The 288,358-nt window shown below is 35.6% G+C and overlaps 7 protein-coding genes across 9 annotated transcripts in view; 4 read left to right on the top strand and 3 right to left on the bottom strand.

The window, feature by feature from the left end:
* Window positions 1–46,823: 46,823 nt before the first annotated feature.
* LOC149075523 (uncharacterized) lies at window positions 46,824–72,263 on the bottom strand. 2 transcript variants are annotated; one of them, XM_089242895.1, is made up of 11 exons: window positions 72,072–72,245; window positions 68,426–68,532; window positions 67,037–67,098; window positions 63,811–63,872; window positions 63,565–63,701; window positions 59,167–59,343; window positions 54,975–55,077; window positions 54,462–54,662; window positions 51,736–51,829; window positions 51,563–51,634; window positions 50,677–50,816 (listed from the first exon to the last, which is right to left on the bottom strand). In XM_089242895.1, exons 1-11 carry the CDS (start codon window positions 72,129–72,131, stop codon window positions 50,776–50,778), a joined length of 1,116 nt encoding a protein of 371 aa, XP_089099021.1. In that variant the 5' UTR covers window positions 72,132–72,245; the 3' UTR covers window positions 50,677–50,775. The 2 variants fall into 2 exon arrangements, with proteins under 2 accessions (XP_089099022.1, XP_089099021.1); XM_089242896.1 differs by lacking the exon at window positions 51,563–51,634 and having other exon boundaries at window positions 46,824–50,816; window positions 72,072–72,263.
* A 6,535-nt stretch (window positions 72,264–78,798) lies between these two features.
* On the bottom strand, window positions 78,799–122,232 carry LOC149075522 (protein CIP2A-like). 2 transcript variants are annotated; one of them, XR_016194008.1, is made up of 23 exons: window positions 121,952–122,109; window positions 111,276–111,402; window positions 109,333–109,492; window positions 109,048–109,160; window positions 107,921–108,015; window positions 106,832–106,928; window positions 106,075–106,197; window positions 105,007–105,149; window positions 102,603–102,681; window positions 100,914–101,120; window positions 99,109–99,262; window positions 97,924–98,041; window positions 95,341–95,440; window positions 94,994–95,106; window positions 88,487–88,748; window positions 87,518–87,580; window positions 85,965–86,075; window positions 85,688–85,759; window positions 84,988–85,103; window positions 83,687–83,769; window positions 81,949–81,965; window positions 81,682–81,821; window positions 79,836–80,024 (listed from the first exon to the last, which is right to left on the bottom strand). XR_016194008.1 is itself a non-coding variant. In XM_089242893.1 (22 exons), exons 2-22 carry the CDS (start codon window positions 111,375–111,377, stop codon window positions 79,857–79,859), a joined length of 2,619 nt encoding a protein of 872 aa, XP_089099019.1. In that variant the 5' UTR covers window positions 111,378–111,402; window positions 121,952–122,232; the 3' UTR covers window positions 78,799–79,856. The 2 variants fall into 2 exon arrangements, 1 of the variants encoding a protein (XP_089099019.1); XM_089242893.1 differs by lacking the exon at window positions 81,949–81,965 and having other exon boundaries at window positions 78,799–80,024; window positions 121,952–122,232.
* An 11,695-nt stretch (window positions 122,233–133,927) lies between these two features.
* On the top strand, window positions 133,928–194,871 carry Zir (dedicator of cytokinesis). Its single transcript, XM_089242892.1, has 44 exons — window positions 133,928–134,055; window positions 136,201–136,303; window positions 141,753–141,931; window positions 145,231–145,302; window positions 145,555–145,762; window positions 147,045–147,260; window positions 149,703–149,788; window positions 150,169–150,235; window positions 151,592–151,741; window positions 151,945–152,007; window positions 152,569–152,737; window positions 153,928–154,121; window positions 155,788–155,881; window positions 156,216–156,496; window positions 157,055–157,125; window positions 157,221–157,362; window positions 157,675–157,776; window positions 158,045–158,131; window positions 161,862–162,143; window positions 162,262–162,441; window positions 162,857–163,225; window positions 163,539–163,685; window positions 165,289–165,614; window positions 165,792–165,973; window positions 172,080–172,204; window positions 177,447–177,623; window positions 178,851–178,974; window positions 180,526–180,625; window positions 180,861–180,957; window positions 181,846–181,980; window positions 182,404–182,556; window positions 185,910–186,068; window positions 186,592–186,768; window positions 187,017–187,133; window positions 187,950–188,093; window positions 188,275–188,406; window positions 188,712–188,846; window positions 189,603–189,692; window positions 190,414–190,504; window positions 190,841–190,986; window positions 193,211–193,354; window positions 193,642–193,751; window positions 194,155–194,304; window positions 194,418–194,871. The coding sequence occupies exons 1-44, from the start codon at window positions 134,033–134,035 to the stop codon at window positions 194,479–194,481; spliced, it is 6,363 nt and encodes a 2,120-aa protein (XP_089099018.1). The 5' UTR covers window positions 133,928–134,032; the 3' UTR covers window positions 194,482–194,871.
* A 4,921-nt stretch (window positions 194,872–199,792) lies between these two features.
* On the top strand, window positions 199,793–231,691 carry su(r) (dihydropyrimidine dehydrogenase su(r)). Its single transcript, XM_089242891.1, has 22 exons — window positions 199,793–200,277; window positions 201,432–201,542; window positions 201,752–201,834; window positions 208,494–208,581; window positions 210,244–210,405; window positions 210,549–210,745; window positions 210,840–210,921; window positions 211,065–211,149; window positions 214,793–214,900; window positions 219,005–219,174; window positions 221,014–221,224; window positions 221,324–221,511; window positions 222,827–223,042; window positions 223,122–223,286; window positions 224,540–224,608; window positions 224,894–224,977; window positions 227,264–227,384; window positions 227,900–228,162; window positions 228,261–228,440; window positions 229,331–229,471; window positions 230,538–230,621; window positions 231,308–231,691. The coding sequence occupies exons 1-22, from the start codon at window positions 200,242–200,244 to the stop codon at window positions 231,554–231,556; spliced, it is 3,093 nt and encodes a 1,030-aa protein (XP_089099017.1). The 5' UTR covers window positions 199,793–200,241; the 3' UTR covers window positions 231,557–231,691.
* A 6,928-nt stretch (window positions 231,692–238,619) lies between these two features.
* Window positions 238,620–261,533, bottom strand: LOC149075519 (PMS1 protein homolog 1-like). The gene is made up of 14 exons (XM_089242890.1): window positions 261,320–261,533; window positions 258,722–259,007; window positions 257,945–258,079; window positions 256,871–257,016; window positions 255,948–256,067; window positions 255,098–255,241; window positions 252,213–253,043; window positions 251,327–251,471; window positions 248,395–248,518; window positions 248,105–248,269; window positions 246,201–246,398; window positions 242,918–243,036; window positions 239,412–239,569; window positions 238,620–239,083 (listed from the first exon to the last, which is right to left on the bottom strand). Exons 1-14 carry the CDS (start codon window positions 261,458–261,460, stop codon window positions 238,910–238,912), a joined length of 2,886 nt encoding a protein of 961 aa, XP_089099016.1. The 5' UTR covers window positions 261,461–261,533; the 3' UTR covers window positions 238,620–238,909.
* An 18,901-nt stretch (window positions 261,534–280,434) lies between these two features.
* LOC149075518 (ammonium transporter Rh type C-like) lies at window positions 280,435–282,322 on the top strand. Its single transcript, XM_089245439.1, has 3 exons — window positions 280,435–280,670; window positions 280,769–280,955; window positions 282,319–282,322. The coding sequence occupies exons 1-3, from the start codon at window positions 280,490–280,492 to the stop codon at window positions 282,320–282,322; spliced, it is 372 nt and encodes a 123-aa protein (XP_089101565.1). The 5' UTR covers window positions 280,435–280,489.
* A 109-nt stretch (window positions 282,323–282,431) lies between these two features.
* LOC149075517 (ammonium transporter Rh type C-like) overlaps window positions 282,432–288,358 on the top strand; it is an 8,790-nt gene continuing 2,863 nt past the window's right edge. Inside the window, exons 1-5 of the mRNA XM_089245413.1 lie at window positions 282,432–282,575; window positions 282,817–282,961; window positions 286,019–286,182; window positions 286,345–286,482; window positions 287,460–287,593. Of these exons, the coding sequence (XP_089101539.1) occupies window positions 282,513–282,575; window positions 282,817–282,961; window positions 286,019–286,182; window positions 286,345–286,482; window positions 287,460–287,593 (644 nt within the window). The 5' untranslated portion in view covers window positions 282,432–282,512. The remainder of the gene's footprint in view (window positions 282,576–282,816; window positions 282,962–286,018; window positions 286,183–286,344; window positions 286,483–287,459; window positions 287,594–288,358) is intronic.

Here is a 288,358-nt window from a genome sequence, read left to right as displayed (position 1 = left end):
AATCTGGAATTATGCCGCGATGATCTGTAAAGATTCCGTTGGCCACAAAAGTTCAACAGTCTTGCCCCCCCCCCAAGTGATTTGGAAATGTACCTTGTGGATCACTTCAAATAGTCTATAAATAAGCCGCGTGCTATTCAATAGATCTGTGAATACACATCGCGGTGATTTATAAATATTCCGCGCCGATTTATAAATATTCCGCGCCTCACTTAAGTAAAGTGGAACTGCCCCCGCGATTCACTTAAGTGATCTGAAAATGCACCGCGGGCCGCTTGAATGATCTGGAAATATGTCACTCAAGTGATGTGGAACTTTACCGCGGGTCACTTAGATGATATGGTACTCCGATGAGACCACATTTGGCCCCGCGAGCTATGGGTTGAGCATGTATGGTGTAAGTCATTACTTTCGGATATCTCTAGCGCGGGGCACCTCGCACTTTTCTGTCGTGAAATCTTATCCTCCCGAAACATTTGCTATCAAAGTTGAACGGATCATGATTTGTGAATTCGGCCATTCTTAATGGCATAAATATTATATCCACAAAGCATATAATAAACGCAAGAGATGGTTTGGCTATACTGTATATCTCGCATTATATCTAGCGTTCACAATAGGAGGAATACTTCTTCGATCATTTCGTAGATGGTTCCTGTTAGAGACCATTACAAGCGTAAACCCAACTATTCCATTGTTCAAAACAGATAGAACCAGATAAAAACAGCACAAAGGAAGCAATGGCGTAGCAGCCACCTTTGTTCGAAACTCTGCCATTTCCACAGAATACAAATGGCTTAATCGACGTAAAAACTTACGATCCCAAGAGTCATTATAATTTCGCTCCTCTAAGCGGAAAGCAGCGGAGAGTATGACCACAATGTCTCCGGTACTAACAATTTCTCTAGGCTCGGGCCGTACACTGTGCACCCACGCCTCATTTCATATTCCATTACCTTAGAGTGATTCTTTATGGATGAATACAATTATACGAGAGGGTCCAGCATTTCTCATAATACTGATTCAAAATTCCCTGCAGAGAAAGCTGGTGACGAGCTGGATCGACTACGTGAATGGTAGGTGTCGGATATTGTACACGCACGTGTCCAACCCAAATTTGTTGAAGGTGGTGAAACGCTGTCATCAGCGCAAAACAAACATCTTTATGGTGGCCGTTTTTGTATCAGGTCCCTGAACTTCCTATACTAGTGATTCTTAACATTTTTTTTCCATCCCCCCATGCCCCACAAGAGTAGGGCCTGACAGGGCTCCAGCACGAGTTTTGTCATTTTTTTGTTTTTTCATACACTAGAAATTCATTGTAGAGGGTGCCGCCAAATGTCTCAGACCCAGAGTCCCTTCTACAGGTTATGGGGGCCATGCCGATCCCGCACCTCCAGCGCGATTCGATTTACCTCCCCGCAAATCCTTCGAGTAATGTGTTGTTTATTTGTTGAAAATTTAGTTGTTGTTTTTTTCTTTGTGATTATCTTAATTTTCCTCTAATTAAGTTGATTGTTATAAAAATGTAAAACTTGGAAGATAATTGCAAAATCAATTTATGGAAGGGAAAAATGGTCACGGGTAATTAACGCAAGAAAATTGAAATTACTGTACATGTCGATTTTTAATGACCAATTTGTTGCTTTTCGTAATAATACATTGAAATTGAGATTCTTCTCCTTGAGGGGAGGGTGTGGGGGTTACCAAGTATGATCATTAACATTAAAGTTATTTCAGGGTTTTGTTTCCATCCGCAAACCTATCGATACAGTTGCATGTTCAGCTTTTTCTACCACAAATCTTGATTTATTCAAAATATCATTCACTAAGTTCGCATATATTACATGAGTGTAATGGGAATAGAGACCGTGTGTTAGAGGTATTTTTTCAATCCATCATTATGTGCGTAAAATAGGAATAAGCAAAGCGAAAAATGAAAGAATTGCACTGGAAAAAATACAAAATAGACAATTTCAAAGAAAAACTTGCAAAATACGAGTATAATATCTGTATTTTGTGTACAATAAAACCCCTCTTAATGGTCACCCCCGTTTTACGACCAAATAAAAATATCCCGGCAAAAATAAATTTAAATATTTTATTTCAAACCCCTGCTTTACGGTCACGGACGCCATTTACGTCATTCGTTCCGTTAGACTAAAACCCCTGTACGGACACTAATCATTGAAATTTTGGTTCAAATTGTGCTCGCTAGATGGCAGCAGAAGCTCTAACATTTCATCCACTTTTTCGCTACTTTTCAATGAAATTTTGCTAACGTTTGGCAACTCTGATGCCAGTTTTCTGGTTGTGCTCGTATAATTATCATGATTTCAAGCTGTTTAATATGACCAGCTCTGGTTATCGTAGCTCTCTATCGCTAAGATAAGAGATTTTCCGAAGAGAGAAAAAAATTGAAGTAATCGAATACAGCGAGAGAAAGACCCTAAAATGTGAGTTCGTGCTCTTGAAATTCAATGGGATATCGGGAGGACACAAATATGACCCATTTTGAAGAAAAGAATGGCTAAAAACGGAAAGCAAGCTGGGAAAAATAAATTTCCGAAGACAGAAGGACTTGCCGTAGACACAATTGTGTACACGATTGGTTTGTATCAGCAAAAAAAGCGAGAATTTACCTGTTTCCGACCCGATTCTACAAGAAGTTCGAGAAGCTACGGAAGGACTCTGACTCATCAACTTCAAATGGTTGGTTGGATCGTATTCGTATGCGTCGCGAAATTGTATTCAAGAGAATTGTGCAGTGAATATGCTGATGTCAGTGATGAAGTGTACGAAGAATAAAAACAAAATTCAAAAAAATTATCGAGGGATATTCAGCCAATGATATATACCGGGAGTGGCCAACAGCTAGACCCACAGGCCGCATGCGGCCAATGTTTGAAAAGGTTGGAATTCTCAGCAAAACATGGTTAACATCGATTAATCAGTTTTTCCAAAAGATGTTAATTCAATATATGAACTTTAAATACTTCTTTTGTAGTTTCAGTTGTGTATCTGTGCAACAATTATGTACTTTCATGACTTTAAAGGATCTTATATTGCCATAATTTCGTTCATTTGCTAACAAAGTAATCGTTTTAGTTATTGTTAATACTGTATTTTTCAGCTTCATCAGGAACCCCCCCCCCCCTCTTGATGCGGTCACCCCCTCTTTTACGGCAGAATTTTTTTTGTCCCGCGAGTGTCCCTAAAAGAAGGGTTTTACTGTATTAGGTTGACGATAGTTAAATTCAGGTCAATAAAGTAAGTACGTAACTTTTCAAAATTGTTATCGAATTTCTGGACAATACACATTTGCCTCAAAGAAAAACTACTGTTTCATTCTGATTCGTTTATTATTCAGTGTTCAATAATGTCGCCTCTCAGAAATAATATAAAACTCCCAGTGATTCGCGATAATGTGTTCCAAGTACATGGAATTTGCACGTTTCAGTGAATAGGATCGAGGAACGACATGGAAGCGAGTGACGATAGTATCACTTACGGATAATGCGATTGAGCTTAAAATTAGCTGTTTAACGGTGAGTCTTCAATCGGTGTATTGTTGCGAATAGCGATATTATTTCAAGGTAGTCAATTTGTTGAAATTACCTGGAGGCAACATTTGCAAATTAGAGTTACGTTGCATAGTCACCGGTAGATTCACCGAAGTAGGTCAACGGCATGCAGACGTTGCCAGATAGCTGAATAAAACTATCGTTCCGTAGTGAACGGAATATGCAGTTCATATAGTTCAATACCCAGTTCAATACCACGGGTTTGGCTTCTTGAAAGAACGGCGAAGGTAGAAAGACATCTTTAATTCTTCCAGATGATAGATATATGTGTTACTTCCAAAGCCCAGAATTGGCCAAAGTCTGAAATACAGAAATGATTCGGACTTTCGCCAGCCATTTCGTGAAGTGGCCGTAGATCCCTGGCCACAGCTCGATGTGCTGATGTAAAACGACCCGGTATAGGAACCAAATCATTTTTTTTTAATCGCCTACGTGTGATACGTGTCTACATATGGCAGTTATATTGGATTATCTCCATGTGACCAGAGAAGAAATTGAGTTCAACTACAGTAAATATTTACTAGAAAATAACTTGAAACATGAATATTTAACTTGAAAGAAGAGATAAACACACACACATGTTGTCATAGTATTCATTAATTCAAAAATTAATGTTTAATGTCGACAGCAGAGGACGCTAGTGAAAATCTTTTTTTTTTTCTGGCAGCTGAATCAACGCATTTTTGTGATTGCTATTTCAATTTCTTAACCAAATCGCACATAATCTTTACATGTGATTACTGGTTACTTAAATAACATGTTTGAGAAGTTTCGAAATCCCCTCCGCCTATTCTATCACCTACAATGAAGAAAATCAGATCGGGGGCAATCGACTTGTTGCGGGAAACACATTTAAAATTCAAACTCTTCTATTTAAAGGACAATCGACCGAGTAACTTAATACTAAGGGTTAAGATTTAAAAAGAATTATAATTTGTGATCAGCACGTATTCCCAAGAGATCGCTACGATCTGTCCAGGGAATTTGTTAATGTTAGTAGACATCCATGCCCGACTCGGGATTCGAACCCAGATCTGGGCAGTCAGAAGCTAACGCCCTAACCACTGGACTGCCAGGCGGCGATAAACAAATCTTTTGAAGTTCTCAATGCTAAAACCATTCAAGTTCCGCAGAATATGGCTTCTAAAATTCACGAATAAACTTATAAAAAAAAATACCGAAATAGGAATTTAAGGCAGGAAAAATTCCAAAAAAGGCATTCTTACAAAAAAAAAAGTTTTAAAGCAGTCAAAAAAAGCATTTATGGCATTTTGCATAAACTTCCAGGCTCTACTTATCATATTATGGGGTTTTCAATTTTTAAGCAATATACAATTTTGAAATCGGAGTCACCTTGTAAAAATATTAACTTATATTGATTATTGTGATATTAATTATTGTCCAAGTAAAATTTGTTAAAATTACATTGCATGATACATGGTAATTAGTTTAGCTGAGTAACGGCATTTTTTTTAGTTGACATATTTTTTAAATAAAAATGAATTTCTTATTTAGAAGTTTTTATTTTGGAGAATCTTTCGCGAACTCCCACCCCCCCCCCCCGATTCATTGACGTGGCTCACAGTTTGGGAACCACTGCCTTGGAGCGTATGCTGAAACGCGCAGTCCTTCTCTTTGCAAACTTCGAGGCGCAAATGCGAGCCGATCTCCCCATTGAAAAGTCTCGCCACAGAGAGCAACAGACCTACAACAACGATAAATTATTCAATCATCACACTTCAATCATAGTTAGAAAAAACTGGTGGCAGGTGGCAGCACTACACATAACAAGCGTTGCACAGAAACGAGCTTCACGTTAGATTCACATAACGGACACGCACATTCCAATATGTACCAATTCGTTAGAGGTTCCGCGGAGGAATATGGGCGAGATACATGTATGGTTTAGTAGTAGTCCTTCGCTTCGTACGTCGCCATCCGGGGGGCTTTTGTCGTTAAGAGCTAAACGCTGGTGGCATTCTTTTCGAGTTACGTTTATTTTTTTCAATTGTTGCTAAGGTTGGAGGAAACCAGTGAAATGTGTACACATGCCCACATTTACATTTTTAAAAATTATAATTAAAGATTAGAAAGGTTGGCGAAGCTTGTAGTAATACGGAATTTTTAGAAAACTTGCAAATACAAGGCCCCAACACGCGAATTGTCCAACTAGATGGCTGAGAAAAAGATGTCCATAACAAATATCGGTGTCACATATTTCTAAAATACAGCAACCCAAAAATGCAATTACAGTCGAATCCCGTTATAACGAACGCCAAGAGACCAGAAGAATCTCTTCGTTATAACGAAATTTCGTTATAAAGGAATTCCAGGCTTTTGCATTGTTCCTATGTAAACTCATCTGGGGGATTAAAAAGTGTTCGTTAAAACGAGATTTTCGGTATAACGGTATTCGTTAAAACGGGATTCGACTGTACAAAAACTAGAAACAATATATATATGCACGATAAAATTCTAAGTATGGGTAACTTCTCGATTTACCCCAACATGTTTATCGTATTTCTTTTTAAACGTGTCAATTGTGTTTGAATTTACTACCCCCGGGGGTAAGCTATTCTATTTATTAACAACCCTATTAGGGAAAAATTCCTTGCGACACCACAACTTAGAATGGTCCCTTGCCAATCGATACTGGTGTCCCCCTTGTTGAAGCAGTCGATTGGCCATGTAATAATTAAAAAAATGCCATTCTGTGCAAACCCCACATTCATGTTGGGTTGTGTAATTTAATGGCTCATTCTATCCATCCTGTTGAAAATTTTAAACACTTCAATCATATTTCCTGGACCTCCTGCGTTTATCCAATGTGAACACTTATTTATTTATGACATGAATGTCGCTCTCCACTTGTTAATACAAGATATACAGAAGACTGGATGTTGTGAAGATATTTATTACTTGAGATGTTAATTTTTTAAGGAAGGGAAAAACTCATCTCTGCCTCTACCGGGAGTCGAACCCGGGTCCCTCGATTGCCGGACGAGTGCTCTGACCACTAAGCTACAGAGGAGATAGAGATTTTCCTTCGCTAGAGCGTATATATGCCGAACGGAACCGTGCAATGGACGGTGAAACCGATCAGCTAATAGCTCATGGACGACGAGCCACCAGAGGGCTCTATATATATGACATGAATGTCGCTCTCCACTTGTTAATACAAGATATACAGAAGATTGGATGTTGTGAAGATATTTATTACTTGAGATGTTAATTTTTTAAGGAAGGGAAAAACTCATCTCTGCCTCTACCGGGAGTCGAACCCGGGTCCCTCGATTGCCGGACGAGTGCTCTGACCACTAAGCTACAGAGGAGATAGAGATTTTCCTTCGCTAGAGCGTATATATGCCGAACGGAACCGTGCAGTGGACGGTGAAACCGATCAGCTAATAGCTCATGGACGACGAGCCACCAGAGGGCTCTATATATATGACATGAATGTCGCTCTCCACTTGTTAATACAAGATATACAGAAGATTGGATGTTGTGAAGATATTTATTACTTGAGATGTTAATTTTTTAAGGAAGGAAAAAACTCATCTCTGCCTCTACCGGGAGTCGAACCCGGGTCCCTCGATTGCCGGACGAGTGCTCTGACCACTAAGCTACAGAGGAGATAGAGATTTTCCTTCGCTAGAGCGTATATATGCCGAACGGAACCGTGCAATGGACGGTGAAACCGATCAGCTAATAGCTCATGGACGACGAGCCACCAGAGGGCTCTATATATATGACATGAATGTCGCTCTCCACTTGTTAATACAAGATATACAGAAGATTGGATGTTGTGAAGATATTTATTACTTGAGATGTTAATTTTTTAAGGAAGGAAAAAACTCATCTCTGCCTCTACCGGGAGTCGAACCCGGGTCCCTCGATTGCCGGACGAGTGCTCTGACCACTAAGCTACAGAGGAGATAGAGATTTTCCTTCGCTAGAGCGTATATATGCCGAACGGAACCGTGCAATGGACGGTGAAACCGATCAGCTAATAGCTCATGGACGACGAGCCACCAGAGGGCTCTATATATATGACATGAATGTCGCTCTCCACTTGTTAATACAAGATATACAGAAGATTGGATGTTGTGAAGATATTTATTAATTGAGATGTTAATTTTTTAAGGAAGGAAAAAACTCATCTCTGCCTCTACCGGGAGTCGAACCCGGGTCCCTCGATTGCCGGACGAGTGCTCTGACCACTAAGCTACAGAGGAGATAGCGATTTTCCTTCGCTAGAGCGTATATATGCCGAACGGAACCGTGCAATGGACGGTGAAACCGATCAGCTAATAGCTCATGGACGACGAGCCACCAGAGGGCTCTATATATATGACATGAATGTCGCTCTCCACTTGTTAATACAAGATATACAGAAGATTGGATGTTGTGAAGATATTTATTACTTGAGATGTTAATTTTTTAAGGAAGGAAAAAACTCATCTCTGCCTCTACCGGGAGTCGAACCCGGGTCCCGGGGGTTCCATCATCAACATCCAGTCTTCTGTATATCTTGAACTTATTTATTTATTTATACAATATTGTTGGCCCTTGGGCCTATACAAGAGGATGCGATTGAGAATGACAAAGATATTGTTTAATATTAGACAAAAAACTAGTGATAGTGGGAGATTCAACAATAGAGCTTGGGAGTTTGTTCCATTCACCAATGGTATGAGGAAAGAAGCTGTATTTAAAGCAGTCAGTGGAAGCAAAAATAGGTTTCGTTTTAAGGGAATGGTCGAGTCTTCTAGAGATGTAGGATGGTTTGGCTAAGATACCAGAAGTATCTATGTTGAACTGACCATGGAAAATTTTATAAAACAATGTTAATCGAAAATAAACATATTCAAAAAAGAAGTCTCTCTTCATAACTCAAGCCCTGTGTGCCAATAAGTAAACATGCCTAGCTCTTCCCTGCACCCCCTTCAACCAAGTCTATGTCCTCTGTAGGTATGGTTCTCCCACTGAGCTATAAGTAAAGTTTACTTATAGCTCAGTGGGTTCTCCAAAACCTCACAGCATACTCCAGTCCAGGACGAACTAAGCCTCGGAAAAGCGGAAGATGGACTTTAGGAGAACGCGAAGAGACCTTTTTGAAAATGAAACTGAGCATTCCATTCGATTTTTTTGACCACCGCTGAACAGTGTTCAGAAAACCTAAGCTGCTCGTCAATGAGAATTCCTAAATCGGTGACCCTAGTTGCATCCGCGCGGGATAGTAACACTATTCAACTCGTAAGAGAAACGTGGGTTATTCGAAACAAAATGAGCGAGCGGCCATGCACTTGTCAACACTAAACGTCATGCTCCATTCATTTCCCATAACACAGCTAAACAACAAAATGGTTGAGCAAAAGTGTTGCTCAAAATGTGCAATCGATATGTATTCTTGACTTTTTTTTAATGTTCCTTGAAATATCAATTTACACCACATTCAATTCGTTAACTTTATACAGAAGAATCTCTGCCACAAGGGTGATCTTTAGGAGAGTGTGGGCCAATTAATAAGGGATCTGGAACTGTACCGCATGTTACTTAAGTGATTCGTGAATGTTCCGCGAGTGACTTAAATGTACTGTAAATGTGCTGCCGATTGCTTACGTAGTCTATAACTGTGTTGTGGTGATCTATAAATATGTCACGGGTCACTTAAGTGTTCTGGAACTGTACTGCAGGTAACTAAAGTGATCTGTAAACTTGCTTACCACGGGTCACTCGAGTTATCTGGCAAAGTGCCGTGTGCCACTAAGGTGATGTAGAACTGCACCGCGAGTCAGTTAAGTGTCCAGAAAATGTGTCGGGTACAACTTGAATGATCTGTAAACTTAAGATGTTGTGAAAGTGTGTCGTAGGTCCCTTTAGTGATCAAGAAATGTGCCGATTAGTCATTTTTCAAAATTATATTTGAGGTCACGTGCCACATCAGATGACTCCGAGGGCCGAATTCGATCCGCGGGTTTCGGGTTGAGCATGTATGCTCTAACATATAATGTTCATTAGAGATACCTAATCTAATAGCTCAGAGATACCTAAATCTCACGAATCAGGATGGATGGCGTCGGAAGTATTCCATGATATATATCACACACAACGGCGTGCCTGCGTACATTTTCACTCTCTTCGCGGCAAAACTATCGCTGGTCCAAGTGAGGATATAAACGGCCCATCAATTTGTCTCAATCAAAAAGCCGAGTCAGTATGCTAATGCAAGAGGAGGTGGAAAAGCCAGTGGCGTATGCAAGCCTCTCACGCCTTCTCCCGATAACCAACAACGATCAATACTCCGACTCCCGCTAATTGAAAGCCAAAACAATAATGATAGAGAGATGCCGCAACGGCTCCAAACACATACAGAAAAAAAAATTAGCCATAAAATAATGATAATAATAATAATAAAAAAATTATTTTCAAGGGGGTAGGATGAAAGGTGTATAACATTGGAGAGAAAAACAACAAAATTGGAGGTCAACATGGTCGCCATAGAAACGTGACAATTTATTGAACTCTCTCTCTCTCTCTCTCTCTCTCTCTTCATCCGGGCAAGTAAGAGCCAAATCTCGTTAAACAAAAGACCCCGCGGATCCGCTCACAAAACGCGTGATTGGCAAGAAAAAATTTTTAACACAGACAGTAGCGTACCAATAGAGGAAAGACAGTGGCGTAGGAAAGTGATGGGAAAAATTCTCTCCACGCAGTCTTTCCCCCCTCCCCACTTCACGTATTTGGTAAAGAATCGATATTAAGGAACGGTGTGTGTGTTGGTACGTTGGTACGAACCTCTCGTTTATACGACGTTCAAGAGGACGAGTCAAAACGTCGTATAAGTGTGTAAGTCGAATAACTGAGACTTAAAGAAAGACCTCCTTCGCCCCATACACGAACGTACAAAATGTTATAAAATTCAATGCGTTCAATTGGATTTCCAATTCTGGTGTTATTAAGAAAAAGAAAAATTCAATCATACTTGAAAGATAAAACACTAAATTGCATTTCAAATTACTTAAAGCAGGGGTCTTCAATGCACGTCCCACGGGCCACATTTGACCCTCGCAGCAATTTCTCGTGGCCCGCCGCGTGATCATTTTCAGAAAATGATTAAAAACATTGAAAACGATTTGAGTTATTTAATATGGGAAAATTTCGGAATTAATGAAAGAAGTAATTCTAGAATCTAAGAAATAATTTCGGAATTGAAGCAAGAAATAATCCTAGCATTAAAGAAATAATTTCGGAATTGATGAAAAAGAAATAATTATAGAAAAAGTCAAAGAAATTATTCTATAACGAATAATAATTTCGGAATTGAAACTAGAGAAATAATTCTAGAATAAATTAAAGAAGTTATTCTTGAATGAATTAAAGAAATTATTCTTGAATGAATTAAAGAAATTATTCTTGAATGAATTAAAGAAATTATTCTTGAATGAATTAAGGAAATTATTCTTGAATGAATTAAAGAAATTATTCTGGAACGAATAATAATTTCGGAATTGAAGGAAAAGAAATAATTTCGGAATTGATGAAAAATAAATAATTTCGGAATTGAAGAAAAAGAAATAATTATATAACAAGTTAAAGAAATTATTCTATAACGAATAATAATTTCGGAATTGAAACTAGAGAAATAATTCTAGAATAAAAAAAACAAATATTTCCGGAAAAAATTGATGAAAATTCAGAATAATAATTGATAATTAATAATTAAGCGATCATGAAAGAAGTAATTTCGTTATTTATGATAGAAACTATTTCCACTATCAATAAAAGAATAACTGTATGTTTATTGGAACAAATGATTTCAAAATATATTGAGAAGGAAAATAATTTCAGAATTACCACAATAAATAATTACAGAATCATTTAAATTGATTTCAGATTAAAATTAACCTCAGAATTAATTAATTTAATTAGTAATTAATCAAAAACTTTTCCAGAATTAGTGGAAAAATTTATTTCAGAATAAATGAAAGTCTTCAGTTATTTCCATCCCTGTTTAACTCGGGGGCCCCATTGGCACCTTCTATTAGATATTAGAATGTTATTAAATTTTAAATTACAAGAGTTGGTGGACCGCGGGCTTCGTGGGAAGTTTGAATTCAACCCGCCGTTTGAAAGGTTGAAGAACCTCCGACTTGAAGAAATAAAATTTAGCAGAATATTACCTTTGGGACACGACATTGGGTAGAAAAATTGAAACAAGATCTTCTCAACTTGGGAAAATTTCCCATCTTTGACTCTCATTTTTTGGCAGTAGATGATTTCCAACCAGCAACTTGGTCTCTGATTTTGTTCCTCTGCTTTATGATAATTTTTGAAGTTGAGACAGGGATATTCAACTGTTTTACACAATCAACTTTTCATCATTAATTTAAATTCTGGTCGAATTCTTCCAAAAAATTTGTTTGTTTTTAGAGAAAGCGCTCTTCGTTTTCTCGATATTATGAGTGGAGGATTCGGCACAGTCAGCAAGCAAATCACCACAACGAAGAAAAATTCTAGAGGAAATTGATCGAAAGAACTTACTGTGTATATGTCTCTTGTGTATTCCCTCCAAATGCTTACAATATATAAACTTTCTTACCCCTTGAGGATAAAGCTGGGGTTAAAAAAAAATTCTGAAAGGACATATGGCCGTGGAAACAATTGAAACCCGTTTCTTTGAGGTTCGCAGCGTCTGGGTATTCCCAGAAACAAGCAATAAACAAATCGCTTTGGTGTCCACTATCAAGGCCCATCAGCCAGCGTCTATTTTCGTATACGTCAGCAACCACCCTAAAATTCATGGCTTTTGTGGTGGCAATATGCAAGAAAAGCTGTTGCAGAAACGCGCTTTCACCGCATACAAAAAATTGGGCGCGTGGATATAAATGGCGTTTTTTTTCTAACGTCGAATAAATGAATTATTTTAACATCAAAATGTATAGAAACCAATCGCAACCCAAGCCAAAAAGTCGTGTAAACGTGAAAGTCGCACAACTGAGCGACGTATAAACGAGGTTTCGCTGTATATATATATATATACTACCTCTGCTGATGCAGTGCGAATGAACTGCCGCAGCTCCTTATGAAAGCACCAGCCACGTGAAAGGAGGAAAGAGTAAAGAAAAAAAAAAGACAGTGGAATGCAATTATGTGATCCCCTTGTTATGGGCTCCGAGAAAAAGATGGAAAAGTGATGGAACTCGAAAGAACTTCATCAGTCCTAATATTATATAGTATACGTCTCCTAGACACACACGAATGAACCATCGAAGACACGTGGGGAAACATACGTGGGGGAAAAAAATGAATGGAAAGCTCATAAAAGAGGAAAAAGAGGAAAAAATACTTTTTTTTTAAATTCGATTTCATGGATGAAACCGTTCAGAAACAAATTGGACTAAATGGACAAACATAGAAATGACTAGTGTAAAGGCTCTTTCTCCCCTTAATTGGATTAATTCAAAATTTTTCCCCCTTTCCCGTTTATACAGTATATGGATAACAGAGAAAAATTAAGAATGAGGAATTGTGATTTTTCAATGCGTATAATATATTTGTCTTGTGATTTCTAAATGAGTGTGAATTCTTTTTTTTTTCATTGTTTCTTGATATTTATTTTTTTTTAACCCTTTAAGGGGTTTCATACCTTTCAACGCAGTGGGAAAAACTATACTTTAGTAGTAATATCATGAAAAATATTACTTAACCATTGATTTATCTGAAATTTTTTACAAATATTTTTGATTGCATATGCTATCATATGCCGGTATAAAATTTCCCATATCTCTAATACTTAACTGTATGGAAATTTAAAAAAAAAAATGCATCAAAAACAGCTTTCGCGCATGACAGAATAGCATGACATCAATGTAATTGAATAAAAATTTATTCAAAATAAAGGAAACTGTTCAGTTCATATGAAAGGAAGCAAAAGACTGCTGATTTCATTGACTCAATGTTATTTAAAATTTAAATTTAATTTTTTTGTAATTTTAATATTTAAAAAACTTAAAATGATTAAATGATATTAAAATGTTATGGTTATGAATTCATTCTTCCAAATTGTGTACGTCAGTAAGTGTTTATTTATTTTTCTGGAGAGCAGGAAATCCTTCAAAATGGTTATATGATTGTATGACAGTCTGTGTCTCTGAAATGTCTAAAAATTGTAGAAAACATGATCAAGATTTCTAAGTATTTCTCGGATTTTCCCCAATTCTCTAGAGTCTAGACTGGATACAAGTCTAGACTCTACACTTGTATCTAGTCGAGCGCATTTATACCCAACTAAGTCCTCATCGCGCGCTGTCTCCGTAGGATCTGCAGTAAGCATTTTCCTGAAGCCAATCAGGTAAGGACCCTCTTAATTAGAAGGATTGAAAAATTAAGAGATAAGGAGACCCAATCAGTAAAAATTCGTAATAAATATAGAAATATAGAATCAACTCCTTAATAAATTTCGTAGCTTGTCTCATAAATCTGTTGCTAGAAAGACTTTCTTAAAACATTTTTAAAGATATTGTTTTGTTAAACCATCAGTCCATTTCAGGACAACTTGTAAGACAAGAGAGTTTGGTGGGGGGGGGGGCGATTGGGAGGGTATTGGGCAAAATTCCAAAACAACCAGATTTAGGGTTAATAAACTCCTACAATGTAAGCCTGCCGTCAAACATTATATTCGAAATCTCTTCTAGGATGTAGGAAATAGCCTTTGAGGAGCAACAAGTACGTAGTCAGTTCTTGGCACAGATTCCAAATGAAAAATAAGATGAAATCACCGATCTATAAAGTCTGCAGTCGGTCGAAAAATAAAGCAAATAAATCCAGAGCATTATTCATCCCATTCCACTGGATAACCAGGAAAGTGTTCATGAACTGCTAGGAATACAATATAAACGCTGCCCAACAGCAGTAACAAAACACATACAGACACAAAAATTCCGCATAACATACATAAGGTAACAGAGACACGCAGATATCGAGACAATGTTATCCTTCCTCGGAAATTCGGTCATTTTATGGTCAATTTGAATACGCTTTTCCGTACCATCCTTCACGACCTTCATATAGAGCCATCAAGTGCTTTCGCCTAGTGTAAGGCTATTTTTGTAAAACGAAGAGTTTTTTTTTAATCAGTGAAAAATAACACTATAAAAAAATTACTTAAAATTTGAAGGAGCATTTTCACTCCTCAAACGACATTCTGAGGAGTAAAATTGAATTTTTATGCGTGAATCACGCGTCCAAAATGCGTATTGGTGAACACTGCTTTCGCCATTTCCGAAACCCCAATATAATAAGGCCATACACATAGATCATTTTTGTCGTACCACGGTTATTTTCTGTACATGAGGACTAATTAGACCGGGACCTACAATTTATTGCCGATTCTGAACGGCAGACTTTTTTTTTTATACTCAACCAAGAAGTTGGTGTGCTGACCCCTTGATGTGGGACTCCCTGCGATAGTAATCTTTTTTCTGTGGTGATGTCGTCGCTTCTGTTATACCCCTGCGTAACGAAAGATTTTCTGACAAGGACGAACCAGATATCGAACTCGTGACACCTCTAAACATAATTTGGTACTTCAGGCGAGTATCTTATCGACTTGGGCAACCGCACCCACCAAATACATACAAAACGAAAGCATACGGAAATTAGAAACTCTCTAGAGTATAGTTTCCCAATCTTTTTTGTCCCATCGCCCCCTTCTTCAGAAATTTTTTTTTTCTCCTATCGCCCCCCAACGCAATCTAACCCATAGGATCCTATGTTAAACCCGTAGCTTCTACCGCCCCACTGGGGGGGGGGGGTGTTAACGCCCACGTTGGGAATCACTACTCTAGAGTCTAAAGGTTCTTAATCGGGGGGGGAGCATTTTTCGGGGTGTGAGATGGAAAAGAAATTACATGTTGACTGAGAGATTATCCAGGAAAATTGAAATGAGGATAAAAAATTGAATTTTTCAATTCTTAAAAAAATATACACTGAAGAGCCAAAAAAACTGGTTCACCTGCCTAATATCGTTTAGGGCCCCCGCGAGCCCGCAGAAGTGCCGCAACACGACGTGGCATGGACTCGACTAATGTCTGAAGTAGTGCTGGAGGTAATTGACACCATGAATCCTGCAGGGCTGTCCATAAATCCGTAGGAGTAAGAGGGGGGTGGAGATCTCTTCTGAACAGCACGTTGCAAGGCATCCCAGATATGTTCAATAATGTTCATGTCTGGGGATTTCAGCGGAAGTGTCTAAAGTCAGAAGAGTGTTCCTGGAGCCACTTTGTAGCAATTCTGGACGTGTGGGGTGTCGCATTGTCCTGCTGAAATTGTCCAAGTCCGTCGGAATGCACAATGGACATGAATTGGTGCAGGTGATCAGACAGGATGCTTACGTACCTGTCACCTGTCAGAGTCGTATCTAGACGTATCAGTGCTCCCATATCACGCCAACTGCACACGCCCCATACCATCACAGAGCCTCCACCAGCTTGAACAGTCCCCTGTTGACATGTAGGGTCCATGCATTCATGAGGTTGTCTCCATACCCGTACACGTCCATCAGCTCGAAGCAATTGGAACCGAGACTCGTCAGACCAGGCAACGTGTTTCCAGTCCTCAACAGCCCAATGTCGGTGTTGTCGGGCCCAGGCGAGGCGTAAAGCTTTGTGTCGTGCAGTCATCAAGGGTACACGAGTGGGCCTTCGGCTCCGAAAGCCCATATCGATGATGTTTGGTTGAATGGTTCGCACGCTGACACTTGTTGATGGCCCAGCATTGAAATCTGCAGCAATTTGCGGAAGGGTTGCACGTCTGTCACGTTTAATGATTCTCGTCAGTCGTCCCGTTCTTGCATGATCTTTTTCCGGCCGCAGCGATGTCGTAGATTTAATTTTTTACCGGATTCCCGATATTCACGATACACTCGTGAAATGGTCGTACGTGAAAATCCAAATTTCATCGCTACCTCGGAGATGCTATGTCCCATCTCTCGTGCGTCGACTATAACACCACGTTCAAACTCACTTAAATCTCGATAACCTGCCATTGTAGCAGCAGTAACCGATCTAACAACTATGCCAGACACTTCTTGTGTTATATAGGCGTTGCCGACCGCAGCGCCGTACTCTGATTGGTTCCATATCTCTTTATTTGCATACGCATGCCTGTACCAGTTTTTTTTTGGCTCTTCAGTTTAAATGCTAACAATATTTCGACACCTCATCTCTTGGCTTTCGCTAGCAGAAATATGTCACGCGAAATTTGCGTAGTAAAAGTTTCTTTCTTTGGAGCAGCGGCCGTATAGGTGACATTCTTTATTCGCGGATTTTATTCACGAACTTTTTTCCAGTTTTCTGACAAGTACTTTTCGGCGCATGTTCTAGTATCGGAACAATATATAAATTGTTTGTATCAAATAAACGTTTTAAAAAAAAAAACCCTCCTGAAAGTTTTTCTGGTGCTTCTGGAAATTTTTCTAGAAGACTGTTGTTTAAATGTTCCTCTCTGAAAGTAAAGAGCTTGGAAGAAAAATTCGAAACATTGAAAATATTTCGCTTCATTGCTGCGGTTCCTTGTTACTATTTCACCTATGAATCTACAATCAGATATATCGAGGAAAATAATTTGGAATTCGATCAGCCGTTGCTGTACCTGCTACTCTGCAGCCCTGGATCCAAACGTCCCTGATCCACAGTCAGAGGATAGGTCCATCAATGACACATTCTTCTCATATATAGAAAAATTGGTAGAGGAAGCTTTGTCACTACACACTCCAACAAGGTTACTGTAATGAAAAAGAAACAGCTATAGCAAGCATTAATGTGTTCATAATGTTCTTTCAGAAAAGTATCGCGAGAGAATCACTGGACGTCGCTTTCCACTTCGGTGGCCCATATAAAAGCAGACTTAAACGAGATGCCTAAAAAACAAAATCTATAGTTTGTGTTATTCGCGGATTTTCCGTGTTCGCGGTGAACCCCGGAACGTAGCCCCATGAATACCGAGGGACGAATGTACTCAGTTTTCCATTTTGGGTGAGAAAAAATACCATTATTTACGTAAACTATATTTCTCGGTTTGTTTACATTGTGGTACCTCGTGTTATCAGCATGTGGTGCTTAGATTTTGATACTGTCATGAACCTGACTCAGGGAAAACCTCAAAACATTTAGTCAAGTATCAAAGAAACATTAAGTCATAGTTTTTGCGACTGGAATCAATAAGTAAAGAACTGTTCAATGAGAATCATTTTTTTTCCAAATCTCGAAAAATAGTTACTTTTTTTTTTAGTTTCGTTTTCGAATAATTTTCCAAAAAATAAAGAAATAAATCTAAAATTAAATACTAGTCATAGAGCCGAAAAGGGCATTAAATAAGTACAAGAATTCGTAGAAATTAATTAGTGGATAATTAATGCAATTAATTACTAACATAAGTGCATATTTTCACAAAGCATTCGATAAAATAGACCGCTCTCTTCTAATCACAAAGCTATTGAACTTGGGTGTGCCAGAAAAGATGTGCCGAATACTGCAGTCATATCTGGGCTCTAGTTGGTGCATCAGGTTCGTGTTGAAGATTGCCTCTCTGGGAAAAAATGCGTGTCTAGCGGTGTAGTTCAGGGCTCTGTGTTGGGTCCACGGTTGTTTGTACTATTCACGTATGACATTGCTTTTTACACTCATCCAATTCCACTAGTACAATTTGCTGATGATGTTAAACTGTTCTTTCCCACGTGTGAACACACAGAGCTTAATTCTGCCTGCCAACGTCTCCACAACTGGACTGTAGTCAATCGTCTTCCAATTTCCGTTAACAAAAGTGGTGTCATGCACATAGGGGGATACAGAATGAATCCAAGCTACTCGATGGGTGGCGAAGAGCTCCAGAAGTTCACTTCCTACACTGACTTGGGGATCACCATTTGCAATACCGGAAATTTCGACTTAACATTATTCAAATATAGTGTGTAAAGCGAGACGCGCTTCTTATGTCCTACGGAAGGCGTATGGAAAATGTGATACCACTACACTCATGCACGCATTTACCGTTTTTATACGTCCAATCCTGGAGTATTGTTCGCAAATATGGTCTCCGTACAAAGTGAAAGATATAAAATTCATCGAAAAGGTCCAAAAAGTCATTTACCAAACAGTTTTGCAGTCTGCGTCATCGCCCATACGAGGAAAGGCTCAGATGTCTCGGCGTCCACTCTTTAGAATGGCGTCGCCTTGAAGCCGACTTAAAGCTGTGCTTCAAACTTGTACACAACTTAGTATATACGGGTCAGTCAACTCCATTTTTTGAAATCAATCCCAAACCATCACTGAGAAGACATTCATTACAAATAAAAATTCCAACTGCCAGGAACAATGCTAAATTTTATAACTTCCGATGCCGAGTTGGAAGAGTATGGAACAAATTACCACCAGATCTCGTGTGTTCATCTACATATCACAGATTCTGTCACTCTCTCAACGCTTCTGATCTTTCGACATTTTTAATGTGCTATGCATTTTAGTTCATGTCGGGTTTTATTGGTGCATATATGCTTATTTTATTTATATAACTTTTCTTTTTCATCAGTTCTATTGATTATTTCAATTTGGAATTACATGTGATGATTTTTCATTTTTTTGTTTTTTTTTAAATATATATATATATATATATATATACATGTATTTTTTTCGGATTTATATATTGAATTTTATTGTGTAAACATGTTTATTTTATTGTTGTTTTGTGTTCGGGGATTTTTTTTTTATTATTAGCGTCATCTTTTATGCATTTTTCTCTTTGCATATATTCGTGTGTATGAATGTGTACTGATGTTCCCTGCCGTCTCTTTCCAATTTTATTGATTGTTTGAATTGTACACCTGTGGAGTTAGAGCCTACTGGCCTTGCACAGGTTTTGTATATAATAAATAAATAAATAAATCCAAGACGGGGTTGGTGCGGGAAGGTAAGTCACATTGCTTTTACTACGGGAAGGAAAAAGGGTTAAGAACCACCGCTCTCTAGAACTACACCTATGAAATATTATGGGCTTCAGTGAGGGGAGGAAAGATTAATTTTGCAACATACGACACTTTTTACAAACTGTCAGTTCATTTCAGGACAACTTGTAAGACGAGAGAGTTTAGGGGAAGAGATGTATTGTTGGGCAAAACCCAAAAAAATAGATTTATAATTAATTAACTCCTGAAATATAAGCCTGCCGTTAAGGCCTTATTCGAATTCTCTTCTGAAATGTATGAAATTGCCTTTGAGAAGCAACAAGTACGTAGTTCTTGGCACAGATTCCGGATGGAAAACAAAATGAAATCACCGATCTGTAGTATGTAGTCAGTCGGAAATAAAGCAAATAAATCCAGAACATTAGTCATCTCATTCAACTGGATAACCAGTGTGTATTACGTTCTTAAACTGCCAGGAACTACGATATAAACGCTGCCCAACAGCCGTTACGAAACACACGCATACAAAAATTCCACAAAATATACATATGGTAACCATTCCAGAGACAGACACCGAGACAATATTATCCTTCCTCGGAAATTTGGTCATTTTATGGTCAATTTGAATCCGCTTTTCCGCCCCATCCTTCACAAAACCTTCATAGCTGGCCATCAAGTGCTTTCGCCATTTCCTAAGCCCTAACATAATAAGGCCAAACACATACAAAACGAAAGCATACGAAAATTGGAAACTCTAGAAGTATACCTATGAAATATTATGGGCTTCAGTGAAGGGGAGGGAAGATTAATTTTGCAAGATATGACGCGTTAAGGGTGAGTATACAAAATACATTTCATTTTAGCAGACCTGCTCTTACTAGACACGGGACCCTGTGAGAAAATTATTTCGGGGCCCTTTATAGTACGAATACTTTTTTTTATATATTTCTAATATCAGGGGTCTTCAACCTTTCAGACACGGCCGGGCCAAATCGAAACTTCCTGCGAAGCCCGCGGGCCACCAACTCCTGATTTAGCGACATCTTGAAAGAAGAGGCTAATCGGGGGCCCCGAGTTAAACAGCGACAAAAATAATTGGAGACTTTTATTTATTCTGAAATTATTTCTTTCATTAATTATCAATTTTGATTAGTTCTGAAAATATATTTAGTACTAATTCTGAAAACGTTTTTGATTAATTACAAATGAAATTTATTAATCCTGAGATTGATTTTAATCTGAAATCACTTTAAATGATTCTGTAATTATTTCGGTAATTCTGGAAAATTATTTTCCTTCTTAATAGATCTTGAAATCATTTCTTTCAATAATTTTGAAATTATTTTTTATTGATTGTGAAATAATTTCAAACAGAAAATACGAAATTATTTTTTTCTCATTGATTTATGTTGTTTTTTTCTCTAATTCTGGAATTATTTGTGTCAAAGGTTCCAAAATTATTTCTTCAGTAGTTCTGAATTTTCAATTTCGGAATTATTTCTTCCATTAATTCGTTCCGGATTATTTCTTTCATTTATTCTATAATTATTTCTGTGTTTTATTCTAGAACCATTTCTGTCTCATTTATTCTAGAATTATTTCTTTCACTTATTATAGAATTATTTTTCATTAATTTTGAAATAATTTCTTTCATTAATTTTGAAATAATTTCTTTCATTAATTTCGAAATTATTTCTTTCATTAATTCTAGAATTATTTCTTTCATTAATTCTAGAATTATTTCTTTCATTAATTCTAGAATTATTTCTTTCATTAATTCTAGAATTATTTCTTTCATTAATTCTAGAATTATTTCTTTCATTAATTCTAGAATTATTTCTTTCATTAATTCTAGAATTATTTCTTTCGTTTTTTCTAGAAATATTTTTCATTGGTTTTGAAATTATGTCTTCCACTTTTTCTAGAATTATGTCTTCCACTTTTTCTAGAATTATGTCTTCCACTTTTTCTAGAATTATCTCTTCCACTTTTTCTAGAATTATCTCTTCCACTTTTTCTAGAATTATCTCTTCCATCTTTTCTAGAATTATTTTACATCAATTTTGAAGTTATTTCTGTCATTTATTCTAAATTATTTTTCATTAATTTTCAAATCCTTTCTTTCACTTTATTCTAGAATTATTTTTCATTAAATTTTGAAATTATTTCTTTCATCTATTCAAAAATTAATCGTTTTTCATTGTAGTCAACCATTTTCTAAAAAATGATCGGTGGGCCACGACAAAAATCTCCGATGGCTCAATGTGGCCAGCGGGTCACCATGCATTGAGAAGACCCCTACCTTATACAGTCGAACCCCACAACGGGAACACACCCGTTAGTGGACGACACTTTTCTGAGTCCCGTGGAGCTTCAAATTACAGTTTTCCACTCCTTTTTTGAAAGGGCTTCAAAAAAATTGGGAAAAAGTAAAATCAGGCCCCAGGAAATGTTTTTTTGTTTTCAAGAAAATTTTTTCCAAAGAACCTTTTTTGTGTTTTACTTTGATGCATTGGGGTCCGAACGAACACGATCCAGAGACCTCATGATACTTTGATATGGTTGCAATTTCCGAGAGTATTAAATTATATAGGTGGGCAATTTTTTCTCTCTCTCTTTCTCTCTCTATAGACAAGTAGGGGACCCCCGGAAACACCACTTTGTTCGGGGCCTATGATGCTTTGAAGAAGTACTTTTTATTTGTGAAGCTCGACCATTATCTGACGCTCCTGTTTATGGACAACATTTTCAGTCTTATTGGTATACCTTACCGAGACGTCTTAAGTAGGCCTGCATCAATTTTTGTGAACAAGCCATTGTTAGAGAGTACCCACCATTTTGTTCTGTTTTTCAAAAAAAAATATTATTTTTCATTCCTTGTTATTTTTATTCCGTGAATGCGGGAGACCCGGTGCAGCCGAACCTGTCGCACATCCCTAACGGCGACTCTGCGTTTTAGGATAGAGAGAGGTCTAAAAATCGGTTTTGTTGGTAGTCCCTGGAGAAATAAGAAGAGTATATATGTGTGCTATCTCTAGTGGTGCTAAAAGGTGAGATAGAGAGCAGTGAGCAGTGAGAATCCGTCCGAAAAGAATCTCTTGCTGCAAGAAAGCCGCGAGTAAACTGACGGGGCGTAAAGAGAACACGATATCTCCTGTCAGCAGGAGCCAAGGAGCGAGCTTTTCCCCCCCAAAACACCATTCTCTTCTTCATCCTACACGCCAAAAGAAACAGTTTGGATCTTTCCAAGCTTCAATCCATGATGTGATGGAAGGGAAAAAAAAAATATCTGGAAATAAAAAAAACAAAGAAAATTGCCACAACACACACACCCTCTTACACTTTTCCGACCTGCTCCGTGTTTCTATGTATCTTCTTTTATCGATTGAAACTGGACTAAAAGCGATAAAAGCCCCTGTTTCCTTGTTTGAAGAAATTCTTCGGGTTACGCCACTGCTGCTGCAGGTCCGACTATTTGTAACTACACGTTCCGTTGGAGAAATTCATCACAGATACATATATGTATTTGTGTTTGGTTGTATCGAATAACCAATCAAAGTTAAGCCTAACGTGAAACTTTTTCCGTGAAAAAATTCGAGAAGCTTTGGTGAGATGTTCCGAATTTTGTGCCTGAGGAAAATGGCCGAATCGGAACTCATTTCTATGAGTATGACAGATATTTCCTGTAGTTACTATCAGGAAAAAACTGATGCATATGTACACACACACACACACACACACACACATATATATATACACACATAAAATCTCATTAAAAACCACATTGAGTAGAAACATAAAGAAATGCATTAAATAAAAATATCAAAAGAATACATCAAAGTTCATTTGTGCCGTTGGATACCTAGGATTCCTTCACACATTCGCCCTCCGCGAGAACAAAACTTTTCAGCCTTTGCGCAGATACAGTGAAATTAAAAATTTAATAGTATTGTTTAGGAGATAGTTTTAAGAGACCATTCAAATCAAAATGACTTGATTTCACAGATATTTCCGTCTATATGAGCGATAAATTGGGCGATCGAAAAAAACATGGTGCTAGGTTTCGAAGTCGTTCAGATTACACAGATAGCAGAAATTGTGAAGAGATATTGCAAAAATTTTGCCGTGAAGAAAAAAACTGAATTATGTTTCATTCAAAGTTGAAAAAGGACTCTTTTCACTGTGATATCGATATTTGATGTCATGTAATCCTCGACAAATGTGTGCAATTTGAGAAACTTATAATGAGGGAGGAATTTGGAGGTTTTCGTCTGCATATGTTATCAGAGTCTGTAGTAAAAACTTAGCTAATGGTGGGATCCTGAGCAAACCACATAAACCCATAGCCAGATTTTTCAAATAACAGTTTAACGTTTGAAGTCCAGTTAAATTTTGATTCAGTAATCGAGTTGCTGTATTAGTGTAAATGTGATTTCTTACTGATTTTTATACTTTTTTTTCTCTTCTTTCTTCCCCCCCCCCCTTCTCAAATCGATTCATATCCAATGCCACCTAATTGTAACAGGCTCACGGCCTCACAACAAAAGTCTGTCTGTCTGCCTGTCTGAAAAAAAACTGATGACTATTCTGTTATCAGCTACCTACGTATGTCATAGACACCTACCAGACACCTACGTATGTCATAGTTTTAGTCTGAAGCATGTTATCCGAACAAAATATTTTTCAAGAGTAATCTTGCTCCTCTCTCCAAACTTTTGAGGGGTAGCTTTGCAAAAAGAGGGATATATTTTTCCATGAAAAACAGAGAAATAACTGCAGTAGAACTTCGATTAACGACTGGTTCGTTTAATGAAAAATTCTCACAACGAGCAAAAATTTTAAAAACACTTGAAAAAAACTCGGTTCGATTAACGAGCGGTGATTCGTATCACGAGCAAAAATTTGGCACTTCGCTTATTTATTGTCACGTTATTACAACTGAGCTGATGTTTTTTAGCTTTTGTCCACACACGTACTGTGGAATATTGTGGGTAATATTCTCCCCTACAGTCTCTGGTCAACGTGCCTCACTCGGAAAATCAACACCCGCACGAGCGTGACTGCTTGCTACCAGGTGTTGACCGTAGACGAACTGATGAACCCCCCAGTGCCTGCAACAGCAAGAACTTATGCACGGGATCTCGTCTGAGGAAGAGAAATGAGGTTAGAAACATGTGTAAAATGTGGGAATCTGTACAAAATTCTGCAGAAAAGAACCAATCAAATACACCTGTAGTAGCGTGTGAGCAATGAATCGATCCAATAAAAATGTAATTTCTCCATTTCCGAGAAAACCTAAAACGGAGTTAAAAAGCAAGTGTCATTGGATAGGCTCCTTCTAAAAGTTACACAAAAGAATATGTTTACGGAAAAAGTGAGTCCCTAAGTCAAGCATCTTCAACCTGTTGCTTCCGAGCACCACGATGCTCCCTGAAGTACCCGGAGTGCTGGATGCTCGTGTCTGATTTCGTCATCGCGAGCACTTGATCAACGTTCCAATTGAACACCTTGGAGGAATTGCATTCAACGATTGAAATCATCGTCATTTCATGCATTCGTACGTTAAACTTGCCGTAAGGGTGCTCTTCTTTTGATGATGGGTGCAGGCAGTGCTCGTGACTGGAAAGGGTTGAAGATCTCTGCCTTAAGTCCTTTCCTCTGTCGTCGTTTAGAGCAAGTTAGTTTGTAAACATTATCGCATTGCATGTGTGTTTATGACGTTATTATATCCATATATATAAAATTGATTTTCTGCATATGTGTGTGTATATATGCTACGGTAAAAGCCCGAAGAGTGTATATCTGTAAGTCGAGTTGGTAAAAGCCCGAAAAACGCTTGTAAACGTATACATTTCGGACTTTTACCAAGCAACTTCGGTAAATGCTGACATTTACCAACTTTCATGAAAATTAGTAAAAATGCGAATTTTATAATTTAAGTGGTAAACCTAGGTTTTACCACTCTTCGGGCTTTTACCATAACGTGCGTGCGTGCGTGCGTTCTCTATACAAATCCACAATTTCAGACCGATCGCCACCAAATTTTGCATATATACCAAACGGAGACTGACTTGAACGATAGGCTACTTTAAAATTTCGTCAGAGCAGGGCAAATGCCCGAAATGAGCAAAAAAACTATCGGGAAACAATGGTTTTTGGACCGCAACAATTATTTTCGAAATGTTTACTTTGGTTACCGTGGAGTTCCCTAACAATGCGTTTCAGACATTCATATGCCTTTACAATGGTTTGTCACTTCTTTAATGCTGCCAGTATTATACATAACAGTTTATTCCTTTATAATGGTGATAGTTTTCAATCCTCCCAGTAGTTCAAGAAAGCCCGGGAAGCGCCGGGTATTTTTGCTAGAAAATGAAATAAGCACTAAATAATAGCACTAAACAAATACATATGGCAAGCTGACCAATTATAAGTATTTCCAATGACTCAGATATGTTTCTTTTATGTTAACGCGAGCCATATTTGACTACAACAGATGCAATAAAAACTACAATAACATGTACTATAACATGTACAATAAAAAAAACTTTTCTTTTTGGGTTATTACAGCTTAATTTACTGTACCAGTAGTGTGATTGAAAATGCAGTGTGTAACAAAATAAGAATTTTAAATTTTTATACTGTCCCTCTGTGCTCTAACTTCTAATTAAGAAGTTGTTGTCCTGTCTCTCTTGATGTCAACAAAAAAAATTCCACGTTTCTAAAAACAATATTCACAGAGATATTCGAATTCGAATAATGAAGAAAATCTGGGAAAGAACAGTGTTCAATATGCGTAAAAACCGTTTTTCCCGTATTTATGATTATTATTATTATTATTATTATAAATGAATTCTTTGAATAAAATTCAACATAAATCATAAACTCCATTCCGACGTCAAGTTCGAATTCTTCTTAGAAAGTTTCCTTCAAACTAAAATTGAATATTGATATCGGATACATTGATATACACATTAAAACTTAACGGAAAATAATGACTTCGATAGTAATACATCATGGAACGATTTCATTTCGAATTTCATTTAAATTTCGTTTGTCCAGAGACTTGAATGGAAATCATTTTGGGAGGAATTTATTCCAGAAAATGCTAAAGAGTTACTTGAAAGAGAGAGAAGTTTGTGCTGCTATGGATGGAATTCTAAAAAAGGGGAGGAATTAATGAGATGTCTTTTACATTCATACTATATGTCCGTTTCCTAAAAGCATTTCAATACAATTTGAAACAGCTGTACGTGATTGTCTTCGATGATTCTGTATAATTCGTGTCACGGGAAGCTCACTTTTAATTTCAAAAGTGATTCAAATGAAGTTCCCCGGCGAAAGCCGAGACTTACAAAAGATTCGGGATCTGAAAAGTCTCAAACTCCAAATATCACCTAATTTTATTCATCGATCTTTATGCGTAACGAGCCAAAAGAGACGGGCTGTTTCGGAAATGAGTCCCTAACTTTGAAATGACATAACCTGGAAACAGTGATTGATGGGAAGTATGGAACAAATGGTACTTTTTTATGAGCAGGCCTGGAATTTACTCATCGAGATATCCCTTTTATAATGTTTTCCCGCTTACAACATTTCTCTTAAAATAAAAGTATGTTATTCGATAACTAAAATTTGTTGATTAGTAATCAAAGATTCATTATAAATATTTAAAAAACGTTGTTCATATGGAATCAAAGGGAAGTGAAAGAAGAACTATAAATAAACCACATGAAATTAAATCTATCCACTGATCAAGATTTCTATTGATCAGCTGTTGACACATAAAGAAAAATAGTTGAGAATATTCTCTTCTAAATGGCTTTTCTTTCGAGTAAATATAATTTGCACCTAAAACTTGCCCCGTGAATACAAAATAACTTTCCCTCGAAGTTGGGTATTTAAGTCATTGAAATGTTCCGTAATATCAATTAAGAATGTGTCACCCGTGTCTTATCATTAAGAAATGAAACATCTTAATATGTCATTTTTAGAAACAGTTTTGCCTCGTTTAAATGTAAAAAATGTTTGTACAAATGTACAAACATGTACAAATGTACAAACATGTACAAATGTACAAACATGTACAAAAATGTTTTTTAGAACTTCAAAACAAGACAGACAATATATTTCTATGAGGTTGCGGTTGCCTTTCGCGAATTTGCTCTTAGAATCTCTAAAAAAAATTGTTGGAAATGGAGTGCTTGAGGGTCTCTGGTTCGGATGAAGTTCAAAGTGTTTGTCACAGGCTTGAGAAAGCTGCTTCTTATTTCAAACTCTTTGTAGGGAAGAGCCTGCTGGTAAATGATGTAGTGGGAAAATATTGCAGCTTTAAAATGTCTCAACAGATTTCCTAAAAATGTTCTTTAAGTGTTGAAGCAAAATTTACATTTCTGACAGCCATATGTTTTTATTGCAAGCCCAAAGAAACAGTCATTTGTGCGACGTCATGAGTACCGAAAATTTTGTTGAGAGCTGTTGAAAAACATTGTACATTTAAGGATATTCCTTTCAACTGAGCGCGCAACTTATCACCTATTGTTGTTATTCTTTTGACCAAAATGCACCTCGATGTAAAAAATATCATCAAATGCTTGCGCATATTTAAAACGGGCATTTTCTGTGGCTTTTATTTCATATCATCCGTTCCTTAACCAAGGAACCGTCGCTGATAAGGCTTGGAATGTTAATCGAATATGCAGCAGCTCTCACTGCCGTTTTTTGAGATGAAAGATGGTTGAAAACCACTTTTTGATATAACAAGGATATTTTTCCTTTAAATTAAAAAAATAATAATAACAAAAGAACAAACGAGAGAGATATTCAAAATATTTTTTGGATCTTGTTGGGACGTCGCGTGCCGCCACTAGTTCCTTTGGGGGACCGCATGCGGTTCGCGGGCCGTGAATTTGCACCCCTGACGTAAGCCTTCATGATGACAATATTTACAACTAGCTATAATACCCGGCGCTGTGCTCGGGTTTTCTTTAATTGCTGGAAGGATTGGAAAAGTGGCAAATCATTATAAAAGTATATAAACTATTATACATATATACTCACAGGATTAAAGAAGTGGAAAACTATTGTAAATTGCATGTCTGAAACGCATTGGTAAGGAGCCACAGTAATCAAAGTAAGCATTCCGAAAGTGATTATTAAGACCGAGAAACCATTGTTGCCCGACAGTTTTTCGCCCATTTCGAGCATTTGCCCAGCTCTGACAAACTTTTAAAGTAGCCTATCGTTCAAGTCGGGTCCCATTTGGTATATATGCAAAATTTGACGACGATGGATCTAAAATTGTAGATTTGTATAGAGTACATACACTCACACATACACAGAAAAAAAATCAATTTTATATATATGTATAGATAAACCGAGAACTGTATTAGCATATACGGTCTCTATATACTGTATAAGCGGATTCCAAATATTTCGAAGACGGGCCCGCTCATTTTTAAGACCACTTGAGCCCGGATTTTATATATTTTACGGGTAGTAGGCATCCTAAGCATAACATTTACTTTATTTATTTATTTATATATATATACTTATTGTTATGTTACATGTCAGACTTGTAACGGGTCCATATGGTGTGATATCCCACAGTTCCAGCATGGCGCTGTATATAATCCCATTTTTGCTACCGAAAAAATGGAGGAATCTTTGAAAGAAAAACACTTATCTGCCCCAGAAGATGCTGTCAACCCGAATACTGCTCTAGTTACGGATTTGGGAAAAGAACAATGGACTCTGCTCTTTAATCCTTTTTGTTTTCACCCACGAAAATCTTTACCAAACAGTTCAAAGAAGGAATACTTCTAGAAGTAGAAAAGTCTGAATTACCAGCTAGTGTTTTAGTATATAGGGTGTGCACAATATCAGTGCCGTCTTAACGCACGACTCGGGGGCCTCAAGAGAATTGGGGCTTCACAGGAATGAGAACTAATTTAAATTTTCGAGAATTTTCCGGGTAGGGCTTCAGAAAAAACCAAATGGCCCTGGGGCCCATGATGCTCTTAAGATGGCCCTGGTGAACATGACCTGTTCTGCCAAACAAAAGAGGGTGTGATAGACGAGCCCAAGTGGAATATGAAACACCCTACCAACCCTGTCCTATCTTGAACCGTTTTCGAGTTACAGTGAATAATCGATTATAGAAAAATAAATAAAATATGTCAAGTCTGAACAAAAAAATTATGACGTTTCTGCAAGGCTTACACGCAAAATAAGCACATATTTAGAAAGAGCAGAAAAATGTTTTTATGAAAACACCATTTTCATCAGAATATCTAGATTTAATATAGCAAGCGCTGAAAGATTGGCGAAGTTTAAAATCGAATTGTCGCAAAATTTTTAATCGTCAATTCATCAAATATCCTTCTAGCTGCAACGAGTCAAATTCACCGAAAACTTGTCCATTGATATAAATTTCGGAAAAGCTTGCAATAACCCATAGCGGGTACTAATTCAGGAGAAATTTAGCCTTTTGTTTGCGATACATCACGGAAATCAGCGTTGCCAAATTAGACATTTTTAGTAGATTTTGGCAACAATTCGATTGTCAAACAATTTCCGCTTGGCCAATCTCTTCGCGTTTTTAGCTCGCCGTTTAATACAGATATCATGATAGAGGGGAATGTCACCTAATAGGATTTTTTCTGCAAAATCGAATTGTCACGAAAATCCGTAGCCACAAATTCCAAATTTTCGTCGAATATCTACTTCGACGAACGCCGATCTCAGTGATGTATTGCGAACAAAATAAGCCTTAAATACAGATACACCCAGTATGTAAACAGGGGGATCCCATAATTCCCCTTTTCGCATGGTCCTAGCAACATACTTCCAATCAGAAAAAGTGTCCAAATTGCCTGTATAACTCAGATACCTCATTCCTGTTGCAACGTGTTGGTATAGTTATTAAAATATAAAAATTAACTTTCCATACGGGCACCCTGTCCTCAAAAACCCAATTAGAAAGTTGTTGCTCAGTCTCTCTCATGAGGCCACCAAAAAATTCCACGCTTCCAAGTGCGATACTCGCTGAGATTTATTTGAATTTAAAAATCTGAGAAAATTTATGGGGGGAGGGATAAATAGGGGTTAAACGCGTTTTAGGCACATTCATGCTGTTTTTCACCCATTATAAATTCACCCCTAGAAGTATGAATGACTTATCTGAGGTTTACACGCTATTTAAATACTTTTTCTGATGGGAAGTACGCCTCTAGGGTCAACGGTTCACTAGCAAAATGTGGCAAGGGGAATTATGGAATCTTCCTATAGAACAGCGTTTCTCAACCTTACTGAGCCCAAGGACTAGCAAAATGTTTGAAACAATTCGACCGACCACTTTTGTCCTGCATTACGGGACATTCTCTATTTTCATTAGTTCCGCATTGTTATATTCATTTGACCCGTTTTTTCAACGATGCTTTCTTAAATTTGTAATATTTACTTAAAATTGTGAGTAAACGGTGTTTTCATAACGTATTATGAGAATTTTATAGCTGTAAACACAAATATTCATTCAAATAATACATATTTGTCAGGTTTTACGTTTTTTTCCTCAATTTTTCAGTGATTTCAACAGCAATAGGGGATTTTGTCGAGTTATAGTAATTATGATTTTGATGGCTATTGGCGATATACCCTATATAAGATCCCACACACAGTTTCCCCTTATTTTTCATCAGTGAAATGTGGTCATATATTCATTTCAATGGGGTTTTTTTTTCCGTCGAATAAGTTTTTGTTTACTGCGATTTGTAACCAGTCCTTTATTTCCCCCACCCTTCACCCGTTTTTGCAGTAATTAGCCAACTTAACCGTAAAATGCATCTTTTGGCTACAATTAGTGGTATCCTTTATTTAAGATCACAATTTTCCGTATTTTCCTTGTTGATGTGAGATGATCCTAAGGTATAATTTTCATTTGTGAACCCATATGGATATTATTGATATCAATTACAACAAATGAATAATTTTAGATTCAGTTAGAATCGAATTATCAAGCCTGCCTGCGGACCAACTATACCATCGTCGTGGACCATAGGTTGAGAAACGCTTCTATAAAGAATCTACGTTGAATCAATCCGCATTCTCTGATCATGATATTATCGACATTTTCACCGGAAAAGTCCGAACTAAATTTGTGGGAAGTCCCGGAAGTGGTTTAATACTGAGAAGCGCACATTCCGTGGAGGTTTTTACGACAGGCTCCGAATCCAAGTCGTAAAAGTGAACGAATTTATGAAGATGCAAAAGTTAGGAGACAGGCTTTGATATATTTTTCAAGGCGAACTGCCAAAGCAAAAGTTCCTTATCCCTCCACCACCTCTTGAAGAAGTCTTATATTATATATATATATATATATATATTTGTGTGTATTCGGCGAATGCTAAAATTTTGAGGTTTTTCGTCCACATTTTTCTTTCAAGATGATTTCCAATCATTTCATCTCGGATCTTCCCCCCCCCCCTCCCCTTCTTCAAAAGGTATTAGTATGATTTTTTCCCTTCTCTTTTATAAAGGGATTGGATCATGAATCTAGAGACAAGCCATCTTCACGTACTTCAAAGATGTCGCGATTTCACTCTTTTTGTCGTTTCTTTCAAGGATTTATGTATTCATTTTATTTCATGAATTTATATTGCTATTGAAACAGTGAATGGAAAAAAAAAAAGAAGAAGAAGCCTTTTAACGGAAATGAAATAACAGTGATACAAGATCAAACAGAAAAGCGTAGAATAGTAAGGAGGACGTCTTCGAAATCCGTTTTGGATGTTGCCACTTTTCTGGAAATGTACTACTACTACTGAACTGAACAAACTGAACACGACCAGGCTCTGTCGCATTAGCGATGTAAGCTCAGTACCCCGGTGGGTGTGGTCGTGCTGGAAAAAAAACTCCGGTTGGTAAATCCAAGGAACAGTAGAAAAGAAATACTAGAATGAGAAGCATGAAATGAAATGAAAAAAACAGAAAAGATAACAATTAAACTATGTGCATACGTAAAACATCACAGAGCCCAGTCGGGGTCAGTGTTATTCTTCTACGATTTTTAGAAATCTTAATCGACTTCCTTTACATCATAATGCTCATTTCCGTATTATTATTGTCTTAAACCGTAATAAAGATTTTTTTGCAATTTAAAAGATAACGTATCCCAGCGTAAGGCCTCATATGATTAACCTTATTCCTACTCTCAGAAAAGAAATTTTGCTTAAACTCTTTTATTGTTTAGCTTTGAAATAACCGAAATAAAAAACGGTTTGCAGGGTTAGCATCGCTAGGTCACGATAATTGGTTTAAGACAGGGGAAAAAATAACTCAAAAACAGCCGATAGGTGGCGCTGACGTACACAAGTCAAAGGAAAGATACGCAAATAACGAACAGAATGCCTCCAAATCGTTTATTACAGCAGTACGTGTTCCATATGACCACCACCACCACAGGGGATAACACATTGCAGGCGAGTCACAAATCCAGCAACGGAAGAGTGAAGCAGGTCCACACACACGGTTTACAACGGTGAACTGTTTGTGAATTTGTGCGCAAGTTCTTATTACCGTCTCATTTGCATATTTACACCGAAGTCGCTCGCAACAGCGCCACCTATCGGCTGTTTTGAGTTATTTTTTCCCCTGTCTTAAACCAATTCCCGTGACCTAGCGATACTAACCCTGCAAACCGTTTTTTATTCTGGTAATTTTTCCGGTTTTTATTCATTTTTAAAGTTTCTACGGACTTTTTGCCCGCCCTGTATAATTCAATACCGCTGGAAATACAGAATTTACCCACACACCGGGCATTTAAAAAAGCATTATTTAAATTTACTTTCAATAGGTGATGTTTACTCTTATTTTGACCTTTAAGAGGAGCAATAATATTTCATCCAATTGCCACTTTGATTATGTATAAATTTTTCATTTAATTCAAAAAATAGGCTCTTGTTTGTGTTAGCTATGTATGTGTAAGTTTCACTTTTTTTCTTCCACACACACATATGTTTTTTTTTTAATTTTACATTTCTAGTTGTACATACATTAATAACAATGCGTTACATTACAACATAAAACATACATTAATAACAATACATTACATTACAACGTACATTAGTAACAATACATTACATTACATTACATTACAACATACATTACATTACAACATGCAACATATATTAATAACACTACATTACAACATACATTAATAACACTACATTACATTACAACATGCAACATATATTAATAACACTACATTACAACATACATTAATAACATTACATTACAACATACATTAACAACATTACATTAATAACATTACATTAGTAACAATACATTACATTACAACATGCAACATATATTAATAACACTACATTACAACATACATTAATAACAATACATTACATTACAACATACATTAATAACATTACATTACAACATACATTAATAACATTACATTACAACATACATTAATAACATTACATTACAACATACATTAACAACATTACATTAATAACATTACATTAATAACAATACATTACATTACAACATACATTAACAACATTACATTAATAACATTACATTAATAACAATACATTAATAACAATACATTACATTACAACATACATTACATTACAACATACATTAATAACAATACATTACATTACAACATGCAACATATATTAATAACACTACATTACAACATACATTAATAACAATACATTACATTACAACATACATTAATAACACTACATTACAACATACATTAATAACAATACATTACATTACAACATACATTAATAACATTACATTACAACATACATTAACAACATTACATTAATAACATTACATTACAACATACATTAACAACATTACATTAATAACATTACATTAATAACAATACATTACATTACAACATACATTAACAACATTACATTAATAACATTACATTAATAACAATACATTAGTAACAATACATTACATTACAACATACATTAATAACAATACATTACATTACAACGTACAACGTACATTAATTAACAATAAGTTATATATACATTATTCCTTAAGTTCCATGAAAAGTTTTAATCATCCGTATAGGCATCATTGCCTTTGGATGGTAAATATGTTTTACAACATGAATGCTGTTAGTCCTCCCCATACTCCAATATACAGAACCTTAAACTTATTACCTTTTAGATATAATGTTATATACCGAATTCTTCTCATTCTATACCGGGATAAAATCACTATGAATAGTAAATAATAATATACCATTGCGACGACCAACTGAAATTTTTACTATTCCGCACTGACGAAAAGAAATTTTCCGGAATCATTTTTACTACTAGGCTGTTAAACTTTACAATGCCTACATTCCCTTTAAAGAAATTCAAAATTTACCTACCTATACAAAATTCAAAAAACCTATTTCCAAACGTAATCTTATCAGTAGACGATATTGACATATATTTTCATATCCAATAGCGAAATTCTTATTACTTTTTATGCCTGCATGTGCCATAATTCTATCTAACTCAGCATCAGATATGAAATTTATTTGAATGTATTATATGAGAATTGTATTGTAATGTATTATATGAGAATTGTATTGTAATGTATTATATGAGAATTGTATTGGAATGTATTATATGAGAATTGTATTGGAATGTATTATATGAGAATTGTATTGTAATGTATTATATGAGAATTGTATTGGAATGTATTATATGAGAATTGTATTGGAATGTATTATATGAGAATTGTTTATAAATACAATGAATGTGTTTGTAATTGTATATGAATACAATGAATGTGTTTGTAATTGTATATGAATACAATGAATGTGTTTGTAATTGTATAATGCAATGAATGTGTTTGTAATTGTATAGAATACAATTAATGTGTTTGTAATTGTATAGAATACAATGAATGTGTTTGTAATTACATAATACAATGAATGTGTTTGTAATTACATAATACAATGAATGTGTTTGTAATTACATAATACAATGAATGTGTTTGTAATTACATAATACAATGAATGTGTTTGTAATTACATAATACAATGAATGTGTTTGTAATTGTATAGAATACGAATGTGTGTATATTTATGATTATTATTTATACTGTTTGATGGATGGGTGTATTTTTCTTAACACATTTAGCACCTACACTTTCCTTTTACTTATAGTTTGATCATAAAAAATTGTCTACGGTCGACTGTACAGGTCCAGGCCTCTTGTCGACTAATAATATATTATACATTGCAATTTGTGACGTATCTTGAACTAGAATAATATTAAATAAAAAAAGATTGAAAAAAAATTAATTTTTTAAACTTTGTGTACGTGTATGAAAATGAACAAATTTGATTTGATTTGATTTGAAATACTACTACTTATACTACTTAAGCGAACATGGACCTCGTTAACATTCCTCTCGGAAATTTCTAGCAAATTGATTCGCCGTACTACGTCTGAAAAAAATTCAACGGACTAATAATCCACAGCATGAGTTTAGTGACCATGCCATAAGTGACCACATGTCTCACAAAATAAGGGCCGTTTTCGTTTATTTTTGGCCGTTTTTACCTGCTTTATACAATTGTGCGGTTTTTAAGCTTTAAGTTTTTATTCATTACTAAAATTGTGGATGGAGATAATTTGAATAACGTTAAATAACTTTACTTAATAACTTTAAATTTGGCTAAATTTTTTTTTAAATGATAATTATGTTTATAACTTTCAGTACCCATCACACATATTGGGCTATGGTTCAACATCTTTACCCTGAACTATATTCCGATACATTGCACTTTCCAGTAGCCCTTCATTTCGCACCCATTTGGAATTATTTTGCAATTTTAGCAATAATTGATGATTTTTGTCAAGTTATGGCAACGTTTTGCGTGACGATTGGCGATGCACTTTTTTTTCCTCTTTTTTTTTTTAAGATCCCTATTTTCAGTGTTTCAGTAGTAGCAATGAAACATGGCCACCTTGCTATGATGAACTTTTTCCAATGAAATGCATTTTTGTTCACTGCGCTACAATAAGTATTTAGGATCGTAATTTCCAGTATTTTTCCCACAATTTTTTCTTAATTTATCAGACTGTCTCCGGACCACTTGTGCCCTCGTCGCGGACCAGAGGTGGTCCACGGCAATGGGTTGAGAAACGCTGCTTTAATGAAAAAATGCCTATAATTTTTGTTTTGCCGACTATATTATATATGTTTCGGTAAATGTGATAAATCCGATAGTTATACATAATAACCGATTGTTATGTATATCCGTTGATCATTTCAGCAACTTTGATAAATTTTTCTTAATTAATCACTTTTGCCGGTGATTTTGCATAGTAAGCAAGCGTCGTTGGTAAATTTAGTAAGTACCTACTAAAAAAAATGTCTTTTACCGTCGAATATGCATTGTACGCAAGCGTCGCAACGTTGGTACACGTGATAAATCGTACTACGTATGTGCTATACTATACATGATTGTTCATGCATATATGGTATCATTATAACGGGGTAAGATCGTAAAATTTGTTATCATTATATCGGGATCCGACTGTATTCATCACACATACTAGAGAGACTCATTTCGAATTTTTTTTCATGTTTATCAAATTCACCAATTACATTAGGGTATTATGCATAATCACTGATATAAAGGCGATAAATTTCAAGTATTTATCAAATTTACCAACGACACTTGGGTATTATGCATATTCGCCAGTAAAAGTGATAAAGTTATCAAACCTACTAAGACGATTGATAATTATGTATAATAACCGGTTATTTTGTATAATAATCGATTTACACATTTTCATCGTAACATTATACACTATATATCATAGTATGTTACTGTAAATGTGGTAAAGAAGCATCACTTTTCCGCTAATCCTCAAAACTTCAATTGAGTTTAAACTAAAAACTTCTTGATGTTATAAAATGAATGGGAATTCCTTTCTTTGTGCCAAATTCCTCGTCACTTGAGTTTCAGTTCACGTTTGTTTGGTGTTGGCCGCTTCGTTTAACATTTATTGTTGTAGTTCCGTTTTACCTTCAAACAAACATTTTCGTTCCTTTTTTTTCTTTTCGGTTCAGTTGGAAATAACAGGAGCGCTGTTTATCTCTATTTACTCGAATTACAAGCAATTTATTTTCCCATATGATAAATGGAAGCCCCTTTTTTCTCTTCGTTTGGCAACGTTTTCATCTCCGCATGGGGACACCGCAGTAACATTATTTGAACCGATAGACTTTTCCCGTTACAGCATAAACAAACCCTCAACCCATGGCTTGCCGGGGTGGCCAAATGTTGCCCTCGGTGTCATTTGATATGGCCCGCGACCTTAAACCAAATCTTGTAAAAAATAAACTATAAGCGGTGCATTTTCAGATCACTTAGGTGACTCGCGGTGCAGTTCACTTCCACATCATTTGAGTGGCCTGTGACATTAAAGACTACTTGAGTGATCAGCAGCACTCAAGTATTGTGCACAGTGAATGTGCCCAGATCACTTAAGTGATCCGCAGCCTACATTCCCAGATCACTTTACTAACTCACACAATAGTTCTTGGTCGCTTAAGTGATCTGCGGTGCTAGATCACCTGTGTTCTGCGGCATATTTTTATATTACTTTAGTAACCCGCATAATAGTTCCTGGCTCATTTTCAGATACTAAAGCGATCCACGGTATATTTAGAGTGACAGTTATAGGGTTTGGTTTCACATTAGGTTCTCAACACGGACACGCACAGTCCAACATGTACCAATTCGTTGGAAGTTCCGCAGAGGAATGTGAACGAGGTACATGTGTGGTTTAGCAGCAGTAGTAGTAGTGGTGGTGACAGTTACAGGGCACTTAATTGACCAGTGCCGCATTTTCAGATCACTAGATTAAGTGGCCCGCGGCACATTTTCAAATCAATGAAATGGCCTGCACTCTCCTAAGGGTTAAACCCGCTTGCATTACAGCTTCTAACTTTGATATATGGTCGTTGAAGGGGAAAATACTAGAATTTTAAGATGGGAAAAACATTAGAGTTGGCTGCGTCATCGAAATGGCTAAAAGTTTTGACAAGAAACGTATTTTGAAATTTTTTACGGCACATGACTGTCAAGCTTTGTATTCAAACTAGTAGACATATTCACATCACTGGAGTATGGGTGGATTTGTAACAAGATACACACATTCTTGGATCCTAGCACCGCCGTACTCAGACATGTGCAGCTGGCACCAGAATTTTAGAAACAAATAATTCTTGGTTCAGGTCTGGTCTAACTTGTACACTGAAGTGTCAGAAAAACTAGTACACTCATCTAATATCGTGTAAGTCCCCCCCCCCCCACCCACGAACACTCAGAACCGCTGGAACACGACGTGGCATGGACTCCACTAATGTGTGAAGGTATCCTGAAGGCAATTCACACCATGATTCTCTCAGGGCAGTCCACAATTCCATAATGGTGCCAAGTTATTTTGTACAGCACGTTGCAAGGTATTCCCTCAATAATATTCGCGTATGGGGATTTAGGTGGCCTACCGAGGATGCTGAAGTCAGAAGAGTGATACTGGAGCTACTCGGTAGCAACTCCCGACGTGTGTGGTGTCGCATTGTCCTGTTGGAATTGTCCAAGCCCATCAAGTGATCACGTGTAAAGGATCGGAAAGGATGTTTAGGTACTTTTACACACTAGAGTCACCATTCGGAGTCGTTTGTAGCTCTATCACGGGTCCCCATATCATGTCAACACACGTTCCATACCATGACAGAGCCTCTACCAGATTGAACTGCCTCGTGCTGGCATGTGGGGGGCATGGTTTTACGGCATTTTCTCCATTGCCATACACATCCATCAGCCCGATACAATTTCACCTGTACTGTACAGTTGTTTTCCTCTGCACAGAATTTCGATATCTGTGCGAAATGACAGCCTAACATTCTACCTTATACGGAATATAGAAATTTTCTCTTTGCTCAGCAAAAAACTCTGTGTAGAGGGAGGCCCATTCTCAGACTCTAAACGTTCATGCTTCGCAAAATTCCATGTTTCTGAATTCAATATTCGCTGAGAGATTTGAATTCAAAAACGGTACAAAAGTTAGTTGATAGAACAGCAAAAGCTAACGGAAAACGCTCCTTTCTCTCCCCCCTCATTTGTGCTATTTCCCCCCCCCCTAGTTTTCTCCGATTTTTGAATTCGAATATCTAAGCGAGTATTGCTCTTAGAAACTGGATTTTTTTTTGTTGGCATCAGGAGAGACAGGGCAACAACTTTCTAATTGAAAGTTAGAGGACAAAGGGACCGCATAAAAATTTAAAATTTTTTTTTTGTTACACACTGCATTTTCAATCTCACAACTGGTACAGAGTAATTTCTGAACGCCTTTTGAGCATTTTTTAAATCGGAATCATACCTCTACGACGGACTATTGATGGGGTAAAGGCCGCATTAGCACTTACAGGACACGCTGTATACACCTATTTTCAATATTTTCTAGAGAAGGCACATTTTTACTGATAAAATTTTATTTTCACCCGTTTATCGGTTATGGACAAAAGTATCAAAGAGAGACACAATTTCTTTCATGGTGAATAAATTTACAAAGTATGGACGTTTAGAGTCTAAGAATGACTGAAAATGGTTCTATCTGAACACAGTTTTTTGCTGAGCAGAGAAAAATTCCCTATGTATAAGATAGCATGCTATGTCGTCATTCCGCACAGATACCGATATTCTGTGCGCAGATAAACAACAGATCAGAGCAGGTGAAATAAATGTGCATTTTTCTCTGGGGAAGGAAAAAAAAAGTTAAATGACACATTTTTCATGTAGAAATAAAAAATTTTCTTTCCCCGCGAGTATCTCGATGCTCACCGGGCCACCCCAACCTAGAGTTATGCTACAAGGAATGAGATATCTGGTGGGCCTCCTCCATGATGAATTTATAACGGAGAATAAAAATATAGTACATATTTTAAGATAAATTTTGATATAAGTGCAGGAAATATAAAATCTTATACACTATACGGTATACAACCATGCACTTTCAGTGGCATTGACGAGGTATCTCGTCTCCTTAAAAGCTATGTTTTAGCATTGAGAAAAGTCCACAGCCCGGATATTCTGTAGGTGGGGGGGGGGGGGGTTAATTCTTACAAGAATTGTTTCAACTAATTTCAATGATAAATTATTAAACAAATTGATTACACTTGCAACATCTTGAAAAATAGATTATACATCATTTTATTCCGGAGAATTATTATTTTTTAACTAGGAATGTGTTAGTCGCGAGCCGGACAGTAGAGAGTATGTGAAAATCTTTTTTTAAATCACCAATATTTGGTATAAAGTTATCTTGCACCGTCATAAAACAGCTTGAAATTTTCGAAATTTTACTCCGCTCCTTCTTGTTCTTCCGCTAAAATTTAAGAGTGTCATGATTTTGTCTTGCACTGTATAAGGGTGATGTGTGACAAATTTTCGTGACCTGACGAAACCCTGAACTTTGCTATTATACCGGGTACCCGCCAAAGAAGTATCTTAATGCCTATGATTTAGCTTTAAATCAGTAGCATTTGAAAATGGCACTTCTTTTCCGGAAAAAAAATGTTGCACATTTCTTTCCACGAGACGAAAATTGCTTTCCGATAATTTTTTTGACAAAAAAAAATTAATCACAAACAAAAAAGCACGAATATTTATAGACGAATGGAATATAAAACTGCAAATACATACAGTACTTTATTCCGGTCTTATGTGCTCATTTATATAAAGATACCGTCTTGTTCGTCGTTTCCAAAATATCGACGAGACGATGGCATGTCATTTACTTAAAGAATTTTCCCCCTTCCAAACTAATTTAGTCGAAGTTCGAAGGAAACAACTCTCCCATCAACCTGCCCCTAAAGCGACAGTAAATTCCATATATCAGATCCCAGAAAACTGCATAATGATGCACATCCTTGTCTCCTGGAGGGAAAGAAATTTATAGATTTTTCCACGAAAATAGAGCATTTTCCTATGAAAATACACACGGAGAATGATTGATATAAATGGTTCCTTTTTTACCCGTTTTATATAAAAGATGGGGATTTCGCCATCTATTCATTCCAATCGATATACAAATAGTTGGTTTCGTTGTTCGAAACATCTTTGTGCAGCATTATCTAAGAATTTTGAGGAATCACAGTCATTATACGATCAGATCGGCGAAACAAATCCTCCGTAACAATAAAAGAAAATGGTGTATAGCATTCGGCGAAAAAGACAAGAAAATAAAATGCCGAGAAGAGCTTTTCACACGTCGTGATACAGAATCCGTTCCACCATTCACCTAGCTCATCCCTTCGGTTTGACAAGCCGGGGTTATATCTCCGTAAATGGGACATCATTTCGCTATTTTCCGTGTGTATTATTTTCTCGTGAACGTGTCTTTCTTTCAAAGCTGAATTATACCAGATAGAGACGAAATAAATGGGGTTTTTTTTCCACGGTTTTTTTTTTTTTTTTGTCCGCCGTTTAATACGTTCGAGACATGTCTGTTATGAAATGAACGCGTGTCTTGGCGTAAAGACATTAACCATAAAGACTAGGGTCAAATGCACAACTTGATGTCAAATATACAATGGTCGAATGATTAAGTGCGGAAAGATTGATCATGGAGTCCCTAGCAGTGAGAAAAGAAGTTACGTATTCGATGTATTTAATCTGATATTACTGATTGATCAATGTGTTATATTTTTCTTTCCCTGTAGGAAAAAATCCTTCAACATTATACACGTTAAAAGGCAATGTGATTGCACTAACGTGGTGGAAAAAAGTTTAAGGACAACCGAAAAAAGCGCCATGTAAAAAACCTGAGAATGTAAATATATGAACATTTTAAAGCGATGATTGCAAGTAGAAATGAACATTTTCCAGCGAAAATAAATTTGATCAGAGCTGCACTGCTCTAGAAAAAAATTGTGTAAATTATAGGAAAGGTCAAAACCTGGAAAAAGTATAAGCACGTAATTATGTTCAAAAAATTTTGTTATAATCAAGACAAACTCCCTTTTTCTTTATAATTCGGGATGTCATTGATAGAGATAAGCCATAAATAACTAGTTGTGTTAGTCTTGTCTTCCAAGCTTGTTTGAACTGCAATTAGAGATTTGTGTAACCATTTCTATACCCTTCATGAGTCAAAATGCAACAAAAATGCTCTACAGGATTAAGAAAAGGACTTCTCAATGATCACTCGAGAATTGAGAGAGGTTCCGCCTAGATTGACATCAAACCAACACCTTTTAGACTTTGAAGCATGTACAGGAGCATTGTCCTGTTCGAACAAAAACTGTCTAAAGGTTGTGAGAGGTGCCTCAGAAAATATAAATTCTTCTGAAACTGTCTCGATATGCGTATAATTTCCACATGTCATTGCATACGTCAGTAATATTTAAAAACATCGAATCCATCTAAATTGCCTCGCATCAAAGAAAGCATCCTACTTGTCACTGAAAAATACATGCTGTTTGACTAATTCACGTCGCTTTTTCTCTGTGCTGTTTTATTTACTTCGGTTCTGCAGACCACACATTTGAATTTTTTTTACTACATTAGGCACAGCTCGACGTGTGCACGGCAAGTTGTATTTCTTCTGAATTACGCAGAAATTTTTTCTCACATAAATTCTGTGAATAATTGTCTTTTTTGACGAATGGTAAGAAAAAGAAGTCAGGCCCATTTACGAAACTTTAACCAACAGTCTTCAATCTTTTATTCCTTCTCGAAATTTAATGATTAAGCATCGCAGTTTCTCTGAGAGCAAGTATTTCGCCATTGTCCACGTCCAATAAATACCGTATTTTAACGTTTATATGAAACCCTTTTCACCAAAAATTGGGTCCCAAAAATAAGGAGGTGGGGAAGAGAGGTTTCTTATACACGGAATGAACGTATTATAGATACATGTCTTTCACCTTTTTCCAAATTATAAGCCGAATAAATCAGGGTTTATACACGTTATCTTTATACAAGTTAAAATATTGTATGTTGTCTTTGGCCATCTTCTCTTTCAGAAAAAAATTCGGTGCTTTTATTTATACAATTATTTTCTGGAGCAGTGCAGTATTGAACATTTGATGAATTATTTTCACTGGAAAATGTTTAGTTTCACTTGCAATTATCACTAAACTTTCAAACATTTACATCCACAAAATTTCGAGACATGACAATTTTTCGGTTGTCCTTAAACTTTTTTTCACCACTTATTCTGCCATAATATCTTAGAATAAAACATTCTATGAAGATCCCTTCATTAATATTAAAATCATAAGAAATATAATTCTTTTTTGCGTTTTTTAAGGAAAAAGTGTCGATTATTTTTCTACTCACATCTATCTACAAATACAATATCTACGAATCTCAAAAAAATATTTTGCAAATTAATCTATTAATCTTGAAAATATTTATTTTATACATTACAATCTCCGGAAAAAGTCTATAGATAAGACGTAGTGGTGTATATAATCTGTACTAAGAAATTCAGATGTTTTAACGTATAATCCACGGATTGTATGCAGGAAAATAAGATATTTACAACTGCAATGTGGGTAAAAAAAATGCACATGACTGGCAATATGATCGAATTCACACACACACACAATGACTGCTTGTATTGTGAATAAATACTCAGAATAAAAAGCATTCATGAAATCCAGCAGCAATCGAATGCGCAAAGAAAAATTTAACCCTCTCAGCGGCAATATTGCGAGATATCTCACCAAACTTGATGCTTTATATTTTGTCAATTATGCGATATATCGCGTCCTTAAAACCCTCTTGTTTGGGCAATGTGATGAACCTAGAAATCTTTGTAAAGACAACTTTTTTTCGTGAACCTGTCAGATCAACTTCCGGTGGCAGAGTCACTTTTGTTCAAATTTTGATAATACAAAGATAGAGAGACTGTTTTTTCCCTTCCAGGTAATATAGGAATATGCATAAAGTACAGATAATAGAAAAAGAGTATTTATCTTTGTTTTATTGTTCCCGGAGTGGGGAAGCGCTATCCCCTACTACTACTACTAATACTGAATTACACATGAACCTTGTCCATTCCTCTGGGGAACTTCTAACAAATTGGTACATGTTGGAATGGGCATGTACGTGTTCTGAATCAACGTGAAATTTGTTTCTGCATAATGCTTGTTATAATGCTGCCATCTATTTCTTGAACTATGAGTGAAGTGTAGTGAAGACTTGTACCATTGTGGGTCGGTTGCTCTGTGGCGATCGGCTCGCATTTGTGGCTTGAAGTTGGGAACCACAGAAAGCACTATCACTGCACAAAATCAGAAAAAAACAATTTATTCTTTTTGAAGATGTGGCAGTTATAAAATGCAGAGATCAGTGAAATTTAAAAAACCCCAGAAAGAGTTAATCACATGCCAATTTGTCATTTTCAAAACAGATGACGAGATGGTAGCACCTGCTTATCAAATAACCACCAAGATTAACCAGCACGACTGACTTACTACTGAGGGGGGAATAAAATGGTAATAAATTGCTAGCAATGGTGACAGACCAAGAGATTATGCTCAGGCTTTGAGAATTACCATGTTCTCATGCATATAATTCATGGCTCATTTTTATAACATCTAAAAAAATTGAGACTTCATGGTGCAGATTAATTATATACAGTAAAACCTCGTTAAGTCGTCACCCTGATAAGTCGTCACTCCGGTTAAGTCGTCATTTTTCTACAGTCCCTTCCAGCTCTCATAGAACACAATGTTATTAAACCCTCTTTTACTCGTCCCTAATTTCGGTTAAGTCGTCAATATGAAAAAGTTTGAGAAAGAGGAACAGACTATTTTTACGGCTCCCATTAAAAAAGGAGCTTGTTAACAGCATTGCCATATGTTTAAAAGTCACCATAAAATCCTATATACCCAAACGAAACAGTTTAAGTAACGAAAGTTACGCTGGGGAAGTTCATTTGCCTACTAAGGTTTTTGGAACGTTGGGGACTGCTCAAGCTAGATCTCATTTCTGCATGGGCTCCATTGGAGAAACTGGACAAACCGCGAGACTGGGCAGGGCATCTCCGGCAAAACGAAAATTTATTGATATGTCAAAGATTACATATAGTGCAAGGAAATCAAAAATTACGTACATCGAAGAATCAAATTAAAGTCAAAGTGCAATGCGGGCACGGGTAATAAATAATCATGGAAAGCATGGACTCTACTAATTTAGGGCTTCAAATTTAAACAAAATATCTTTGTTGAAAAAATTGTTGAGGTCTTCTGTTTACTTTTCCCTGCCCAGGGTCCCTGCACCAAGTCAAAAGTGTTTAAGATTAATCATTTGATCATTTTCTGCACAGGAGGGCTAATTAGACCGGGACCTACAATTTATTGCCGATTCCGAACGGCAGGCTTGTTTTTTTTTTTTTATACTCGTCGAGGGGTTGGTGCGCTAATCCCTCGATGGGGGACTCCCTGCGGTAGCAATTTTTTTTATATATATATTTTACATATATATTTGTATAAATACAGAATGTTTGTGAACTAAGAACATAGAGGCCTACGGTGATATATTTGTGGCTATGATTTTGTAATTTTGGTAAAACTAGCATTAATATTACAATCATGCATCGATTATCTGAAACAATTAGGGACTAGGGGTGTTCGGATAACTGATTTTTTAGATAACCGATCATTTACTGGAAAAAAGAAGTACTAATATCATAGGCGCAATGTGAAACAAAGAAACAGTGATATTAAACACAAAACCGTATATATTTTGCACCACTTTGGGGAATATATATTTTGCACCACTTTGGGGAACATATCATTTACATCACTTGGGAGAAAGCATTTGCGGCTGCTAGTGGAGCTTCCACATAGAGTGCAAATTTGAATTTCCTGACTGAGATGCTTTCGATTAAAAAATATTTCAGTTGATCATATTTGGATAATCAATGCTCTACTGTACTTCATCCTTAGAACTAGAACATTTTTTTTGTGTATATTAAATTTTTTATAACATAATTTCGCCTGAACATTCTATGACATTAATTAACATGCATTCAGAATCACCAAGAAAAAAAAAATTCTGCTTATTGAACATTGAATAGCTGGGGGGAGAGAAGTACAACAAACAAAAAACGTTGCAGCCAAAAACTTTGCTTAAACAAAGAAATATTGACTTTGAAACAAGAAACAAACAATCGCAAAATCACATGTTAGATGTGAGATATTATTTTAAAAAATGATTTATTGAAAACAATAAGATTACAAATTTCAGTTCCAGACCATAAAAGTAGAAATATTAATGTTCCAAAAAAAACTTCAGGCAGCACATTTACAATAAAATCATTTTCAACACAAATTGTTCGCCTATCCTAACAAAAACAGTAGTTCAAATATGAAAGAGTTGCAGAATCTTATTTAATATAAAAGTTTGTTTTTTTTTTTTTTTATCTGGTTTTCAATGCAGATTTTATTCTTTGGATTCCCTAAAGATTTTCTTATTTGAAAGTACACATGGTACTATTAAAAAAATACATAAATTTCACCTGGAATCTCAGAAATGATTGATGAAAAGTTTAGTTGATAAAGTGAAATGGATTTTTATCAATAAAATTTTACTGCAACTGACATTCTTGTAATTATTGCATCAACCTCTAGTTAAATAGGCCTTAGTTTCAGCGATATGAACAGCATATACCCACAATCATTTTGGGTCGACTTGAGATGCACTTCTAACATTCAAAATACTGTATAGTTCCATCAGTCTCAAATGTAGTTTTTGGCTTTTTATGATTTTGGCCTTTTCTTGGATGAAATTGGTTAAATATCATGTTTGAGACAGTGATGTACATGCTGATCAATTTAATACTGTGACGCTGAAACCATCACAATGATTGCTGTGATAATTTGCATATTTTTTTCTTAACTGATTAGCACGTAAACTGTAACAGAATGCTTGCGTGTGTTGTGTGGCCACACCCATGTATTCATCAAGTCTGGGTACTAATTTGGCTCATTTGGAGGAGACTTTCAAACATTTAGTTAAAAACGAGACAAGTGCGGATGAAGAATGTCAATAAAATTTTATTTAAAGCTCTACGTAACATTAGTAGAAAAAGGATTTAACAACAACTTGAATGAAAAAAGGGGAAAACCACAAAAAATATAAACTGTACAGCATGCGTTTTTATATCGCTGTGCACATGGCCACACAACACACGCAAGTATTCGGTTTGCATGCTAATGGTTTAAGAAAAAAATATGCAATGTATCACCAAAAATACTGCAATAGTTTCAGTGCCACAGTACTGGTATGTAAAAACAAGTTTCAGTCACTGACTAGAACAGTGGCAAAAATTAGTTTCAGTAAATGGTGATACCGATTTTGAGAGGGAGTTGAGCACATCAAATTTATGAAGTGATAGCATTTTATGCAGGTGAATAAATTTTGCATGTCACTTGTCAAATATGTTCGTGTATCTATGTGAAAGTGAAAAATTAAATTATTTAAAAAAAAGGTGAAATTATTATCAACTTATTGAAAACTATGGGGATTCGTGCGAAAAAAATACGTGAAAACAAAAAGGAAACGCTACATGTACTAGAATGAATCAAAAGTTTTGCAATATTTTCAATCATGAGTTATATTTACAAGTCTATGATATTCCAAGTTTGCTTGGCAATGTTCATTTGCTTATCAGATGACCTGCCTCAAAACTCATAATTTTAGTTTTTGGCCTACTGACCTTGGCTGATCATTCAGGTTCTTGTAACCCAGAATAAATGTCTAGGACTATTTTACTACTTAATCATCTGATCAACAGCTAGTACAAAACACCTTCTTTGAGATGCTTTTTAGCTGAATAGTGACCCAATTATAGGTCCTGAATCAAAAATTCTCAAATTAGATGCGGCATGGGCTTTCTTTGCCTTTCTGATCGGGGTTACAAATATCTCAACATGGGTTATTTTACTAGTTGATTAATGGGTAATATTATGAAAAGTTAAGGTTAATTTACAGGTGGTGCATTACATAAGTTAAATGACACATACATAGCAGGCAGAACTCATTTTTTTATATTTCAAAGCTTTTAACTTACCCTCAGAAACAGAAAACAAAAATGAAAAATTATAATCAAAAACAATGATATTTTGGCTTACAAAGATTTTTTCTTCTAAATTTCGCATCTTAGCTAATGAATGTGGATAACAAACATTTTTGTTGATATGGATGCACACACTAACATAACAGTCACATTGTGAGCTGAATTTTCACACCAATTCATCATTAAAATCAATTATAACATATCCATGTTATGGCCCAGCAGAGAACCATATTTAGTTTCAATATATTATATTTATTGAATATTTGCCTTTTTTTTCCTCTCTTTGAGATCGATCTTGATGATCATGTTTCAGCTATCACAGCCGATTCCCACGCTGTTGCCAGATTTGAGATAAGATTGTTTAACTTTTGTTGTGTTATGCAAATTCTGGTATTATTTGATTGGATCCGGTGACCCTGCAGGTTGGGGAAGTTTCCCTTAAATGCTGGTTGCATGTTATCCTCACACGCTCACTTCTTTGTTTTTGCAGTATGAAATGGCTCACAATAAAGGCACCTTGTGCGTCTCCGCACTTATTATGATGATATCCTGAAGGATGAAATGCCAATCTTGTTGACACCTTTCAATTGCTGTCTCACCGGTTCTGTAGAGGTGATTGTGTTCAGTGCTGTATTTCATTGCCATTTTGCCAATCTCTTGGGGAAAGATCATCATGCCTATGATGAGATGTCACAGTCACTTGGGTCCATGCTTGCAGTAATCGGATTCCCGCAATGTGGTCCTGCGTGAATTCTAGGTGTCGAGAATGGTGACGACTTCGTGTGCTTCAACGCGGACGTTACTGACTTTCTAGTCACGTGGATATTTTTCCCGCATGGATAATTGCATTGGTGAGACAGATTTCAATAATGACTGTGATATGACTTTAAATTTTATTAACGTAAGCATTTAAAATTTCCGCATCGTGATTATCATTTCCAGAGATTATTTATCGATTGTTGCTGTAATTAATGTAAAATTAATGTAATAAATGTTCATATAGAAAAATTCTGTCATTCCTTTATTTTCGCCTGCCAAAACTTATCTGCGAAAACAAAAACAATACCAAGTATGCAAATATTGTTGCATACTGTCACTGGATCCCGATTAGTTAATGTCTGTCTCACAAGCTCTTCCCAGATGTACCTCAACTTTTCTCTCAAATTTATCAAACCATTTCATGTAAAATGAAAAATTGAGCTAAGAAAAAAAAAAGGGAGGAAGCCTAGAATTAGATTCCTGCAATGCAGGACTGTGAGTGACAAACTGAGTTATTTTTGATAGCCAAGATATAAATGCATATCTTTTTATTATTTCATAAGCTGTCAAAAATGACCAAATACATTTGAGGAAAACAGCCTCAATGGACATAGGAGCTTATCTTTTCCATATGCATGTATTGAGACAAAATAATGAACTGACCAAATCACATAGGGGTGTCACCTACAAACACGACTGGGTTATGCACATATTGTGAAATTAAAAGCTCTTCAGTTTCTCAATATCCTGTAAATTCTCATTCATCCAATTATTAAGCTGTTTATTTCGGCCTTTGGCCAGTTTTTGTCTTTTTTTATAGTGCTTCTTGGTGTTTTATAAAGTTAATCTTCAAATTTTAGGCAGAACCTGGAACAAAAACAAATGAGACAACTTTCCACAGAAATCTATAGGAAATCACGCTACAGTTGGCATATTTGTTTTTGGAACAAGTTATTTTTAATAGCCAAGATATCACTGCATATTTTTTTTATTATTTCATAAGCTGTCAAAAATGACCAAATACATTTGAGGAAAACAGCCTCAAGATTTCGAGATAGATTTTTTTCCCCATATTATCATTATCACATTTTTTTGAATAAGTGAAAAATATCGAAAATTCTAAAATTAGAAAATTATTTTTAAATTCTTCATTTGCTCAATGAAATTTAGACTGCAACAAACGAAACCTACTGGTTTTTGATAAAATCATCAAGTTGCAAGAACAATAAAAGGTAATGGAGATAGGTTGGCGGGGACATGTCCTTTTGAAAACATAAATACACACCCAGTTATATACTGGTATGAATTTTGTAACACACCTTCAAGACTTCATAATTTGGCAATATTCATCCAGAACAGAACCTTGAAAGAAAAATCATTATTCAGGACAAAAAAATAAACTATATATCTTAAATTTCACCAAATTTTCCCATATCTTCCATTTTAAAAAAAATGTTCACTGATAAATTTACGTATTTAGTCATATAGGAAGAGGTTTTTAAAAAAATTCAGTGCTTCAAAAACCCAGTTCGTCATATATACGAGAGTGAAGGATTCATTTTGCTTTTTAGTATTTTGCTTTTTTCTTTAAAGATGAAGTGAGGAAACTCTATATAACTACTACTGAACCACACATGCATCTCATCTGTATTCCTCTGTCGAATTTCTAACGAATTGGAACATGTCAGAATGTGCTGTATGTGTTGTGAACCCAATGTGAAGTTTGTTTCTGAAAAACTAAGGAATGCCTATTATGTATTGCTTAATGAAGTGCTACTATTACCACTTTTTTTTTCCTTCTACTACTACCACTACTTAACTGTACATACACATCGTATGCATTCCTCAGTGGAATTTTTAATGAATCCGTACATCCCAGGATACATATTCAAGTGCTGCCACATGTTTTCCAAATTCGAAAGAAGACAATTCAGCAGGTTATATTTTTGTAGTGCATAAATATTTTAAATGTTGAAGGCCTGAATTGCTCTCTGTGGAGAGCACATTTTTAAATGAGAGATCAGCTCATATTTGCGCCTTGAAGTTGGGAAACCACAGAAAACAAACCTCAGTCTTCCGCCCCCCTATGCTGCGAGTGGGATTCCTACCTTGGTCTTTGCAATGCAAGCCCATGATGATACCCAGACCACCGCATGGTGGCGAATGCTGTATACTTGTACCTAATCAAAATTCACGAAACAGTAAATCAGATTATTTATCAGAAATTATCTCACACACACAGTTATTTGATCTCTAGAAAATAAACCTGATTTTTACTCACTTGGCTGACAAAGAGACAAATCTTCAAAACTACTTGATTCATTTTTGCTCAATGATTCAAAAGAAGATTTTATCAAAGAAAGGTTACCAAGAAGCTGCAATGAAGAAAGAAAAAAAATTTTAAACCCTGAAAATCAATTAATACACAGCAATTGAGATATTTTCGTACATAACCAAGATGATAGTATTTTGAAACAATTTTTACCCCTAATTTGTCCCGGATAATAGAAGCATAGTAAACTGCATAGGGATGACAACTTTATAATAGCACATCTTTCCTGTATTAGCAATAGGGCAGTACCACCTACTCATTCTTATCAGGAATCCAATTAGTATCTATACGATTATGATACTATAAGGATAAAAGAGAAATTTGGTACTATTATCAGCATTCCCCTCAAAACAAGCATTTTTTTCCCCTCCAAATATACAGAGAAAGATATGAATAGGAGAGACCCACTCCTTTGGCAGGATACTACTACTACTTAACCATACATGCACCTCATACACATTCCTCTAATTTCTAATGAATCGATACATGCTGGAATGTGTGTTTCGAGTGTATGTGTAGCACTAACATATTTATGTTGTCAAGTTGTGTTTGTTTCGTGTTCATACTGCCATCTGTCTTCTATTTTCTGAAGTAAGATGGAAATGCTTAAATTTTTCATGTTATGTCAGTACAGTGTTGTAGGTCTGCCTGCTCTCTGTGGAGAGACCTTTTCAAATGGAAGACAGGCTTGAATTCGCGCCTCGAAGCTGGAAAACCGAAGAAAACTATCTTCAGCCGACTACCACTGTGCCATCGACAGGGTTCGAACCTGAATCCTCAGGACGAGAGTCCAGCATGATGCCCACACAGCTGCAACATCGGATAATAGCATTTAATACGTGAGATGGTGCCGGTTTTGCAAAAAATTTATTTCTTTGACTTGAAAATGTATTACAATGTTTAAAATGTTTTTCCTTGAAAAAAAATTTGTCTGTCTTTTACAATTGATTGGACTCAATTTGAAATCTACTGATTACCAAGTGGAATATAATATACAGTGAAACCTTGCTACAACAATATTTGATATAATGATAAATCCCTCTACAACAATATCTTTTCAAGTCTTGTTTGGAAATACTTTTACTCTAGTGTTAAACTACTGCCTCGTAATATAACGATAATCCCTCAAAAGAAATATTTTTTCTTGGTCCGCAAAGTATCATTGGATCAAGATTTCACTATACACTACTTGATGGTATAATCATATTATTCTAAAATTATATTATGCATAAAAAAATAAAGCAAAATACTAATAATAATCATCCCAAGTTCCTGAAACTATGCAACATCAATGGAGGAAAACAATATGTTTTTTATAATGTGAATTCAGCAGTTCCTTACGAAATAAAGTAAGGCTTAAAAAACTTCGATAAATTAGTTATCATGCTGAAATATCCTTATGAATAATATACAAGCTGACATATACATTTAAGTATAAAAATAACTCCTTTCATACTCCCTCTGCTACAAGTGGGAAAATATATCTAGCCAATAGTCCTGCTAACACCTTCCATTTTTAACATTGAAGAATGTGGGAGGGGAATCTCCTGCATGTGCATTAAAAATTAATTTGCATTGCCAGTCACTGAACAAAAAATTTAGTAAATGGGTAGTGTAGTAGGTGTATATCCCAAGCTTAATGTTGATTTGTCAGTGGTTGATCGGAAAAATCAGCTTTCCCTAAGTGGAAAGGGATTTCTTTTATTTCTCCCCTTTCATGTCATGTGATGTTAAGGAGTGAGCTTCAGAATAATTTCTTGGTAGCATTTTTCAGAATGTTCTTAAAGTCACTCTTACAAGCCTATGCTTATAATTCGGATGGGATGAGAATAAGCATGAGTAGATAGTACTGCCACTGATTTCATACTTTAATTTCAAATAATACTGTGTTAAATAAAATGATCAAACTCCATAACAGTCATAAATACATGCAGCTGAAAGAAAAATATTTCTTTCCATTTATACACAATGCCTCAAATGTTTTCTGTTCAAATAGGGTTTGTGAAAATGGGCAGTTTACTACAAACTTGCGCACCTTATCAAAGTTACTGCTGAGTTTATGGACAACTTGGGTGATGAAAATATAGCAGAAGATGCCCCAGTGGAACTAGAAAAATTAACAGTGAAAAATGCTGAAAAATTGCTGTAAAAATGCTGCACCATTTTTTGGAGCAAACTGAGAAGATAGGGCCCGAAACATTTGCAGCTCTTGCTAGTATAGATGGCATTATGAAAGCTCAAGGAGCAAAAAATATGCATCAATTTATGCTTACGGATTATTTTAAATAAAGTATGTAAATAAAATTGAATTTAACAAAAAAAATTCAAAATATTCTAGTGTATTTTGCATATAGCACCAATAATATCATCAGTACGTATTAAAATATAGTATAATTTTTCTTAGTTTTTGTCAATAGACTTTTTTGCTATTTTTTGGCATGTTTTTCTTTTCTTACTAAAAAACTCTATGTGTCGAAAACTATCTCAAAACCTTTTTGGTCCCATCAGTTTCAAGATTTGACCGTATTCCATTTCCACAAGAAACAGTACGTAATAAGAAAAGGGAAGTTTCTACTTTTCCATCTTTTTGTAATGGACACTTGAACCAGTTTATATTTTCAAAAAAATCTTCAGAGCAAAAAGGATTTGGAAAAAATTATAATAAAATGGCTTACTTCTTGCACATGTTTTTGCCTCGAGTGAAGTTCTGTAAAATGCTGTCCTAAACTGCCAAAGTTTTGGGGAGAGCTTCTCAGCACAGGCTTCAGACTTGTCTCTAAAAATACCATGAACTCTTTCATTGACTCTGAGAAATTCTCAAAAAATGACAGGCTCAGCTCATTTGTAAACTTCCCCTCGTCCGATATATGAAATTCCTATTTCAATGTGATATTTAAAAAAGAGGATGATTGAGAGATTATTTGAATAGTCACACAAAGAAAATGTGTTAAATACAATGATTAGTATACAAAAATATTAGTACTTCTAGTGTTGAATAAAAATATTTTTGATTGTATAAAGAATAAATTGACATTTTTGTTCAAAAGAAAAAGCATCTTTTTGTTATGCAGCGGCAGGAATACACTATATTCACTTAAGTGACAGGCATATATCACAGATTTCAAAACATTACTGAAAATATTTATGTAATAATAATATTTCATAATTATAGCAATATGAAACATCACCTCGCTTGTATAATTATCATACAGCTCACAGAACCGCTTGGAAATATCAACTGTCGTTTTCTGTTCATCCTCTGATGCAGATTGTATTTTCTGAAAGCTATAACTGAAATGAAATAACAGAAAAGGTATAAAAATATTTTATTTTGATAGCAGTTCATCATTTTTTCTGATGAAGAAATTATCATTTACAATTTAGTTTTTTTTTATTACATGCAGTCAGATATGATAAACAGAAATAACCTGTTAATAAATCACAATCAAACAATCTACAAATAGAAAATTCTAGTAGGCCTAAACATATAAATTGTAATTTCTCTAGCATGATGTCTCATGCCATGCAGATGTTACTAAAATGCCCTTTAAAATATAAATTAAACAGAGAATTATATAGATTTTTATTCAACAAAAGTCTTTCCCAAAGCATATTCATGAAACTTTGGGTGAGAATGAAATTTAAGGTGAAGGACTGATTCATCATAGATATTAAGCAGGGTTGGGTTTTTGACATGACAAGTATCAAAAACTGGTTTAAACAGTCAAAAACTGCAGAAAACCATCAAAAACCTACATGAATGTTTTTGGATAATGTTTTGAACACAATAGGTACATAACATGATGAAGAACTTATCTTTTTGCATATTACAATGCTTTATTTTTAAACACTAATTTATTACAATAATTAAAACAGAATACCAATTATAATTTGCTATTTTGAATTTTTCGAGACACAAAGAATCTAGAACAAATAATACATAATTTTATGGTTCATTATTATCTAAACTATTGATTATCTTTGTTCAATTTACTAAGTCAAAGAGAGCTGTCTATTCAAAATATGTGTGATAAGGGATCAGAGTCAGGTTTCTGACCTCAGAAACACAGTATTGAAACAGTGAGAAACTTATTGTCAATGTTATCAAATAGTTTGTTTTTTTTAACCTGATAGATATATATTAAATTTTAAAAAAAAAACACTTTCAAGGTAAAGTGTATTATATTTTGAATTATAATTACTGTGCATAAAAAATATATTTCAATATTTTAAATTTTCAGATCTGCCCAAAATTTTATTCCATATAAAAATTCTCACGCAGCATCTATCAATACACTAATTAAACTAATTTCTCACCTTAAAAATGTCTTAACTTAGGTTGTATAAATTCAGAGTTAAGAGTATTTTTAATCAAAGCAAAGCTGGCAGAACTTGATATACCCAAATCATTGTTTTGCACATTTAAATACAGCTTCAATTGAAAAAACATTGCATTATATAAATGCCAGTAAATATACCATATCATAGTAAAATTTAGTTATTCTTACTTTTGCACTATGAATATGTTGCAGGAGTTTCTTAAGCCCAATATACAAGCCAGCACTTCAAATTAAAAGACTTTTTAGTACTACAATGTAGTATTTTGATTGCTAGATATATATTTTAATGTTACGCACAATATGGATATTCTTTTATGTATCTCAGTGATTATCTAGATAATTTAATAATAACAGAAATCAACATTACATATATGGAATTTTTAAACACTTATTTGTTATGAAAACAGTACAGCATGTGATTTATATCAATACATATATATAAGCAGTTGAAGAAATTTTAGAAGGCCGAAAATAATATGGAATATCAAATAGATAGTTTTTCCTTCAGCTTTTATGCTATGCTCTATTCAAATTGTATATTTAAAAAAATAATAATATACAGTAAAACCTCGTTAAGTCGTCATCTTGATAAGTCGTCACTCCGGTTAAGTCATCATTTTTCTTCAGACCCTTCCAGCTCTCATAGACCACAATGTTATTAAACCCTCATTTACTCGTTGCTAATTTTGGTTAAGTCGTCACTATGAAAACGTTTGAGAAAGAGGAACAGACTATTTTTATAGCTCCCATTAAAAAAGCTTGTTAATAACATTGCCATATGCTTAAAAGTCACCATGAAATCCTATATACCCAAATGGAACAGTTTAACTAACGAAACTTACGCTGGGGAAGTTCATTTGCTGACTAAGGTTTTTGGAACGTTGGGGACTGTTCAGGCTAGATCTCATTTCTACCTGGGTTCTATTGGAGAAACTGGACAAACCACGAAACACCCAAGCTCTGTCGCAAGAAGCACCGTAAGCCCTTCGCCCCCCCCCCCAGCGGGGGGGGGACAGGGCATCTCCGGCAAAACCAAAATTTATTGATATGTCAAAGATTACATAAAGGAAATCAAAAATTACGTAAATCAAAGAATCAAATTAATCAAGTTAAAGTCAAAGTACAACGGCCACGGATAATAAATAATCATAGAAAGTGCATGGACTCTACTAATTTAGGGCTTGCAATTTAAACAAAATATCTTTGTTGAAAAAAATCAGTCATTCTTTCCCAAGATGAGGTCTTCTGTTTACTTTTCCCTGCCCAGGGCTCCCCCACCAAGTCAAAAGTGTTCGAGATTACTTTGTAGTTGCATCATGAACTACTGATGAAGAATTCAAACACTAAAATTAAATTTCATGTATATGTAAAATTAATGTGCAATACAGAGTTCTGTTATGAAGAAAAGCTACTTATTCAAACAGTTGCTCTGTTAGTCTAAATTAAAAATTACTAGTATAAATCAAAGTCTACAGTACATTTCACCACAATAATTTAAGTAATAAAAGATAAAAAAGATAAAAAATTGCTATTATTTTTTCTTTCGCAATCTATAAATTTTATTAATATTGTTATTTTGATTCATACTTTAATAAATGTCATATTACTTTAAATTTATACGATTTTCATAACATTGCACATTAAAACTGACGGAACTCCGCTTAAGTCGTCATAATTTTTCGATAACTTGAGGTGACGACTTATCGAGGTTTTACTGTATATGTTGTACAAAATAATGCGGTAGACAGAAAATTATTCTAGAATCATATTAAGTATTTATTCTTTGTATAACATAGTCATTTTAAACATTACATGCAATTAACATGTGTATTTCCAATGAGAATTTTTGTATTGAAAGGCAATATTTGAGATTTTTGACATGAACATTTAAACAATGGTTTAAACCATCAAAAACTGCCATGTGACAAAAACCTGCCAACCCTGATATAAAGCAGTTGACATTGCTTGTATTATGATACACACACATTTATTTACACGTATAAAAGATGGGAGTTTCTGTATGAAAATCCCAATGAGATATATAACAAAAGAGGTCAGAATATTAGGTCACACTTAGCAGGTGTGAAGAATGCAACCATACCAGGCTTCAAAATATTATGAGGGGTGTACAATGGGACTAAATCTTCTACATTCAAAAGAGGAATAGGCAGCGAAATTCTAAATACTCCCTTACCACGAAGAGCAAAATAGTCCTCCAGTACAGTGCATAAAAAATTGTTTCTTTATCTATGTTTGTTGATATAGGCACAGAAAAAAAATTCATAGAAAGAATGCAAATACAAATTAAAATAAATTACTTATCTATTTCAATTTACTTTTAGCTGCTCAACAAAGTCTTCCTCTAAAAACTCTATTAGTTTATAGATTATGACATGCAAAAAAGCATGCTTCTTATACCTAACCCAATTTTTTTTTTTAATTTTTATTCTTGACTACGGTAGGTAACTTAAAGTACAGACTTTGCGCACTACATATCCATCTTTAAGTGATTCTTTGAGTTCTTTGGATCGGGATGACAAGCAATGAATCAGCTGCTCCCTAGGATCCCCAAAGCAGAGCATACCTAAAACTGTAACCTGCCACAGAATAATGTCAGGAAGAATTTTAAGAAAATAACTTTTTGGTGTAAAAAATACATTATGGCAATTTTTACTGCAGAACATTTTCAGTCAGAACATGCCGGGCTTTTCAAAACCCAGTGAAACATTCTGCTTTGGGGACCAGAATCCATTTTGAGTCAATACATCAAAGAGGATCGTACCCCACCTCCTGAATCTTTCAGACCCATTTGTGGGCCAATAAGACTTGTCTATACATTTTGTTTTTCAAAGTTATAACAATGGTATTTCTAACTCTGTGTTCTTATACAAAACATAGAACAACTACTTTATAAAGCAAAATGTTTTTTGTCTTTTCCGCTTCACATGAGAATTTGTTGATTTATTTAGATGACTTTAATTAAAAAACAAATCTTACATATGAATATCATAGGCTGAATGATTGAGAAATGTAAAATTACCCGTCCTTGTCTGGGATTTCACTCGAAAGAATGCTGTCAATGTCTCTAGTAACATCTGGAGCGAAAAGAGTGACATGATCCATAAAAAGATCATTCACATTGGTTTTATAAGAGCAGTTCCTAATAAGATCTGTTGACCTCATGTATTCTTCTTCAATGGTTACTACTTGTGAATTGCTAGAAGTAATAACACATTGAATAAAGTTTTCAACTGACAAAAAAAAATTATTAATCAAATTTTGACAAAACAAAAAATATTATGATTGATGAAATGCAAGAAGTTCTATTAATTTTGTTGGCACTTCATATAAAATCCATTAATTTCCTTTAAAGCTTTGTAATTCCGAGATTTTCATACTTTTCAACTCATTTTCTTGGACATACACCTTCTATAAGCAAACAAACAAGCACATATTGCACAAGTTGGCTATTAAGATTCCCCACTGAATCTAGCACTTGACCTATCAATTTCAATCACCTAAGGTAGAAGCATCAATATCACCAGTAAACCCAGATTTAAATCCCAAACATAGCTTTTTTTGGAAGAGAAGTTTTTGGGGTAAAAAGCTGTCATTGCAAATTAGTTTTTTTTCCAATGTTTCCTCAACACCAGCAGTTGGCATCATCTGGAATTGTCTAATAAATTTACAACAGCCAAAAACTTATCTTCTAACTGACAACAGCAATGAAAATGTTATAAATTTGTGGCTTCCTTTCTTTCAAATTGTACAAAGCACTAATCAATTGCCACATAGGAAATTCACTACCATTTTAAATCCAAAGAGCTGGCTGTAACAGAATATTAATTATTGTGGAACCTCACTGCATAAAAGAAAATTTTGTTCATGTGTGTGTTCAGGTGCTGTCATTTAATTTCTAAAGATGAAACTGGCAATGAATGGATATTATTGAGTAATTTTTGTAGGACCTGTGACTTGGGGTGTGAGATTTTTTTATAGACAAATAAAATATACTGTCATCAGGGTCCTAACTAAGATTTTTGCCGCCCAGGGCAAACATTATTTTGCCGTCCCCCACAACTTTAAAATTTGATAATTTTGTAACCTGCTCTTTGTTCCCACCTAAAACTGCCGCCCAAGGCAGTTGCCCCCCCCCCCCAGTTCCTGCTCTGCTGTAATTTCCTGCATATTAGACTGCAGATGCCAATTTTGTTACTGTCAAAACAATATCATCGTATAGTCTTCAGCAGAGTATACTTCTCATGTGAAAATATCACTCACATGAATAATGAAATTTTAAGGAATGGAATAGACTGTCATGTTTTTGTACGAAAAATGCTAATTTTTCTACTCGTATTTATATGCGTGTTCTAACCAGAGATGAATATTCGACCACTATTCGGTATTCAGCTGTTTGGCTGAATAATGCTCAGGTATTCGGCTGAATATCTGTGTAAATCCAAGCACAACAAACTAATTTTAAAAAATGATATTAATTGGAATTTTTTGCATAAATTTAAAAAAATTTGCTATTTATATTTTATTGTGTGGTGTATATCTCTTTCTGTAAGAAAGGCTATGTCAGGGTGAATTTCTAGGATAAAGAAAACATGAAATTGAGAATAGAATGCAATAAAATGAAAGTGAGCATGAATTACACAAGTTCATTAACTGAAGGATGTACCTAGACAAGAAACATATTAAGCTACTGAAAGAGGAAAAATAAGAAAATAAGTCGTAAATCTTATGAAGCATTATTATTTTCGAGTAAATAATAGTTGCTATTTTTTTTTTATTTGATGTAAAATTGCGACAAGTGTTGAAAAAATTGATTCCTTAAGTAATATTTAAATACAATACTGTGGAACTTGGTTAATTCAAACTTAATTAATTCAAATTTTAGATAATTTGAACTTTTACAAACTCTCCTTGAGTTTTCTGTTAAAATTTCTTGTTTAATTTGACGTTAGAGGGGAAAAAATTATGATTTTTGCATCAGCAAATTTATTTTGGAAAAATTCTAAAAGTCACAGATTTTGTTTTATTTGACCAAGTTGTTAAACAACAAATTTTCAAATTAAAAGTTTTGAATATTCTTTTTTTTCTCTATTCTTTCTATGATAGCTTAGTGCCTATTTTGATATTGTTCAGTTGGAATGCATCGAGAATGTGTACCACTTGATACTAATTATGTTGTTCAACTTATGGATCAAAGTGTACCATTCAAAATCTGAATTTTTTTAGTCAAAGTAAAAATTGGAATACGCTACTGAAAGTGTATTTCACTGATAGCATACGAATGACAAGCAAAATTTGGAATACAGTTTCGTAACCGATGATCGTGAATTGCTTCCGTAAATAAAGCTTTAAGCATGGTCAAGAAATTCTGCAGTGATATTGATTCCAGAACAGTAGCTAAGACCAATTATTATAATTACAAATAATTAAAATTTGGGAAACAGTTTCATAACTGGTGATAAAAATTTTAATAATTGATAACTATTATCCCCCCTCCCTTGTGAATGTTGATGATTATAAGTTGCAATTTGTAGCCTTTTTACAGGTCCAGGATAGATTAACTGGATAATTTGAATTTTGGATAACTCGAACTTCTTTAATGACTTTGGACTTTGAATTAACAAAGTTCGACTATATATCATCACTAAATTTGATTTTCAGTATCATGACAATAAAAATCTTTCAATTACTACAGTTTTTAATATTTATTTAAATAATAAATTGCATAATTGAAATGCAATATCATTTAAAATTACCAATAATTTCATTTTTAATTAAAAACACTAATTTTATTTATAATTTTGATTAATTTTAAGAAAATCAATATTCTGTCGTGAAATATTCAGTATTCGGCCAAATCATACTTCATCCCATCCCTAGTTCCAACCTCTCAGAAAAAAATCTACAGATAATATGGTTGTATTATGATTAATTTCAACAGGAATGCCATTTTAACGTTTGCGGAGCGACCGTTTCGAAACGCTCTAGCACATTTGCATTTCATGTTAGATCATGCAGTCTTTGATGACAATTTTTTGTATTGGTGTGTACTATCATCTCTTAAAGTTTTCCTCATCTTTTTGAATCATCCTGTATGCAGAAAAATAAATATAAAAGTATTTGACAATTCTTTTCAGTTTGTAATTTTCTTCCCATATATTTCCCTGTTTAATAACATTATTTATAACTGTAATTCACTCTATTTACCTCCATCACAAGAATAAAACCTTTCCCATGAAACTTAAGTTAGTTTTAGTTGGCTTTCAGTTGGCTTTCTGAGAAACTTAAGTTAACCTTCTAAGACAGGTTTCACTGTACTTAAATTGGTTGAAAAGTGGAATCAAATGGGAAATTCTACAGTCTGGTGAAAATGTAAAAGAAATGCATATAATGTATAAGGAAAAGATGGGTAAAAGTATACATGCAATTTCTAGCAGCTGGCAGTAAGCCAAGTAAAATTTAATAATACCAAGTTCACATATGTTTTGAAGTATCTCAAGAAACTGCCATTATTGATAACATCCTTTATGTCTCCAATTTATTAGGTCAAATATGAGTTTATCACTTACACTTCAGTCTGCAATTTTTATGTCAGTGGAACATTGATGAAAGCTTTTACGTTTTCAGTTATTATGAAGAACATTCTCAGCTGAACAATATGATGATGTTCAATTTAAATGCATCACCAGGTGTTACTATCTATGAGCAATTTAGAAAATCAGTACACAAGCGGCTAAGGGGTATGCACAGTGATGTGAGTCTTCTCTGTTAATATAAGGTGAAGAAAGAAGTTTGTAGAGACTATAAAAGGAAGAAAAAGGGACGATGACATTAAAATACCTTGAAATCACAGCAGGAAATAATTCCAAAAACTCTAATGAATTTTCTCAACAAGTTTAATCATGAAATGAGAGGTCTATTTACCCAGCCTGTGAACAATCCTTATTAAAATCAATCCATCATCCTTATTAACAATCCAATTGAGATTGAGGGGAGGGCTCAGTGAAATATGTAAGGAGTGGTGGAATGAAAAATTATCTAGTTATGAAGTTACAAGGAGATTCATTTGCAGTTAAATCTTTGGGTGCGTACTCTTACACCCGAGGTGGGAAAGAGTACGAAAATATATCCGAAACATTTCTTTAGAAAATTTACTGCTTATTTGTTTACAGAGTTACCTCTTTCCATATCTCATACTTTTATTCTTGATTTGATAAACTGTATTTCATACACTTTTTGGAACCTAATCCCTTCAAGTTACATTTTTATAATCAAAAACCTACTGAAACATTTCTCCCATATCATTGAAATCCTTTACAAGATTTAAACTTGAAATGTCAAAAATAAACATTTCTATTTCTTGACTCTGTTTTTAATAGCAAATTATACTTTTCTTTTTCTTCAAAGAAATGGTATAAACCTTGATTCCGATATTTCAGCTCCAAATCCTTCCGAGTCTATTTCAGCACTTGTATCATGCGAGATCTGTGATTTGGCCCACAATATGTTTATGAATTCCTTCCAGAATTTCAATTGTTCAGATTTTGGTGCCCTTCCCTGCAGAAAAATGTGATTCAAATTTGTAGAAATTCTCAAAAGAAATTAATTTATATGCATAGTTACATATACAGCATATCAACAATCAGGAAATAAAGATTTTACTTACAGAAATCAAACTATTGTCTTTCTTCTTGCAAAGACCTAATGCTGAGATGACAGGTAAAAATTCTAAATTCAAAATGATAAAAGATGAATTAGACCTCATTCAACAAATACAGTGTGTCTCAAAAGTATTAAAGCACAAAAGAAATGTGGCAAATATGAAGATAAATTAATGTCAAATAGACTTTTAATATTTTTGCTAATTAGGTACCTTGATACCATGTCTACAATTCACATGAAAAGTCACAAGTAAAAATTAAATCATGATTTTTGATACAAAATAAAACATTAGACATTTGAATCTGTTTCAAAAGTTTAAGCACAACACAAAAAATCCTAGTAGAATACACGTAATCTTGTAATTAAGCATGAATAATGTTTTTTGTCCATGACTCACTGAAAAAATGTGTTTTCATTGATAAAAATGGTTTTTGAAAGATTTTCTGACTTTAGGGAATGCCAAAATCCTCAGTAGCAATACTGAATTCTAGAAGATTGTATTGTAATTCTTTATCGGGTTCACATTTGTGCTCTATTGTGGGTAGTCCAAAATTAATAAAATTTATTTTGAGAGCTAATGTTTTGTGCATGATAAAACTCCTACTTGGATCCGTAAGAAGCTTGTCAAATGGTAGCAAATGTTGCTTGAGTGTTTCTCGATTCTTCTTCACGTCTTTTTTTCCCTGAACAATTGGCAGAATACTCAGACCATCAAAACCAAATCTTCTCCAACTCATTAACAATTTGCCTCCCTGTCATTGGCCAAAAACAGTCCTTGGGACATCAGTAAAGTCATGCCAGTAAATGTTCCAGTTATCATGGCCATCTAAGTTTCCCTTTTTGCCTTGATGAATATTACTTTCAGCTATTTGTGTTCATATAAAACATGTTTTCTGGTCAAACTCAATTCTCATCTCAACCTTGTTTTTCACATGGTGTGCATACCATTTCTTTTTCAGTTTAATGTAGTTGCAGTCTCTTAGGCATTTATGTACCATACCTTTTGACATATTTAGCCACAGGTTATTTTTCACATTTCTAATTTTGTTTGAGTGGACACCACTTTCTGAACCAGTCTGTCTGTATGAATACACATAGCATGTGGCATTCCAGATTGCGGTTTTTAATTAAAAATGCTCTCTTTGGCAAGAACTTGATATGTACCAATTAATTTGATGAGTTAAGAATATTAGAAATTTGTCTAACAGTCTTACTTTTCAATTCATATTTGAAGATTTTAGAAATCATTCCCTCTGGAACTGTGATGACTTCAGCATTTTGATATTCACTAGCAAAAAAGTTTCCCCTCTGTTTTAGGCCTATTTCACTCTGAGAACATGTAATTTCAGCCAACACAACACATCGTCTTTAAAATTTGCATCAAGGGTTTAAACTTTCGAGATAGTGAGTTCCCACAAAAAATACAAATATACATCATTTTCATTGACCAACTGTATATATTCAATAATATACATCCATTTTCTTCTTTTTGATTTGGATTTCAATTCAATTTTATACCTAGGAAAAATATTTTTAATTCATATTTTTGATTTTATCGGCATTTTCATATTGTGCTTAAACTTTTGAGACAAACTTTACATTCTGTGGGAAGAAATCTTTGAAATTAGAAAAATCATAAATCAATCAAAGCAATAATCAAGAACTGATCAACCAAAAAATTTTGGGAACTTATTGTTTTGTAGTGGCCACATTCTCTTGGTGACAGAAAATTGAAACCAAAGCCTGGGTTTATCTCAGCCTTCATTCTCGTGGCATCAAAAAAAAGAAGAAGAAGAAGAAAAATAACCCCAAAAGCAGCTAGCAAATAAATAAGAGCCATTGAGTGTGCAAGAAGCTAAGAAGTGTGATGAAATCGGGGTCACATAGTTAGAGTTGAATATTTCTGAAACTGAAGGATATAAAAGTTAATACGAAATATCATCTTAACCCACAAACACTCACGCTAACATAAGTAACACTAGCACTTGTGTCTGGCCTCAGAAGCCTGTTTAATGTTTCTTAACTGTATGAAGAGGCCCAAAGCAGAATGTTGTGTTTTGCATTGTTCAGCAACGAGGTTTGAGCTGACTGAAAAGGTTCTGTGGTAAAAATTCCCGCAATAGTGTTTCCTACAAAGATGAGCGCTTTTCCAGAAATTCTTACAGAGATTTTTCTGCAACACACATAGCAGTTTTTGGCATATTGTACTTTGGGTATTCAGAGAGAATCACTGATTATTTTGAAGGGTTAGTGAATGAAGCGTTATAAAAAACATTGATGAAACAGTATAATCCCTTTTTGATAATGTGTTGGCAATTCTTTTCTTTGGCGAAAAAACATCTGGAAGCATGATGAGAAGTAGCCAAGAGTGAAACAGAGTCATGATGAAAACAATAATGAACAAAACAAAATTGTTAGATAGAACAAAGGAATCGAAATTAAAAATATAACATCCTAGGTCAGATGCAGGATCGAGATTGAAATGAAGTAGCATTTTATAATATGAACAGCTTATAAATAAAAACTGAACCTCTTTTTTTTTAAATAATACAAAGGTCTCTCCAGATATAGAGTAGTATAAATTCTCTGGAATATAAATAAAAACTTGCAATCTCTTTTAAATAATAAAACGATCAGGGCAAAAATGTCTCTCAGGGTTCAATAAAAGCATGATTGCTGGATTAAAATTATAAAGGCTAGTGCAAAATATTAGTAAAAATGGAAGTATGAAATGTGTGTACGACCTGAGAAAAAAATATTCAGAAAAAAATTGAAACGGAAACTAAATGTAACATATTGAGAAAATGGTATATATTGCACAGCGAAACAAACAAAAAAAAAGTTCTAACAGATTCAATAGATTCTGTACACTTCAACACAGAAGCCTATAATTACTAGCGACCTCTAAGGGTGACTCCACCTTCAAAGAATGACAATACAGGCTAACATTAAAACAACAGTAAAAAAGAAGTGGCAAACCTAGAAGCCAAAAGAAATAATAGTAGCCGACAGAAAACTGTCAATGGAAGAAAATGGCCAACCAGGGAAAAACAGCAGGCTACAAAGGAAATTGCCAAGAAAGGGTATTTCCATAGCTGTTCCACAGTAATCAATGCTTCCATTTTTACAAAAGTAAAACAGTGTTACAAACTGTCGCCAAATCATAAGTGACACTGATATCGCGCAAATATGCTGAAATATAAACAATCTAATTAATTTTAAGGAAATACCTTTCACATTTTCATCAGCAGGATGTAATTGTTGAACATCTTTCGGGATGGTGAATTTCAACCTAAATTCAAAAGAAAATAGAAAGGGTCAAACAAAATAAATACACATCATTTACTCTTCTTTATTTCACACCAGTCATTTTCGCACACAAGGTTTTACATTTACACATACCAGGACTTGCATTTCATTGCCAATTCTGAAGGACAAATTCTACAACTTTTTTCTTTCGTGTCTTGCAGAAAGGTTGATATATATGGTAACCAGTGCTATCTTAACGCATGGGACCGACCGGACACAGCCCAGGGGCCTCACACAAATGAAATATAAGCCTAGTTGAAATTTTCTAGGAGTATGCATGCAAATTTGCCTGGAAGGGAAAAAGTGAGTCAGAAAAATCACTTGACTCATCCTGCTCTTGAAACGATCCGATGCTAACCCATCAGTTGGGAGAGGGGCTTTCCGTCATAGAGATGTGACTTACAGTTGTCCTCTCCTCATTTTTGTTGTACCTTAGCGTACAACAGAAAAAATTCTGGCAAGAACTTATCGAACTTGCGAGCCCCCCCCCCCCCCAAAAAAATATCCAAGCATAATGCTTTGCATTTTTCTGCAATAAGACTTCGGTTGACCAGAAATGTTCTGCAGTAAATATTTTCATCCGTTGTAACAGTGGTGATCGACCGAGTTTGGTTTCTGTGGCTCACAACTTTGAGGTGCAAATGCGAGCCGATCTCCCTGTTAAAAAGTTTCGCCGCAGAGATTAACAGGCCCAAAACAGTACAGTTATTCAATCATTACACTTCTCTAATAGTTAGGGAAATTTATTGCAGATGGCAGCACTGGGCCGATCTCCCCATTAAAAAGTCTCACCACAGAGCAACAGGACTGCAACGCTTCAGTTGATCAAAGATTGCACTTCACTTAGAAAAATTGATGGCAGCACTACATATAACACATAACAAGCACATTCTGGCATGTATCAATTCATTAGAAATTCCATAGAGGAATGCGTATGAGGAGCATGTGTGGTTTTAGAAGTGGAATAAATTCAATAACCAGCTCTGTGTTTTCTTTAATCTCTTCTCACCATCGCAAAGCAGTTAAGTAGTAGTAGTAGTAATAAAAATTCTCGTAATAGTGTTTTCCATACTTTTCTTAAAATGTTTCCAGATTGTTCATCACAGATTTCGGCGTATTCTTCCTTTCGCTTGCGACACCTATGAACATCTTTTTGTAGTGCAGGCAGGTACTTTATTGGCCTGGGCTACACCTCCCCCAAAGAATAAATACCTACTGCAGCTTTAAGTGCAGAATGTAAGAAAGATTATAAGCTGGTTCATAATAAAAAGACACAGTTATAGATATTATAAAGTTTAGTAAATCAATACCTTGAAAACACCCATTCGAACAGCTGAAAACGATGAGTACCGGGAGACAGCAACAGCTCTGTAAGCCACCAATCCTCTGTGTTCCCGAGAAGACTGCAATCTAATTGCTGGGTAAAAAAAAATTAATATTTAAAACATATCACAATTATCGAACAGCTTTTAGGTTACAGAATTTTCTGGATTTTTATTTATGAGTTTGAGAATATGAAGAATATTCTACAATTGGGGGTAAACAACAAGACCGACCATTGTTGCAGACAGTTTTTGCCCATTTCGGGCATTTGCCCAGGGTCTGACAAACTTTTAAAGTAGCCTATCATTCAAGTCATGTCCCATTTGGTATACATGCAAAATTTGGCCACGATAGATCTAAAATTGTAGATTTGTATAGAGAACACAGACAGAAAATCAATTTTATATAGATTATGAACCAACTATAAAATTACAAATTTTAGAATTCCAACTCCCCATGGAAGAAACTAACTAGCCAATTACATAAAATAAACTAATTAGCCAAATTTTCCCACACAAAATGCATAATCACTCTTCTTATCATCAGATTTCTTTAATTCAAAGTATAGATGAGTGGATGTGAAGATCTCAATTTCGAAAAATAAATTCACAGGCCACTGCAGGAGTTGAACCCATAGTCCCCTTGTATTCCGGGTGAATGCACTAGACCTACTATGCAACAGAAGCATTGATATTTACTTTTTTTGAAGCATATAGGCCTAGGTACGCGAAACAGGACTGTGCAACGGACAGCCTTCCAACTCAGCTGACAGCTCATGATAATAGTAGCCCTCTTTCTTTCTAGCCAAGTACAGCTCCCCTCTATCGCCATGGGCAGTTTACTGCCAAGTGAGTTGTGCCAGAAGTGTGACTGTGTGTACCTGACAATACTTAGTGTGTATCTAGTGTTGCAGGGTTTAAGCTACGGTGATACTTTCAATGTACTTTTGCATTTTTTGCAAAAATACATACAGGAGGTACGGAACGAGTAGAGACATCCAACCATCAACCATTATATTAGCATTGTAGCATTTTGCTAAAGCTTTTCCCCCATTTTCGCTTTTTTGGAAGGAATTTTTTATCTAGCTTAAACCCTGTAGTGTTGTGCATAAAGTTTTCAGTGCCGCCATCTATATTTCAGAAGTGAAGTGTAATGATTGAATATTTGTACTGTTGTAGGCCTGTTGCTCTCTGTGGCGAGACTTTTTAACAGGGAGATCCTTGAAATTGAGAACCGCAGGAAACCAACTACAGCTGATTATCACTGTGGTGCTGATGGGGTTCAAGCCTGGGTCCTCATGATTTGAGTATATCACTATGACCACTCGACCACCACATCAGTTAACAATAGACCCTAGATGGGGACAGAAGCACCGACATGAAGAAATTATTGAAGGGAGTAAAAGTTGTCAGTTGTCCCATATAAACAGGACTTATGCACCTTTATGCAGGAAGGGGAGTGGTATGTTACATTGTGCATTCATTAATTATTATTGGGGAAGAGCTCAGCTTCCCCCCATAAAATTTGTTGGGGGTTGGAGTTCAAACAGCCTCAGCCTCCAAGGTTCCCGCACCTACGTGAATGGGAGATGTAGAGAAAGAGAGATGTCATTCTCTGCAAACCACACAAATTTTAGGATTGGATTTCAGTTTTCATGGCGCAACGATTTATTTGGACAAGCTGCGGCAAAACAAATGACTAATTAAAAATAAAATGAAAAGAATAGTTTGTACGAACTAAAACGGATGTATAGCATAAAAACAATAATGTAGAATATAGAAAACTATGACTTGTCATGAAAACCAATGGATTAAATGAATTTAAAAATGTTAGGTGGATTGAAATTATCGGAAAAAAGGAATCATGAATCTAGTGATGATTGTAACCAAAAGCTGTAGTAAAATGATGTTGTGATATGAACACATAAAATAACGAGCAACAGTCACTCTAGAGCAGAGGTTCTCAGCCGGTTTTCCTAGGAGCAGGTTTTCTGTGCCGTGCGCAACATGATCTGCCTAGCACGACACACAGTCCACTCACCAATAAGAAAAACAGTACAACTGTTTCCTACACAGCACTATGCCGCTCATGGCGACACTTTACATCGGGCATTATTGGTGGACTGTTTCTGGAGGAGTCAAATGCGCCGTATGCCATGTTGTTCTTGTGTTTTCTTTCACTTCCCTTCAAACCAGAGCATGCAGACGACAGAGTAGCTGATGCCAGGGCCATAATATACTATATAGTTGCTTTGAGCTGATGCAGCATGCGAGGAGAACCCAAACACGTAGCGTGATTATGTAACACATTTCTGCCGACACGAAATGATCCAATTCGATTCACGCGGCGCAAAACACCTATTCCTAGCAGCAGGTTCTCTGTGCCGCGTGCAACGTGAATCACCCAGTGGGACAAGCCGTCCACTCACCAATCAGAAAAGCGATATGGCTGTTCTCCTACAGAGGGCAATACGGCTCACGACAGCACTTTACATCGGGCGTGATTGGCCGACTGCTTCTGGAGTCAAATGCGTTGTGCGCCGCGCGTTTCGCCCATGTCTTCTTCACTCTTGTGTGTTTTGTTTCCATTTAAACCGGAGCATGCAGACGACAGAGTAGCTGATGCCAAAGCCATATACTTTATATAGCCGCCCTGATCTGATGCGTAACGCTAGGAAAACACAAACGCATAGCGTGATTACGTAACACGTTTCTGGGAATGTAGTGTTGGAACAGCTTCGATATAGGGGACACGCCAAGTTGGCAACTTTTTTCCGGCGATAAGTTGCCATCGTTGGCGCGCTCTGGTTTGTTGTTCTGCTGGGTTGTCATTGTTCCAGAATGTTCGTAGAATTCTGCCAGTCGATGGAGCTGACTGTTGTTTTTCCGTGTTCTTAGCGTCCAGCGCGTCTTTCAAACGGGTTTTACTGCCATTTTCAAACTGGTTTTCTCTTTTTCTCATTCTATTCTCTCTCTTTTTTTCTTCCAAATGACGTCACCTTATAGCCGCTGCGTTTTGAAAAACCGTTAGTTCTTCATATTTTCTCTTCCTTCCGTATATATGATGTAGTGTGTGTGTCGGATTAATTGGAATTATTTTGGATATCTTTTCTCCTCAGGTTGTACCTTTAATATTTTGCAATATTTATTCTTTTCTACATGCAGGCATCGTTATTATTTTATTTAAAAGAACCCGGATTCCCGAAAAAAGAGTCCGGGTTTTAATTTCTAATACATAGAATATATTTATTTATAAAACATGCAGGACCGTTGTTTATTTATAAGAACCCGGATTCCCGGAAAGAGTCCGGGTTTTCATTTATAATTATTTTTTTATTGTAATTATGCTTATTGGTTTTAGCATTTTTATACTCGCTCAATTCAGCTCTTATTTATGTTTCCGTTTCTCTTGTGTTTCATGATATTTTTCATATTGTTTTCTATGCTGGCGATTTTTTTTTTTCGGCGCTCGTAATGTGTCTAACGGCCTTGGCGACTTCTGATGGGATCGTCAGACATATTTGGCGCCGAAAAAAGAAGTCGCCGAAAATCGCCAACCTGTCCCCTATACCTAAGCTGTTCCCCCTCCCAGTTTTTGATTCAGTTGAAGAGACACGAAAAAGCGAAATATTACCTGCAGCCTCCAACATAGGTTTCTAAACATGAGATCCGTCACTCCCGAAGACTCCGACATTTAATTAAATATTTGCATACACAAACAACATAGAAGGGGGAAAAGCGAAATAGAATCCTAAAATTAAAATCTCCGCGATAATCGCGGAGAGAAAGTAAACAAAAACAAACGAATTCCCGCGTTTCTAAGGATAAAGATAAGGATGCCTTTGTAACGGCTAGCACCACAACACCGGTGCCTCTTCTTATCGTAGTTAATTTCTTTTGCTATGCCACTGCATTAGCTGTGCTTTCGTGTCATTCACGATTTTTTCCTTGTCAGATGGTCTTCTTATGTTTAGACCGAGTCTAAAAGCAACACAGTCATCTACATCTGGAGGCTCGTATAGGTACATTTGGCAGCGTGACAATTCAGGACAGTGTAATAGGATGTGTTCTATGGTTTCCTCGTTCATCCTGCAGAGAGGGCATGTAGCGACCATGTTCACAGTGGACGTAGCAAGACGGTGGTTTGTCTCCAGTGAGCGAGTTCGAGCTTTGAAGAAGAGTGTTGATGGAAGAGATCCATCATACGCGCTCTCCCAGGAATAGGCTAATTTCCTGCAATAGTAGTTCAATGATGATTTCTTTAGTACTTCTTGCCTCCACAATTCGTGGGCCTTCTTGCGAATCGATGTTTTAATTGCTCGACCTGATCGCTGGATGTTTTGTAGCACTAGCGTGTTAAGATACTTTTTACCGAGGAAGTTGGTCCTACGCCACCAGGATGTACTTTGGAGGCAATAGAAAGAGTAGATGAAGAGTTTTTTCACGATCATCCAGTGACCAAAGTCGGGCGACGTATGATAGTTTTGATCTTGCTTCCCTTACTTCAAAGGTGGAGATACCAACTTCACCTTGAATTGCGCACGTTGCTGCGAGTGAGGTCGCTCCGAGGGCGAATCTACAAATCGAGGTCTGAGCAGCTTCCAGAGCCCTTCTGGTTCTTCGGTCCAAGACCAGAACTGCATCTGCACAAGAAATCATCAAAGCAAATGAAGTTTCTTCTTCATAACGATTACTTTCACTACACATGTTTTGGACCACACGCCTACATGTGAAAACAAATATTTTTTTTTTTTTTTTATTATATATATATATATATAAATATATATAAATCAAATTTATTGTTATCATATAACAGTACAAAAAGAAAAAATTTACCAAGGAGTCAATCAAAAAATGACCCATTCTGGTAAATGCTAGTAAAGATTAGTATGGAAAACAGAATAGTCAACTAAAAAAAAAATCAAAATTATTCAAATTAAAATAAAAGTTAATGGCAACAGGGGAGTGCAATTTAAAAAACAGTTCTACATGCTGCAACTAAAAATATAATTTTTTTTAGATGTTGGAATGAAAGCAAAAACGACTAGATGCAGCATGTAGTTAAATTAAACTGTTACGTTATTTAAGGATTATATGAGCAAGTGAAAAAAAACATTAAAACAAATTTTCTATACCATCTAGTGAGAATATGTATTGCTTGACACACTTTTTAAAGGATGATAAATTAGTATTGTGAGTGATTTCTGGTGGTAATGTATTGTAGAATTTTGGGATAAGGTAAGTAAAATGTTTCTTCAACAGTGTTTTATGAGGCAGCGGAAGTGAATACATATTATTTAATCGATTTGAAGATCGAGATGTATTTAAAGGCAAGCAGAATTGACCTTTGAATAGGAGGAGAATAGATTCATAGAAATATAATTGACGTAATGTAAGTATTCCAAGATGTTGATGAAGTTGTATTGATGGTGTAGTAAAGTTATTTGTGATGATTCTAATTATTCTCTTATGGAGGCTGATTATAGGGTAAAGGATTAAAAAGTAGTTAGAACCCCAGACAGTTAGACCATATAGTAGGAGTGAGTGAAACAAGGAATAATAAAGGGTTAATAAAAACGACTGATTCAAGTCGTTTTTCAAACTTCGCTTCATTTTTCTATCGGCATTTCGGTTCAAGGTTTTCATATAGAAAGAGAGAGAGAGACATTTTTTATAAACCTGAAAATAAATCTAAAAATGTTTTTGGAGTTTTAGCACACAAACTCGATGGTCCGACAGTACTGCTGCTGCCATCTTGTGATTGGTTTAAAAATCTAACATGATGAGACCAAAACTCGTGTATTTACAAATACGCCAATAGATGACAGCACGTGGTTCATCTGTAAGAAATGTATGGAATAAGCGCGCCAAATTCAAATTTGAAATTTTAATGCTAACGTGTTAACCTATAACGAGTGGCCCTCGGAGCTTCTTCCCGTGGCCCACCGATCATTTTCAGAAAATGTTTGATAGCATTGAAAAAACGGTTAATTCAGTAATTCTGGAATTATTGAAAGAAATATCGTCATTTCGGAACTGATAAATCCACAAAATAAATTAAAGAAATAATTCTAGAATAAATTAAAGAAATAATTTTAGAATAATTAAATGCAATGATTATAAATTATAATCATTAATATAATCATAATTTATAATTATTATATATATATAGAATAATTGAAAGCAATAATTATAGAATAAATTAGAAAATTAATTCTAGAATAAGTGAAAGCAATTTATAATTATTCTTTATATAGAATAATTGAAAGAAATAATTCTAGAATGATTGAATGAAAGAAAGAATTAATGAAAAAAAAACAATCCAAGAATTGATGAAAAAAAATTCAGAATTACTAAAAGAAATAATTTTTGAAAAAACCAATTTCAGACTTTAGTGAAAAAGAAAGTTATAAATCAGTAAGAGAAATAATTTCTTAATTTTTGATAGAAATTATTTTACAATCGATAAAAGAATAATTGCATAATTATTGAAAGAAATTATGTCAAGTCATAGTGAGAAGGGAAATAAAATTTTTTAGAATCATCGAAATAAATAATTATAAAGAATCATTTAAAGTGCTTTTATATTGAAAATTAATCTCAGAAATAATTTAATCAGTAATTAATCAAAAACTTTTTCATTATTAATATTATTTCAGAACTAATCAAAATTGATTAATAAAATAAATAATTTCAGAATAAATAAAAGTCTTCAATTATTTTTGTCCCTGTTTAACTCAAAGCCTCATTGGCCATTTCAGTCAAGCTGTCACATGAGTTAGTAGCCTGTGGGCTTCCTGGGAAGTTTTGATTTGGTTCACTGCGTCAAAAAACTTGAAGATCCCTGCTTTAACATATAGTCTGCGGGCAGAGATATTCTTAAGGGTATGTGACGGGCGGTTGCCCCTGAATACCCACCAATTCTGGAATTGTCTTTCACTTATTCTGGATTTTCAATTCTTAACTTTAATCAATGCTCTCTCTAGAAGTATTTCTTCTATTTATTTTCTGAATTCTCATCAATTCTAGGATTATTGCTTTCATTTATTCTGAATTTTTGTAGGTGCTGGAATTGCCTGTGTCAATTATTTTTCTTATTTTCAATTCATGGACTCTGAATTTTCATAATTCTCAGGCTTTTTCATTAGGTCCTAGTTTTAACAGGTTTTGGGATTATTTCTTTCATCAATTTTAAAATTTTCTTCAGTTCAAAATTTTCATTAACTACTTTGTCAGTTTCTCATTGATTCTAGACTTCTTTTTTGAATATAGGGTGGCAACTATAGATCAACCCAATGATTACACACCTGATACATTGTGAAAAACTAAGGGTTTTCCGTTTTAGGATCAGGTGAATATTTAATGAGTTATAACATTTTGAATTTTTTGCGACGGGTCATTCTTGTAACGGTCAGTTACAAGTCACACAACCAACAGAAATAAAATTCTTTCTCATCAGAGTGTTGCAGACTTTTTGAAAATGAACTAAAATATTCAGTGCCGTTAGATGTCAAGATCAGTTATTTTCTTTCACGACTGATGCTTTTCCTCTCCGTGTAGAGCCGTGGCTCCCAAGCAGAGGTGCGCGCACCTCTAGGGTGAGGGAGAGCATGTTTGGGGGTGCGAGATAGGAGAAAAAAATTACATGTTGACTGATTATTCAGGAAAATTAAAATGATAAAAATTGAATTTTTCAATTCCTAAAAAATATGAATCGTACCAATATTTTGATGCCTTATTCTGAGAAATGTATCATATGAATTTCGCATTGTAAAAGTTTTTTTCGACTATCGATCGTATTTGTTTTCCATTTCGGTTGAGAAAAAATACCATAATTTATGTAAACTATTTCACAGTTTGTTTACATTGGTACCTCGTGTTATTAGGCATGTTGTGATTAGATTTGATACTGTCGTGAGCACACAACTCAGGAAAAACGTCAAAAAATTCAGTCAAGTGTCAAAGAAACATGAATTTATAGTTGTGGCTGGAATCAATAAGTGAAGAACTACTCAATGAATCTTTTTTAAAAATCTTAAAAAAATGTTAAAAAATGGTTGTTTTTTTTTAATTTTGTTTTCGAATTAATTTTCAAAAAAACTGAAGCTAAAATTAAATATTAGCCATAGCCATAGAATATTAAACAATAAGTAAAAGAATTCATAGAAAATAGTTATTGGATAATTAATGTAATGAATTACAGAAAAAAAACCTCAAAATAAATTTGTCCTTCACTGTCAAGTCAAAGTTTTTGGGGGAAGGTGCATACAGTGCATAGTGTTCACTGAACGATTGTTTTTTAATTATGGTATTTTAATCAGATATTACGGTTGATCAATAAAACAGAGCAATATTTTTTGAGTCATTTTTAAATTTCATCAAAACTGTTATGATTGAAAAGCTTCAAGATTGCAAAAATGGTAGCTTGACGAAAATAACTAATGACAAACAGTAAAATAATAACAATTCAATCAGAAACTTATTTTAATCAAACTAATTATTTTAGGAATTGGTACATTCAAAATAATCAGTGGTCTTGGATTTTTTTTCTATAGATTATTCATCGAAAATCACGTTTTCATACCAAATTCCACATGTTGCAATGAACATTTTTCATTTCCTTTTGGCTGCAATTGATTTTATCACACTGAGAAATGTTAATCAATTTAAACTTTACCTTTTTACAAGATTTTGATGACTTTTATTTCAGCCTACATGATTCGTGCAAAACTTGGTAATTTTTTCAGATGAAGTTTAATTCACCTGCATATTTATAAGACGACAATTGCCCAGCGCTCCTCTTAGCAGAGATGGACTTCAGGCTCTCGCCGTTCCAATTTTGTCACCTGCACGAGATGTTATCATGTCTCGTTTCGTTCTTCCCCCCGTAAAATCATGCCCTCTCCCATTTTAGCTCTCAATTTTTTAAATGAAAACCCATCTCTTTACTGTTCATCAGTGTGAACAAAACAATTTTCACTATTATTTCATACACACTCATAACTTAAATGAGAAGGTGTAAAAATTTTAAACTATATTTGAAATGAACATCGTGACAATGATAACTACATCGTGTCAATTTGTGACAGTGATTGACTTCATTCAACAAGCAACAAGCTTATTGTATTAATCAAGTTAATTGTGTTGCGGAATTATGATCAAAAGCCGTAGCGCAACCATGGCTCTCATGTCTAGGGCAGGGTCCATAGACTGGAATCTTTGGTGGGGCCCCCAAGGTAGACCTTTCACAGGCTTTTCACTTTATAGTGAATTTATTGCATGAAAAAAAGATTGCCCTGTGCTCCAAGGCTAGAGCCCTATCAGATTCCTCCATGTGGGGAGGCATGGATGCAGGGCTCTTAAGAGCACCATGGGCCCTTAGGCCAAGTGATTTTTCTGAGGTCTTACCAGGCAAATTTGCATGTATGCTTCTCAAAAAATTTAAGTATATCTAATTTTTCCCCCAGGCCATGCCTGGGTGGGCCCATGCATTATAATGACACTGCATAGATGCAACATGTAAATCTTCGGAAACTTCGAAGTTGGAACACGAAAACAAATCCCATCGCAAAGTTGTTAGGATACTTAATCTTTTAAATGAGACAAATCAAATGAACACAGATGTTAATCAAAGCAAAAACATTTTTAGTGTATGCTCTGAAAACATATAGGCTTCTTTTCCTTTTTTTTCAATGCATTTTCTGTTAGGTGAATCTCATTTTGCATGAAACAGTTCAAAAACTCTCTGAAAAATAATTGTGAAGGCATATCTGAAAAAAAATTGTAAGGTGGATACAAATGAATCTGGCTTGAATGACAGTAATTATATTAGATGATTGGTTGCTAAACTTCAGCTTATGACACAACTGTTTTATATTAACATGTGCATCTACATCAATAAAAATGTTTGTTTGCTGAATCCATGTCTGTTAGCCAAGATAGAAAAATCACACAAAAAATCTTTGTTGGCCAAAAAATTTGGAAGCAGAGACGTTTGTTAGCACAGGTATCACTCCATAGTAATACCTAATATACTAATTAGAGAGTATAGCAACCCCCTTTAAGCATTCTTGTATCCACACTAGCTTCATCTGACTATCCCTGCTTTCTTTTTAAGTATGTGTAATGTTTTGAGGCCTTTTATTTTCTCAACTATGTTATCAATACTATATTGGCATTTCATTTAAAACTCTGGTGTATGTCACTGGTATGGTATCAGAAATATATGTGTACACATTTCAGAATATTTATTTGTTCATAAATGCTCCTCCTTGCCGAATCGATGTACACACAATTTTTTGAATATGCAAAACATTGCATTTTTGTAAAGCTAAAAATAGAAAAAGTAAAGGAATGCAAGGTAAGGTAAAAATAAGTGTGCATTTATTCATGTTCCATACATTTCCCCGATTTTGACACACTGGTTTTAGTAAGAATCAAAATCAAATGAGATTTGGCCTTTTCCAACTAGTCATTTATAAATATTCAGAACAAATTGATTGAACTCTTTTGACCCATTCAAGTCTATAGGTTATTTTAATAAACAAAAGAAAATCATAACTGATCAAGCAGTTTAAGATGAAAAATAGTAATAATTTTCAGGTACAAAGAGAGAAAAAATTTAATATTACTTAAAATTGATTTAGTATAGTTTCAAAAAAAGTGCTGGGTAGTGAATTTCTATAATTATTCTGAAAATTAATCTGCTGCTTTCAGACAGGAATATCATTTCCATGATTCCATCTCTGCTCTTATTTCATATAATTACTTTCCTTCTTTTTCAGAAATGCAATATTCCTGTTATTGGGCAATTATATTAATTAATGTCAATACAGCTTGACAACACAATGACTCTTGTGAGCTGTTTAGACATGATGTGAAATCGAGGACCCTGCTGGGTGTTTTATCTGTAAATGTGATAGCCATTTTCAGTGGATAGTAATAGTCGTTATCAATTATCTATATGAGAACTTCAGATATAATTATAATTTAAATTTGTGCTTGCTGTAATCCACTGGAAATTAGATAAAGTAGCTACAGATGAAGGATCTGGTTCTGTTCTTAATTTCGAACTGTGGTTCAACACCCTAGAAGAAGCATAAATTGTCGGAATGACTAAAACCTTAAAACTTTGACTGTTACTTTATGCTTGGTTAAAAGAAAATTTTAAGCTACTTTTTTCCATCATGCACACAATATCTGATAAAATGTGGAATGAAGCTCATTTTGAACTTGAATCAACAACACAATGATAAATGTCATAAAAAAAAATACATTAATAAACATAGTTTGAAATCGCAACTGCATTGCATATTTGTGAGGTGAATGATGTGCATGCAAGTTTATGTTGAATATCATACCAGTAATTCTACTGAAGATGAAGTGTGACTAAGAATGATGATGACAGCAAATGATTTATTTATTTGTTGAGGAGAGAGGAAACATTAGCTTTTCCACTGCTTATTTGATGGATCATTCCTGTGATCATTTTATGTTTTTCCAATTCTTCTGATAAGTTCTTGATTCGAGAGTCTCTCTCCTTCAGATTAGCTTCATGTTGTTGGCACACCATCTCCAGCAGTTCCATCTACAATATAAAACATAAAATGAATATATCATTAATTGATACTTTATTAATATTATAATAAAAGTGATAAATTAAAAAAAACATTCACCCTCTAACTGATATTGTGTAAAATGCGAATGAGTAATATAATATGGATATTTAAAAAATAGCAGACATATTTCCTTATTTCTCAAAGTGGATAATATTTATAATATATATATATAATATATATATTATAATATATTATAATATATATATATTAATATATATATAACCCCTGGGGGAAGCATACTAGGGGTTATTAATAATTATGGATGCAATAAAGGATCTCATGGAATTGCTCGAGAATGATAGCCAAGAGAAAAAAAATTGAACAGGGGAGTGATAACCAAAAAAGTTTGAGAAACTATGCCTTATTTCAATCTGCAACTCCTATGATGTCCCTTCAGTTTAGTCTCGCCATACTTCTCTTAGTAACAATGATGCACATTTTTCAGAAAGAGCATGATGCTTAGTAGGCAGCAGGCTGCCTGAAATGATCACTCAGTTCTTCAGCTGAACCGAATGATTGTCACAATTTTTACTGTAGGTCTGTATGCACTCCAAGACCATCCATCCCTTTGGCAAAGAGTGCAAACCATCCGAAGATGGTATCTCGGAGTGGTCAGCAGTGGTGTCTGTAGGTCTGTTCTATATACACAACTTGAACCCTATAATTTGAGGAATTCGATTTACCAATTTTCTTCAAAAAAATCCAAAATTTTTTTGTTTGAAGTCTCCATATTTTTATGTTGACCTTGATTTAGTGATCTTTTCTGGTTTAACAAATACAAATGTTGGTCCCATCCAATTTTTCAAATCATGGTTTGTTTGACTATGGGCCTTTAATCCTTTAGGCAGGTTTTAAAATGATCAGCATTATAACTACCACAGTGGAAGTTACTAAACCTTCTAGAAATTGCTACTTGTTTTCAAGAATAATATATTTAATCCCCCCAATCTAGTGCAGTAATAAATTTCCCCTCCCCCTTAAATTGAGAATAATAATAAAAAAATAAGGAAACAAATAATCAACATCTCTTTTCTATCACTCATTCCGTACACACATTTCTACACAACTCCAAAAAGACGGGGGAAAACCGTGTCTGTCTAGTTATCTTTAACTTTGAACAAAAGCTGACTCCAGCCACAGGCAGCTGATTGACAGAGAAAGGGGGGACATGTTATCAGGCAAAGCTTTTTTTACAGAGCTAGCTGGGCCCAGGATTGACAAAATAAGAGGGTTTTAAGAAGGCACAATATTTTTTTTGGATTACACAAATGAGAGGGCTTAAGACGTGGTATTTTAGGATTGCCAAAAGGAGAGGGTTTTAAGACGACAAGATGTTTTGGGATTGCAGAAATGAGAGTGTTTTGAGAAGACAAGATATTTTGGGATTGCAGAAATGAGAGTGTTTTAGAAGACAAGATATTTTGGGATTGCCAGTGTAAGGGTTAATGAGTTGACAAATATTAACATATTAATAGATTCATAATTCATGTATAGAAGGATAATTCTTTTAATTTTTCTGGGCATTGGAAAGTTGCAGGTTTGATTTTTCTTCTAATCTCTGCATTGATATTGGTAATCTCAATCAGTTATGCATAAACAAAGCCTTATAAATTTTAATTTAATCACCTCTTGCTGTTGCTTTTCTAACATTTTTTCAGACTCTTCTATTTGTTTCTTCAACTCTGACTTAGAGTCTTCAAGAGCTTGATAGCTTTCAGCACTTCTTTTCAGTTGGTCATCCATAAGATGTATCCTTTTTGACAGATCTAAATTAAAATAAAGAAGAAAAAAAAGATCACGCATTATATTATCATAGCATTAAAATAAATATTTATACTTAATTCATAGTACTTTTTATTTGATTGAAAATCAAATAATTATATACAGTCATACCTGCTTATAACCAGAAGCTTGTTTCCAGCAAAAAAAAAGAAAAGAAATTCCAGAAATTAAATGTAATAACACTTACATCAAGTTTTTATAACATGTTATGGGTATATTAGATGCATAAAAAACTTTTCTCGAATTTCTCTAGAAACTTTAAATTTTTTGTTTTATCTTTGAAAGATGAAACTTTGCTTCTGAGCATTTTTCCAGAAAAAATAAAGAACACAACACAAGAGAAAAGAAAAATTATGGTGATAATCCTCATATACTCAAACACATGGGGTTTATATTTGAAATGAAGCAATGGAGGAATCATCATTAAAAAAAACTGATTGGTCAGTTTCTCTTTTCTTCATTGCCCATTATCATTATTTTCCTCTAGACGAAGCATTACAGTTCCTGCACATTGACAACAAACCTTATAGGGTGATAGGCCTTTTGTGGAATTACTTGATTGACATTTATCCCTAGTAAAGTGTACTATCTCCATATTGTGACAGAGTCAAAAGAAACTCAGTTTTGTGGTTTTACTTACATTTACTTTGGGGTCATGTATTATGCAAGCAGATTTTTAGCCATTTTTGACCCCCTCCCCACCTTGTCAGCAAAATTTCTTCAGCAGCTTAGAATATTTCATATCTACAGAAAGGGTGGTTGATGACGTAAGCAACCTTCAAATCCCCCCCCCCCGTCATCAAAAGTCAGCAAATCCGAAACCCCCCCCCCCCGATGCTGACGTAATACTTGAATGACCTCTTTTCATGATCTCTTCTCCTCTTATATATTTTGTATTTATTTTTTAAGTTTACCTTTCATATACCATGTTAAATCCAAGCTGCAGTGAAAATCTGTTTGCTAAAGGCAACAGAATCTCCATAAAATTAGCATTATACCAAACAAAATATATTTATTTCCTCGTTAAATCCAGACTATCACTAGAAAGCAGGTTCGTCATAAGTGGGTCTAACTGTACTTCATAAATTATGACAAATAATTCTAATTCAAACCTTAAAACCCACAAATTCTATACCTAAACCTGACCGAATTCCAATTCAGTGAAACTTCATTAGTGGTTGTTACCAGTTGCTGTTTTAAATTATTTTATTAAGAATTGGATGAACGCAGGTATCAAGGAGATATGATCGAAGTGTTCAAAATTTTCAATGGGATGGACAGGATGGACCATGAACTTTTAGTACACCACCAATCGACTGCGTTTACAAGGGGACACCAGTATTGATTGGCGAGGGACAATGCAAGGTTATGGTGTCGCAGGGAATTTTTCTCTAATAGGGTTGTTAATAAATGGAATAGCTTACCCCCGGAGGTAGTAAATTGTAACACAATTGACACGTTTAAAAAGAAATACGATAAACATGCTGGGGTAAATCGAGAAGCTATCCATTCTTAGAATAAGACAACCATAAGTATTCTTTATGGGCGTTGTATAATATTTTATCATGTGTATATATTGTTTATAATTTGTGTTAATTGCATTTTTAATTGGGTTGCTGTATTTTTGAAATATATGACATCCATATTTTAATGGGCATCTTTTTATCAGCCACCTCGTTGGGCATTTTGCCTGTTGTGGCGTTGTTTTTGTATTTGTATTTGTATAAAACTTTGAAACATGTTTGACTCAAAATTGAACAAAGAATGAATAAAAATATATACATTGAAGTATATATATATCAAAATAAAAAAAGATTAAAAACTTTGAGAAAAAAAATAAATTTCCAACCTTTTATTTCTGTTTCTTTTTCTTTTAACACTTTATCAAAATTTTTTTGTTCTTTTTCATGTTCAGCTGTGATCTGATTTATTCTAAGATGAAAAATATATATAAGATGAGCTCAAATAAACTATATCATAATAAGAAAGAAGATGCAGATAAATATACAATTTAAATCAAAACCCTATAAAAGAGAGGGGTCGAACCCCATAAAAGCTCCCCTTGTTATAGCACCAATCCCGCTTAGCACCACAAAGACTCAATGAAAAAATCCTGCATATAGGAATTATAATGCAGAAAACCCACTTTAGTGCCAACTCGTTGTAATACTAATTATTGTTTCGTTTTTATATACAAAGTCAATGTGTCATTTTCCAAGAATTTTTACATTTGTTCTCCCATCTTTTCATTTTTTCTTCCAAAAAGCTTTGTTTTTTTATCCTTTTCATTCCACTGGTATTATCGGTCAGCATAACAACAGTTTAGAGCAAATGACTGACGGAATAAAGATTGGTGTGGTCAGGGAAGGGGAGTCTTAGAAAGCACACTGAATATATGAATGTGTGTAACCAATGTATTCAAAGAAACCTTGATTCGGAGAAGTGTACAATGAGGACACTGCACCAGTTTGTTCAAAGCTGCCAAAAAAAATTTCTCAACAGTGCATGTTTTTACTTGCTGGTCATTACATTTCGAGTATTATTATCACCCTGAATTTGCTCCTTTCAAATCATATCAAAAGGAGTTCAATATCAGAAAAACTGGAGATTTGTGATTATTAAACCAATAATGCAATGCCATTATTTACCTTTGCTTATTTTGTTTCACTTAATTCATGCAGAATTAGAATAATTTCAAAAGTACTTAAGTCATTGTATAGTGTTTACAATTTTACTAATTTTTTCAACTTAAAATTGAATGCATATAAAATAGGTTATTTTATTCATGGAGTAACACCAATGAGACATCAAAATAAACTGGTTCATAATAAACATGTGAATTTATCTAATGGAGCTTATCTAAAATGCTATTCCCTTCATGATCCAATATGATGCAAAAATTCTTTGGGACGGGTAGTGGCATTACAACGGGGTTACACTGTATGTATGTATATGATTGTAATTAATCTCATACTAGGCTACTTTGAAGACAATCTCCTTCTGAAAACAAGCTACTTTGAGCTTCTTATCATCTGTATATAGGTTGTTTTATATACTTTCTGTGAGCTCAGTAAAAGCCTTTTATGCATACAAAAAGAAAGAGGATTAAAAAAATGGATATAATTTTGCAAAAGCAAAGCTATGACATGCCTTTCATTTAGATCAGAGATTATTTTCATCTTTTCATCAGTTTGACGTTTTGAAACTGCTAAATCTTGTTGCACAGATTTTAGTTCCTTTTGTAGCAAAGCACATTTATCGAGAGCCTGCAAATAAACAGATTCCAGATATTTTACTTGACTTTGATCAAAAATAATAAAAAATTTAAGAAAATCACAGAAATTAAAATGTTGAAACTATAAATTCAAAATAAATAAACATAATACCATATAATCCTGATAAAAATTATTGAATTATGTTTGGCATTGAGTATTTTACATTATCATATGTACATGTTGCATATTTTACATTATCTCTTTATAAAGGAACTAGCTGTTATTCACGGCTTTGATCGCATGGATTTGGTAATCTGAAAATTGCTCTGTGATGATTGCCCCCCCCCCCCATATAACATTTGACTCTTTGAATTTTAAAAAAAATCCCTAATTGGTGAATCTTTACATTAAAAATACAACTGATAAAACTGCATATTTATAGCTTAAGCAGTTTGGGCTCAGCGATGTTGAATCAGTCAGTCAATCAGGACGTTATTTTAATATACTATATAAATAAATCTTCGATACTAATAACATACAAATCATATTGGACACCAAATACCAAAATAAAAAAATAATGTTATTGCCTGAATGATGATTTAAATTAATTGTTACAGGAAGGAATTAATTGTTACCTGGGTGCATTTTTCATTAGCTGTCTCACTCTGTCTTTCGGATTCTTTGAGCAGCTGACGAAGCTTTAAAGTCTGGCAATAGGTTGATAAAATTAGTGATTTTATCAACTTATTTAATTTCTTTATGAGATTCAAATTAAGAACAAAAAAATGAAATCATAAAAAGGTTGTTTTTCACATTTATGTAGTGACAATACCAGCAACATTAACAGCAGAGAGAATCTGAATGATACTGTTTTTAGCCAACAATGAATGCCATTGAACCAAGAAAAATTACCTCAACTTCCTTTTGGGCTTGACAACATTTGTACTGGATCAATACCCTGTCTGCTTGATACAATGCTGCAGACTTTGAGTGTACTAAATTTTCCAATTCTTTTTCTTTCATCTAAAAACAAGAATGGTCACATGCAAGAAAGGTTATCGTTATATCAAGGGTGTATGCAAGATCAACATATAGAGGGAGCACACATATGGGGGGAGGGGGGGGGTTGTGGAAGAAGGGGTGCATAAGAAATTTTTTCCAGAGAAATTTTGAGTTACTAACCTTCAAAAATCTTTCTAAATTAACAAAAAATTACTAAGCTAACAAATAAAGGTATTTTCTTTCTATATTTAAATTTTTTGGAAAATATTTAGAAATATTTTTTATTTTTTTTATCGTATGCAGAGGATTCTTTTGCATATGCCTCTGCTTTGTATGATCAAAGAGTAAAGATCAAGCTCAGTACACATACATCAGTGTGATTTAAGCTGTAAAACATTTATGCTCCATTTCATAAGTAATTCAAGTTATAATAACATTGAACAATAAATTAAAGATTAATTAATTGATAAAGATATAAAATTAATATTCATAAAGTTTCTGCATCCAAAAAAAATTGTCAATTACTCTAATTTGGTATTCTAAACACAAATTTTTCCATAAAAAAGCTAAATTGGCTACAGTTTTTTAGGAAATTGCACACATTTAATACACATATAATAGCACAATGCATTAAAACACAACATATAAGTAGACAAAATAAAATAAATATACAGAGAAAAACAAAAATATATAGAAAATTCACTAATTTCTAAAGGCACAACATTAATATACGTAAAAATGCAACAAAAACGCATAGAAATGCAACAAAATTATGTACAGCATAATAGTTATTCATCAGCTTCTGGCATAAACTTTGTTTTGCATTACACTTACAATAAAGAGCATCTCTTACAATTGTCCATCAGTAGTCAGCCAGCATCGAGGTTGGTCAGTTTCCCTGATAACATTGTTCTATGGTCCTTATTACTTTTTTTATATATAATAATGCCCATACAGCACTTTTTAACTATTAACAGGATAATATCTAAAAAAATAAGAGCCAATAAAACTTTTTCATGGGGGATATTCATGTTTAGCAGGTCAAAATCATTCACAATTGTAATTTTTTTGTTGAACACTGTTTAAATTGCTTTCCAGTGCTGAATTGATAATGAATAATTTTTAAATTTTTAATAATTTTTAAATTTTTAATAATTTTTAAATTTTTATTAATTTTTAAATTATCAATTTTTAATATGGGTTTAACATGATAGGCCTATTCAAATTCAAATTAGGTTAAATCTACCGCAGTATTACATTGCAGCTTCCCTTATAGCTTGTTTTAAGTTACCAAAAAAAGGGAAGAGAGAGCCATTTGATCAACTATTGAATGAGGAAAAAAAGCCGGGTGAATGCAAATATAGGATTTCAAACCATTGTGAGCAAAACTAAATAGAGACAAAACTGAAAAAGACTAAAAAATCAGATTTCAATTTGAATATATAAATTTCATTAATACTTACGGTGAGAGTGGCAATTTCGTGCTCATACAATTCTATAATCTCAGATGATTTGAGTTCCTGCAACTATGAATATACACAATTATATCAAAAACGAATAACAAGTAATTTTATGATAATTTCATAATACATTCAATTTATACATGAAACAAAAAGCAATGCACCAGTAAAAAAATGACTAATACATTGTTCACGGTCACAAGTTAACTTGTGTTTTTATACACATACATAGCCAGTGTGATGAGTGAGCTTTTTCTTAAAAAACCAGTCTACAATATATTAATATGAACTAAAATTTACAGAAGCAATAATTTGAACATTTGACACATGTATTACCAACTAAGGTGAGGAAAACAAACAAGCATTTTTTTAAATTGGCATAGCTGCCAACTCTGGAGAATAAGAATTTGGGAGGTTTTCGCGGGGATGCAAATTTCGTACAAAATAAATGTAATAAAGGAATCTTTTAAAACATTTTAGGGATATTTTCCCATTGTAAAAACCGTGCAAGCCATCGCTAATGATGGCCAACCAGTAGGTGTAAGTCCTTGGGTTAAATTACCTCTCAAAAATCAAATCCCACAAATCCAAAAAATCTCTGTCGGGCCCGAAACGGGCCATGTGGATAAAGCAGATACACGCGATCATGTCAATTTCGAAAGGTCAAATTGACACTTGCTGATTGGCGAATTTTTTGTTTTCTCCCAAAAAATTATATATTTTTATGATTTGAGGAAATGGTGACAATTTACACAAAGCTTATGAAGCAGTTTTTTCTGTTGGTTTTTTTTTTTTTTTGGTGAATTCTTGGAGAATAATTTTTTCCCTAAGTGTAGTTATGTTTTACAATCATGGATGAAATTCGAGAGATAAAAGAATTTTTTGGGAGTCAGGGAGATAGAGTAGATATTCGGGAGACTTGGCAGTTCTGAATTGGGCTCATATTAGAGAGTTCTGAAATAAATAACAAACCTTCAAGCCATTTTTAATTTTTTTCAGAAGAAAATCAACATTTGCATCCACATCTCTAAGTTGAGAACGAGATCTGCTACTTGAATTAACTGGATGCCAGTTATGCAACTCTTTATCAGGTGAGGAGCAAGACTGATACGACTGAGATCTTAATCTAGGAACACAGGATAAAATGGTTGGGGAACTTTCAGTATCAGTTGAACTGTTCCCAGATGAAACCGACTGACGTTTGCAGTTTGCCATGGAAATACTCTCTGAAAGCCTGTGAAAATAAAATATGTTATTTCAAATTTAGTTTGCTTTCATAAAAACTTGTTTTCATCAATTAAAAAAATTGTTGAAATTTTCATGAACAGTAGCTGCTACTATTTCCTTAATCAAAGAGAGCACACAAAGTTTTCATGAAAAATGTTGTATAATGATTTGCACTGTTATAATGAAATGTGATAAATTACATAGTATTCAAATTTATTATCATTATATAAGAACAAAAAAGTTGTTCTTTTGAACAAAAAAGTTAGGTAACAAAAAATGGCCCATTAATGAGTAAAAATATTACAGTAGTATGGAAAACAAAATATTGAACAGATAAAACTGAATATAAAGTACTGGATATATATATATAAAAAAAAATTCATGGCAACAGAGAACAATTTAAAAACAGTCCTACATGCCAGGCCTGTCATTTAGGACTGTTTTTAAATTGCCCCCCGACTTTTGAAAATACACTAAAAATGGTATATATATACATACATTGAGTACATGTGCTTTGCTCCTTTCCCCCCCCCCCCCCGGAAAAAGTTGAAATGACGGCCCTGCTACATGCTGCATTTAAAAAAAAATATATATTTTGGATATTAGAATGAAAAGGATGAAAAGCAAAAACAACTAGATGCAGCACGTAAATAAATTTAACTGTTGTGTTACCTAAGAATTACATGAGCAACAGAAAAACATTAAAACAAATTTTCTATACCATCAAGTGAGAATGTGCATTGCTTGACACATTTTTTAAAGAATGATGAATTAGTATTGTGAGTGATTTCTGGTGGTAATGTATTGTAGAATTTTTGGATAAGTAAAATGCTTCTCCAAAAGTGTTTTATGAGCCAACAGAAGTGAATACATATTAATTTGGTCTATTTGAAGACCGAGATGCATTTAAAGGTAATGAAAATTGACCTTTAAATAGGAGGAGAATGGATTTATAGCACTTATAATTGACGTAATGTAAGTATTCCAAGATGTTGATGAAGTTGTATTGATGGCGTAGTAAAATAATTTGTGATGATTCTAATCGTTGCCGTATGCAAAAGAGGGGGGGGGTGGGGTTCTAAACCCGCCAAGCCGAGAGTATGGTGGTGTTTTGCAGGAAAAAACGTAAAACCCCCTTTTCAGAAGAAAAAAAAATTAAAAACCCCAGAAAAAATTTTGCTTACACCTGAGATTCTTATTATTCTCTTATGGAGGCTGATTATAGAGAATCAGATAGTCAGAACCCCAAACAGTTGGACCATATATTAGGAGTGAGTGAAACAAGGAGTAAAGAGTTAGTAAAAAAGACTGATTCAAGCAAGATTTGAGATAGTAAAATTTATAAATCGCTAGCTGTAGTCTCTTTTGCAAATACTTGACATGAGACTCTTCCATTTAAGATTGTGATCAATGTCTATGCCAAGGTATTTGATTGTACTAACTTGTCCAACGCATGAACAATTACAATCAGAACTAATAGCACAATTGTGATCATCAGGGCTCCCACTCAAAAAAATTAGAAAAAGTAAAAAGCAGGACTAAAAAGTAGGATGGGGAAGGGTACCTACCCCCCCCCCCCACCCCCCAGACAACATGATCCTAGCATAACAAAAAAAAAATCCTAAAAAAAGTTTTTTCATTTAAAAAAATCATTAATTTTTTTTTTCATAGCACTATTTCAGTTATCCTATAAGATTGACTCAAGTCAATGTAAAATGACAGAAATGACTTGGTTAGAAAAACAATTTTTCACCAAAACAGTGCACTAGCAACCACACATAATTCTTTTCTGTTCTCCTCATAAAATAAATAACTTTCTTTTTTTTCATTTTTTTTTTTTTTTGGAGTCTTTCACAGTCCAATCTGTCAATTCTCTTTGACAATGCACAGCAAATTATGAAGGCATGTAAGATTTTTAAGAATGAAAAATCTTGGCTTTCAAAAGCACAGTGCAAAATGTGTAAATTACAAGCTCCGATGTTTCTTTACATCAGAGTTCAAGGTGAACCGTATGGTTTTACTGCATTGCCATCCCCCTTTTTTTTAAAGGGATTTGGTTACTTTTTACTGTTCAATATCAGTGTAATCGTTTTTAAAAAATGAAGCACTATCATTTCTAGCTCTTTGCCAAGTATTGTATACATTGTTAATGCCTCTGCATGCCCTAAAAATACAGAAGACAATGGAATGCTATCGGGTAGCATCAGAATCACCAACCCTGGAATAGGCCTATGTATCCAACTGCTTTGTAATGCAAACTGTTGTTTCAACTATACACAAAATGTGCACCATAATTTTGAATGATAACTGCTAGCTACTGTCCAAGACCATTTAAAGCAGAACACAGAAGTTTTTAATGCCTACTCTACTTGTTGAACCCTCAAACTAAGCAAATGAAAAATTAATAAACCAAATGGTCCACATATGCCCCCAAATGTTTACCGATAGGTGGCTTTGTTCGGATGGGATCCATCTAAATAAGAGGGGGGTCTGGGAGGTTTACGATAGGCCCAGGTCAGGTTTTTTACTCCCAGACCACATAGTCGGGAATGAGGGTTAGTTAATGATAATCACAACAGTACTGACGGGGAATTACCCACCTCTGACTTAGATGGCTTCTCGATTAACACTAAATCACCTGGCAAATTAAAATGTGTGCTAATAAATGCCAGGAGCTTGGGTAATAAGAAAGATTTTTCAGAAACTATGATAGTTGTGGAGGGCCTGGATCTTATAGCCATTACAGAATCTTGGGCAAACGATGGAGATGAATCTTTCTTACACATCTCAGGATACGATACTTTTTTGAGAAATAGATCTGATAGGAAAGGCAGTGGAGTGTTGATACACGTGAAATCCTGTTTGAAGGCTAGAGAGTGTAACGTGCAGAGAAGTGATATTGGATCTATATGGGTTGAACTTGAGAACAAAAGATGTCGTAAACGTATTGTTGGCGTTTGTTACAATCCACCGAATAGGGATCCAAACTACATCGCCAAATTTCATGATGAAATTTCCTACACGTGTAAGCGTAAGAGGGTTCTCATACTGGGGGATTTCAATTACCCAGGCATTGATTGGGAGAACCTTTCATCTAGAGATCAGTATGAAAGAGACTTTCTTAAGTTGGTGCTCGAAAATTTTTTGTATCAGCATGTATCAGAAACCACTAGGGGTACTGCTATTTCGGATTTAGTTCTGAGGATCTTGTTGAACATGTTTCGGTGGGGGAAGAGTTTTCTTCCGGTGATCATCATATCGTCGGATTTCACTGTGGCTTTTCCTCGAGTGGGGTTGATAACAAGAGACTGGTTCCTTGTTTTCGGAACTAAATTTGATGTTTTGAGAGGAAGTTTAGCGGAAGTTTTCAAAGACCGGTTGAAATCGGTGGGGGTGGTGGGTCAATGAGAAGAATTTGGTGCGGGGCTGTCCTCTGTTTTGCATGACATCATGCCCTTTGTTCAAAAGGGGCGTGTTTATGAGGTGACCTGTCGTTGTTTATTGATAAAAGAGTGTTGAGGAATGCGATGGGGGATGGTGGAGGGGAAGTTGAATCTAGGTTGGCAGATAACATTGGCTCTGACCCAAAATCATTTTTTCGATACGCCAATAATGGATGTACGGGGACAGTTGGCCCCCTCTCGGTGGGAGACTCTGGGTTGGAGGACGGTGTGGGCATGTGTGGTGCTTTCAATGACTTTTTCGCGTCGGTTTTTAATGGAGATAATGATATTCGATATACGGGTGTTGCATGGGGAAATAAGACCCTCAGCAATGTTCAAGTGGAGGACGTGGAGGTCCTAGATCTTCTAAGAAATGTATATGCAAGCAAAGCACCGGGACCGGATGATGTCTGTCCCAGGGTCCTCAGGGAATGTGCTAATGAATTGTTTGGGCCAGTAGCACAGATATACAGGAGTAGTGTTGCTGAGGGTGTCGTCCCAAGGGATTGGAGACTTGCTAATGTTATTCCGATATTTAAGAAGGGTAGTGGAGAAGCTGTGTCCAATTATCATCCGGTGAGTTTGACGAGTTCCCTCTCGAAAATTTTGGAAATTATCATCAAAAGGCAGTTTGTGAAGTGGATAGACGAGAATAATGTATTGTCGGATAATAGGCATGGGTTCAGGAGGGGGAGGTCATGTGTTACTGACCTCCTTTGCTTCTATGATCACGTAACCAGGGCTTTGGGTGAGAGCGGAAATGTGTATGTTGTTTACCTTGATTTCCAGAGGACATTTGATCAGGTCCAACATGGTGAACTCTTGAAGCGTTTACATGAGATTGGAATTGGGGGCAACTTGCTGAATTGGATCGAATCGTGGTTAAGAGATGGGTAGCAGCGAGTTGTGGTGGACGGGGAGTTCTCTGGTTGGACAGATGCCACGGGTGGAGTTCCTCGGGGAGGTGTCCTTGGTCCCATGCTTTTTTAACTTTTTGTTGATAAACTCGATCAGGATATCTATGGGATTACTAGCAAATTCGCAGATGATGTGAAGCTAATGGGGGCAATCGGGAATCAAAACAATAGGGAGTTGCTCCCGACCAACTTAAACAGGATTTTAGCATGGGCAAATGAATGGAGCATGACGTTTGGTGTTGATAGGTGTGTGGTCGCTCATTTTGGTTCAAACGGCCCACGGTTCTCTTATGAGTTGAATGGTGTCACTGTCCCAGATGCAACTAGGGTCACCAATTTGGGAATTCTCATTGATGAGCAGCTTAGGTTGTCTGGGCATTGTTCAGTGGTGGTCAAAAAATCGAATAGAATGCTTGGTCTCGTTTTCAAAAAGGTCTCTTCGTATTCTCCTGGAGTCATTCTTCCGCTTTTTTGAGGCTTAGTTCGTCCTGGACTGGAGTATGCTGTAAGGTTTTGGAGACCATACCTACAGAGGGACATATACTTGGTTGAAAGGGGTGCAGAGAGGAGCTGCGCATGACCTTATTGGCACACGGGGCTTGAGTTATGAAGAGAGACTTAATTTTTTTGAATGTTTACATTGGATGAACGCAGGTGTCGAGAAGATATGATCGAAGTGTTCAAAATTTTCAGTGGGATGGATAGGATGGACCATGAACTTTTAGTACACTGCCAATCGACTGCTTTTACAAGGGGACACCAGTATCGATTGGTGAGGAACAATGCACGGCTATGGTGTCGCAGGGAATTTTTCTCAAATAGGGTTGGTAATAAATGGAATAGCTTACCCCCAGAGGTAGTAAATTTTGACACAATTGACACATTTAAAAAGAAATACAATAAACACGGGGTAAATCGAGGAACTATCCATACTTAGAATAAGACAACCATAAGTATTCTTTATGGGCATTGTAAAATATTTTATCATGTGTGTATATATTGATTATAATTTTTGTTAATTGCATTTTTAATTGGGTTGCTATATTTTTGAAATATATGACATCCATATTTTTATGGGCATCTTTTTCTCAGCCGCCTTGTTGGGCATTTTGCCTGTTGTGACATTGTATTTGTATTTGTAAATAACCTTAAAAAAATGATACAATTGCTGCTTTGGCAGAATCATTAATTGTAATCTACAACATTTGTAATATTTGACAATATATCAATGATTCCCTGATCAATTGAAACCAGTTACATGAATTTTGTAGATGGGATTAGATAAAAAAAAAAAAGTAGGAAAAGTAGAAGCCCTGGATCATGGAAAATTAAATTAGGGTTAAAATGAATGTTAGTTTGGGAAGAGAAACTTAGTTTATAAATTTATAATATGTATTTTATAAATTATGAAAATGTATCCATCAAAAGTACTTCATCAAATAGTCATTTAAAACACATGAGCTTATACAACAGTGTTTCCCCACCATTTTGATGTTGCAGACCCTCTGCTGTGAAGGTCAATGCATCGTGAACCACCTGTAGTGAAGGTCAATTTCAAAAACTCCTCTCCCATAGAATCCACAATGAATAGATTGTGGGTTCTATGGGGGATTTTTATAATTTGCATATCATAAAAAACTGAATTTTTTTTACAATTTCACAGCTCTAAATGCAAAATTCATGCAATGGTAGTAGGTGAGAGAGAAAATAATTCTGCAGACCATTTAAAACTACTCCTGAACACCCCCATCCCCGGGGAAGGGGTCACCAAGAGCCCATGCAGACCACAGGTTGAAAAACGCTAAAGTATAATCTTGTATATTGAACAGATATTTTCTGCTTAAAAACCAGATATAAAATTTTCTGAAATTTATTTAGTACTATAAACTAACATCAGTAAAGGAAAATCTGCTTTGACAGATGATATCATGTATAAACCTCTATTTACTCTCTTCTCAGAAGTTGAACTCAAAGAAGACGCAACAAAAGAAACAAGTTTTGAATCCTGCAAAAGAGAGAAGAAAACAACATTATATTTCTCAATATATAATTCTGAGAAATATGTTAATCAGGTGGATTAAAAACAAATGCTACTGCTATTTAACTGCACATGCACCTTGATTTAATCCAAGGAATTAAACAAAACATACACACAAGCACACACACACAGCAATACCGACATGCAGGATCTCAAGACTACATATTTATATTTGAAAAATATATGTGCAAATAATATTACTTGAAGAAACTCGTCCAAAAATTTTTTTGCAGAAGAATCAGTTGTACTAATAATGGCTATGAGTGAAATAGATGCTAGAAGCAGATCAACTCCAGAGTCACTATAAAATAAAATAAATAATAATAGGTAATTAACATTATTAATGACTCAAACAACATCTTTGTGCAAGAATTTTACAATTTTCAGATGAAACCAATTTTAACCCATTTGTTTCAGAAACCGAGTAATCTGAAAATTTATGGGTGTCCCTTATGACAAAAAGGAAATAATCCAATTTTTAAGAACCATATATACTTGTGTATAAGCCACATTTCTTTTTTTTTTTTTTTGTTGAAAAAAAATTGTTCCTTTTAATTTTAGGGGTCAGTTTTTGAGGAGAAAATACTGACATCCTCACTTTACCAAATCATATAGCTACATGGCTTCCACCTGGCTAGCTTGCAGATTTGGGATGTCATTGACTAATTCAAATGGGTGACTAATTAGTCAATGAATAATCAGTAGAGTGATTTTCATAGCTACGTTCAAACCCAACCCTGTATAACCGATGATGTTAAATGTAAAGAGAAAAATAAAAAACGTCATTGGCTTTGATGCCCCGGTAGATTAATGCCGATTTTACAGCCTTTAGATATGAGCATCAACAACCTTTTAGAGATTATCAGATAATCATTAATTTAATTCCTTAAATTTTAAGGAATTTATAGACTGAATGGATGAGTTCTGAAAATTAAGAAACAACAAAAAACGGCACCTTAAAGAAACCTCACATATGCCTAAATGTACCAGAGGGTTCACGAGGCGTAGAATTCTGTTTCGACTGAAATCATTGCTAAATTATTTAAAAAGTGCTGTATCAATGAAGTGACGGACGGAACAGAAGACAACATCTTCTTTGAAACTGATGACGGCGATGACAGTACAGTTGAAGATGGAAAAAAAATCACACTATATGATAACAGCTTTTCTATATATAGCTCAGAGAATCAGAAGAAATGGATTGGGAAGTTTGAATCATTTTGCATTGTAACTTTTATTGCATGAAAATGTAAGAATGTCCCTCACTAAATTTATTGCAATTTTGGTGATCCTGAAGTGAGGGGGATCAGCTTATACACAAGTATATATGGTATGTAAAGAATCATTTACTTCACAATACATGGTGATATGAACCAAGTAGTAAATGGAGTAAAAAAAGTGAAGCTATAACATTCGCTGATATACAATTTTTTTATGAATGTTGAGTGAGAATAAATTTCAAAATAAAATGAAATAAAAATTACAATTTAATAAAATAAAATTAATAAAGATTATTTAGTGAAAAGTAAGTACTTTCATACTATTTTGTAATATTTTGCACTGATGAACTTTGTCTGTAAAATTTTTTGTCAGTTTCAATAAAAAATGTCAGTTAAATTTCACATAAACTGTATTACACTGGTAAACACATCTTTCTGGGAGCACACAAAATTATCAAGAAAATATGAAATTTCTATACACATGAAGTGAGACTAGTTATTCATACACTACTCAGAAAAAAAAAAGAACATTTGAATGCATTGTAAGCTAAATATGAAATTTTTATCAGAAAAAGTGTATATGCAGATGAGTGAATGATTACAAAACCAAAAAAATGTTTTATTTCATGATTTACAAAGGAAAGTAGAAAAACTATCAACAACCTTTAAAACCATCCTTGTACACCAATGCAAGATTGAATGCATAGTGGAAGGTAATGATAGAGTGCTTCTACGCACTGTTGGGGTATATCTCAATATATTTCTCATGATAATGCTCTAAATCTGTTAAAATTGCTTGTAGATCATCACTCAAACATTTTCAGTGGGTGAAAGTTCTGGTGAACATGCTAGACATGGTACCATGTGTACGTTGTGAGCCTGTATAATTGAAAAAAACCCTTTCTGATCGTATGGACTTGTATTATTCTTTTGGAACAATATGTCTTTTTTTGCTAGGTGAATGATAAAGCCAATGGTTGTAATATATTGCTAGGATGTCAACGTTCCTTTGATAACTAGTTCTTACAGAAATATATGGCAATTTATGACACACATACCATTAATGTGTTGCCCATGTGCCAATTATGTGAACAGCATGGCACATTTCTTACTTCCAAAAGGTATCGTACCCGCTGTCTCTAAAGACATCTCTCAGTTTGCTCTAGCCCTACATCACTACACATGATAAAGTCTGTGGATTGATGTCAGAGCCAAATGCAGTACTGAGCAATGCCACGTGAACTGCAAAAGTCTACTGCATAGAGTCTGAGTTGTGATGGTTGATGTATGCTCTCCAGTTGAGATACTGTGGCAAATCTTCCTCAGAGTGTCATTTTTCAGAGAGGGTGATCAGGTTGTTCATCAGTTGGCCATGACTGCCTGAACCTTCTTGATATGATCTTGTTCTCACTAACATAACACTGTTACAATCTGCAAGCTATACTCTCAGTCAGCTGAGAAGCTCCAGACATGGAAGCTCCAGATATTTCCAGACATGTCCTCACATTTCAAAATGACAAGCAAAAACTAATACTTTAAATAAATAGTCAAATGAAGGTATTACCTCACTATATCCCCATCAAGAATGTTCCATTCAATTTCATGACTGACAATGTTTTTTAACTTATGCAGATCTAAATCTTCTGACAGAGCCGTCTTCAGAGTCTCGTGTTGACATAAATCTATAAAGGGAAAAAAACTAGTGACCTGTACGGATAATATGTATGCTCACAACTGCTCATCTAATAAATTCAAACTAATACCCATTTTCCCAACCTTGTCTTACCAAAAAATTGCTTCAACTTACTTAAAATAACTTCTACCAACTGTCAATGAACTATTACAAATCAGGTATTTATTTCAACAGTTTAAATACAAAATAATTGTAAAATACAGTAGATTCTTAACGTTTTACATTTATGTTTTGTTCATTTCGAAAATGTGTGTATTTGTACTGTACAGCAGTGTTCCCCAACTTTTTAGATGCAGTGATCCCCTTAAGTGAAAGTCAAGGCACCACAGACTCCCTTGTAGCAAAGGTCAATATCAACCCTAACTCCCCATGAAATCTAAAATGTGGTTTTTTTTATAATTTGCATATCATAAAAAATTGAAGTAAATAACAATTTCACCACACGAAATGTCTTCATGCAATAATAGTAAATGAAAATGATCCCACAGACACTGGGGTGGGGGAAGAGAAATCCGTTGAAAAACACTGCTGTGCAGTGTACATGATTTTATGTTTCCGGCAATTAAGTTAGACATAAAGTTTATCTTGAAATATGTGCAATATTTATATACTTGGATTTTCTTTTTCTGTAGTAAATTTTTAAAACAGTACAGTTCAGAAGTGCACAACAAACATTTATTAAGTACTCGTCCGCACTTTGAGGTCAGAAAATATGGATAAGAGTGGGTTTGGGTATAAGACGTTTGTATAAGAAGCGTGTCGGGTAAAAAAGGACGATTGTGGCGCAAGTAGGAAAATAGGAAGACATTTCTAAAAAGTAGGAAAAATAGGAGCGCTGGAGGTCTGCGCATATACAGCTTTTCTGTTATACACCCGCCCTTCTGTCACATTAGGCTGGATAGTCTGCATTAATATAAAATTACCTTTCTCTCTAACAATAGTATACTAAACTAAAAGAAATCAAATTTCTTATCAAAAAATGATGTCAAAGAGAGTAGGAAAAAAAACAAATTTTTAAAACATTAAAAATGCTGTAGATAGGAATTTTATACTTACTGAAAAGTAAATCGAAAAGCTCAACTTGTGTAGTATGCAATACATTGGCAACATGCGATCTCATTTCATGAGGAACTGAAATGTTGTTGATAAGCTTCTTTAAAAAAAGTTTCATTTCTTCTTCTCCATTCTTAAACTCTTCATCACTAAAAGACTGAATTCCAGATAATGTAAGGTTTATAAATCAATACACAGAAAATGAAAACTTTTTTCGTATAGACACAACTATCACATCACAGATTTTGAATAATCAAAGAAAGCAAACATTTAAGAATGCTTACATTAATATTTTGAATATTATTTAATTCTCAACACTGTTTTAGTCTAATATCGTTTTCTCACTAAGAATTCAATGTATTTTATATTTCATTTTAAAAAATGCTTGTTTGAGGGCTTTTATCCTCTTATTCTTGATTTATGTGGATGCATTTATTATTAAACAGCCAGATACTTTACAAAGGAACTAGCTTTCAGACTTGGACCATGCCATACATAATAAATAGAGATGGGATGAATAATTCAGCTGTTATTTGGTATTCAACCCATTTGCAAAATATTCAGTTTGGCCGTATAATGATAGATATTCAGTCAAATATCTGTGTAAATCTAAGAACCTAATTAAAAAAATTCTATTAATTAGAACTTTTTGTATAAATTTTAAAAATTTACTAATCATATTTTATTGTGTAGTGGATATTTCTTTCTGTGAAATGTCAGTCACAGTGAATTTCAAGGATAAGGAAAACATGAAACTGAAAATAGAATCCTACTGCAATAAGGTGCAGGAGAGCCTTAATTATACAAGTTTACTCATTTAAGCATGTACATAGATAAGATATGCATTGAGCTACTGAAAGATGCAAAAGGGGCAAAGAACATCTGAAGAGGAAAAATAAGAAAATAAGTCGTAAATGTTATGATGCATCACTAGTTGAGAGTAAAAAATGGTTGACATTTTCTTATAATTAGATGTAAAGTATTAACTAATGTTAAAAAAACTATTCTGCAAGCAATATTAAAATACAATATATCACCGTTAAATTTTATTGTCAGTATCATGGCAATAAAAATCTTTCAATTACCAGTTTTTTTTAATATGTATTTAACCCTTCAAGCCAGTTCAGGAATTTAAATGCCAAGGCCTTATTTGTGGCATTTAGATTTTTAAAAAATTTAACTTTGTGCAGCTCTGCTGAAAATAATTTGTATCTTTTTCAATTTTAATTCTAAAATTGGAAAAAAAAAACTTATGTAATAGTAAAATACCTACTCTCTCTATGCAATAAATATTTTACTGTGATTATTTTTAAGAAAATAATCAGGTGGTAAAAAATCAACAAGATCCACGCGGAGGGGGGGAATAATAAATTTCATAATTAAAATTCAATATAATCTGAAATTACCAATAAGTTTATTTTCAATTAAAAACTCCAATTTTATTTTGCAATTGTGATATATATTTTTAGAAAATTGATATTTGCAGCCACTGAATATTCAGGGTATTTGGCTAAAACATTAGCCGATTAGTTATTCTGCCAAATCACTATTCGTCTCATCTCTAATAACAAATACTGCAATATTATTTGAAAATTATTTGCATCATAATTTCGGGAACATAAAAAGTAAGAACCCTTGCAGACAAATAATAAGAACAAAGGTTGAGACTAAGTAAATCCGAAATATAGAGTGAGGTCAAAATACTACTAATGCATAAAAATATAAATGAAAATTGTGAACATTGTTTTCATTATTCGTGAGTTTGATCATTATTTATAAATATGAAAGTATATAAAAAAAAAACTTACATCAATCAGTTTACCAATAATTCTTATGACATGGAGAGGTCCACCAGCTGGTGATTCAAATGCCTGTGTGCAATGATCCCATAGGAGAGGGTGGAAATGCCAGCATTCCTCTGCATTTTCACTGTTTGACTCCTTGATATAAAGCACTGACTGAATTCTTTCTTTACATTCAGGAATATTTGTGAACACCCAAAGGAATTTTAAGTACTGAAAGAGGAGATTAATAACTTTGAAAGATCAAACTAGTCTAAGAATTTTTTTAAAATTTGGATCCAGGTAAAATTTGAACTTCTCTAATTTCATGTAATATACAAATGACGCTTCCCTTGTAATGGCCAGCGACCGTCCCATAACAATGACAGTACAGTAAGTCCCAAATGTTTTCATATAAGGTTATCCAATGTTTCTTTTTCAATATAACATTCAATTTATTATAATGAGCGGCAGTTGTTTTATGTAAATCATCTCGATTTTTACATCATATAAAAATTATCAAAGCATTATGACTGAATTCAATGTATGTGTCCTAGTTTTGGTCTTCTCTGTTAAAACAAAATCGTTGGTAAACATAATTCCAAGCAGAAAAAATTACTCTGCTCTCTACAAACAACCATTTAAGGATCAGATCGCTCATTCATACATTCTGTTTATCCTTGAGAATATAATTAAGATGGCATATAGCATTACTTGATATTGATTCTTCAAGTTGGAGTAGGTTACTTTGGTACATTGGTTATAAGTTACAGAAGCTACAGCACTAAGTTGCATTCTGCTGAGGACTCAGATTGAAATAATCAAATCTTGTCAGAATTCTGGACACAGCTTGTTTGATTAGAATTTTAATGCAAATTTAAAGTTACAATCAAAAGGTTAGAATCAAGGTGTCAAGATTTGATCTATTCAACATACATTTTCAATTGCGTGCAAATTGATGCTAAAATAAACATAATTCAAATATAGGCTACAGTGAAATATATATATAATATTTCACCTTACAATTAGTTATATATTATATAGTAAAACCTCCTCTAACAGCCACCTCTGAACAGTGATAATTTCAGAATAGTGACCACATTTTTCATTGGAACTGAATGCGTCCCATTTACTTAACATTACAGGCAATCTCCGAACAACAATTTCCAAATAACGGTCATTTTGGACATAGAAAAAAATGCACAAATGGCCCATCGCTCCCCCGGGGGGAGTGATATTGCCCAATTCTGGAAATACTGGTCTAGTTGATCGTTGGGTGGGAATAAAGAACTATTTGGGGGTTGCAGATACACCATCTTGGCCCATATGAGTCTTTCTCACCAAGTCATTCTGTCATATTCTGTCTAAGCAGTGCAAGCTTAAATTTTTAGGATGCTAAAATAGCATGTAGACCGATTAATATGGCCGCAACTAGATGCTTGATCAGTCGGGGCAAGCATACATTTTGATGGCCCTTGTAACTATCATAATCAATTACAGAACAGATTATCATTTTGCATGTTATATAGATTGTAAATTTTAGGTTTTTTTCAGAAATAAAACAGACATTACCAATAGCCCCCACTTCCAAATAGCGGTCACATTTTCACGGTCCCATTAGTGGCCATTGTTGGAAGGTTTTTACTGTGTATTAATGTTTCATTTACGATTAGTTATTTAATTTTTGAAAAAAAACGTTTTTAATAGCATACTTACTCTGGCAGCTTGGGCAGGAGATGTTTCCGAGTTATATGTTTCTACAATTTTTTTAAACACCAGATCTAGCTTGTCATACCTGCATGAGTAGAAATACAATGAAATATGAAAAAAAAAACCATTATGATGATGCCTTTACAAAAGAAATTCCCTATATATTACATGCAAGGTACCATCACACTAATACTCAAAATACATTTGCTTTTCCCCAATTGTCATCCTGAAACCCACACGACTGCATCATGGCTGCTGCAAGATCGAGCTAGGACAACACAAGATATTTAAACTTTTAATGTAGCACACGAGGAAAACAAAACATTTTGACTATTTATGCAGTCTGCAGGTATTCAATAAAAAATTCAATGTAATTGTGATTTTTTCATAAACTCAACATGGAAAGAAAAGCTTTCAGTCAAAAGAGATGCTCTTCTACATCATCACACACGTTTTAAATCATGTTTTCTATAGCTTCAGACTGGTAATCTGAGTTCTTGCAAGTTAGGAGACCAATTTTTTTCTCATTAGTAGGAACTTGGTACTAAACAAACATCAAAGTGTAGAAACCTGTCACCTTCTCTTTTATTTTTTACTCTTTTCCATCAAGAATACCATTCATGTTTATGATATTGGTAGACACCCTTCTCTTGACCTGCAATTTATTTCAGGCAGCATTGTTCAAATAGACAATTTAATTTTCGTTTCAAAAGGAGGGATTGATATAGAAATGGTTTTGTTGCTAAAATAATTTGTAAAAAAATTATTAAAATAATATTTGCTTCATACATTTACATGAATGTTTGTTGTTATATATAAATGATAGAACATAATTAGTGTCGAAATATTCTTCAATAATATTTCCCAAAAATATTAGTTCTAAACTTTTAAAGAAAAAAGTATGTGTTTCAACATAATGCTAATGTATTTGCAACAAATTAAAACAATGTAATTTATACAAAAATTGCCACGTTTTCAAGACAAATAAAATTCAATTGGTGGAATGATAGACACGTTTCGGCTCTTCAATGGAGAGCCGTAATCAGGACCTTGTGGTCATAATTCACATGAATGAGTCGTGGAGGGGTGATGTTTACGTCTGGTCATCCGAAGAGTTCGCCTTTGTATTTGCTGTGTCCGAGTGGTTTTTGGATCTTGTATAAATTAAAACCAGGCAAAGTTTCTAATTTTTGTGATAAAACAATGTAAATATGTATATTTATCCTTATCTATACTTGGGTTTATTTTAAAATATTAATAAACTTCAAGTGTATGATACTTCTCAAAACACTACAGAAGATGCAGTACTATTTGGCATTGTTTGCATCTTTAATGTAAATTACATTCAAACTGCTACTAGAAGCATGTAAATAAATGTACCAAGCAATAGACTCGCTATATGCCTTACATATACTTCTCACATAAAAAGTTGCAACAGTGAATGTCTTCTGGCGAGTGAAGCCATCATTGTTCATTGTCAGAGTTTGCTCAAGAAAATTCATGATGAGTTGGGCTCGTCATTTCAGTTCAGGGGGTTAATAACGTGTTTCCAGTTTAGACACGTGTGAAACAAAAACTGTTATATGAAATTTGTACAAACTATTTATTTGTTTTGATTTGATCAGACAAAACATATTAAAAATTATTAAAAACAAAATTTTAGCAACTCTGGGGATGTATTTTTGATCCCACTGATTTTCTTTTTAGCATAAACACTACTAATGAGTCACTCACCATGCATCTTAAAACCAAGTGCAAAGAGAAGTGATAAAAACAAACTTCATAGGCCACTTCACTTTTAATGTTTATAATCTATTTTCTTTTTAGCTATGGTGTTTGAGGTCACCACTATGTTTTTTCTCATTACTTGGCTCATTACCTCGATTCAAGCAAGAGTTTTGAAAATAGGAAAACCTTGGTGTTTTTTACTTACTTAAAAATAAAAAAAAAAGTGCATCCACATCATCAACAATCACGCTTATTTTCTAATTAGACTAAAAAATTTGAATGTTCTAATTCAAAGATTTGATAGTCATTTATTTTCTTATTTTATTTTATTAATATTCAGCTTTTATTTCATTTTTAATATAAGACATCATTATATCGGCCCAATCATGCCAAAAGTATGAATGTGAAAATTTGTGTAATCCCCCTCTTGTTTTGTCAGCTGGTTGAGAATACCTCATTTTGCCTGAAATGCAAATGTGTATCTCTGTTGAAACGCATTACAAAACATTTTAGAAAAATAATTTCCATAGAGTAAACATTAAAACATAATTTTTCATATTCTTTTTTACAAAGGACATTACACATTCATGCTCCTAGCATGAGGGGGACGATATGTGATCTTTCGCCAAAATTGGTTGAATATGTATACATAATTTATATAAAATATAGAAAAATCTATTACTTGATGAAAAACTGAAGACACTGGGGAATTTGGGCAAGATCAAGAAACAGATTTAAAGCAGCAATGGATGAGCTCTCATTTGATGAAGTTAAGAGAATGGCAATAAGCTCCAGTCCTTTTTTTGCCCGTTTGTGGGTGAAGACCTAAAAATGAAAAAAAAATGGCATACATTGTTTCATTTCAACTAACCATAATTCAAAGGTAAAAAATTCTCACATGAAATCATATATCTACCAGAAACATAAATCTCTCTTATGCATAAAATAATATCAATTTTATTTATAAAAATAAAGTTTTATTTAAATTTTGATTAATCTCAATCATCAGTTCAATCAAATTCAATCATCCATTAAGTTATAACACTAGGTAGTTTACGGTATTACATTAAATAATTACACCTCTTGTGTTTATAACACCAACCTACAACTACTTACATGTACATATACTCCTTGTAAACATTCCTGAGGGATTCTTAATGCATTGGTGCAAGCTGTGTGTGTGTTTGGTTCTAATATATTTATGTTGTCTGAATAATGTGTGTTCTGTGTTCTAGTGGCATTGATATCAGTCTTCAATATTAGAAGTGAAAGTGACAGATGCCTGAATTTTTATGTTATGTAAGTATTGCATTGAAGTTGAAAGTCTGCCTACTTTTTAAATTGGAGACTGGCTCTCATTCCACTTCCCCCTTGAGGTCAGATAAACACAAGTGTGCTAATAATATGAAACAAATCACTGGTATTTTAAGCTTTCAAAACAACATTGGGGAACAAAACACCACTACGCCTGCTGGGAACAAAAATATTACATAAAACACAATGAAAAAAAGTAAGATGAAAATTCAATGTACATTTCCACTTTTGATGAGAATTGGTTGGTGAATTTATTTTCCTACTATCCTTATATTCTGCTATAAACAAATTACTTTAAAGCATGCCCCAAAAAATTATTGCATTATGTCTGATGCAAACCAATCGGATAAAAATAACATATTTTTCTAAAAACATTGGCACTGCATAAAACGGATAAGTGAAACAAAAAAAATTATTTGTAGCAGAACAAACTTACCTTTTCACCAAAACGTGAATTCATCATTAAATTGGCAAGAAGTGATAAAGAATATATAACTGCTATTTCTTTCGGGCAACATAATTTTGATGCAAACACTTTTACTATTTGTTTTATGTTTGGCTGAAATAAAATTTAAAGAGAGAGAAAAATAATCTCACATTATTTTTCATAAAATTGTTCAATAGATTTTGAATTTCCTTTTAAAAAAGGAATTTTACAATTTATAAGTTATTTATAACAGACAAATTTCAAACAAGTAAAAGAAAAATTCAATTTGTTCAGTACACCACTTAAGATAGAAAATAAAGGATTGCAAACAGCAAAAACTTTGATTATTTGAGGATGTGTGAACCACACGTATCTCACATATAACATGGAAGGTGTTGGTTGGTTATCAGAAAGACTGCCAATTGGTTGTAGTACAACCAGCTAAACAAGCATAGAAGTGGTCCAGGAAATTTGAAAGTTATTTTAGCTCTTTCTATCTGATGTTTCATCTCTATATGAGTAAGGCCAGGATTACACTGTAAAAGTTTGATAAAACATCTTTTACAAAACAACCAATAAGTCCATTGATTATATTCACTTGAATGTAATTGATAAGTTTATTGGTTGCATTTTTCACGTTTTATCAAAGATAACTTTTATAGTGTAATGCCGGCCTAAGGTCTATGATTTTATAGCAATGTTTTTTGTGTGAAATATTATTAATAGAATATCAATGAATACTGTTAATTTTATACAATGCCCTTACCAAAGAGCAGATGTGTGCTTGCACTTCAGGATTACGTCTGCATAAATTAGACAAAATATGCAAAGCAGGAATGAATACTTCTGATGACTTATTGTCCCTGTGAATGAATTTTCTGTTATTAGTTAAGAAAACATAATTAAAAGCTTTAAAATCACTTTATATTTTATACAAAGTACAGTAGAGGCTCACTAATTGGGCACATATTAGGCCATGGTACAGGGTTACGTCAGATTATTGAGATCTGATGAAAGACAGTTGGAAAAAAAAACATTTAAATAATTAAACTTCTGTGCACAGACACACACTGGGTCCCTAACTTTTGCATGGCAAGTATATCATTTGCCCGGGGGCCCATGATTTTGTAGGCCCTCAAAATTTAAACAACATATATCCATCGACTAATGAAAAACCTTTGACTATATAGTCGCACAGGATCTATAATTTATACTTTTCCCAAGCCAGACCTTAGACATGCAATATTATATTTTCTTCCTATTCCCCACAGGAAAGAAGCCAGCCTAAAAATGCCAGACTGGCGCAAAGCTGGATTGAAGAGTCTACTGTACTTTGCTATCATTCACATTATCTATAAATAGTTCACAAAACAGATTACCCATTTCCTTTAATGCAGGAATTCTTAACCTATGGGTCATGACGCAAACTTTGGTCGCCTGGGCTTCCGAGATGGGTTGTTTAGATCAACTAACAGCTGGGGGCTCTTGAGTTATGGATCCTGATGTAAACTTGATTCAATTCACTGGGGCTTCCGAGTTGGATCGTACAAATACATTTACAGCCAGCCACTTTCGAGCAATGGGTTCTGATCCAAAAACAAATCCACATGCACCCAGGGACTCTTGAGCTATATGACCCGATTCAAACTTGATTCGCAGGGGCTTCGAGATTGGTCGCACAAATACATTTAAAGCTACGGATTCTTGAGCTATTGGTCGCGACCCAAACTTGATTCACAGCGGCTTCTGAGAGGGGTTGTGCAAATCTACTTACAGCCAGGGATTATTAAGTCATGGGTCACATCCTAGACTTACTGAATACAATCAAAATCAAAAATAAAATTGACAAACTTACACTTCATCAAGAAGAGAATTGATCAGATATTCCAGATGATGTTCTATACACGAAATTCTAATGTCTTGAGTAACTAATTCTAACAACTGTAAACACTATAAATAAAAAACTTTTGTAATATATGACAAAATTGTGTGTTAAAATACAAAAAATGATTTTAAAAAATAAAAATAAAATTAAGAGTGTTTTGCTCAAAAAGTATCTTACAGTAACAGTATATGCTTAGTGTGTACGTATATAAATATGTATGATTCAAATCCCCCAAAGCAGAATGCGCCAAAAACTATGATACACATGCGGAACAATCAGAGCTGCTGCAGAAAAGTATCAGGAAAAATTTTGATAAAAAGGAAAAAGAAATCATTCCTCCATTGTAGAAAAACCACAATGGGGGAATTTTTACTGCAGAACATTTTGTGTTAGCTGAGGGCTCTTTGCAGCGCAATGCAAAACATTCTGCTTTAAGTATTCAAATGATTAATTCATACTCAAATAGCGATTAGGACATCAAACACTGTATTTCATTTAATCAGACACATTAACTACAGTGGGTCTTACTTATAATGTCCCACGTAGAAGTTTTGCCTGTTTAGTATGACCTATTTTTGTGGTCTGACCTCTTGCTAGTATCAAGATTTCCTTTTTAAAGCATTTCCCTACTTACATTTTTTCGCTGTGGTTTTTGAAAAACATTATAAACGGGATCCACTGTTTCAACATTTAATATATGGGCTGCATAATGGAAACAATTTCTCCCAAATAACATGCAGAAACTCAGTGGGGTTAATTCTAAAAGAAAACAGTGCACTTACATCTGATACAGAACAAAATGAGAGCATGTATCCAAGATTCAGAATCAAAAGCAAGTTACAGAAACAAAACCGAAGAAGCAGAGTCAGGTGGGGTAAAATAAAAGAGGCAATTAAAAAAGCTCATAAAAAAAGAGAATTTTATATTTGCAAAGTTTTACAGCATGTACACCAAATTTCACATCAATACATTCATCAGTCTTCTTGGCTCTTCAAACTAGTCAAAATATTTTTTGTTTACCATATATACATATAAAATAATACACATATAAATCTACTTGAGAGGTAAAGAACCAATCAAAAGAAATTGCACAATACCTGAAGAATAAAGGGATCATTCATCAACAGGTCATGTTGTTGCAAAAACAAGGCAAGAGCTGCATGCAAATGAAAAGTTGACTGCAAAGCTTTCAAAATAATTTCATTTTTTGCTGAAATGTTAAAGAAATGCAAAATTTTTCTATTTTATTAATTCACTTATGGGTCTATGCATACATATTCATATATTTTAGTGCTAACTGAGAAACATGTTTGCAAAAAAAAAGAATTGAACTGTTTAACAAAAACATTAAAAGGAGAAAAAAAAGATACATTTTTCATTACCTAGATTTTGGAGAACTGGTAAAACTTTTTCAATCAGTGCTTCTTTATGACTATGATGAACAATGATGTCAATGAAACAAGTAAGGCATTCAGCTGCAATCAAATCATTCGGCTCAAACACTTCATGACTTGCAGTTGATGATGCCATGGCTGCAACAATCTAAAAAAATGTAATGTCATATTATACATATTTTTTTCTTTATCAACAACATATAAAGCAAGAAAATATGAAATATGAATAGTACAGGAAATGATGGCGGTGAAAACCTTATCAACTAAATACAGGAAATGTCTATTTCATTTACATCAATTTAAACATGGGTTAGGCCAGGGGTCGGCAACCTTTTGAGTCGGAAGAGTCAAAAATTACAATTTACAAGATTTCAAAGTTTTTAAAGAGCCACAAAATTTTTAGAGAAACATTTTAAAGAGCCACATACGAGAAGTTGGGCATAATGAAATATAATTTATCAAAAAATATGTATAATATGTATTTTAAAAATATAATACTTATTATGTTACCTACCTTTACTTCGGTTTTTTTATTATTATATATATATATATATATATATATATATATATATATATATGTACATACATAACTTTGAGAAGATAATTCGCTTCTAACTCTTTTACTTGAAACAACAAACTATACGTCACAGCCAAAGCACTGGTGAAGACGCCAAATTGTCTTGCGTCGAAAGCGAATTAAAACCTTCATAGAAACATCTGACGACGGCGTCATTCGATGGACTGACGACAGTGACGACGCGTGTCACAGGGGAGGCGTGCGGTGAAAAGCGAGTACAAGTGTCTGAGAGATAGAATCGGTGCCTAATCCTCGTTAATCGATTCAGAACGATTTTTAAATGGTTTTTTTTTTTGATAAAATAAATAATATTTGCTTATGGAACTAAAGAGCCGCATGTGGCTCGCGAGCCGCAGGTTGCCGACCACTGGGTTAGGCCAATTATAATTTCTAGAGAGAAATCAACCATGTACCAGCTCTTTTTCATACCATTTTCCATTTTTTTAAATTGAAAGATCCTCAATTTTGAAATCTTAAATGTTCAATAAAATGTATAGGGTGTCCTGTAAGTCCTAATAATGGCCCTTGTCTCATCATCGACAGATGTGGTTACAGTTTAAAGAATGCTCAAACTGTGTTCAAAAATCAATCTACACAAGTTTTGAGAGTGAACATACAGTCTTTGACATACATGTCACAAAAAAAGAAAAGTCTAAATTCTTGTATGATCCCTCATTATCTAACTTCTAATTAAAGTAATTTAAAAAGTTATTGCTGTCTCTCTTGAGGCCAAAAAAAAGGGAAAAAATTCCACTCTAAGTGCTAGTGTTTCTAAGTGCTATATTCACTGAAATATTTGAATTCAAAACTTGGGGAACAGTTGGGAAAGAATGGCATAAAAATGAATGGACAAGTTCATTATGCTGTTCTTTCCCTATTTCTTGAATTTCCAAATTCAAATATCGCAGTTAATATTATATGCACTCAGAAAACACGAAACTGTTTTTGTTGGGCTCAGAAGAGACAGAGCAACAAATTTCTGATTCGAAAATTAACAGACGGGACTATATAAAATTAGGATTTTTTATTTTATGACACAGTATTTTCACTCTCAAAACTGATACAGGGCGATTTCTGAACACATTTTGTGAATTTTTTTAAATCATAACAATACCTCTATGACAAATGATTGATAAGATAAAGGCCAAATTAGGACTTACAAGACATCCTGTATAAACATTAAAGCTCTAAAATAAGGTCTGTGTGAGAGTTTGGTTTGCTTTTCTTTTTCGATATCTCTCCCAAAGGAGTGTTACACAATTGCTGAAATAATGATGAACATAAAACTGAACCAAAATCTTGTTAACTAGTTACCTTAAATTAATGGTGTAAGGAAACTGCAATAGAACCTTACCTCTAAGTGTCTTTGCAAGTTCAGAAAGTTTGGCTCAATTTCACAAGAGAAATATTGTTTTGCAGAAGCCACAAAGGCTTTTAAAATACAAGTTGCTTCCATATTGTAGATTATACAAAACCCAAAGCTAAAAGAAGTAGAAAAAAATTATGATCAGAATATCCCATTTTTATCACAAATTTGTTTGATACCACACTTCAATAGTTCGCACAATGTGGGTCTTTACTCCTGGAAGTGGGGGGGGGGGTCGTTGCTACCTTTTGTTGAGGGGAGGGGGAGACATTGTTGGGAGCTGGAAATGTTGGAGTGTTCCCATTCAGTGCTTTAAAGTGTGTGACCTCCAACATAGAATGTTTTGCATTGTTCTGCAACAAAACTCAGGCTGAGTGGAAATGTCCATAATGGTGTTTTTTTGCACTTTTTCTTAAAATTCTTCCAGATTGTTATGGAGTGGCACTGATTGTTCTGCAACATATGTCACAGATTTCGTCATATTCTGCTTTGGGGTTCCAGACTATCCTGAGGAACTTCAGATGAAGGATAACTGGAACAAGTGAGCCACAAATGGCAAAAGTTTTAGACCCACCCACGGCCGGAACTAGAGAGGGCGGGGGGTTACTACCCAGGCGGCAGTTTTAGAACAGTGGGAGGCGGTGATAACAAATAACATGTTATAAAATAATCTATCTATTTTTAAAGTTGTGGGGGCAACAAAATTATGTTTGCCCCGGGCGGTATTTATGCAGAGCCCTACCTCGGATTTTTATGGGGGGGGGGGGGGGGTGGCAAAATAGTGTTTGCCCCCCCCCCCCTTCTCACCACTGAAAAACAGCGGTAGTCACTCCCTTTGCTTCCCTCTAGTTCTGACCCTGGAGTTATGCTATTAGGGGTCCGTCCAGCCCAAATTTAGGTCCATTTTCCGGACCCTTCACAAAATAAAAATTAACGAAAACCATAAATAAGGCATTTCATTTCTTTTCTGATAAACTATTTTGACTCTTTTGCTTTCCACAAAATTACTTACTTTTCACAAAACTAATGACCATTTTCACAAAAATGAGGGAAATTTTCACAAAAATAAGACCATACAAAAAATGTCTGGACAGACCCGTGGCTATGGTTAAAAATATTCAAATATACTGTCAAATACTACAATGGAACCCTATAAATAACAATTGTATGGGGGACATAATTTACCCCAGCGTTATAACCTAATTGATGTATAAAAGGGGAGCATATTCATAAAGTCATACGAGTTCAATAAAACAATGAAGAATAATCTTATGACCGCATTATGTTCAATTCTGCATTGGCCTTTTCCATGATGCAGGATTTCAGTGTGTAAGAATAATAACAAGTGCAATGTTAATCTCAATGTTCAAATGAGCAATAAAATTGTAATTGAACTTTTATATATTGAGATTTCTCTTCAAGGAATAACACACACATTCACATCCATGTAAAAACAAATTCATGTTGACTACAATTTCTTAGTCAGGATCTCTAAGTTTGTGACTGTAAAAAACAATTAAATGTAGAGAGATTCTCTCAATCCTTTAGGCAATTCGGCTATTGTTTTATTGCCAGACTTGATTTGGTACTAGGGTAAATGAGAAAATGATAGGAACACCCAAAAACGTTTGAAAGGCATTTAAAGAAGTAAACAAACGTTTTGAGTAGGCTACTGAAAAATAAATATTTTCCACCAAATATCTAAGAATGATAGGCATATACATGTTGTACTAGCAAACAAAATTAAAAAAAACTTTTTTCAATAACATGAAATGAACAAAATGACAAGAATTATTTGGTGAAAAATGGGGTTTTTTTTTCAACTAAACCAGACAAATGAATGTGTCTAAGATTTGTGTATTTAATTACGACAAAATATTTCATTTTGCAAATAAATAAAAGATCAAATTCGCCAAATTGCGAGCATCCATTTGGCCTCTTGGTGATTGAATCGGCTATTTGACGCAGTTGTTTTGGAATTCACATATTATGGCTACACAATTTGGCTTAGGTTCTCTCTCATTTGGCTACAACTTTTTCCATCTAATTAGCCAAATTCCTACAACTGATAAAAAGTCAGGGAGAACTCTGATCTAAGCTGTTTAGATAAGTATGATGATCATAACATGACCAATTTTTCCTAATAAAAAGAAAATAATTATACACAGAGCAGTTCATACTTCATTACTTCAAAGCAGAATAAGCTGAAAGCTCTCGCAGACACTGCAGAATAATCAGTGCTGCTGCAAAACAATCTGGAATAATTTTACAAAAAAGTGAAAAACTCTCTGCTCGAATGGTTACCACAGAACATTTTTGGTCAGCCAAGGGCACGTTGCAGAACAATGAAAAACATTCTGCTTTGGGGCTAAATTATGGCAAATACAAGCATTGTGATCAAATAATTGTGTAGTCTACAGCAGCGTTTCTCTTTTTTTAACCCATGCCTTCCCCCCCTTTAGACAATATTCTTGTGGCCTTGTCTTATCCAGGACTCGAACCTTCTCTAAGAAGCAAGAACCTTTGTATTAACTGAATTGAATTTATTCAAAGCTATATTTATAATGAACAAAAATTTTGGAACAGGTACAGTATAATCCACCACGATCTTGGCAACTTCTTTTCCGAACGATACGTCGCCAAGGCCGACATAATGACGCTGGGTTGTTGATCATTCTTCCAGAATGTTCATTGTGTGAGCATTATTTTTCCTTCCAAACGATGTCACCCCCATAGATGTTGTATGCTATGCTTTTTTTTTGTTTTCTGCAGCGTTTTGAATGATTTGAAAATTGTTAAAATGATATCAACTTTTTCCACTTTGTTCTGCATGAGCGGTATATACAGCTTGGTTTCCATATTGGAGTATGTGGATTGGATTATTTATTTCATATCATTATCTGAGGTCATTTCCAGGTTGTACCTTTAATTTTTATTATTAGAGACTTTTATGTCCTAATCAGCTTAAGGCCCTCCTCACACGAGGAAACTAAAATCGAGATCGAGTTGCTTCAACTTGAGAGTTGAGTTGACTAGAACGAGTCGAGTTGCCAGTTCTTCCTCACACGGCGCTACTAAAAAAATATTCAAAGCCCGGGAAACTGAGTAAAAACAGCACAGTCTATAGTTTTCCTTCTTATCTTCCGGTACTATCTTGTTAGCCGGGTTAGGAAAAATCAAAACAAATAAATAAGAAAAATAATTTCTATTATATGTGAAATTGCTACAGAATTTCAGCTCACAGGTAAATACAAAATTTCATTATTTAAATTGATATCATTTTGAAATGACAATAAAATGGTAAAAATTAGATAATTTTTTAGTATAATTTCACGTTTCATTCGGAAAAAAAATTTGCAATAAAATGTCTGTTTTTCCTCTATAAATGTGCCTTTCAGTACCTATATATGTTGGATTTAATATATTTTTATTGTTCATTAGTTAAAATATTGTCACGCAGAATTTTAAGTAGTTTCTTGAGATGAAAAGATGAAATCTGGTTCCCAGAGGGAAAAAATAAACTATAGGCAAAACTAGAGACAAACAACACATGAATTGTTGTTTATGTTTCAGGGAATGATTTTCCCCGAATACTCCCACACACAGATGTGCGTGTACGTGACCTAGATTACAGACATTCCAAGCAAGGGGGAAAATCAGGGACCATACCTATGGAACACGTGCTTGTTTAGGTACATTTAAAAGTAGACAGTATTTTGACATTTTCTGCAGGTTCTTATCCAGGGCCGTCTTAAGAGCGACATGGGGGCTCCCAGCCATGTATTTTTTTTCTGAGATCCTACTTGGCAAATTCATTTGGTTATTCCTGAAATTTTTTACCAGATATAATTTTTGTGACGATCCATCTTCTTTTGAAATCGCCCCAGCGGGGGAGTGCCCGGGTGGGCCCATGTGTTTACCACAGACCCGTCATCTAGGGGGATCAGGGGGCTATTGCCCCCCCCCCCCCAGGCTTTCAAAAATACACTATAAATAGTATATATACGTACATACAGTGAGTATATGTTCTTTGCCCCCCCCCCCCCGAAAAAAGTTGAAATGACAGTCCTGGTTTACCATTTCATTCAGTGGCGTCAGAGCCAGGGGTGCTATTGATTAAGAAATTAAACTTTCCGATATAAAACTAAAGACGAGCACACACACCCAGTTTCGAAACAATTCCGACGCCCCTGATTTCATTATAATTTCAAAATAATATCAATTTAAATAAAGAAATCGTGTATTTACCTGTGAACTGAAATTCTGAAGAAATTTCATTATATCCTTTCAACAGATAATTTATTATATATATACTCTGGATTGTTTTTCAATACGAGTCCAAACTCGCATGACGAAAATATGAAGGAATGCTAAAGTCAGTTTCTCTAGTTTCTTCAACGAAAGTTGGCGGCGACTAGCATGTCAGTCGCCAAGTGACTGAGTCGCGTTCGATATTTTGTCGCCAAGACGCTAATTTCCTCGTGTGAGGGCGTCTAGAGCGATATATCTGGTGTGGCAAGACTCAAAATAGGACAGATATTCAAGTATCATTATTAACTCGACTGCAAGACTAGCCATTAACAAGATATATTTTATTCTTGTCTTTTTTTATTATTGATTATTTTTCATGGAATGTTCATATATGTTTTTGTGTTCTTGTTGGATTGTGACTGTGTTTGTAATTGCTCTGTAACGAATATCTAATAAAACTACGCGACAATATCCTTTCAACAGATAATTTATTATATATATACTCTGGATTGTTTTTCAATGCGAGTCCAAACTCGCATGACGAAAATATGAAGGAATGCTAAAGGCAGTTTCTCTAGTTTCTTCAACGAAAGTTGGCGGCGACTAGCATGTCAGTCGCCAAGTGACTGAGTCGCGTTCAATATTTTGTCGCCAAGACGCTAATTTCCTCGTGTGAGGGCGTCTAGAGCGATATACGTACTGGTCTTCGGGAGACGGTTTCTCTTATCAGTTGCCGAACTTTAGTTTCCCCGTGTGAGGAGGGCGTAATACTTAAAAGCGATCCCGGGTTTCATTTACTTATATTTTTAAAGAGAATATTTATTATTTATGCAACAGGAAGGACCGTTCTGACCATTGTTTATTTAAAAGAGTTTTTTTTATTTAGTTTAAAATGTTTCATTTTTAATCTCGATACCTTATGTTGTTTTGATGTTTAGTCCAGAAAGTGATATTTATTATTATGCTCATTGGTTTCCATTATTGTTTTCTTTGCTGGAGATTTTTTTTTACGTCCATAGCATCAGTTATAGCCTTAGTAACATTTTGTCGGTCATGAGCTATATCCCCTAGGGCAGAGGTCTTCAACATTTTTCTTGACACGAGCACTGCCCATCAACAAAAGAAGAGGAAACAGCTGCTCCATGGTCTGCCACTTAGTGACTTTTGGTGTTTATTTCGGCACCAAACATGTCTGATGGCTTGACCAAAAGTCGCCAAGGCTGCCAGACACTACAATATTAGAAACCACCAAGCATACAAAATATAATATTAGAAACCACCAAGCATACAAAATATAATATTAGAAACCACCAAGCACACAAAATATAATATTAGAAACCACCAAGCATAACAAAAATATCACTTTCTATACTAAACATCAGTATAAAAAAATAAAACCCGGACACTTTTTTTTAATAATAAATGTATCAGGGCATAAAGAATTATGGACATGAAACTTTCTTGGGGTTCCGTCAATAACCACTGTGGTTGAATAAACAAATATTCCATGTACAAAAAAATGAAACCTGGATTCTTTTTTAATAATAAACGAATCAGCGCATAAGGAATTACGAGCATGAAAGTTTCTCTAGATTCTTTTTAAATAATAAACCAATAAGACAGAACGTATGACAATGGATAAATAAGTAATAAATATAACGAGAAATAATAAAACGGAATGAATATTAAAATAATAAAACTGTATGAGATACAACCTGACCAGTAGATAATAATCTGGTATGCAAGAGAGTCTGGGTTTGAGTCCCTGCGGAGACGAGGTTGCTTTTTCTCTCCAGCATGGTACAACCCCTCGGGGTAAAAAGCTTATATCCCTCATGGGACAGAGCCTGGGCCACAACAGGTCTTACAGTAGATAATAATCAAGCTCCCGAGTGGTGTGGAGGTAAGATGCTTGGCCACCACCATGAAGGTTGCTTTCACGATCCCGGGTTTGAATCCAAGGGAGGATATAGATAAGATATTTTCTCTAACGAACTTCAGGCGACCACCAATAGGCAGCGCCTTCATTTCCACCCTATCTCATTAATGGCAGTAAATTACAATATAGCAATATGGCCAGAGTTGGTGTTTGGTGAAAGTAGTAGATAATAATTCAAGTGACGCGAGCGACAGGAAAAGGGAGGAATAATATTCCAAGAGATGCACTGGAAATAGAACAACAGCCTTTTCGAATTTTTGAAAAAACGCTGGCAAAGAAAAAGGAAAAAAATCTGTTTGGCAAAGCTAGTGCCACCTGGTATCACCAGAGATGCCATTGGTGCACTATAGCATGTCAAATACCCAGAATTTTGGAAAAGGACGAATAAAAATTTGCTTCACACATACTGCGGGACACTTTCTTTTCTAGTAGAGAGAAAACAACCAATTTTTTTTTCTTTTCGCAGTCCATCACGATCATGTGACCTTGAAAAAGTGGTTTTACTACTTCATACATTATGCTGCAGCGGTTCTCAACCTTTTTTGACTCACGGAGCCCTTTTCAGTGCATAACTTTTACATCGGAGCCCAGTTTGACTCGAGGAGCCCTTTTATATATAATTTTTATGAAGGAACCCTGTAGACCTCCTTTTTTGATTTATCTATCAAATTTACTTCTTTATTTTCCTTAAGTCATCGCAGAGCCCCTGGGAAGCAGTTGAGAATCATTGCTGTTCAGTATTGCATTGATATACACGCGGGCTGTTGAAGATATTTAGTTGCTTCCCTTAATAAGGGGCCATGTACAGAATTTTCGAATTTCAGAGTTTTTATTCCCTAGTGGATTTTCTCCCCTCTAGTTACATACCGGAAATTATGGTACTTTCGCATCTATCTGCCGGCATTCAAAGACAGCGTCTATATGGCAGAACTTTGCCTTGTTTTTACAAGATTGGGAATGTAAATTTTTAAAAAAATCATAAAGGATTTAAAACGCCTGTAAAGTGTAAAATATTTTCAGAGACCGTTCATAAAAAAAACGAATCTGTAAAACTCTACCTTGAATATTCAGTTTTGTCAACTGCTATGTAGTAGTCACCGTTTCGCATCATGAAAATCACTGGTGTATAAGCAGAATTGGCTTTTGGATGGGGCAGAAGGATTTCTTTCACAGAAATTGTGTCACCAACACTCAAAAAGAATTTTAAATTAACATAGTATATGACTGTAGTCTCTCCAATATTTTAATTTTCAACAAAAATATTTTTAATGTTTTTCTTGCAGTGGGGGCCAAAATTTTGATTTTTGAGAAAATCCAGGTTTGGAACCAGCTATTACGCAGTGGTAATCAACTAAAAATATGATTTTCTAAGGTTTTCCAATTCTGAGTTGGCTATTCCTTTGAAAAAAGCTCTGGTTGCCCCAAAAATCACACAGACCTACAACACAAATATATATACATTAGATTTCAAATCCATGAAAAACAAATTTGGAGGATAGGTTCAGGGCGGCAACTAGGGTGAGGAGGGGAGCAGGCAGGTCTATTTCCCCCTTCCGGGCTATAGACCAGAGGGGGTGCAGAATTCACCATTTATAACTGCTTCTTCTACATCACACTGAGTGCCAAAATGTGTACTTGTTCCATTTGAGAAAGTACCTAGTTGCAGCCCTGAATAGATGGTCCCATCTACTGAACACAAAACACGCTGAATGCTGGGCACACACAAACATGCTAGAGTTTCACCAACACAAACCTGACATAGCTTCCATCAGAGGCGCCAACGTGAAAAAAACATTGGAGGGGCTGAAAGTTACTGCTCGTCCCGTATATACAGGACTCAAGTGCATAGGCAGGAGGAGGAAGGTGCGTTGCATTGTTTTTTTCAGAAATTATTTGGGGGCCTCAGCCCTTTTACAAAATTTATCGGGAGGATCAAATGGACTCAGCCCCTAGGTTCTGGCACCAAAGACTCTCATATTCGGGAGTGAAAATATGTGACAGTTAAATGGTGATAGATCAGAGTGGTGGACCATCAGGGAGGGAAAATAAAGTCATTCTACCAGGAAATCGCTTCGCAAAGATTCATATGAATAGAAAGTCTGAGTGATAGAGAATATAAGTGTTTGAGGGAGAGTGTACTGAGACAGAGAGAATCTCATTTGCTTTAAATTTAAATCAGAAGATATTATTCAAAGAACTAAGATTTTTTTAAAGAAATGGGAAATCAATCACACATAGGAAATTAATAAATCAATCTATTAGTAATATTATATAAATGTGTGCCTCCAACTGTTAATTAAAGTGGATTCTGCTTATAACGTTTTTCAAAAACTGTCATAAAAAGCATTGTAAGCAGGAAAACACTTTAAACAGGAAATCTTAATGAGAATTATTTTAAGTTGGAATGACGACAATGTCATACCAAGTGGAAAAACGTTCTAAATGGGAACGTTATAAGCGGAATCGACTGTATATTTGTTTTAGATTTATTACATGTGCTGAATTCCACATGTTCAATTCTCTCAGGGCTTTTCCTACTAGTAGACAATGAAAGTAAATAAACCTTCGGATAGAACATGTTTTTAGCAATAAATTAAATTTCTTGATTCACAGAGATACCTCATTCTCCTACCCAGAACATGGCCCGCTGCTCTGTCTCAATGAAAATATATAAGCAGGTGATGACCTGGGCCATGCTGGAAAAAATTCATAGAGATACCAGTGAATTATGAGGGAAGGTGTGGACCATACTTTTTTTCCAAGATTATTTTTTCGAGAGGGTCCCATTTTCATTAAAAAGGGACCTGGACAGATTTTTTTATTACCCTTGGTCCTGGGACCCAGGGTAATTAGGGTACAGTGGCATCTCTGTATCACTCAGCGAAAACTGGAAAGATGTTGAAAAATACAGTAACCCAGAGCTCTATCATAATGATCTTGACTTAGCGCAGGGAAAAAGTCGCTGAAGTTGTAACAGACCATACTGCAGCTATTCCAAGAAGAGCACCCTTACGGCACGTTTAACATATCAATGCATGAAATTAATATGATTTCAATCCATCAATACAATTTGTACAAGCGGTTTATGTGGGGGCGTTGATCAAGTGATCGCGAGCACGAATCGAACACTAGTATAGAGCACTCTGGGTACTTCCAAAAGCACTGTGGTGCTTGTGAGCAGCGGGTTGAGGATGCCTGCACTAGGGGGACAGAGCAGTGGTCACGGTTGGTCTGGAGGTCATGTTTGGCTCAAAAAAGTCATTAAAATTGCTGGCGGATTACACTATAACTGTTCCAAAATTTCTTAAATATGATCAATTTCTCAAACCCTGAACCAGGTACGGATAGTGAAGATGGGTGATCATTCCTCTCGAGAGTCAAATTAAATAGGAAAAATAGGTGTGTGAAATATGTGATCTAATAAACCCATAATCAACTCTCCAGGCATGTCACCTCGGGTCCATGCCTACACTGGGGGGGGGGGGGGGGGGGCAGAGTTCAGCGAGTTTCTTTCCTGCAGGGGTTTTATGCATTCTCTTCTCACCATCAAGGATGTCCCTGGGCAAGGGATGTTCTAAACCAGGATTCTGAACCTATGGGCAGTGCCGTCTTAATGCATGGGCCTCACAAAAATAAGAACCAGACAGAAGCAGAACCAAAATTTTTAAGGTGAATTTTGGCCCTCAACGTGGGCCATAAGTCACCATCAGGGCTGGGCCCCCCCCCTGAGAACTCCAGATAAAGAAAAAGACAAGAGAGTAATGTATATGTAGAAAAGTGAACGCGTGTATAAATCGGGAAAGTTTTTTTTGTCACAATAGGGCACTGCCTCACGTGATTAGTATTATTATTTTGCTGTGAGGAAAGTCTTGTCGGGCAATGTCTTGATGTTGCTGTTAATGTGATCTCACATTGGTTGAAGTTTGAAAAATACATGTTTATACACTAAAAAATAATGTTAGTGGCAAGACAGGAAAAAAAAAGATAGGATTAGTACAATTATTTTCCAAAGTCGAGAAAAAATATAGTGAGAAGTTTTTTGAGAGGAGTCGTATAATCCATTCACAGCCAGGGACTGTTGAGCTATTGGTCCTGATTCATAATTGAATCGTAGGGGCTTCCGAGATAGGTCGCTCAAATACTCTTAGTCAGGGATTCTTGAGCTATCGGTCACGACCCAAAGTTGATTCGCAGGGGCTCCCAAGACCAGGGCTGTCTTAAGAGCATCATGGGGGGGCCCGGGCCGAGTGATATTTCTGAGGCCCTACCTGGGAAATTCTTGAAAATTTCACTCGTCTCATTTTTTTTTAGGCCCCTTTTCTCTTGAGGTGCCCGGGTGGGCCCAGTGCACTATCCAAGATGGGTCCTACAACATGGGTCCTACCCTGGGCTTAAACCACGGATTATTGAGCCAAGGGTCACAACTTGGATTTCGATTTACAGGGGCTTCTTAGATTAGTACAAACCCACTTACCGTCCTGTTAGAAATTTAGTCGTTTCATCTTACTAGTTTTTACTAGTTTCGAGAAAAAAAAATACTCCCACGCGTAGCAAAACTATCTTGTTGACGTTCAAATCTTTACAGGACTGTTATTGTTGACAGTGGACGGTTTTGATATGAATATTCAGGAACAATAATTGAAGCCTATGCGCGCGCGAAGGGAATAGTCATAGTAGCCGAAAGCCCTGTATAACTGTAATTGTAATTGCACCCAAAGCGCTTGCAGAGAAGCTCCCTCTTCAAGCGCTTTGATTGCACCCATGTTTCGGTCAAAGCCGCCTCGACACAGACTTTTCTAATCACTCTCAAACAAAGCTGTTGGTTGGTGGGAGAAAAAAATGGCGGCTTATTCGTCACGCGTTTGAGGTCGGCTTTTTCTTCCTGTTTGCTAAATTTTCAGGGGTTTTTTTTTCTCTGTTTCGCTTAATTCTTCGCTTTTGTCGTTTTTTTTTTCAGTGTTCAAACGTATATATAATATTTATTTTGCTCTTTTTGGTCAACTAGTTAGTATCTGGGGTGTTTCTTCAGTGACGTAGGTGTAGATACTTCTAATACTGCATTGTTCTCTCCCAATGAATACCATCAATCATTGAATTCTCTATCCTCTAATATGTTTTCTCCCATGGAGACATTGAATGACTTACCTTCTACATCGGCGGAAAATAATCTCTGTGTTTCGGACATCGGCCCCAAGGACATTATTCAAAATCTATCTGGATCAAACTTACAGTTCACCGTCAAGATTGTTGGAGATACGACCATCCCAAAATCAAAGCCCAAGGAATTACGTATGTGCCTTGAACAAAAATTCCTGAATGCAAAACTCATCGATGAAATCCGATTCGCAAGAAATGGTGACCTACTTCTCACTTCAGCATCACCTGAAGTTGTATTGGAGGCCCTATCGCTGTCCTCTAATGGAAATATTCGGGTCAGAGCGACTCTACTTACTGATACATTATCTTCAAAACTGCTTCTGAGAGATATTCCATGTTCCGAAAAGCTGAGTGATGTGGCTTTAGAGCTGATGGACAATGGTTTGGTTCCATTGTGCATTAGACGTTTTGTGAAAAATAAAATACCCACAAATACTTTGTTAATTACCATCTTGGGCAGTTCCATTCCTGCTGATCTCAAATTATGGTTCCAAATCTTCCATCCTCAAGAGTTTATAGAAAAACCAAGCCAATGCACTCGTTGCTTCAAATTTACCCATCGTACTAAATTTTGTCCAGTTACGAACACTATCTGTAGGACCTGTGGTGATCATCATGATACAGAATCATGTTCAAATGCTCCTAAATGTATAAACTGCGCTCAAGGTCATGATCCCATGGACAAGAAGTGCCCAACATTTATTAAAGAGGCAGAAATAATCAAGTACAAAACAATCAAGCGGATTCCAATTCATCAAGCTCGCAAATTCTTCCAAGATAAATCGCCAACTTTTGCTGACAGAGCAAGTATAAATTGTGTGCCATCAACTATCACAGACTTAAAAATCGATATCCAAAATTTGGTCCGTAAAGAAATCGAATCAATGCATGAAAAAATAATTGAAGATGTGAAAATCTCCATGCATGCACTGATCACTGAAGCTATTCAGTCAATTGTTCCAGATCTGATATCTCAAGTCATCAAGGAAGCTGTACCACTATTGTCATCTGCACTTAACAGCGAGCTGATCGCATCCGCATTCACCAGTGAACTGCCTCATAAGAAAAATAAATTTCAAGTTCCTCCTTCAAAGGATACTCCTGCGCAGCAGCCATTGCTAGAGTCCTCTACAGTCACACCAAAGCGAATCTGTTCAAACCATCATAATCAATGATAAGTTTTTTGGTTTTCTTTTTCCCCTCTCTTATTTCAGTACAAGTCAGTACTGTTTTTGTGTTCAACTGCTAGATTTGCAGATATGTTCATTTTCAATTTTACTTCATTGAATAAGCTATTCATGGTTTTCAAAATTTTGTTCTTTCTACTTTAGTCAAGATTATTAAATTTTCTGTATGTTTACATCATTGAAGGTGCTTCAATGGAACTTGCGCAGCATCAATAACAAGAGATTACACCTTCTTCGTTTTCAAAAATATTATGATGTACTTTGTCTCCAGGAGACATTCCTTACATGTAATGACCGTTTCCACTTACCAAACTTTATAACATACAGATGTGACCGAGACAACAGCTCAGGCAGAGGTGGTGTTCTCACTTCTGTTCGCTCTACATACCCTTCACACGTTATTCATAAATTCTGTCTTCAAGGCGTTGAAGTAATCATTATCAAGATTCATTTCCATAACAAGTACATTCATATAGCAAACACCTATTTGGCTGACACTTCCGAAATCCCTACAGTCATGAATACCATTCTTTCTAAAATCTCATCTCCATTCATCATTGTTGGTGATTTTAATTCGTCCCATTCTTCTTGGAACAGTCCTCGGACAGACACAGCTGGCAGAAATCTTTTTTTGTGGCTTCATCAAAACCCAGTTTGTCTGATCCAACCCAAGTGTGCTACTCATTTTTCAAGCAATTCGTCTAACACAATAGATTTATGTTTTTGTTCTTCAAACTTAATGGGTAAAATTAACTGGTACAGCAGTGACTCCCTTTACGACAGTGATCATCTGCCTATATGTCTCGACATCAATCTTCGGGTAAATAAATTTTCTCACAAAATAGCCATCACAAACTGGGATTTCTTCAAGGAAAAGTTGACATCATTTGACAATACTTGCTCTTTTTCTGATCATGTAGAAAAATCCTGCATATCAACTACAAAAAAGGTACAATCACATCCTCACCAGTATAATGAGTATTTTGATTCATCCTTAAGATCATTGCTCATCTGCAAGAAAAGGTCATTCAGACAATATCTGAGATGCCCTTGTCCTCCGTGTTGGATCATCTTTAAGAAAAATAATGCAAAATTCAAGAAGGAGCTCAACCTCCGAAAAAGGGAATTTATGTCAGAAAATATTTTTATTCATGCCACTTATCCTAAGATTTTTACAATTCTTAGAAAACTCAAACTCATCCAGTCTAAACTCCAAGTGGATCGTCATCTTGTGTTCCAGGTCAACAATTTAGAAGTGGTGGACCCTATGGATCAGCTAAATCTTCTCCAGTCATCTCTTATAAATAATTACACTCACAAGGTCTTTGACTGTTTCAGTGGCCCCCATCAAGACTTCTCTAGTTTGATGAATGTTCCGATTACCATTGGAGAGCTCAAATCTGCAATTCGTCGTACTCCAAACACATCGCCAGGTCCTGATGGTATCAGCGCTAAATCATACTCTTTAATTCCTGACTATCAAATTCATCTCTTGTGTGCTGAATACAACAAAATTTGGCTCTCTGGAACTATTCCAGTGGATTGGAAGTATGGAAAAGTAATTTTTTTACTCAAACCTAATAAAAACCCAAGTTGTCCTAAGTCTTATCGTCCACTGACAATAACAAACGTAAAACGGAAGATTTTGGAACGAATAATTCTGTACAGACTCAACTGGATCTCATTAAAATACAATCTCTTCCCAGCGAACATTTATGCCTTTAAACCACGTTCTGGATCTCAAAACCTTCTTAATGACTTAAAATGCTTTATTTCTAATACTTTCAGGCTCAAAGAATTTGGCGTCATTGTTTCTCTTGATATTAAAGGCGCCTATGACTCTGTCATCTATTCTGCTCTTTTATACAAGCTCAAATCTTTTGGGTTTCATGGTACTTTCGTTAAATGGATGGAGAATTTTTTGATGGACAGAAGATGCATCATTAGTTGGAGAAACCATTAGTCAGATTGGATTGACTTAAAAAGGGGATTGCCTCAAGGATGTGTTACTTCTCCATGGCTATTTAATATTTATATTTCTGACATTCTTTCTCACCTTCCCAACTCTATTCATCCCTTCATTTATGCTGATGACATTTTTCTTTGGATCAGTAAATCAGACTTGAATGTTGTTACAGATGAATTGAATTCTGCCTTAAACCTTGTTTCAAACTGGATGGATCAGTGGGGATTTGTTCTGTCTACTGAGAAATGCAGTTACAGCATTTTTACAAAAAAAAATATTCCTTTTCTCCCAAATATCCAAATCAACGGTACTCAGATAAATTACGAGGAAAATATCAAGATTCTTGGAGTTATTTGGGATCAAAAGCTGAGTTGGAGCCCCCAGATCAATCACATTTCCAAAAAAGCCATTAACATTTGTAATATCATGAAGTTGATTGCAGGCAGGCTTCGTGGAGCTAAAGGGCATAAACTTTTGGCTATCTGTTCTAACATTACTTCAAGCTTCATGAATTACAGTTCATTCTTGTGGCATAATAGCTCCAAGAAAAATATTCAAAAGTGTTCTGCTATCTATCACCAATCTCTTCGCATTGCTACTGGTCTTCCAATCTCAACACCGATTCCTCTGTTACTCAGCATCTGTGGAAAACCTCCATTTTCACTGTTTTTGTTAAAAAAATGCTACTAATCATATTATCAAAGCAAGAGCTTCCCATTACAGCTCTGTGTTCAAACATATCTGTTCTAATTTCAGTTTTGACCGTCAAGGCTCACAAACTAAAATTTTGGATCCTTCTATTATTCAATTCATCAAGGACAACAATTTACTTATTCCTCTTCAACCTCTGTTTTTTGCGAATTCACAACCAGTTCTCATCCATTTCAAACATCATCAAATGATCTCCTCACAAAGCAACTATTTTATGAGCATGAACAAAAATTCTGGTCTTGTTCTACTATTATAGCTACAGATGCCTCAAAAGGAGCTCATACCTCTATTGGAATTTTCTGTGCAAAAACTCGTAATTCATTTCAAGCAGCGCTCCATGATTGCTCATCTGTCTTCACTGGAGAATGTGTTGCAATAATGATCGCAGCACTAAAATTCATTGTCAGTAATGAAAACTACATAATTTTATCCGACAGCAAATCAGCTATTCAAGCAATCGCCAACATCAACCCAAAATCACATTCCGTGGTTTTAGCAACTTTTTATGCCTTATATTTAGCATCATTGCGGGCGACAAGAATCTCATTAGTTTGGTGTCCAGGCCACAAGGGTGTCTTCTACAATGAGCTTGCAGATCATCTAGCACGTACAGCAGTTGATTCCGAAAATCCAGTTTTCCCTACATATGCTTACTTCGAGGATGTGATTAATCTTTCACACAAAAATTGGCAATCATCAACTCATCAATATTTTTGTAATCAACCCCTTTATCCAGTTGCAGATCGTTTCTTCGATGCTGTTAAAAAATTTTCGCCCTATTTTACTAGCCGCAAGTTTGAATCACTCTTTTATCGTCTCATGACCAACAGAGCACCTACCAATGGTTACCTTCACAGAATTCATCAAATAAGTTCACCTAACTGTATCTGTGGCAACAATTGTGAATCTAACAATCATTTCTTATTTACGTGTCCCAAATGGTAAATTTTTAGGGAATGCTTTCTGCAGAATGTAGGCCTTGGTAATAATCAGATATCTGACTGGCACACACTCATTGAAGTGACTCCGAGCACTTTGATCAAGGAATTTGAAATTTTCATGGGAAAATGTAACCGTTTTTAACATTGGCTGCTTTCATTTTTCTAGGAGCTGAGATTTTTGTGGTTTTTTTTTTTTTTTTTCTCTTTGCATCATCTACCAGTTTGTTTTGTTGTTTTTTTTTGCTAAGACTGTTTCTTCATTGTACTTTGTTCCCCACAGTTCTGTTGTTCCTTTTCATCTTCGCAAATGTTTTTATACAAGATTGCACTCTGACGTTTTGAACTAAAGCTGTCCTAGAGCCCTAAGCAGGCATAGAGGACGTTAATCTATCTGTATCTGTAACAAAGCTGCATTAAGACCACTTACAAGCGGCTTTGCTCTCAAAGCGTATCAATAATAGCGTCTTTAATACGCTTTGATCACTCTAATATAGATGTTCCAAAAGCTAGAACAGTGGCAGGCTAGAGGACGTTTATCTATCTGTATCTATAGAACGGTGACAAAATGGCGGTCGTTGTAAATGCGATCACATCCATCTTTGGGTACAATTTGCGCCGTGCAGCCAGGATTACCAAAGAGGAGATGCTGAAAGAATCGATAATAGCCGTCAACGATAAGCATGGATCTACGAGGGAAAGATTTTTCAAAAGATGCATGATAAGTATGGCGTAGATGTTGTTGACCCGGAGTTGGTCAAGGTGCTGTACAACCTAGTGAAGATCGGGACAGTGCAGAAAAAGTCTGTTTGTAGGTATTGCATCATAACCGGCGCAAAAAAGAAGAAGAAGGGGCCTACGACCCGCAGCGAAACCGAAGTCCGTTTGAAGAAAGCGATAGTGCGTGAGACGAAGAAACTCAAGGACCAAACGAAGAAATTCAATAGGAACGTCACAAAGATGAATGCCCTTTTGAAAAGGCGATAGCAGGTGCCTTCAAACTTTGTCTATTTCAAGACCGAATGTAAAATACTTTTTTTCTGTTTATAAACCTGTTGAATATGTATTTTGTGATATATTTTTGTCGGGGCAACCCCACCGGTCGTGTTCGGGTGGGTTCCCACGATAAATTTTAATATAAATGAAAGGCCACGTGTGTATTCATATTTATACCGAATCTGTGGCAGTTTCCGATTTTTTTTTTTTTACTTTTTAATGAAATTTTATTTCCACTCGTGGATCCGGTATGAATCTCAATACACGTGGTTTGCGATATTAGAAATTTATCAGAGGGAATTCCCCGCCGGGAATATTATGGGTGGGGTATCTCTATTACGTGCGGCTCACTTTAAGAGTATGGTTGGGTCAGTTCTTTATAGTCGCTGGTGAATCGATTATGACGAGCCCGTCGTTGTAGCTTTGCCAGCCAGCCCGGGTGATGGACCACTTTTCAATAGGTCATGTTCTTGGTTGGGAGGTTTTCGGGTGTTTGTTTCCTCTGTCTTGGCAGTGATTCCCAACGTGGGCGTTAACGCCCCCCAGGGGGAGGTAAGAGCTATGGGTATAACATAGGATCCTATGGGTTAGATTGGGAGAAAAAAATTCTGAAGAAGGGGGCGATGGGACAAAAAGAGGTTGGGAAACTATAGGGGGAGGTACGGGTATAACATAGGATCCTATGGGTTAGATTGGGAGGAAAAAATTCTGAAGAAGGGGGCGATGGGACAAAAAGAGGTTGAGAAACTGCTATAGACCATAGTTTCCCAACCTCTTTTTGTCCCATCGCCCCTTTCAGAATTTTTTTCCCCCAACGCAATCTAACCCATAGGAGCCTATGTTATACCCGTACTTTCTACCGCCCCCCAGGAGGCGTTAAATCCCACGTTGGGAATCACTGGTCTAGAGCCTGCAAAGTAGTTTCCTGTCTCGGAGTTGGACGTTTAAGGTGTCTTTTGTGGAATCTTGGCCTCTTTTTGCACCTCGTTCAGAAGTCTGACTTGGGGAGGGGGAGGGCTGCTCTAGGATGGTGGGTAGGGCCATGCCTCACCCAGAATTTGTTCTGCAATGTCAAAGAAAGCAAAGGTATAAGCAAAGCATTCGGCTTCTCATTCGTCCGCTCCCTGGAGTACTATTTCAAAAGTGGGACGTATGGTCAATACATTATGCACGGTAAGCAATGATGTTCGGCTTTCAAAACATAATCAGGTTTATCCATCGAGAAGAAATATAATTACTGTATATAAAAACTTTTATTTCCCCCTCTAACCTTGGCATGGCTGTTGCCATCACGCCATTTTCGAAATTTGCGGTGGTATATTATGGTCTGTGGCGTGGTCTGGGGTGTTGGCGTTACGCCCCTCTCGTTCTGCGTTTGAGCCTTACAATTTACTTAATTTTTTTTTCTCTTAATTTTTATTTTATTTTTTTACTAGTGTTTCCCCCTTTAAGTACAGTTTTCTCTATTTGATGAATTTTCAGTAGTATTTTTATTTAATTTCCTGAAGTGAAGGTCAAGGCTCTTGGTTAGGGCCTTGCCCGTTTCCGGGGTCTAGCTTGACTCCTTCAAATGTGCAGCTATGGCTGTTCAAATAGATACACAGCCAGCGGGCAGTGCAGACAAAGTCTCGTCTACAATTCATAATTGGAATGCGCCGTTAACTGATGAAGACATCATGGACGGTTTTGGTGAGTCCCCTCGCATTTTGCTAACTTTCAAGTTTTCGGCCCAAGTTGTCGCCTGACGTCAATAAAAACGTTTTTTGGAAGTCATAAAATGTTTCAAACATGACGTGATAAAATGGTCATTATGTCCATTTTGGAAACGTCAAAAATGACGTCAAAAAAATGACCATTTGCAAATAGTTAGACTTTCAGAAGATAGATGGCGCTATTTGAAGAGACGGGGGAAAAAAAAGTATCACTTTCTGGCGCAGGTCGGAGTCGAACCTAGTTTCTCTCCGGATTGTCCCTATGTACGTCACGCCATGCCTTAACCGATCGCGCTATCGTAGCAGTAACCACCTGGTGTTATTTAATGAAGACTTCAAAAGTATTGATTAGTTATATTACAATTACCGTTTAATCTCTTGCTGAGTTTAGCCGATGGCAGTTATTTTTTCGTTTTATTTTATTTTTTTATCCATGAAAAATATATTAATATAATTATAAATATAATTATTTGCGTTATTTATAATTATCGAAAAAAAAAGTTTTTAAAAAATTCATTTTTTTAGATCAATGAATTCGTTGCATCTTTTTGAATTTTTGACAGATTTCACAGATCTTCTGATCGTCCGTAAAAAACATTATATGGATGCAATTATAATTTATATAATGTACGTTGATAAATTTATATGAACAATTACTCATTGAAAAATTTTGCATTTCCATTCAAAACAAAATCGCAATTAAAAGTACTTCATTTATCTTGTGAAAACCAGTAACGAATAGGCCTACGGTAATTTTGAAACACCCTCTGAAGGTTCATTAACAAACATTTTGGATAATTTTGATATTTTCTTCCGGAACAGAATTTTTCAGTTGGAAAGAAATTCGTGATTTTTATGACGCAAAATCGTTTACGCCATAAAAAATCACGTCATTTCATGACCTTCATGGCTAATAAGGTCATGAAATGACCTGATATTTCATTAAGGTCATCAAGAATCACGTTATTTCTTGACCTTTATTGTTCGTGGTCATTAAATGACTTTGAAATGACGTGATTTTTTTTTGACTGACGTCATTCAGAGAAAATGACCAAATTTTCACGTCATATTTGACGTCAGGCGACTACTTGGGGGGGTACAGAAATTATTCCCAGATCCAGGCCTTTGAGCCTGAAAAAGGATATTTGCTCTAAGATCTCGGATCCTAAACGCATCTCAGAGATTCGATTTACGCGCTCTAGTGAACTGTTAATTTCTACGGAAAATATTCACACTGCGAAAGATATAGTAAAAATAGAAAATATTTTGAATATTCCCGTTAAATCGGTCCTTTTGAAGGATTCTATTACCTCCAAATTTCTACTAAATATTCCGTGTGATATTGCAGTAGTGGAAATTGCGGAAGAACTGCAATCGGAGGGGTTACAGGTCATCGGTATTCGAAGATTTATAAAAGAAATGAATTCCCTTACAAACTGTTCTGGTTACGATTCTTGGTAGGAACATTCCACCGGAAATAAAGTTATGGTTCTTGATATTCCGGCCACGTAAATTTATTGAGTGTCCTAATCAATGCCATCGCTGCTGGAGCTTCTTTCACCTCTCAAAGTTTTGTAAAGTGTCATCTCAGGTCTGCAAACGATGCGGCCAAAATCATAACCACGAAACCTGCCAAAACCCTATCTCCTGCATTAACTGTAAGGCTTCCACTCATCTTGCCTCCGACCGTCAGTGCCCTGCTTATATCTTGGAGTCAAAAGCATACCAATATAAAGCCGAACATCATGTTCCAATAAACGTCGCTCGTGCAAGATGTAAAATGAATCCCTCTTCATATGCTGCTCGGACCAGCATTTCCATGTCATCTGACTTTAGTGCTCTCAAGGCTGAGATCAGTTCCCTGGTCCAAGCGGAAGTGTCTGCCATTAAAGAAATTGTGCTTAAAGATCTGAAAATAAGTCTTCAGGAATCGCTGAATGACTATCAGAGCGTTAATTCCCGAAATAGTCAATTCGGTTAACCTAGCTGTACATAAGGTGAATATAATACCGCCACTTAATTCGAATGTGAATATGGACACTTCTGGTCGTTCGACTGCTATCTTCAATCAACCTTTGCCCCCTGAGCACAATGATGATAGTGACTTTTCTCAAGATCCTGAGTCGAACATTTTCTATAGTTCTCCTGCGGAAAGGGTTAAGCTAAGAGGCTGAAAAATGACTGCCTCAAATGTAGGAACCTAGTTTTCACGTTATTTCGTTTTTGTCTTCCCCCCCCCCGTTTTTTCCCCCTCTCGATTAAATTTGTTTCTCGCTTGATCTTTTTTCCTTTCTCACTGTTATAGAGTTTGATAATGGGTTTTTCTTATTTTTCTTTACCTCATCTGACAGTAGTTCAGATGTTCTCTCATTTTTGTGATCAAATCGAGTTTGGTTGGATTTTTTCCCCCTCCCTCTCCTACTGTGTTTTTCTCGCTCTCTAGATATTTCCTTTTTTCTTTCTCAGGAAGAAAGAAAAAAATATATATATAAGTGATTTATTTATTTAATTTTTTTTTTTTTTTTTTACGGTGAGAAAATTTGTTGCTTTTTCCCTCTCTTCAATCAAATATGTTAATCCTTTCCAAAAAAAAAAATTATGAATAATATGAATTTTAGAGTTCTTCAATGGAATGTCCGAGGCATCAAGTCCAAATCGGCCTTTATCAGAAATTCTTGTTTAAACTATGATATGTTATGTTTACAGGAGACTTTTCTGGAACCGGAGAACTATTTTTTTCTTGCTGGTTTTCAAATTTTTAGAAATGATCGACTTCTCCCAGGTGGTGGTTTAGTGACCGCGGTGAATTCATCTCTTTCTTCATCCTTGATATCGAAAATTCCTGATCCTTTTTTTGAAATTATGATTGTTCAAGCTTTTCTGAACAATTTTTCTATGTATGTTGTTAATTTTTATCGTCCTCCAGGCATAGGCGTTAACTTAATAAAAATGTTGGGGGGGGGGGGGGCTCAGGCTCAAATAATGCAAACTCATTTGCAATAGAGCTCCCTTGAATGATTACCTCCATCGTATTAGGAAAATGGCTAACCCTCTCTGTCTACGATGCAAGATTTTTGAAACTTCCTCTCACTTTTTGTTTTCTTGTATTAGGTTCTCCCAGGCTCGTTTCTCAACTTTCAGTTCTCTTTCTCCATCAGTTAGTTGTTGGTCTGAATTCTGTTCAGGCAGGCCTGAAAGCATTATCCGTAGCTTTGAGAGATTTGTTACCCTCAGTCAACGTTTCTCGTGATTTTTTTTTTTTGTTCTCTTCCCTCCTCTTTTTTTTCTCTCGTTTGGTTTTTTGTGTCTTTTTCTGCCTTGGTTGTTTGGTTTCATTTTTGTTTACCACACACTCATCCAGGGACTCCATGTCATCATATAATTTTAAAGCGGCTTAGCATCGTCCTCTAAGCCTGAAGACTTCTTCTCCGTCTCATATAACATCTCCATCTGCGTTTGTTTTGTCTGGTGAGTGTTTTTTTTTTCTTTTCTTTTCACCATACCCTTCTGAAGAAGAGGGAAGAATGGAAATTGTTGGAATTCCTATGTGTTCTGTGTTTGATGGTAACTCTTTCGTTAGCATATTTTTTATGACATGTTCTATGCACTGAGCTATAAGTAAACTTAAGTAAGCTTTAATTATAGCTCAGTGGTTCTATGCTCTTGTGGAATATTTTTCTCTAACAGGAGATGGCCCGAAGGCATAAAGCCCTGTATAATTGAAGAAGAAGAAGTGGTGGTATATGAAAGCAGCGCCACCTTCGATAAAAAATAAACTTTAGCTTGGAGTTGGATGTAGTCCAGGTCGCCCGGACATCCGAAGCCGATTGAAAAAAAAAAATGATGGAAGCAAGGTTTTTCATTTTTTAGAGACGCCGTAGATTAGACATGTTTCCTCAAAAGTTCTCACGGCATGTATTAAATTCTCTCAGCCATTGTGGAATTTTTAATTTTCCAATTGTTTAAATTTATATGTATTATAAATAATATGTAAACAATCTAGCAGCCATTGACTTTAAAAATTTTGTGAAATTAATAGTTTGTATTTAAATGGTTGTCAAGTGTTATAATTCTGATTACGTAATTGATATTTCATAATTTCATTTGTAAGTGTTATTTTGTACTGAAAATATGTGAGGTAAGTCGTGTTTGTGTGAGGTTTATTGCATGTCAACATTCTAGTTCATTATCGGATGTAAACAATATCAATCCTATAGTGGGTTATAAATGATTTTTAAAAATCAAAATTGCTTTTGTTGACTTTTATCATTCATAGCAATAATGTGCATACAAATTAATAATGTATAGCAGCACATGCATTGTAAGAAAATAATTAGAAAAATGAGTTTTCACAGATGTGTTATATATGTATAGTCTGGAGTAAAGGGTACTATGTCCATTTTTTTCGAAATTGAAATGATGGTCTTCATTTTCTGTACTTTCGTTACACGACACAGATTCTTTCAAACCGTGCACAACTCAGGTTTATCACCATCTATGGGTGATTTACCACCTAGTGAGTTGTGCCGGAAGTGTAACTGTGTGTGTACCTAACAGTATGAGTGTGTATGTAGTGTTGTGTGCATATTTTTCTGTTTACTAAACCGAACATGCGTCTCGTCCATATTCCTCTACGGAACTTCCAACGAATCGGTACATGTTAGAATATGTGTGTATGTATAGTGAAACTTCCATGAAGTTTGTTGCTGGATTTTTCAGTGCTGCCATGAATATTTCAGAAGTGGAGTGAGTGTTTTTTGAAAATGGACTGGGTCGCCGTTTCAGTTAGTAAGTGAAGTGAGTGATGTGTTATAATTGAATTACATTTTGTACTGTTTGTAGGTCTATTGCTCTCTGTGGTGAGAATTTTTAAGGGAGAGATTAGCTCATATTTGTGCCTTGAAGTTGGGAATCACAGAAAACCAACTTCAGCCAACCACCACTGTGGTAACAGTGGGGTTCTAACCCAAGACCTCACAACGTGAGTCCATCACTATGACCACTTGACCACCACAGCTCCGTACGGGGGGACACTGTCTTATTTCGATGAACATCAAAGATATTCACTTTAAAACAAGCGAGTTTCAGAGAAAGACTCTATGAAAAAATTTTAAATGGCTCTCCTGTGAAATTTCCCTTTTGTGGCATGGTGCCCTTTACCTCCAGATACATGAACTTAGATATATTGTTAATAAAAAACCTTAAAGATGTATTCTATGCGTGGACATGTTCCATAGTAAATTACAGAATTTTTTCCTGGGAGGGGAGCATATGATCGCAACATAAATCTACTGAATAACGTATACAATAAAATAAGTTCCCAGATAACATATTCTTCTAAGCCAGATAAAATAGAATGCCATGACATTAACACTGAGACAAAACTATATGTACAGGATTTGAAAATATGCATTGTTAAATAATAATTGGTTAATAAAACAAAATATAAATTAAGCCAGACATATAAAAATGCATTGCATCCCAATAACAAGTGAAACACATTTTCAAACAAGTTACCCATATACAGCGCCAAAAATATTGAACTATTAATGGATTATATATCCCGAGGATATATCTTCACATCAACTAGCTGTTAAGAACCTTCGTATTACCATTGTGCTTTCAAGCCATAAAAATCCTAGCCCTAATAATCACTAACTAAAATACTGTAACCAACGTTGTTGCATCGAAACAATTTCAAATTAATATCTCATCTAGACGTGACAGAAGGATCTTTTAAAATCCCTACAGGTTACGAAGTGTATGTTTAGTTTTCTTTATTTTCGTTTTTAGTGTAGTCTATATTGTATTGTTTTGTATATAGTCGTTCACTCTGTTTTTGTACTATGTTCCTATTGTGTGTGCATGTCTTTGAAATAAAAATTAAAAAAAAATGTGAAGATTTTTGGGAGATTTAATAAAATAACAGACACTATAACTTTGTATGAAACGAGTCTTGTAACGAAAATCTCTGTTTATACTGATAGCCTACTTTTCATAATCGTGCTTCAAAGATTAGATTCTTCTACTCATTATGAATGCTTATAAATTTACAGCATTCTGAATACAGATTCAAGATGTGAAACTCCTTTGTCCTCAACCAGTCAAAAAATTGAAGATCATTTGCAGTGGACAGATTATGGATCACCTCTGAATGTGGTATTATAACATATGACAAATTTCCTTTTTTATGATAATATTCAGGACTGTCATTTTAATTTTTCCTGCTGAAGGGGAGGCAAAGAACATGTACTCAGTGTATGTATATATATATATATTTTGAGCACAAATATTTTAAATCAGATTAAAGGATTTTTAGAACAAAAAACATATAAATATATGTATGTGTATATTAGAGATGTAAAATTCTCGAGAATAATCTTTCGGAGATTATTCTCATCAAGGAAAATATTTGAGAATATTCTCTGGTAGGACTACTATTATAAATAACTTGAGAATATTCTTATAAGTTCTTGATGAGAACATTCTCCTGTTATTTATAGACAGTTACATATAATATCCTTGAGAATATTCTCTGGAAGAACTGCTTTCATAAATTACTGGGGGAATATTCTTATAGAAAATAGGAATTATTCTGAAGTTAATAATAGTCTTTCCAGAGAGAGAATATTCTCGAATATTCTTCTCAATGAGGATATTCTTCAGTTATCAAAATCTTTCTAGAGAGTATTATCAAGAATATATGTTATATTAATCTCGATAAATAACTTGAGAATAATTATTTTTGATAAGAATATTCTCTAGTAATTAGTAGTCCTTTCAAAGAATATTCTCTGTCCCCGTCTCTCTTCTCGTCAAAAAGATGGGAATATTGAAGTATGTAGAGCACAATATTAAAGTTTGAAAGCAAGAAAATTAAACCAACAGGGCTTAATTGCACAACTTTTAAAGAAATGTGAGTACTACAGAATTTAAGTGTATGTGCAATGAAGAAAACAACAGTTCTGATTGTTTCTTCATTCTATTTCTTAGAATGAAGGTGATTATATAAGAATAGCTTCCTTTATCAATCAACTTTTTGATTTAATTTCTTTTGTTGTGAAGATTTGTGGGAGATTTAACAAAATAACAGACACTATAACTTTGTATGAATGAGTCTTATGAAGTCTCATTCAGTCTCGTGTCAGTCTCTCCTGAATGAACTTATTTCTGAAAATTTATCTAATTTTAAAATAATTTTTTAAAGTTTTAATCTAAAGGTTTCTAAAATCTTTATAACCAAACCTCTCATCATGACCTGAAGAATATTCTGAAAATATTCTAGAACTAAAAGTTGTCATTGGGGGTGATTATACCAAAAATTGTTTTGTTGTAAATGTTTCAGGCAATGAAAATTGATTTATATTTCACAATATAAACAAAATTAGTAAAAAAATTAAAATTATTTAAAGGAAAAATGAATATTCTCGATTATTCTCCAATTTTTACATCCCGGAGAATATTCTCGTTCTCCGAGAATATTCTCACCTAACATCTCTAGTGTAAATATGCAATTTCTAGTGTGTTTTTTAAATCCCGGACAGAGACAAGCAACCCCTGACTCCCTCAAGTGACGGGCCTGATAATATTGTATTTATAACAATATGAATGAGTGACAATATGATTAGTCACAAAACATTTCTTATTCCAATAATCTAAATACCATTAGATCAGTGAAGACACTCTATTCCAACCTGCTTGGCAAAACATGGATCCATACTAAATAAGATTGTACTGTGAGATACTTGAATAAAATATTTGCATGTCTTTTTCCGAAAATTTGGGTGTGTTATGTAGCCCCACCATTGACTTCACTGATTAAATTCTATTTACAGTAAAACTTCCTTTAACGGCCACTTCCAAATTACTGTAATCTCTGAACAACAACCATATTTTTGGAACCAACTGGAACAATGACCACCAGGGTCAGATCAAAACGTTTGAAGGCCATAAGCACTTGAATGGTTTTGGTGCCCCCCGTCTCTAAAAGTATATATAACTCTATTGAATCTATGAAGGAAAAAAAAACATTAAATGAAACTTTATACTTCAGAAGTAATTAATCTGAGGCAGAATTATGATTTGAATTTTTTAAGCACAGACACAGGAAAAAAAAAGGGGGGGGGGGAAGGGGAGACTTTTTAAACTTACAAATCATTGATAATATCTCTTTGATCATTTTTGGGAAATCTTTGGAAGATTTTGGAATTTTTCTTTCGCATTTCCCAAATAAGACAAACCTTAAATTTTTAGATGTTTTTCAAAATATTTTAAAAACTTTTAAAGATATTATCTCTCATCAAGTGCTTGTTAAGATGTCACAAAGTGGCTTCAAATGCTGCCACTGAATTTTGGAACGGCTGATATTGCATAATTTTTGGTGAACCATAATCATTGGATACCTGTTCTTTCAGATGCATTTTTGAGTTGCAATCGGTTAGTATTTCTTTTACTTCTATGGTAGATCAAACTAAAGTGTCTTCATACCTATATTCTAGGATTCTAGATCGAGCTGCAAAAAGGTGGTTCTAGGCTGCGCAGCAAAATGCAGAAGCAAAAAAAAAAAGTTTTTGTGTAAAATTTCAATCCACACGCACTCCCAAGAGATCCATAAAATCTGTCCAGGAAATTTTTAGTGGACATCAAAGAACTGGGATTCGAACCCAGGCTGCACAATCAGAGGCTAGCTCCCTAACCACTGAACTACCAGGAGACAATTTTTGACGCATTTCATTTGTCTGGGAACACACCAGGAAGTTTTCTGGGTTATTTTACTGGTGTGACTTACATACCAGAAAAGTGCCAAAACTGTCTCTCACGGATAATAATAATTAACTATAAGATAAAACCATGCAGTCGATCTGCTAATGACTCAAAGATTTGAGCATTTTTAAGTCCATGTCCTTATTGTGCAGAACTTGGCTTACTCATAAATTTGTCATTTTTGTATTGATTTAGTATTTATCATATGGGAATGATAATGATTTGTTTTTTTAATGCATGAGTCTCATCTGGATACAAGTAGATAGATCTGTTTACAATTTGCACACAAGAGTTAGTATGCAAATCGGTAGGCAGGAATTTTTAGCTGGTAGAGGTAGAGAGGGCCCCCTCCCCAGAAAAATCACTTTGTCAAAGTGCCTCATGATGCTGTTAAAATGAGTCAAGCTAACTTTATAGAAATGACACGAAATCTCATTCCAAAACTCAGTATTAACATGATCTGCACAGTTTGCAATATTATAAATTTTTCTGTATTTGTGCCATTCTTCTGATGAATATCTTCAACTATACAATCAATTGAAAATTTTATGATTTTCTGCCATATGATTGATGCTGGAAAACATTGTACATAAAAAAAATCATTTTGGCTACTTTTTGTTGTGCCCCCTTTTCTCGTGATGCCCTAAGCATGTGCTTATTTTGCTTAATGCAGGGCTCCCACTTGTCCTACTTTTCCTACTTTTTTGGTAAAATGTCCTACTTTTGTCCTACTTTCTCGGTTTTGTCCTACTTTTCCTACTTTTTTACCAAATCCTATCAACAAAATTTGTGTAATTGAGTTTAATTGAGCAGGAAATCATTGATATATTGTCAAATATTACAAATGTTGGAGAATGCAATTAATGATTTTGCCAAAGCAGCAATTGTATCATTTTTAGGGTTATTTAGGAGGGGGGGGGAATGTATGTGGACCGTTTGGTTGGTTAATTTTTTCATTTGCTGAGTTTGAGGGTTCAACAAGTATGTTAGTCATTAAAAACTTCTGTCTGGATGGAAAAATAATTTTGTATTTATTACTTCATGGTCTTGGACAGTAACTAACATTCATCATTCACAATTATGGTGCAAATAGGTGAAACAACAGTTTGCATTTCAAAGCAGTTGGATACATAGGCCTATTCTCTAATTTTTTGAGTGGGAAATGTTAATGGTTAATCAAACTCAGATGGCCACTTTTGACATGGAGTTGGAAAAAAAATATGCATATTGCTATGAGAAAAATAATTTTGAAGCAGATTTTCCAAAGGAGTTCCCCCCCCCTCAAACTCTATGGGGAGGGGGTAATTATGTATGCTTTCCTGGATACAAATGCTAGATAGGTATATTGAAGGCAGTGAAGAGGGGAAAAAGGGACCCACTTAAGTGATCTATAGTTGTGCCTTGAGCCACTTAAGTGATCTGAAAATGTGCCATGATCCACATAAGGGATTTACAAATGTGCTGTGAACCATTTAATTAGAGTGGAAATGTGCTGCGGGTCATTTAAATAATCTGGGACAGGGCCTCGGGTCACTGAAGTTATCTGAGAATGTTCCACTTTAGTCCATTCTTAAAAAAATAGGTTCGAGATCGCAGGCCGCATCAGATGACTCTGAGGGCTCTATTTGGCCCCTCATGTAATAGGTTGAGCATGTATTCTAGTTGGTCGTGGGTGGGCATAATTTGCTGCCATTTGCTGATTCATTGTCTTGGTTCATAACAGTTTTTCTCGCCAAGTCATTTCTGTTGTGTTCCACACCATCACTGCAAGCCTAAATTTTAGGATGCCACAATAGTGCTATAGATTGATTAACAGAGCCACAATTAGATGCTTGGTGTGCTGGGCAAGCCCACATTATTGTGCCCCTTTGTAATGTAGAACGCAAATTTAAAGGGTTAAATTTGCCCTCAGATCCAATGCCCAGAGCCCCAAACCCACCTGATCCCCCTCTAATTGTGGCTCTATTTATACTGTAATATATTATAATAATTGATTAATTATAGTATATTCCAATATAATTATTGTAATCAATTACAGAACAGATTATTATTTTACATGTTGCATAGATTGCAAATTGTAGTTGGTTTCAGAAATAAAACAGCCATTCTCTCTCAATAGCGACCATATTTTCACGGTCTAGTTAGTGGCAGATGTTAGGAGATTTTACTGTCCTACTTTTCTTCATCCCCTTGAAAATTGCTGTGCAGAGATTTCCCTGTATCATGTTTGTGGGTAAAACGTATAATACACAACAAAATATTTGTATTATAATAATAAAAAGTTGATACTCAACCTAGGTTTAAGCATAGAAATTTGTTTTCTTGAATTTAACCCTCTATGGTTCAACACCCATAAAAACACATTCAAAATGTTTAATATGTTCGTTTTTTTTGTAAAAAGTGATGTAAACGGCAATTTAATTGATTAGAGTGAATTTTTTAATTAGCTAAAAAATGGTTAATTAAGGGTAAAGTATAGGCCTACAGCTTTCCTTTATTTTAGTGTTATTTGTAAATGAATAAAATCTTGCTCCGCATAGTTGGATAGTTGTTTCCTTAGACTTTATTTCTGATTCTGTCAATTTGGTGCAATTTTATGTCTTAACATTACACAGGTTAGAATTCACCTCCTCCTAGTCAAAAATGTGTTGTAATTATATAGCCCTATTCTATGTATTCAATGACACTAGAGGATGTACTTTCAAAAATACCAAAAAGTTCCGAAAATTTTTTTTTATGATGTTTTTTTTACCATGTATATTCAAATATAAACTGGATCATAGAAGGTCAAATCTACTTTTAATTTTGATGAATTGTTACTGATAACATGTGTTTTTCATTGCAGGACTTTGTCAGTGAAGTCGTTGATCCATTTGATTTTGAAGATTATCTTGATCGTTACAGAGAGCAAATAGAAAGGGATCCTTTATATCATTTATTAGATTTTCCTGAAGATGATATAGAAATTTCTGTATCTCCTCGCAAGTACAGAACATTACAACATGTAGTTCCTGAAAATGATATGTTAGTATTATTTAGCATTGTGTATTCTTAGTTATTTTTATTTCAATGGATGTGTTATATGTTAATTCTGAAGATTTTCATTTAAAAAATTTATGCCCTGAATTTTTCTCAAATTATAAAAGTAATATTTATTCATAAGCATATTTAAATTTTTAATATGGAACAGTTGGTTTTCAAACTAGACCCAGGGCAATCTAGGGTTATTGGGTGGAACAACGATGTGTCTCATAAAGGAAATTATCACTAATTCAGTGATATGATAGTTTATTAAAAATTTGAAGAATTCAAATTATTGTTTTTCACTTAACCTATTGAATCGCACTGCAACTGTTAAATATGTCTATCTTCTGACTTTATGTGTCATGGGAAAAATTTCAATACACAAAACAAAGTGCACATAAACCAAAAATGTTTGTCAATCACTGCATTAAAGTCCTGATAGCATAGCTGCCAAGTCTCCCGAATTTTTCGGGAATCTCCCGAATTTTAGCTTCATCGCTCGACCTCCCGAAAAGTTCTTAAATCTCCCGAATTTTTACGAAAATCACAAAAATCCCTAATTGTCCCTAAAAATTTCCTACTTCATTAAAAAAATCCCCGCTTATGAAAACAATTCCTAAGGAATTTCTTGTGGGGCATGAAGCCTCTTTTTTTTTTTCCCCTTTCGAAGTGAAGTTACACGTCGTAAATGGGGAAATTCCCTTTTTAAGGAAGTTTTACAAACCCTCTGATGGTAACAAGAAAGTTGTTTGTCTTATCGTGCAGGGAAATGGCTTAGCAACCAATAGTCCTGGATAATAATTGAAGATTCTAGTGACGCGCATATGGTCAAAATTTCTTTTGTTGAAGTTACGTTCGTGCGATATAACAAAGCATGAATAATGATAAGCAAAAACATATTTAATCAATTTTAAAGATACCTATTCCGATGAATTTCCTTTCATCAAACGTTCCAGAAGAGGGCTGACTTTTCCTTTTTGTACAAGCTGTGTTACGGACATAAACATCGGTCATGGAAAGACTGCCATCATCACTCGTGAAATGAAAAGAAAACATCAAGCAAGTGTCACAAAAAGTCAGTGTTCTTCAAAAATTGACTGTGTTTTCCTTCATCTTCCGATGATTTTGGGGTCATTCGCGCCGAATGTTTGTTCGCAGTGTTTCTGATTGAACACAATATTTATTTTTACATCATTGAAGTTTTGGCCTCCAATTTCACTTGTTTTTTGCGTAGGAAATTTATTCCCAAGGGTTTAACTTCCATGTGTGTAAAATCCCTATTTTAATTTGACTTCAGCAGGGATTTTATTCCCTATGCTTTAACTTTTATGTTTGAAAAATCCCTATTTTATTTGGAAAAATCCCTATTGTATTTATTAGGGAGTGGTTTTAGCATAAAATAAGGGTTTGCGCGAAAATCTCCCGAATTTTCATTTTCAAAAGTTGGCAGCTATGTGATAGTAATCTAAGTGGAATAGGACAGAGACAAATCTATATTGCTGGAAACTAAAAAATGAACTTATACTTATTAGATAAAATAACAGTTCAAAGTAATTTTGTTTGGATCTTTATACTTAATACATGCTCTCCCCCCCCCCCAATCCTTGACGCACGAGGATTTTTAGCAGGCGTATATTGATTTTCAAGTAAATTTATAGTGTTGAATATTAAAAGAAAATATGGAAAGTGGACTATTGGTTCCATAGGCTAAATGTGAGTGAGATGATCTCCCTGTTAAAAGTCTTGCTACAGAGAGCAACAGGTCTACAACACTACAGATATTCAATCATTACACTTCACTCATAGTTTGAAAAATATATGACAGCACTAAAAATTCATATATAAAATTATTCACACATTCAGACTGTTAGTAAGTACACTAACTTACTAACAGTCTGAATGTGTGAATAATTTTTATATATGAATTTTTAGTGCTGTCGTATATTTTAGATTGTCAGTATATATATAGACTGTTAGTAAGTACACACTTCCGGCACAATTCATGCTGTAGCAAATTGCCTATGGCGATAGACCAGAGTTGTGCTAGATTTGAAAGAATGGTTCCATAGGCTAGAGCTCAGTCAGCATCTCCCTTCTGGGAGCTATAATAGTATGAGTTTTGTTTCTAATTCAGTATAGACCAGTGGTTCTCAACCCTTTTTCTTTCCTGCACCCCCAGAGCAATGAGACTTACCTTTCTGCACCCCTTTTGATAATATGTTTTTATCGTTAGAAAATTCAGGGTTTTCTTTCTGTAATTGATTACATTAATTATCCAATAATTATTTTCTATGAATTATTTTACTTATTGTTTAATGTCTTTTCGGCTATGGTTAATATTTAATTTTGTCTTAATTTTTTTGAAAATTATTTAAAAATGAAACAAAAAAATTACTATATATATATATATTTTAAATAACGGGATCAGCACATATTCCCAAGGATCGTTACGATCTGTCCAGGGAAAATGGATAGACCTATTTTTTTAACATTTGGAGAAAAAAAAATTGAATAGTTCTTCGCTTATTGATTCCAGCCACAACAACTATAAATTAATGTGTCTTTGACACTTGACTGAATTTTTTTACTTTTTTCCTGAGTCTCGTGTTTTCACAGCAGTATCCGATCTAAGTACAACATGCTAATAATTTTTTCTGAACCAAAATGGGAAACAAATTCGGTAATCAAAAAAGAAACTTTTACAACGCAAAATTTCTACGACACATTTCTGTGTACAGAAGTCAGAAGATCAGGTGTCAAAATATTGGCATGATTCATATTTTTTTAGGAGTTGGAAAATTCAATTTTTATCATAAATTTAATTTTCCTGAATAATCAGTCAACATGTGTAATTTTTTTTCCCATCTCGCACCCCCAAAAATGCTCTCCCGCTCCCCCGGTTGGGAACCACTGGTATAGACTATGAGCATGGTATCAACATGGGAAAGGTTGACAAGGTTCCATCTTGGTGGCCCAGGGATCAGTTTTATTTATTTATTTTTTTTTTTTAATTTTACACTAAATTGATAAAGTAGACCTGCCAGAATTCCTGACCCAAGTATGAATGTGGCAGTGTGACAGGCTATCAAGTTTGCTTCATTCTGAAAATTATTATTTCCATTCATGAAAAATGAAACAAGTTGCTTGTTCTTTGAAAGAAATATCTTGATAAGAAAATTAAAAAAATTTCAGTACCTTGAATTTTTTTGGAACCTTGAACTCTACTGTACATATGGTTTTTTCCCTCATGTAAAGAGAAATGCATAATAATGATAATGCACATCTTTTGTGATTTATAGAATAGACTTGAACCAACATGTAAAAGACTGCCTGAGATGTTATACCTCTGACTGGATAGTAATAAACAGGAGGTATTCAAAGAAATTTTGTAATTTGTTAATATTTTTTGAGTATTCAAAATGTCATGTTCATTTATATGCATGTGAATTATTTATTCAATAGTGTGCTCTCAGATGGTTGCTGTGTAATCTTGTGTGTATCAAGATTCATTTTACGTTAATTTAAGGCTCTTCCTTTATCCATAAACATCATAGTAGTGATCCACTTTAGTTGGGTTTTGTGGGCTGTCCAGTTATCATACTTATGATAAATGCCATTTTCAGGTATCAACAGTTCAGCTCTGCTTGCTCATTGAACAATTGGGTTTTTGATGCTCATTCCCTCAATAATCTTGATGTGAAACAAGAGTTTGAAGTGGATGTCGCTTATCCAAATGATCCTGCTAAAGATGCAAGTTGTCAAAAAAATCTTGATAAACCTATTGGGAGTATCCTACCAGCTCCAGTTGCTGATGAGAACATTGTCTCAAGTGTAAGATTACAATTTTAGTGTCTTTAATTTAAAAGATAACTTTAATTTGTCTGATGCTAATAGTATCTTTGTTCATGAATAATAGTTCTTTGAAGTTTAAAATGAAATTAATAACCCCTATTTGATGCAGAATTTCTTTTTTATATACCTTCATTCCTTTGAATTTTTCATGTAAATGAAAATTTTCCAGTGTAACTATATTCTTAGTCATGTCAAATTTTCCATGATTATAACACATAACCAAGTTGTTTATAACTATATTTTCTTTTTTTTATCAGCATCTCAGGTATACATTTTCAATTTGTGTTGAAGTTTTTTTCTGAAAAAAAAACCCGTTGAATGATAGCTACTTAGACAATGCTGAACAAATATCTTTCCAAAAAACTTTTCTTTGTTGAATAATGATGCCATTTTAGAAACAGAATTTTCGGTGAAATGATTATTATTTAATCTCAATATCGATGAAATTATTTTCTTTCTTTTCCATAAAATTTGTCCCTGCTCACTGTAAGGAGCGGTTCCAAGTGATTGAGTGAGTTCTATAAGAGCATATGTAGGTCTCGTAACATAATTAAAAAACAAAGACCATTATAATGTGTAAACAAAGAACAATTTTTTACTTGACCTTTGTATAAAGATATTGATACAGCCACTTTTTAATAGATTTGAGAAATGCTAGCACAGAATATTCCTTGAAGGGGAATTTTTTTCTCTCAATAAACTTTTCCTAAGTTTGAGTTGAAGTGAGGTTGATTTCATTTATAATGATAAACCCTGTACAGCAGTATTTCTATCTTGTCAATTGAGTATCATTATGTACAGATCTTGTTTGGCAATAAGTAAAAGCATAGTATCTTCATTCACACATATTGATCCTCATAATTCGTTATTGATTTATTGCAAAACTATGGAAAAAAGACAATCTTTTGTCTAAACCATAGTCTCCCAAACTTTTTGTTTCATCGCCCCCTTCATCAGAAATATTTTCCTCACATCGCCAACCCCCCCCCCCCCCAACTCAAGTAAACTCATAGGATCCTATGCTAAATCAGTAGGTTCTATCGCCCCCTTGGACCATTCCATCGCCTACCAGGGGGCGATATTGCCCACTTTGGGAAAAACTGGTCTAAACTATGGACAAAAATATTGTTCAAGTGATATTATAATTATACTATCATTGAGAGAACTTGAAATTTACTCTAAAAAACTGCTTTGAATAAAAATGAGCATCTGCATTTCTTTATGTCGTTAATAGGGAATAATATGGTATTTCTATGTATAGGAATCCTCTCCACATCACCAAGCTGTTCAAGTTGGCGGCCCACCTAGAGGCAGTTGGGATAGTAGCGTGTTTGACCTTCGTAATTCAGAAGCAGATCCACTGATACCATATCTTCTGGATCATGTTCCATCTGAGGAAACAGATGTATTGAACAGTTCAAAGCGACAAGAAATGCGTCAGGATGTAATATTTTCTCTTTATCCTCTGCAGATGGAAGTGAGTTCGATAGATTGTTATTACTGTATTTCTCTGACACCAGTGATGTATATATTGCAGTGTGAAAAAAAATCAAAATATATTTATGAACATTAAGTGCATCGCATCACTTTTATATATCATCACATTTATAAGACAACCATAAATACATTATGGGCATTGTATATTTTGTCATGTATATATATATATATATACACAGTAAAACCTCGATAAGTCGTCACCTCAAGTTATCGAAAAATTATGACGACTTAAGCGGAGTTCCATCAGTTTTAATGTGCAATGTTATGAAAATCATATAAATTTAAAGTAATATGACATTTATTAAAGTATGAATCAAAATAACAATATATTAATAAAATTTATAGATTGTGAAAGAAAAAAATAATAGCAATTTTTTATCTTTTTTATCTCTTATTACTTAAATTATTGTGGTGAAATATACTGTACACTTTGATTTATACTAGTAATTTTTAATTTAGAATAATAGCACAACTGTTTAATAGGTAGCTTTTCTTTATAACAGAACTCTGTTGCTCATTAATTTTACATATACATCAAATTTAATTTTAGTATTTGAATTCTTCATCAGTAGTTCATGATGCATCTACAAAGCAATCTCGAACACTTTTGACTTGGTGGAGGGGCCCTGGGCAGGGAAACAGAAGACCTCAACTTGGGGAAGAATGTCTAATTTTTTTCAACAAAGATATTTTGTTTAAATTTCAAGCCCTAAATTAGTAGAGTCCATGCTTTCTATGATTATTTATTATCCGTGCCCGCGTTGCACTTTGACTTGATTAATTTAATTCTTCGATTCACATTTTTGATTTCCTTGCACTATATGTAATCTTTGACATATCAATAAATTTTGGTTTTGCCAGAGATGCCCTGGGGGGCCGAAGTGCTTACGATGCATCTTGCGAGAGAGCCTGGGTGTCTCGCGGTTTCTCCAGTAGAGCCCATGCAGAAATGAGATTTAGCTGGAACAGTCCCCAACGTTTCAAAAACCTTATTCGGCAAATGAAATTCCCCAGCGTAACTTTCATTATTTAAACTGTTTCGTTTGTGTATATACGATTTTATGGTGACTTTTAAGCGTAAGGCAATGCTGTTAACAAGCTCTTTTTCTAATGGGAGCCATAAAAATAGTTTGTTCCTCTTTCTCAAACTTTTTCATAGTGACGACTTAACTGAAATTAGCGACGAGTAAACGAGGGTTTAATAACATTGTGGTCTATGAGAGCTGGAAGGGTCTGAAGAAAAATGACGACTTAACCGGGGTGACGACTTAACGAGATTTTACTGTATATTGTTTATAATTTTTTGATTGCATTTTTAATTGGGGTGCTGTATTTTAGTAATATAATTATAACATTCATACTTGTTATGGGCATCTTTTTCTCAGCCACCTTGTTGAGCATTTTGCCTGTTGTGGCCTTGCATTTGTATTTATTCCCCACAATTTTTTCAGGCTAAAAGTTAAGTTTGGTGTAATTTCTGCATAGTTGAGTTCTAAAAATATTTGTTAAATAATTCTTGCTAAATGTTCAAAACTAATTCTGAATTTAAATGCAATTTAATTGGTCAATATTTGAATGTTATATTGTAATACAAAAGTTTCCAATAGCTGGCTTATGCGAAGATGAATTTACAAAAGAAAGAAAATTCAGCTGCACTTGCAAGTAATAGAACCCACGTTCTCTCACTTACCAGATGAGTGCACTAGACAACTACAATATAAGGGCAACTAACCTGTCTTTCCTACGATTTCTTTGTACCATATATCTTTCCATTATATGATAATGTTAACAGTAAATTTCTTGAATGTTGTGTTTTTTGTAGCAAAAATTAATTTTTATTAATAGAAACACACTAAGCTTCAAACATTTTTAAACGTAAATGCTGCAATGGATAATCCAAGAAATATGGTTGGCATGTGCTTAATTTTTTTTTTTTTTCATTATATCTGAAGGAAAAATGTAATTAAATTATTGACTGTACAAAAAGTGCATTAGTGGTTTAACAAATCAGAACAAGTATATTGATGATTTGCGTATGTAGAGGCAACTGGTCAGGTGAAATTAAAATCTTATTTCTTATTATATTAAATCTTATTTCTTATTATATTAAATCTTATTTCTTATTATATTAAATCTTATTTCTTATTATATTAAATCTTATTTCTTATTATATTAAATCTTATTTCTTATTATATTAAATCTTATTTCTTATTATATTAAATCTTATTTCTTATTATATTAAATCTTATTTCTTATTATATTAAATCTTATTTCTTATTATATTAAATCTTATTTCTTATTATATTAAATCTTATTTCTTATTATATTAAATCTTATTTCTTATTATATTAAATCTTATTTCTCTGTTCATTATAATTAAATTGTCTTGTAAATTTCCATAAATAAAATTTCCATTACATAGGATGATATGGTGGAACAAAGATCTCTTCCAATAATGCCTCATGAACAATTAGCCCATAGAATTATCGTGAAATGCCTTGCCTTAAAGTATGTTAAAAACCATTTTATATTTTTTATGACAGTAGTTTTTTGCATTTTATATGTATTTTCCTATTCAAAGTCGTTATTTCTAACATCCTTAATCATAATCTGAAATTTCTTTGTAATTGTCTTAAATTTTTTCTTCTTCTCTATAACAGTTATCGTGATCAATTAAAAAAATAATCATCTATGTGATTTTTTGAGAGACTTTTTTTTTTGTGTAAAAAAATTATTACTATAGTATGAAATTTATACTATAGTATTTGACTTTTTTTTTAAATGTAAAATAAATCAATTACTATTGTATGAAATTTATAAAAAAAAATTCTATGTAGTGTAATGTAGTTTAAAATTTTTTAATGTTACAAATGTGTGTGTAAAAATAGGCTTGAATTGGAAGTTGAACCAATATTTGGGAGCATGGCTTTGTATGATGCTAAGGAGAAAAAAAAAGTGAGTAATGTATAATTTTGTTCATTTTTATTATATCCTCTACACATTAATATTTTATCCATCAAAATCGTGATTATCTGTTAGATTTTAATTTCCATTGTACAGTTTAGATACTTGCTCAGATGTTCGAGCATGGGTGAAAAGATTGAGCGTTGGTAATATGTGTTGTAAAATGAGGGAAAAATAATTCTCAAATCATTAAATCTGGTGTTTTGTATTAACTAGTATAATTTCCTAATACCTTCTGATAACTTCTGAAATGGGTCATAAAACACCAAAAGGCTATTCAACTAGGCGTGTTTCAGATATGGACTATATTCAATAATATTTTATGTATACAAAAGTCTTTTTTTTGAACAAAAATTATAAATTTAAAAATAAAAAGTCTGATGCAAGGCCGATTTATTGCATGGTATGGTCTTTATGTAAACAGTTGTTGTAGTTATACTATTTAAAGTTTGAATTATTACTTTAATTTCAGAAATATAAACTTAGAACTCACACACTTAATTACACTACACTTCTTATTTTACAGGCTGCGAGCAAGGCACAGAGCTCTTGCAGGTTATATTTGTCCTGTTTGGATATACTATTGTAGTTTGCTTTGCAGAAGTACATATCCAGCGGTGCTGAGATTTTCTTCCCCCTGAAAAGGAGGTGTGAGGTATTGGGACAAATATATATTTGGGAACATTTGCTCAAAATCAGCTATTCTACAATGGGTTTTCATGAGAAATAGCAATGGAAGCAGTGGTTATTATTTTTATCGATGTTCTAGTGCACAGAGGTTTCCCTGAGCATGAGTACTATTTCAAGGATTCTGTGGTGGCGCACTAACCTCTTTGTGACACATATGTGGGAAAAAATATTATAGGACATTACCATTTGTGATGTTCTACAATATGATCTATGTTCCACAGTTTATGACCTACAACTATAAACTAAAGGTCTATTTAACCATCGTGTAGAGAAAATTATAACTCTGGCTAAAATGATAGATGATCAAGTTTTCCAGTGGGACAAAAGGGTCGAGGAAATGCTGTTCTAAAAGGTACATAAAATAATAGAGGCTAGATTAGTCACTCAGACTGGTCTTTTGAGCAATTTCTTAGCTATGTTTTCAAACTATTATGTAAACTTTGATTATTAATGAAAATGATTAAGAGAAATGATTTTCACTATTTTATTTATGGTAATTATTATTTACATTTGCATTATGCATCCATTATTCTGCACATTGCTGTATTTGATCTATAATTATGAAAGTTTTGATACTTAATAACTTAAAAAAATCGTTTTAATTTTTAAAATATGAAGGTATAGTTGCTTTTGCTCCATTGCTTATTTGAATTTTAGGTGTCAGAGAACTTCTATTTCGATATGAATGCAGAGCCTTTAAAGAGGATGTTGTCAACTCATTTATGTTATCAAGATGTTACGACTCTGAGTCGATCATGCATATTCAATGTCACATATCCCACTTCTGATTTGTTCCTTGTTATCAAGGTATGATTTTTTTAAAATTTATAAATTTTCATTTTCTCCCCTAATTCCATGCTTTTCACCTAAAAATGCGTGCGAAAATATAAATGTGTTTTACATCTACAAAATTTAAAAAAAAATGGAGATTTATAATTTACAACAGCTTATGAAAATGAATATGTTCTGCACATAATCGTGAATTACATATGTGAATATTCTTTTCTTAGCTGGAAAAAGTGCTGCAAGGTGACATTAATGAATGTGTGGAACCCTACATGAAAGAGGACAAAGTAACTTTTTATTGCATAATTATTATTATTAACAACATTTTTTTTATTGCAAGTCTTCATGCTATTCATGATTGTACTAATTGAAATATAAAATTTATTAGTTTGAAAATAAGCATTAAACTTCACTATAAACAATGGTAATTCTCTCATATCTGGTCTTTATCATTTTTACCCACTCTAATGAATACATTATTGTAAATAATCTTGATTAAAATGATGTGCATTCAAATTAACCTGAATATAGTTGATAAGTATTATTTCTTTTTTGTAAATAATTCAGATAATGAGAAATTAAATGCTTTGCAGTTTAAATTGCACTGTACAGTAATACATTTTTTTCTAATGGTTTTATTTATCAGATGTGTAAAGTGATATGATTCCCCCCTTCATTGTTATTGTCTGCTTATTATCAAATTTTCCTGATCTGAATATGATCACAGAAAGCTGGACCTATTGTATAAGCCTCATTCATATAAAGAATTAACATTTCAGTTACATTTTTGAGATGTACACATTATATATATATAATCAACTATAGATTTTTTCTTTGTTTCACAACAGAATAAAGAAAAGGTCAAAAGCAATGCAGTATTGAATTGCGAGAGATTGGGGAAGTATCGCATGCCATTTGCCTGGACAGCAATCTACCTGATGAATATAGTTAATGGCATGACTAATTCAGATAAAGATTCTGGCAGTGATCGTGAGGCAGCTGGATCTGGCAGCCTAGGTTAGTATGGCTTTTTTGATTTTTAGCTTTACTGTGAGTTTGACTAAAAAAACATATATTTTGTGTTAAAACCATCCGAATTCAAAGCCATATTCAAATTTCTGTTCATCTACGCTGGGAAAAGTACTGCATATTATCCAATTCTACAGCAATTTAAATATGAATAAATATTTTCTACAGTAGAGTCTCAATAATCTGAGGTGTATGGGATCAGGGCAGCTCAGATTATCAAAAAGCAATAAAAAATGATTTAAATGTTGGTTTTACTTTAAAAAAAGGACAAAGTATACTAGCATACTTGTTGCATTTTTAATTCTTAAAAAGATATAGATGCGATATGGTTTGTTTCAAGAAATGAATGTGAAAAAAGTGCAAAGACGAGAGAGTGATTGAGAGGTGTCATTGATGGGATTTATAGTGAAAGATGCTAAGAGACACTGACAGCTCTCAACTGCTTTTCCAATGATTTTAAGTAAGCAATTAGGAGGCAATGCCACTGTCCACCATTAGGAAGAGAACGGTCAAACTTGCTTCTCTTTCTCAACTACCCCTTGAAAGTTAAAATGGTCAACGTCCATTCAAGGGAGTCTAATATTTTATTACACCAGGTACCCATTAAAGGGCTGGGGCTGTCTAGTTCCTTTTAAACAGAAATTTCTGTGCAATATCTACTTATATGTACTATGTAGTATTGCTGGGAAAAAATAAAGAAGTTGGGTTCTCTTGGTTAAAAAAAAAAGAGAAACGAGGGTCTTAAAAAGGGAATTCAAAAATTTTCAGTGCCTTCTCGGATTATCCAGAAATGTGTAACTTTCGGGGCTTGGATTTTCAAGACTATTTATGTTTTAAAGTTTTTATGTCTACAAACCATCCATATGCATATTGATTACCATTAGGAAATTGTGTCATATTTGAGTTATACAAGACCTTAAAAGTGCATTGTAGCGCTACTCAAAAGTGTCATCTGTTAATAAAAGATCAGAAGTATCAATATTTTTTATACTTTAGGAATTTAATTGATTTTGATTCCGTAGCAATTTTTCCTTTTCCCCCCGATATTCTATTTTATTTGTAATATTAAATTTTTTTTCCCAGTAACATGCTTATTTCAATGGTTTGGATTCCTGCCTTGTTTTAAAGATTATTCGTTAATACATGTAAATAGACATACATATTTTTTTCCAATACAGATAGGAAATTCAGCGCTTACAGTTTGGATAGCTTCCGTAGAAAACAGTGTGAAACAGGAACCCTAAAACGTCAAGGATCACTGGAAAGAAAACTTAGTTGCGATAAAAGGGGAAGCATTGCTCAGGATGACATATGTTCCAGCCTCGATAGCTTCAGACCAGTTACTTTGACGGTCAATAGTTTTTTCAAGCAGGTATGAGGTGATATTTAATTCTTTGAAAATATTCGAGCATAACTCTTGTTTTTTTGGGGTTTTTTTTGTATCATATAATGTTGTAAATCTTAGATGCAATGAACTAATTTATTAAGTTTCTCAAAGTAGGTATCAAAAACTCAAATAATGACATGGAATTTTTTTTTCATAATTAATATCAAAAAGATGTTCGATTTAAAAAATCTAACCACAAAAAATATTTGCTCATAAATGCATGTTGCCAATGATAGATTTTCTGATGGAGATAATCAATTTTTTATTTAATTCCTTATGAAGGCTGTAAGATAGTACTAAGGTTCATCTTTAGCATGTTTAATGCATAGATCAGTTCAATTTGTATTAAAGGCTTACAAATTTTCAGATTCTAGCACAAAAAGGAACGAGTGAAAATTACATTTCTTTGGTCATAAATGTGTAAAAATCCCTTTTATTTTCCACTAGCTGTAATACCCGGCACTGCCCAGATTTTCTTTAATTACTGGGAAGATTGAAAAGTGATAAACCATTATAAAGGAATGAACTATTATGTATAATACTCGCATCATTAAAGAAGTGACAAACCATTCATTGTAAAGGCATATGCATGTATGAAACACATTGCTAGGGAACCATAATAACCATTCTGAAAGTGATTGATGAGACCCAGGAACCATTGTTGCTGACAGTTTTTTTGCCCATTTTGAGCATTTTCCCATCTCTGATAAACTTTTAAAGTAGCCTATTGTTCAATGTGGGCCTTTATTTGGTATATATATATATATACACACAAAATTTGGCGAAGAATAGACCTAAAATTGTAGATTTGTATAGAGAACACACACACAGAAAATCAATTTTATATATATACAGATTTTAAGCAGTTAAATTAAGAGAAGAAAATTATGATACAAATACAAAGGCCACGACAGACAAAATGCCCAACAAGATGGCTGAAAAAAAAGATGCCTATAAAAATATGGATGTCGAATATATATCTAAACTGTATCAAAAATACAGCAACCCACCAACAGCAACAAAAACCAATAATTATGATAAAATATAAATATACATACTGCCCATAAAAAATGATTATGTTGTATGGATATCTTAATTTATCCCAATGTAAAGATGTGATCCCAATATGATGCTGAAAGAGGAGACAAAAACTTTCATCTTCTGTGTCTTATGTAAGCGGCCGTTCAAGTATTATGTCATCATCGATGGGGGGGGGGGGGGTTCCGATTTGCTGACTTTTGATGACAAGGGAGGAGAGGGGGTTCAGAGGGGCAGAGCTGATGACGAAATTTTGCTGACCAGGGGGTTAAAAATGGCCGAAAATTTGCTTACGTAATACTTGAACGGCCCCTAATATAATATGTTCATCTTATGTTATATATGAACATCTTAATAAATCAATATCTTTCAAGATCATGTATGAAATAAAAAACAAATAAAAATGTTTAACAATAATGGTATATTATTTCTTTACCACTAATAGGTATTAAATATTAATCTTTGTGACAATGTTAAGCAAATGAAGTTTCACTACTATTTATGTAAAAAAAAAGCACTTGCCTCAATATCCATACAATTAGTGTTTTTAATTAACTTGTACATTTATTGCATGATTGTATGTACTTACTCTGTATTGCTTTATTTTAAATAGGAAAGTGATAGACTTCGAGATGAAGACCTGTACAAATTTCTGACTGACTTGAAACGACCATCTTCTTTATTGAAGCGTTTGAAGTGTATTCCAGGTATGAATCTTTTTTGTGATGTTTGCAATACTGTGTCTTTGTTAAGAATCCTATTTAAGAAAATAAGGGAAAAAGTTTGAGTATGACCTATTTTTCCTCAAATTGCTGTATATTTTGCTTTAATATTTTAAATAGGAAGTCATTTTCCAAATAAATGCAATTCATTTAAAAATATTTAATAATTTTTTTGGTATTTGAAAGTTCAGTGGATATACATCATGAATTTTTCTTCCCATCCTTGTATTTTTTTTGACAGATTTTCTTAGTTCCATGATATTTTCAATTATAAATTGTCAGTTTCAAATAATTGGTAATAATTATTTTTATATTGCAGGTATTCTAAAGTTAGACATAGCTCCATGTCCAGAGGAGCCAAAATATTGCCTTACTCCTGAATTAGCACGTCTCTATCCTTATCCAGATGAGAAGGGCCGGCCCACTAAAGAAATACTGGAATTTCCTATCCGTGAAGTTTTTATGCCATATTATTCATACAGGAACTTGCTTTATGTTTATCCTAGAGATGTCAATTTTACAAATAGACCAGGTTCTGCTAGGAATATTGCTTGTAAAATCCAGTTTATGGCCAACGAAGAGGAACTTAGTGCCCTTCCAGTGAGTGATTATTTATTTCTATATTACTTAACTTCGTAGTGAGAAAATTTGAGTTCTCAGTTTATCTTTATTCTATTAACTCAAACTTTTGAATCATAATGATTTGTTGCTGTTTGAAATATTTTACCTGTCAGTTATATTATCACAGGGTTCCCAGTGACCTAGAAAGAAAGCCAGGGAAAATGTAAAATATTTGACAGGGAATATGTGAAATATTTGACAGGGAATATGTGAAATATTTGACAGGAAAATATGAAAATATTTGATAACCATCAGGAAAAATTTCTACGAAGAGAAAAAAAGTGAAGCTTCAAAAAATAGATTCAAATTTTAAATTATGTTTCATTCTTCCAGAGTTTTGGTCTGGGAAATTTTTGAGTTTAGATCAGGGAAAACGATCAAGCAGATTTTGCTGGGAACCTTGCATCAGTGAAGCCTGTGCATATAAAAATGAAATTTATGATTGATTAATTTATGTTATCAGTGTTATTTCATTAAGTTTCTGAACAACAAGAAACTAGTCTTATATAAAATTCTCAAATTTTTTGTAATTTTAAGGTTATTTTTGGAAAGTCCAGCTGTCCTGAATTTATCACAGAAGCTTTCACAGCTGTAACTTATCACAATAGGTGAATAAAATTTTTAGCTTTGTTCTTGTATATTTTCAGTGAAACAATTCTATTTTCTCTATATAATATTTTTCATGATTTTTAAATTTTCTAAGGTCACCAGACTTCCATGATGAAATAAAAATTAAGCTTCCTGCAGCATACACAGAGCAGTATCACCTTCTTTTCACATTTTATCACATAGGATGTCAGAAAAAATTGGAACAGTCTCCTACAGAAACTCCAGTAGGATATACAGTAAGTATTTTTCTACAATTTATGTATATATATATGCTGATAATTTTAGTGCATAATAGTTTAACATGTATAATTTACTTTGGTACGTTCTTTCATAACTATATAATGCTTCAAATGTTGCTCATACAAAAGAGAAAAAATCAGTTCCCTTCTGTACATCAATTATTTTCACTAAGTTTTTTTGTCTATTCAAGTGCAAAAATTATTACGTTTCATATCTCATATATTATTTCTGAAGTTATCAAATTTATTAAAAAGTTTAAGTTTGTTTAATATTTATTATAGTTATTTGTGCACTTATAATTTTTCCAGTGGTTTCCCCTTTTCAAAGAAGGAAAACTGCAAACTGGTGATTTCAGTCTTCCAGTCATGATGGACCCGCCTCCACCAAGTTATTCTTTCTTAACACCTTTTGTAAGTATTCACTTTAGTGCTATAATTTTCTTTTTACTTTGTCAACAATATTTCAGTTAAATTTTTATCAAATAAATAACCAGTTTTCTGACTTAAGACATTTGTAGTGGAAAAATAATTCTAGTGCGAATGACTTAATTAAAATAATTGACTTTTACTCTTTAAAAGTCACGAAATTCCAAAATCTATTTCCAATTTAATTTAAATCAGACTTTGATTTATTTTACATTTCTTAAAAAAATACTATAATTTTTTTATATTTTCTCAGATACAAATTCCTAATACAAAGTGGATCGATAACCATAAAGGGATCTTCGACGTGACAATTAATGCTGCATCATCAATATTTCCTAAAGTGAGTATTTTTTCCTCCAGTTGAAAAATACGTCTAAATTTGTAAATATATTTATTATCAAGTAAAACCATAGGGGAATCTATTCATGATTTCCTGATAAAAACATCGTTAAAAAGTCTAGAATACTATAACTGTAAAGGTTAATGATATTTTTATTGTTTGATACAAAAAAATAGCTGAAAAATCAATAGTTAGATATTGTTGCATTTTCTATAGCAATATTTTTGTGAGTAGTTTTGGAATGATACCTTTTGTATTTTTAGCTATACAGATGATTAAACAAGAGTAGAATGTAGCATGTTTGTTTAATTTAACCACATTTCTCACGGTTATTTTCTATACTTACAAAGTTTATATATATATATAACTTTTTTTTAAATTACTTTTATCTTTTTCAATAAATGTGAGATTTCAATCGTAAATGATAATTATTATTTACATACAGTAACAGACATTATTACTATACATCTTCCGTCCACCGCCTCGTCAATTCTTCTCCTCGTCCACCTTCTGCGCACGCGCACCACACACAGTCACCAACTCGATTCAGGCATGTGGCGCCATCTTTCCCACAATCGGCCATTCTGCAAATCTTCCATCCCGGAAAATCTGTTTTTCCGAAACATCCACTTCATCATGCACTCAGCACAGCTGACGATCCTCGATGGTACGTCATAATCACCGATCTCATCGTATGCGTCTTTCATCTTCACTTCACCCATCTGTCGAGATTTCGACACTCTGACTGCGTCTTCAAGTCCTTGAACTGATATCCCTTGATCACGATCAAAACAGTAGCACATTTATCTGCGGTCTTCCGTCTTGAGTTGAACGTCTTCCTGTTTTCATCTGTCACTTCATTAATCTGTTTCTTAGATGCCCTCTGATGTTCCTTTCTTCCCGCATCTTGAGGTACCAAAGCTTCACTCAAGAGTGTTTCAACTCTCATTTGCATCTCATCCATGCACCTTGATACAGTTTCGTCAATGGCTTGATGTAACGAATCTTTCAATGCTTTCATCTCTTCCTCTTTCTCCCTTTGTAGGAAATTCTTCTGCTCCGTCAGCAAAGCCTCTTTCTCTCGTTCGAACTCAGCTTTCAGTTCCATCTCTTTTTCATTCAGTCTCAACATCAGCCGCATTTGGTGTCTTTCCGTCATCTCAGATAGTTCTTGTTTCAGTTGTTTAATGACACTCTTGTCATCCAGCTCAATCTGCTTACTTCTCTTTTCCAACTTTTCCTTAACGTCCTTGTTTATGATATGTCCCATATCGACTTCGTTTTCACTCACTGCAGCTGTCAACAGAACACAATTTGTTGATGCTGATGATTCTGCTTCTGTCTTATCACCGTCTGTTAAGTGAGCATTTTTTTCCTCATTCGCTGCCGTTGGTTGGTCGCCTTGTAAACACACGATTTGAGCATACTTTACTGAAGTTTCGGCGTCATCATGTAAACCACGAACTTCGATGCCTCTCTCAGTGAAGGAGATGTTTACTTTACATATGACATCGGCACCCATAACCATCTGATTGCAGAGGTTCTTTACGACATACACTTTCGTGGAAACAGTGTGTCTATCGATGAATATGTCAGCGTAAAAAAACCCTAAGGGAGAGACATTTTCCCCGGATATACCCATCAATGTCACACCATCGAAACACATACTGTGTGATCCTAATTCACAGTAAAAAGTTTGATTGATCATGGTTGCGTCACTTCCCGTATCAAATAATGCATCCACTTCTTTCTCCATGATCTTCACGATTTTTCGACAATTACTTCTTTTACTATCTGAGGCACTGACTGTTTTATTCACATCTTTTTGCGAGCAATCAATAGACTTGTGGCCGAACCCATTACACCGGAAGCATTTAACGACACGCGACTTATTTCTACAGTCTTTTGAGAGAGGATTTGTTTCTCCACAGTTGTAACATCTGATACTAGCTTCCTGAACCACATCTGGTCTTGACTTCGGGTAGTAAGAAGGTCTTGACTTGTTTTCGCCCTCATGTTGACACTCGGTCGAAGGTGTTGGATAGCGATAGCCTTGAGTATTGCTAGTTTCATACACCACCAACTTCGCCTTGAACTCTCTCACAGACGTCACACCGTATAGCAAGATTTTGTGGTTGTCCTCTGGAATGCCATCCAGGACATACTCGATAATTGCAGTGTCCTCGATATTGCCTCTGTTAGCAATTTCTTTCATATGCAAGAAATATTCACGAGCTGTTTTGTTTTTCAGTTTCCTCTCGCTCAACATCTTGTGTATTTGAGCACCGCTCAATTTTGAACCAAACTCACCTAGGAGCGCATCTTTCAAGGTCGTCCATGAGCTGATACCTCGCTCACCTTGGATGAATAACTTTGCGAGACCTTTGAGTCGTTTCTTTGCGAACACAAACAAATGCAACTCCGGCCACCTGAAAATCTGAGCCATGTTTTCCAGCTCCTCGACGAATTTCTCTACTGGATAGGTGCTTGTGCCATCAAATGCTTGTATCGAGTCCTCGACATCTTTCAGATTCATGGCAAAGTTCATCCCTCATTGGGAATCAGTAGAACCAGATCTTGGAACTATCGATTCATTGTCGTCATTTACCGGAAGTACTGTCTTTGACATCGGTTGTAACGCTGAGGTCTGTTCGCGAGTCCGAGTCGTCATACATCGTTGGCCGTCTAGCTTTTCTTCGGAATTGGATATGGAAACACTATTATGGTCGTCTTCTTCATCGTCGGATTCTTCGTCGTCTGTTTCGGACGCTTGAAGTTTCTGATTCAAGCCATTCAAGTCCATCAGAGTTGATAAAATGTTTTTTGGCAGTTGATCCCGTCTTACATCACAGTGTAGGCACAGGAAATTTGTAACCAGCAACTGCTCTGTATCACTCCATTGCTCAACAATTAGAGATAGTCGTTTTTTGTATTCATTGGAGCCATGCTCACACCGAAGACCATTGAAATTCCTGTCTCTTTCTGTTTCCCCTATCGCCCTCAGACCCGAATATGAGTTTGTGTAACTTCTTAACAATCTTCACGGACGCGTTCTTTATGTTAGCGTTAATTTGAGGGATTTCACCCAGACAAATCGACATTCTGTTCCTTGGGAACTGATCAAAACGCACTCACCGTGAACTCAAAATCGTCGTCGTTGATTAGCGTGCTTTCGTCGTCGAAATGCTGTTGCCATCGTAGATCAGCGAGATTCATTGTCGAAAGGAATCTGCCGTTGCCTTCGTCGTCGAAAGGAATCTGCCGTCGTAAATCAGTGAGATACGTCGAACAGAAACAGTCTTCGTTGAAAGGAGTTGAAATCGTTGTCGTCTTGAAATAGCGTCATCACTAGAAAGAAACCGTCGTCATCTTGAAATGGCGTTGTCACAGGAAAGAAACTGTCTTGAAAATCTCGGGAATCATTGTCATAGGAAATGTCGTCGTCGTCTTGAAAATCAATCCATCCATCCCAGTCGAGCCCCCATATTTGTGAGATTTTAATCATAAACGATAATTATTATTTACATACAGTAACAGACATTATTACTATATGTCTTCCGTCCACCGCATCGTCAATCCTTTTCCTCATCCACCCTCTGTGCACGCGCACCACACACATTCACCAATTCGATTCAGGCATGTGGCGCCATCTTTCTCACATAAATGTATTATATGAGTACTATGTTATTGTTATGTGCAAAAAAGTTTTTAATTGTATGCTTTGATGTAGGATATAGCTCTGGATCGTTTCTTGAATCTTTGCAAGAACATTGACGAGGGGTCTCTCCCAAGTAGAGTTGGCGAGAATAATCTTGAACAAGAATTGAAGAAAAGTATGGTGGAAATAACCAAAGCTGATGATAGTTCCCTTGAACCAGTTGTAAACTTTTTGCCTCTTGTTTTAGACAAGCTTATATTCCTCCTTGTTCATCCACCATTGGTTGCTGGGCAAGCAATCAACATTGGACAATCTGCTTTTGAATCCATTGCAATGCTTGTGCATAGAGTTACGGTAAGGATATCTGCATTCCTGCAATATTTTTGTAGACCTGCATAGTTTTGGCTAATCTGTAAATATTTTTATTTTCTTATGAGATGCCGATGTTGTTTTTATTTTTTACAATTTTCAGACTGGCTTAGAAGAAGAAAATGATCGGCATAATCGAAATAAGCTTCTGGTGACGTACCTTAGCTATCAATGTAAACCACCTCAGTATAATACTATGCATCATGGACCAGATGCCAGAGGCTTACCTCCGCCACCTGTGAATTTTGCAACCATTGGGCGCCCAATGTCAATGCCAATTCAGGTAAATTTTGAATTCAAAGTTTTTTAATGTAGAAAAAAACATTTCATGCACAACATAATACTTAAGTCAAACTCTATTAAACATTATATATTTTAAACATAAGAAACATGTGTGAGGCCATTGATATTAAAATTCTTAAGATCTGAACTCCTTCATTGGATTACTTCCATGTGTGTATATATATATATATATTGGGAGAAGAGAAAGAGTCATTCTTTTTGCTTTTAAGCTATGTTTAAAAGCCTCAGCTTATTGCAAAATAATTCTTTCTTATTCATTGGGAAATTATTGTTAATTTGAACGAATTTGATGCTTAATTGACTTAATGTTTTTTTCTTAGATAAATGCTATAGTAAGTTATCACTCACCAATTAAAACTATTAGTGTATGAGAATGCTCCTCTTTTTCCCCCCAGAAATCATGTTTTGGCAGGAGCAATAGTAATCCTGACATGGTGTCCTATGTAGATACTGATACAGAAGTGAGTAATATTCTAAATAAAGGATTAGATAGAACAGCAAGTATGAGAACAGCTGGTGGCATACAAGAAAACATTCTGTTCACTCTGACAACGTCACATTCCAGAAAAATTCTCCACGAAGAACTGGTTCTTCAGTGGGTGGTTTCAAGTGGAATCGCAAGGGAACTTGCACTACAAAATGCATGGTTCTTCTTTGAACTCATTATCAGGAGCATGGTTCTTCATCTGGCTTCAACAAATAGAATGAATGTTCCACGTAAACTTCGGTTTTGTGCACAGTTTTTTGATGACATTACTACCTTAGTAAGTTCTGCATATTTTTTCAAAACTGATGTGCTTATTAAAATTTTCTTTGCCAAATTTTATATGCTTGAAATTAAAAAAAAAATAATTGCTCTTTCTTGAAAACCTTTTTTTAGTTCAAGAATTCAATTTAAATTAAGTAAGTTTTGTAACTTTTGCATTATCATTCAAAGTTTTTTTTCAGATATTTTATGATACATATCACACTATTTTTAAAAGTTCTAGATTTTGTTCATGTAAATTTATCCTTGTGTAATTAATCAATTTATTAAAAATCTTGTTTTTTCCTTTATTATGCTTCTCTCTTTTATAGGTGACTATAGTTACTTCTGAAATCATTAGTCGATACAACAAAGAAGCAGAATTCAAATTTACACAGAATCTCAATTCTTCACTGGCATTTTTCTTGAGTGATCTTCTTTCTGTTGTTGATCGGGGTTATGTTTTCCGGTTGATAAAAGTATGTTGTTTCATTAATTTGTTTATTGACCAAAATATATTAGATCTCATTATTCGTTGTCATTGCGGGTATCGAATTATTATTTTTCTAATGATTTAAACTTGCTTGCAAGCAAATCACTGTATTGAGTAGAGCTGTTAAAAAAATGAGTCTATTGAGACCATGTGATTATTCATATTTTCAACAATTATAAAGTGAAACACACGCTTTTATTTGTTACATTTTAAAAATTAAATTATAGATTTTTCTCAGTTTTTTTTAATAAAACCAAATTTACTGTAATTTTCATTGAAATATTTTGGTATATTCCAGAAATTAAATAAAAATTCAACAATAACCTCTTGATTTATGAATGATTTTTAAAGCTGAAAGGTATTAGGATATTCTTAGGTCTGAGTATTCACTCAATATGAACTCCAGTGTTTACCATCATTAGATGTTTTCTTAAAATTTTGCAAAATGGTTTACCAGGGAGCTGCTGTGGAGTCGTGTAGGCATTGTGCTGGACTCTCTCATCATGAGTATCCAGATTTGAATCCTGTTGATGCACACTGCTGGTCGGCTAAAGTTGGTTTTCTGTGGTTCTCCAACATTGAGGCATGAATGTGAGCTGGTCTCCCATTTAATAAAGTCTCTACAAGGAACAGACAGACCCACAAGTTGATATTGACATAAGAAAATTCAAGCATTTACCAACATTACTTAAAAATTAAGAAGACAGATGGCAGCACTAGCAGGAACACGAAACAATCATAAATATGTTAGGGTCACACATACACTCAGAACACACACACATAGTGGCATGTACCAATTTGTTAGAAATTCCGTAGAGGAATGTGTATGCTGTGCAGGTACAATTAATTAATAGTATTTTCCTTGGAATCTTGGCCCATATTCATGCCTCTAGTCCAAAAAATCATTCATAAATGATTGAGCGTTGTGAAAACCTGAATAGATAAACTTATGATTGCCTGATAATTATATAGTATTGTAAGAGGAACCTGAAACACTAACCTCATGTAATCAAGTTTGTTTAATCTACACAAGTTACTGTTAATTCAAAACTTTATAAATTTGACTAATACATTGTTTATTGGAGGTTTTTTTTTCAATTTTTTGTACACTTTTGTCAGGGTCTCTAATAAAATGGCTATAACTAGTTCCTGGAATGAATAAAATGTGTCATACAAAAAAAAAAATTAATGAGATAAACATATCCCATTGACTACAATCAGAAATTTCTATGTGATGTAAGCATTTTATGTAGTGTAGTACTTTGGAGTGCTATATTAATAAATGAAGGTTTAAGGTAACTTTTTGATGGTGTTTATGATATCTAAAACCACCGGATCTCTTCTGTACTCAAAACATTACAAATGTTTACATTACATTCTGTTAACTTTACCATGAAATTTCAGAGTTAACCAAGATTATTTTTGATAGATTGTTTTTTTCCCCTCATTATATCTATTTAATACTTTGTAACTTTTCTTTTTATCAAACACGAATCTTCATTTTCATAAGTTTTTATTTCTCTTATCTTCATTTCTTTATTTTTAGTGAAACTATTATATAGTGATTAATTTCAAAATTCTACTTCCAGGCATATTGCAAGCAGATGTCAGCAAAAATTTCATCCTTGCCTGATGGAGCTCTGCTTATTTCTCTTAAACTTGAGTTTCTAAGAATAGTAAGCAGTCATGAACATTTTGTCATATTGAACTTTCCATTCCGAACATCTATATCATCCCCTTCGCCTGCCATCTCGCCATCCCCAAGTGTTACATCATCATCTTCACAATGTTCTTTATTATCTGGTGGTCCTGTGGTTGACAAAGGGACTTTCACTGAATTGAGTGCAGATTTCAAACAACAGCATTTCTTGGTTGGTTTGGTTTTGTCAGATGTTGCTGCTGTATTGAAGCTGAAGTAAGAGTAATTGCTTCTGGTATTTACATAATACTGATAAATACTGATTTTCTAATTGTTGTAAGAAAATAAGATGTACACTCTATATCAGTGTTTTTCTTTCTATTTATTGATTATTAAAATAAATCAGCGTTTTAAGATAACTTTTCAATTTATTTTGTTCAATTTTATTTTCAGTAACACAACTCTGCATATGAAAGCTGTGAAAATGATTCAGAATTTGTTAGCATCTCATGATTGGGATGGTAGATTTTCTGAACCTGAGCATAAGTCTAGAGTGGCTTGTTTATATTTGCCATTGATTGGAATAGTACTGGATGCATTACCATTGCTGAATGTCAGATGCTCAGATGGTTCAAGTGAGTTTAACTTCTCAATTTCTTGATGTATCACAAATAAAACTAGCAGAACGGTGTTCAAGCATTGATTGTCCACCTAAATTTACGTGTAAATTGCATAAAATACACAAATGAGAAATGATATCATGACAGAATGCCAATATATGATGTGTCTTACATGAAATACCTTTTACTTTCATTTTTAGCAGTCCTTCATTTCGATTTAAAAAAATTTCCATGTAATATAGCTTACTAGCTATAATGCTTAGTGCTGCCTGGGTTTTCTTTAATTACTGGGAGGATTGAAAAAGTGACAAACATTATAAAGGAATAAACTTATACATAATACTGGCAGGATTAAAGAAGTGACAAACCATGGTGAAGGCGTGTACATGTCTGAAACGCAATGTTAGAAAACCATGGTAACTGGAGTAAACATTCGAAAAGTGATTGTTGAGGCCAAGGAATCATTGTTGCGTGACATTTTTTTTTTTGCCCAGAAAAAAACAAACATTTAAATAGCTCATCGTTCAAGTTTTAGTATGTATGCAAAATTTGGTGATGATAGATCTAAAATTGTAGATTTGTATAGAGAATATACATGTACACAGAGAATCAATTTTACATACTCAGAAACATTTAAAACTGTCAATTTTAGGGATTTTAAATATTGGGTGACTTGTTTTTAAGCACCTACTATCACTGCTATTTTGTATATTGAGATTATATTACTTGATAATTTTGGTTCAGATGATAAATGATTGATAAAGAACACATATATGCATATAATTCCTTCAGTCCAACATATTTAGAAGCAGCAAAAACATTCTCGTCTTGGCTGCAGTAGGGATTGGACGTGCTCTGCTCACTGACCAATAGCAGTAGTTTTATATTCAGCCATTGCTGAGGGATTACAAAGAAGGATTATCTGTCACGTCGGTCCACCATTTTGTGTTTTTCTTCATTCTCTTTGATTTTGTCACTGGATTTTTAGGGCTGCACATTGTTGGATTTGCAAGATACATAGTTTTTTTTTAATTATTGCTCTCAAGTTTTTAAATTTGTGTTGTGTATTTTCAATCGACTTAAATTTTGTTTTTCTTGCACTCATTTAATTTTCATTGTACTTTTGCCAGGTTTTTGTTTTTCCCGCTTTGAAATAAATTTGTGGGTATTTTGGACGTTAGTGTTAGCGAACAGTGTATACTTTTTCCAGGGTGCTCTCAATATTTTTTTTTCATTTGGGCCCTATTGTTTTAGTGTTAGTGAATAGATATAGTTAGCTAATACTAATAAGTATATATTGTACTTTGTAGCTTAATACTTTTTTTTAGGTGTGTTGTATTCTTTATATACATTTATATTTTCTCCGTGATTTAGTGTTAAGCATTTTATTTTTTCGTACAATCTTTCACATATATTTCACATTGCAATGTATTTTACGTTATTTTAATTTCCTGTTAAGGTTCCTCATTTTCCTATTTTTAAGTATTTTTATGTAGTTTTAGCAATAGTGTTAGTATGGCTGTACCTCGACTAGTGTTGAATAGAGCTTGCGACGGGATGTTTTCCTGATCTAGGGGGATAGTAGCTGTTCGTTTCAAGTGTAGGGGAGGGGGTTTGGATAGGTCAAGGTTGGAACTCCAGGTCGAAGCGTTACAGGAAAGGGTTAGGGTGCTAGAGGGCCTGGTTATAATGAAGCCACTTGTCATCGAGCCATCTGTTGATGAAGAAACAATCTCCATGTATGACAGTTTAAGAAGGTGAATGGGTGGTTGTGGATGAGGTATAGAAGAATAGTGATAGAGGTAGGTTAATCATTGATGATTCTATGGTTGAGGAACAGAGTAGGGATGTGTAGGGATTTTTTGGTTTCGCGCGCGAGCTCTGTTGTCTTGGGGGGAAGATTAGCAACGTTCAAGACATTTTTCATTGCCGAAAGTTGCCTTTACGGGTAATCGTGTGGGTGGGAACAAATCAGGTAGGAGCGAATATTAATGAGTCTTTGTCAGAGTACCAGGACTTACTATTATCCGCTCAAGAGGAAGGTTCAGATGTGGTAGTGATTCCAGTACTGCTTAGGGGTATAGGAGTAGGATCCACCAATTCAGTTTAAGCCTAAAGGACATTTGCTCCTCACTTGGATCACGTTCTTGGAGCTTCTCACATTTACAGACAGGTGTCTTCATTGGGATGGGGTTCATCTGAATAGGAGTGGGATCTGGGAGGTTTACGATAGGCCCAGGTCAGGTTTTTTACTCCCAGACCTCATAGACGGGAATGTGGGTTTGTTATTAATAATAACAGTATGGATGTGGAATTACCCACCTCTGACTTGGATGGCTTCTTGATTGACACTAAATCACAGGGCATATTAAAATGTGTGCTAATAAATGCCAGGAGCTTGGGTAATAAAGATTTTTTTGGAAATTATGATAGCTGGGGAGGACCTGGATCTTATATGCATTGCAGAATCTTGGGCAAACGATGGAGATAAATCTTTCTTACACATCACCACACAGGATACTATACTTTTTTAAGAAATAGATTGGATAGGAAAGGGGATGGAGTCTTGATATACGTGAAATCATGTTTGAAGGCTAGAGAGTGTAACGTGCGGAGAAGTTATATCAAAACTATATGGGTTGAGCTTGAAAATAAAAGGCCTCAAACTTATTGTAGGGATTTGTTACAGTCCACCGAATAGGCATCCAAACTTCATGATGAAATTTCCTACATGTGTAAGCGTAAGAGGGTTGTAATGCTAGGGTATTTTTCAATTACCTGGGAATCGTTTGGGAGAACCTTTCAGTTAAAGTGCAATATGAAAGAGACTTTTTTAAGTTGGTGCTCAATCATTTTTTGTATCAGCATGTATCAGAAGCCACTAGGGGTACTGCTATTTTGGATTTAGTTCTCACTAGTTCTGAGGATCTTGTTGAACATGTTTTGGTGGGAGGGGGATGAGTTTTCTTCCAGTCATCATCGTGTTAGTGTTTTCTGTAACATTTCTTCAAGCAAAGTTGATAACAAGACTTATTCCTTGTTTTCGGAGAACTAACTTTGATGTTTTGAGAGAACGTTTAACGGAAGTTGTCAAAGATCAGTTGTAATCAGTCGGGGTCGTTCAGGTCAGTGGGAAGAATTTAGTATGAAGCTGTCCTCTGTTCTGCACGATGTCATACCCTTTGTTCGAAAAAAGTGAGTTTCTACATCACGCCCCTTATGGTTCATGGATAGCATCCGTAACCTTTATCTTGAAAAGAAAAGAGCATTCAGAGCATATAAAAGTGGATGAAGTGACCTATCATTGTTTACTGATAAAAAAGCGATAAGGGATACAGACCTGCCAACTCTCCGGATTTTTCATCATTCCTCCTGCTCTCCGGATTTGTTACAATTTCTCCAGATTTTGGCAGAAAATTTGATTTTACACGAGCTTTCACGTTGTCGTGATGTTAATGACTGCCGTGGTCGTTAGGGAAAACGCCCAGAGAACAGCCGTAAAAAAAGTTGTGGTGATCGCATTTAAGCAACTGGCAAAGACGTGACTTTGTTTACGTAGCTTTTATCGGCAATCATTTATCGGGGGTATGATCTTGGTTGCCGAAATTCCTGTATAATTGTTATTATATTCCATTAACAGCCGTGTGGTAAACACAAGTTTTTCGTTAGAAGTTTTGTATTTTGAAGTTTTTAATTATTTCCTCTGATTAAATATGTCTTCAGAAAGAAAATATAAAACTTTAAGCTATATAAAGATTTTAAAAGTTTATGTACCCAAGATTATCAAGCACTGATAACATCCACGAAAAGAAACTTATGTTTCATGAACATTATGTAGATGTGATTTCTCTATTCTGCATTGAAAGACTGACATGCAATCATATTCTACTCACGGGCAAAGCACAACCTGCCTTGGGGGAAATTGAACTTTTTCCTTACTTGATTAAATTTATTTTTCTTCAAAAAAATTTTGTTTTGAATTTTTATTTTTTGATCGAGTCTATGAGTGCTGGGGGAGAATCTACGGATTTCTGGACTCCAAAAGTTGGCACGTCTGGGGATAGTAAGAAAGAAGTTGAATCTAGGTTGGCAGATAACATTGACCCTGACCCAAAATCACTTTTTAGATATGTCAATAATGGATGTAAGGGGACAGTTGATCCCTCTCAATAAGAGGATTTAGGGTAGAGAGCAATGTAGACATGTGTAGTGCTTTCAATGACTTTTTCACATCGGTTTTTCATAGAGATAATGATATTCAATGTACGGGTGTTGCATGGGGGTAATAAAATCCTTAACGATATTCAAGTGGAAGATGTGGAGGTCCTAAATTTTCTAAAAAATATATGTGCAAGCAAAGCACCAGGATAGATGATATCTATCCCAGGGTCTTCAGGAAATGCGCTAATGAATTGTTGGGGCCAGTCGCACAGATATACATGAGTAGTGTTGCTGAGGGTATTGTCCCAAGGGATTGGAAACTTACTAATGTTCTAATATTTAAGAAGGGTAGTAGAGAAGCTGTGTCTCGAATTATCGTCCAGTGAGTTTGGCGAGCTCCCCCTCAAAAATTTTGGAAATTATTATCAAAAGGTGAAGTGGATAGACGAGAATAATGTATTGTCGGGTAATCAACATGGGTTCAGGAAGGGGAAGTCATGTGTGACTAACCTCCTTTGCTTCTATGATCATGTAACTAAGGCTTTAGGTAAGGGCAAAATGTAGATGTTGTTTACCTTGATTTCTAGAAGGCATTCAATCAATTCCAACATGGTAAATTCTTGAAGCATTTGTACACAAGTTTGGAATTGGGGGCAACTTGCTGAATTGGATAGAATCATGGTTAAGAGATAGGTCACCACGAGTTATGGTGAACGGGGAATTCGCTGGTTAAACAGTTGTCACAAGTGGAGTTGCTCAATGAAGTGTCCTTGTCCCCATACTTTTTCACTTTTTATCGATGAACTCGATCAGCGTATCAATGGAATTGCTAGCAAATTCACAGATGACGTGAAGCTAATAGGAATTATCAGGAATTAAAGCGATAGGGAGTTTCTGTAGACCAACTTAAACATGATTAGAGCATGGGCAAATGAATGGAGCATGATGTTTAGCATTGTCAAGTGCATGGTTGCTCATTTTGGCTCGAACAACCCACGGTTCTCTTACGAGTTGAATGGTGTCACTATCCCGGATGCAGCTAGGGTCACAGATTTGGGAATTCTCATTGATGAGCGGCTTAAGTTTTCTGAACATTGTTCAACGAACAGAATGCTTGGTCTCATTTTCAAAAGGTCTCTTCGCGTTCTCCTAAAGTCATTCTTCCGCTTTTCTGAGGCTTAGTTCGTCCTGGACTGAAGTATGCTGTAAGGTTTTGGAGGCCATACCTACAGAGGGACATAGAATTGGTTGAAGGGGTGCAGAGAAGAGTACGCGTGTCCTTATAGGCACACAGGACTTGAGTTATGAAGAGAGACGTCATTTTTTGAATGTTTACGTTGGATGAACGCAGGTTTCGGGAGAAGATATGATCGAAGTGTTCAAAATTTTCAGCGGGATGGATAGGATGGACCATGAATTATTAGTACACTGTCAATCGACTGCTTTTACAAGGGGACACCAGTATCGATTGGTGAGGGACAATGCAAGGCTATGGTGTCACAGGGAATTTTCTCTAATAGGGTTATTAATAAATGTAGCTCATTATTTAGTACCCCAGAGGTAGTAAATTCTAACACAATTGACACGTTTAAAAATAAATACGATAAACATGTTGGGGTGAATCAAGAAGTTATCCATGCTTATAAAATAAGACAACCATAAGTATTCTTTATGGGCATTGTATAATATTTTATCATGTATATATATTGTTTGTAATCGCATTTTTAATTGGGTTGCTGTATTTTTTAAAATATGTGACATCCTTATTTGTTATGGGTATCTTTTTCTCAGCCACCTTGTTAGGAATTTTGCCTTTTGTGGCTTTGTTTTTGTATTTATATGCTTTCTTTGACTCCTTGTAAATTTTTAAAAGAATTATGATTTATTTTATGAACATGATCAGTATTGCTTCCTGTTATTTTCAAATGTTATCGTGCATATATATGTATGTATATTTAAGGAAGTTCAATTAATGGAGATGGTGAAAATTGTGTAGCCAAAGGTCAAGCTTTTTCATTAGCTGCAAGATCATGTGCTGCAAGAAGAAATGAAAGCCAAGTGCAAACATATGGCTTTACTAATCAAGTAAGCATCTAATGTCCAAGTACCTAATGACAAATTTTAATTAGTCAAAAAATATATGTATTAATTTTTTTTTCTGCTTGGTGATAGTCCTCTTTTTTTTCCTTTGTCCCTGAAAGAAGTTTGGGTTTTTTAACAGTAAATTTTTTTTATATTTGGAGTCATTTTAAATTTTATTTTCATTATTTATATTTGAAATTCTATTTTATTATCCATTGCTATTGGAAAACGAGATAGTTTTCCAGATTCATTATGTTGTCCGAAAATAATCTCAACATCAATTGAATGCACTACACGTTTGTGACGAGATTAACTTTCGTCTAATACATAGTTTTTGTTCATGGCACCAAAAAAAAAATATATATTTATGGATTATTTAAGTTTATTTCTCAATAGCTAATATGCAATTCTGCATATTAGTTTATTAGATTAAGAAATTCATTCTGAATTCTATGTCAGTTTTTTTTAATTGCTTGATTTAAAACGTGTAGTTTAGTACGTACCATATGATTACAAATTCCACCTGCTCTAAAATTATTTTTCAAAAACATAATTGCTGTGCCATTCTTATGTTCAATAAACCATATTAACATTCCCATTCACACACCCAACAGTTGTGGCCCGTCTACTAAGTGTTCACACTCGCCAGATGCAATTCATAATATGTTTCAGACAGATGATGCAAATCTCTTGGAACGGAGCCTAACTGTGGCCATTGTGAGAGAATAGATCTTATAGTTGATCTAACAGTTAAAGTGTTTTTCTTCCATTGACTACATTTTTATACTCAATATTTGTTTTTTCATGCCCTTTCTTGTGATGTGCCACTAAAGTATGCTTAATAGAAAATAACACTTAACTTCAAGATTTAATTTTTTTGAGTAGCAAAGCTAAATGAAGTGCATAGTTTTTTCAATTTTATTTTGATCTCACATGCTTGGAAATTGTCAAAATCAAGTGAAATATGTATGAAACGTAATAATATTGTATATAAGAGAAATATCGTAATACCATTTCTGTGCAGTGAAATATATCTGAGTCATTAAATTTGCCAGTTCCTTTTATTTCAAGTACAGTAGACAATACTCAATCATTAATTTTTTAACTTAAAACTTTTTATATTTAATTTTTTCAAGCTTAAAATGGATCTTCAATTTTCTCTCGACTATCCAGCCTAGTTAAAAATTCATACATAATAATTCTCAGTGATTCCAAAGCAACACAAAATCATTTTATGGTGTGGCTACTCAAAAATGAGCAATAAAATCCTGTTCTATGTTAGCCTCATTTCAAAACAAATTTTTGCATGAGTTAGAGCGTTAGTGGAGGAACATTATGTCGCAGAAAATGGCTAAAAGTGGAAAATCGGTCATCTATCAAAAACGTTTTCAAAAACTAAAAACTGAGTTTAGAATCTTTCATCTTAGGCCTACCTTTTGACATTTGTGTAATCGTTTATCAATTAAATAAGTTAAGCTAGTTATTAGTCTCTCTCTCTCTCAAATAAGTTAAATTAGTTATTAGAGTCTCTCTCTCAAATAAGTTAAATTAGTTATTAGAGTCTCTCTCTCAAATAAGTTAAATTAGTTATTAGAGTCTTTCTCTCAAATAAGTTAAATCATGGTTCGTACGGTCCTTGAAAACCTTGAAAAGTCCTTGAAAAAAAAAAGTTCATTTTCAAGGCCTTGAAAGTCCTTGAAAATAAATAAGAGTCCTTGAAAATAAATAAGAGTCCTTGAAAATAAATAAGAGTCCTTGAAAAAGAATTTTTTTTTAAGAATTCTGTGAGAGTCCTTGAAAAATTTGTGTTTTCCGAAATAGTTTTCGCCACTTTTTTTTTTTTACTTCGTAAGTGACGTCCTTAAAAAAGTGCAAAGCACAGGGAAAAAGCCTTAGTAGCCAATAACCCTGGATAATTGGATTTGAAGCACGTTTTTCCCCATTATTATAAAGCCTAGTTTTCGTAGGAGCAGGTTTTTTGTGCCGCGTGCAAAGTGAATCGCCCAGCGTGACACGCCGTCCACTCACCAATAATAAGAAAACCTAGATCCTAGAGAGCGCAACAAGCCTCACACGGCAGTGTTTTACGTCGGGCGTGATTGGCCGACTGTTTCTGGAGGAGTCAAATGCGTTGTGCGCCACTCGTTTTACCGATCTTCTCTTCATTTTTGTTTTCTTTCACTTCCCTTCATCGAGCTCGATGCTTCCCTTCAAACCGGAGCATGCAGATGACAGAGTAGCTGATAGCAGGGCCGTGAGCTGATGCGCCACGGTAGGAATACACAAACGCGTAGTGTGATTATGTAAAACGTTTCTGTCGACGCGAAATGATACAGTTCGGTTCATGCGGCGCCAAAAACCTATGTTGGAATGTTTTTTCCCTTTTTATTCTCTGTGCACGTGGAACCGCTCGGCCCGACGCAATATGTAAATCGCTGACGGCATGCTCTCACCCTCACGGGAGCTCGGCTTTGTACTGTAGGCTGGTTTTTTTCCGCGTCTATGTCGGGATTGTTTTTTTTCTCCCTGAGATTGCCGGTTGTTATTTGTCGGCCGTTTTATTTATTTATTTCTTTTATGATCGTAAATGATCTTGTTTTTTTTCCTTGCAACTTTTATGGAATAAAAGCTAGAGTTCAAAATGAACTTCCGATCGTTGTTTTTTTTCTTCAGCTCAGTCGGCACACTCTGACCCCCCCCCCCCCAACAACCAACCAATACCTATTTCTAGAGTAGAAGTCCTTCTGTTCTAGAAGGTATTGCAACAACCCACTTCTAGGAAAACCCGGCTTTATGGTAGCATGTATCCTGTGATCGTATGTAGACGTATTTGGAGTCGTTGGAAGTCATGAAACTTTTGTACAAGGTATTTTTTCTGGAGGACTTGAAAAATCAATATCTTAATAAAAAAAGTGTCATAATTTTTGCCGAAATAATTTCAGCCTTTCGGTCCGTAAGTGAGCGAAGCTTCCTCTGATTACTGTCAACTATAGGCGGAGATTGACTTGGAAGTCTGGGGGGTGGGGGGACACGATGATGTCAATTCATATATGCATATATACATTAGATCAGTCAACTTCACATCCCCCCCCCCCGTATCTCCGCCCATGCTGTCTAAGGTTGTATAAGGTTCTTTAAAGAAAGAAAACAAAAAATGAGTAACAAGTGTGTGTACTTTTAATTACTTGTGTGGCTGAAAAATCCCTTCTATCAAGATTGGTTGCTGAGTGTGCCAGACAAAAATGTCGCCAAATGCAAGCTGTACTTCAATGGGTGAATCGGCGCTGAAATCCATTGAGCTTATATTACTGGAGGGAGTATGACGCAGGGCCATAACTAGGATTTTTGTATTGTCTTGCCGCCCCCACCAATTCGGAATTCGATAATTTTATAACGGTGTTCACCTAAAAATTGCCACCCCCCCCCCTCCCGCGTTCTAGTACCGGCGCTGGTATGACGTCAGTGGTCTACATAATTACTTGGAAGATCACGTGACGCGTTGAATGTCGGCGCATCTCCGTTATTTTCTAATGGCATCCATAGTTGTTTAAAGGAGTTTAAAACAATAAATGAAAGAAATAATTTCAGTATCGATGATATGATTCCAAAATTAATGAAAGAGATAGTTCCAGAATTAATGAAAGAAAGAATTAAAATTAATGAAAGAATTACAGAATTAATGAAATATAATTCCAAAATTAATGAAAGAATTACAGAATTAATGAAATATAATTCCAAAATTAATGAAATATAATTCCAGAATTAATGAAATAATTTTAGAATCAATAAAAGAATTCAGCATTAGCGAAAGAAACAAATCCAGAATTGATGAAAGCAATTATTCCAAAAGTTATGAAAAATTATTCCAGAATTGTTGAAAGAAATAATTCCAGAATTGATGAAAAAATTCCAGAATTAATGAAAGAAATTATTCCAGCATTAATGAAATAAATAAATTTAGAATTAATGAAAGAAATAATTTAATCTTTTTTTATCTTTAGAAGAGTTCTTTTTTTTAGTCTTTAAAAAGAAATTAATTGCAATATTTAGAGACTAAACTACGTTTCAATAAGGAAATTGACAGGCACGAACTGTGTTATTCAATGTGTCATATGTTTTGTATGATATATATGTGTATGTGGCCTCCTTTATTCATTACAGATGATGTGAAATAAAGTAGGTAGAAATGTAATCTCTGAAAGTTTTAATCAAAATTAAATATGCGCCTATTCATGTGAAAAATATGCGTTTGTAAAAAAAGTCCTTGAATTTTTAAGTTTTACCTTGAAAAGTGCTTGAATAGTCCTTGAATTTTTTTTCGTTGGAAGAGTACGAACCATGTAAATTATTTTTGTAAGTAAAACAAGCCTATGTTTTACGTTTTTTATTCTGAAAATTATAGAATAATAGAAAGTGTAAGTTTTATAGAATAAAAAATTTGTGTTTTTTACACTGTGTGTACAGTATACATGATTGGTCGCTGGGGTGGTCGAGTGGTTATAGTGACGGACTTACATCGCAAGGTCAGGGGTTCAAACCCCACCATTGCCACAGTGGTGGTCAGCTGAAGTTGGTTTTCTGTGGGTTCTCTCCCAACTTCAAAGTGAGAATGCGAACCGATCTCCTCGTTAAAAAGCCTTGTCACAGAGAGCAAGTCCTAACAAACTACAAATATTCAATCATAGCACTTCACTTCTGAAATATAGGTGGCAGCACTGAAAAATCAGACACAACACTAAATACGCATTTATATTGTTAGGTACACACACTTACACTTCTGGCATAACTCACTAGGTAGTAAATTGCCCATGGCGATAGACCTGAGTTGTGCTTTGTTTGAAAGAATAAAAAAGTATACATGGTTTTACTTTTCATGCAATTAAGTTGGTCATAACATAATTTATATTATAATTTGTCCAAATATTTTTTTCTTGGACCATTTATTCTGTAATAATTCCTTAAAACATACAGTTCAGTACATAACAAGTATTTATTAAGTACTCGTCTATATTTAGAATTTGGAAAATATTAATAAGAGCAGAATTTTGTATAAAAAAGGTTGGGGGGAGGGGGTGGGAAGTGAACATTTATGAAAATCCTGCTTATCCAGCTTTTCTGTCATCTGGCTCACCTTTCTGCCAATATAGACAGGATAGTCCAAAGTTTACTATATTTTTTATTATTAATCTGCAATATCAGACTGATAAATTTAAAAATATGTGTATCATAAACATCTTGTTGTCAGAATGTAAAGGTTCAGCTGAAGGAGGAAACCACTAAAGATCTGCTAATTTGCTTTCTGTGGATTTTAAAGCATGTTGAGAAAAAAATTCTTCATCATTGGTGGTGTGGCATTCAACCTCAGCAGTTGCAACAATTGCTGGAAGTACTCTCATTGTGTGTTTCATGCTTTAAATACAAAGTAAGTGTTTAAAGTTTATTTTATTTGATAAATGGGTTTTATTATTTATCCAACAAAACAAACAATTTTAAAATATGTAAATTCATAAATGTGAAATATAACATCTAACCAATACCGAAATGTATAATGAGAAATTTTTAGAGCCAGAGATACTAAAATATTTAACTTAAAATTTAAGTTTCACAACAGATTGAAGTCTTTTTAGTTGAAAAGCTGCAATATTTGAAATTTTATTGTTCAATTAGATGTGGTATATATGAAAAGTAAATTTTGAAATCCAAAAAGCGAATGCTAAAACTGCAATAATTAATTTTTGTAGCTAATATATTTATTGTAATTTTCAGGAGCTATATGTAAGTAGTATTACCATTGTTTTTAGTGTAATAATTAATACTCCACCACACACAGACTCCACCAATATCGCTATATCACAATTTAATGCCATTAATGAGTGGATTGGAAATGAACGCGGCATCTATTCGTGGTCACCTCAAGCTCATTAGGGAAAATATATTATCAATATTCTTCCTCTGAATCGAACTTGGAACCTGATAGCTAACTTCACAGTGGTAGACCAGCATCTTACCAGCATGAACTTGTAATAATGACTGGAACAGTTTTCTTTGTGTAAGGGTACTTCACAGAATTTGTATGTATATCATGTTTTACTGACTCCAGATGTCTCTTGCATACTATTCTGATGAGAATGTTACCACTATCACACTTTCATTAACGTTATCACCGTCACTTTGTTCACATTCATTTCTATGGTCTATTATGATCTTCTACAGTCATTTGGTATGACTAATGATTCATCATAAAAATTATATTCTAATTCATCACATTGATCCATCACGGAAAAAATTAAATGCAAGTTAAGCTTAATAATCTACTACTATGATGCAGTTGATTATTCGAAAAATCACTCATAAGTAATGTAAATATCACAAATACTCAAAAATGTAATAATGCACCACTGTCATATATAATCCTGTTTTCTATATGAGAATTAATTCTCAGTAAAGTGCACACACTTCTCAAAAACAAGAATTCTTGTTTCTTGATTACAGCGCTTTTTAAAATGAAAATCTGTATTTCCCTGCCTTGAATGTGTTTATAGCCAAATTTTGCTGTAAATTAAATATTTTACTTGCTCAATCATTCAATGAACGCATTTGGACATTTCCAACACAGATAAACGTTATATCAAGATTTATATTCTTTCAGGGACGGAAATCTGTAGCCAAATATAGTCAACCCAATTCAGTAAGGACAACAGATATTAAATCCAAGCTTGAAGATGCTATTCTTGGCCATTCTGGAGCAAGAAGTGAGATGATAAGGAGAAAAGGTATGTGTGCATTTTTATTTTCTCCTCACCACCACGGATATTCTAAAATTAATTCTTGATACAAGGTTCAAGTAACACTCTGCATTTGGTATGACATATATGTTTCAAAATTTTAATCATTAATTTATGTTTATAATTTATTTCTATTATAATAAAAATTCATCAATTTATAAAGAAATTATAGAGAGAGACAACCCCTGCCGGGAAATGGACTTGTCCCAGGTAGTTGATTGGAAGCAAATGATATGTGCTGGCAGTGAGCCAACAGTTGTCCGACAGGCAATCTGTTGTTTTTTCATCTGCATCATGTTCACAAGCAAAGAAGTGGAATGTCATGCTGTTATTTGTTTAGGGGCAGAAGAAGTTGGAGAAGTTCATTGGGGAATGAAGGCAGTGTATGCAGTGCCGTCTTAAGGCATGAGCCCACCCGGGCACCTCAAGAGAAAAAGAGCCTCACAAAAATAAGATCTGGTTAAAGTTTTTAACAATTTGCCTGGTAGGGCTTCAGAAAAATCACTTGGCCCAGGGGTCCATGATGCTCTTAAGACGGCCCTGAGTGTATGGAGTATATGCACTGTCATTGACTCATATGCAGGACTGGGACAAGCATTTCCACTGTACACTTACTTTCCTGTAGTGGAGTTTCTCTGTAATGATGGTGCGAATGGAACTAAAACTCTACTCCACAATCTTCTTGCTGATGTCCCTTATGTTGTATCGTCTGATTTTAGTTGATTATCTAGTCAATTAAAAAAAATCGCACCATATTGCTCTTTTTTACTTGCAAACATTCTGCAGACGCAGATGAAAAACAACAGATTGCTTGTTGAATGATATTGTTGGCAGACTGCCATCACATATCATGTGCTTCCTAGTGACTACTTAAGACAAGTTCATTCCCCACTAGGGGTAGCCTTCCTTACGTTCGCTCTACATCTACACAAAAATGTCATTACACTCATACAAAATAAACCAAATTGTAGCCACTGTTTTGTTTTCACTTGATTTCACCCACATAACTAAAACTACACATAAAATCTGAAATTTTTATTACAATGTAGTAAATTTAAATTAAAAAAGAAACATTTATAGGGGAGTATATTTTTATTTTGCTCTGCATGGGAAAAAATGGGAAAAATAAAGCATTAAACCTGTAGTTCCCAATCTCTATAGGACTGTGGAGATGATTTTTTGAAAGGATTCTGGATATGAAACTTCCAAATTTATTGTTAAAAAATGGTTACTTCGTCAACTGTAACACAGTTTGTACATAGCAACTTATTAGCATGACATCTTTGGACTCTAAGTCGGTGGAAACTACTGGATTAGAGTATGGTATGACTGTAGGTGAATGATTAGAAGTATTAATGAGTTCTAACATACTAAGGCTTTTGATTGTTTTAATTATAGTAATAATAAATGCATAGTAAAGTATGAAATCAATCTATGTTGTGCAAACATTTATGTTTACAATTGAAACATGTTGTCATTGAAACTATCTAAAAAAAAGTTATAATGAAAACTGAAAATATTACACTGTTTAAAATCAAGTTTCAGACCGTTATCCTCCTTCACCATCACCTGGGGTTGAAAAACTGAGATGGAGAAAAAATCAAATGCAGTGGAAAGGTCAAAGTGAATCATTTGAAAGGTTAAATTTCAGCTCATACAATCATTTATTAAATGTTTTTATTTACCTTGTTTAAATGCATTAAACAAATTTTATATCCGTGTATTTTTATCTGTCTTAAATATTTTCATTACTGTACTTATTAAACTATTGCTCTTCTTAGATAGTGAAATCTTAATAAAAGAATGAAATCTGAAAGAAGAAAAATAATAAAATGATGATTTTTTAAAAGTATTAAATGGCGCTTAATTTTCAGACCAAAATATGAAATTGAGGCTGAAGCACGTGTGAAAGGAAATCTCTCAGCAGAAGTGAATATGATTGTTTTAGATTCATTAGAACTCATTGTCCAGGTAAATCTCAACTTTTTAATTTTTTGGGTGTTTGTATTGAAATATATGACATCCATATTTATTTAAAGCCATTGGTTTATATGACAAATTATAGTTTTTTACAATTCATAAGTTTAATCTTATTTTTAATTAATCATTTGTTGCGGCGCATTTTGGCCTTATTGGTTGGTCCTTGCGCCATTAAACCCAAAATCCAATCCATCCATATCCAATCCAATCCACCTCGTTGGGCATTTTGCCTGCTGTGGCGTTGTATTTGTATAAAAACCATGTGTTATTTCAATGAGATTGACCAATTTTACTGGAAGTATGCCAAACTCTTGCTGTAATGAATTTCATACATTTTGGGGTCCAATGTTTTCCACCTTCTGATAGAAAAAAATCCTTATAAAGCATTGCTTGGATTTTTGCTCTGAACTATTAACATTAATAAACAGTTTATGGCATTACTTTGCCTGGTAAAACAAAAGTGCCACATTTTAATCCTTTGTTTGAATTGTTGTTGTTGAAATGAGTTGAGGCACATATTCATGGGATTATATTTTTAATTTCACACAATATTTCAACTTATTTCTAGCAGTTTTTATTTTGATCAATTCTACAGGCAGATAGCAATTTGTGATAGGCAGAAATTGTTTTTGACTTAAATGATTTAATGCTTTAGTTACTCCAGCATTTATTCTAAATTGGCATTGCCATTTGATTCTTCACAATTTTAAATATGCAGTGCAGACATTGTTTTACACTCCTATGTATGCCCATGCATACTTGTGTGTATGTGTTTTTTTTTTTTTTTTAATATATGAAACTATTGGAATGATGTCGGAAATTAATTTTGATACATTCAATGCAAGTAGTATAAAAATTGTTGATGAAATTTCTGTTCAGGTGTCTTCTCAGGCTGATTCCCTCCAGTGTCTCCTTAGCACTGTTCTAAGAGTGTTATTGCAAGCTCTTGGTTCTAATCAGTGCACTCTGGTGCTTCATAACATGTTTGCTACCCAGCGGTCTTTGGTTTACAAAGTTAGTATTGATTTATTTTGTCCTAAAAAAATAGTTCATTATTTTTAAAGACTTTATACAGTAGATGTCGTTTAACATAATCATGGGCAATTCTATCATTCAAGTATTGTTATAATTTTCACAAAGTACGGAAACGTGCAACCAATTATGTGGCAAAGGAAAAACCGAGTTTGCCCTATTTTCAGTCTACATACAATAAGTCCTGTTTGACCGAATGGGACGTATGGTCATATTATATTGGCTTCTGGGTTTCTTTTGAATATGGTTATCGATCGGTTATCATTATCACCAACCCAGAATTTCATTGTGGTCTTATTATGTGGCAGGCACTTTTTTCTCACATAGTTTTAATTTTAACATTACATTTGCTTACAAGTTTTACTATGTAGCTATTATATAATGATATATTTCTTTATTTTCCAGTTTCCTGAGCTGCTGTTTGAAGAAGAAACTGAGCAATGTGCTGATTTGTGTATGAGACTTCTGAGGCATTGTAGTTCAGCAATCGGTAGCATAAGATCGCAAGCATCTGCATCCCTTTATCTTTTGATGAGACAGAATTTTGAAATAGGAAATGTTAGTTCATTTATTTTACACAAAAATATTTTTTTCTTAATGATGTTACGAATCATTACCATGCTTTGATACGAGTTTATGAGATGTGTGAGTATATTCAAATCATTTTTGTATCTGGAAGTACACTGCTCAAAACAATTAGGGGAGCACGTGGTTTTAACAAAATTACGCAAAGATGTATACCGATAAGTAACATAAAATGAATCATCCATAATTTAAAGCCTAGCAGGAAACAGAAGAAGAAAACTTCATATGCAAATCAAAGTTCGTGACGTCAAAAACCAGAAAAAGGAGATAAGGGCAGAAATCGGGATGTTGCAGAAACGTCTGTTTTACTGCCGTAACTGTGAAATTCGATTGCACAGTATTTTTTTTTTTTGAGACAAGGTGACTTGATGTCCCAATGTGGTGTGTTATAGGCAGACTGGAATCCGGCAAACACAACGTGGTGTCACGGACGCTGTTGGAGTCGCCAGAAGTGTTGTTGCAAGGCTGTGGAATCGATTCCAAGAAACAGGAAATGTTAGACGTCGACCAGGGCAAGGTCGGCCATGCGCCACTACAGCAACTGATGACCGGTATATACGGTTAACAGCTGTTGAAACAGAACAGAGAATGCTACGCAGCTGCAAAGACGGTTGCTCTTGGCAACAGGACGAAGAGTGTCCAGCCAAACAGTACGTAATCGACTTCATGAGGAAGGGCTCTATCCACGTAGGCCAATGGTCTGCATTCCGTTGACCCCACGCCACCGTGCGGCCCGAAGAAGATGGCTGCTGAACATCGAGATTGGGAGCAACGTGATTGGAGCCAAGTGCTGATTACAGACGAGTCCCGATTCAGTCTGGAGTGTGACACCCGACGTGTTCTGGTATGGAGGGACAGGGACACTTGAAATAACCCCGCATTCGTTTGTGAAAGGTCACAATACAGACGAGCTGGTTGGATGGTATGGGGTGGAATCAGCATAGGCGGACGTACGGACCTGCATATCATTCGGAATGGCACTTTGACGGCCCGAAGGTATGCAGACGAGATACTGCGACCTCATGTCATCCCTTACGCTGGAGCCATTAAAGATTCCTTTGTTTTCCAGGATGAGAATGCCCGACCGCATAGAGCTCGTCTGGTGGAGAACATGCTTGAAGCTGAAACAATACAGCGTATGGAATGGCCAGCGTGCTCTCCTGACCTGAATCCAATCGAGCATGTTTGCGCGACCAAGGCCGCCTGTTACTGTCCGAGACTTGCAGATTGCACTTCTTGAGGAGTGGAACAGTATTCCCCAAAGTCTGATCGATAACCTCATCTCATCCGTGGCAAACAGGTGTGCAGCAGTCTTAGCTGTTCGAGGAGACCACACGCCCTATTAAAACTCATGCATCATGTCTAAACAGTACTTTTTTTTATCGTTTACATGTAAAATTGTTGCCCTGAATCATCTTTTCATGTTTTTTCCATATTTTCAAAGAATTAAGGCTTAATTCCAAATTTTTTTACGTCTTTTTTCTGTATTGCGCATTGATACGCGTGTACTATCCATTGTATGCCAATACGTGGCTGTCTCACACAGTTTTCTTCACTTTTTTGCTTGCTCCCCTAATTGTTTTGAGCAGTGTATATCTCTAAAACTAATAATAATAATAATAAGATCCTCACATATTCCCAAGGGATCAGCATGATCCGTCCAGGGAATTTGTTAGTGTTAGTAAACATCCATGCCCAAACCAGGATTCGAACCCAGACCTGCACAGTGAGAAGCTAGTTCCCTAACCACTTGACTGCTAGATGGCCCTGGTTTAGAATGGTTTAAGAGTTAGCTATCAGATAACAATAGAGGATAAAACAGTAGAATTTAGATGAAATGGAACATCAAAAAACTGAAATAATATTCTATTTGAGACAGGTTTCAGTTTTTCATATAGTTGCATGTCAATGCATTAATCATCGATGGGACTAACTTTTGATTCTGATCAAGACAGGTTTCTGTCTCCTATATTGTCTTATACAGGGCTCACTGTATAGCGTTTGATGACCTCATAAGGTCATATAATATATATATTACAATAATAATTCTCACTTTAAATTACTTCATGAATTAAATCTTGCTGCAAAAAAAAATTTTCAGTGACTTTACTGACTAGCTAGAGGGCCAGTAGCTAAATCTTTCTGAAGCCTATTTGTATTATCCTAATTTTATACTTTGTTGAAATGACCAAGTTGTAAGTCAGTTGAACACCATTGTATGCAGAGAACACAACAGAGATTTAATTCATTACTGAGTTAACATGAACTCATTAATGCATTAGAGAACAACCACTGTGCAGTTAGACATACTCTGCCTGAGTGGTGTGGTGGTGAGATGCTCGTCTACCACCGGTGAAGGTTGCTGTCACAAGTTCGAATCCGAGGGAGGAAATAATTACGATATTTTTCCTAACGAGCTTGAGGCAACCACCGATAGACAGCGCCTCCATTTCCAACCCATCTCATTAATGGCAGTAAATTGCAATATAGCGATATGGCCAGAGTTGGTGTTTGGTGAAGTAGTAGTAGTTAGACATACTCTGACACACGAACACACACCAGAAGCGTCGCAACAGAAGGCATGCATACTCAAATGCATAATGAAAAGCGAGGCAAAAGCAATGTTCCTCATCATGGTCACACAGGATTATATAAACATACAAATATTCCAGTGGTGTCACCAAAAATGTGTAAATACATGAACTTTATCAACTCTGTTTCGGACTCCATCACATGTGAGCCTCTTAAATCAGATGCTTAACTCTATAATGCCCAGATCGCACGAAGTCGACCGAGTAGGTTAATGCCCATAACCGCCTCAAGTCGGCCCAGCTAGGGGGTATGGGTATGTTTTGGTGGGCTTTTGTCACCAACGGGGAAGAAGATGAAAGCTCTTGTCAGAGGCAGGAACGGAAAAGACAACTGCAACGCCCTATCAATGGGATTTTAAAAGCTGATGTACTAGAATGTTCCTTGAGAATGAACTAAGGGTACTCAATGCATTTTACAAACAGATAATACTGTGAGGAAAGGGGTGTTTTCAGTAGACAAATTATCTCCCGAAAATCCATTGAAATGAAGGGGTGAACGTCAATGCAAAGGGTGGCATGAATAGAAACTCATGGAGAAAGGGTGGGAAGAGGGAAAGTGTCCGAAATTTGGACGAGTCCACTTCGAACACAAAAAATTTGGTATTTCCACGACCCTCCCAGGTTTTCTATCTGGGCGTTAAAGAGTTAAATGACAAATTTATCTGAAAAGATATAAATGATAATTTTGAATCGGCAATTAATTCATTCTGATTTTCCATTAATTTTTTTATATAGAATTTTGCTCGAGTGAAAATGCAAGTCACCATGTCTTTGAGTTCTTTAGTGGGAACAAATCAGAATTTTCATGAAGAATATTTGCGTCGGTCTTTAAAAACTATTCTCGTGTATGCAGAAGAAGATCGTGAATTGCAAGAAACTACTTTTCCTGAACAGGTATATATATTTTCCTTTAATAGAGCTGAAAAGAATTTCAACTACAGTAGATTCTTGACAATCGGACTGCGACTTCAGATTGCAGAGTGCACTAGTCCGGCCTGTTTTTAAGCGGGACCTCTTTAAGCACAGAAGAGGAGGAAAGCATGTCTCTGTGCAGGATTTTATATTATTTAAATGGGTTTTTTTTTCAATTGACTTCCATTAATCCAGATATTTTTTGGTCATCTGGCATACCCTGGTCTGAATCAGCTAGACTTTACTGTACTTGTTTGTGATTGTGGTTATTCAAGATAAACCTTTGTTTTGGATTTTTTTAGTGAGCATGAGACAAGTAAAATTTAAAATTAAATTAAAGTTTATTTAATTAAGTTTATTGATGCTTTTAAAACATTATTATGTATATTAAACATTTAAATTATGTGCATTATATATATAAATAAATTTACATATTATCTAAATCAGTTAAAATTGTCACAAATAAGTTTTCTCTATCCTACAAGTTTTCTCTCATGAAATGCAGGTCAGAGACATGGTTTTCAACTTGCACATGATTCTGTCAGACACGGTTAAAATGAAAGAGTTTCAAGAAGATCCAGAAATGTTGATGGACTTGATGTACCGGATTGCTAAGGGCTATCAAACTTCTCCAGACTTGAGGCTGACCTGGTTAGCAAACATGTCTCAGAAACATACAGAGGTGCGTATAAATTGGCATAAAGATGCTTTGTAAGTAATATTTTAATTATGTGAATAAAATCATTTTACTGATGTAACGCTCAAAATGATTAATTCTGTAGATGTTTTGTAATTGATTTTTTTTCTATATATATTTTAAAATAACCAATTTTCTGATCATTTTAAACATTAAAATAAATTATTTTTGTTAAAGGTATTAAGCTTATTTTTGTTATCCACTTTATTTACTGCTCTGCTCTTTAATTTCAGAGAGGAAACCATGCTGAGGCTGCATTCTGTTTAACTCATTCAGCAGCTTTGGTTGCAGAATATCTGTATCTTTTAGAAGATAAACCATATCTACCTATTGGATGTGTAGCATTTGAGGTGATTTATCTCTGGTTTTTTGTTTCATGGGAATAAATATTTGTTTCCATAAAATCTTGCATGTATTAGTAGAGTCCATGTTTAAAGAAAAATAAAATATGGATACAGTGAGACATTCCAAATGATATTTTGTAAAAATGTTAGTTTTATTTTTCAATTGGATGAGTGGAAGATCTTTCTTTGTTTGCGACTACAATAATTAAATATTAAAAATAAATTGGGAATGAATAATCTCAAGACTCTAGAAAAACAGTCAATCTGAAACATTCAAATCATCTGTGTGATGAACATTGTGCATGCTCTACGACATAGTTTCCCAAACTTATTGTTCCATCGCCCCCTTCATCAATTTTTTTTCTCTCACATTGCCCTCCCCCCAACGCAAGTGAACCCGTAAGATCCTGTGTTAAATCCGTAGCTTCTATTGGCCTCCTAGACTATTCCACCACCCACTTAGGGAAACACTGCTCTACAATAAGGTTTAAGATCAAGTTTGTTTTATTTGAAATAAAATATGGGTGTCACACATCTGTTTCATTGCAAGATCAGATAAGGGAGCCATTCATCATTATTATTTGACAAAGAACAGTGTCCATTTTTCTGAGATTTTAAAAAGAAGAAAACATTTCTTAGATATGGATATTGTTGTTGGTAAAATAGTATGTACTTAATGAGATAAAGTGGTTCTGCCACCACATCTCATCTTTATTCATCAGTTAATTATGCTGAAGTTTGAGTCTTCATTTTGCATTAATAATGATTCAAAGTTTGCAAAGACAAATGAAATAGTTTTCATTTCAAAAATTTTTTTCACAGAAAATTTCTCCAAATATCCTTGAAGAAAGTGCAGTGTCAGATGATGTTGTGTCTCCTGATGAAGAAGGTATATGCACTGGCAAATATTTCACTGAAAATGGACTCATTGGATTACTTGAACAAGCTGCAAATTCATTTGCACAAGTGAGTTTAAAGAGTTCTGTGGTATATAAGGGATTTTTAAAACTGATGAAGGGAAAATAACAAAAATTGTGTTATCTCATACTTACACAGTGCTCATATCAATCTGTATGTTTCTTTGTTGTATTTTGCAGTTGATTTATACATAAAATATCCATAAATATTTAATGTTTTACAATTTTAGGGCACAATGTACGAAAGTGTTAATGAAGTATATAAAATCCTCATTCCTATTGCTGAGGCACATGGAGATTATAAGAAACTGGCTGCAATCCATGGAAAATTGCAAGACGTATTCACTAGAATTGATCAGCAAGTAATGTTTCCAGTTTTCTTTATTGCTTTCCCTCAAAATATTCTTTTTAAGCCTCCTAGCAAATATATGTTTATTATTTCATCTCCCTCTGATTCGACAGGTTTGAAATTAGACTCAGGAAAAGGAAGCCATTTGTTCAGAATTAGTTTTAACTGATTACGATCACGTTATCTCTTGTGTACTCAAAATGACAATGGTGTTTGAATATGAAGTGATATTGCTTTTTCAAAAACTTTTTGTTTTAACTCTTTCATTAATTTTCAGCTATTGACAATGTATTATTATTGGATCTCATATATTGACAGGCTGGGAAAAAAGTTTATGGCACATTCTTTCGTGTTGGTTTCTATGGAAAGAAATTTGGAGATTTGAACAAAGAAGAATTTATTTATAAAGAACCTTATTTAACAAAACTACCAGAAATATCTGATAGATTAGAGGTAAATATTTTGCAATGAATTGTTGTCTTGTTATTGTTCTCATCAATTTTTAATTAACTATTTTTTAATACGCAGGCCACAACAGGCAAATTGCCCAACGAGGTGGCATGTCCCTCTGTAGAGGTCTCTAAAACCTTAAACAGGTAGCCCTTTGCCACCATATTATCTAGAATATTTTTTGCACACTTGATCAAATGTTTTATCGAATTGTGGGCGGGGTGCATATGTGGTGTAGCAGTAGTAGGTAGGACCTCCAAAAAATGGCTCGGGGATCCATGATGTTCTTAAGTCAGCCACCTCGTTGGGCAATTTGCCTGTTGTGGTGTTGTATTTGTATAGCAGTTTGAGAGTAATGCTGTAAAATATGTGATTGACATTAGTGTTAAACAAAATGTGATTGACATTAGTGATAAACAAAATGTGATTGACATTAGTGATAAACAAAATGTGATTGGCATTAGTGATAAACAAAATGTGATTGACATTAGTGATAAACAAAATGTGATTGACATTAGTGATAAACAAAATGTGATTGACATTAGTGATAAACAAAATGTGATTGACATGCATTTGAAATGAGATTACACTTTTTTAATTACTCACCTCCAGTAAAATACCCAGAGTTATAGATTGCTTCAACTGCCTAATACAAGGATGGATTTGTTTAATGGCATTATTTTATTGTACTGCATTATTTAATGCCTATTTTATTGTACTGCATTATTTAATGCCTATTTTATTTTTTAATATTCTCAGGCATTCTATTTTGAGAAATTTGGTTGTGATTTTGTAGAAGTTATCAAAGATTCTAACATTGTTGATGTGAACAAATTAAATCCAGAGAAGGTTGGTATTCAATTTCTTTTTCAATGTTTCATTCAATTTGATGTCCTATGCAAAAAACTTTCATATAGTGATACTATGTATAGTGATAATCTTTGCTTAAGGATATTATTTTATCATCCTTGAAATATTTTCCTCAATAATTAATCATAACCAAGTTGTCTACTGTAACAATATTTTTTCAGAGGTATCCATATAAGCATTTCAGCTTCTAGTACAGTCTATTTTTAGAATTCTTTGAGTAGCAGCTCTTTAGATAAGACTTAATAATTTTTTGCACCTAAGCAATCGTCCTTAGTGTATGATGATTCTACTGTTAAAGAAATAAACTTCTCACATGGAGAAAAGTAATTCTCTTTGTATACTCCCACACCAGTAGATAAATCGGTAAAAAACAGAAAAGCCCATTAACAACAATTTTACTACTGCTTCACTTGGCTATTATCAAATGAATGAACGAAAGATTACAGGGAAACAGTTCTATAATGTCTTGCATTGTAAACTGTTGTGCCACTGTTTAACCACTGTTTCTCAAAGTGTGTATCACAGCTCTCAAAGGCATCAGGCGAGCTGGAGAGTGATTTATATGCTTATTTATGCTTTGAAATAGTTCTTTTACGTGGGAAAATATCTAAAAAATTGATATTCTGAGCTTATTGAAGTTGCTGGTGTTTTGTACAATTTTTTTTTCAAATTACTTCATGTCTTTTTTTTTTTCTTTCAGGCTTATATCCAGATAACTTATGTGGAGCCATACTTCGAACCATTGGGCTTGAGAGATAGGTTTATTTATCTGCAAAAGAATCATTGCATAAGTTAGTTTCCAATATGTGATTTTTGTTTTTATTGAACTGGGCAATAAATTCAAACTCACTATTATTTTTTATAGCTTTTAAACAAATGAATCTTATTGAGTTTTTCTTAAAAGTTTGTTAGTTGCTAGGCCAGTGGGGGACTTTATTTATTATGCTCACTGGGCAAGGAAACATAGTTCTTATGTCTTTTTGTGGGTGTGCAATGGATCTTTTATGACATATGCAGAAGGTTTTTAACAAAAATGTGGTATGATATTAAATGCCATCAGTGTTCATCGGCAGTATTTGTGGTTTGCTGGGGGAAAAAATAATATTCATCATTAATTTTTTTTACAGAGCGATTTGTCTATGCGACACCATTCACACCTGATGGTCGTGCTCATGGTGAACTTCATGAACAATACAAAAGAAAAACTGTTCTTACGACTTCCCATACTTTCCCATATGTCAAAACTAGGATCCAAGTTGTAGACAGAGCTCAGGTAGTCTAAAATTTTTTTTATGCAATTGAAAGTTTTTCAAGACTTTAATGCAGAGATTTTCATGCTTATTTATTGCATGCATTTAACTTTCCTTAGCACTCATACTCAAGTGTAATTTGGGAGGTTCACATTTTTTTATCTACAGTGCAGGCATCTGTTAAACCATTGTTTCTCAAAGTGTGTATCACAGCTCTCAAAGGTGTCGGGCGGAGCTGGAGATAGTGATTTTATATGCCTATTTATGCTTTGAAATAGTTCTTTTACTTGGGGAAAATATCTAAAAACCTATTCTGGGGAGTGGCACTTCAACCATGAATTGGGTAAGAGAGCCATAAGTAACAAAGCCATAAGTAACAAAAGTTTAAGAAATACTGTGTTAAACCAATGCAAACACTTACCTAGACCTATATCTTGCTCAGGAAATGAAATTTATGCGTTCACTAACATTTGTATTAAGTTTCTTCTCAAAACGTGATGGAAAATAGTTATCTGATTGGGTTTTTCCCTCCCCCTCTAAAAAACCTTGCATTAAGGATTCAATAAGTATTAATATGTTAAAATTTTATCTCCAATCATTATCTCAATTTTTTTTTTCTGCATTAGGCTGAAAGTCTGAGTATGTATGCATAGCCACATTCATGATATGAATATAAATTCACAGCTACTTCTATTTTTTCCCGTGGATTACTCCCTTTGCTTATGTCTTCAACCACTATTTTTACTATGAGCTAAATATTTTTTGCAGTTCTAAAATGTTTTTGAAATTATTAACAAGTATGTTACTCTACCCTTCTGGATTTTGGAGGGGGAAGCATAGGAGGCACAATAAATTACTTAGCAATAAGCCCGATTGTTGTATGTTCTTCCATGCCAAATATGCTAACTTGCTTGAACTACCGGTACTCGATAAATACAAATTTGCCTAGCTTCTACAATTTTGGACCTTAGGAATGAATTTCCACCCCATAAAAGTCATTGAATTCTAATAATTTAACCACAAAATCCATTTAACGATTATTTATGTTTCAGGAGTGCAAAAGTTTTTTTTCAATGGCAAATATAACGTAGGAAATAATAGATTTGAGTCAAGTAATTATTTCGGTCATGTATGGAACAGGATGCTGATCGTCAATGGAAACCCCAACTGATCTAATGTATATATATACACATTGTGTTCTGTTAATGGACCGACGAACTCAGAGGGTTGTTAGTAGGCATCAAGAGAAAAATGATGTCACAAACCACATTGAGAGGGTGAAAATTGCAAAAAACACATGCAGGCTCTGAGTTCGGAGGGGACAAAAGGTGGATGTCAGTTAATCATTGAATGCATTTGTGGGTTTGTTCACCATATCTGACGTAAACAGTGTTTCGTGATGCTGCTTATTGGGATAGGATCATGTGCTGCAGACGACGTAAATTAGCACTATTGTGGTAGTAAGCATGTGTAGTAGTTGTCTGTTTTAATGAGTGACTACATGAACAAGGAATACACTGATATACATCTGATTTATAGTCAAGCAGATGGCAATGATCACTTAGTACAGCGGATGTACTAACAGCAATATCCGATGAGGAGTTGTCCATACTACCTTCGCCACGATCGATCGATACTACTACTATGGGAGACGGGGACCTTCCACCCAGCACGGCGTCAGAGATGCAGGGAGACCACGCATTTCTCAAATGGAAGAAACCGTGCTGCAATGGTTCCCCATCGACAAGTACACGAGTGGTTGCAGCTGAACTCAATGTTCAGCACACTACAGTCTGAAATTGCGTCTAATCTTACAACTCTTGTAATAATCAAATAAATCTTTTTGTAGTTATTATATTGTGCTTCTGTCGTTCCAGCGTGACGTTGAAACCTGCATGCGTTTTTTGCGATTTTCACCCTCTCAACGTGGTTTGTGACACCATGTTACATTGCAATTTTCGTTCCTCTTGATATCTACTAACAACCATCTGAGTTTGTCGGCCCATTAACAAAACACCCTGTATATGAATCATCATCATCATGTCCTCCCAACCTTTCAAGTCTATCTCTGCCTATATGTGTGGATGCTTTATTCAGGGAGCACAAAGTTTCTGATCCATGTAGAAAAATCAAATTCAATGGTAAAATTTAAAAGATCACCAATTTTTCAATTAAATATAATTAACTAAAAGTAATCTAAATATATTTCATGAATGTTGAATATGCATTTAAAAAAATGTTTTTTAGGTTGTTCTAACACCCATTGAAGTCGCGATCGAAGACATAATGAAGAAAACTCACGAGCTCGCCGCAGCAACAAGTCAAGAGCCTTCCGATCCAAAAATACTGCAAATGGTTCTTCAGGGTTGCATCGGAACGACTGTCAATCAGGTTAAAAAAGTTTTCTCTTTTCTCTCTAGTTTGATAATCGATAAAAACATTATTGTCATAAAATGCGGTTTTCACGTTCATTGTTCATTATATGAATTTTATATTTTAAAAATGTTACACAACTTATTGGCTTGATTCTTAACTTATGGGAATGATTCTAATAGAAATACTTGAAAAAGAAAAAAGGGACTTCTATAACTGATTTGTTTTGGATTAAGTATAGCTCTGTGTTTTATGAAATTGAGTTATGCAGCTATTTTTCACTTTCCCCCCAATTCTTATTTTAGGGTCCCATGGAAGTAGCCATAGTGTTTCTGTCTGATCTTGTTGATGGGAAAAAGACACCTACGTCTCTCCAGAACAAGCTCAGACTTTCTTTCAAAGATTTTTCCAGAAAGTAAGCACTATTCATTTAACGTTTTTGACATCACTCGTTAGTTCAGTAGTTCTTGTGAAACATGAATTTGGAGAATATTCTTGTATCTATTATTAAAGTGAAAATAAATTATGAGATTCAATTCATTTTTTTTGTTGCATATATTAAGCAAACTTTATTTATTTGCATATATTAAGCAAACTTTATTTATTTGCATATATTAAGCAAACTTTATTTATTTGCATATATTAAGCAAACTTTATTTATTTGCATTTATAAGCAAACGAGTCATTATATTCTTGTTGTAATTCTAAAAATTGCATGTCTCTTACCTCTGTGAGAGCAAATTCACTTTGTAAAAAACTATGTACAAAAACCTCTTCTTAAAAGCATTTAATCTTGATTTGTTTTTAATTTTTAAAAGGTGTAATGATGCGCTGAGAAGAAATAGAACGTTAATTGGTCCAGAGCAACGAGATTACCAGAGGGAACTTGAAAGGAACTACCATAGGTTCATGGAAAGATTGACGCCCATGATCAAATTGAATGGAGCCACTTATTCTAGAGCGTTTCGGTAAATCAGAATTTTTAGTTTTCAGTTTCAGACTTTTGTGTGATTTATGTTTTATATTGCCCTTGTTCCATGAATAAATGTGTATATATTTTTTCTGCTTTATCTCCTTGTAGAGAGCAAATGCCTAGAGGAGAATGCATCTCAAAGAAATGTGGGCATGCATTACATGGACAATAAGCATTTCCGGTGTCATACATGTTTTATTTAAAAAAATCATCCATTATTTGCTGGTTCTCAAATAATTTATCCTGTGTTTTGTGTATTGTCAGTATGTTCAGAATTTTATCTGTCTGTATAAATTTAATTTTGTTTGTATGTTTTATGATTTTTTAATTATCGTTAAATTATTATAAATGCTATTTGTGTTTTTTTAAATCTTTGGTTTAAGATTATCTGAAATAATCATCTATAATCTTATCATCTATAAAGTGTGTGTTTGAAAGACGTGTATTCTCTGTGCTAGTGATTTGTGCGTGTTTGTGCAGTCCCGAGTGTTTGTAACAGAATTTCAATTTGTATATTTTGCTTCCATGTAAATGTTTTTTAATAAAAACAATTTTTCATGTACTTCTGTTTTACTTATAACTTAAATTATGTTTCTGTTATGAAAGATAGGAAATAGATTGGAAGAGAAGTTTTTCTGGGACAAAAGGCTGTGATTTTGTGAATTCCTTTTTTCTTAACGTTTCTCCAACACCAGCTGTTGGTATCATCAGGAGGTGTTATAACTTGATGCTTCAAAGATTTGTTTCGAGTCAAAACAAAATTTCAAATTTTGTATACAGTTAAGCAACTCAGACCACTGGTTCCCAACCTTTTTTTGGCCATGCTTCACCTGAGCATCTTGGAAAATCTAAATGCCTTCATGTAAAAGAGACATGTGAAGGGGGATATGGTGGGGCGCTCATGCAGCTTCCCTTCTAAGATGATCGAAACTTGGAAAAAAAAATTGTTGAAACAATAAACTATTGAAAAAAAATTATTTAAATGCTGTTTCAATCAATTTTCAGAGAATTGGAAATGCTTTTTGAAAATTAAAAACTCAAAATTACCTTATGTTCCCTCCCCCAAAAGCAAGTCCTACCCATCCACTTTGTGACATATAGTTATTATTGTTCAGAAAGGAAACTCCTCACACGGAGCCCCAATGGCCAGCAAAGTCATTCTGTGACACATTTTGATTCACACCGCTGCGTCTTAATGGGTGGATCCAATGATGCCTAGGGTTCAGAGTCAAATAAGAAGCCTTAAATTATTAGAGAATTTATTCCAATATGGTCATGAGTCAATGTGGAGCAAGTCAAATTTATAAAACGTGAATCTTTTTTGGCATCAATAGAAGAAAAAGACATTGCCTAAATGGTAATGAGCTTTAATTCAAATACTTTGTGAAAACAGCATAAAAATGGAATTAAACGCACAAAAAATGTATTGTTATATCACTGGTCTTCACGGTTTAATCAATGTAATAATCATTGATTATAGAGGAAATGATAATAGCAGTTTGTAAACCCAAAATGTGAAGAAAAACAACACAGCTGGGTGCGTTTCGGAACTGTATCGAGCTCCTTCAGTAGGTAATAAAAAGACAATGAAAAAATAGCAAAAACCCCATATAGTAGGGGGGGGGGTGGTTACATGCTGTTAGGGATGATTCTGCATCCTCAACAGGGAGATACTTCTGCTATATGGGGTTTTTGACATTTTTTCATCTCATCTTTTAATTGGCTAATGAAGATGGAACTCGCCAGTTACGAAACATGCCTAGCGGTTGTTTTTCTTCTCAGTTTGGGCTGGCTCACAGTGATATTTTCACTGTATCGCCCGAAAGGTAATTTATTTCCATTTGTTAACATTGTTCCCTGCGTGAATCAGCTCAGACCACCAAACATTGTCTCTATAGTCAAGGTGTCATTGCAACCGCAGCTATTTTAACTGAGTTTGACTGTATATGTAAGGCACTCGTTAATAATTTCCTGGAGAACAGCGAATGTTAATCTGAGTATAAAAATCTAGTTAGGCCGTCTTTAAAACCCTTTACACAATCACTGACAAAATATTGCATAAAAAATGTCAGTGGGATAAGTTCACAATCCAGTTCTCTGTGTTTTCTCCGCGAAGCTTTATTGTAACCCTGTGAACCCACCAAAGTTGTTTTACTCCCCTTCGTTTTTTTCTATGCTTTTGTTAGTGATTTTTTCCCCACATATAATAAATCTTTCTACTATATACATGTGTAAAAGAGAGAAATCGACTGTATGCTTCTGTCTATTATACTGTGTTTTCCTTTCAATTTTTTTTTCCTTTTCTGTTCTTTTTTCCTCTTCCTTTTTCTAAAGTGCAGTCGGCTTTGGACAAGGTTACCAGATATATCACCGATTCGTCAAACAGAGACTCTTCTAATTGGGTGGGGAGAAAAAATTTGGGAAGTGTTTACTAGGTCCAGTATATTTAGCTTCAGGACAATGTTTTTTCTATTCGCCTTCATTGTTTTTTAACACCTTTCTTCGTTATCAATGTCTGGATGTTCCCCGTTGTTGGATATCTTTTGTTCATTCATGGCCTTTATGGCATTGAAAACCATAAAAATGATTGCGTCCTCGAAGCCGAGGCGGACTTTAGACAACAGCAGCTCAAACGTGCCTGTATACAGGTTGATCCAAAAGTCAGTTAACATTTGCAAGTTCCATAATTCACGCAATATTGTACCTAGAGGGATAAGAATTGACACACGCTGGATATGTGACATCCCTGGAGGGACAGAGTCTGGGTCGTGACTGGTCTGTCGGATATGCGACATGGGGTTTTATTGAAATTTTGTGAAATGACCAACAGATGACGCTTCATCTGATAACAAAACAGTGCATCTGTTAGCAAGGATTAATCAATATATCAATCAACGATAGATCAAAATTTGTCCAGCGCTATCTGATGGAAAGTTTTGCACATTAAAGCCCCATTTCGTTTCTAGCACGTGTCGATTTTTATCCCTCTACTTACGTTATTCCGTGAATTATTGAACTTTCATATCTTGTCTGACTTTTGGAGCGTCCTGTATAAAAAGCGTCCGTATAAAAAACGCCCATAACTTTCGGGCAGACTTAACCACTTCACGTACAAGCTTTTGGCAATAATGAAATGAAATAGTTTATTATAAGACAAAAAAAAGGAGAAAAAAAACCAATATATATAAATATATAAATACAGTATCCTACTCAAGGGATCGCTTGATCCGTCCAGAGTATACAAACATAAATTTTTCTGTGGTGGCAAACACTTTCATATAGGCTACTAACAAGTACTAAGCAAAATACAAGTATAGAGATAGACAAATATTTCAAAGGCCTAGGTGACGTAACACTGTATACTGGGGGCCGAGAAGTACCTTCCTATTGTAGTAAAATATTAATATAATTGATAATTAATTTCTTGAAAGCTCTTAATTCATTTTCATATTTTATTTCATTTGGCAGGTTATTAAAATATAATGGAGCCAAATATATGAATTGCTTTTGGGTTAATGTTTTTTTAGGTTGTATAACATTATATTGAAAACCTCGACGGAGACGTGTGTTTGTTGGGCATTGCTTGATTTCAAACCAAGTAGGATTTTTATAAATAAATATTAGACTTCGGTATATATACAATAAATTCACGTTATTTCTATTGGCGAATTGGCGGTAAATCTGGTAACGTCCTAACTGCACGTTAGAATAAGGAAGGGAAAGAAAAAACAGTATGATAGAAAAGTAGATAAGGAGCATCACAGTAGATTTCACCCTCACCCTACGTGTTCTCTGTCGCTCTTACATTATGTGAGGGAAAAAAATCACGAGTACAGAAAAAAAACGAGGTAGAAAAATAACTTGGGTTGATAGGGTTACAGTGAAGCTTCGCGATGGTGAGGAAAGAAAACACAGAGAGCTGGATATTGAATTTATTCTACTACTAAACCGCGCATGCACCTCGTTCGCATTCCTCTGCGTAGGAATGTTAGAGTGTACGTGTAGTGAAACCTGACGTGAAGTTTGTTTAGGTGTATTGCTTGCTATGTGTAGTGCCGCCATCAGTTTCTTCAACTATGAAAGAAGTGAAATGATTGAATCATTGTAGGTCTGTTGTTCTCTGTGGCGAGACTTTTTAACCGGGAGATCGGCTTGCATTTGCCCCTTGAAGGTGGAAACCACAGAAAACCAACTTCAGCCGACCACCGTTTGGGTTGTGACCGTTCAAGAATCTCTGCTGCAAGAAGATTTGTACGACCCATCTCGGTAGCGTCTGCGAATTAAGTTATTCTTGCAGGCTACCAGAGGCCTATTTGCGGTTTTGCTACCCGTGGGCTGCATGAATTTTGCCGCCCTTCCCTCGTTCTAGTTTAATTTTCTTGATTACTCATTCTTCGAATTCGCCGCTCTGTCCTATAACCCAGTGGTTCTCAACCTTTTCAACTTCCCGGTTTTATTCATTTTTGTGAGTCGAAGGCCTGGTCAAACACACGACCAACGGAAAATGAATGAGGAAAAATGAAACGGCTAATCACTCGCGGCCCGGTATGAATGATATCAGGGCCCGGTACCGGGCCGCGGCCTGCCGGTTGGGAAACACTGCTATAACCCACTTTGTCCCCCCACCCCCATACCGGACTGTAAATATGTTTGTGTCCCTAACGTGCTTGCATAATCTTTTGGTCACTCACGTGCTTGCGTACTCTTTTGGTCACTCACGTGCTTGCGTACTCTTTTGGTCAATCACATGTTTGCTTATTCTTTTAGTCACTCCGCCATGCTCACACTCTCTCTCAAGGTCACTCTCATGCTCGCACACACTCTCTAGGCCAGTGTTTCTCAACCGCCGGGCCACGTTCCGGTACCAGGCTCTGATATCATTCATACCGGGCCGCGAGTGTTTAGCCGTTTCATTTTCCCTCATTCATTTTCCGTTGGTCGTGTGTTTGACTGAGCCTTCGACTCACAAAAATGAATGAAACCGGGCCGTGGGCTTGAAAAGGTTGAGAAACACTGCTCTAGGCCACCTTTTTGGCCCACACGCTTGCACTGTTTTGGTCACTCATATGCGTGCACACTGTTTCAGTCACCCACATGCTTGCACTATGGGCGGAGAGGAAATACGGGGGGGGGGGCAGCGCGTCAAAATGTGGAGCCATCTGATCTAACGTACATGTGTATATATATGAATTGACATCATCACCATTAGCAATAATGGCCGTGCCCCCCCCCCCAGACTTTCAATTCACTCAAGTCACTCACTAACGTAGTCTCTCGCTCGCTCTCTGGGCAGAGGCAAATTCGGGGTCATAAAAAAATTTTCCGAACTTCTCCCATTATGTACTCATTTTCTTGGCCACTCATTCCCAAAATTTCCTTCCCACCCTGAGCTATAGCCCGTTAATCTCCCCCCCCCCCTCGTAAATACGCCACCTCTTTCTACTAACAATATGCAGCAAATGTAATTCAATATCATGAAGAGGAAATTAGCGTCGCCGACGAGTATGAATTGTGGCCGGTTGAACGAGTTTTGTTAGAGAAGCTGAAATAAATATCTACACAATCATCGCACGTAATTAATTGTCTCTGATCTCCATTCATCATTCAAGTAATTCTCTCACGTCGAGAAAGAAAACTGACATCAATGACCCAAATATATTTTATCTTCTGCTGATTCGTTTCTTTTCCTTGTCTTGTTATCGCGATTGGGTGTGCGTGTGCTTTCACTTGCTGACTGGAATAATGGCGATTTTTGTGTTCCGTGTTTTGGATATGATAAGAAAACAAACACCGTAATAACGTCACTCCTCCGAGCAAAGTGAACGGCTGTGAATGTTCTTGTCGCCCTTTGTCTAATATCAATTGTGTGTAATCTGTGAGATGAGTTTTGGCTCCTTTTGCGCTGTTTTCGTGAAAGTGAAATAACTTGAAAATGTCCTGTGCGGGATCGCTGGTTCCTGATATCGAGGTAATGCTGCTAGAGTATGATTTCTCTGTATAGTTTCTACGGGAAAAGAAAATAGCGCAATGCGGTTGAATGATATTTGCATATGTTTAATCCGGCATTAACCAATAATTTTTTTGCAATAATTATTGAAAGGTATATACTGTATCATAGTATCCATGTTTGGAGGGATCCTTGAAGTAATATCGCAGTGTTAGAGAACCTCTGCAATAATATCCTTGCCCCTAAGAACCGTTGCAATTGCAGTATATCTCTAGGAAATCCTTGAAGTAGTATCCATATTCCTTGAAGCAATATCTATGTTCTTTGACGTAATATCACAGTTTTAGAGAACCTCTGCAATAATATCCTTGTCCTATGGATCCCTTACAATTACAGTATATCCATGTTATAGGAAATCCTTGAAGTAATACAAATGTTCTAGGAAATCCTTGAACTAATACAAATACAACGCCACAACAGGCAAAATGCCCAACGAGGTGGCTGATAAAAAGATGCCCATAAAAATATGGATGTCATATATTTCAAAAAAAAAAAAAAAAACAGCAACCCAGTTAAAAATGCAATTAACACAAATTATAAACAATATATACACATGATAAAATATTATACAATGCCCATAAAGAATACTTATGGCTGTCTTATTCTAAGAATGGATAGCTTCTCGATTTACCCCAATATAAATGTTCTAGCAAATCCTTGAAGTAATACAAATGTTCTAGCAAATCCTCGAAGTAATACAAATGTTCTAGCAAATCCTTGAAGTAATACAAATGTTCTAGCAAATCCTTGAAGTAATACAAATGTTCTAGCAAATCCTTGAAGTAATACAAATGTTCTAGCAAATCCTTGAAGTAATACAAATGTTCTAGCAAATCCTTGAAGTAATACAAATGTTCTAGCAAATCCTTGAAGTAATACAAATGCGTTTTTGGAAATTTTTTCAATATCCTTGTTCTAGGGAATCCTTGAATCAATATTCATATTGCGTGAAATCATATCGCTGAGTTTTTTGATTCTTAGAGCCTATTCCGAGAAGGATTTTTTTTCATGCATTTCCATTACTATTATTTCTACATCACTCAAGCACAAAGTGCTGCTAAACTGAGCTTAGAAAAACATATTTTAAATTGAAATTCTTCAATTTCTTTGGATAGAATATTTTAGCGCTAAATCCGAGGGTTTATCGAAACGCCAAAGTTCAGCCAAGTTCAAAAACAAAACTCGAAAAGCAACACTGGAAGCGGAACCACGACAAAAAATGTAGCGTGAGTGACATTCGATTCAATTTGCAATTTTCTTTATTAGATCATAGTTCAGATAATTTATATATATATATATATATATAATTATCAAAAATTATACTCGGATAATTATTATGAATGTCAGTATATATGTGGACATATATATCTAGATAGACAATATAGCCATGAAGTCTGACCATTTTGCAGGTACATTCATATGATTATCTTTTTAGGACTACCGATCGCTGTTGAATGACTTCGATGATGTGAAGCACACAACTCTGAGTGAAAGAGCCGCCCTGAGGGAAGCTGCAAGGTAATAGACATTTATCGCTCCCATAACCGCACACCGGTTAGACACGACAAGACAACTTTAGACAAGCTTAGGGACCGTTCAAGTATTACGTCAGAAAATTTTTAGTTATTTTTGACGCCCTTGCCAGTAAAACTGACCCCCAATCTTTTCACCAAATTCTCGTCATCACTGCCCCCTACCTCCTAACGCATGTTGGTGGGATAAGAGACGTACGCTGGAGGTGGGGGGGGGGGCTTGTGCGCCCCCCGGACGAAATTTTTATTTTTTTTATGTAAAAAATACTCTTACAAAAATTAGAATTTCGAGAGAAAATACCTTTATATGTTATTATAATCAATTTCTGTTAATTTAAATGCTATTTAAAGGCTAAGAACTCAAAATTGTTTTTTAAGCAATTCAATGCGACTCAACCTCTAAGCCAAATATGGCTTAGCAGAGCGGACTTCTTCGCCCGCGGACCAAATGTGGCCCTGGGGAAGCATCTGATGTGACTTGCTCCCCTCAAACCTAATTTTGTAAAAATGAACTAAGCGGCACATTTAAAGATCGCTTAAATGACACGTGGCACAATTCCTGAATATTTAAGCGGCTCGTGGTGCACTTTCAAGTCTTTGAAGTAGGCCCGAAGCACACTCACAGATCACTTAAGTAACCCGCAATACAGTTCCAGAACACTTAAGCGATCCGTGGTACAGTTTTAGAGCACTTAAATGGCCCCACAGTTTGGTTCTACATCACTGAAGTTACCCACGGCACATTCCCAGATTACGTAAGTGATCCGCGGCATAATTACGGATCACTTGAGTGATGCGTGGCACAGTTCCAGAGCACTTGAGCGGCTCGGACACATTTCTAGAGCATTTGAAAGACCCGTGAAACATTTAGGGATAGCTGAAGTGGCTCTGTAGGGGACTTATGATTAGAGAGAATGTTATTTATGACATGAATGTCGCTCTCCACTTGTTAATACAAGATATACGGAAGACTGGATGTTGTGAAGATATTTATTATTTCAGATGTTTATTTTTTAAGGAAGGAAAAAACTCATCTCTGCCTCCACCGGGAGTCGAACCCGGGTCCCTCGATTGCCGGACGAGTGCTCTGACCACTAAGCTACAGAGGAGATAGAGATTTTCCTTCGCTAGAGCGTATATATGAGCGTATATATATTAGCTGATCGGTTTCACCGTCCATTGCACGGTTCCGTTCGGCATATATACGCTCTAGCGAAGGAAAATCTCTATCTCCTCTGTAGCTTAGTGGTCAGAGCACTCGTCCGGCAATCGAGGGACCCGGGTTCGACTCCCGGTGGAGGCAGAGATGAGTTTTTTCCTTCCTTAAAAAAAAAAAAAAAAAAAAAAAAAAAAAAAAAATAAAAAAAAAAAAATAAATAAATAAATAAATAAATAAATAAATAAATAAACATCTGAAATAATAAATATCTTCACAACATCCAGTCTTCCGTATATCTTGTAGAATGTTATTTCATCTGCCCCCAAACTGGCGAAAGGTTTTTCTCGCTTTTGGCGCACCGAGTGAGATGCCATTAAGAATATTTCATATTTTTATAAGGACGGTTGATGACGTAAGCATCATCCGAACCCCCTCTCCTCCTTGTCATAAAAAGTCGGCGAATCGGGAACCCCCCCCCCCCCCATCGATGTTGACGTAATACTTGAATGATCCCTTAGTTATTTTTGTTTACATTGATTTGTATCACGCAAGTTTCAGTTTGACTAATCGGTGTGTTTTGTGCCATGCAAACCAATGTGAACAACAATGAAAACAATGCCATAGGGTCTCCAACTGGTGTTCCGCGGAACAACTTTTTGGGCTTCTGCATGATCAAATGCCATGGGACCCTTAAGAATCCCGGAGTTTTCAAAAAAGCAAAGTTTCTCGTCCCGAATACTCGCAAAGCTGTTCTTTGTTTCAAAAAAAGTCAGCAGATTGAAAGAACAGCATAAATCAGGGAAAGAAGAGTTGTCCGTTAGTTTACGCTGTTTTTTTTTCCCAACTCTCCCCTCTATTTTTGAATTTAAAAATCTCTGCGAGCATTGCGTTTTTATAAGCGTGTATTTTTTATTTTATTTTACTTTTTGCCTCAGGAGAGACAAGGCAACAACTTTCTAATTGGGTTTTTGAAAAAGAGGACAAAGTATATAAAAATTTGATTTTTTTTTATTCCGATAACTACTTCCCCAAACACCAACTCTAGCCATAACGCTATTTACTGCCATTAATGAGATGGGTTGGGAATGAAGACGCTGTCTATCGGTGATCGCCTCAAGTTCGTTAGCGAAAATATCTTGTTTACATCCTCCCATGGGTTCGAACCCGGGAGAGGAACCTTACCGGGATTGTGAAAAATGTATATAAGAAACTATATATAGTATAAATAATTAGACCAAGTGCAAAATATCAAATTTTGTAGATAATATATATTTAATCAAATAATCATAATTAACGGCATTTAATAACTTATAATCGCATTTATTAATATGATGTATAGTTGACGCTGAACATAAAAATTAGAGTAGGTAATATATGCATTATGATTAATGTTGAAAGAATAGCATTAATTATAACTTAATGACGTCCTAACAGGCTGATGAAGTGACATTCTGTCACTGCCCTGTTGAGTGACTTTCTGCTTTTTATTTCCTCTCCAGCCTGCTTAAGCGTTCTTTTCTCCCTAGATTAATAACCCAATGTGGGTAATATTAAACTCTAAGTAGTTTAAAAAATAATAAAATATACAACCATGGCGAAAATCGCACTACTAGTCCAGGATGGCTAAGAAATGACTCAGGGGTATTGGCACTGTTTGCCAATTTCAGTCGGAACCCTCAGGCCACTATGGCATATTTAGGATTGTAATTATAATCGAAAATATCATAATCCAAATCGAACCGAAACTTTGTCGTTGCTAGTTGATGCGAAGCACTGAGCTTTCCTCTTCGTTTTTCAAGAAACCAAGTTTTTTCTTGCGCATTTTACTAATGTTAATTTATCACACACAAACAGCAACTGTTAAAATTTCGAAACAAACTTGACAATTCAATTGATATTATTGCTGAGAAAATATTTATCAATATCATGATATATTGATTTTTTATATATGGCACATCAATCAAAAAACGATCATCTCAAGTTCAATCGAAAAATCACAACAGTTGCTTCTTTTATTTGATAGGTGACAGCAGTAGTTCCAGTAGTGGTGTTTTACATGAAATATATACTGTAATGCAGTAATATGCAATATATAATACAGTATATATACTGCATATAGGTCGCACACCCATTCTCAATATTTTCCAGATGGTGCATTTTTACTGATGAAATTTTATTTTTACCCGTTTATTGGTTATGGAAAGTAACAAAGAAAGGCACAATTTTTTCATGGTGAATAAGTTCGCAAAGTATGGATGTTTAGAGTCTGGAAGTAATTGAGAATGCTTCCCTGTACACAGAGTTTTTTGCTTGAGCAGAGACATATTCCCTATATTGTATGAGGTAGCAGTTTATTTCATCATATCGCGCAGATATCGAGATATCAAAATCCTGTGCGCAGAGAAACAACAGGTCTGTACAGGTGAAATAAAAGAGAATGCGCCAACTATCTGGGGAAAAAAAATTAGAGGGCAAATTTTTAATGTAAGAATAAAGTTCTTTCTTTTCCCGGCGAGAATCTCGGTGCTCAATGTCCCCCTCCTCCCACCAGAACCTATAGTCAGGCTCCCTGGACTGAGATATTTGGTGGACCTCCTCTATAATGAATTTATAGTGTTATTTATACCCTTTGGGGGGGGGGGGCTGTCATGATGCTCACATAAACCACTGCGATGTTTGCTTGATTTCGCACTCAGAAGATGTTCACTGACACCGCGTAGCTTCAATGATAATTTCTATTGAAAAATGTGTCATTGTAAAGTCCTTGTACGGGACATTCTATTCTGTGGTGATGGTTATAATCAAACTTCTTGATTCGTTTCTTGGAAATTTTTTCCACTAGAAGAGAGGATTCTTGGATTCAGAATTTACGTGTATTTTATGGGACACCCAGGGCCATCTACATGTTCGCAGGCACGAGGACCCATGTCCTCCACATTCTTCAGTAGGGACTCTAGGTTGGATCTTCAGAGGGCCCGCAGGTCAGGCTGTAACGGGCTCATCTATTATGAATTTGTAGTAGCAAAAACAAAAAAATGATGAGAGAGAATCATCTCGAGTCTCCGGGCTGAAGCCCTGTGAAACACCCCTCCCTTGTGAGGGCCATGCGGGGACCTCATTATATAGAAGCCTACACGATAAGACCTGGAACAATGATTTATGAAATAAATATGTTTTATTGGAGGTGGTGCCTAATCCGTCTTCCATTTTGCCCTAATTTGAGACGGCAGTAGGGACATTATTATTATTATTTTGGATAAATATTTGAATATTTGTTTCAGTTACGTAAAACAGCTTTATCATCACGGGTTCCGCGCGAAACCCCTAGACGTTGGAAACCCCGGTGTAAAGTTGTCTTCTCCACTCGCGTCTAACCCGTGTGCACCCAGCCTAAATCATTTGCTTAACGATGACATTTTATGTGTCCATGAAAAGTGTTGAAGAATTGATACTGAAATATTATTTTGAAACAAAAATGTGCTGTTTCTTCAAGTTCGCCGATCGTTCACTGGAAACGACATGAAGTGATAAAAAAAGTCGCTTGCAGATGTGTGCATTCGCAAGATTGATTCCACTGCACAGAGAGTACGACAACTTCATCCATTAGCAGTAGAGTCACCAGATTCGTAAACTGAGAAAGGAAGACGCTTGTGCAAGCCTCCTTGGTAACACGTCACTATCTCTCCGAAAATATCTACCGCCAAAATAATTTTTCCCAACTATACCAGAACCGCTGAAAAAATAAAAACAAATACCGACGATTCCCTTCATTATAAGCGATTCCCTTGCTTATAATGCATTTTTCACACAGTCTGGTCAGTTTTATTGCTTTGACTGAAGTAAGGCGAGGAGCTTTCTTCTCTACCCCCGAGAAGGTTTTTACAGTATTTTCGGAAGCGTTACTTTTTTTTTGACAGAGGTGATTTCTCATAGGAATCAGCATTAATTGTTGTTTGCGCATCCTATTTTTTTAATTGCTGAATGGAAGAGGTAACATCCCCGTTCCTCCCCTCTGCAAGAATACGGCATTAGCTATTAAGCAAACAATGGTATTTTTAAAATGGATGTTGCGATTTCGTTCTTCGAGAACTGTTTTTTTCGGACTGTCTTTTTCATATCATCCTGGAACAAGCTGGGCAAGGTTACAATTTCATCTGCGCTGCTTGGAAGCAACTTGGGTTCCTTGGGATCTTGTATTCTGGGAATTTCGATGGTGATTAGTGAAAGCATGCAAAAATATGTATATTCCTCTTAGTGAAAAGAAGAAGAAAATTCACACGAAACCTGAAAAGGAGGACAAAAGCGCGAATTTTCTAAAACGTAAGGAGGACGCTTGAAATGGCATCAGAAATGAGGGCATGATCTCCTAAAGAATACCATCTGCTGATTAGCAGTGATCTTCAGCTTGTGATTTCTGGCTACAACAGAAGACGAAAAAAATTTCTGATCCGAATGGGATCTTAGGGCTCTTGCCGAAAAAGTCGATTGCATAGTGCCATCGATTCCATACAGGTGCGGTACGGTTGTTTACTTTTTTCGCACTACTTGCTCCGTTTTTTCTTCCCTCTCTTGGTATCTCTCTCCTCCTTTCCCGCGTGAACACAGAAGCTAGAAATTGTATAATTGCCGTTAATGGGTTGTGATGATAATTAGTAATTGATTAAATATTATTATTTATTTATTTACAGCAAGAATGCCTTCTCCGAGTTCATGTCAGATGTCTCATTAAATATAGATTTTTAATAAATTTTCTCAAAAAAATGTTTGCACAAGACATTATAATGTTTCAATATTTTAAAAATTGGAGAAAATTTCATTGATTGAAAAATTAAATGGAATTTTTTCAAATTTTGAAGAAACCCTTATTTTATTTATTTATTCAATATTGATTGGCCGAGGCCTATACAAGAGGATGCGGAATTATATATGGCGAAATTGACGATTAATGGTACGAGAGAATTCAGAAATCGTGGTGCAATCTACAATATTTGATGGTAGGTTGTTCCAGTCGATAATAGTTCTTGGGAAAAAGCTAAATTTGTGACAATCTGAAGAGGCAAAGATGGGCTGTAATTTTTTGCAATTATTGAGTCTAACAGAGAAATGAGAAGGTTTGATTAGAATATTACAGGTGTCAATATTAAAAAACCCATGGAGGATTTTGTAAAGAAAAGTTAAACGAGAGATAAATCGAAGAGAGGAGAGCGGTTGGATATTGAGTTGACTCTTCAATATTTCCACAAGATTATTTATCGAACACACTCGTCTGCACTTAGTAGCATGTAAAGGTCGCTTTCAGTGGATGACGTTGGTTTGACACTCTTTGTCGTCGTACTTAATGTCGGTTGTTGCCGCTCGCGTAGCTTGCCGCGTGTTGTCGCTTCCAGGGAACGACAGGTTTAAAGGCAAACTTCAGCTGTAAATGTGATCATGCCATTTGTTCTTCTGCAAGAGAAATATTTTATTTAAAATATGGGTTCTCGTAGGTGCCTGAAATGTGCCGATGCCCCTTGCCAGAAGAGCTGCCCGACACAACTTGATATCAAGGCATTTATTGGTTGCATATCCAATAAGGTGAGTATATCTGTGTAATATAGAAATGTTTTTCATACTTCATTGAGACAAAAATTTCCACGGCAGCGTCTTTGGGTCCATGAGCAGGGGTCTCAATGCATGGCCCACAGAGCTCTTGGGTGACGTGTGTAGTATAGCTTATTGCACGCTGGCTTCAATAAAATGTGATAATATGGCTCACTCTGTGTCAACGGTTGAAGGCACTTGCCACAGAGCAGGGATCTTTACCCGTTGACACAACGCTGGCCAAATTTGACGTTTTAATCGGACCTGCGGGAAACTAAGACATGGGTTTGTAACTGGACTTCCGCATGATCAAACACCACGGAACCCTTAAAAATCCGTAATCTTACCGGAGAGCTTTCAAAGAAGAAAACTTTCTTGTTAGAAGAAACAGCATAAAAACAGCAGAAAAATTTAAAGAACAGCATAAATCAGGGAAAGAAGAGTTGTGCATTAGCTTTTATGCTGTTTTTTTTTCCCAACTTTCCTCCGATTTTCGAATTCAAGTATCTCTGCGAATAAGATTTAAAATAATAACAATAACACTTAGAAATGTGGATTTTTTTTTTGCCTCAGGAGAGACAGGGGCAACCAAAATTTTTTAATTCGGTTTTTGAAGATAGGGTGCCCGTATAAAAAATTAATTTTTTTTTATTTTGATAACTATACAAACCTTTGCAACATAAGCGTGGTGTTGCTTGAGAGCACCTGCACCAGACCAAATTATTTTTCTGAGGATCTACCAGAAATGTTCGCAAAAATTCCTAAAAATTTGCTTACGTAATACTTGAACGGCCCCTATATATGTATATATGAATTGACATCATCATCATTGTGCCCTCCTCCCCATACTTCCAAGTCAATTCCGCCTATGATGCACCGTATATAGGAAAAGTCAATATATTATAATACTGTTATAAATATTTTTTTGAGCAATAATATCAGTTGAAATGTGAAGTTTGCCTAAAAGTTTTAACAGCAAAAAACGATGAGAGAGGGAGAGAAAATAAACTCGGGCCACCTGGCTGGATCCATGTCAGCCCCCCCCCCCTCCCAATTGTGAGGGCCATGCGGGGGCCTCATTGCATAGGGGCTTCCGCGATAAGATCTGGCACAATGATGTTTGACAATAAATATGTTTTATTACAAGTAGTGCCTAGGCCCTCTTTCATTTTGCCTTGGGGCTATGATGCTTTGGAGACGGCAGTAGGGATGACTTTTTTTTTGGACAAATATTCAAATATTTGTTTGAGTTACTCAGAACAGCCTCACATCATCATCAAGGGATCCGCGGAATAGCCTTATAACTACCAAGGGTTCCGCGAAGAAACTACATTGGAAACCCCTGCTCTAAGATATCCTTGACGCATGTTATGAAAGAGTTCTGTGGGCCATGCGTTGAAGACCCCCTATGCAGGACCCCAACTAGGGAGGAGCAGGCGGGTCTCGTGCCCCGGGCGTTGGACCCGAGGGGGGCTCGAATTTCATTCTGAAACCTCTACTTCAACATTACAAGGGGAGCGTCAAAATGGGTGCTTGCCCCGGGTGACCAAGTATCTAGTTGCGGCACTGCCCCCCCTATGCCATGGAGTATATCGGAATCAACCTAAAAAAACTGCGTAATAATTCCTGTATTTTTTTTTCTTCTCTCTCTCGCAGAACTATTATGGTGCAGCGAAACTCATTCTGTCAGACAATCCAGTTGGTTTGTCCTGCGGGATGGTCTGCCCCACCAGCGACCTCTGCGTCGGTGGATGCAACCTCGCTGCTTCGGAAGAAGGACCCATCAACATCGGTGGACTGCAGCAATTCGCCATCGAGGTAAGTACGTGTAATCACATCGATTAAATTAGCGGTGTCTTTCTGAGGAGAATCAGCAAACTCTGGCTCTATTTTTTAGCAATTTCACAAATCTGCTTTTGGACTCAAATCCCAAAGAAACATCTAATGACATTTTAATTCAGGTTTTCAAAGAAATGCGCTTGCCACAGATTAGACCACCGGATCTACCTCCACCGGATCAGATGCACGAGAGCTACAGCTCTAAAATTGCACTGGTCGGTTGCGGACCCGCTTCTATAAGTTGCGCGACGTACCTTGGCAGGCTCGGTTACAAGAACATCGACGTCTTTGAGAAGGAGGACTACTTCGGGGGACTCAGGTAAGAGTGTATATCCATTTGGAAAGTTTCGTCAAACCTACCTGGATTACATGCCAATATTTTTTAATGATAAGTGATTTCGTATTTCACTCAGCTCATCTGAAATACCTCAGTACCGTCTCCCGTACAACGTTGTTCATTTCGAAGTAGAACTAATGAAGGACCTCGGTGTTAAAGTAAGTTTCACAGAATGGACCTACATTATTTAATATGAAAATTTGTTATTTCTGGGGATTCAGTGAGGACTGAAAGTTTCAAGCTGCTCCAAATGTATGTAGTACGGGATCTGACGTTTCAGAATAATCGTTCATTCAAACAGGTCCATACCGGGAGGATGCTCGGGAGAGATTTCACTTTGATGTCTCTGAAAGAAGATGGCTACAAGTCTGTCTTCGTAGGCATAGGTAGGTGTAGATGTTTCTTCCACACAAACTGTATTGACTGTTTCTTAAAAACCCTTTGTCATGTGTAGCATATTTAAGGTGACCATATTTCATCGAGACAAATTGGAATTTCCTATACAGCAGTGGTTCCCAAAGTATGGGCCACCTCCCCCTAGGGCAGAGGCTCTTAACCATTCACTGTCGCGACCCAAAACCATCAACAAAATCAGTTTCCCAACCCATGGCACTTTGTTTTTCGAAATTGGTGAAACCACTAATGGCGCAATAACCACATTTATAACAGGACTGTGTATAAAAGTGGATTTGTACGACTCGTTTAGAAAGCCATTGTGAATCAAGTTTGGGTCACGACCCATAGCTCAAGAATTCCTGGTTGTAAATGAATTTAAACGACCCATCTCTTGGAAGTTCTTGCGAATCGAAGAAGTGTCGTGTCTCATAGCTCAAGAACTCCTGACTCTTAGTGAACTTGAACGATCCATCCCGGAAGCACCTGTGCCCCAAGTTTGGGTCACGACCCATAGGGTCACGAGAGATTTCAAATAAAAACGGCCGTTTTTACGTTACGGAAAATAAAACATAATAATCATTTTTCGCAACTTGAATAGAAACATGAAAAAACTAAAAGATGTCTTTACTCAGCTGAGCTACTTACTAATCATACATGTATCACATTATGTAAATTTATCAATATCTACATGCGCAATACTCGATATAACAAGTTAATCACATCCAATTTCGAAATCACGTGTTTCGTGAAAGTAAAAACACAGAATATATATAATGGAGAAAATGTCTATACGTTTTTTAATGGACAAGATTGCAATAGTTGATTTCGAGTGTAGAATAATTTTGAAATCGGATGATTTTTCCCGAATCACTCTGTATATCAACATTAAGGAACATATACTTCACTAAACTCCCATCTTGCATAAGAAAAACACCAACTACATCAGAAAACAAAATAAATATTTCCGTAATGTTTAAAATAATAATGAATATCAATAAAAGTCAATATATCGCCAAATTAAAACCAGAGAAACAGACGTCCTGGAAAATGCTTTCAGGACAGCACATTTCCTAGCAAAAAGCGGGAATGTCCCAGAAATCCGGGATGTATGGTCATCACAATGTACAAGAGTCGTCGATGAATTTCTTGCCAAACTTCGAAACTTGGGAACCACTGCTTATACTACAGTATAACGCTCATTATAATTGGAATAATACCAAGTCGGGACGCCCAAAGATACGGGAGTATCCAGTAAAATTCAGGTCAAGGTGATCCAAAGCACATGCATACAGGGTGTCCCATAAATTCGTAAAAAGTTTAAAAATTCATAAAAGTTAAAGTAATTGGTATGTTTGAATGCGGTTCGCGAAAAAAGGATTCTTTTTTTTTTGCACAAAACAATGTTGCAATTTTTATCGATAGAGAGCAGCACTTCACGGAAGCGAATCACTGGAAATATGCAAATGGGAGTCCTATAAGAGTGTAAGATTAGCAGCTCATTTCTGAATATTCGTGTTACTTGCACTTTCAGATCCTAGCATTCAATTTTTTTTTAAATTTTCAAAATGTTTTTGAATTTTTGATACTCAAAAAATGCATTAAAAACATCAATGACAGCGAATCTTCGTTTCTTCAATTTATTTTTCCTCAAACTTTCAATATATACAGGGTGTCCTGTAAGTGCTAATGCGACGTTTATCTCTCCTCAACCGTTCGTTGTATGGTTTCAGTTTAAAATATGCTAAAATGTGTTCTGAAATCGCCCTGTACCCGTTTGCAGAGTGAAAATGCAGTGTGTAGCAAAATAAAGAACGTAAATTTTTATACGGCCTTTCCCCCAGTCCTTTAACTCCCAATCATAGAGTTGTTTCCCTGTCCCTTCTGAACCCACACAACAAAACAATTCCGCGTTTCCAAGTGCAATATTTGCTGAGATATTCGAATTCAAAAATCGGATAAAAGTTGAGAAAGGACAGTATAAACGGGGAAAGGAAGCGGTGTTCGTTAGTTTTTGCTGTTCTTTCCCAACCTTTCTCCGCCTTTCGAATTCAAATATCTCAGCGAATATTGAATTTAGAAGCGAGGACATTTTTTCTTCTGTTGGCCTGAGGGGATATAAAGCAGAGGTGGCCAACAGCTGGCCCGTGAAGTGATTTTGTGCGGCCCGCGACAAGGCAAAAGTACCGTGAAAAAATTGAATTTGTGATCATTATTTGAAGTATCGGTTCCAACAGCAGATTTCTTGATTAACAAACTGCTTACAAACTTCTTATTTCTAGTGACGAAATTAATTTAATAACTAATTAATTAATTCAATTAATAATGGAGCGGCTTATACACCGAAGTTGCACCACTGATGCGGCCCGCGACGCTATAGCTGACCATTATGTTGGCCCACGAACAGAGAGAAGTTGGCCACCTTTCTAATTGAAAGTTGCAGAACGGGAGGGGCGTATAAAAATTTAGATTTCTTATTTTGAGATTTTGAAGACATCGTATTTCCGCTCTCAAAAATTGCACGAGGTCATTTTTTGAACGCATTTTGAGCAAATTTAAAATTAAAATCATACCTCTACGACGAACGGCTCATGAGATAAAAAGCCGCATTAGCATTTACAGGACACCCTGTATATATATATATATACATATATACAGTATTTCTTTCCGTTCATTCATTTTTTCGCTATTTCGGTCGTATTTGACATCCATATTTTTTATGGGCACCTGTTTTTTTCAGCCACCTCGTTGGGCCTGTTGTGTCTTTTGTGTTTGTATTTGCATATTTTGTGAAGAAATAATTCACTCTTCGTTCAAAGTTCTTCAGCGAAGAGGATGCAGGTTACATTCATCATTCATTTTCACTTACAATTATTGATAAAATTTATGTAACAAATCACGCATTTCCCGGAGGCATTTTCTCCTGGAGGCAAACCCCGAAAGTTCAACTTTGAGTGCCGCCCTCTGATGAAAGTCCCGCAAAGTTCATATTCGTCATATTTCCAACTCAAAACTTAGTCAGGTTGCCTTGACTCAAATGATTAGCTCTGCTGAAGTCAAAAGAGGGGGAAAAAAAATCTACAATGAGAGAAATCAACCCACACATTTGTGGCACCAGGGTCTAAAAGAGAAGGATTTCATTGTGATGTTGACATTGGTGGGCACAGGGCCGCAACTAGACACTTTGTCACCCGGGGCAAACCGGCATTTTGGCACCGCATGCCATGCAGAAGAAGCAGTTAAAGGGTGAATTCGGCGCCAATTTTGGTCCAGCGCCCAGGGCACCAGATCCTCCTGCTCTTCCCCCCCCCCCCCCAGTTGTGACCCAGGGTGGACAAAGCGCTATTGATGAAGTTTGTTTTACCTCAGCAACGAATCACCGGCTGAAATTTTACGAACGTTTCAAACACAGAAGAGATCGAAGAAAAGTTATGAAAGATTGAAGGTGGTTTATTTCTCACCTCTACCGACAAAAATTTGAACTATATTTTACGTATAAAAAAACCTTCTTTATGCGAGAATAACTCGCACAAACCACATTCAAATATACCAATTCCTTTAATTTCTTATGAATATTTGAGCTATTTACGAATTTATGGAACACCCTGTACATCAGTCACTCTTATCGATTCACAGGTTTACCACAGCCTAAAATAGATCCGGTGTTCAACGGCCTCACGTCGAGAGAAGGATTTTACACTTCCAAAGACTTCTTACCGTCCGTAGCGAAGGCAAGCAAAGCAGGTGAATATATGCATATTTGTGATGATGATTATTACTCTCGGAAAATATAATGCCATAACAATTCTTGTGCAAAGTGGTACCTTGACCCACGAGTAATCCAAGTTACGGGCAAAAATGACATTTGATAGAGATGCTCCAACTTCTGAGCCAATCAATAATTCATTCATTCGTGAGCGCGAGACTCTCTCCGCATGCGAAAGGAAAGGCATTTTAATCGAGTCGACAACGGATTATATTAAGGGACGTCGTGACACACGGACAAACCCGAACCCTCTTGGTTTGGGGAAACTTTGCCCCCGACATGTCGTCTGCACTGAACGTATGAGTGACTAAGTGAGAAGGGAGTGACCACATAAATGACCAAGTGAGTGACTCTATGAGTGACCAAGTGAGTGACTCTAAGAGTGACCAAGTGAATGAAAGCATAAGTGACCAAGTTAATAATGAGTTACCACACAAATGACCAAGTGAGTGACCACAGAAATGAGCAAGTGAGAATGAGTGACCACAGAAATGATCAAGTGAGAGTGTGTGACCACAGAAATGACCAAGTGAGAGTGAGTGACCACAGAAATGAGCAAGTGAGAGTGAGTGACCATTTATCTGACCAAGTTAGTGGATGAGTGGTAAGGACCATTTACGTGGCCGAGTGAGTGAGTGATCATTTATATGACCAGGTTAGTGGATGAGTGACAGTATGAATAACTAAGTGAGTGACCGTATGAGTGATAAAGTGAGTTAGACATTCCGTCCCGACATTTCTCCTGCATAAGTGACAAAGTAAGTAATAAGTGAGTGACCACGCAAATGACCAGGTGAGTGATTCTATGAGTATCCAAGTGAGTATAAATGGAGTGAGTAGGTGAAAATGAATATACAAGTGTGTCCATATGAGTGAGCATTGTGACTGTGGTGTGTCACCATATGAGTGAGCATTGTCACTGTGGTGTGTCACCATATGAGTGGTGGGTTAGCTTGTGTTAATGGCCGGGTGAGTGGATGCGTGGCAGTACGAATGATCAAGCGAGTAAATGAGTGACAGTATTAATGACCAAGTGGGTGATCATATGGGTGACCAAGTGAGTCCCTAAGGAGTGACCGCACGAGTGATCAAGTGAGTTTGACATTAATCTCTGGACGTTTCACCCCTGACATTTCTCCTGCACTGACCACATGAGTCATCAAGTGAGCGACCAAGCGTTGGCTGTATGGACGACCAAATGAGTGACGGTCATTCACTCGGTCACTCATACGGCCGGAGCAAGCGAAATTTCCCCAGACAAACGATTCTTTAATAAATGCGTGGGGCGGGGGAGACTCCAGATCATATTTTTCCGGAAGCCCAACTACAGTCAAGGTACCAATTGTGTACTTATAGATCAGTGGTTCTCAACCGGAGGTGCGCGCACCTCTAGGGGTGAGGGAGAACATGTTTGTGGGTGCGAGATGTAAAAAAAATGAGATGTCGACTGATATTAATCAGAAAAAAAGGAAATGATAAAAATTGAATTTTTCAATTCCTAAAAAAATATGAATCATAACAATACAGTCGAATCCCGTTATAACGAACTTCAAGAAACTGGAGAAATCACTTCGTAATAACGAAATTTTTTTTTATAAAGGAGAATTCCAGATTATATATCATATTGTTTCTATGTAAACTTATTTCGGGGATCGAAAAAAATTTTCGTTAAAATGAGATTTTCGCGGTATTTGTTATAGCCGGTCTGTTGATCTGGTCTGGAACTTTCAACTCATACATACACTTGGACGAGTTAATCTAATCTAAGTTAATGCAGACTACTTTTCTAGAGCAGTTAATTTAGTAGAATTGAGCCCTAAGACCGGGATTACACTATAAAAGTTTGATAAAAGATCTTTTACAATAATTATAAAAAAACAAACCAATAAGCGTATTGGTTACATTCGCTGGAATGTAACCGATACCCTTATTGGTTGCATTTTTGAAGTTTTATAAAATAACATTTATACCGTAATCTCGGCCTAACACGACAGGGTTAAACCATTATCTCCTAGAGATAGAAGGCCCCCGCACGGGTTGCCAAGTTCATCTGTAACGTCATTAAGACTACCTAGCAAGTTTGCCGCATTTTGAACCACAGCAACCTATTTCGTGTCTTCTTAGTTTGGCGTAGAATTTTCCCGGTTGGCTCACAAATACCGTATGGTGATTAGATGTGGGGGGGGGGGGGCATAGAAATCGACAGTTCTGAGCATGATCATTTATTTTCCGTACAACGATCGAGCAGGGAATATTCTGAGGGAAAATGGACTGCTTGTTGACGTCCCGAGCAGCGCGTGGAGGCCTTCTATCTCTGGGAGGTGCTGGTTAAACACCAATTTCTTCAGTTTTTTCCCTTTAGTTCGTGCATCCCATGCAGGCTCAGTAGAGATGGACGCCCACTTCGTCTGCAACTTTGTCTTGCGGGTCTTCAACATTTTTAGTTTCCAGAAAATAGAACACCAATCGCAAGAATGTTGCCGTATTGAGCACAGAAAAATTTTTGAAACTTCTCAATAACGGCTTCAAACGAATGAGTTGAAAAATATTATTCAATCATAAAAATTCTTTGCTTCTGGCAGAAAAACCACCTTGATCTTGCGACCAACAAAGGTAGAGTGTTCTAGAAAGGTAGTCTGCAGGTCCAAGTGTATGTATGAGATGAAAGCTCCAGACCAGATCAAATGTCAGAATTTGGTGCACCGAAAATCTGCACGTTTACGGATTACCGCACACATTTTTCGATGACCGCCTTATTTCAAAAGGATTGTGGTCACCAAGATCACCGAACCCTGAAGAAAATCCCCTGGTGGTTTTTTTTTTCTTGTGGGGACACCAGTGCCGTTTTAACAAATGGGCTCATCCGGGCACGGCCCGGGAGCCTCAACAGAAGAGGGGCCTCAGAAAAATGAGAAGTAGAATTTTTCGAGAATTTGCTTGTTAGGGCTTCAGAAAAATCACTTGGCCCGGGGGCCCATGATGTTCTTAAGACGGCCCCGGGGGGACACCTGAAGACAAATGCACAAAAATAATCTCCCATTTCATTGATTAAATAAAAAAAAAAAACCCATCTAATCTTGAAGATTGAAAAGGTGATTGCCCTTAGAAGAGTGGCCAGAATCCCAGCAAAAAGAATGCGCGCTTGGATTCACGCAAAAGGCTCGCGATTTGAATACACATTGTAAGATTTTGAAACAAACTTTATTTTTGTATCCACAAACGTTGTCTTATTTGTATGTATAACTATAAAACTGTATAACTATACAGTTTTTTTACTTACCTCTTGATAGAATTTTAAAAAAGTAAAATGTATTAGAACGGGTTGGTGTGACTTTTGGATCACCCTGTACTTAACCATAGCCGAAAAGACATTAGACAGTAAGTAAAAAAAAAACAAAACGTTCAGGGCGGGCAAAAAGTTCGTAGAAACTTTAAAGATGAATAAAAACCGAAATAAAAAATTGTTTGCAGGGTTAGCATCGCTAGGTCTCGGGAATTTTTTAAGATAGGGGGAAAAAAAATTAACTAAAAACAGCCGATAAGTGGCGCTGTTGCGAGCGACTTCGGTGGAAATATGCAAATAAGACGGTTATAAGAACTTGCGTTCCTAATCCACAATCAGGTCACCGTTGTAAACCGTGTGTGTGGACCTGCTGCACTCTGCTTTTGCTGGATTTGTGACCCGCCTGCAATGTGTTGTCACCTGTGGTGGTGGTCATGTGGAACACATACTGTTGTAATAAATGATTTGGAGGCATTCTGTTCGTTATTTGCGTGTCTTTTCTTTGACTTGTGTACGTCAGCGCTACCTATCGGAGGGCTTTTTTCCTGTCTTAAAATAATTCCCGTGAACTAGCGATGTTAACCCTGCAAACCGTTTTTCATTTCGGTTATTTTTCCGGTTTTCTACGGACTTTTTGCATCCCTCCTGCATTATCCAAGGGGGTGCGGGAAGGTAAAGTCTCATTTCTCTAGGGGAGCGGGAAGGAAACAAAAGGTTGGGAACCACTGTTCTAGATGGATGCTATGTGAATCGTGTGTCGTATAATAATCTTTGAATGATTCGTCTATACGTGAGACAGGGATATGCAAATGTCGACAGCAGCTACCACGACTGTACGGCAACGTCATCGTGTTGGGCGCCGGAGACACGGCCTTCGACTGCGCCACGTCTGCATTGCGATGCGGAGCTAGACGAGTGCACGTCGTGTTCCGCAAAGGCTTCCGCAACATAAGAGCCGTTCCCGAAGAGGTGAGACCTAATGTACAGGGTGTCCTATATGTGCTAATGCGGGCGGCCTTTATCTCATCAACCGTCCGTCGTAGAGTTATGATTCCAATATAAAAAAATTTTCAAAAGGCGTTGAAAAATTACCCTTCACCAGTTTTGAGAGTGAAAATACAGCGTGTAGCAAAAAACAACTAAATTATTATACGGTGCCCCAAGGGCGTAGCGAGGGGGAGGGACTTGGGGGTCTGGTCCCCCCCCCCGAAATGTGAGAAAATGACCGAAAAAAGGGAAAAAGATGGCCAAATCCATTGTTCTGTCACTTTGGTCCCCCCCCCCCGAACGAAATTTCTGGCTACGCCCCTGCGGTGCCCCTGTGCTTCTACATAGAAAGTTGTTGCACCGTCTTTCCCGAGAAAAGTGAAAAAAATCCACGTTTCTCAGTGCAATATTCGTTAAGTTATTTGAATTGAAAAATCTGAGAAAAGTTATGAAAGAACAGCAAAAACACGTACAAAGCTCCTTGCCCGACTTTTCTCCTATTTTTGAAATCGAATATCTCAACGAATATTATATACTCTTAGAAACTTGAATTTTTTTGGGGTTGGCCTCAGGAGGTACAGAGCAAAAACTTTCTATTTGAAAGGACAAGAGGACCGTATAAAAATTTTGGTTTTTTTTTATTTTGTGACACACTGTATTTTCACTCTCAAAACTGATGCAGGGTGAACGCCTTTTGAGCATTTTCTAAATTGAAACTATACCTTTACGACGGACGGTTGATGAGATGAAGGTCGCATTAGCACTTACAGGACACCCTGTACAGAACTGACAAAATCTCTTTTCAATTATAATTATTTTGCAGTCGCTTATAACTAAATCGGATACAACGAAGTATCGGTTATAACGTGGGCAACATGGGCATTTGCCCAGGGACTCCATGTTTTAAGGGTCTTCCAAATTTATAATACTGCATATTTCACTTAAATTTTTTATAAATTTTATTTTGTAAATCAGATAATTTTCCCTAAAAATCACATCATACTATTTCCGAAGTGCCCATTACAGTACGACTCGCGACTATCTGGCCTCTGTATTGTTCGGCCTAGTTTAAAAACTATAATTCGAATATCTGAGTGAATACTCAGATATTCGAATTCGAAAAACGGAAGAAAGTTTGGAAAAGATATCGTTCAATGCGGGTAAAACGGTTTACCTGTATTTTAATGGTTTTCACAAAATTTTCTTCCTTTTTCGAATTTGAATAGCTCAGTGAATATTGCACTTGAAAACACGGATTTGTTTTAGTTGGCAGGACAGACAGGGTGTCCGTATAAAAAGTTAATTTTTCAATAACTACACAACCCCTTGCAACATGAATGACATAATATCTGTACTACACGTTATCTGGATACTTTTTCTAATTGGAAGTATGCCTCTAGGATCAACGGTTCGCCGGTGAAATGTCATACTTCGCAACTTCGAGGCGTCAATGCAAGCTGATCTCCCCGTTAAAAAGTCTCGCCGCAGAACGATATAATTAATCAATCATTGCACTTCACTAATAGTTAGAAAAATTGATGGCAGATGGCGGCATTATACAGTAACAAACTTCACGTTAGCTTCACAACACATACACGCACATTGCAACACGTACCGATTCGTTCGAAGTTCCGCAGAGAAATGTGGACGAGGTGCATGTGTGGTTTAGTAGTGAGATGCCACAGCCCTGTTACCTATGCCGCCTGTGTATAGTCCGCCTGTAAACACGCCTCTGTCCTCAAATAACGTTTGATATAATTTTTTCCGACTGTAACGGGTATTGCGCTAAGCACCTGATGCACGTGTATATCTCACTCGCAGATGGAGTTGGCTCGGGAAGAGAAATGCGAGTTCATGCCATTCCTTTCACCGCACAAGGTCATCACCAAAGACGGTAGAATAGCCATGATGGAATTCGCCAAGACCGAGGAGACGGAAGATGGGAAATGGGTAGTCGACCACGAACAAATCGTGAGGATCAAGGCTGATTTCGTGGTGTCAGCCTTCGGATCAACTCTGTTAGATGAATCAGGTAAATTCAGTTCGTTCACGTTCAACTACTTTCCTGACATGGATGAACGAGATAACTCGTCCTAACTTAACTCGGTCTTCCCTTTTGAATTTTTTACAGTCATACGAGCTCTTGCACCGTTGTCTCTTTCGCCAGGAAGTTATCTGCCAGTGGATTTGCAATCGATGCAATGTGCCAACTTGCCGTGGTTGTTTGCAGGTGGCGACATCGCGGGAGTCGCAGAAACGACAGTCGAAGCCGCAAACGACGGGAAAACCGCGGCCTGGAACATTCACCGCTATCTACAGGTATGTGCAGTTTTCCCGATGAAAATGACACTAAGGCATGTTCCTATATCAGCGATGGTGAATATAAGTACAATCTGGCCGTAAATCAAATTAACGGTCCTGGTAGTTCTTGCGCCTGTTCCCATTTCCTCCACAAGGTTGGGGCTGACAGGGTTCCAGCCCTGGGGCCCGTAAAAAGTCTGGCTTGGAGCTCACCAAAGATCCCGGGCGACGAGATGCCCAGGATGTGAGAGTCATGCCTATTCTAATGGACCAATTCGCGAATGAAACTTTATATATCTTACTACCAAAGCCAGAAATTAGTCAGTTCGCGAAGTGGTTGGCGTCCTTACCAGATCGAAAGCTCGAATCATTTCTGAAAATCATCCAATTCGCGAATTGGCCGCACTTCGGGCTTTGGCAGTAACATATACATGCTATACAGTAGTGTTCCCCCAACTCTTTTGATTTTCCGGACCCCCTGGAAATTTAATACAGGGAGAATTTATATAAATATAATACACTGAATTCATATTGAAGTTGTTTTCTGAAACACTTGATTTTTCACAATTTTTAGAACGAAACACTTGCATACTGGCAGCATTTTCAATCATCTTTTGGAAAAAGTGCGATAGGCCGCGGCTTCATTTCCTTTGTATTACACGGTTGGAGAAACTTTTCAATTCATGCAAATGGTTCAGAGTGGACGAAGCTTTTTCTTGGTCCATTAAAAAGTTCCTGACTGTTTTTCAAAGCTTCCGAAGCTTCATTTCTCGAAACATTGGGTCGAAAATCGGCCTCTGGTTCTTTATTGGAATCATCTGTTTCTGCCACAGCGCTATCTATGATCTTCAATAGTTACAACAGCTTTAAAAACAAGACTACAACGAGCCGAATCCGTCATAAGAATGTGCGTGTCACTCCACTCCCCCTCCCCAATACACGCTTAAGGGGCAATAAAGCCCTCTCCCCCTGATGACAAACCAAGTCGTGCCCCTCTGAAAAACAAAAATTAGACAATGAAAGCTCACTAACCCCAAACAAAGGTGTCGATAAATATCTCCCTTCTGCTTTACAAAGTCAGGGCAGTGTATGCAAATGGTTGGAGCTACAAACATTATTGCATTTGTCAGAAGAACGCTACTGTACGTAAAGCGCAAATTTAATATAGTCGTAATTCAATATATCTTCTCTGTGACAATGATCCACAGTGAGTACAATAACTTCCATATTATCCAAATTAGAAGAGGTACGCCAATGTCCAAGTACCGTCACTTTAGTTATGACCACCCTGTATTGTAAATGCTGGTATGTATTAATATGAATTTTTACGAAGGAGCTTCACGGACAAAGTGCACCTCTGCCGCCATCGCTTCCAGGCTTCCACACGCCCGTTGACCTTGTCGATTTGAGCGTCGAGTTATGCGGACTCAAGTTCAAGAACCCTTTCGGATTGGCCAGTGCACCGCCTACCACTAGCATCGACATGATCGCGAGGGCCTTCGATGCCGGTTGGGGTTTTGCTTTGACAAAAACTTTCTCTCTGGAAAAGGTAAAATCTCAAAATGCAATAACTGTCAGCAACGGCGAACAAATCGTGGACGCATTGTTAACATTTACTTTATTTACAGGACATTGTCACCAACGTTTCTCCACGGATCGTTCGAGGCACTACAACCGGGCACGTTTACGGTCCTGGACAGAGTTCTTTTCTGAACATCGAGCTCATAAGCGAGAAAACGACTGCCTATTGGCTGAACGGAATCAAGCAACTCAAGGAGGATTACCCTGATCACGTGAGTGCTCATGCCAGAACTTGATGTACTGCATGGGTATATATATTTATATTAAAACATAATACACATATTTGAATACTTTGAGACTGGTGGAAAATTCCTTCATCGTATTTGCATAGTTAGAATGAATCATGAAATTTTAAGCTATATATCTGATCATGAGTACACTTACCCGCTTAAAATTTAGTGATCAATGACAATCCGGCCGTTTCTCATCGTATGGACTTGACCCTTCGGTTCCTGTACACGACATGACATTATGGCACCTGTCCACTTTCCTGAATGGAGCATCAGTTCTGTCGGGGTCCTTTCTCGTTTAAACATTATCGGTCACTACCCCATACAATTCGCGGCTGTTTTTTTTGAAATAAGTGTCCATGACACTGAAAACTGACTGGCCCGCCTTTACCTAATTCCTATTTATGACCTTGGGGATAAATTGGAATATCACTAGGAGCTAGGTTACAACGGCAGAAATCTGTGCTACTCAGCTCTTTTAGCATAATTCAAAATTTCAAATTGAAAATTGACAGATTAGTACAACACGAACTAAACATCCCTCGATATCATAATAAACATCCTCCCTCGATACGTTAGAGCAGTGCATGCAGGAAAAAACCTGCATGCACCAATTGTTATAGAAATTCCACAAAGGAATGATAAAGAGGTTGCATTTAGAGAGAGATAACTCTTTTAGATATAACGGTGAGCTATTTCGATGAAAACATTCTAGCGATTTGTAAGTATTCTGAGAGAGGGTCGGCGCTGACCCACCCGTTCCTACCGTAAAGCACGTGTCCCACGAGAACTTGCTTTGGGACGCAGGGTAAGATAATAAAAGTCTTTGTTGGGGATCGCAAAAACCACAGCCGGCGTGGAGTAATCCGTACTTGTTCGGTCATTTCAAAGGAAGACGCTCGTTCCGCTGCCTTTGTATTGAAAGCCATAAAAATTATTGCTTCCACGAGGCCCGAGACGACCTCGGATCCTGACAAATACTTTTATTATCTTTTACTTTAATTACCTTACCCTGCGTCCCAAATCAAGTTCTCGTGGGACACGCCGTTTAAGGGATTATATCCCTTTGGGTCAAATAGTGTTTGTTTTGTAGTTTTCTTTTTGTCTCTCTGTCTTGTATATTTTTGTGATGTTTTTGTCTAAATATAAAAACAAAAAATCATGGAGGTGACCTGATACTCATGATGGTGTATTTATGGGTATAAGCAAATGTGTGCGTGTTCTTGGTGTTTCAGGTAATAATAGCAAGTATCATGTGTTCTTACAACGAAGCCGACTGGACAATACTCTCTCGCCTGGCAGAGGTAAGTCAACGAAAGAAAAGATGATTACACAAGTATTTTCTAAATACATACACCGATTCGTAATCCATTGCTCAGTATTTCTTCCAGATAAACATTAGTACAGTAAAACCTCTCTGAAGGAACACCTGTAACCTCACACTTTTCACCTGATCTAATTTTTCCTTACATTAAACCATGTCGATCCGTTTTTCTGAGGAACGGGCGGGAGTCCCTTCAAAATAGGTTTTACTGTAGTAATTTCCCGTTCTACTCATGACTAACCTTTTCTTACTTATTTTCGTTCAGAAAGCTGGTGCGGATGCTCTGGAGCTGAATCTGTCTTGTCCTCACGGAATGGGAGAACGTGGAATGGGATTAGCATGCGGTCAGGTGAGATAGATTGATTAATACAGTACAGTCTCGATGATTCGAGTCTCGAAATTTCGAGGTTCCGGATAATCCGAAGTGTGTTGGAATTTTTAGAAAAATCCCTTCTCTCAGAAAACCTTACTCTGTTTTCCACCAAGAACATGTTCTGTTTCATTCTTCCTACAAATGCCAAAAATTTTAGTTTGAAAAGACCTGTCGATAAGACTGATATATCATGTCTTGATATTCAGGCTTGGTTGTTCGGTAGGCACCCAGCCAGCATTTTTAGTGTAGGCTCCACTATAGTAAATTTATAGCGTGAGAAAAACGTATTTCTATATCGGGTTTCGAGTGTTGGAGCTCTTTTGATGGCTTTCGTTGTGAAGGGGGGGGGGGGAAGACTAATATATTGAATTAAGCAGGTGAATCAAAAACTAAAAGAGTAAGTACGAATACGTATGTATATAAATGAAACAAGTCAGAACAATTTTGTCAGATGAGAAGTTTCAACCATCCTGGTGGTCCAGGGATGTAATTTCTTACTATCTATCTATCTATATATATGTATGGTATATTTACCACAAAATAAATGTAAAGGGTTACATTTACCCCCCCCCCCCCCCCCGAAAGCTATATTCTATTGTTTTTCAGGTAATCCCAGTTTTCAGTAATCCGAGGTGGTCCCTGTCCCGTTGACCTCGGATAGTCGAGACTACTGTAGACGCTACATTGGATACTATATTCCAGTGGGTCTTAACCAGGGTTGTGGCGAAGCATTTTTGTGGATTCGGGGGGGGGGGGGAATAATAACATGTTGACTGATTGTTCAGGAAAATTGAGATGGGGAAAAATTGTATTTTGTAATTCTTTAGATAATATGGATCATAACAGAGAATTTTGATATACTTCATTTTTTAAATTGCACTTACTAAAATGTTTTGCAAAATTCGTGTTGTGCAAAGTTTCCTTTTCCGTTAGGCTATGTTACTATGGCAAGCAAGTGTCTGCCATTTTAAATGAGGAACAATATTATTAATACTCAAAGTATTTTGCAACTTGTTTACATTCGTACCTCGTTTTATTATCATGCTACGCTTTGATCTGATACTATCATGAGCATGACCCTCCTTCCCCCAAAAAAAGTCAAAACATTTAATCAAGTGTCAAATATATATTTATTGTTGTTCTGTCTGGAATCGATAAGTTTAGAACACAACTCACATTGGATCTTTAACTTTCAAATTGCAAGAAATTAAAAAATATATATATATACTGGTGCATAACAAACAGGGGGGTATGGCACTTTACTGGCGAACCGTTGATGCTAGAGGTATACTTCCAGTTAGAAAAAGTATACAAATAACATGTAGTACTCAGATATGCCGTTCATGTTAAAAGGGGTCGTATAGTCATTGAAATAAAAAAAAAAGTTAACTTTTTATACAGTCCCTGTGTGCCTCAAAACCCAATCAGAAAGTTGTTGCCCGGTCTCTCCTTATGCCAAAAAAAAAAAAAAAAAAAAAAAAAAAATCCATGTTTCTAAGTGCAATATTCACTGAGATATTCAAATTTGAAAAAAAAAAGGAAATTTGGGAAAAACAGCATTAAATGCAGATAAAATGGGGTTTCCGCATTTAGTGATATATTTTCCCAACTTTCCTCCGTTTTTCGAATATCTCAATGAATGCACTTAGAAAACGTGGAATTTTTATTTTTTTTGTTGCCATCAGGACAGACAGGGCAAGTTTCTGATTGGCTTTTGAGACACACAGGGACTGTATAAAAAGCTAACTTTTTTATTTCAATAACTATACGACCTCTTGAAACACGAATGACATATCTGAGTACAATACGTTATTTGGATACTATTTCTAACTGGAAGTATATACTTCTAGGATCAACGATTCGCCAGTGGAATGCCACATACACCTTGTTACCTATGCACCCAATGTATATCTTTAGTTTATAGTTTTAAAATTAATGTCCAAAAAAAAAAAAAAAAAAATCCAAAATTAACTACTATTTAACCGATGCCCAAAAGTAGAATTAAATAATATGTAAAAGAATTCATAAAAATTAATTAATGGATGATTTTAAAACTAAACTGATTTTAAACTATAAATTTCATAACAAATAGAAAACGCATTATCCAAGGGCGTGTGCGGGATGGTAAATATTGTTACACTACGGAATGGAAAGAAAGGTTAGGGAGGTGGGAATCACTGGTACAATCTATCGATTTCAATAATTTGCAGACTTCGGGATTAGGGGAAATGACATTTACATGATTTCAATCATCAATTTCAGAATCCAGAGCTGGTGAGAGATATCTGTCGGTGGGTGAAAGCGGCAATAAAAGTACCGTTTTTCGCCAAGCTGACCCCCAACGTGACCGAAGTAGTCACCATAGCGGCTGCAGCGAAAGAAGGTGAGCTTCAAACTACCTTACTTCAAAACTGGGATCTGTATGTCTGCATATACCAGGGGCAGGGCCATCTTAAGAGCATCATGGGCCCCCCCGGGCCAAGCGGTTTTTTCGAGGCCCTACTGGTAAATTCTAGAAAATTTCAACCAGATCTAACTTTTGTGAGGCCCCTTTTCTCTCGAGGCCCCCGGACCGTGCCCGGGTGGGCCCATGCGTTAAGACGGCACTGACCAGGGGTTCTCAACCTTTGGTCCGGTAAATCACTTTTGTGTAAGTGAAAGGTCCGGTCATATACACAACTAACGAGAAATTAATGGGAAAAATGAACCTGCGAATCACTTACTGTGACTAGTGTTAGGGCCCGGTATTGGGCCGCATCCCGGCGGTTGAGAAACACTGACATATGCACCGTGTTGTACAAAAACCGGACTGTATTTTTCCGTAAGCGTGTACGCAAATCATGTCTAGCCTTCTCCTTGTCGAGTATTGCGTTCAAATGCATTCGGGAAATATTTCAGGAGGAGCCGATGGAGTAACCGTCATCAATACGGTGTCCGGCCTGATGGGACTGCGGTCGGACGGCACAGCCTGGCCGTCGGTGGGATTCAAGAACAGGACGACCTACGGCGGGGTATCCGGTAACGCCATACGGCCGGTCGCATTGAGGAACGTCTCGGCCGTGGCTCGGGCCTTACCTGGATTCCCGATCCTGGCAACTGGTGGCATCGACTCTGCTGACGTCGGGCTGCAGTTCCTGTACGTGGGCGCGACCGTCCTACAGGTCAGACTCTTTCAAATAGTTTACGCTTTTTAACAGCACACGAAACATGCATTTATTAGTAATCCATCGATTTTTTTTGTTTTTCAAATCGGTATTAGGTTTGTAGTGCGGTACAGAACCAAGACTTCACTGTCGTACAAGATTACCTTACGGGTCTGAAGGCCTTACTGTACCTGGAGAGCATGGATCATACGGATGATTGGGACGGGCAATCTCCACCGACCCTGCGACATCACAAAGGAAAACCTGTCATCGATATCGAAGGAATAGTGCACCAGGTGAAAATTTAGAACCTTAATTGAAAAATATATACAGCGTGAGACGAGGCGTTTTTCCCCAGTCCAATACTTTGAGTAAATAAATTTTTTCTGGATATTATGCCAAGGGGAACTCGGAACGAAAAAACCACCTGGTCTCCACGGCAATCAAATCCAGGTCCTCATGCTAACCGGGCAAGTGCGCAACTTTACAGGGTGTCCTGTATGTGCTAATGCGGTTTTTATCTCATCAACCGCCCATCGTAGAGGTATGATTTCAGTTTCAAAAATTACCCTGTACCAGTTTTGAGAGTGAAAATATTGTATCACAAAATTAAAAAAAAATCAAAATTTTTATACGGCCCCTCTTACCCTGCCCCTCTTACTCTCAATTATAAACTTGTTGCCCTGTCTCTCCCGAGGGGAAAAAAAAAATCCAATTTTTTCAAATGTAATATTCCGCCAAGGTATTCGAATTCAGAAATCCGAGAAAAATATTGGAAAGAGGACACAGCATAAATGAGGGAAAAGAGCGTTGTCCGTTAGTATTTTTGCTATTCTTTCATAACTTTTCTTAATTTTCTGAATTCAAATATCTTGGCGACTAGCACTTGGAAATGGGGGGGGGGGATTTTAGCTCTTGGTCTAAGGAGACAGCTGTTGGGCAACAACTTCCTAAAAATTGGAAGTTAAGGGACGGGGGACCGTATGAAAGTTTAGATTTTTTTAATTTTGTGACGCACACTGTATTTTCACTCTCAAAACTGGTACAGGGTAATTTTTGAACGACTTTTGAGCATTTTTTTAAACTGGGATCATACCTCTGGGATGGTTGGGAAAAAAAAAGGTATCATAAAAAAAACATCATTTTAAACGATCATTAAGTGTTATTCGCGATGTGTTTTTTGCAGAAACTTCCGAATTTCGGACCTTTCATAAAACAGAAGCAAGCCATTATCACAGAGATGAAGAAGCACCAGGATCTGTTGGAAGAAAGCCTGGTGCCCAAGAGAAATGTGCCGAAGAAAAAAGGCTCTGTGCCACAAATTCAGGTAGGACTAAGTCTCGTCTATTCTCCCGGTGCGGAGGAAAACTGTAGATTACAATGATGATGACTTGACACAATCACTATTCGCGCAGTCAGTGATGCATGCAGTATTTCTAGGGTAATCATATTAAGGCTATGATTTATATGACTATTTTACATTTTTCTATGCATTTTGCATACTTCGCTATTTTTACGCGATAGAACCTTTTTTCATGATTTTCAGTAATTTTAGGGTGTTTTTCATGATCTTCAGAATTTAAGGCATATTTTGGGGCATTATTTGCTGCTACCAATCAAATCTAAAACACTTTTTAAAGGTTAAAAACGCGTAATTTACTTGGAGAGATTCTCTATGGTCCTCAAACCTCAAATTAGCCTGTGCTCTTTTCCATCTCCTCCAAAAGTATGCCCGCGTCCCTCCTTTCCGTGACCTACACAGTCAAAGGCGCCGAAATGAAGAAAAGATTGAGTGTGCTGAAAGTTGCCGGTCGTCCCGTATACAGGCCTCAAAAAACATTATGCAGGAGGAGTGATGTGTTGCATTGTATATTCGTTAATTATTGGGGGAGCTCAGCCCCATCCCCATAAAATTTATTGGGGTGCTCAAACAGCCTCACACTCCAGGTTCCTATGTATACAGTAGAACCTCTCAATAATGGACACCCATGGGACCGAAAATTTTGTCCGTTAATGGATAGCAAAATGTAATCGATGTAATTGAAAAGAAAATGTTCGTTATCGGGAGGTGTCTGGTAAAGAGGGGTGTACGTTAAGACAGGCTTTACCGCAGTTCTAATTATTTAAAAAGGGCATCTCCTACCCATGTGGAGGAAGACCAAAAGTCTAATAACCTGGTCTGAAGCAGGGGGTTTTCAACTTTTGAGAAAAAGCGGGCCAAAATAATTTTACTTAATCTGTGAGGATTTTTTCATTAAATATGAATTTTCATTAATTCTTACATTATTCGTATTCAAATATCTATGATAAGAGCTTAATCTTACTGTTCCACAAAAATTTCGTTATATGTGTTTATAAAAATGGAATTTATATTTATTAACAATATGTTACAGGACGTCATTGGGAAAGCTCTGGACAAAATTGGAACATTCGGAAACCTGAGCCTCACGGAGCACATGGTAGCAGTTATCGATGAGGTAAATCGTTTCTTTCTTCTAAGAAATGTATGTTATTAAGATGGAAACGTTTTTTGACAACCTTCGGCAGAATTTATTCCAAATTATTCATAGTGTTATTGTCCAAGTTATGTACAGGGTGTCCCATAAATTCGTAAATACAGTAGCATGAGAATTCATAAAAATTGAAGTAACTAGTATATTTGAATGCGGTTTGCGAAAAATTTTTTTTCTCACGAAAGGGGATTTTTTTGGTACAGAAAAAGTTCAGAATTTTGTCGATAGAGGGCGCTGCACGTCAGTCCCGCAGGAGTGATTGGGCCTGAACTTCAATCTTTTCTGTGTCTGAAACGTTTGTAAAGCTTCAGCCGGCGATTCGTGGCTGGAGTAAAACAACTTCACCAATCTCAACATCACAATGGAAATTTTAATTTTATGTAAGCGCCAGTGAGATACTAAAATTCAGAAATGAGCTGTTAATCGTGCATCCTGCATTTTATAGGACTCTGATTCGATTTCATGCACTCTAACGGCAAAAATTTGAACTAAATTTCTTTCTCTGTACCAAAAGAAAATCCCCCTTCGTGAGATTAACTTTTTCTCAAACCACATTCAGACCAATTTCTTATGAATTTTTAAACAATTCATGGGAGACCCTGTATTCTATAAATACTTATTACATATACGTGTTACCATTTTTATTGCAGGAAATGTGCATAAACTGCGGCAAGTGTTACATGGTCTGCAATGACTCGGGATACCAAGCCATCGAATTCGATCCGCAAACTCACCTACCACGTGTGACCGATAACTGCACGGGATGTACACTTTGTGTATCAGTTTGTCCGATAATTGATTGCATCCGTATGGTGACTCGTACCACGCCGTACGAGCCAATAAGAGGGATACCTATCAGCGAATCCATCAAAGAAACGGCGAAACAAGTCAGCGTGTAAAACCGTTCCCGAGTGAGAAATTTTGCTGCAAATGATAATGTTATGTGCAACACATCAACATGGTGCACGCGTATCGAATATATATTTCTCAGTGTCCCCGTTTTTCTTTTTCCCAATAAAAGTATTATTTAGTGAGATCTCGTTAGTTTCTTGGTGTCGATAGATTGTACCTTATACATTAGAGCTCTTCGAAGGCTGACACTTCCGCCAGCTATGAGCGACATTACGCGGGAGAGGGAAATAACTGCAGAGAAATGGACAATATACTCTATTGCAGAGGTTTTCAACCGGTGGGCTTGGGGGCTCTCCGTGTGCCCTTCCCAGGGCTACTTCCTACAGCTACTTGAGGAAAATGAAATAAATCAAAAATTTGATAAATAAAAAAAAAGAGACCTAAAGGGTCCCGCCATATATATTACAGTGGATCCCGTTTATAACGTTTTTCAAAAAAACCGTCGTAAAAAAGTTGTAAGCGGGAAAACACTCTTTAAACAGGAAATCTCAAGAATTACTTAGAGTTGGGACCACGAAGATACGTCATACTAAGCGGGAAAACGTTCTAAATAGGAACCTTATAAGCTAAAAAGGGCTCCTCGAGTCAGACAGGACTCCGCCATACACTGAAAAAGGTTCCGCGAGTCATTAAAGGTTGAGAACCGCTGTTCTGTTGTATAGTGCCGGTCACACACAACACGCGTTCCTCGTCCAAAGGTCTGTATAAAGCACGATAAGTCGAACACCAATAATTCGAATATATAAGTTTTCACTCAGCCCCAGAAATTTTTCTGTATTTTAATGTTAAAATTTCCCCTTAACTCGACGTTTTCAGGAATGGAAGAGATTTAAAAAATGCAATATATAATTTAGCAGCAGAATTCAGCATGCAGCATTAGAATGTAGCAATAAAATTCAGCATTTAGCAGCAGAATTCAGCATTAGAATGTAGCAATAAAATTCAGCATTAGAATGTAGCAATAAAATTCAGCATTAGAATGTAGCAATAAAATTCAGCATTAGAATGTAGCAATAAAATTCAGCATTAGAATGTAGCAATAAAATTCAGCATTAGAATGTAGCAATAAAATTCAGCATTAGAATGTAGCAATAAAATTCAGCATTAGAATGTAGCAATAAAATTCAGCATTAGAATGTAGCAATAAAATTCAGCATTAGAATGTAGCAATAAAATTCAGCATTAGAATGTAGCAATAAAATTCAGCATTAGAATGTAGCAATAAAATTCAGCATTAGAATGTAGCAATAAAATTCAGCATTAGAATGTAGCAATAAAATTCAGCATTTAGCAGCAGAATTCAGCATTAGAATGTAGCAATAAAATTCAAATTCAGCATTTAGCAACAGCATTATTCAACATTTAGAAACAGAATTTAGCATTCAGCAATATAATTTAGCATTTAGGAACAAAATTTATCATTTAGAAGTACAATTCAGCATCAGACTTAACCATTTAGCAATACACAATTCAGCATCACACTTTACCATTTAGCAATAGACTCGAATATTTGAGAGCATTGAATTAACATTAGCATTTAGCAATGAAATTCAACATTTAGCTACAGAATTTAGCATTTAGTAATGAAATTCAACATTTAGCTACAGAATTTAGCATTTAGCAAACAGAATTCAGCGTTTAGCAACAGAATTTAGCAGATTGATTTAGTGGATTAATTTGTCTGCTTCCAAAAGTGAATGAATGACTCACAAAAGGAGGACAAAAAAAAAAAAAAAAAAAAATAGAGATACTGTCAAAAATCACTGCATTTTTTGACAGAACTTTATTATTCTTTTCGAGCGATCATGTGAATGCACCCGTTGCCATAATACAATATGTAACTGTAGTTTATTTCTAAATATTCTCATTTAATAATTAAACACGATTAAATTAGAATAATTTATCCTTCCGAATTTCTTCACCTCCAGTAGTTTAACAAGTTCTTACTGATACGATGTTCGTAAATAGAGCTGTTTGTTAATAAATCTTTCTTTTTCCCATTCTGAAATCGGAATTTCCGATAAGTCGGCCGCTGCGCATTCGTCATTATCGAAATTTGGCTGTAATGCAGTCGAATCCCATTATAACGACCTCTAAGAGATTAGACAAATCCCTTCGTTATAACGAAATTTCGTTATGAGGGAATTCCAGATTTACACATTGTTCCTATGTAAACATATCTAGGGCACTAGAAAAGTTTTCGTTAAAAAAAGATTTTTTTTCTCACTATAACGGTATTCGTTAAAACGGGATTCGACTGTATAACATTTAATCTTATGTCTATGGTCCAAAGGTGTTTTTCCCTACTCGCCGTGGCTGCACGAAGAATTTCAACACGCTGCGGTTATTTCTCTTCTATATTTTCTTTTTTTTGCTATTTAGTAAGGATTAATTTGGAAATTTCTTTATATTGATTTTTCTCTATTTTTTCCAGCCACACTGTTGTGGCTTTTGATTTTGTATTTATATTTGTACAAGGGTTCTTAACCTATGGGTCGTGACCCAAACTTTGTTTGCAGAGGATTCTGAGATGGATCATACTCTATATAAGGCCCCTTTCCCACGGAGTGGACGCGGGTCCGCATACCCTTTCATACGAGCACTAAAGATGCGGATGTTTCGCCCGCATCTTTTGTTTGAAATTCGTGCATAAAAACTATTTTTTCGCAATTTTTGTAATTATTTTTCTCCTTCACCCCTGATTCAGCGCCCATAGGCAGCCTAGAGACATTCTCTGCTGGTTTAGTCTAGAGCAGCGGTTCTCAACCTTTTTTGACTCACGGAGCCCTTTCTGGTATATAATTTCTATGACGGAGCCCCAATGGCCTATTTTTTATTTATTCATCAAAGTTACTGATTTATTTTTGTAAATTAAAAAATATTTATAATAATTTTTTCCTTCAAATTTACTTTTTTTTTTTATTTTCCTCGAGTGGCCGCGGAGCCCCTGGGAAGTGCACACGGAGCTCCAAGGGCTTTCATTAAGTTTGATATTTTCGAAAAAAAAACAAAAACACACACCACCACACAGGAAGAAAAGCAAAAATTAGCATTCAACTGGAAACGACTAGATTTAATTTGAAATTAGTATTTCAATCAAGGAATTTTTCCTTATATACATATCTGGAAAACAACAAAAAAATGGGACATATATATTTTTTTCATCTTCGTTCAGTGAATATCTGTCAAACAATCGGCAATGTTTATCATATTCTGAGGTGGGAGCAGTGTTTTCCAGTGAATACTGAAATTCGCTACAAGCTGCATTACACTGAAGATCGGCGTCTCACCGATCATGATCTTGTAACAGCGGCATAGCTTCAATGCGCATATCTCAAACTTGTGAGCGATGAGAATCACGTCGAAGATGAAATTCGCGCGGAAATATGGCAGCGTTTGGTTGTACATATAGAAGATCATCGCTTCCACGACTTCAGACCCGAAATTATCCACGAGGGTCCAGGCCCTTGTCACCCAGCAGCATGTCCGCGAAGATCCTCGACTGGGAGATGAGGACGACTTTGTGAACCTGGTGATCTTGCCCGGAGCACGATATCACGAAGTCGTGCAGCATCCTGTTCACCATATTATTGAAGAAATCCGTGAGAAGTCCGGCCGGGTAGATCACCGAGAGGATCTTCTCGTTTCTGACATTCACGACGTTGTTGTAGGAGTATGTTACTTCAGCCCTCAACAAGACATTGTCACCGTTTAGAGGTGTCGCGAGTTCGATACCAGGTTCGTCCTTGCCAGAAAACTTTCTTGACACAGGGGTACAACAGAAACGGCGACATGAACGCAGAAAAAATTGCTACCGCAGGAAACCCCCATCGAGGGGTTAGCGCACCAACCTCTTGATGAGCATAAAAACAAGCCTGCCGTTCGGAATAGGCAATAAATTGTTAAGTCCCGGTCTAATTAGCCCTCGTGTGCAGAAAATGACCGTGGTGTGACAAAAATGATCAAATGACATCGTCACTGGCCACTTTCTCAATCAATTCCGGTCTTCTGATGCCTTCAGAGCCTTTGCAACTGCGCTTACTGCAGAGGACCGTCCATGGAAAGCAGCGGTGAACAATCACCTGACCGTTCGACGAGCAAAACGCGATGGCCCCTTTCACGTATATGTCATTGTGGTTTTGCCGGAACTGCAGGTAGCATGTAGATTTCAAAGTTCTGACCTCCCGGATAGAAATGGATTGTCGTAGCGAGATACGGTCAGGCGTCTCTGAACTGCTTGCTGCGGCACGCTACTGTCGGTGTCGCGCATACTCGACTGAATTTTTTAAGCTTCCACGTGCATGCAAAAGTACCTGTCTCAGAGTTCACCAGTTCTAGATTGTCGATCGCCGCTTCATCCATTGAATACGTCCTCAATTGGCGAAAGATAATTTCTTACGGAATCAGTTCCACTTCTAATTTTGAACCGAAGTTTTTCGAATCTCGAATGCACGCAACTATAAGCGAACGTATAAATAAGTGACGATGTCAACAAAAATCTTATCCATTTAAAGCCTTTTCAGTGACTAGAACAGCGCGTTATTAAGTGGCTTAACAACGGCACCGGAACCATTCCTAATCTTCATCAAACAAGTTCGGATTTAACATGATAAGCTCTTAATGTTCACTCGAGATAGGGGCAACCAAAGCTGTATTAAAGATCGAGCCGTTTTGGGGGCAACTTAATGAATCAGATAGAATCCTCTTCGAGAAAATTGTGGTTGCTTGATAGGTCACAGCGGGTTAGGGTGAAAGGGGAATTTTCTGATTGGACAGGTGTGAATTAGGGTATCAAAGGGATTGTTAGCAGATGACGTGGAATGCGCGCGACAGAAAGACACTTTAGGTGAGCTTTAATATGATTGCAGCATGGGGCTAATGCAGTGCTTCTCAAACTTTTTTCACCCGTGGCTGTCTTGCCCAATTCATGGTTCATTGGCGGATCCCCAGAAAAATTTAGTAAATATTTCCACTTATAAAAAAACCACTTCAAAACATAAACAGGCAAAATAGGCACACAAAATCAATGTACCAGCTCGCTACGACGCCTCTGACAAAGGTAGGCGACACCACTAAGGGCGGTATTCACCGACATGGTTTAAACTATAGTCACAATTTTTTGACAAGAGATCGACACGGATTGGTTAGATTCAGGTTTTTAACCAATCTATATTGATCTCTTATCCAAAAATTGTGTTTGTGTGTACAGTTTAAACTATGTCAGTGAATACGGCCCTAAGAGCCGCGACGCACTCTTTCAGAAACACTGGGCTAATGAATGGTGCATGACTTTTAGCATTGACAAGTGCATGGTCGCTCATTTTATTTCAAACAACCACATTTCCCTTATGAGTTAAAAGGTGATATTCAAAGCCCAGAGTTCAGACGAAACGCCATAAATGACTAGTTTTGCCTATTTTTGAACTTTTTGTAAAAATGCCTTTTTGAATATATATATTTCTTGCCATAAATGCCTATTTAAAAACTGTTCTAAGTTTATTCGTGAATATCAGAGGCCATGTTCTGTAGAACCTATATATTTTAATCATTGAGAACTTCAAAAGAAGTGTTATTTTTAAAATTTACAACCCATACAGTAATAGTTATCCCAGCCCCATTTAAACATGAATAGGTGTAAGTGCCTGACAGAGAGAAAAATTGTTGTCATAGATTACCTTTGATTTGGTCGGATGGAGTTAGACAAGAATGTTTTTGTTTTAGATGAACGCAGTCGACATGAGAGAAGCTGAGAAATTTGTTTCTCCTATAACATATCGATGCTCACGCACTGGACTGCATTGTATATGTATAGCTGACTGATGACTGCCTGAAAAGGACATCAGTTCTCATGGCTCATACAGGGTGGAGATGGAGCTGGCACTAACAGGACTCTGGTACTAGGCTCAAGTTGTTTTGATTTTATTTTTTTACACCATAATGCACTGTAAATAGCCATGACAATTTATTTTAGATACATAGTCAGATTTGATTAAATTGACCAGATCTGCCCTCAGATGTGTGAGACAAGTATGGCCACACCAGGCCTCATACTCGAAGGAGTACTACATATGTGGTAATATATGTAACTGAAAAAAAGAGGGTAAAATTTTTTCACAACAATAAAACCCTGCAGCTGTTTCCATGGACACAGATATGGGGGAGGGGAAGCAATGCAGTGTCAATGGCGGAGCCGACTGATATAATGAATATGCCTATATATGAATTGACATTGTGTCCCCACTCAGACTTTCAAGTCTATCTTCACCTATGTGTGTTTCAACAGTAAAAATGATAACGAATATTTTAAATAACACAATAAATAAACAAGAATTACTCATATAACTAGGAGATTTTTTAGATAATTTTCTCAATAGGTTCCACATCAGATAATGGTGGCCATCGACCTAATCCAGAGGGACCAGAAACACTTTATTTTTGGCATGAATTCAATTTATAATAACTGTATATTATTACTTAAGTTAAACTATAATTGAAACAGTAGATGGAGTAAGTGCAACCAATTTTTTGCTTTTATATTGATTACTCATAAGTTGACTGTACAACCTATTTCTCAGCTGTGAAAATGTATATAGTTTTTTGATATTGTCACCGATTCTAATGTGCATCCAAGATAAACATATTAGATCATCAAGGGGGAGAAGTGGGATTTAGATTTGAGTAAATATGGTATATGGTGAAATAGGTGCAAAATTTAATTGTAGCTCCACTGCACAGAACTTCAACTGCCACCACAGAATTGCACAAAATTGTTTGTATGACTTGATAAAGATATACAGTGGAACCTATCCAAGATGAACACTGTACAAGACCAAAACCTGTCTTGAACAGCATCAACAGATAGTCCTGTTCACAATTAATGTTTTGATATGCATGCATCTTTAAAAACAAGACCTTTCTGAAATGGAAACTTTTTTGGACCATTGACATTCTATTTCATACAGATTTACCAAATAATTGTATTACAAATGATGGATCGCAAATCATTATTCAAAGAAATGTTGAATGAAGTAATTTCACCACTTGACGTTAATATTAAAAAAAAACTTTAATTTTAATGGTCCCATAATAATTTTTACTGGAAAATTATGCACAAATTTTCACATTTCTCAGTTGTTATGTCACAGAATTGAGCAAATTTTATCCAGATATCAATTACTTGTTTTTACTTACTTTTCAATTACTTTGAAAAATACATATCTTCATTTATACAATATAATATATATATAAAGTTCTGACATACTCTATGAAAATATACACATACAGATGAATCGAGGATGTTTTGGAGATTGAGACATAAAGAAAATGAAGGTTCAATTTTTTCACTTATCTTGATCTAGAGAGCTTGTATTGAAAATTTGATGTTTAAATGGCTTATTATGGAAACAACGATCAACATATGGAGGTAGAAATTTTGAAGCATCTCTTAAGAAATCATTGATTTCTTGCTTCATTTGTACTGGCAAAGACTGTCTAGAAATGCGAACAGCTTCTCCCTGTAAATGGAAAAGGACATGGAATTTTGTTTTTGTGTTTTCAAAATTTGTTTCTTAAAAAAGCTTGATATCAAAATTTCTGAAATAAGCTAAAATAAGAAATCTGTTTGAAATCTTTAATTTTTTTCCTCAAGAGACTTTCATAATAACAATAATCATATATAGCTTTGTGATTATCATTCGAACAGCAGCTTTTTTTTTCAGTAATTTTATACCAGAAAAATTTTGAAAGTGAATTTGATAGCAATAGTATTTCATAAACATATAAAAATGTTAATATAACAATAAATAACAAGGCCCTAGAATACAAATAAAAAACTTAATTAACCTGAAGGTAACTAGAAACTTTTGAAGGTCGACACTCTGGAAGAGCTGCAGAACTTCCTTTCTCTTGGATCAGACGCAAGACTTCTTTCAGATCACTTATTCCATAGGTTGGAATGGTAGAACTCATTCCAACTATCTCTGCCCTCATATCTTCACCCCCTATGAAATTACCCAAATCAGCAGTTTTATACACATATTTTCAAAGCATGAAATTTTACAAGTATACGAACAATGTACATGCACATACATTATGGTAAAAGTGATAAATTGGTGATTAGTTATGCACAATCACAGAGAATTTTTGTGAATTGTGTTCTATACATTGCAAATTTATCATATTTACTAGGGATTATCCACTATGTATAATTTACAGCATGTTGCTGAATATGATAAATCTTTGAATGAATGATTTACTGAGAGAAATTTGCAATATATTATGGACAAATGTTAGTTTTTGGACTGATGATGTTTGCTTTGTTTACAAATTGTGGTACATGTAGAGAATGTGAATACTACCAAGATTGTGTGTGTGTGTGATAGCAATATTTTTATCTTCTTCGATAGAATTTTTAAAATCAAACTTCTATGGCAAAATATGTGTAGTGTACATATCAAGTATGGGTAATAGTTGAATGAAAGTGACATTTTCATACAATTTTCTTACATTTATTAAAATTATTACATACCTGATATGGCAACTTTGATATGACACAAAAATCTTCATAAGGTTTAGCTAATGAATTTTTAGAAGACTATACATGAAATTTCAAACTTTCAGACATCAAATGCTTATGTGTTTCAGTAAGCATTTGCACTTGAATAAAGTGAATAAAATGTTTGTTCAGGATTCATACAAAATTTCCTAAATAAAAATTAAGGACTTTTAAAGGAGTTTCAAGCAGTTTTTAAGGAGTCATGGCAAACTTCATAACTTATGTTTTACAGCAAAATAAAAAGGGGCGGGGCACATATGCAAATTTATTTTTAATTTGCCAAACAAATTTTCCCTCTTCTCAAAAATATAGACATAGAAATGGTTCAGAAATTACAACTTTTGATTTGTTACCCAGCATCATAGGAATTCATAAAATAATTAATCTACATACATACTTTTCTGTTGTCACCAAAGTATTCTAAAACTTTCAAGTTTCGGTCAAAAATATAACTCATAACAGCATCAAATAAATTCTAAAAGTGATATTCATTCCCCCTCCCCCCCCCCCCCCAAATTATTCAAAATAAAATACAGCTGACAAAGATTTTTCTTACAAAATTATATATTTGCAGCAACTCTTTATACATCTCTCGCCTCGCTCAAACTGGATCAACACATACACAAATTCTTTAAAATTAAGTTTTTCAATTTTCCTTGTTGTTTTTCAGTTATACTCAGAAAAAAATTGTTGCAAAATGAGAGCAAATTTCAGGCCATTCAACACGATGTTTGGCGATTTAGCGCTCGTTATTTGGCGAAATTGACAAATTAACTCTCATAATTCAGCGGACTAGCTCTTATTCATGAAATGAATTTTTTTCCCACGAAACATCGGGATTTGACGCAATGACGATCGACCATAGTAATTTCTGCTGCTTGAAGTGGCGATTTTTTTTTTTTTTTTTGAAAACGGAAACCGCGGTCGGCTGTTGAGAAACACTGGACTAGAGTAAACCATCTTCAGCTGTACGATCAAGGATATGATCGGGGTTTCACGATGAAAAGCCTGATGAGGGACGATAATGTGAATAAGGAGCTGCAGTTACCACAATCCGATTTTCGAGGACAAAATCGAGAGCGGGGGGGGGGGGGGGGAGGGGGGGGGAAGTCAACTTTTATTTAGAAACGGCTGGAAGGATTTTAAGGAGTTTTTAAGCACCGTACGAATTCTGTTGTTATATACAATCGGCGCTCATGAAATTTTATTATAATGACCCCCCTTTGCCCTGTCGAAAATGGATGTTATACTGGGAGGGCGATTATATCAAAAGTAAGACATATATGATAGTCATTCTATGAAAACATGTGGGACTTATCCTACCAGTCTTTGTAATGGAATGGTCACTATAACGTGGGGTCAAACAAGCGTCAACTGTATATTACATTTTTTTTCCCACTAAAATATTTCAATTTTCTCAAATGCATTTTATTAACAAAACATCTTGAACATCAGATGATTTTGACATGACTAGAGCAAAGCCCATATAAGTAAATAGAAATTTTTGGATTATTAAATATGCAGAAATTTGAAGGTTCTGCATCATCAAAATTAGAGATGTAAAATTCTCGAGAATAATCTTTCGGAGGAGAATATTCGAGTCCTATTCGAGGAGAATATTCGAGAATATTCTCTGGTAGGACTACTATTACAAATAACTTGAGAATATTCTCATAAGTTCTTGATGAGAATATTCTCTTGTTATTTATAATATATAGTTACATATAATAGCCTTGAGAACATTCTCTGGAAGGACTACTTTCATAAATTACTGGGGAATATTCTTATAGAAAATGATAAGAATTATTCTGAAGTTATTAATAATAGTCCTTCTAGAGAATATTCTCGAACTAAAAGTTGTCATTGGGTTGTTTGTATCATAAAGTTGTATTGATTATACCAAAAATTGTATTGTTGTAAATATTTCAGGCAATGAAAAGTGATTTATATTTCACAATATAAACAAAATTAGTAAAAAAATTTAAATTATTTAAAAGAAAAATGAATATTTTCGATTATTCTCCAATTTTTACATCCAGGAGAATATTCTCAGAATATTCTCGTTCTCCGAGAATATTCTCACCTCACATCTCTAATCAAAATTAACTATAATAGAATATACAAAGAATAGGAACATTGAAAATTTGTTAATCCTCTGCTTTATTCTGATATCAGAGGTTTTTTAGCAGCATTTCTGATGAATTGCAGAGTTGTTGCTGGACCAAACAAGCAATGCCTTTAGAAAAAACCACTCTGAGACACTTTTGCTGCACTACTCTTTGGAATGTCTCTTCATCTTCATTAACAAGATTATTTTGATTGATGGAAAAATTTCAAACTTCTAGGGATAATTTATGCCTATAACTCAATAAACTCTCTTAGTGATAACTTTTATCACTAAGAACTCTATGCCAAAACATGTCTGTTTGTGTTTTCAAATTTATTATTTGCCCATAACACATTGTATTTTTTTTTGTTTTCGCAACTGACATCATCTATGCTACTAAACCATACATGGACCTTGTCCATGTTCCTCTGCAGAATCTCTAACGAATTGGTACATGTTGGGATGTGAGTGTACGTGTAGTGAAACCTGACGTGAAGTTTGTTTCTGTGTAATGCTTGTTAGTGCTGCCATCTCCCACCAGTTTTCATAACTATAAGTGAAGTGTAATGATTGAATTTATCGCTTTATCTATGCTGCGAAATGAGCAGTTGAAAGCTATAAAATAATACTGAAAAAATATTTAAAAAAAAAAATAATTCAAAAACCACTTAAAATGCAAATTTTCACCTCTTGAAATCTTGATGTTGAATCCATTGTAAATTATATGCTTATTCATCATATCAAAATTTTTTTCAGCCATGCACAGCATCAAGAAAGTATGGAAAGTTGCTTCATCTCTTAAAATCCTATCAGCAAAATGATTCAATTAAAATCAGGGTTGGTAAAAAAACCGGTTTTTTTAAAAAAAACAACAAAAAAAAACCGGTTTTTTTTTGGTTTAAACCAGGTTTTTTTGTTTTAAATAGTATTAACATTAAAAACAATAAAATTTCTGAAAAATCATTTTAACTTCTAATAATTAATTGAAATAAAATGTTTGTTAATATAATTAACACTATTCCCATATTTAATTAATCAATAAATATTTTAACGAAAACCAACTTTTGCAATTTAATTATTTTTTGCTTAACTCAATGGATTACTTCGTGTTTGAAAATTCTTTTAATGTTATTATTAATCATATAATATAAAGATGTTTTCTCCAGTTACTTTCAGTATGCTTAATTAGGAAGCTATTTTGCAAAACTATAATAAAAATTTGGTGAATATAAGGTATTTAATGAAGCATAAATAATGCAGATTAATTAACGATGATTTACGATATGCAGGGTGATTGTAACTAAGGTTCCGATTTCAAAACACTGTAAAAAAAAAGAATGATTGTCAGAATGACTTGAAAATTGACATGAATATTCCTGAAGAAATATAATTTTATTAAGTAAAGAGGAAAAAAAAGACTTTAAAATGTAAAATTAATGACATCATCCAACACATGGGAAATTTGTTTGCAGAATGGAAACGATAGCCAGTCATGGCAAAATGATAAATTAATTATAGCATTACATGATTTCATAATTCATGGAAACATCACAAAAAGAGTGAAGTAATTGAACAAATAACTACAACTTACTCAAGAAATGTTAAATATGTTGTCCACCGTGTTCTGGCTATGGGGTGAAAGCACAAAAATTCTTGTTTAACAACAGATCAGAATATGCCATGGTCATGATGTGGATGCACTTGCAATTCACTTTTATTAAACCAAACGTGCATCCACGTTAATATTCCTGAGGAACTTCTAACATATAGGGGATGTGCTGAAGCTAGCAATTCACCAAAGTTTGCAATCCGACCACTGTTCATAACATTTTGAGATACCATCACAGCCAGAAGTTGCAAGGGTTGTCAAATGAACTGATGGCCAGCTAGGTGTCATGCAATCCTGTTATTGTCAAAATGGGTCTTCAGCAGCTGCTTTGCTGGTCTTGATAGAAGTTCTATCCACACACTGATGCTGTGGAAGGTCCTTAATGATGTGGTTGCACAAAATAGATTATACTGCTGGCCAAATACAGCATCATCTACTTGCAATTTTTTTCTTTTGCCAAAGAAAATTCAATTGTTTCAGGGTATCCATGCAAATTTCCAAGTCATTCTGATCAGTACTTATTGTATAGTTTTGGAATAAAAACTTTAATTATAATCACCCTGTATATAGCTTATTATTTTTCACAAATCTGTTACTACTACTATACAGTAGAACCCTTATTAACTGGGCCTAACAGTGCAAGTATAAAAAAAACTATTGAATATTAAAACTGAGAGATATACAGGAGATGTGCTACTTCTTATGGGAAAGAAAATGAAAATGTCTGTGAGGTAATGTGTAACTACTAGTACACTAGTCTTTGTCCTTTAGGGACAGCTGGTGTCTTTATTGGATTATAGGACCACCTACCCCTAGCATGATGGTGTCACTACTGTTGCTGCTTCTTTGTGAAGGGAAAAAGAAACCTTGTGAGATAATACACCACTACATTTAGATGTATGATACAATCCTTATTCATGAATTTGTTAAAGATATAGAGCATCATAATGTAGCCAAAGGTTAGAAAATGTGGTAAGAATGAGAAATTTTGGCTTCTGTATATAACTTTAAACAACTAAGATATTTCATGTGAAAAAAAAAAATATTCAGGCCACTTTTATGAGACTTTTGAAAAAAACCACTTACACCATCTTATGCCATTTAAAGATATACCATAAAAATATATATACCACAAGAATATAAAATGTGATAAAAATGAAAAATTTTGGCTAATAATGAACCAATATGATATTTTTCAAGGAAAAAATGATATTTAGGCCACTTTTATTTGACTTTTTGAAAAAAACCACTTGGTTAAAACCAAGGTTTAAACCAAACAACCCTGATTAAAATTGTGTACAAATGAATAAAATGAGCAAAGTTCATAGCTGAGTCAGCTTTACTTTGAATTGATTGGGGGAAGTGGATGAAGTTAATATTTTTATACAGGGTGAAGTGTGGTTCTGCAATTATAATGCAAAAACAAAACTTGTATAATTTATTTGAGCCAGTAGAAGTCACCTGTAAAATACTACTTGGAACATTATTCTGAAAACAAATTCTATCATTCTGAGGGGGGGGGGGGGCATTTCAAGCTGAAATTCAAATGAAAAGGTTGTTTCTTCACAATCACATCAACACAGAATATGTGATAAATGCAGGGCTGCAACTAAGGGGGGGGGAGAGAAGGTGGGTCTGCTACCCCATACCAGAGGGGGCAAAAATTTCCCCCAACCTCTCCTTGAACATTACAAGGAGCAGCCAAACACTTCTTTGACAATCTGAACCAATGCAACTATAAATATTCAACCCTTTAAGCAGCATTGACGAGATATCTTGTCTCCTAATAAGCCTCTTATTTTAGCTTTGACAAGCCTGGGTACTTAGTAAAGTTGATTTATATAGATGGAACACTTTTCCCTAACACCCCCCCCCCTCAGATTGCACCTGCTGAAAATTGGAAGAAAGCCTACTTCATTAAAAAAGATATGGCATTTCGAAGAGTGTTTAGTGATTTCTGTTTGCCGATTAAAGGGTTAAATTTACTCCTTGCACATCACAGCAAATACTTTTATAAAAGAAAAGTTTCAGCCCATAAGACAAAGTGATTTTAAAATAAATAATAAATTTAGCATTGCAAACCAAAATTTTTATCTCAAAACATTTCATAATATTTTTCAAAGATTAAAATGAAAAACAAGAAAGATTTAAAAAATTCATAAATGTTTTGAGTCTTTAGTTTTCATTGCGTGTTCGTTTTCGTAGACATATTTCCAAGGTCATAACTGACCATATATAATAATAATATACAAAATATTTTGAATCAAATTGTTATTTTTAATACAGATTTTACTCAATGAAAACCCTAAAATTAAACTACAATTCGCAACAGACCCACAAAGAACAAAAATTAATGCTTACTCAGCAGTGATGGGAATTGGCTTACTAATCACGTCAGCTTTTATTTGAAAAGTGTCCATAAGGCGATGATAAATGAGAGTTTCTCTTATACGATATATGTTCAGTAAGACTAGTTTTTTGTTTTCATGACCGACCCAGATTCCACGTGATATTTCTGAAATTGGTGAGAATGCTGCGCTATCAGAACTGTTTTCACTCCTGCAGTAAAAAAAGCAAGAACAAAATAGTATACGTCTGTATTTTTTTTTTGGGAGGGGGGGGGGGGTATAAGACATACAGAAAAAAGAATATTTAATTTTTTTTTTCCAATTTTATTCCAATTCAAAATATGTCATGAGATTCTATCTATAATATAGTATAAACACAAACACCATCTATAATACAGTTTTCTACACAAAACAAACTAAAACAATATATACAGTCAGGATTTCACATTCGCAGTGTCTTTTTTCCCAGTTTTCTGGAAAACACTTTCAGTGCTATTTGTTTGTATTGGAACAAAATATAAACTGTATGTGATATAAATAAACGTTTTATAAACCCCTTCTAAAGGTTTTCCTAGTGCTTCTAGAAATGTTTCTAAAAGACTGTTATTTAAATGTTTCTGAAAGTGAATAACTTGAAATACTGACACTGGTTTACTTGATTGCTGCAGTTCCATGTTATTACAGCATCAATGAATCTACAGTCAGATATATCACGACAAAAAGAACTTAAGATTCAATCAGCCGTTGCTACAAATGTTACTATATAGCCCTGGAATCCACATGCATTTCACATAGAAAGTGTAGTTTTTCTGTGGGTGAGATAAAAAAACGTATTAAATTTATGGCTACTGTATAACTTGCATACTATGACTGTCATTAAATCTGCAAATCTGGGAGCATTGAAGGGGAAAAAGTCTCTCTCTCTCTCTCTTCCCCATACTTTTTATGAATAAGAGAAGAGCTTGATTACAAAAATGCTATTCCTGGATTTGTTTAAATGGTATTTTGTTTCAAAATTCAGAAGGTGCCTTGACAATAAAAAATTCCTATTCAGAGTTCTTTGTGTACTCGATAACGCCCATGAACACCATGCTATTGAAGTCCTCTGCACGCCTCATAACTCAACACCTAGCATTCCCCTGCTTCATCAGGGAATATGCAAACATTCATGACTTGCTATACACATTACTCAATGATGATTGTGCAAGCAATCGAGGAAGACGCAAATACAAGAAACATCTTAAAGTCATGGATGAATCGCACCGATGCCGTTATTGGTAAAGGAAGAATTGTCAAAAAACTCTGACAAATTTACTGAGGATACAAATTACTGAAATTAAGAGACAGCTGATATATTGTAACTTTTTTTTCCTCAAAAAAAAAGAAAAGAAAAAAAAGCACATTGCAGAAAATCGCTGGAACCCCTTTGTACTTCTGACACACAAAACAGATATAAACAAGATGTCCAAAAAACAGAAGTTTATGGGTTTGGGCTATTCACGGTGACTCCTGAAACGTAACCCTCTGTGAATACCAAAAGACAACTTCAGGCCCATAACTAGGCTGGGGCAATGCTCCAAGGGCCCTGAATCAAATGGATCCCAAGAAAAAGTCTAGCCCAAGGAAGGCATTCTACAGTTCTCAATGAGTGTATAGGGAAAAAGTCCTATTGCTTTGACAAATGGACATCTGTTAATAGGGAATTCCAGATATGCTAAATGAGGAATAGATAGTGGAGGTTTTGCCATATTTATTTAAAAATAAAAATGAATAATTTTTTTTACTCAGAACAATCTGTTAATAAAAAAATAAATAATAAATCTGTGATTCTTTTAATCACAAAATTCTTTGTCAAAATTTTTCTATCACTATAAATAAAAAAAATGGTTTTTTTTGAAAAAAAAATCCACTATTTACCATTTTTTAAGAGAAATCACGGACGACTGAATTTTTTCGAAAGAGAATGATACAGGCTTTTCTATTATTTGACTTCTACTCTTTCTTTTGACTTTTCTTTGCAGAGCTTTGTTTTCTGCTGAGTCTGTGAGCTTTTCTTTCAGCAGTTTTCTTTTTGGTTCATTTCTTGAGGGAAAAAATAAAAATGAGAGGAAAATTATTAAACTGGAAATATACACAAGTTTTCATACAGTTTGCTAATAAGTGTAATAAGTGTTGTCATGATGTAAACTTATTCAATCTGTAAGTACTTTTTTGATTCTTCAGATGCTTTTCTTTCGTAAATTGATTTTTCTGTGTCTGAGAGCAATCTCCACTTCTCTGAAAGAGCTCTTGCAATTTCCTGATTACTAACTCCACTGCTGTGTGAAATGACTGCAACACAGAAGAAACAGAAAACTATAAAACCCTCGAATGCAACAGAATTTTATAATATTTTTACTCCTGTAGAGAGATGATGCATTCAATTTTCGGAAGTTCTGCACAAGCAAAAGTACCATAATTTTCAGCATACAATTTGTGGAGTATCTTTGTTCAACTCTTCAACTGCTCAATCATCTATGAGTGATCAATGCGATCTTGTAAAAATTAAATTTAAAAAACAAATAAATGATATGACTTCTCAAAAAATTTAAAAACTATGATTTACAGAGATATGAAATATAACGATTCTTCAATAAGTATGTTTCAAACTAATTTTTTTTAAACTAAAGAATAAATTAGACTGAAAAACAATGATGAAATTTTTTGCAAAGCTAAAGGGTTAAAAATTGGATATTTGTCGTGAGTGAATTATCTTCTGGCAAGGATCATCTTCCAATTTTGATTGCATAAACAGAGCTTTCTGTTGGTGTGAAAATATTTGCCATCACTAGTGAACTGAAAAAAGTTGTACCAATTAGATGTACATAACATTACATTAAGTCATTTAATTATATGTAAATTGGATGAAAATCAAAGTGAATTGGATGGGGAAAGGGTACCGTCTGGCAGAGAGACCTACACAGGGAAGAGCACAAGGGGACCACGTCCTTTCCAACACAATAAAAATATTGAAACATTTTAGAAAAAAAATATCAAAAGACAATACCTCCGTAAACTATTTAATCAATTTCTGTTAATTTAAATAGCATTTGTATAAGGTTAGTAATTAAAATTTCTATGGAAGAAACTCCTTGTGCCCCCCCCCCCCCCCCCCCGCAAAGGTGAATCTTGCATATGCTGCTGTTATGGTACATAAAGATGGGGAAATAATATGTGAAAATTATGACTGAACTTGGTCTAATCATGTCTCGGTTGAAAGATGTTCAGTTATTCATTTGATAATTTTTGTCGCACTACTGCTATTTTCAGCACAGCAGGGCTAATTAGACTGGGAACTATAGTTTATTGCTGATTTCGAATGGCAGCATTAAACATTTCTGCCTTTTTATACTCACCAAGAGGTTGATGCGCTGATCCCTATAGGGACATAAGCAGTGTTAATAAATACTATTCTAATAGGATGGCCTAGAAGGCACCACAATATCTGTAAATATCCCTATATTCATTTTTTGTATTTTGTTTGGAATCTGGCAACATTGGTGTGGTGTTGTGGTATGCAGTACACATGCTGCTCGATCTATAAGTTTTTAGATCTTTATATACACTTGCGTGCAAAATTAAGAGAATCAGCACATTTTGTAAAATTTCTGAAAAACTAGTGGACAGATTTTAATGAAATTTGGTACGAATACACAATTATAACAGAGAAAGAGATGTGCCATACAAAAGTCATAGTATGCACTCGTGATTGTCAGTAAAGCTCATCATTGCAGGAATGTCCAAATTCACATTGTGAGATCGAACTGTAAATGAGTCTAACATGGGGGTATGGTCCCCTCTCACAGTCAAACAGGTCGCAACGCATGACGGCATACTGGACGCGAGGCAGTTGAGGAGTCCGTGGCAATCGGTCCCACTCCTGCAGCAACGCAATTTTCAGTTCCGGTATGGTTCTCGAAGGGAGATGGTGAGATACAATTGCCCTCCCAAGAGCATCCCAGACATGTTCTATGCTCTTTCTTGTGTGTTGCCGTTAGTGGGACGCAAACAGTGGATCTTCTGGTATAAAGCCCTCTCTCATGAAGCCTTCAGGCAACAATGGCAGAGCAGGCATAGTTGTTCCTTTGGGCAAATATGCTACAGCATGCAGCTCATGTGAGAGCTGTGATGCTGTAGCAGTCCTGTGGCGCTGCACTGAAAGTGCCAAATAACGATCCTCATTGGTCATCGTGGCTCTTCAATGATCTTGACCAGGTCTTCTCGATATGGATCTAGTGTCCTGAGACTGTTTCCACAAATTGCAGATGACACTGGCCATAATATCGAGCTTTGTAGCCACCTGCACTTGTGATTGACCTGCCTCCAATCTACCGATGATTCTCCATCTCATTCTGTCATCCATATATTTGTGGTTATTTATTTTACCTGACAGCTTATAAAATTTACCAAACTCTTGCGAGAAACACAGCGAATGTCGCAAAAGAGTACAACCACATGAATCATGGAAAACGCCTTGTGTCTTTATCATCCCCTCCGTGGTCACAGCTCCGTCCACACGCATGTGTGTGTGCTTACGTATTCGACACTGAATATTTCATACTTCTTCAGTGGCATTATTGGTACCTTTGGTTCAGTACTTTTTGTGAAAATAGACACTATATGTGCAAATTCTTTTAATTTTGCATATTAGTGTATATATAATTGTACATGTCTATAATGATTAAGTGAAAGTAATTGTTCATTCAATTCATCAAATGAATTAATATCATCTTCCTTCCCTCACATCCCTCGGTGTGGAACATTCTGCAGTACCAAACGTTTTCTGCGATCATGTTATTGCCGTTTCTGTTGCAGCTAAACATCAGGAAAGTTTCTGACGTGGAAAAATCGGTTAAAGAACTCCCAAAATCTCTAAGCATCCTTTGGTATTTTAGGCGAGTATCTTATCAACCTGGCCTACCGTACCTGAGGCTCAGTTAATTAAGCTACCTTGTATATTTTCATGAAATATGAGACTCTTGAAAAAAATGCACATTATAATTGAATTTTATATTACACTAAGCAAATAGCATAACAAGCATAAAAGAAAGAAAAAAAATCACACCAAGAAAAGTATGTAAAAGAAAAAAAAGCACTTACCTTCAAGTCGTTTTTCATAACAAAAGAAATCAAAGGCACTCATTGGTCTTAACTGAGTTTGAAACTTCTTTTTACAGATATCGCCATTATCTTCAGCATTGGGTAGTTTTCTTTTGATGGTACATGGAACTAAAACTTCCACAGGCTGAAATATGGATGTGTTTGAATAAATTAATTTCCACGTGTGGAAAAATTTTAAGAATTATTGGGAAATGGAAATTGAAATTAAGTATTTGAGTAAAATTGAAGCATATCTTTAAAATGGGGGGGGGGGGGGTTAAATAAATTGTGATTTGAATTATTCCATGCATTAATGTTGTTTTTCAACATTAAAATTAACAGATAAGAGACAAAGAGAAAAAAAAAACTATTCGTCTAATTTTGAATTTCTTGACATGAGCTGGAAAAATAATGTTTCCCAAACATAAATTGCGAGCAAATATTTTTAATGGACTTCAATTTCAATTTGCAATAAACTTAGAAATTCCAACATAATGTACATTGTACATACTGTACAAATGCATACTGTGCAAATGCATGAATGTACCGTGAACACAAAGCAAAAGTGTTTTGAACTAAATTTGATTGTGTATAAGTTGTATAAATAGGATAATTGAAGAAGAAAAAAATGATTACATTTGGCCATTTCTTTTCTGGAACCATATCGAGGAAGCGATTGAATGCAGGAAAATCAAATATTCCCCCCCCCCCCCAAAAGTCATTTATCAGCAGCATTGATTAGCAAACTTATATGTAATGCTGCTTGTCAACTTTCTACCAGTACAATAGTTATTTTGTGTTTAAAGAAACATGAAATTTTGGATAAATTTTAGGAATCAATTAAAAATATGATTCAAAATTGAGAAAAAACATCCCATCAAATCACCTGTGCACTGTTTTCAGAAAGTTCCGCTATCTGCCCCCGGCTCCAACTCGATTCAGCTACATGGTGGTTATCTGCTTCGACTGAATGAACATCATGATTTAATTTGCTGATGTTATGGAAATCTTTGATAGATTTTTGAACTTTTTCCACACAAGCAGATGCTGGTTTTTCAACAGTTACATCACTTGGAAAAAGAACAGGTGCTGGCACTCCTTTTTCAGTTTCACCATATTCATAATTAGGTACATTTTTATGCACTCCTTCTTTCACTCTATCATCTTTGTCTAATACACTGAAACTCTGAAACTGTTCAATCTTTCTTTGTACACCATTAGTTTTGGAGAGACTCAACCTCTGATTGGTTGGTATAGTTGTCTCAGTATTCGAAAGAGAATAACTCTGGTGAAGAAGATTATAACTTTTCATTGAAGCAAAATTCTGATCACAGAGTTCTGCATCCGTAATGTCTGACAAATAGTCTTTTGTACGCGAAACACACTGGCTTTTGTCATGAATTGACTCATTTGCAGAAACTGTACGGTACTGCAAACTTGGGATTGACCTTTCATCATGATCATTTTCATTTGATACAAGAATTGGTTCTCTGATCATGGCATTTTGTAAAACATCACTAAATAGAGTTTTTCCAACAGTTGAAATTCCATTTGAGTTAGGTGTTTGTTCACTTAATTCAACACTTTTTGGTGTAGCTTCAGGAATTTTAGGCACAGACATTCCAGAATGGATACTGGCAGTCTTGGTAGAAAAGGAGATATCCGGATTCTTTTCTTCTTCTTTCAGTGCATCTGATAATAATTTTAAGATGATTTCCTGGCAAGAACAATCAACCAAGTATTAGCAACCACTATAGTAAGTCGATTTGTCAATGAACAAATAAACAAAGAATAAGAATTCACAGGAACTTTTACTTAATAAATGTGTGTGAAAAAAAATTTAAGAAAACATATTTTCTGGATATTATGTCGAGGTAAACACTGGAAGAAAAGTAATCTGGTCTCCACCAGAACCCTCAGTGTTATTTGGATACTTCCAAATATAGACACCCTGTGCTCTAACTGCCAATTGGAAAGTTGCTGCCTTATCTGTCCTAAGGGGAAAAAAATTGGGCTGCATATATAAGGGAAAGAAGCATTATCCATTAGTTTTCGCTGTTCTTTCCCAACTTTTGTCTGATTTTTGAATTCAAATATTTCGGTCAATACTGCTACAATACTGCACTTAAAAATGTGGAATATTTTTTTGGCCTCAGAACAGACAGGGCAACAAATTTCTAATTTTGTTTATGAGTACAGGGTATCCATATAAAAAGTAAAATATTTTATTTTAATAACTATAGAACTCATATTGCAATATGAATGAATTCTTTGAGGCCTTTATGTTATTTGGCTACTTTTTCTAATTGGAAGTATGCTTCTAGGATCAGTGCCAGTAAAATGCGATGCATGCTGTTAGCTATGCACACTGCATGTAAAAACATGGAAACTTTTACCTATCCGCAAGCAACAGAAAACCAAAAGTTATATATGACCAGCATATATGATACTAATTCTCTTACAATCAATAGGATTTCTTTAGATGTGAATTCTATTCACAATGGAACTTCAACAACTGGTCTATATATTGGCTCGAGAAATTCATGTTCATTTTCAACGTTATAATGACATGAAGTATTTTGTTTGGTAATCTCATACTGTTCTTTTTAGAATATATTTGAGGGGAAGAAGAGGTTTCCTATGTATGAGTTTAGATACTTGCACATAATGTAAAGCATGTGATTCTCATATTAAGATGCATTTAGATAATTTCCAATTGTGCTAGTACAGAACTTTTGGAAATATTATTATAGCAGTGGTCTAAACATTGATTTGATTTCAATTATTGTCTATAACAGTCACAAAAAAGCAATATGTAAAATTTTTAAAATAATACAGTTTATAATTCTTTTTACATATATCTTCTTCAAAAGGACGAAACTGATAAGCTTATAATTTATTACATTAGTTTATTATGGCAGAATTTTAATTTACCAAAGTAGTACTGACTTAAGCAAGGGGAAAGGATGAGGTTCACAGGGATTTAACTGGATTCTGTCTCAACTGAGTAGCTCGTGGTCTCAGTTCAGTCGGTTGAGAAAGGTCCTACTGTGCAGGATTGTTTTGATTCAAATTCCATTTTATTTTTGTGATTATTATTTTACAGGATGCAAAGTCTTAAGACATCTTTTGAACAGTTGATCTTAGAGACCAAACTAATTAGAAGAGGTATTTAAATAACATACAAATCTTAATGTGTCATTCATTTTGCACAAAAGACTATATAGACAAAATTTAATAATTTTACACAGTTCCATTCATTGCCAGGTCACAAAGTACTTTCGCAGCACCCATAAATACAAATACAACACCAACAAGCAAAATGCCCAACAAGGTGGCTGAGAAAAAGATGCCCATAACAAATATGGATGTCATATATTTCAAAAATACAGCAACCCAATTAAAAACACCATCACAAAAATTATAAACACTATACACGCATGATAAAATATTATACAATGCCCATAAAGGATATTATGGTTGTCTTATTCTAAGTATGGATAGCTTCTCGATTTACCCCAACATGTTTATGGATTCTTAATAAGAACTTCTTATGGATTATGGGTTCTCCATGTTATGTGTTCTTTTAACCCCAACATTATGATAAACGGTTTTGAATCTCCTAATTACTGACTTTAAAATATTGTTATCTGCAGAATATAGCACGGCACACTCTTTCGGAATCACTGTGCTTTTCTAGTAGATAATATATAAATGAAATTCTGTGATTCATCTTAGCATGGATCTCAAGAGAAGAAAAGACAGACTTACTTCATTTTGGAAAAAAATCTTTGATTTGCTAGGGCATACATTAACATCAACATTAGAAGGAAGTACTGAAAGGTCAACAAGGCAAATAGGGAATCGTCTTCTACATCCACCGGCTTCATCTGGACAAAAGATATCTTGCAAAAGCTGTTAAGAGAGGAAAAATGAAAATTGTGGTAGCCATATCTACCAAGAAAGAGAGGAAAAAATATTAGCAGAAGAAAAAATATATGCAGTGGATCATGTTTATAACGTTCCCATTTAGAACTTTTCCTTGCTTAGTAAGACTGACTTCTGTGGTCCCAACTTTTACCAATATTCACTAAGATTTCCTGTTTAAAGTATTTTTTGCTTCAAAAACGCTATGAACCAGATCCACTGTATCGGGAGGGGGGGGGGGAATCAGCGGTATAGTAAGTTCGAAAGTTTTTCCATATAATTTAATTCTTGATCATATATTCAGATTACAGCCATAGCCTGATTTCATCAGATCAGTAATTTTTTTTCCCAAGTTTGGGTAAACTTTTCCACTGGTAATGCCCCACCCTCAGGAACAGAAGGGCGATGAATTAGCAGATTTTCTTTATTCTTTCCTATCTATATGGTTTTTTTTGGATGCATCTCTTTTGGGAAAATATTTCTCTCCAAGAATATGACATTAAAAGGCCTTCGAGCTTTGTTCAAAATGGGTGTGATTAAAAAAAATTTTTAAGATCGGGCAACGCAAATGTGAGGGGATGTGAGTCATGGTATATATACTGTATGAATAATTAATAAAAATAAGAGAAAAATTATTCAATAAGTGAAAAATAATTCCTTATTTCAAGTAACTTGGATTCTAAACATAATTTACCTTCTCTATTGATTTTACTCTCACAGGGCGTTTATTTACAAGTACAAAGCAGCGGTCATGACTTGATCTCGTCAAAGAATTCTCCAGAGGTTTCTTTGGTACATATGCATCTATTTTAACCTAAATTTAAAAAAATGAAAGAAAGCATTTAAAAGAAAATATAAAATATTTTTGAAAAACATGCAATCTTGGAGAGTGCATCATTTGTTTCCCTGCACCCTATTCTGATTAGGGCTGTAACCATTTTGTGGGGGGGGGGGAGGGGGGAGGGGCTAACATGATTTTGTTGCCCCAACTGTAAAATTCAATGATTTTATGAGGTGCTTTAGTGTTTTTTTAAGGTGTTTAAGGTTTTTTTGTTCCTATCTAAATCTATGTTTGAGTCAATTGCCCACCCTCTAGTTCCAACCCCAATTTTCATATATTGCCATGAACATCTGCAAATAACCTTATTTTGCAAATTCAGATCATATGCTTTCCTGATAAGATTATGCAGTAGTGTACAAAAATTTTGTTGGCAACAATGAGTGACTGCAAAATTTGTATATAAATTTTTAAATATATACAAATACAAAAACAAAGCCCACAACAGGCAAGTAGTCCAACGAGGTGGCTGTAAAAAATCCATAAAAGTATGGACGTCAAATATAAACATATATCTTATCCTACGAAACACAAACACTAAATTTCTTTACAAACAATCATAAACCAGCACCAATACCAAACAGTTTTCCTTGAATGAGATATTTTTCACTCAAATCATTTCATTTCCACACAGTTAAAATATTGAATTGGTTTTTACATAATCTATAAAGAGATCAAGACATCTAATAACACTGCATTTAAAGTGAAAACTTTTCCCTTTTACTATCCTAATGAACAATTTTTTTTTAAGCCCAAAATGTTTAATCAAATGACATTACATTTTCTTCTTCATATTCCTTGGTTTTGTGTTCCAAGTTCATGAAAACTGGATTTCCAAAGACTTGAATGAGGACTGCATTCATTTCTGATGTAGCTGACTTTTGCCACAGGAGGTTATTATTATGGTACAAAGCGAAACGGGTTCCTACAAAAAGACAAAAGAAAACAGTAAGTTCACAATCACAAATACAAAATAAATAACAAATTAAAGAACACATTGAAGGTGTTTAACGCTGCTGGCTCTTCATCTATAGCTGTGATAAAATATTTATTGTGGCCAATTTTTTTTATGATGGTGGAATTCACTTTTTGGAGACCAGTCATGTAGAATGAAAAATGTGTTGGTATTTTTTTTTAAAACTTCAACGTTACATGACACAATGCAGAATAAGGGGATGATGTGCTACGAATATTATACTGTTGTACACATATATATATCTGCCGTTTTTAGTCTCAGATAAGTATTTTTGAGTTCAATATGAAGATCAGCTATTTTTAAGAGTTTTACGTAACTTTGATTTTTGTAATGAGATGCAATTTTGCCTTTTCCATGATTGATTGGCAATGATTGGCTACTACTACTGAACCATATACATGCACCTCATCCATATTCCTCTGTGGAACTTCTAACAAATTAGTACATGTTGGAATGTGTAGCAAACCTGACGTTAAGTTTGTTTTTGTGTAATGCTTGTTGTGTGTAGTGATTCCATCTGCCACCAATTTTTCTAACTATGAGTGAAGTTTAATGATTGAACAATAATATTGTTGTAGGCCTGTTGCTTTCTGTGGCAAGACTTTTTAACGGGAAGATCGGCTCCCATTCACACTTCGAAGTTGGGAACCACATAAAACCAACTTCAGCTGACCACCGCTATGGAGACGGTGGGGTTCGAACCCAGGTCCTCGTGATGTGAGTCCGTTACTATGACCACTTGACTACCACAGTGGATACTTACATAATACTGTGGGAACAATTTCAGCACACTGTATAAGAGCGCATTAAACGTCATTCATCAATAATTCATCAATGAAAAAACAATATCTTATTCTTGGTTTGGAAAAAAAATCACCTATTTTTGCAAAAGCCAATGAACATAACAAATCTTCAATTTGTTTCAATTCCTCTCGCTTGCGTTTTTCACACTTATAGTATTTTCTTCTGACTGGTACATTCCTGAACAGATCCGCAACAACGACACTTGTCCCTTTTAGGGAGGTAAAAGAAATTCAAGTGAACAGCAATATCTAATAAACAAAAAACTCATGCAAGCATATTTATTGAAAACGAGCAGCGAATATCATAATTTCTAAATAAATATTGGAAAACCACAATAATTTTTTGTTGAAGAAAATGAAAGTAATTGCTGAAAGGTTTTACCAAATCACATTTCCTTGGAAACAAGAAAAGAACACTGTAGCAGCAGATAAATCAGCAAATGCCGAGAGAATAGAAACCGTGAAACTGATTCTTTGGTGTTCATTTCAGGACAAGGGTGCTCAACCTTTAGGACAGTGCGGGCCACTTATGTGATCTGTAAATGTATCTTGGATCACTTAAGTAATCTATAGGCCTAAATGTGTCACAGGTCCACTTTAGTGCTCCGGAACTAAATCCCATGGCAGCCACTTGAGTCATGGGCAGCTGGAGTAATTTGCAACAGTGCCGTAACCCCAAAGCAGAATGTGCCAAAATCTGCGACGTACGTTGCCTTACAAAATTAAGTTTGAGGTTATGGTCCATCAGATGACTCCAAGGGCCACATGAGCATATATGCTTTAGGATAACCCATAAATACCAAAAAACAAAAATCAGAAATAAAAAAAAAAAAATTGAAATGAGCAGATACCTGATACAGATGCGGATGGTTTCGATGAAGAGATGTCCCCATTTTTTAAAAAAACATAATTTGTACTTATTTGATCAGTTTCTGTTCTAGTTGTTATACTCATTTCACCGACAGCACATATAGCTCCTAAAGCTTCTCCTCGAAATCCATATGAAACCAAATGATCCAGATCTTTTGTGTTCGTAATTTTTGAAGTATAATGCGGCTTTGCAAGGAAAGGTACATCATCTTTAGACACACCAACTCCATTGTCTCTCACCTCGATCCGATCTAATCCACTGTTTTCCTTGATAATGAAATGAAAAATGCAAACTTTAACACATGTGTTATTACCCCCATCAAAATTATTCACAAGGGAAATTATTTGCTAATGTAGATGGTGTGGAACACCACACAGATCGGTTTTTGACATAAAAAACTAGCTAAATCCTTGAATGATGAAATTTTGAAATTGTAAATTGCGCTCAATAATTAACCAGCAAAATGTTCCGAAATTTTGAAACAATTTAATAAAGCTAAAACAGTTATGACAAACGTATTTATAAAGCGACAAAGATTTTGATAAGACAGTTGAGCTCATTGATCATTTTTTGTCTTACCACAGTAATTTTCTGCACACAAGAGCTAATTATACCGGGACCTAAAATTTATTGCCGATTCTGAATGGTAGTCTTGTTCTCTTTTACACTCACCAAGAGGTTGGCGCACTAACCCCTCAGTGTGGGACTCCCTACGGTAGCAATCTTTCTCTCTGGTCACGTCGATGTATCTGATGTACCCTTGTGTCACGGAAGTTTCTGACAAGGATGAACCAGTATCAAATTTGTGACACCTCTAAATATCTTTTGGTACTTTAGGTGAGTATCTTATCGACCTGGGCAACTACGTCCTTAGACAGTTGAGCCCAGGGATAATACGAAGAAACGGGTGCATGCCAATTTTGGCAAACATTTAGCTTTTTTAGTAACTTGGTTATTTCTTCCATGGCACTGGAATTGTGGAATGTTTCTTCGTTGGTCACATATTCTTTGTTGTTCATTGTTATTGGTTATTTTAAACAGTGATAACGTTTTGTTCTTTGAAAAAGTGACAACGTGTGATAATTGTGTTCATGTCATTTTTCTGCCCGTCCAATGTGTCTGTCCTTCTATCATGGCTGATAGGTTCAGTTTACGTCTTTTTTAAGATTTTGAGCGAAAGGGCATGTCGTTCGTTTCATTGATCTCCTCTTCATTTTTGTTTTCTTATCCTCGGCAGGCAGACAACAGAACAGCTGATGCCCCAAGTTAGAAAAACACAAAAGCGTAGTGTGATAAAGTTACTGCAGATGTGGAAATGGTCATATTCAATTAATGCTGTGCAAAAAATTGCTCCTGGGAAAACCCTGCTGAAGACGACCCTGTGTTAACTTGATGAGTTAATTAAAGATAGTATAAGAATGTAGGTGAGGAGGCAAATTTTCGGTAGTAGTAGTGAATTACGTTAGATGGGAAAGTTTAATCCAATGAGACAGGCTGTTGACTTTATGGGGAAAAGCTATATTTTGGAATGCTGTTATATGTAGTCGGAGATAATGAGAAAATGTAATAAAACGGGACCCTAGATGAGAACGATAGGTGGGTAAAATATTATTCATGTCAAGCTGAAGACCGTGACATTGGAAATCGTATGTAAAATAAGATAAGGCTAATCTTTGTCGCTGGTCAAATGCATTGATTTATTAAGGAATGTGTGTGTTGCTAGACTACTTCTATGGACATGAAACGGATCTGAATTAAATGGTTGGGTGAAAGGATATGGGTGCGTGAGATTTTACCAGAGAAGGAGAAGAGCCAATGAGATCATATTTGATGTTAAAAGTATCTTAGGCAGAAAAAAGAAAATAACAAGATGAGCGAATGGGAAGTCGTGAAATAGCGCAAAAAAGCGGAGTTAAAATTATGATTAAAATGAAAACTGATTTTAGAGAAAAGGTGAGGAAAACACAAAAGCGTAGCGTGATAAAGTTACAAGTTACTGTAGACGTGAAATGGTCCAATTCAATTAACGCTGTGCAAAAAGTTGCTCCTGGGAAAACCCTGCTAAAGATGGCCCCGGCTACATACACACTACTTAACCCTGTACACATTTATCTGTGGAATTTCTAACAAATCGGTACATTTTGTGTGTTCTGAGTGCGTGTGCAAGATACGGTGGGGGTGGGGGGCATTGTTTCCCTACCCAGTGTCAAAGGTGGAGTCGACTGATTTAATGTATATATGAATTGACATCATCATCATCATCATGCCCCAGCAATAATGACTGCACCTCCCCCAAGTCTATCTCCGCCTATGTATGTGTGGAATCTAACGTATTTATATCGTCAGAATTGAGCTTGTTTCGAGTTTTCCTGGAGCTGCTATCAGCCTTCCATATTTTGGAATAGGGGATGGTGTGTGGCTGCAAATATCGCATTGCCTGCTCCCTCAAATGGGAGACCGGCTCGCAATTCACGCCTCGAAGTTGGTAAACCGCAGAAAACCACTAAATACACACACATTGCTTCAAAAAAAAAAAGAAAGCATCAATGGAAGCACAGCTTAAATGTCAATAACTCACCAATTTGACTTCGACACTCGTTGATTCGGCGTCCAGGGAATTTTCGACGAGCTCTTTGACGACCGAAAACACCGAGGATATGATGCTGCTGCTGTGGAGCAATCGCGACGAGCTTTGCGACAACTGCTCGATCTTCTTCATTTTCGAGCATTGACCGAAATTGGCGGGCGAAACATAGGTTTTTGTTTACAATCATTGTCTGATGTGTTGCCATCCGTTCCTGTAAAATCGGCAGAAAAAGCTCTGAGTTTCAGCAAACACAAGACTCTTGATATGAGTACATATCTTGTGACCATATTTCTTCAAGCTAAATACGGTATACCACTATTTCTCGCTAAAAAAGTCGCCAATCATTGGCAAAGTTGCTAATTACAGTATTGATCAAATTGCTTAAAAAGTTATAATGGTGGGAAATAGATACCACAGCAAAAAATCTGTGATGAATTAAATTCAGTGTTTCATCAAAAAAGTCACAACAAACGGAAACAAGGGTCTGCAAAAAGAAAGGCTCAGCAAGTGATCATAAAGTGGATAGACCCATGGGAAGATATTTCGTAGATGGTGCATTGGTGAACTTAGTTCAGCTGATGGGTTTTTTTTTTAAACTTCGAGGTGATATCTCCGTTGAAAATATTTGAATATTAAATATTTAATAATTTTAAAGTGAGATGTAATATCTCACAAACAATTTAAAATATAGATGGCATCACTAACTCCTCACACACACATACGCACACTATAGATAAGGTTACCAACCGTCCTGACACTGTTGGTCGGAACAGTGGCCCACTTATATTGTAAAAATTGGGATGGGCGACGTCACTAAGGGTGCGTGCAGGCGTCCTCCTTTCTCGGTTTTCGAATCTGGTAACCCTAATCATAGATACACAAAGCAAGCTGTGCGATTTGGAAAAAAGAAAAAAAAAACACGCAGAGAAAATTGCTCATTTGACGATAGATCGGGGTTGTGCTCGGAAAAATGTCAGAGCCGGGGGGGTTAGCAATTTGATTCAAAAATCAAAATTACTTAAATATTATTCGAGACAAGCACCCACACATTCAAAAACACGTCCGACGCGACGCCCCTGAAAGTGGCAGCTGAAAGATGTTGATTATGGGAAACTGCGTATGCGAGCCGGAATTCCATAAAAAGTCTCCCCACAGGCAATAGGTAGCTTGGCAACGCAATGCTTATCCTGATGCTGAACACAAGAATTCAGGCATCTGTCAACGCTTCCAACATGGGAGGCAGATTGCCGTACTTCTCGAACATGAAACACGCTACGCTAAACTCTATTATCATAAATATGCCAGTTAAGACCATGCATAAAACACTCATAAACATTTCTCCAAGGCCTTGGCGAAAGGTAAAAAGGGTGATCCGGAAATCCGCCCCTCCCTCGAAATATTATTAAATGGCTGATTTTTATAGAATAACATGGTTAAGTCTATTATTCTGTCACTTCTGTCACCCCAAGAAATATTGGTTTTCTCATTCTGAAAGGAATTTCCGGCAACGGCCCTGTATTTCTCCTCGGTATGTACCAATTCATTGGAAATTACCCTGAGGAATGTTTACGAGGTGCCTGTATGGATTATTTATTAGTAGTAAGTAGTAATAACGGGAAAACCACGGGGACCGAAAATTTTGTCGGCTAAGATGGGTGTCCGTTAATGCCTACTAAAATACAATGAGGCCAGTAGATACGATTAAAAAAGTGTCCGTTAATGAGAGTTGTCCGTTATGGGAGGTTCCACTGTAGTATGACAGTTGAGGTTACTCCTTCAAGACAAGTATAAAGCCTATGATTCGTCGAAGCAGTTTCTCGGTTCCCTACCGAATCCGGAAAAATCATCTTACTAAGAATATATTTATTTTCCAAAGATGATGCCACTCTCTGCTATTACTACGAAGGTTTCGACAGCTGGTTGATGCGAAGACAAATCAAAGAAAGAAAATTGAATTGCCATTGAGGGGAATCGAACCCACGTCCTATCACCCACCGGGTGAGCGCTCTAGACCACCGGACTTTGTTTTCTTAAAATCGAGCAGAACCGACACCATCTACAGCAGAAGGGCTCCACGTGAAGTTCGTGACGTCACAGAAGGTCATCTCCCCTATAGCCACTATAGCAGGCCAACGCATCCGCCATCTTTAACCTTTTTTGTAGTATGTATATCTAATCGCTATAGGTGAGATGACCTACTTTAGTGACGTCAAGAGCTTAGGGTGGAGGCCTCCTGCTATAGATGGTGTTGGCATAACTCCAGTCTATCACCATGGGCAATTTACTACCGAATGATTTATTCCGGAAGTGTGAGTGTGTATAGTGTTGTGTCCGATATTTCAGTGCTGTACCATCTATATTTCAGAAGTGAAGCGAGTGAAGTATAATGAGTGAATATTCGTACCATTGTAGGACTGTTGCTCTCTGTCTCGAGACTTTTTAGCGAGGAGATCGTCTCGCATTCACGCCTTGAAGTTGGGAACCACAGGATATAAACTCCAGCCGACCACCACTATGGCGACGGTGGGGCTCGAACCCGCGTCCATTCACTATGACAACTCGACAACCACAGCGGCAGACCACTAGACACACGAGCTCTAAGGAAAGAGGATTCGTTGCCTTTGAAGACCACTAGATTACAAAGACAATGCATCCTCTTTCCTTAGAGCGCGTGTGCGCTGAACTCGGTCTAGGACGCTCATCCGCCGGTAAGTGAGAGGACGTGGGTTCGATTCCCCCGAAAGACCAGTTGAATTTTATTTTCTGGATTTATCTTCGCACCAGCCTGCTGTCGAAAGCTGGAAATATTTATTTTATTTTCTTCTTTAGTGAATTTTAACGAATAGTAACATGTTTAAGAAGATCGTCTAAAGTGACACGGTGTTGTTGCGTCGAAAGCGCTGTTGATTAGTGGTTATTAGGCACTGGTTCCGATTCCGTGCGTTGTGACGTCACACAAATGATGTTTTCGAATGAAGGATCGAAGAAGTTCTCTTGGACACTTTTCATGCACTGCGAACGAGAAATCTTGGGTTCGTGCGATCTTCAAGGGACACCCTATATATCCAGCGATCGACAACTGCTCGTCGATTGTTGTAGATCACCACCTTTCTTTGATCGATAGAGGAACTGTTTTTTCCTAAAGAATTTCCCTTGAATATCCTTATTCATAATATAAACATTTATGGACAAATAAAAATTAAAACCATCTATCCATCTATAGTTACATAAAAAAACAGTAACAATCCCAAAAAACAGCCATTAATTTTTGGCTGGTTCAGGCAAAATGTAACGGAAGGCGAAATATACTTATACAGTCGAATCCCGTTTTAACGAATACCGTTATAGCGAAAATCTCGTTTTAACGAACACTTTTCTAATCCCCCAAATAAGTTTATACAGGAACAATGCTATGTAACCTGGAACTCCTTTATAACGAAATTTCGTTTTAACGAAGTGATTCCTCCGGTCTCTTGGCGTTTGTTATAACGGAATTCGACTGTAAATATCATTTTTGTCAAATACCATAAACGCGGGTAACTTTGGTTCATTTTTTTAAATTTTCAAATTCACTTTCCCAATAAACTAATATTTTATTACTACTTTTAAGTTCTGGTAACCTTTTTTAAATTGATAGGATATCTTACATTATGTACATGTAAACAAAAAAACCCCTTTTTTTAACTTAGGCAATTTCAAAAAAAAAAAAAATATATATATATACCAATTACCCTTGCATGTTCTTAACTTTGGCCCACTATCTTGAAGCATTAAATGGAGTGCTAGGGTATTTCTTGAACCTGGGCTCGTAATAGAACTTAAAAACTTCTGAAAGAAACATTTTTTTTAGATTGCAATTTTGTTCTTTTGGTTTTGCTATACCTGTTTCTGCTTTTTCTGAAATTTCGGCATTGAAAACCTTGGGATGACCTGGTTTGCTAGAAAATGCATTCAAAAGTTTGTCTTTGATGGGTTTTCGGGGAATTTTATAATGCTCTGCAGCTTTCCTTTGGTCATCTCACCTGATCCAACAGCATCTGAAGAGTTTTGGAGATGGTCATTGCTGTGTATATAGTCTGCATATTTCCGTTTCCCAGGCCGACGGTTGTATTTTTCGCCCTCTTTGGAAACAAAAACGTGAAATAGGAAAGACATTTAAAAAATAAGCATAGTTATACATGGCAGGGCCGTTGTCATTTCGGAGGGTGGACGGGGGGAACCAAAGTGAAGAAAAATAGATTTGAGCATGGTTATTCCCTCTATTTTATAACATTTTCGGGAGGAACCGGGGGATTACTGCCACTACGGCCTTGATACAATGCATAATTATGTTTTTAAGTGTACTTTGATTATGTAACCACAAACAAATTACCAAGGGTCGCTAAAGTACACCCTACTTTGGTCTATCAAAATGTTGGGCCAAATTATGGTGCATCTTTCCGGTTTTTCCAGAGCTTCAATTTTCAATTAATGTTTTCGGGAAAAATGAAAAATTAAACAAAATTTTAAACATATTACAGTTGAAAGCATTAAATTGTGTTTCTTATTAGGCACTTAACTGTCTTGAAAAAGCTAAATTACACCATATGGTTGTATCACTGGCGTTGAAAGTGGTGTTCTGGCACTTAAATTGAAGTAGTGACTCATCCATAGATAGTATATACCTGACTCACAGAGAGTAATTGCTTATATTCCAGAAAATGACTAAATATGAAGAGTTTATTAATTTGGCGAAACACATGGTACGTTACACATATAAAAAGAAACGCGTATACAGGGACGCATAGAAAATGACATCTCGACTGCAAGAAACGAAAGCCTTCTCTTCTTCCCTGCGAAAAGGGGCCGTCCAAGTATTACGTCAGCAAATTTTTAGCCTTTTTGACAACCCCCCCCCCCTCCTCCAACCTTTGTCAGCAAAAGTCAGCAAAACTCTCAAGGTAACACTGGAAGCGGAACCACGACAAAAAATGTAGCGTGAGTGACATTCGATTCAATTTGCAATTTTCTTTATTAGATCATAGTTCAGATAATTTATATATATATATATATATATATATATATATATATGTGGTATTTAAAAAAGAAATGCGTAGTGTATTTATATTAAGATATAGACACGTAGACACTCAGCAGAGCAATTCCATAACATCAAGAATAATGAGAATTTATTTAAAGTGGTGAGAGCAGATGAGAGCTGCTGCCACCCTTTGCAAAAGACAAACCTCAACTGATGCGAGTACATGGGCTTCTTCTATACACTCCCACGCAGACAGCGTGACCCCCAGACAGCATGACCTATATTTACATTACCATTCTCAAGCACATTCCAAGAATCCGAAAACATGGGGGGTACACCAGCACCTAGTACATGAGGGAACGTTTCTTTCTACGTAGAAATACAACATATACTCCCCCAATAACAAGAGTGAAACTCTGCACTTAAAGGGAGGGTGGCTGGGAATACATAATAATAATATAAAAATATATAAGAGCCACATATGAGAATGGCATTGCAAAACTAAGAAAAATATCACAAAAATACAAACTCATAATTTCTAGAGTAAAATAAAAACAATACACGATTGAATGTGCTTTTGGTTATGTACAAGTCTTCTGACATGACTGGCTTGAGAGTTTATCAGCATATTCAGTAACATTGACGAAACATGATTTCACATCAATATTAATAATTGAAGATATTTTCTCGATGATTGTAACATTCTCTATACGACACAAAACCATAAATTTTACATACAGCATTACGCACACATATGAAATAGGAAGAAATAACAATAGCAATAATAAGAAATGAAATGGAATTTTCCGAATACAAAATATTAATAATTTTATGCAAGCGTTACCAATATCTGAAAATGAACATTCTGAATTACTAACAGCATAGACATGTTGATTTTCAACTGATTTGTGCTCAATCGATGAACTGCTCAAAGAATTTGACGGTATAAATTCTGGAGCGAATGGAGATAAATCAGATTGAATTTGTTCTAATTTAAGAGTTCGCTCATTATCAAAAAATGGTAATTCACTAAAATAACATGATTTTTCAACAATGCTATCATCGTTTTCATTTTGAACATCACAATAATATGGTTTTAACTTATTCACGTGTATAACTTCACTATTCCTTCGTGTGGGTTGGTTCGGTCTGTCTATTTCAACATTTTGTGGACTTAATATTGATATTATAGTGTAAGGTCCAGTGTAAGCTGGACACAACTTTCCGTTATCTGGATGAGGAAACACCTTAACCATGACCTTATCACCTGGTTGAAAATTATGTGGTGGATGTTTCTTATCGTGGAGAGCAGCGCTCTTTTCATGTTGTTTTTGAGATCTAGAATATGCTAAACGTCTAGCTTCTTCCAGGGGTGGATATGGGTTTACATGCTCTGTCAAATCGGAAGAAAGATCTCCAAATATGAGATACTGAGGTGGGAATCCTGTAATTGTATGAGGAGTTGAATTGTATTGCTCCAAGACCGTTTTTATATGCTTTATCCAAGAGTTTTTTTTGATTCTCAAAATACAATATTCTCAACCTTTCAGTTAAAGTTCTATTTAACTTTTCATTTAAACCATTTGTAGATGGGTTGGCGCTTGATGTCAAAATATGTTTTATCCCTTGTTTACTTAAATACTTCCGAAATCTGGGACTCGTAAATGAAGGTGCTCTGTCTGTTAAAAATAATTTTGGTTTTCCAGTTTCAAAAATCTTATTAAGGCATTGGATATACGCATTGATGGAAGTAGATTTGGAAGGAAAACCCCATGCAAATCTAGAATGATGATCCACAACCACGTGAAGATAAGATTTCGTACTTCTGTACTTGGTCAAACCTCCAATTGTATCCATAGCAAGTAAATCAAAGGGTACTTTGGCTTCCGGTAAATTTCCTAAAACCCCTAATGTTGGTCCTACAGGTTTTTTTACAGTCTGACAAGTTGTACAAGACTTAATGAAATTTTTTATGTCTCTAATTATGTAGGGCCAATAATATTGAGGAGAAAGCAATTTAATAGTTTGAGTAATACCAGTATGGCCATGTTTTGTATGCGCTCTGAGAATGAGTTCTTTTCTTAAGGATTCCGGTACGAAGACCTTTCGAATGCCTTTTCTCTGAATATAAATGACATCATCTTTATCTTTGAAATATCTTTTGTCAGACAGAATTGTATCGTCTTGTGAATTAATAATTTCTGTAGGTGACAAAAATTGAACCATGGGAAGACGTGATAACATGTCTGCTTCAACATTGGAATTTCCCTTGATATGCTTTACAGTGAAGTCGTATTGTGAAAGACGCAATGACCATCGGAATAACCTACCCGTGGGATTTTTTATGTTTTGAAGATATTGAAGAGCTGAGTGATCAGTATAGACAGTAAAATGACGTCCGTGAAGATACACATGAAATTTTTGGATTGCATCTAAAATTGCAATGCATTCTTTTTCACTAATAGTCCAATTGAGCTCATATTTTCTAAGTGCACGACTGAAATATCCAACCGGATGCATTTCACCATTTGGATATTGCTGTTTGAGAACCGCAGCAATTCCTGTGGAACTCGCATCACAATACAGATAACAAGGTAATTGAGGGCTATACATCCTCAAAATGGGTTTTGACATTATCGCATTTTTTAACTGTTCAAATGCCTGTTGACAATCATCATTCCATATAAAGGGAACCCCTTTCTTCAAAAGTTGATTTAACGGATGTCTAATATTCGCGAAATTCGGTATAAACCTTTGATATACAGTTACACTTCCTAAAAATGATTGTAAATGCTTAACATTTTTTGGGACTGACAACGATTTAATCACTTCGATGTTTGATATAGATGGAGAATAATGCCCTGGGGTTATATCAAATCCCAAATAATTAATTTTCTCCTTGAGAAATTGACATTTTGAGTATTTAATTTTGAGTCCCTCTTTTTGACAAATTTCAAAAAACTTTCGGATATGTGATATATGGTCATCAACATTGTTTGAAAAAATAATTATGTCATCAAAGTAGTGGACCAAGAAAGGAAGTTCATATTTTTGCAAGATTGTATTTAATACTCTCTCAAATATTGAGGGGGAATTTGCTAAACCAAAGGGCAACCTTTTCCATTTGTACTGCCCTTCTTGGGTGACAATAGATACTATTTCTTGATCTTTAGGATGGAGAGGGATATGCCAAAAAGCCGAAGCGATATCAATTGATGAAAATATTTTTGCGCATACCAATTTATCTAATACATCGTCTATTCTAGGGATTGGATGATGTTCAGATCTCATGACGATATTAAGTTTTCTAAAATCACATACTAATCTTGTTTTAGACGTAGTTTCATCATCTTTTTTCTTTACCAGAGAAACTGGAAAAGCCCACGGTGATGGGCCACGAGGCTCAATGATTTGATTTTTCACCAAGTCCGAAATTTGTTTCCTAATTTCTGATGAATCAGAAAAGGTCGGTCTATAAGGGTGAAGGTGAATCGGTGTTTTGTCTTTCAAAATTAATCTAGGGGGATCAATATTTAAAGGTGGAACATCATATTTTGATTTTGCAAAGATATTTTGATATTGTTTAACCAATGACTCAATGTGTTGTTCCTTTGCTTCTAATTTAGAGCAGTCCTTCTTTTCAACTCTAGTAGAAATAGGAATCATAGGAGATATATAGAAACTTCTATCGATACCGATATTATGATTACTATTTGAAATAGAAATAACCTTATCAAACTGCAAAACACAGAAATTTACAAAATCAATTTTTAAGAAAAATTTCCGAAATTCCTTTAAAGATAATAACGCAAAATTTTGAGGAACGTCTAAGACAAAAAATTTCAGATACCTTGAAATAGTTCCAATTCTGATCAGCAAATTGACGGAACCGATACTATTAATGTCGCCACCGAATGTAGAAACAGTTACATTGTCCTTGCCGTTGATATCGGGACAGTTGTGAAAGTTCGCTAGTAAGTGCAGAGGAATGACATTTATGCTGGCACCTGTGTCTGGAAAAATTGGTATAGTCTCTTGATCCCTTGATATACCTTCGATCAATAGCTGTCAGAATCCTTGCTTTGGCTTCGTGCTCTCTCCACTGTCGCAGTTGCACTTATTCGGTTGGCTTGGCTGACATCCATGGGTAGCTTGTGATGAGCACGCCATATTATTGTTATGTGGATTATTCTTGCGATACTGGTCCCTTGGAAGATAGCAATCGGACAGCCAATGATAATGACGCTGATTTTTCTGCTGGAGATGTCTTGGACAAGGTTCTTTAGGCATTTTTGATGAAATTAACATTTGCCGCTCAGGAGAAGGTACATGAAAAGGCATCTTGACTCTCGTTTGAATTCCGGGTTTTGGATCTGATGTGTGTGATGGAGACGAGTGCATCTTTTCCGCAACATTTATCAATTTGTAAACAATTTGATACCACTCTTCGGTTGTATTTGGCTCATTAACTATAATTAGTCGTTGAATATTAGGAGGTAATCCATGGGTGAGTCCTTCTATGATTTGCTTATCTTCTAGTTTCGCGAGTTTTCCGTATTTGCACTTGGTAGCATAGTAGTTGTCAAGTCCATCAGGAAGGTCGAACACCTTGGTCTCATTGAAGAGTGTGAAATACTTCAACGGTTTTGTGGGGATGATGCTCTTCAAAATTTCAGATGCTGTGGACCATGACATATGAACGTCATATTGAGTCAAGAAAGAATCCAGCACGCGACCTCCAAGAAACTGAGGAAGAAGAATTACCAGTGCCGCATCTTCAAGTCCGATAATCTTACCCATTGATGAGTAGAGTTTCAAATAATCCTCCACTGTCATGGTCGAGTTTTCATCGAATATAGGTGGTTTGAATTTAAGCGATAGTGGTGGATTTGATACAGGAACGGATGACATAGGGAATAAAAATGATGATGACGATGGAAGAGGTTGAGATCTTCTTCTTCTTGGCATCTTTTTCCTTGATATCTTGCCTTGACAATTCCACTGAGTTAATATCCTACCGACTTATTTGTGGTATTTAAAAAAGAAATGCGTAGTGTATTTATATTAAGATATAGACACGTAGACACTCAGCAGAGCAATTCCATAACATCAAGAATAATGAGAATTTATTTAAAGTGGTGAGAGCAGATGAGAGCTGCTGCCACCCTTTGCAAAAGACAAACCTCAACTGATGCGAGTACATGGGCTTCTTCTATACACTCCCACGCAGACAGCGTGACCCCCAGACAGCATGACCTATATTTACATTACCATTCTCAAGCACATTCCAAGAATCCGAAAACATGGGGGGGTACACCAGCACCTAGTACATGAGGGAACGTTTCTTTCTACGTAGAAATACAACATATATATATATATATATATATAATTATCAAAAATTATACTCGGATAATTATCATGAATGCCAATATATATGTGGACATATATATCTAGATAGACAATATAGCCATAAGTCTGACCATTTTGCAGGTACATTCATATGATTATGTTTTTAGGACTACCGATCGCTGCTGAATGACTTCGATGATGTGAAGCACACAACTCTGAGTGAAAGAGCCGCCCTGAGGGAAGCTGCAAGGTAATAGACATTAATATCGCTCCCATAACCGCACACCGGTTAGACACGACAAGACAACTTTTAGACAAGCTTAGGGACCGTTCAAGTATTACGTCAGAAACTTTTTAGTTATTTTTGATTCCCTCCCAGACGAATTCTTTTTTTAAATGTAAAAAACATTAAAAAAAATTAAAATTTCTGAAGAAAATACCTTTATATGTTATTATAATCGATTTCTGTTAATTTCAATGCTATTTGAGGGGTAAGAACTCAAAATTTCTCTTTAAGAAATTCATTGCGACCATATAATTTGTATTTTTGAAATATATGATGTATGACATCCATATTTTTATGGGCATCTTTTTCTCAGCCACCTCGTTGGGCATTTTGCCTGTTGTGGCGTTGTATTTGTATTTGTATATGGTAAATTCTTGAACGGCGGAACAAATGAGGCCCTGAAAGTAATCTGATGTGGCTTGCCCCCTCAAACCTAATTTAGTAAAAATGAACTAAGCGGCACATTTACAGATCGCTTAAATGACCCGTGGCACAATTCCAGAGCATTAAAGTGGCCCGTGGCACATTTCAGATCACTGAAGTAGGCCCGTGGCACATTTAGAGACCCCTTGAGGGACACGTGGCACAATTTCAGAGCACTTAAGCGGTTCCCTAGTGCGGTTCTACATCACTCAAGTTACCCGCGGCACATTCTCGGATTGTTTAAGTGATCCGCGGCATATAATTACTGATCACTTGAGTGATGTGTGTCACAGTTCCAGAGCACATAAGCGGCCCGGACGCATTTCCAGAGCACTTAAGCAGCCCGGATACATTTACTGAGTTCTTGAAGGTTCGTGAAACATTTAGAAATCGCTGAAGTTGCTCTGTAAGGGACGTATCTACAGGGAGAATATTAGTTCAGGTGCCCATAAACTAGTGAAAGATTTTTCTCGCTTTTGGCGCACCGAGTAAGATGTCATTAAGAATATTTCATTCTCGTAAAGGGTGGTTGATGACGTAAGCATCATCCAAATCCCTCCCCCCCCCGTCATCAAATCGGGAACCCCCCCCCCCCCACAATCGATGCTGACGTAATACTTGAATGGCCCCCCCAAAGAGTGATAAGAAAAAAAGGTGCGCTTAGGAAAACGACGTGTTGACAGATTTATGATATTAGGAGGGCCAACACACACTAACGCAAACTTGTCGACAGCACCGCCACAAACCTACACAGTTGAAAGTTTTTGAGATGAAAAAAACACGTGCAATTACAATATAAATATCCACCACTGCTGCTGCCTAGTAGGCAATTAGTGAACAAGCTGATCACTGTTATCTTGCTCGGTTTCCTCTACCTAGCAGAAACTACAGAAAATAGTTCAAAAAATGATTTTATACAGTAATTAGAGCGCGTTTTATTATTTTATCATTTTGGTACGAAGTAGCTCGCGTTTACGGTAGTTATTAATTAGTTATTATTAATATTATGATTGCTATTAATTAGTTTATTATTCATTATAATTATTTCAAAGAAGAAATTTGGGTTCGTCATCCATTTATCAACACGCCGTTCTAGTGAACATGGACATATTTATTTATATAATATTGTTTGGCCGAGGCCTAAACATACTATTTCCGATCATTCACTCGAAGACAAGCGAAAAATGTTTCTTAATGCTGCGTGTGTATTGGTTATTTGTTTGCAAGGTCCAGCTTTAACTTGATGGGGCCCTGGCCAACGCCATCTATAGCTAGAAGGTGCTGCTGTGCTTTAGAAGGTGTTGCCCTGGCAAGCTGGTGTTGGGCCCTGGGCGAAGCGCAGGTATTGGGAGTACTTCCTTTGAAAGACATTCTTTGTCAGAAAATGCATGTTGCTTGTGAAAGCATTGCTAAATGATACCAACAATTTTGAACAAAATGTTTATTATAAAGCTCTTTAATTAAATACCTTGAAATGAACACTTTTTCTCATATTTTACAGAAGTGCTCAAATTCAAGGAGGGGAGAAAAATAAAAAGCTCCTATCGATTTCTACAAAGCCACTTGATTTGTGGAAATCGATGTTTGATAGGATTTGCTAATAATGGACACTTAACGAAGAGTATGATGTGATTTAGGGACAACTCTTTGGTTTTTGAAAATTTTCTGACATGAAATACATAAAAATATGAGTAAAAATATATATTAAAATAAATGTGGGGGCCCTGGACACGGGGGTTACTGAAGATGGCGTTTAGAATGGAGCCTTGGGAAAATATATGTGTTATGCAAGCGGAAATTATAAACCGCTACTATAATCGGCCCTTTCTGACAGAAATAGAAATAAATATTTTACAAATTCATTAAAAAAAAAAAATAAGTTAAAAAAAAATAATGCGAAAAAAAATAAGAAAAGTTGGTGAAAGTATTTCAAAGGTAAAAGAAACAAGGAAATAGCACAGATACAATACAACCAAAAAAAAATGCGATTGAATGAATTATAATACATATAAGAAAATTAGAAAATGTTACAGACGTACGAGAGTGCTACGGTAAATGTGACAAATGCGGTTATTATACATAATAACTAAGTATTGGTTTTGTTAGTTTGATAAATTTCCCTAAATATATGTTTCTTTTACCGGCGATTATGCATAGTATTCAAGTGTCGTTGGTAAATTATGCGCAATACTCTAGCGTCGCGTCTCGTTGTTGGTACATGATATAAAATGATATACAAGATAATTCATACATGTATGATTATATCGGGGTACGATCGTAAAATTTGTTATCTTTGTATCGGGGTCCGACTATATTCATCACACATAATAGACTCATTTGGAAGTTTTGTCACACTTATCAAATTCACCAATTACACCAGGGAATTATGCATAATAGCAGACAAAGACGATAAATTTCAAGTATTTATCAAATTTACCAACGACACTTGGTTATAATGCAAAAGCGCTGGTAAATGTGATAAATTCATTTATTAAACTTACCAAGACGATTGGTAAGTATGCATAATATCTGGTTGTTGTGAAAAATAACCAGTTTATCGCATTTACCGTAACAGATACCCTATATTAGGGAAAAAACCCAGAAGATAGAAAAGAAAATTAGAATCTTAAAAATAACCTAAAAGACCAGGGTAGAGGACACGAAAAAAAACGCTAAGCATAATAAACTGCTAAGAAAAATGGAGATAAATATCGAGAAAAGACGATAGGAAGTAAATAATTATGAAAAAATTTTTTTATAAAAGAAACAGTGTGAAAATAAGAACAAAGTAATAAGTGAAAAGAAAGGAAATTAAGACTGGATTAAAAGAGAAAGAAAAAGACAAATGAAAACAAACTGAAAATACCGTAAAAATGTTAGAAAACGGAAGAAAAGATATAAACTGCTGAAAAGAAAACCCAATTTGTTGATAGTTAGGGAAATAGATGAATGATTTCATTTTTTAAAAAATATATTCTATTATTTTGCTCATGCTTAAGAATCCTCTTCAGCATTGTACTCAACTGGGAACATTTTTGTTTCGGTTTCTTAAAGTACACTAATAGATGACCATTATACGAGAGCTGTCACTACCATAAAGATTTGTTTCATTGTTCTTTCGCTATCTCTCGATGGCAAAATTCCGATAGTTATTTAATTTATTCTGAATGAATGTCTGAAATTGAATAGATGTGAAAAAAAAAAAGCTTATTGAATTTTTATCGTGGTTCCAATCTGTTGGTGCGGATGTAGGTTCATGTTCGGTTTGTTGTGCTATGCAAATGATAAGGGTTGATCAAATGAAATACGTTCGAGTGGATTTAATAAGACGAACAAAAAGGTGTATACATCCGGAGTCTCCAACTTTTCAGACATTAGGAACCAAATTACAACTTTCCATGAAGCTCGCGAGCTACAAAGTTATATTGCAGTATTTAGGATTGTAAAGATGATATCTAGTTGCTCAACTGGCTCCGAGATAAACAGTGGCCACAAATTATTGAAGACTTTCATTTATTCTGAAATAATTTCTTTCATTAAATATGAATTTTCACTAATTCTGAAATCACTTCTTCCATTAGATATGGTTTTTTTTTAATATGATTTTTTTTCTGAATTCTTGAAATTATTTCTTTCACAAATTTAAAAAAAAAGATTAATTATTTCTTTAAATAATTCTTAAATTACTTCTTTCAATAATTCTGACCATTATTTATTTGGATAATTCTGACCATTATTTATTTGGATAATTCTGACCATTATTTATTTGGATAATTCTGACCATTATTTCTTTTGATAATTCTGACAATATTTCTTTTAATAATTACTTCTTTCTTTCTTCTAATTAATTATTTATTTCACTAATTCGTGAAATAATTTCCGTATTTCTGTAAATTATGTCATTATGCATGCATTTTTTGGATGCCAGCTTCTCCCTCACGAAAAATATCCCAAAAAGGTTTTGAGTTTCCAAACTTGAAAACATGGATCTGGTTAATTATAAAATTTATCAACTATAGGCGTTATTGGTGAATCTAGGAAGCATTTCACCTCTCTGAAATATTGTGTAGTACAGTTCAGAGTGACCTGCGGGCTTTATAGAATTTTTTCCATTGCCTTCCAATGTCCAGCATTTATTTCATCAAAACGGTTGGAGGGCTGTGGCAATCTGCAAGTTCAGTTGTCCTGTCACTTCAGTTGTACGCGTAAACGTGCTCTAAATCATGTTCAGGAACTAATGAGAATTATTCATCATCGCTGGTGTCATCTGGAGACAAATAACCACGTATGTGGTCATCAACTGTACGCAGTTCATGAGGAATTCTCTGTCTATGTTAGCGAACTTGCACAGAGTTATGACCACCGGTTTGCTCTGAAACTTTAGCAGCAAGACTATCAATTCCTGATAGCAATAAAAATTCTTACTTTTTAACGGTACATTACTGACCAATCTTTCGACTGAGAGCACGGCATTTTTTGCCGATTCTTTGAGCTTGTGGGCGGAGAAAGAGATACCGATCAGTATGACGAACGTTCCCCTCGAAAGACCGAAACCGATGTTCAGCATTGTCTGCAGATCGGGCGTCGAATTATTATCTTCCAGTATCACTATCACGCGCAAGCAGAGAGAAATGGTCACCATGAGGAACCAGCAGAGAACCGACACCCCGAACATGCTATCGATGCTCTCGACTCTCTGCACGAGGACATCATACAAGTCACTCACGGCCCTGACGTGACGTTCAGTGACGTTTGCTGTGTTCAGTCGTTCCACGTTCGAATTTAATTTATCGAACCATAGCAGAGTCGCTCTAAGCAGAAGGACGTAGAAGACGACAGTGAACGTAAATGTGCCTTCTACCATGTAAACCATCAGGACGTCGATCAATCTCATCAGGAATTCCGCCGTATTCTCCGACACCAAATTGACGGCATTTTGGTACGCCCTATCGGAGAATATACGTTTGATACTCTTCTTGGACGGAAAAAATATGTAAATTGATATCCAGCCCAAGAGGTAAATCGACACGATCACAGTTGATATCGACACCGTTCGAGCATATTTCCGCTTTTGAGCTAAACTGAGCCGTAGGTCCTTGTCGCGGGCAAAGATAGCCAGGACAGATTTCAAACTTCGCTTGTGGTACAACAGTAGATCGTAGGTCAACACTGACGTCCATAGGACGAGAGAGTAAGCAAAATCCTTGTTTGTACCTGCACCCCGGGCGAACAGAGACAGATACGCTAGAGCCCAATAGTGAAGACACACAAACGTTATTACCAGCAAGAAGATGCTGATGGCTTTCATGCAAAATGGAGTCTCGTTGTCCAAGTCGTAGAGTCCGAATACTGAGAAAGTTCGCATGTAAAGCCAGAACGGATTGAATTCGTTCCGTTTGTTGGACTCGTCGAACGGATGGTTTACGACTTTGGTGAAAAGCATCGGCGTTTCATGCTTCTTCTGAGCAATCGGAATCGTCGTCTCGCCATTGCTGGTAGGTTTGAAATACTTCATGATATAAGGAGAGAGTTTCATTTATACGCATTTCATTTCATTTCATACTGTACACAGTCCAGGTTCTATCGACAATTGTCATTTATATGCAGTACTGAATAGTAATCCCTACTGGAGATGTATCATCCTATCACCAACAAGAAGTTGCTGTTTTATTAGACGATACTGATATGTTGGCAGTAACCTCGAACTCCTTAGACGCGTATATGAAAACTGCTGATCCTTGGGCATTTGTATGGAGACTGACGGTATTGGCTGGTGATCCTTAGGCACTTATATGGAGACTGTCTGAATCGACTGATGATTCCTAGACACTTATATCGAAATTGACTAAATCGGCTGCTGCTCCTTAGGTACTTATACGGAAACTGACGGAATTGACTGATGTTTTCTTAAACACTTATATGGAGATTGGTGGAATTGAGCTGATGATCCTTAGACACATATGAAGACTGACTGAATTGACTCGAAGTCATACCAACAGTCACATGGATCATCAAATACCCTGCTCTGGGTGTAGTGATGGGAAAGTATATCAATTCTTTTGTGTATCGGTATTGTGGATTCACAATATCGATGCATTAGCGTGCCATTTCGCAGATGTCTCGTGTTCGTCTTCGCACTCTGCAGTAACGTAATCATTATTGCTTGAATATTAAATTAGCAATTGGTGATTTCCACACAGCTATTGGACAAAGGGAAAAGCAATTTTCAACCCGGAATACAAACGATTAAATAATAACACATCGTGTCTATCTTTACGACAAAAAAACCCATAAAATCAAATAACAGCGCATGATTTTAGTTTATTCGTGACTAATAGCAGCCACAAAAGGTCGAATTTGGTTTTTGCGTCCACTTTTGAAGGAAATACTCAAACATGTATAACTTCTGTTATTATTATTCAATACAATGGGGAGGGGACCTGAAATTGTTTGGAAAGAAATTTTCCGAGTACATTCAATCGATTTCTTTTATAGGGAGGACAAAATTATATTGGGAAAAACCTGAGAGATTTAATTTTCCCTTTTGTAGTATTTTGTTGACAAAAAGTTTTGTGTCGATGTTATAATTATCTGACTGGAGCTTGAAGGAGCACCCCCTCCCCCTTCAAGAACGTTGTTCGAGGACGAAACACTGGTGTTTTGGATTTTTCCAGAGCAAATGTACGGAAGATGCCTGGACGGGTAGCCTTAAACACAAACAACGGAATCTCATCAGAAAAAACGCGTTATAGTTTTAGCGCAATTTCTGTGACTATTGGCACTATTGTGATCTATGTCTTCAAGAACACTAGTCAAAGAAAATAAAACTTTTCTTATGTATCTGCCTAGCAAATAGGTGAATTTACCTAATTTTGGGGTGCTGGATTCAGCACAAATAATCATTTTTTCTCTATCACGTCACAGGTCTGAGATACACAACTATCATTATTCATTACAATACAAAAATACAATATTGACTAGTTTTAAATAAATTTAAAGAAAAACTTCTCAGAGTTTACTTCCCGTTAATGTATGTGCAAAAGCACTTGAATCAATAATATATTTCAAAATTTTTAGGTGAATTTGATATGGAAAAATGAGATGAGACGGCATTTTGTCTGTTGTTGTGGCCTTTGTATTTGTATAATGGAACTACTCATACGAATTCAGCTGGACTCAGGTTTGAGGACCTCTCATGTAAATGAGCCTTCCGTTTTCCATGACCAACATCAACCGCACACGAGACACTCGAATCAAAAGTGATGCGAGACCATGACATAAAAGGCCATTCAAGTATTACGTAAGCAGATTTTCAACCATTTTTGACCCCCCCCCTTGTCAGCAAAAGTCAGCAAAACACTGACCCCCCCCCTCCCTCTGTCAGCAAAATTTCGTCAGCAGCCTAGAATATTTCATATCTTGAAAAAGGGGTGGTTGATGACGTAAGCAACCTTCAAACCCCCCCCCTCCTTGTCATCAAAAGTCTGCAAATCCGAAACCCCCCCCCCACCTCGATGCTGACGTAATACTTGAATGACCCCCCCCTAACAGCCGGAAGAACTTTATAGTCTCACACACATTTCACCTGAACATGATTACTAAATAAAAGGCCACTAGAAGACGTAATAATAATAATAAGGATAGAAGGATTTTTTCCCTCGATTTTTAACGAGTGATATCTCTTTTGTTCCACAGCAGGGAATCTTAATTATTCCTCGATTATTACAGAAGAGAAAAAAATAATTCTACGTTTCCCCCTAAGAATCTCTTCCCAAATAAATAGTAGAAAGTGTTAAAATAAAAAAAAACAACCTAACGAAGAATTTGATCGAATTCAAGATACGCATCAAGGATCTATTCGTGAGCTTGTTAGCGATGGATTCTTGCTGGGAATCGCTGCGTTACTCATTTGCATTTATTATTATTATTTTTTTTTTTTCGTGGCCTTGGTGTACTGAATGAATGAACGCCAGAACTTTGCCACTGGAAACTTTGCTGGTGGTGAGATCACCCGTCCGATATTTCTTACTCCTTCTTGCTCTGTATACAGCGTTTATTTGGGAAGCAGACGCTATAAAGAGGCATGTGGAAACCTGGAAAATTCGGTTTCTCAGCCACATTCGTTCAAGTGACTCTGATAATTTTGTTTGTGCTGTTCGTACATTACGGACGCGATGCTCATGCCGCCCACCCCCAAAATTCACAATCTGTCGGAATGGGTGGGATCGATCCTCTGGATAATCCGATCAAAGACTATTATTCTAGTAAGTAAAACAATAAGAATTCTTTTAAGCGTCGTTTTGTTATGTACCGGTTTTACGGAATTCTTTTTATTGCTGTATCATGTAATTTTTTTTTTTAGTGTTCCGAGATGTCCACGTGATGCTCTATATAGGATTCGCACTGTTCCTTTCCGGGTTGAAGCAGTACAGTTTCAGTGCCATCGGTCTGAATATGTTGCTGATAAGTTTAGCGGTACAGTTGTCGCTTTTGGTGAACGGATTGTGGGACATAATTGTTTTTGGAAAGGCTGAGATTGATATTCAAAGGCAAGAAAATTGTGTTTTTATAACTTATATAAATTGCAAGAAGAGGTTATTATTATAAGTGCCGTGTGCGTATAGGGTTAGCAGATCTCCGTATTTATTTCATTATTATTTTCATTTAAATACAGATAGTCCGTGTCCACGCCATGTCATTGTAAAATAAGTGAAACATCCTTTATTTTAAATTTACAAATATATATACAAATACAAATACAACACCACAACAGGCAAAATGCCCAACGAGGTGGCTGAGAAAAAGTTGCCTATAACAAATATGTATGTTACATATTTCAAAAATACCGAAACCCAATTAAAAATGCAATTACAAAACTATAAGCAATATATATACATGCTAAAATATTATACAATGCCCATAAAATGTATTTATGGTTATCTTATTCTAAGTATGGATAGCTCCTCGATTTACCCCAACATGTTTACCGTATTTCTTTTTAAACGTGTCAATTGTGTTACAATTTACTACCTCCGGGGCTAAGCTATTCCATTTATTAACAACCCTATTAGAGAAAAATTTCCCCTGCGACACCATAACCTTGCATCGTCCCTTATCAATTGATACTGGTGTCTCCTTGTAAAAGCAGTCGATTGACGGTGTACTAATAATTCATGGTCCATCCTATCCATCCGGGATAGTGACACCATTCGATTCGTAAGAGAAACGTGGGTTGTTCGAGCCGAAATGAGCGACCATGCACTTATCAACGCTAAACGTCATGCTCCATTCATTTGCCTATGTTCCAATCCTGTTCAAGTGGGTCTGGAGCAATTTGACATAGATCAATCGATTTCATTGGAAGAAACTTCAATTTTAATCAAAGTTATTGTCTCGAATTAGGGACTTTTTATAGTATCCCACTTTTATCGTATACCGTTACTCACCTGATCTCTCATACGGTCAATCACTAAATCACTCACACGGTCACTCACTCGTACAGTCAATTCCACAGTCACAGATAGTAGATTGCACACTCACAGGTTCTGTCACTTACGTTGTCAGTCATTCTGTGACTTACTTAGTCATTTGTACGGTCACTAACACACTCCTACAGTCAATTTCACACTCACTTGGTCATCACTCACATGACCACTTATCCACTTATATAATCACTCACACTGTCAGTCACTCATACGTTCAGGGCAGGTGAAATGTCAGGTGAGAAATTTTGGGACGAAACGTTCCGGGGCGAAATGCCGGAGGCGAAATTTTCGGATCCCGTTATCACACACACATTTTGAGAGATGTTCATTTTCGATAATGATCGTAGAGGGTGCTCGCGCGACTCCAAATGTTGGAGATGAAATGTATGTTTGAAGTAAATTAATTATTGTTTTGTCTGTGTTATAGGTGAGTAACCATCTGTGAAAATTCCAAGATGTTTGAGAGTTATGAATATTAATTATAATAATTATCGATTATACTTTTGCATTGATTCATGGTGAATTAATTGCAGCTTGATTAAAGCCGAGTTTACATCATTGTCAGTCGTGGTATCATTGGGTTCAGTGTTGGGTCGATTGTCGCCGCTTCAGCTTCTCGTCATGTCGATATTTCAAGTCTTAATATCCGCCGCTAACTACCGGTTCGCTTCTACGTTCCTCAAGGTAAGTACAGTGAAACCTCACTACAACGATACTCGATATAACGGTACATCCCTCCACAGCTGTATTTTTTCAAATCTTGTTTGAAAATGTCTTTTGTCTAATGTTAAAATGCTGCTGTCCGCAGAGTATCGTTATATCGAGGTTTCAGGTTTCACCGTATTAAATTAGTTCGTTCGTAAAGTGAATTTGAACCATTCCACTGTGATTGCTATTGATTTGTGTATTTGATTGTGCATCCAAGGTCCACGACGTCGGAGGCTCTATTTTCTTACACGCTTTTGGAGCTTTCTTTGGCCTGGCCGTGTCTTACATGACGTGCAGCACCGGTAGCAGCTTCGATAACAGGGAAAATGTTGGTAAAGCGGCAAATTTTTTCTCGTCGGTTGGTAAGCAATCAAGCAACATAAATTTCATTTTAGCTTTAGACTAGTATTTCTCAACCTGTGGTCCGCAACGATGGCATAGTTGGTCCACAGACAGACTCTCGCTTACAATAAAAAAAGAGCAATTCAAATATGGTGAGAATAATGAATAAAAATGAACATTTTTGCATTTCACTGCAAAAAAAGCCATATAATTTACTCTACATTGTATATATTTGTTAGGGAACATTTTGTAAAAGCAGTGTTTTACAGCATTACACTTCTGTGTAATGCAATAAACACTTTTTAAAGGGGCGGGGAAATATCTAACTGAATTTTATTAATTAACATATTTAAAAAAGTAGTTGTCCCATACTTGTTATCTGGCAATCGTTATACAGTGGTTATACAGCCTTTATAGTTCAAAATACCAACACCGACAACATATGTAAGTGATGTTACTGGGGGCTAAAAAGTGGTGGTACTTTGAATTACCGTCAGTACTTATAGGGTTAAATTATTTCTTTTAACCTTTTAAGCGGTTTTTAAAATTTCACAGATTTGAATTTTTCCTATTGCAGGTGATATTGCTTTCACCCAACTCTGGGAACAACAACCAAGGAAGAGAAGTACTCTGTCCTTATTTATATTGTACGCATATTTCTATAATACCACGAAGGGAGGGGGGGGGGAACCCATCCCTCTCTCTTTCTGTTATCAAAATTTGAATAAAAGTTAACTCCTCCCATTGGCAGTTGATAGATTAGAGATGGGGAGAATGGAAAACATGTTAGCGGTCAAAGCCTACCTTACAGAAATAGCTAACCTGTCACTGCCGAAATGAGAGGGTTTTAAGGAGGCGAGATGTCTCGTAATTGTCGAAATACAAGGCACCAAGTAAGGCGAGATATCACGCTTTTGCCGCCGGGAAGGTTAATATAATACGCAAGTAAACAAAGTCAAACCAAAACAAAACAATATACAGAACGCATATCAAACGCGCATAATATTTGTCTTTTTAATGTAGTCCCAAATTTAGCAAGGTACGATGAGCTGTGTATCCAGCTATATTGTCCTGTTCACTCTCACTTAATTTACGTCGAATGCCTCTCATCTCTGAGGTAGACTATCATTTTTTCTGACCTTCGACACCCGTAAGCACGGCCGTCATCGCTATCTTTGTGTGTTGATGTCTTGAGGTGCCACTTGTTTTGCACCATCTTTGATACACATAATGTGAATAGTCTTGATTTTTCGGACACATTATAACCTAGGTGTCGTACCAAAACGATCTGATCTTTGTCAAATTGTCATAGATCTTTTTTCACACCCGATTTTCCGCAAAAACTAAGTCCTGACTGTGGGAATATCGATCCATGTTTTATTATGAACCTTCATGATCTTCTCGTGCATCATATTGTTCCGAAAATTATGTGAATAGTCCTAATTTGTCTTTCAATATGTTGCTTTTTGCCTGTAAGTAGTATAAATAGTCATTATCTTACGTAAAAACGGAAATGACGCATTTTGCTGTAAATCGCACCAAGTTGGCGACAAACGTAATAAGTTTGGTGACAGCGCTAATATTCCATGACGCACGAGAGAAAGAAACCGGTGGAAATGCATTGAGAAGACTGGGAATTTTTCGAAGGTTCACAAAACCTTTTCTCTCTCGAATAAAAAGCGCTCGCCAAGCAGATGAAAGTTGTAGTTGAGGGAGAAGATAAACTGTACGCTTGAGAAGCCGTCTTTCAAGTCTCTCAGGGGGGTTCTTTGTTTATACTAAGGTTTCTAATAGCTCTGACTAAACTTTTCTATAATAAAATAGCTTTGGCCTGAAATAGGTCCGACCGTCCATGTACGGTCCCGTTCACACGAGCTCTAAACAAAGATTAAAATTCGTTGCCTTTACAGTCTAGTGCACGGGTTTCCAATTGGTGTTCCGCATGATCAAACGCCACGGAACTCTTGAAAAGCCCGGATCCCGGAGAGCTTTCAGAGAAGAAAACTTTCTTGTTACTGATATTCACAAAGCTGTTCTTTGTTTTGAATTTCAACGAGGTAGTGTCGTTTAAAATAAAACTTCAGACCACTTGGAGGACCAACCTAGAGAAGGTGGAAGCGTGTGAGTGCCTAAAACAGTACAAGTATGTGAGTGACCAAAAGAATGACCTAGTGAGTGAGTGTCGAAAACAGAGACCTAAAGGGCATGGTGTAAGAGAACGTGAAGAACCGAAAGAGTGACTTAGACACAGAGGGACACGGAAAACTACACTAGAATGGGTGAATGGTGGCAAAATTTGTACAGCCCACAGGCCACAAAACGATAAATCGGCCTCCGAAAATAACTAATATCTTTGGAAAATAACTACTGTATACAGTAGCCTACAGTATTATATTGAGAAACATCATTAAACAACAATCCCTTCTGCCATCTATCAAATAAAAAACACAACTATTATGATTTTTCTATTGGAATCGGTGACCGGCTTTTGACTAATGTGCCGCATGAAAGAAACAAAGAGCAACACAGTATGATATAAATAAATATTTTTTGAGCAATAATATAGATTGAATTACCAAGTTTACTACAAAATTTTAACAGTTGATGTTTGCGTGTAGTAAATAAACATTAGTAGCACTCGCAAAAGAACGGGCTTCCTGTAGATTATCAAACCGAAAAACACTCCACTCTCTGGATTTATGTGCCTCTTAATTACAAGCACGGGAAGCGAAGTTGTGCAACACTTTGCGAGCATTACTAATGTTATAGTCCTTAGAATTTCTATCTGAAATTCCTTTCAAGAGATAACCTACCAGTCATGGCCTCCACATCCTGGAGCAGGGCCTCTCGGCTGGGATATTTGCGGGGCCGGCAGACTTTACGGGCCCTTTTTACAGTTAATTTATAGCGTGAAAAGCAAAAAATGATGAGAATTGTCCGGGCTCCCCAGGGCCAGAGCCCTGTCAGCACCACCCTGTTGGGGGCCATGCTGCCAGTAGCCCGTTGTATGATTAAGCAACAAATCGATTAAATCGAAATTACAAGACAATCAATGAATTCTAGTTTTCATTTTTTAGGAGCGATGGTGCTATTCACTTTGTGGCCGAGTTTCAACGCGGTCCTCACTACGGGCGATGACAGACACAGGGCCGTTGTGAACACGTTCCTAGCCCTCACTTCATCTTGTATGACATCTATTGCAGTTTCATCGCTATTAAACAGCAAAAACAGATTTTCTCTGGTAAAACATTATTATACAGTGCTTTCGTATGTGTGACTTGCTAAAATTCACAGTATTTCAATTTTTAATGCGCAACATTAAGTTAGCGTCACGGTTTTCACCATTTAAATACCACTCTATGGTTCGTTTCTAACTAACTAAATTTAAATGCTGTATATGTAGGTACAGATTCGCAACGGTACATTGGCCGGTGGTGTTGGCGTCGGAGCCTGCGCCGATATGATGACCCAACCATACGGAGCAGTCATAATAGGCTGGATTTGTGGTGCTCTGTCTACCGTCTCGCAAAAGTTTTTCTCAGTGAGTATCACACAGGGTGTCCCGTAAGTCCTAATTCGGCTTTTATCTCATCAAACATTCGTCGTAGAGGTATGGTTCTAATTTAAACCTTTAAGCGGTTTTTTAAATTTTCCAGATCCACATTATTACTGCCACAGTGGAACTAAAAGCATATTAAGAAACCGATATATTTCTGGGTGATCGAAATAAAGCAAACCAAGTTCGACGAGAAATCTCGAGATTGCCACTGTAAGGGTTAAAAAATGCTCAAAATTTATTCAATAATGACTCTGCACCAGTTTCAAGAGTGAAAATACAGTGTCATAAAATAAAGGAATTACATTTTTACACTCCCTCCTCCCCGTCTTCTAGTTTTCAATTAGAAAGTGGTTGCTCTCTCTCCTCAGTCCAACAAAAAAGTTTTCACTGACAATCTCGTTATGTTGTACTTTCTCAACTTTTCTCCGATTTTTGAATTCAAAAATCTCAGCGAAACTCACTTAGAAACGTGCAGCTTTTTTGGTGGTTCTCAGGAAAGACAGGGTAACCACTTTTCTGAGCACAATTCTGGTCTATCGCCTAGGCAATCTACTGCCGAATGAGTTGTACCGGAAGTGGGAATGTGTGTACCTAACAGTCTGAGTGCGTATATATAGTGTTTTGCCCGATTTTTCAGTGCTGCCGTCTAAGTATTCAGAAGTAAAATGCAATGATTGAATATTTGTAGCGTTTGTAGGCTTGTTGTTCTCTGTGGCGAGACTTTGTAACGGGGATGTCGGTGACACACTGTATTTTCACTCGATAAACTGGCATAGAAGGCTTATTCAACACATTTTGAGCATTTTCAAATTAGAATCATAATTCTACGACGAACGGTTGATGGGATAAAGGCCAAATCTGGACTTACAGGACACCCTGTATACTATGCTTGATGATCACCATTATAACGTATGAAGTTAATCTTAATGTACTTATCGCGGGGTGTTTTTTTCCCCCAGCCTTTTTTACTCAAGCGTACGAAAATATCCGACGCTTGCTCCACGAGCAGCATTCATGGAATTCCTGGCGTTCTTGGAGGGTTATTCAGCGTTTACGTGACGGCAGTCGCTACTGAAGACAGTTATGGGAAAAGGTTAGTCTCATATACACACATCGTCTTCTTCTATACTTACATGCACAACCTGTTGCTCACGAGCACCAGAGCCCTCAATGGAGCACTTGAGAGTGCTTGATTATCTCGTTTATGATTACTTATTCGTGAAATATTTTTATGGACGTTGAAATGGGGGTCATTAGCACTACCCTGATTCGAGTTAGAGTTATGCTTCAGCGGACAAATAAGAGTTTCTCTACTGCTGATGGGCATAGACGGTGATCATGATCGAAAGCAGTGGAAAGACTAGGGCTGTGTTTCTCAAAGTGTGCACCGCAGTTTGCCACATTTTGAAACACAGCATCCTATTCAGTTTCTTCTTATTTTGGCGTAGAATCTCCCTGATTGGCTCACAAATACCGCATAGTGATTGAATGTGGGGCATAGAAATCGACAAATTCTGAGCCCGACCACTTCTTCTTCGCACAACGATGATACTGGCAGGAGCAGGGAATTTTTTTTCCCTGAACATTCTGAGAGAAAATGGACTACTTACTGACGTCACAAGCAGGCTGCGGAGGCCTTCTACCTCTAGGAGGTGCTGGGTAAACCCAACGTAGAGCAGAGCTGAGTTAAACAGAGAGCCCTATACACAATTGGAAAATTTTATTTTTTCTGAGATTATTTTTTCATTGAATATGAATTTTCATCAGTTCTGGTCATTGGGTTCAGACAGCACCTACTAGAGATAGAAGGCCTCCGCACGCTGCTCGTGGCGTCAGTAAGTAGGCATAGTTCATTTTC

This window comes from Pholcus phalangioides, unplaced genomic scaffold, assembly GCF_987345545.1.
Source record: "Pholcus phalangioides strain wild (caught in Gottingen) unplaced genomic scaffold, Ppha-v1.0 ptg000015l_1, whole genome shotgun sequence".
Lineage (NCBI taxonomy): Eukaryota > Metazoa > Arthropoda > Arachnida > Araneae > Pholcidae > Pholcus > Pholcus phalangioides.
This window is presented reverse-complemented; position numbering and strand designations above follow the sequence as displayed.

Excerpts from the sequence above, each read along its gene's own strand:
- LOC149075523 (XM_089242895.1), bottom strand. The coding sequence starts at position 72,131 with ATGTCGGAGTCTTCGGGAGTGACGGATCTCATGTTTAGAAACCTATGT. Across the intron at positions 59,344-63,564 it reads GCTGAAATATCGGAATCAAG|CAATTCACAAGTAGTAACCA; the intron begins GTTTATACCATT and ends TATTACTTCTAG. Across the intron at positions 51,635-51,735 it reads TTTGTCTCTTTGTCAGCCAA|GTACAAGTATACAGCATTCG; the intron begins GTGAGTAAAAAT and ends AATTTTGATTAG.
- LOC149075522 (XM_089242893.1), bottom strand. The coding sequence starts at position 111,377 with ATGGAAGCAACTTGTATTTTAAAAGCCTTTGTGGCTTCTGCAAAACAA. Across the intron at positions 85,104-85,687 it reads CTAATGAAAAATGCACCCAG|GCTCTCGATAAATGTGCTTT; the intron begins GTAACAATTAAT and ends GTTTATTTGCAG. Across the intron at positions 81,822-83,686 it reads AAAAGAAACAGAAATAAAAG|ATCTGTCAAAAAGGATACAT; the intron begins GTTGGAAATTTA and ends ATTTTAATTTAG.
- Zir (XM_089242892.1), top strand. The coding sequence starts at position 134,033 with ATGTTTCCTCAAAAGTTCTCACG. Across the intron at positions 147,261-149,702 it reads TTTATCCTCTGCAGATGGAA|GATGATATGGTGGAACAAAG; the intron begins GTGAGTTCGATA and ends TCCATTACATAG. Across the intron at positions 162,442-162,856 it reads CAATGTCAATGCCAATTCAG|AAATCATGTTTTGGCAGGAG; the intron begins GTAAATTTTGAA and ends TTTTCCCCCCAG.
- LOC149075519 (XM_089242890.1), bottom strand. The coding sequence starts at position 261,460 with ATGAAGAAGATCGAGCAGTTGTCGCAAAGCTCGTCGCGATTGCTCCAC. Across the intron at positions 255,242-255,947 it reads GAGTAAAATCAATAGAGAAG|CTTTTGCAAGATATCTTTTG; the intron begins GTAAATTATGTT and ends CTCTCTTAACAG. Across the intron at positions 246,399-248,104 it reads GTGATTTCTCTTAAAAAATG|GAGTGAAAACAGTTCTGATA; the intron begins GTAAATAGTGGA and ends TTTTTACTGCAG.
- LOC149075518 (XM_089245439.1), top strand. The coding sequence starts at position 280,490 with ATGTGGAAACCTGGAAAATTCGGTTTCTCAGCCACATTCGTTCAAGTG. Across the intron at positions 280,671-280,768 it reads GATCAAAGACTATTATTCTA|TGTTCCGAGATGTCCACGTG; the intron begins GTAAGTAAAACA and ends TTTTTTTTTTAG.